This window comes from Labrus mixtus, chromosome 15 (assembly GCF_963584025.1).
Source record: "Labrus mixtus chromosome 15, fLabMix1.1, whole genome shotgun sequence".
In the NCBI taxonomy this organism is placed as follows: Eukaryota; Metazoa; Chordata; class Actinopteri; order Labriformes; family Labridae; genus Labrus; species Labrus mixtus.
Window position 1 is genome coordinate 2,027,807 of NC_083626.1, and position 209,769 is coordinate 2,237,575.

Genomic DNA, 209,769 nt, shown 5'->3' on the forward strand with positions numbered 1-209,769 from the left:
TCTGTGGTCTGGGAAACATTTGGACATATTCTAAATCACTGTCATTGGATGCCATATGATGCTTAAATTTAAAAATTATGTTAAAAGTCATTGCCATTTGATTTTATATATATGTTTCAAATGTGTATATAGTGACCCTCTCAGAGCTTTGTCCTTTCATGTTTCCATGATGCATTATATTACATGTCTCAGCCTTGCTTGAATAGACTGTTGGCTAATTCATGTGTAATTATATTTTCAGACAATAAATGAAGACAATTAATCTTTAATCTCCAAACATGTTCAGAGTGTGCTTTTGTCTCCAACAGAAACACATGCACTGTAAAAACCCCATGAGAGTTCAACAAAAAAAACTTTAGGATCATGTTATTATTGTGGCTAATTTGACATGAGTCATCCATTTGTCCTATTCGATTATAATGCAGAAACCCACACAGTTTCAACAAAGAAAGAGGAGATACTAAGTTTAAAGATGTTGCAATACGGGGGGAGAAATCAGTTGAAGCAACTAACCTATGGGATTTTCAGATAAATCTTCGTTACATTTCATCCACGTTCAGTGTAAATTGGTCCGTGACGAAACTGTATTTCCTCAGTTTGGTCACCAGGTGGCACTAACAAGCTATATTTTGTCAACCATGCGTACAATATGTCAACATAATCAGAAAGAAGCATGGTAGCAATTCATTTGAGTATCAAATATATAAGAGCAATGCATCTCTGTGAATTTGAAAAATGCATTTTTTTATTCGTCAACTCGAAATCTACCTCTCGTCTGAATTGATTTGACAAATGTTTAATCTAGCGGGTTTTAATGTAAGTGTCAAAGAAATGGCTACGAAATACAAAGTTCTTGCTAGTTTTTATGTTGTATGTGCCTCCGTAGCCTCATGCCTCTGCCTGATTTATTCTAAATCGATATTTTTCCATGATTGATTGACACTCACCTGTAGTGACGTAGGCAACGCGGCTTAATGGGCGCCTGCAATAGGAGGAGGAAGTGAGTGAGTGAGTAAAAAAGAAATATGGAAAAGCGTGAAGCAGAGAAGTCCAGCTACTAAAGCTGCACTTCTCAACGCACCGGGCAGGCAGCAGAGGGAACCTGGTTGTTGAACTGTTCTATCAATTTATCAGACGCCTGGAGTTTCACCTTTGAAAGGTAAGACAGCTATTTGTTCCCAGCCTCCGTGTTTGCTGAACTGCGTGTCAGCGGTATGAACCATGGGAATGTGAGGTAGACATTTTTGCTCCCACCCTAATCCGTCTTCAGACAGCGAAGTTATTGAAAATGTAAACTGCTGTACTTAACTATTTAAACATATTTTTTCCATATTTTGCAGTAGTCCATTTTTTTAAAATGTTGTAGGCCCTACAAGTAATCTTAAAGTGTTATGAATGTTTTTAAAATGTTCATAAGAGTGAGGTCTGGATAGTCACCATTTGAAGATTTGGTGACCGCACCTGACAGAGGAGTAGCTGTATTAGTAAAAGTAAGATACTTTTTGTGTTGTTTCTGTGGTGCAGAGATTTGCTGAAGCAGAACTCTCCGTGTTTTTTTTGAGGGCAAGTGTGCGAGTTAGCTGTGAGTCACGGGTTAAGTCCCTTCAAAAGTGGGACTGACACAACTGGCTGCTCCGTCTGACCGACCGAGTGTGTGAACTGTGTCCCGGGTGAGGCGCCCTTCTTCGATGGTTTTTTGTGCCCCGCTGCGGGTCACTGGTGGTATTTCAGAGTCCTTCTGACAGAACAATCTTATATATGGTGTAAGTTTAGCCTAAACTTTCTGTGGTGTTAACTAATGTCACTGGTTCTGCATGTAAACAATGTAATTTTCCCTAATCTTAAGACTCTGCCAATGCTGTAGCTGCTGAAGAACTTAAAAAACCAGAGACAGAAGGAGGGAGCCATGTCGAACAGCCCGTCTGACAGCTGCACGGGCGGCCAGGCTTCTTCTTTTATTCTGGAGAGCAACTTCTCCACAGAACTCCATATATCTGAACCAAACGATGGGTGCTCCCAGTCACAAAGCTGTGAAAATTCAAATCTGCAGGGAGATGAGGTTGACAAGATGGTGGTGCCTCAGCAGGTGGTTCTCAGCACCCAGAGTCCTGCAGCACTGAAGGTTGGCACCCAACAACTCATCCCCAAAAATTTGGCTGTGGCCAGCCGGCCTAAAAACCGTTACCACACAACTGTGGTGACATTCCCATTGGGACTGGAGAACTCCAGCAGTGGGATCAGGAGTCGTCACTCAACCCAGGGTCCAGATTTGTCCTGGGAGGACTATGACAGTGATGGAGATGGTTTTTCTTTGAGGAGCAACCGCAGGAACAAATCGTACAGAGCGGCTGTGACCAGCCTGGACATTGAAGCCATGGCTGCGGGACAAGGGACTACATCCCAACTGAAACCTGTCAGAGAGGACAGGGCACCAAGTCCGAGTCCAGCTCGCAGCCCTACACGCAAGGTACATTGGCCCAGGGAGTTTTTGGTTATTGTACAATGTTAACTGTTTCATTTTTATGTATTTAAACAGAATTTGATATCATTAACAGTCATTTCATTCAACTGCAAAGACTTTATAGCCAAACTAGGTGAGTGAAAGTCTCAATTTTGATGCCAGTTCTGTTTTTCAAAATAAAACAGCCAAACACCTCACAGTAAGCATAGCTTATACCACTGAGATTCTCATTTAGTCATAGGGATAATAACTTGTTTCCACAACAGTCTGCAGACCAGTACCAGTGGTGAGGAAGTCTCTGTGGGGTTTTACCAGACTATACTTAAAAATGCTACAATTAGGGATTAACGGAACAGGCAGTGCTGAATTGGAGATTAGATATCATGGGAAAAAAAGATGTAATAAACACTGAGTGTTATTGAGACTCATGTATTCCACATTGTTAAACTGTAATACTATGTCCCCTCTAGAGAACTCTGGGAAGAAAGAGGAACCAGAAGAAGCGCGGCTCCTTCAAAGATGGTAGGTGTAATAATGTGTCACTGTGTCCACTTCTCTTATATTGTGACCACAAGACTACAAATAGATGGGAATTTTGTGTTGTAGATTTTTCACAATGTATATGTGAAAACAAACTGGATGTGCTGTGTGGTACCAATAACCAGCATGTAATAGCTTATAAAACAGGTGATGACCTAACAGAACATTTGTTGACTGTGAAAGAAACTGACTTGTGAGAAATTATATTGTTAAGTCCTGATTTATGAGCTATGATGTCCTCTATATTTAGACATGGCCACTTTATTCCATTTTAAATGTTATATCCGAAGACTGTGTGTGTGTGTGTGTGTGTGTGTGTGTGTGTGTGTGTGTGTGTGTGTGTGTGTGTGTGTGTGTGTGTGTGTGTGTGTGTGTGTGTGTGTGTGTGTGTGTGTGTGTGTGTGTGTGTGTGTGTGTGTGTGTGTGTGTGTGTGTGTGTGTGTGTGTGTGTATCAACGGATAATAATGTTGAATTGCGATGGTTTTATTGGACAGTTTTAAAGAGTTGATACTTTTGCTGTTAACAAATTCAATAGATGATCAATATTAGTTTACATCTGTTCATTTTACACTGTAAAAATCAAACCTTTGACCTTTAATTAACTTAATAGTATCTTTATTTAAATCAGTCTGTTTCCAAACAAATGAATTCTCACCTCCTACGCTGTAATTGTCAAAGTGCCCAATGTTTTTATGTTAACAGATTCAAACTGCGCTTCTGTCTTTCATTTAAAACACTGACCAGAATAGCTGCATTTACCATTTTTCAATACATCAGATTCAAGAATGCTAAACACAGATTTCTTTATGCATAAGCACAGGCCGAGTGAGGTAATAAAGGTAAGAGCCCAGGTGTTAAACCCTTTAAAATGTCTACCTTTTTTCTTTTACTGTTTTTCTCTGCTCTATTGTAGGGCTGGACGATATGGACCAAAACTCATATCTCGATATTGTTTAGCTGAATGGTGATCCTCAACATATATATATATCGATATTTCTTTTTTAACGGTGAAAACACATGAAAAAAAAACTACCTGTTTTTGAATTTAAAAAGTAATATTTTAAAATAAAAATGTTCCTTGAATACAATAAAATAGAGAGAGAGAGGAGGAGAAGAGGGACAGAGAGTCAGTCATCATCAGTGAGATGAGAAAAAGGTGAACTGGCACCTCTATAATGTTATTTTAATACAAAATAAACTAAATCAATATTAACGATATTGTCTTACCCTATATCTTGTTTGAAAATATATAACTTGATATATTTCCCAGCCCTACTCTATTGTCATGAACATGTGTTTTATCTGTGTGACATGACTCTGAGTTGATGCTTAAGCGATGTTTGCTGATGTGATCCCCCAGCTACACCGTGCCTCTACCAGGAGATTCGAGAGAGAGGCCTACATTCCACCAACCAGGATGAGCTTCTAGATGACTTTGTGGTTGTGGAGCCTCCCGTAGAGGACCAGGGCATTGTGGTCCAGAGCTACCGACCTGCACAGCTCACCTGGAGTCAGCTTCCACAGGTTAACGTCTAACTGCAGTGACATATGAATCACAACCATCAAGGGAAACCAAATGAAAAGCAAAAAACATAGAGTTCTGCAAAGACTTAAAACATCATAATCTCAAATTAAAGTCATTTAATTGAGAGTGATGCTGTAGTAAAGCTGAGTGGTTTTTTTTATCCAGCAGCTGTATAAACTGCTACACTACATGACCCCATATCATGTTCATGTGAAAACCTGCATCAAGCTAGTCCAGCAGGCTTAACGTTGAAGTTCATCTTAACAATCAACAAAAACAAGGTTTATCTCAAACATGCAGCAGAATGCAGATAGCAAAAATATGTTTATTTTTTCATTGGTATTTCTATTTTAAAGGTGAAGGAGACAGGTATCCTGACATTGATCTCACCTCAGGAGCGAAAGAGACAAGAGGTAAGTTTGTGTGTGTGTGTGTGTGTGTGTGTGTGTGTGTGTGTTTAATGTACTACAGAAAGCAGGGTGGCTCTTGTGCAGCTCAGTTGAGGAATATTTTTTTGTTCTATAATCATAATCATAATCAAAGGCTTCTTCCTTTGCTCACAATATTGCATCTGAGACGAACAGACATACAAGGAAGAAGCGATAGAGATCAGTGTGACACTACTTGAGGGTGGATTTTCCCTTTTACAATGTGTCTTTGCTAGCCGTCTTAACAGCAGATGTTGTGTCAATACCAAGGTCCACCCTGTGTGCACAAGAACCCTGAGTAAAGCCACACCCTGCCAGTGTGATCACATGAAGTGTATGTCCTCAGCGGGTGCTTGTTTTGCTCTTTTGGACCCTTTCGTCTCTCAACAGTTTTAGTTTCAGGGCTGAAGCAGAGGGCTCCAGGTTTGCTGCCTTCTCAACAATTTTAAGGCCTGATCTTAGAGATAAGGAAGAATTGTTCTGATGTTTGGATTTTTACATTGGATGAACTAAAAGTACTTCTCTTCTGGTGATCATACTGTGTAATAACAAATACTTTAGAAGACCTGTTAGTTGAACCAGAACAGAGCGGAGTGTCCCACAGACAAACTCCCCTCTGCTTTTATTTAAGAAACATTCAGCCTAAAAAAATCAAGGTTTGAAGGAAGTAGCTTTTTTTTGGTGTAGCACAAAGATGTCCTTTGGTCCAGTATGAATCAATGCACCTTCAGATAAAGTATGGGTGTGTAACATGTGTCATCAACCACCTGATCCCTTACCTATGATCCTGACCACAAACAACACTCTAAGCAACTCATTTTCAAAATATTTCTGAAGTTATTCATCATAAAATGACCTTTGACACTTTGATAAAGGAGCTACTGCGGATGTATTCTATTTCTGGGTATATTGTGATTTCTTTTGAAACTTGGTATATCTATTTTCCTCCAGTATGCAGGAAATATGAGGAGCACAAGTAGAGTCTAACACATCTCCAACAGATATCAGATTCTAGTGTTGCTCAGTATCATAACCCCAGGTTCAACATCGCGCTTCAATGTTGAAGTAATGAGATGTTTTTCAACTAGTTAGTTGAGAAGTGATGCTATAGAGCAGTCTCATTAGACCAGAATGCATTGCAACCATTGAATATATTTAATTACTGTCAACTACATGTCTGTTGTTCTTTTGAAAACTCCCTTTCTGCTTTGCTCTGTCTATATTTGTATAAAAGTCAGCTGAATGCAGACAGAACAGAACATTTTTTGTCAAATTGAAAAAAAGGAACTCTGGAGAGTGTAGGGATTAACCCAAGTCCCTCAATGAGAAAGATGACTCCCTAAAACGTTGATAAAAAACACCTTTACCAAACCAAAAATCCCTATCACAGAAAATGGAAAAATCAGTCCAGGGTGAATTTTCCTCTCCTTTTTTTATTTGATAGCTAAAAAGAAAGTACAATTGTGTCCACATGGACTCTCATTTGAATATTCATTGTTGTTTAATAGGCCATCTTTGAGATCATCACATCGGAGCACTCGTACCTGCACAGCCTGGGTATCCTGGTGCGGCACTTCAAGAGTAGCGAAGCCTTGAAGAAGACGATGACTGCCACAGAGCACCATCACCTTTTCTCTAACATCTCTGTCATCCACCAAGTCAGCAAACGGTGGGAACAACTTTTCATATTCTTACCGTCTGGATTATTCCCATGCTGTTTGTGTGCATGAGGTGGATGGAAAACTAGTTGGGGGGGGGGGGGAGGTTCACTCACTCAATCTAACACCAGATGATGTTAGCAGTGTTTGAAGCAGTGTCCTGTTCTCTGCATGCAGTATCAACTAGTCTTTACAGACTTTAAACCTTGTTGTGGGTCAAATGGGTTCCGGCTGAGAAAGTGTTTGTAGTGGAAATTTAGAGAATCAGGTCGACTATTTGCCCCAAGTATGTCTTCAGTATCCTGTAGGCTCCATCGACATGTCATAACATGCTAGCCAAACTGGTTGTGCTGCTCTGAATGGTATTCCCGGGCTTTAAGATGACAATGTGTTTGAAAGCAGCCTGTTCTGTATATTGCTGAAAACATTAGGTTGAATGAGAATAAAACCAGTATTCACAGCAAGATGTCTCCTTTTTGTTGATCCTCTTGTTCTCTCTAAAAAACAGGACCTGTCAAACTATAAAGTAGAAAGTGTCTCTCACAAGCTGTATGACATGTTGGACATACAGTATTGTGTATTTGAATGAGAGTCGGGTTGGGCTGTTTCCCAGGTGTCATTTTACTCCTTTTTGTTAAAAAGGTACTTAGTCTAGGCGGGGCTGAAAGTTATTTGTGATGTTAATAATGCTAATGATGAAAAGGCTTCACAAAGCTTCGGCAGAAAGGATCACTTGGATCTTGAAGTAAAAAAAGATTTTAAAAAAGAGGTTTAGTATTTCTGTGTAATGTGTGCTTTAAGGACTCTTTGAATTTTAATTTCACATTTTCAGTCCCTTCATAGTTAAATGGAGCAGCTGTCTTTTGTTTGGAAGTTACAGGCTCAGACATTATTTCTACTGGCTACACAACAGTTATAAACATGACCTTACATTGCAAGAACCATCACTTAAGTAACAACAATGACACCATCACGTAAATGGGCTCTGACACAGTATATTATGCGATGGACAGTTTGGTTTTGACAAAGTAAACAGTAACACAGTTTGTTGTTACATAAGTTTGTAGTTCATATTAGATTATGGTACCTGTTTGAGGATGGTAGCATCAAACTGAAAATGCAGATACATTAATTTATAAGAGGATTTAAGCATTGCTCAAACACCAATATCCTAAAGTTGAAGGCCTGACGTTATCACATTCAGTTCAGCCTGGACACACAGCTTTATGTATCCTGCTCAATCATTCAGTCTGTGGGAGGAAAAAACACTTCCACTTCTTTTTTAACCTCCCCCTCTCTCTCCATTTCAGGTTTTTTGAGGATCTTGAACGGCGTCACTATGACAACCCAGTTATCCGGGACATTAGTGATATTGTTCAGAACCACGCTGCCCACCACTTTGAGCCCTACATTGTGTACTGCTCCAACGAGACCTTTCAGCAGAGGACGCTGCAGAAGCTGCTGTGAGTAGTCCAGAACATCGTAAGAAACTGAGACGTTTTTGGCATCACTATTTCATGGTTAGCTAAAAAAGCCCTCTGTCCTTCTGTCTGTTAGGACCAGTAACACTGCTTTTAAAGAGACCCTGAAGCAAATAGAAGGGAGCGCCGAATGTGGAAGCCTGCCCATGATCTCTTTCCTCATCCTTCCGATGCAGCGAGTCACCAGGCTGCCCCTGCTGCTGGATGTCAGTATAACCTTTGCCTTTTTTTTTTACATGAGCAAATTGTGAACATATATGTCTCATGTCTCCACAGCAATGAAACAAACCTATTCACAGCAGTTTTTTGCTGACTTTTATTTTTTTTATTTATTCATATTTTTGTGATTAAAAAAATAATTTCAGCTTAAATTACATAGAAACATTTTAAAATAGATTTTAAGCTAAACTTATAATGCCCAATGGCCTCTGCTTTTCCTCAAAAGTATAGGTAATAGATTGACTGTCACTCAGAGAACATTCTTTACCTGATTGTGTTACTTGGGAATGTGCTCACCACATCATGTCCATGTTCTCCAAGTTTTCCCTTAATTTAAAACTTTATACAAACACTGAAATGACCCAAGAATGTATTCCAAAAACCCACAGATAGCGAGTCCGGAGGCTAAAATATTTGTGTATGCATGCTCTCTTTCTGCTGCTGGTAAACACACCTGTCGCTGACTTTTGCAGTAGTTTTACTTGAGCTTTAATGTTTAGAGATGATAGAAAGAAGAACAATACAATAGACCATCCTTCAAGTATGCTGCTTTGATGCCTCTTTGTTTTAAAGAGAAACAGTTGCACTCTGGTATTGTAAGGATGATGAAATCCATTCTTAGTTTTGTGTCTAATGTGTGTAGTTGAGCTGTGGAAAATGTCATACATAACAATATCTCTTAGACTGGGGTTAAAGGGCCTGTATTGGGCCTGAGTCATCAGGAGTCACAGCAATTTAGAGCTGTGTGCCATTAGTATATAGTAGCTGTGTAACTGTATGCTGTCTCCATGTGGCAGCATGCAAAGGTTTAAAAGTGAAGGACCCAAAACAGGACCCTAAGTAACACCATAATCCATTTTATGGCTTTAAGAAAAAAACCATGCATACAAGGAATCTGTCTTTAAGCTAAACGTATATTCATGTACATTGTATTATTATTTTTTTGTTAAACCTAATACCTTTCTTTTTGTCTTTCAGACAATTTGCCAGAAAACTCCAGACAAGACAGCAGAATACTTTGCTGCTGTTTGGGCACTGCACGCCATCAGCAAGGTACAGATGTTGAGAAAAACCCAGCTGAAGGGCTGAATAGCACTGTTTGGCCTCATAATGATAAGTGTTCTATGGAGAAATGGTGTTTTGAGTTGATGATAATTTATCTCATTAATGCAATTATTATGACCACAGTTGGTTGCCAGCTGCAATGATGGGGCTAGGCGAATGGAAAGGACAGAGCAGATGTACACTATCCAGAAACAGATGGATTTTGGTAGAATTAAGGTAAGGGCTGACCATATTCTTTTTAAAACACCTTTGATGAGTTTATATGACACACATTTTACTTATTGGGTGGCTTTAATGTTTTTCTGACTCTTCATGTTAGTGCTATGGTTAGTAGTCTAGTAAACTCATATCTACTGAAAACTCTTGTGTCCCTGTAGCCATTTCCTCTGGTGTCATCATCACGGTGGCTGAAGAAGCGGGGTGAGCTTGCTGTCAGTAGTGAAGAGCTCAGCATCTGGAGGGCTTTCAGCAACAAGAGCTACTACCTGTTTCTCTTCAATGACGTACTGATTGTCACAAGGAAGAAGAGGTCAGTGGGATAAAAAATATATAATTTATTTCCGATTATTTTAAATGTGAAGTCTTAAATAATATCATAAAGGAAAGTGTTAAACTGCATAGTCAATTCAAAAACCTTAACTGCTCTTCTACAGACCAAATCACACTAAAAAAAAAAAATTATACAAACTGGACATGTGCTTTAATGGGGTGCGGCTGAAAAAGACAAAATTATGAACTACAACAAGATTTTGGAGCATTTCATAAACTTTTCCTGGTGTCTCCTGTTGATAATTGAGTAAATCCAGCCGCTGTGAGGAGGGGAACATAGAAACTAGAGAGGAAAGAGCATAGAGGAAGGGGACAGAAAAAGGAGAGTGTGGATGTTGTGTGCAGGCATACTTGAGATTCTTCAATCTTGCATTCAGCCTGTCAGCTTAACAGTCTACTGCTTTCTGTTTTGAGTTAGGGAGAAACCAAACAATGTCAGCTCAGAGACAGGAGTTGCCAACAACACTAGAGTCATTTTCTAGTTTTATAAGTCCACACTGCCCTCCAGTCTTCAGGTTATAATACGCAGGAAATACAATTAGCAGATAATCATGGAATGTGTTTTGAACATGTGTGGGCTGAGGCTGGATTCAGCTAAGCTATAAGTTGCAAAACGTCATTCAAGCACATTATTTCTGTGACTGGTCGAGCACGTTTTGATCAAAGGACCAAATTTGTCTCGATATCATATGAAAAGGAAATATAACTAAAGTCAGTCTATCTGTCCAGTGAGGAGAGCTTTGTGGTGATGGACTACGCCACAGCAGAGAATGTGGAGGTGGAGGTTGGTGAGGATGCAGAAGGACGGTCGCCTACGCCTTCCAAGAACAGCCACTTTCTTTCCTTCAGACTGCGAATGAGCAAGAATAGTGAAGGGAGAGCAGAGCATATCTCCCTGGTGGCCGAGTCCAGGTATTGCTGCTTTCAATTCTATCAGTCCCATTCAAATGATGAACGGCAAAAGCCTGCTAAAACCCATAGCTGTTGTTTTGTGTTTGGCTCCCTCTTCTGACAGAGCGCTTTATGACAAGTTGAAACTTGTGTTTTATTTCTGTTGCACAACATTAGACAAAGGATTTTGACTCATACTTAATGGTGCTGTTGTGTCCCTGTTGAAGGGTGGACCGGGCACGTTGGACAGTTGCTCTTTCTGAACACAAGGAGACGGGTGTCTCCACTCCAACAGCTGGTAAGTTAGTATGAATCTTATTTAAATAAAAGTGTATATGAATACAGTTTACATGAAACTGTAGTAAGATTCTCTATTCTTCACAGGAGGCTAGTAAGATAAACCACAGGAAGAGTTTATTAAAAAAAAAAACAATGGAAAAATAAATAATGGGTACATTAAAAGTTTAGCATTTTTGTCTCTCAGGTCAGCCACAATACGAAGCCTCAAAAGCATACATGCCAAAGGAACCAGATGAGTTGGGGCTGCAACAGGCTGAGCTTGTCATTGTCCTGCTAAAGGAAGAAGGTACATGTGTATTTGTATTTTAGCTTTATGCTTATGTGCTATCCAACATCATAAACAGACCTTCATGCTCTATCAGTGTTGTCTTCTATAATGGCATGAAGAAGAACATGCAAGAATACAGATTAAATGAACTCTGTCCTCCACCTAGCCTGGTGTTATGGGGAGAGAATGCGTGATGGAGAGAGAGGCTGGTTTCCTGCCGGCTGTGCAACAGAGATTACCAACCCTACTGCCATGGAGAACAACGTGCAACGCATGAAACGCCTGCGCAGAGAAACTAATGTGTGAGCAACTCAATTGCTTGACTCTCAGACAGGAAAATAAAATAAAACACCTTCAGGTAGAATGGTGAAACTTATGTTAGGTTTCAGTTCAACTTCACTGCTGGTAAATCATAATGAACATTAGTGGTCCAGATTAACATTACTGAAGCCTGAAATACATGAATCATGGTAGGAAAAGTCAGAATGTCCTGGAAACCTAAAATGAATACAATTTAACCATAAAGTTTCTACTTTACCCAATGGTTGGGATAGTTGTCAATTTATCTTAAAACAATTATTTTAAAATACTCCTTAGGTTAAATGAACTGTTAATTTGGCAACAAAGATTCATTACTTTTGTAAATTAAACGTGTTTTTACCCTTTATGTGCAGCCAATAAAGAACAGACATCTGAAATAGCAGGGTAGTTGGTTTAGCTGTACATATGAATTTTTACTTTTTGAACTAAAATATTAACTACAGGTGAAGCGCAGGAATTTGAGATCTTCAGTTGGTCTACTTTCACCATGTCTGCAAAATAATATTCAAGTGTATTATATACACTTGCTGCCACGAGTCACTTAACCTCAGGATTATGAACTTAAACAAATGTTGGTTACATTTCTTGTAGAGTAACATTGTTGTTGCATGATGCTTTGTTTGGTAGTGTTTGGTTATGTTAGTAAAAAAAATGTCAATTTATCTATCAACATTTTGGTAAAATGTTTGCAATTTAAAATGCATATTTTTTAATTGTACCAATGTCCAGTAAGGTTTTATTAAATAACAAGTACAGCATTACACAATCTTGTAGTTGTCTAAATGTATCTATAAATACTTTGTCAAATTCTGTGATTTTGTAATAGTTTAGCAACCGTGTAACAAAGATTAAAGACACAACTTGAGACTTTTTTTTGTCTGGTTTCTGGACTTTATTTGAGCTTGCAGTTTGTTAAAATGTTTGAATACATAAAAAGTTATTTAAAAATGTCAAACTGACCAGATATCAAATTCCATTTTTATTTAAAAACCATTTGGTGTAAAAACTTAGGACAGATTTAGAAAAACATTTGCTGTTTCCCCAAAATGTTTTGTTGCTGTCACATAAAAATAATGAAAAAAAAAAACAGGTCTGCATAGATTCTGCAGGCAATCAGTGGTAATCTGGTCAAATGCATGGTGCAAGCTTGTGACGATCGTCAAGTCAAATCTTTATTGCTCAGATCTTGTTTGATGTTTCTTCTTGTTGACAAATAAACTGTAAAGGAACACAAAACAGTCAATTAATAATCTGTAAACATCATAGTAGAAAAAGAATCTTAAAACCAAAGCTGCAGCTGTTATGGAAATGGAAAATAGTGACCAGGCTCTCTGGGATGAATTTGATTTATTAAGTCCTGCATTACCTCAAACTTAGTATTATCTACCACAGAGCCTAAAAATGAAAAAGCTAGGAAGGATTACTTGGAGAGGGGGGAGCTAGACGATTTCCTAGCAGGTAATGATCATTGACTTTTGAAGGAAATGATTAGGAAAGACCAGTATCGACTATTTACTAACCCGGACGATGGTAAAAGATGGTAGGTGCCGGAGGGCAGGTTGTTTCCTACTCAGCCCCACCCTGCTGGGCCTCGGGAGCGGACGTTTTCTCTGCAGATGTGTCACCTCCTGTCTTGGGCTCCTTGTTTTCCGGGCCGGGTTTGCCACCAGTCTGTTGGCGTCTGCGGCGATAGTTGAAGTTGCGGCGGTAGCGCCGCTGGCGGGGCTGTTGGTTCTCACCACCTTCGCCGCCCTGATTCTCCTTGTCCTCCTCGCCGTCCCGCACCGGTCTGGGACGGGGTGGACCCCTGGAGTTAACAAGCAAAAACCATTCAGATATATGCAACCCCCAAGAGAGTGGTGGCTAATCTATATGAAGATAAATGTACATGATACACATTTGGATGCACAGCTGCTATTTGAGGTTAGGCTGCAATAAAGGGAGGGCGTCTCTCGCCAAAACAGGTGGCATCATCAGGTTAATTTCAGTAGGCAAAATGTAGTCGAGCAGTCTCTGGCTATGATCCAGACTGTCTATCTCTTTACTCTCCCCTTGTTGCAGCCCTGCATCAATAAAGCCAACATGCAAACCTTGGTCTGAACCTTGGTCGGAAGCCTCTGTAGTAGTTCTGCCTCACTGGTTTGTTGCCCTGGTCTGGACCTCCCTGGTTCTCGTCACCCTCACCTCCCTAGAGTCAAATAGAACATACAACTGACACATAACTTTTTCAAGGGTCATCAAAAAGGCATTTTTTTTTAGAACATTCATTATGTAACATTACAGTCCATAGCTGTGATGAAACAGCTTGACCCTACATGAGACCTGTATCAGTCACACTGATAAAAGTGCAAGATAAAGTAGGTCCAACTAAACTAAGATTATGGAGTTATTTGAGTCAATTTGCAAGATATTGGCAAGACCCCCGATACACCAAGATTTTCTGTTCACAACCACGTGGCCGTGAAGGAGAGGTTTTAGAGTTGTGTATGACATCAACCTACTAAATGTCCCGACTTTATCATGGGACTGCTGGGTGCCTGCTTCGGGTTAGAAGCCCTGTGACGGCGTACCTCAGTCATCTCTCCACGTGGTGCGTTGGTGTATGGGGGCCGTCGGCCGTAGCGTCTACGTACAAAGTATGGCGGGTAACGCCGTCTGCCGGGGTAAGCGGGCCTGCGCTGCGGTTGCTGTGAGTCTCCTTCTGGGGCGCTCTCTCCCCCATCACGGCTGCCTTTGTCACGGCCTCCACTGCCTCCACTGCCTGGCTCACCCTCTCCATCACTCTGGTAGTTTTCTGGATAGTCTCCACCACGGGGAGGGCCCCTTCTCCGGGGATAGCGCCTGTAGCGGTTCCTATCAGCGGCGTACTTACTCCCCTGGACTGCAACACCTCCTGGGCCAGTGACGTTTGCCGCCTCTGCTCCCTTTGTATATTGGAATTTTCAATGAAAATTAATTATGGAAATTATTGACATTGGGAAAACATTTTTAAAGATCTGTAAGTCACTACAAGCTAGTCACAGACTTAGATCACCACTATAAGTCTATCTTACCTTCTCCCCCTCTACTACATCAAACTCCACAGTTTCTCCATCTCCAACACTGCGAAGGTATTTTCTCGGGTTGTTTTTCTTGATGGCTGTCTAAAAAAAGCAATTGTGTAAGATTTATGTGTATGGCCAATTTACAAAAAAAACAAAAAAAAAAGTTTCTTACAACTTACCTGGTGTACAAAAACGTCCTCTTTTGTATCATTCCTTGAAATGGAACAAAAAAAGTTAAGTTACACATTAATATATTTTTGAGCAACAGAGTGCAACATTGTATCTATAGACATGTAACTAAACCAGTAATTATAAGGATTATTGTAGCACTGGATGTATTAACAACATATGGAGCCGCATTTAAATTGTCTTGTCAGCTGGTAAGCAAAAAGCCATAATAGGATTGGAGCAGTTCCTTCGGACACAGCTGTTATCAGGGGCTTTGTAGATAAGTGATAAGGTGGGATCCACTTACCTATTGATGAAACCATATCCATTCCTGACGTTGAACCATTTGACTGTACCCAAGACTTTTGTTGCTGCAATCAGAAACAATACAGGCAAAATCATCAACCAAGTTTAATATTTTTTTTAGAGTATTTCCCCCTTCAAGATCACAATTATATAATGTACTAAGTATTACTGAAAGCATATGCTTATCTTATCCATGTTTCACAATTCCTGATAATAGTGAGGGAATAAGATTACGACAGATGATTAAAAACAACCAAAGGAAACATAATAATATGAAGGTTATTTTTAAATCACAACTGTTGCCCTTTTTATAGATCATGGTAGTTGGGGAGCCCAATGCCAGCTGCACTAAAGTGCGACATGATAAGAGAGTACTATGACCCAATAATGACTACGCTGTTTCTCATGCGCTCGTGGAATTATAATAAAACCAGTGCCTTAATCTCATGAAGCTATAGTCGTTAGACATAGGACATCAGTATTACTAATATTGCGACATAGCAGTTGTCATTATTTCAAACAACTACAGACCTACTGCCCCATTTTAGCCGCACGTTTCAGGACTCAGGCGTTTACACGTGGTAGAATCGCGGCCGGGTGCGTTAGCGACCAGCGTGCCGAGGTTGATTCAAGCATAGTAGCTAAGTCGTTAGCTGGGTCCATGCGGTTCAATTAAAGCCAGAAATTGAAACACAGCCATGACACGCAAGTTTACATCCATTGTAAAAAAACACTATGGAAAATAGTAAACCTATCGTTGCTGATAACTACTTTATTCACAAATTAGATACAGGGCGAAAAACTCAATGGAATCAAGTCGGCGGACATTTTGAGTGTCTCCTGCTGCCAGGCAAATAAACGCTTGCCGGCTAGGCTCGTGTAGCCTGGTTAGCCAAGGAGCTAACGTTACCACCCCTGTGCTTAGGCCAAAATGCTAGCCCAGTTAGTAGCTAAATTCGACAAACGTTACCAGTAATGTGTTCTTACATCAGGAACCCACTTTCCCCCTTACCGGGTTTGAAAACTTTGATTACCAAAATGATGTGCTTTTATTATAATTATTCTGGGAGAAGAAGCCGTAACGCGCAACCAGAGTGGCTCGTGTGAACAAAGGGGGGGTTAGCAGCTAACGACGACAGTTGTAGCGTTAGCAGTGAAACAGTCTACTTTGTGTTTTTAATGTTTAATCTTCACGGAACAACAGCAGCCGTTCACGTTCCAACGGAACGACGTTAACTTCAACCGCTCGACCACAGAACGTGTAACGAACAGTTTGTTACCAACGGTCTGATACACACTTCAACGGCCAGCCGGTAACACGGCATTCTGTGACGGTTACAGACGTTAAAATGTCGATTAACCGGACAGACAAACGGCTCTGATCACAGTGAACAACGACAACAACAACAACAGCATATCACTGATTTGTTGTCTGATGGAGAAACATGAAACATTTACCGGTGACATTAACAAATCCCCCATAAAATAACAGAAATATTAAGCTAGTCTTCATAATACGACCAATCCTCCAACTGACACTTTTGCACGTGTTTTTTCATCTTAAGATACAATTTCGTTAAATCGTTTTTTGATTTTCATGCAATTTTCTAACCTGAGTCTTCTCAGTGTTATACGTACCAAGAGGGAACCGAGAACGGACTTGACGGTTATTTACTGATTTCTCCACGTTGAGACGCAGTGTTACTCGGTATTATCTGATCGTTAACATTGTGTAACTTCAACCAGTGATCGGCTCGTTAACGTTAGCAGCCGTTGCTTTTTCGCATGGGCTTTGCTGTGCCAAAAGCACGTTAGCTAACTTAGCTAACTAGCGCGTTTCTATTAGTCTTACCGATGACCTTCTTATCCCCCGCGGAAGCTGCGGCTGCCGGGCTCGATGGTCTCTCCTCATCGGCAGCAGGCTGCGGCGGTTGTTGTGTCTCGGCCTCGCTGCTCATGGTTACTACTAGTTGGTAATGGCTTCTGCCGGCGGCGGCTCTCTGCTATGTTTCCCGGTGCTAGATGGTAACCTGGGCCGGCGGTGGTGGGGGCTACTGCCTTGGGGCTCTCTGCTTTCCTCTTTCCGCTCCCGTTGCCGATCGAACTGGGCAGAATGAAAAACTGTGCCGGGGAATGTTCCTGGTCGGGGTCCGCCCAACTGCTCTTCGAATTGGTTGGAATTTGTAAACGCAATCCCATTCGCTGATTGGGTTGTCAATCTAGTTTGAGGACAAGGTTTGCTAAAACATGATTGGCTAAAATAGAATATACCTGTTCACTATCGCCGCCCCGGAGTGATGTCAAAGCCAGACAAGAGAGACAGATAACCGTGACACTTTGGGAACAGAGTGTGTGCTTGGTTGTTTAGTTAGTCTTAAAATTGATTTTACAAATTATAAAAAATCAAAACAATCATTTAATAACATTTTTGCAAAAGATTGATCATACATTTGCAGAAATGGACATTAGATGTATAAGTCTAGGCTATGTTTTTGGAAAAAATGTCCTCTGTTGAGTTTACTTGATACTGCTGAACAGTTAAAGGCTTGTAAGGAAGATGCCTCGTAAATTGAAACAACCCTTGAACTGTTATCAGTTTTGTCTCTGACGCCGTCGGCTGTATTAATTGTTATTTTGGTAATTTTATGCTTGTCTGAGATTGAACGACATGAAATGAAATATGAAATATTGAATCTGTTGCCCCATACCCAGTTGGGAAATGTATTGCGGAAAAAAACATCTAAAAAAGGGGATAACTTGATCAGTCAGTCAGTATATAATCCATAGAACGTGATGTTCATGTTATTTTCAATTGTTCTACAGCATTTTCACGTTTGCACTGGCATTGTACCTCTCAATCAAACATGATACTAAGGAAGATTTGGGATGGGAGCCCATTGCAGAACGATTTAGAACATTAAGTTCTCCGCAGTCTATACAGCCAATGGACTGCTTTATAGGCTACCGTAACATTTGAACCGAAAAAAATGCGTTAATAGCCTATTTCAAATCAAAAAGTAGCCGAACTATTAGCCTACATTTAAAAATGACATTACATTGTTAGAGATAAGTCCCTTTTCTGTCCTGACCGTTTTGAATCAAGGTCATGTCAGGACACATTACACCCACGATGAACAATAACCATATGTAGGCTAAACGAAAAGCAATTTATTTGATTGTGTCCTCACATGCACTATTTGGAAAATTACAGGGAAATCGTTGAAATTGTCTTTCCTTTTCAGCAAATTGATCTTTAATATTATTCACGAGAAATATTTGAATTAATAGAGCTCAAATAATAATAATTACTCCCATGTCTATACTGTCACACAATTTGATTCTTATCTCATCATGCGCTGCACAATAAAGTGGTTAAATGCCTTCATTATCCTGAGTGTATCCAGAAACTCCACTTCCAGTACAGAACAGAGAGACCCAGACTGAGTGTGAGACAGCCCCCACCCCACCCATTGTCATGGTAATGCTCCACTGGCACTGTTATGAGCGCTGGCTGATGTGTGAGAGCTCGCTGTTAATTGCCGAGCCTAGTTCTCCCACACAAAGATGGGCTTTAGCATTGACCCCAGAAAGCGCACCCCCCAACCCCCACACCCCCTCTTAAAAAAAAACAACCTTCTTCCTGCCTCCATAAGAACAGAGTCTCCATCTGAAAGGATTCTTTTATGGGAACGGTATCCAAGGCAGAAGAGGGAGAGCATGGATGGGGGAGGGGTCTGGTGGCTTGGATTTGAATGGATGGCTGGGATAAGAAGAGGTAGCCATAAGTTCAGCAGAGGATTGCTTGGCACGGGAGTATGTGCCTTGGAGGACTCTCGTGCCTTTCTTTGTAAAAATGTTTCCATCCTCAGCTTCATGGTGATTGGTTTCACATCGATTATTTCCTACTATCAAATCAGAACCAAACTATACATCTCGGCGAAATTCCCCACGATAAATTCTCCCCTTTAAAGCCAAAGATTCTTTTGATTACATTTTTTTTTCTAGGTCATACACATACATGGGGGGAAATGAATTGGATACTACCAAAACACTTTATAATGTATTGCGTACATAATGTTCTTACAATATTCAACTAAGTTAAATTCAAAGTAGATTAAATAATGATTTTATCTAGCTTCTAAAATACACTTTAAATATCTTAAATAATATCAATACAAAGTCTGTAAAAAAGACTGAAAATAATTTCAGATTTTTTTCACTTGCATGTTCCCATACTGACCAGTGTTATTACTGAAATAAATGCAGTCTGCCCTACATCATGTTAATTTCCCTGGTTACTTCATTGAGCATTTTGTCAAAACTAATTACATCTTTATGTAGTCAAAGTATTTGGGATAAGAGAGCACTACAATATTGAATACAGACAATAACAATAACCCTAAAAAAAATAACCTATCAATCCTCATACACTCTTAAGTAGAATGTGGTAGGATGCAGATGGAAAAGAACATGATGTCCAGAATTTTAGAAAAAAGTAAAACAATTTATTGGTCACAACTGATAACACGATGTGGTTGACACAAAAATGTCTTATTATACACTCTGGCAAATATAAGCAACTGTGTTGAATATTACAATTCAAAAAGCAAATCTCAAACCCCAGTTTCATCATATTGGTAACCAAAGCCTGCTTGAAAAAAAGTCTTACATTGGTTTGACACAGTAGGTAACCTGGGATCAGATATGACCAAGTCAAAAAATGTCCAAAATCATGAACTGCTGAATTTTATTGTCTCTTTATTTAAGAATGTCTTTGAGAGTGCCTCATGGGAGACAGCATCAATATAATAAAAAAAGGGTAAATGTTTGCTGAGGACTAACAAATGACAGTACTTCATGTATAAAAGTTGTGTAGTTTAGGGATTGTAGGGGAAACGCTGGATCACATCTCTCCACATTGAGAAATAAGGATGGGGAGCTTGGGCTTATTGTTGGGTCCTGTAGGAACGTTCTGTTGGGAGAAGCAAGAAGTTACGATAAAAAAGCTCATCATTCAAAATGATGTAAACATTCAGTGCATCCTCAGGGACTTTTGCAAAATATCTACCAGTACAAAAACTTATTAATAAATTACTGTTTTATCATGGCTCTATTCAACTTTTGATTTTAAAAGGTGAGAAAACTACTTTGGAAGCAGTGGAACTTTTCAGCCAGAACAAGGAATGGAACCTCTCCTTTTACTCAGTATTTTGTTCATTTAATAGTTCAGTCCAACATATCTTTAATGAGTTGTTCCTGCACAAGATGCCCCAGGATAAAATTCCAGCCCTTAAAAAAAAATACATACGGTAAATATAAATTACTAAAAAAACAAGAGTTTTTACCTCAATTTTTCTCATGGTCAGCAAACCATCTACCACTTTTCCTGAAATAGTTATGAAGAAGACAATTTTAGTCACAATCAAGTAATTAGAATAAAAATGAAAAGAAATATGTTCTAATAAGACTAACTCACCAAAGACAACATGCTTCCCATCCAGCCAGTCACATTTAGCGCACGTAATGAAAAACTGACAACCATTTGTGCCTGGACCACTGTTTGCCTGTATAATACACACATCATTGAGGAAGAATTGCAGCTTTTAAAATGTATTTGTCATTAATGTTCAGGTTGTTTTTTTCTTGAGACGATCAAACAAATTCTACTGTCTATGAAGGCTGGGGTCAAGTACACTTAGACTGAGAGGATTGATTACATCTTTGTATTTAAAGAGGACTTTGCAGGATATATTCAATGATTGTAGGAAAAGCCAACATGCAAGTTAACAGACCAGTTCCTGATTAAACAGTGGCCCTAACAATTAGGCATTGATCAATTGCACATATTTACCATGGAAAGAAGACCAGGCATTGAATGCTTCTGTTTGAAGTTCTCATCTGCAAATGGACCTCTGTAGATGCTGCAGATACCTGTTCCATCACCCTTCATACATAGGACAGAAAACAGAATGTGAGAGTGCTCACAAAGAAGAAAGAGAAAGCTCTAAATTCAGATAATATACCTGTACATAAGCTGTAAGTCACCATGTGGCCACCAGGGGGCGAAAGAGAGAAGTATTGCTCTTAGATCATTTCAAATTTCACTGCAGTTTGTCATGGCAAGAGACATTATGCAAATTAATTTAAAACATTGTGGAGTTTTTTAGGTACTTTCTGACACAATGTACCTGTTCCTCGACCAATATCTCATATATATTTGTTATTTTCAGGTTTAAAAAAATCATCCTTTACTTTCACACCCAGATCTATCCAGAACTGTTCCACTCTAATCACAACAGTAATCCTATCACAGATTGTTTTGATGGTTTCCACTCCACTCCACGCCTTTTATTATCCACTCAGAGAAAGCAATTGTGGCTTCCTCTGTTGAGAAACAGAAAAGTTCCACACAGCCGAAATGTGTGAATATATACTCACATTTACAAAGTCCCCTCCTTGTATCATGAAGTCTTTGATCACCCTGCCAATGAACAATGAAAACATGTCAGTGCTGGCAGATTTTCTTTGGTACTGTACATCACACCGATAGAGAATATTATCATGATGACTACTTCCCTTTTTACCATTGTTAAAAAACCCACAATAATCTACATGGGTTACATGAGGGCGCTTTTCTAGTCTTCTGACTACTCAAAGCGCTTTTACACCGAAGCAGCGGGAGCAATTCTGGGTTAAGTGTCTTGCCCAAGGACGTGTTGCTGCAGGAGCTGGGGATCGAACCCTCGACCTTCTGGTTGAGAGACAACAACTCTACTAACCGCCATAACCGCCCCAAGTGAAAAATGTATATTTCTATCTTAAGTTCTTTGCTATTTCATTACAGGAACTATAAAAATGAAGAATAACAAATATATGAAAGGCAGCAGTGGGTTTGGGTTTTACTTTAATGAAAACAGTAACTAAAAAAAAGTACAAAAAAAATGTTCAACATTCAGGTATAATGTGAGCTAACAAATCAAGCTGCCATGGTTTTTACCTGTGGAATGTGCAACCTTTGAAACCAATGGGGACTCCATCCTTCCTGTAAGACAGAAGTGTAGCAGAGAACGACATGAACCTGACAGACAAACATATTGTAGTGAATCTAAATCATGTGATCTGCCAGTGTTTGTCTTTGGCTGGCAGTTCTTCAACTACAGTATAAATGACACTTTCCAGTTGTAGCTGAAGCGAGGATCTTTGTTTTGACTATTACTGAGTATGGAGAGACTATCACCTTTGCTTATGGAGTCACTAAGGGCGCACTCACACTATCCGGCAAGCCGTGCCGTGCCTAAACATGCTTCACCCTCAAAGCACTAGTGTGAGTGCTCCGATCAGTGCATCAATACACTTCCTTGGCCCTGGCATGGAAGGAACAGTGTTGCATGAAGAGCTTATGGTCCTGTTAAAAAGCTCTCATATACTTTCAGTGCTTAACAACCATGCAGAGCATCTATCAACCTCAGTGACTCAGCAAAGCTGGCAGCAACAGAGCAGATCCACTACAATGTTTAATAACTCAAAGAAAGTATTGTGGAGAAATAGCTGCCTTTGACTTTCACCAAATTAGCCCAACAAAAATAGATATTAGAGAAGGAGGCCACTCATTAGACAAATAGTTTTTACTTGGTTCAGGTTTTGATGTACTACAGCCACAACGCTACTTCTCCTGTCCTGACTCTTTGTCATGCACCTGCACAGTATGTAAACACCTTTCAGGGACCTGTTAAAAATAATCCTTTGTGTTTGTCAGGTTTCTCCTAACCTCTTTCCGTTATACAAGGGAAGCAGGTTTCTCATTTTGATGTTTAAATAATGCAGTTTCTGCCAATAGATGTGGCTAATAAGATTTCTTAAAAGCATGTTAAGACGATGTGTGCTTGACAGTTGGGGATTGTTTGTTTCCCATGCAGTCTTACCTGAACTCTCCAGTGCAGAACTGCCTGTAAGAGAGGACGAAATGAGAAGTGACATCTCTGAAAACTCACTACCAGTCTAATGTGTGTTAACAAATATATCTGTTGCGTCTTTCCTCTGATTTGTTTTTTTTCAATTGACCCTGTGATTGAATAATCTGAGCAGGCTTTCTTCTTACCTGAAATTCTCAGCGGTCTTCGGAACCACATCGGCAAACAGTTCAATCTTCATCCGACCGACATCCTGACAAAACAGACGAGACAACTTTGTGATAAAAGTCCAATACACAAAAAAAACAGATACCGAAATGAAGACAGAAACATGTACCTCTAAAAAGATTGGCGGTCAGCCCCAGGCAAACCTAACAGAATGAAAATAAACGGGCCACACTTGTTTGAGGAAGCATCTCTTTTGACACTGAAAGCCTTATCTGGAATAATCAGTTACATTCCATCTGATGTACGATTTCTCCTTTGCCTTGGATACAATGACACATTAGCTTAATCCTGTTACATCTCTCAGCTTCTGTTGACTTCCCTGAAAACAATGATCTGACTCGATTTCATCTCCATAATGCAAGGGATTTTGAAGCATTTACCAGCAGTCAAAGCATACATAATAGATAGTACTAAATGGGAAAATGCTGCACTCTTGATGCAGCACATTACAAGACATTAAATCCTGTTCAAGGTTTGTGTGTGAGTATTTGTTCAGCAGTGTGGGTGTTTGATCACCCAGTCCTCCCACAACCCAGAGGGGCTTGCAAGTAGCTGACTGACAACAATTGTGTGTGTGTTTCTGTGTGTGTGTGTGTGTGTGTGTGTGTGTGTGTGTCTGTGAAAACAAACAATGTGCTTGTGTAAAAAGAGTAGTTTGACCACATGACATCATCGCACAACTCTCCCTTCCATCTCCGCAGACGGCTCGCAGCAAAAACACAGCCAATGGATCTCTGTGTTTGCTTTGTGGGAATAAAACGATGTTTGGAACTAACATCAACTTCAGAGCAGTTAATCAGCTGAGGTGTTTCTCTGTCTGGTGTCTCACAACAGGTAAGAACTTTTCACATTTAACAAAGTACTGTAGTTCCTTTAGGGGGTAGTGGTGCCTGCATTGGTATTAATGTATCCTGTGTTAAATCCCTTTAGCTGTGATGCTGACACTCAGGTAATGAAGGGAGATCTTTGTGGATTCCTCAAAACAGAAAAACTAACTCAGGAAAAGTGAGGAAAACATGTCAATCTTACTGAACTAATATCCATACAAGCCACAGCGTTTGACTGAATGGAAGTGTGCAAGAGCACAAAGTGTAGGAACACTATGAGGACAATCCAGCACACCTGTCCATAGAGGTACAAGAAAGTTAATATTCAGACTGGGAGCAAACAGTAAGTACAGTAGAAGTCCCTGTCTTAACTGAACGCATTAATCATCCGAGTATTAGAGCCCACAGAGGTGCATTTGTGTGGTTTATTTCTGATACAAAATCTCATTTTTTAACAATATCTATACAATTAATAGGTGACTAGTTAATGCCATGATCATAATCTAACTGTTCAACGGAGTATTGGGGCGTCAGAGATTTCGAGATTGAAATCGCAATATTACAAGAATAAATTTGCAAAGATAAAGTCGTAATATTTAAGAGACTTAAACAGAATTGAAGTTGCAACTTTACAATTTTTTTTAAATATAAATAATTTGTTTAAAATCATTAATTTACATGAACAAAATCGTAATGTTATGACACTTAAATCGTAAATTTGATGAGAAAGACGTCGTAATGACTGTTCAGTTATAATCCAAGTGTTAACTTTCAATGTTTGAAGCCAGGGGATTCCCCTCATTTTCAAAAGCATTTCAAATGCAGGGAATGTCCTTTCATAAAAGATAGTTTATTCTGAATTGTTTGTATGGTTAACAAATTAAATCCAACTAAGAAAGAACTCGATGGAACTGTAGTCTCCAGTGTTCAACCCTTGAAGCTGTTTCTTGGGATTCTGGTGTAGTTGTATAGGGACAGGTTGCAGGTGAACGAAACCAGTCACAGACAGCAGGGTGTGGTCTTAACTAGAAACTAGTGTGAGAAAGAGCGACCCTCCCATTGGGTTACTTGTTACAGGACATGCAAACTGAAATAAGTGGCAGTCACCTCAGGGGCATGTGAGAGGCAAAACAGGCCTTCCTATTTAAATAATCAGGTGTGTCCCATCAGTTGTTTGCATTTACAATGGAGAGGTGGAGCCATCAAGACCAGTTTAAAAAAAGAGAACTACCTGATCACTGACTAGTCCTGATGAAAGCATGCAGGGTTTGTAGCTTACATTACTGCAGGAAATAAGCGCCTGGATCTCAACTCAAAACTCACTGGACTGGCACTGGGAGAGGTACAGACTTTTTTTGAGTTACACCATTTTATACTTGGTTGGTTTAGTAAAATGCTATAGCGTCAAACGGCAGAACCAGTGTTAGCTTTTGTTAACACTGCAAGTCTCAGAAATGCAGTTCAGAAAAGCTGGAAATTCTAGTTGGCCTGTGTGCTGCTGGAACACTCTGATAAGATGTTGACATGAGGATCATACGTGTGCAGAGAAGAGCCAAATGTGTTTCAAAACTGCAATCAATTACTTTGCCAGGTAAAAAAATATACCTATAATATCTATTCAATAACTTTCAACATGATTGATAAAATATTTTTTAATCCCATGGGTAATTCTGTTGCTTCAACATTACAATACAAACACAATTAGGAGTAGAAAATGCACTTTAAATTAGAAAAAAAGAAAAAAAATGAAGTGGCTGCCTGGCTGGGGTAACCAGCAAAAAACAAAAAAGGTTTCTTATTTAGGATCAATTGACACGTGTGATTGTCAAATGTACTGTTCCTACTGCAATTAAACTGTGTAATAGTATGACACTCAAAAGATCACCTGTGCAGTCTTTCTGCTTTATTTTGGTTTTCTCCTTTGACAAATATAGATTCTGCACACTGCTCTAAACAATAGACTTTAATAATCAGAACAAAGGATGGTGTGTTGACAGAATTGAGACATTTAATGATTGCTAAAGCATGATGCCAAATTAAATACACCTTATGCTGTTGAGTCTGTGTCGTCACCAACTTGCACAGCTTTTGACTTCACTTTAATGTCACAAGGAAAGTCTAATGGAAATAACACAGATAGATTTTGACCAAAAAAAAACAAGAAAAGTTGGATGTTTGATAATGGCAAAGATTAATAAATTTAGTTTTACTGTTGGGCAAAAGCAAAGCGTTAATAATTCCTTCTTGTCTTTTCCAGAATACCCAGGAGCATCTTGACACTGAGCTGACAACTGGTACAAACACATTATATATATATATATATATATATACTGCTGCTGAGTTGCCAGGACTACTGAAAAACCAGTCCAATGCTTGCCGCCATGGAGCAATGGGACATGGATACTGGCTGTCACATTGACAAAACTGCCATGTATCTGTTACTCATGATTTTGAAGCTGGTACTGGATGCATCAGTGTTTTACTTGTGCTGCCAGAAGCTCTATACATTCTTTTTAAACATGTGCAGCCTGTCTCTCGTACTGTTCGACTTGCTACTGGTGATTTTTATGGCAACAGTGTGGATTCTTGGCACTGAAAAATCACTTGTGTCACCATGCTTCGTCTTGGCTAATGCATCGGCTGCATATGGAGCACTACCGTTACCCATGATGTTCCTCGGATTTCTGGACTACTGTTTACAAGATGCATCTCCCTGCAATCAAAGACCTTTTTGCAAACTCGTGGGGAATGCGATCTTGACATTGCTAGTGTGGATTCTGGCCATTACTTACACATTTGGTCATGTCCAAAGTGAGCGGGTAGAACTAGACAATGTGAAAGTTGTATTAGTGTGTATAGTAGATATGTCTACAGTGATTAAATACTTTGTGTCAGGGCTTTTCATGGCAGTCATTTGTATGATGCTACCCTTTTGCTCGATGATTCCCCGCTGGGTGAACGAGGCTGACACGATATCTGAAGCGAGGGAAGAAGAAGAAAAGAAGAGGAGCGATCTGTTCACCTTAACTAATTGCATTGAGGAAAAAAACTGTGAGAAGAATTACCTGGAGGACACTAACTGGCCACGCCCCCCTCTGTGGTTCAGTCTAACACTGGGATTTGGTTTGTTTTGGTTGCCTTATCTGGCTGTCTCTGTAGCCTGTATGTGCTTTGGCATGGAGATACCTGGCTACCTCAGTGTCAACATTCTATGGTTGGAGTGTGCCAACAGTTTACTTCTAGGTTTGGTGTTTTGGGCAAAAAGTAAGATGCAAGGTCCATACAGCCAACTACCGGAAAATGTGTGCTCATGGAATGTTTTCTGGCATCTGAGCAAAGGACAACAATGGCAGCCAAACTCCATGGCTGTGTTCATCCCATTAAAAAAGAAGAAAAACACTCTCCTCTGTGTTTAATATGTATATGTATAGTATGTGTAATATATGTGAATAAAGACTCAAACCAAATTTGAATTGTTCACTTTTGTGTATCAAGGGATACATGCTGACTTGAGTTGTTATGCAAATTGGAGAAAATAATGACCCCGCTTAATCAGCACATATAGGAGCTTTTTTTAAAAAGCATTATACTGTAAAAATCTAAATAAATGTACAGTTATTTCCTCAATTATTTATATGTAATTGACATACAGCTCCAAGTGTACAGGGATCTGAACAGCTCCATCAAAATCCTTTCAACAGCAAAGGTCTGATAATCTGTTTCTTCCTCTCTTGTTTAACACACAAGAAGACGACTGTCACAGAGCGAGAAAGACGCAGGATAGTGATACTAGAGCCCAACCGATTCATTGGCCAGCCGATATAAGCATCTCCAGTGACTATCGGTACTATCAGCTCATTTTACCGCAGATATGCACCGAATTTCCAAGACTTAGTCACCAGTCAAATAGCATTTAATTTGAGTATCATTGTATATCACTAGCTGTTCTCTTTCTGGCTGTCACCAGCAGAGTGTACTGTATGGATTACAACAAGCATTATCACTCTCCAGAATGTAAAGCAGGGGTGCGCGTACATGCCAAATCCCAAACCGGTCTGGCTCTAAATGATACCACCAATTACAAAATCCTACTAACTATTCTACAATAATTCACACTTTGAAAGACTATCATTTAATGAAATATCACGATACCTTACTTACTGAACAATAGAAAATGTCACTAAAAATGTTAAATACAGGATTAAAGCATTGATCGTGTAATGGTCTCATGTACTGTCCCTACTGCAATTAAACTGTGTAATAATATGAAACTTATTTGATTAACATAGTAGGCTATCTGCTTTATTTTGTTTCTTCCTTAGACAAATACAGATCCTGCACCTTGCTCAGCACAAAGGGTGTGGTGTTGACAGAAATGGAATGGTGATTGACGAAGTCATGTGACCTGATCCTTGTGTTTCTGTTGTCACCAGCTTGCACAGCTTTTGACTTCACTTTAAAGGAGTAGTATGTAACTCTGACACGTAGTGTTTAAAATTGGTACAGCAGTCTAAATTCTAAACATTGTAGAGAGCTGCCCTCCACTCTAGAGTGGTGGTTTCTGGGCATGGCGCGTATTAGAATCAAGAAGGCTTTTTAGGTCGGGTAGAATCAGTTATATCTGAACCAGTTCACCTGCCCACTTCCATCACTGCAATACCTGTTTGTTTGCTGTTTGCCTGGAAAACAGAAAAATGTCCAAAACAGCTGTATAGGGTTTGCCTATCAACTAGAGAGGCACCATTCCACTTTTTTCAGCTCCAATCGGATATCGATACATACAGATACTACTACTGATTCCGATCATTTATTTTTGTCATGAATAATTTCCTAAATGTCTGATGATATAGTAAGGTAATTTATGATTTAATAAGTAGATATCTTACATATTGCTCCTTTAATTTTAAAAGACAAGCCTAATGGAATTTAAAGAGATAGATTTTGAGGGTATCTGGAAAATGCTGTATGCTAGCAGTGAGTTTAAGTGCCCACTCTCCGGAGTGGATTATTTTTTGGCACTAATATATAAAAGTATGAATCCCAAAACGCTTCATAGCCTTTACTTTCACAAGTGACTTATTTTTATTTGTGGCAGGGTTGGTACTTTGGATAAGGGGAAGAATCACAGGGTTACTTACGATTTGATACCTTACAATATGTGTTACATGGCCCAAAATAATGACGCTACCAAAAACTAGAAATGAGTTGTATTAATGGCATGTAACTATATCAATTAAGGATTAATTCTACAATTGACTTATCAGACTCTTTTATCCAAAGCGACGTACATCAGAGAGTAAGTACAACACAAGCAAGGATCTAGAAAAGAGGGAACAATGTCAGTAAGAGCAAACGATCAGCTTTGAGTCTGATTGGACACACAGGTGCTGACAGGAAGTGACCAGAGGCAAAGCACAACATTGAGGGCAGTTCTTGAGAGTTCTAATCAGTATAGAAACCATCTTATAAGTCGTCATTATCAAACAAAAACCATCGTCACTACCATCATCATCATCAATAATATGGAGACCATCATCATTAAGTTAGTAGGTATTCATGAAAGAGCTGGGTCTTTAGCTTTTTCTTAAGGATTAAGGACTAAGGCAGTTACAATAGTTTCAACCAGGCACTGATTCTTGCCTACAAACAACATCCAGGAAAGTAGACAGGATTTACCTGATGTGTCCCTGCTTCACAGCACAGTCCATAAAGGTATAAAGTGACGCATCACCATTTTACCGCTTAATGTTGCACAATAGGAGGACGACTACGAGACGCTCGGATCTGCATATTGTTAGCATTGTTAGGCAAATTATAAATACAATGTTTGAATTGACGCTTAGAAATATCCCGGACGTTGTTAACTGTGTCAAAACTTTTATCCAATACATCACATTATGGCAAGATGGGATAGCATAAACGTAACCTTAACGTTGGCTGTTTTAAACGTAATACTTCACTCACCTGCCCCCCGATGGTAATGTCGAAGAACACAATGGGATTATTGGGATTTGTGGATTGAACAGACATTGTGAAGCTTGACTTTCTAAATAAAGTCTAAATAAAAACGCGTAGTGAAAGACAACATGTGAAAATTTGAACGTCGAGCATAATGTGCCGCTAGGATGTACGGTGGCTCAGGAGACACATGTTACGGCTAGCAATTTGGGACAAAAACTGTGATAAACCGCGATTGTAAAAGCTTGGATAATACATAATCAGGGCGCCCTCTAGTGGCAACGTTTAATATTGGTTTAACTACAAACCAACACATATTTACTTTGCAGCTGATTACTGAACATAAAAGTAAAGATAATATTTTTAATGAAAGGCTCTGACTCCTGCAGAAGCCAGCCAATTAAAAAACTATCTATAAAATGTGTATTAAAGCCTTTCAGTATGTTCTTTTAATAGCAAATACCTGAGGTTTAACTTAAAAGTAGCTCTCCAGATATCCGCTCATCAATAGTCAACGCTAACTCTAAGAGTTTTTGGAAGGAGTAGCGTTTTATTCTTAGACAGTAATCTTTTTTATTCCAAGGTTTGTTGTCAGCAATATGTGCCTTGGTTTAAAACCTTCACCTAGGCAGCTGTGGCTCAGTTGGTAGAGTCGTCACCTCTCAACCGCAAGGTCTAGGGTTCAATCCCCAGCTGGGCAACATGTTGGGCAGCAAGACACTTAACCCTGAATTGCTCCCACTGCTTCAGTGGTGGTGTATGAATGGTATTAGTTACTTCTGATGGATGATCACTACCATCAGTGTGTGAATGTGTAGGTGTGACAGGCGGTGTATAAGCATTTTGAGTAGTCAGAAGACTAGAAAAGTGCTATATAAGCTCAAGTCCATTTACCTTCCACTTACATACAGGATTCTGGCAAACACCTAATCCAATTGAATTTCTCAAAGACATGTTTGTTTTTTGTAAGGGTTTATTTTCACAATAAAACTTAACTTTACAATTTAACACAATGCAAAGATGACACCACAAAAAATAACAAATGGCCTATTCACTACAAAGATTTGTCAAACGTGTACTAAAGCCTCATGATAAAAAAATCAAGCAGTATAGGTGTCCACAGACTAGCAGGTCAGCAGTATGATAATTCTAGCAAAAGCAAAAAGAAAGAAAAAGAAAGAAATACAGTTCTATGTAAAGTAATATGGTTTCTTGACGTTGACACCATATTCTGTGAGGGCAGGAGCCAGGTCTTCCATAGTCAGAGTGTACTTCTTATCCTATATACAGGAAAGAAGTCAAAATAAGAAACTGTTAAATTATCAGGGACAGTGTGATTACAGCATTTAAAGACAATTGACCACTTCCTCTGTCACAGCTTCCTATAAATACACCACTTTAAAACACACATATCATGGTAATCCATTTAATGCCCACAAAAAGAGAAAAAGACTGACCTTTGTCTTACTCCTGGAGCTTCCTGACGCAGTGCCCTTCATTTTACAGTACTGCAGTGCATCATTAGCTATGTCTGAGATAAACTTCTGGGAAGCAAGGGAGATCAGACGGATTCTAGAGAAATAGGAGAAAAAAACAATTTCCATTTAGCATTTCCAAGTAATCAGTTCAGGAACTGTCACAGTGATAGATGTATAGTTTATTTCAATACATATCACTGTAACTGTGATTTCTGTCACAAGGTTCCACAGGGGATAAGAGAGACCCACTCATACTGAGGCTTGAGGTTAAGAAACAGTTTAGACCTGGTATTATCAATAACTATGTTTACATGGACACAAATAATCAGAATAAAAATGTTTCATGTAAACATGTCAATCAGAAGGGACTGATCCAATCCGAGTGAGGTGGTTAATGCTAAATGCAATCATTGTTTGGATCAATATATATGTACAAGCTTGATCCGATTGTGTCTTCCTGGTTGGGGTAAAACTATTCTCACTGCGCATGTATGCCTCTCTCTTAAACTGTGCATGTCTTAAGGTCCTCCTGAAGACTGGCATTCCCTCCCTGTTTATCGATTGCAGGATAATTATGTACTGCTGACTTTGCAGTACTTGCAAGAGAGAAGAAATCCTGTCGAGTTGTGAGTGGGAGAGTGAAGGAGCAACATCTGTAGGTGTGCAGCGACAGCAGAGTCAACTTGCATGGCTGACCAAAAACTATACCATAAATAAACACACAGGGGGGCTTGAGTTCTGATTCAAATGGATCTCACTCCTAAGAAACACTTTTTATGGACAGGTCCATAAACAGAAACCCTGACATGACATTTGTAAGAACAGAGATCCTTTCCCACAAGTTATGCAAAACATTTTAATGTATGTTAACCTGAAGGAGTGGGCTATTTTACTGATATTTCAGGCATATTAGACTAGCAGGACAGCTCTACCTGTGTCGGAATGATTTTATTCTGATTAAATGTGTGATGCATGTACGCGCACATCACAATCCCATCATTTTATTTAGCGATGTCCATGTAAACAGTAAAGTTGGAATACCAAATTGGAATGTTTTTAATAGGATTGAAGAAATGTTGCACATGTAAACATAGTTTATATGTCAAGGGAGGAAGTGAGTGGACAGCTCTGATAACAGCTGTTTACACCTGGCCAGATCATAGATCTACAAATATGTCTCCAGTGACCACTTGTGATCAGATCCCCGAGGCCACATCAGAGACACTGGGGTGTAAAATGACCTTAAACCTTGGTAGTACTTACATTCTTGGATCAGAAGCCTCAAAGCCAGCCCGGTTGAGGTAGTACCCAGTAACTGCATCAGGAATCTAAATAAAAGGAGAAAAAAAATCATAATAGAGCATATTTTACACTGTCAATGATCAACACAGCAGACTTTTAGTTATACTGACACAGCTTGTGAAGAACAATGCTACTGTATGTGTGCCATTTAGTGATGGCTCCATGAACTGTACCATGAACGTGGTACAGCCTCTAACCACTGAAGCACACTTTAGTATTGTTTTTATCATGAAAACAGTTCTTTACTCTTTTCTTTTTTCTTTTTCATCTAGATTAGGGGAGACTGGAATTTTTTCATGTTGCTTACTTTAAAAATACTGTACTGGACGTTAAGAGCAAAGTTATCCAGCAGGGCTGCTTTCTGACATACGTGCCATGCCAATTAAGTTTTCTTACTACATAAAGTCAAAATGCTATACTATACCCATTTGAAAGGGTGGCATATTAATATATTTAATACCATATTTCATTTCATCTAGTTGTGGTGAACATTTAATTTGGCTGGCAAGGAAGACACAATTGCCAGGTACGTCTAACATTAACAGGAGTTTATCTGTTAACAACGTGGACATTTGAATATATAAACTTTCTGACAATGTGTTCCTGTATGAAATGTACTCACTGTGGGAGTATACTCTTCCAGCTGCATGAGGAAATCTGCCAGGGGAGTGGTCACAGCAGGCTTGACATCTCCATTAGTGATACCACCAGGAACATAGACGCCGTTAGAGACAGATGTGTCAGATGATGGTGTCACCATCGCTGCTGAAGCTGAAATACAGTAATGTGGGGTAATTGTATTTAGAAACTAATACAGTTTTTTACCTATCAGCTGCGTTCAACAAATCATGACATGTTAAAATAACTTATATGCAGTATGTTGTGCATTACTGCCTAAACCAAGGTTGTGCAAAGTCCAAACACTGTTTAAAACAAAGTGCTGCACATCAATTCAGGTATACACTGGAGAGGAAAATGCGTCACGTACTTATACGACTAAATGTATTGTGAAAGGAAAGCAAATCATCAATTATAAGAAGGAAAAAACCATGCTATCCTAGTTACCTAACATATTTGTTGAGCAGCACAACAAGGACAATAACAAACAAAAGTCACAAAACGTACCATTGCTCGTGACCGAAGGGATGCTACTGACGATGGTTGTTGTATTATCATTTGCGATACAATTACTTGCAGTCGCAGATGTGGTAGAGGATACTCCGGTTGTCACACACTGATTAACGTTATCAATATTCATGTTGAGTAAATGTTAGCTAACGTGCTAACCTTAGCTAGCGAGCACAGAGGAATGTATAACCAACCTTAAAAGCGCGACGTCTTAAGCTGTAGCTTAAATATTACTCTTCAACAAAATACAGTGTTTTGAAGTGCGTCTACTTTTACAACGCAGAATACAATAAATCGTACAATCATGAACGGGCTAACATGTGAAAAAAAGCTAGAGAAAGCTGAGCTCACGCCGCTGCGGGGCTAATCGCGTCATGTGACCCTGGCTGTATACAAGGCTCGGATTTGACGAAGGCTTCCGAAGATTTGCGAAAACCGTCTCGGCTTTATATGTCGTTATGGGTTCGTCTTAATATTTACAGTCTATCTATGGGTTTCATTTAAAGTATATCTTAGTTCACACTGGTTGTTGAATTGATACTTACTTCAGTGTATATAGCTAGCTTACTTTGTAAAGACTAAAACAGTTTAACTCAACAATAACTCAACATTTGTCATTAAATAGCCTACAATAAGTAAAGTGAAGAAAAGGTTGTTGAAGATAAGTCGACGACGTCGCCCTATTACAGCCACGTTTTAATGCAATTTTAAAATGTTCAACAAATGTCTACTATGACCTTAATCGATCTCAAAGACCATCTTGTGACTTCGGTGTCGTCTTGTGACCGTAATATTTACAGTCTATGCTTGTGACCTGACCTATCGCTACCTATTGTCCCCCAAATCATTATATCATTTGCATTGAAACAACAAATACAACTGAAATGTATTTGCACCCTGTTTACGGAATAAAAGGATACTCTCCGAAGGTTAAATCCAAATCTCACAATATATTGCATTTCCTTGCTAAACATTTTTTTACGAGGAGTTGTGAATGCAACAGAAGATCCACGTGCACACGGTAGGAGGCGCTACGTAACTCTCCGACTGCTCTGCGGTCGGCTTTTATTGGTCGAAGAAGTCAACTACTCAGCTGTAGTCCTCTCTCTTTTCCAGTTGGAGAATATAGTAGCCTAGTCGTGCTTTTACTTTACCTGATCAACACGGAAGACAATTACAAGATTTTGACAACACAGGTACTGAGTCATATTATTAAATTCGTTGGTTTTTTTTTAGAAACCAATGCTGTTTTGAGGAATTATAGTGAACAACCTACTATGGATGCAGGCTATAATTTAAAATGACAAATGGTTTGATATTGTAAATTAAGTCCCCCTTTAAACAATCTATGGCTAAAGATAACTATATATCTAGCAACGATTAACCCAGATTATGATAGATACGTTGTCCATGTGATCACCTCTGACTCATAGCCTGTGTTTATTAGTTCAGAAATTGTGTAAGGTGTTTATATAAGCTTTAGTTGTGACAAAGTTCACAGGACACCAAGATGACTTCCCCCGTCCGTGTGATCGTGGTTGGAGCTGGCAATCGAGGGGACAATTACTCCCAGTTTGCCTCTATTCAGCCTGAGCGCATGAAGGTCAGCAGAGGTTTTCCTTCCAAGTAGTAAAACATGATCAAATGTAGTGGACTGTAATATTTGTGTGCTGTGTTCTGAACTGACAAAATAAACACTCTGTAATCATAAAGTATCTGCCAGTTAAATCATCTGATTGGAGATCCTTGTTTCTCCACAGAAACATCAATTATAGCAGAAAAGTAAATATCACACACATCAAATGAATAGTGTCTGTAACAAGGAGTTAAAAATGCAGAGAATTACTTGTTATTTGTTTTTGTTCTAAGCAATCATTCTCAAATGATTTTAAAGATTTTAACTCTGCTGAAATAGTTAGGAAAAAAAAAAAAGTATTGGCACCCAATGTCACAGCAGTTGTAACTTGTAACTATATTTCTATTTCTTTTAATCATCGTCAACCTTTTAGGTTGTTGGAGTTGCTGATCCAAGAAAATTTGCCCGCACTAAAATTCAACAGCAGCACAGAATTGAAGATGGAAATGTATTTAGTGGTAAGTATCAAAACGTAAAACATTCATTACTGATGATGATTTTTTGACTGTTATTAAACTAAAAGCTCTGTTTGGTTTTTTTACACTAGAATGGAAAAGTATAGCTGAAAGAGAGAAGTTTGCAGATGCTGTGTTAATATGTACTCCAGACCGCCACCATAAGGTAAACCTACAATCATTATGTATATCCTGTATACATGTGTAACTCTTGATATTTAATCTTCTTTATACAAAGTTAATGTCCGTTGAACTTGTTTTTGTTTCTAAGGAGCCTGCAGTGGCCTTTGCCAATAAGGGCTACCACGTGTTGCTGGAGAAACCAATGGCAGTAAGTGTTTTGTAGATAGATTTTTAACAGATTAAATTGGAACTTTCATTTTAAGAAAAAAGTAAAATAAGTTGTTTGAGCATGTTAATTTGCATTTTTGTATTTCTGAAAACGACACTGTAAAAACCTGTCAATCTGTATTTTTGATATTACATTGCAGTGAAGTTTTTTCAGTCAGCATTTCTGTTATATTTCTTTCAAACTCATTGCAAATTTGAGTCAGATAGTCCTCATCTTTGTGTGTCAATTTCTCACTTATGTTCTTTTCTTAACTCTACTCCAGACAACTGTTGAAGACTGCACAGCGATCGTGAAGGCCTGCACTCTGAGTGGTGTGATGCTTTCAGTGGCTCATGTTCTGCGCTATGATCCTGTCATTCACATGATAAAGGTAAATGTCTTCTGTTACACTTTGTGTTTATGAAACAATCAGATAGATTCCTCACTGTTCAGGGTTTAAAGATGTCAATTTGGTTGTAATTATGTTTTCAATAGATTTCAGTAGGGGGAGGTCTGCTTATATTGGCTGTTTTAATACAGGCAAATTAAACTTTTTCTGCATTGGGGCAACTCCAAACAAGGATTTATTTATGTTTTCAAATAACAATGAAACTGATCTTTTGTAGGAGCTGATTGATGCTGGAGCTATAGGCGATGTGATCCATATTCAGCACTTTGAGCCGGTAAGAATTTAAACAGAAAACTGAAAGTAGTGCTGCTATTCCTCAGAGATTCTCATCATTCATTAAAGCATAATGCCTTTAATTTTTATTTTCACCAAGGCACCAGTTATACAGATAAATGTTAACCTCCTGTTCCAGGTTGGGTTTTATCACTTTGCTCACTCATTTGTCCGGGGGAACTGGAGGAATGAAGCAGAGAGCTCTTTTGCTCTTTTGGCAAAGTCGTGCCATGACATTGACCTGATACATCACTGGGCAGGAGCACGTAGGTAAATAAACAGACAACATTCAATGATCAACCTGGCCTTTACTGAGAAATATATGCACTTCATTAAATGTTGTGGTTAGTCATCTGGTTTAATGGTGCTTCTATTTTTTCCCCAGACAAATCATTAATATTGCTGTTTTATACTTGGCAGGTGTGTGAAAGTTTCATCATTTGGATCAGTCAGCCACTTTCAAAAAGAAAACAAGGTGTGTGGATTTTATTCTGCAGTTCATTTGTATTGTAGAGCTATAGCTGTTCTATGTAACAGTACATAAGAATGTCTTTAAACCTTTTTCATGTATCTGTGTTGTGTTATGTTGTCACTAAGATACAGTATTTCCATGCCTGTTCTATTTTACGGTGGTTGGGAAGTGCAAAGCAAAATGACACAGTGTTAAACACTTAAAAAAAAAAAATGAGAGAAATTAAAATTTAGAAAAACATTTTTACATTTTATAAAACAGAATTACATAACCAAAACAATTTTACCAAGGGCAGAACACATTTACATTTTATAAAACAAATTGACAAGATGTGAAAGACTTTTACAAGCACTGAGACAAATTTACAAACGACAGAATCTCGACGGAAAGGGAATGTACCAAATGCAGGAAGTGACCTGGAAGTGACTGAGTGAGAGGTCATTTTGTCTTAATTTTGCTTTGCACTTCCCAGCCACCGTACAATTTGTAAAATCATACTACTGGGAATGAATATAACTTTAACTTTGGTTGTTTCATTTTTTCTCCAGCCATTTGGTGCTGGAGATCGCTGCATGAACTGTCCAATAGAGCAAGACTGTCCGTACTCAGCATGCAAAATTTACCTGGATAGAGTGAAACAGGTAAACATTTCATTATGATTTTCAGGAATTATCCAATGTATCCACTCTGTTGACATGAAACTATACATGATTCCCATACTTGTATAATAAATGTGTGTTTGTTTATGCACTAGGGTCACACTGGCTGGCCTGTATCAGTCATATGCCCGAGCTCATTACCAGACATCGAGTCAGTAACTGAGGCACTGAAGAACGGACCATATGGCCGCTGTGTCTACGAGTGTGACAATGATGTGTGCACTAACCAGGTTAGAAAACAATGACTTTATATCACATGCTACACAACATACCATCCCTCTATAACTAAGGCTTAAACTAAAACACCATCATGAATGCACCAGTATCCATCATAGTAACAAAGAAAATCATATATTTCTTGACTGCTCCTCATACATCCACAACTCAGTGGACTGACAAGTAAGATGTAAAATCATTGAACCATTTTATATCAATAACATTTCACTTTTTACAAAAGGACAGTATAGTAAGTCAGAAGAAAAGGTTTATCCAAATAAAACACTGAAGTGTACTCTCATATTTGTCCTTTATTATCATAGTTATCGGGAAGCATCTGAAAACAGTTTCTTTACTGTGTTATCCTCTAAGCCACAGCCTGCTAATGCTCATCATTTATTTACATCCTTTCAAGTTACCAGAATTTACTTTGTGTTTGTTCTCAGCAATAATTTCCTTCATGATTTTGAAAGATTTTAACTCCACTGAAATAGTTGTTAAAACAGAAAACGTGTATGTATGGATCTTTTGCTGATGTGTATTTTGAAGCCAGTAAAAATGTCAAAACAATGTCCCCCAAATGTCTAGTCTTATTGATCTGTTCTGATTGTCCAGGTTGTTAATATGGAGTTTGAAGGGGGTGTGACCGCAGCCTTTTCAATGGTGGCGTTCACTGAGGAGATATGCAAACGAAAAACAACCATCCATGGCAGCAAGGTAGGCCAAATTAAAGAACTAAGTGCACTAACATGGAGCTTCATGGCTACAGGATAAGGACACCAAAGTATTTACCCCAAATGAAAGTGTTTGTAAATGTTATAACAACAAACCTCTACTCTTCAGAGGATGCATTCCTTAATTTTGGCACACATGACATGACATGTGACTCAAAAACTAAAGAACACAGAGCGTGATAGGTGTACACCTTTATGCTTTATACAGCACCTTGAGATTGATTTGTTGCCAATCCAGTGGTGTACAATTAAAAAATTGATAAATGTTACTAGGGATGCATTGATCTATCGGTTGAACATCTGTATTGGCCAATATTGGCTCTGTTGACAGACATTGGTTGATAATGTGTCGTTGTCAGTATCAGATGTGTATCTGTTGTGTTATATCAATTTAATGCTAACAAGCTAGAGAATCGTTTTTTATTGAGCAGAAGAAGTCCCCATTTGGACAAACTCTGATTTGTTTTCTTGGTCAGATATGAAAGAGAATGTCAGCAGTGAGGGGGTCTTACACTTTCTCCGAGAAAAATCAGCAACATGCAGTTTGTAACACATGTTCAAGTGACATTTCAAGAGGAGGGACTACTTACAGTATAAAGACATCAAATCACATACATTATTTGAAAAACAGAAACAAAGTTTTAGAGAGAAATAACTAAAAAACATCAGTATTTTAATCTGCAATCGACTAAATGTATTTCAAACATCAGTATCAACCATAGAGTGTAAATAATAGTGGACGAAGCCTATGCACAAGTTTTATCTTTCAAAGCATCAAAAGGAATGAGTTATAAAACGAGTGGAGTTTCAAGTGGAAACTCATGGAACTGCAGAATTTTGCACATCGGCATTGGCTACATTATTAAACACAAAGAGGTTGCCACTCAGTGTCGACACTGGTTTTCACAATCGGTGCATCTCTAATAGTTTCTTGCTCACAAACTTTAAACATTTGAGAAAGAAGATCAGTAGTATGTGACTTTGAATGCAGAGACGTTTTTTATTAATTATACTTTGTTGCAACATGCAACACTTCAGGCCATGATCACCCCCCCGAGACCACCCACTACTGCTCTGCTGTTATGAATACACTGATATGTATACCTACTTCTAACTGTGTTGAAAGACGGATGCATTAGCTCACTTAAACACTGAAACATGTCTTCACAGGGGGAGCTGTCTTATAATGGCCATGAGGTGAATGTGTTTGACTTTCTGACCCAGAGATCAACAAAGCACACAGCACCCAATAATGTCCCCAAACACTTTGGTATGAGTGGACATGGTGGAGCAGACTACCACTTCATAGATGCCTTTATTTCTGCTGTCGCGGTGAGTGCTTGCAAAAAAAACTTACTTAAGAGCGTTTGTTTTTTTTTGTTTACCAACTTTAAGATCAACTTATAGCGTTGTCAGCATAGACTGTAAGTATTAGTTGTCAGAGGCAGTATATGAACAGTTGACCTTGTTTGAAAACATAAACAGACCTAGAACATCACTGTAGTGACATTATTGTACCTGCTTGAAAGTCAAAAACAGATGTTAAAAACAATGTCTCTGATGTTGGTTTGGCCTTACATGTGGTTGTTTCTGTGTTTCCCTGAGTGCAGAACAATGATCCCTCCCTGATCCGCTCGGGTCCCGAGGAAACACTGCTGAGCCATTTGCTAGTGTTTGAAGCTGAGCGTTCTCGACTGGAGAGCACAGTGGTGTACTGTGGGGACAGTAGCCAGAGCTAAGCAACTGAAAAAAGACCTTTTCATAAATGATTTTGCCATGAAAATCATTGTATGACAATAATAATATCTGGTTAGTACGGCTACTTATAACACAATTAGACCAAATCATGACCAGGGCCAAATGTTTGAGTGCAACAAGGCTGATTATTTCATTCATTTTGCTTAAGGTTTTTAATTATTTGTTTATTTGTGTGTGTGTGTGTGTGTGTGTGTGTGTGTGTGTGTGTGTGTGTGTGTGTGTGTGTGTGTGTGTGTGTGTGTGTGTGTGTGTGTGTGTGTGTGTGTGTGTGTGTGTGTGTGTGTGTGTGTGTGTGTGTGTGTGTGTGTGTGTGTGTGTCTGTCTGTCTGTCTGTCTGTCTGTCTGTCTGCTAAAAACGTTGAGCAGCTGCACATGTTGTATTGTCTTTGAAACATTCTTCACTGTCTCTCAATATCACTACATACATAAATATGCTGGTGGCGCAGTGGTCAGTGCGCGCGGCTATGTGTGGAGGCTATGGTCCTTCGAGCGGGCAGCCCAGGTTTGAAACCCACTTGTGGCTCCTTTCCCGCATGTCATTCACCATTTCCAACTCTATCCACTATCCTATCTCTTCATTAAAGACACAAAAAGCCCCCCCAAAACAAAATATGAATGTATGTATCAGTAAATATCTCAGGGTGTACATTAAAAGTTCTCACACTTTTCTTAAGGTCCATTTCTAGTTTGGTTTTTTATTGTGGATATCATTTTTCATTTATGAAGCGCGTTATTCCCTGTTAAATATGCAAAAACCTGCACGTTTTTATCATCTATACATTTATTAAAGAAGCAAACAATACAGTATAACACAATCTTTGGAGATGTAAAAATCTCAGTAAAGACTTGTGTACTCCATTGCTCAGTTTGAAGGGGCCCATAAGAGCTCATAAGAGCAGCACCAGCTGTAACCATGACGTCAGTTTGTCTTGTTTTTCCACTGAATCTGAGTTTATAAATCATTAAAAACCTTCCCTCATGTCTGTCAGGGAACATTAGCCCGAGAAAGATAAACTTTATAATTATCACTGTCCGCAACCAGAGATTCCTAACATTTGTGTTGAAGGACGGAATTTTTTAAGTTTCATAATTTGCAAGGTAAGATACGCGTTATTTTATTTGAAAGGTATTTGATTATTTAATGTTGTTGGGAAATGAATATCTTTTCACTTATGCTCACCCTGTTATTGAGTCAGAATATCCTCCCTGGCTCCCATTCATTGACTCCTTCAGTTTGAGGTTATCACTTGCAGACTGTGCAATGAAAAGTAGTTTTTCTTAACCAGAAAGTGCTGATTGGCACTAACACTCAAAGACTGGATAATCTTTGTCATTGATCTTTCAACCTCATGTCTGATACCTACACATGTCAAGACTAAGAATAAAACACATTGGATTCAAGGGTCACAGCAGCAGTGTTCAGGATGACAGCTAAGCATGTTTTTTCTGAGGAGCTGCCCAGCGACATGCAGACAGTTTATTTCCTGTAAGCGAGAAAGTCAAATATTTAACAGCCCACACACACGCTGGCTAATGTTTTGCTGGACGTGAAGTAGGACTGCAGAGTGAGCAGCTCACATTGACTGTTCTCTGTCATTATCAGCTGTTTTGTTCAGGCTGCTCGTCTGTTTGAGGATTTGAGGAAAGTATTTCAGTCCCAATTCCTTAGACCCCATTTGATCAAACTTCTCCACTTAAGGGACAAATGTGAAACTAAAAAAATCACATGCAATAAGATCTTCACTATCCCGATCATACCCACGAAAAGAATCTTGTAACAAAATGTAATAATCTAAGGAGCTATGCACAGAAAGTTCTGTAAATATGTGTTAATGTAAACTAAAATGTAAAAGAAAACAATGTTAATAGTAACTCTTTTCATATTCCTGTTAAACATCTACTCAAAGTCAAAATGTTGTGCAAACAAAATAGAAAGGGTTTCTCTTTTAGTCCACTTTAACTCACAATTGTCGCAATTGTTTTTCTCAAAGTACTACCTTTTGAACACAAGGTGTCACTAGTTCATTTTGTGTGAAGACCAAACACCCCTGCCAGGACTGAGTCTGTCTCCAGTTGTGTTAAAATGTAGGGCCAGAAGAACACAAACCAGTCATAATAATAAGACATAATAATGATTTAGTGGAAATGACTGTCAACAACATTTTTTAAAACCAGAAGGAGATAGTAAGAAATATTTCCTTGTGGCTTTGGAACAGCTGACAAATAACTCACACTTTTTGTGGACAACAGAGAATAACAGACCATACACCAGAGCCCCGGCCCTAACCCACTTGGTGCCCTGGGCAATATTTTAGCTGGTGCCCCTTGTATTGCAAACAATTCCGCCACCAATCACAATATATATTCTTTATTTAAACCTGATATTTATTATGACTGAAGCAACTTTTGCAGTCGAAATAAAAAAATCAGCCCTCTTATTTTGAAGAATGTTAAAAGCAAGTTGAGGAAATTCAAGTGTTTAATTAACTTCTCTGTTGGGTAATAGGTAACAGGTTTTTTTTTAGAAATGCAGTCAATGTAAAGTGTAATGTGAAATGTTGGTATGGTACATAATCAGAGACGAAAATGTTAATAAAAAAAACCCCATTAATAAAATATACCAATTAAAACAATTTGGTTCCATTGTACAGACCCGACCTGGAGCATTAGCAGCTCACTGTCATGATGCTATCACTGCTAGCAAGTAAATATATTTCAAGCATAGAGTTTGACAACTGAACAAGTTTATTTTCTGTCTAGGCCTACTTACAAAAATTAAAAAATAAATATACACTACCAGTCAAAAGTTTGGAAACACAACAGTAACAGTATACTACAGTATATTATGATAATATAGCTACTGTACGCTTATCAAGGGCTCACCCACTAAAAGATGGGTTTTTCTTTATTTTTTTACTATTTTCCACATTTAAGAATAATAGTAAATATAAAAACAAGCAGAACTTCTGAGTACAGTATGATAGCACATCACACTTCAGCTAAAACAGCAACAATTTTATCAGGAAATAACTTGTTGGAGGGAGGTGTACTTGTCAACACCCAATGAGCTCAATAATGTCAACAACAGCACACCATTCCTGGACTTTGCAACACATGCAGAATGAATAATTCTACAGTGAGTCCCGAAGTTCTTACTCCTGGATGGATACAGTTGTGTTGAAAGTTGGACTGACACAGTAATGAGAGTAGGCTTCTGCCAAAAAGGGTGTGTAGAGAAAACAGCAGGAATGACGAAATAGTTGAATCACAGAAAAACTTTGACCTTCTGCCAGGATGGGATAACGGCAGCGGTGTGAAAAGGCACTCCTTGGGGCAAAGCTTTATTTTCTGTTTGATGCAATATGCAGGTTATTCTTTGAGTAGTTATGGAAAAAAACAAGTATATATCTGACAGAGAGAAACCTGTAACTACAAAGAAAAACGATTTCTATCAGTCAGAGTAAAAAAGATTAAGCTGTAGGAGTTCCTTTATCCTGTTAAGCCCCTTTTATGATTTGTCCAGACAAGACCACTTTTAACACTCACACACAGTCACACAACATGCAATGTAGACTGACGACGTGCTCCCGGAGACAAGTTTTCAAACTGAGTCAGCCTCTCTTTTTTTTCTTTTTGAATGAGTCAACCAAACCACCACAGAGCCCTTTCGTTTCTCAGAGCCATGCCCTCAACCCTCCCTCACACACGAGCACTCACTGCCTGCATTTGCCTTACCTCACCACAGCATCACTTCCTCCTGCTTTGTTAGGATATGTGTGCAAATAGCAATGTATAAACATTTTCCATGGAGAAACTGCTACTCGAGTGTTATTGTGAAAATCATGTCAATATTTATTTCTATCTTGTTTAGGTATTAGTTGTATGGCCGTTTTTTATCAATGGCTTTAATCTCACTGTTTTTCTTGAAGGTCTATTTTCTCTCCAACAATGACATAAGATAATGACCTGCTATGATGAGCAATATGGTGCACTATCAGCCAAGCTAATACTGGAGTTCTATAATCTTCTGTGTCCAATGATCTCCTGAGTCATTTACTGTATGAATCAGTCATGTTACCAGGAAGAGACTCTTATGTCTCATTTGACTTTTCTCAGACTCTACCTTTTTTTTCATGCTAAATCATGTCATATCTACACTGGTGGGGTTGCTAAATGGTCACACCAGCATTTTTCTCCCATTCAAGACAGGATTCTGTGAACAAGGAAGTGGAGGAGGTAAGCAAGGAGGGGAGCAATAAACTGTAAGACATGGTGCTCTTCTGTTGACTCAACAGGAAGTGATGGACCAGGGGTAAATAAGGTGAACGAAGGGAAGGTGGGAGTGACAAGAGAGATACACATGAGGAATAAAAGAAGATTGACTTTGTCATGCCTCAAGACTCTGAGCTATGTTACAGGAGAAACAACAGAGCATGCGATGGTCAGGCCAGGTGTCAGCTGCCCTCTTGGCCAGGTCACACTTGTGAAAAGATCTGGATCTCAATGGGCTAATTACCTGGTTAAATAAAAATCTGAAACCTGTAACTATCATTGCTTTTTTCTTCCAGAAAGACGCCCCTGTATGTGATGAGCTGGCAATTCAGAAAGACTTTGACCTAAGTACAAGTTGTGACCAAAGACAAATATTGACAACGTCCTCCTGTCACATCTATTTACTGAAAAAGAACATTCTGTTTGTCTCTGTCCTGTTCAGCGACCTTGAGTCAGTTCCAAACGGTTTTTTTTACACTCTGATGATATGCAGGGAGCTGCAGCTTAGGATAATATTACATTTTATTTTAATGTATAATAAAGATTTAAAACGGTACACGGCCAACAAGACAGTGCAGTGGTACACCAAACACACAAAGATAGATAGCCTAAAACCCAACTAACAAGATACTATATGTTCTATATGGTATGCTTTGTGTGATAAGACACATAAAAACATACTGTAGACATTGTAAGTGAATACATGGAACTAAATATGACAGTGCTGTCTTACTGATTAACGGATACTTACATACGTTAGCAAACCAAAACAAATCTTAAAGTAAGCCCAGCAGTGCGTATTCAATTTCTGTAGAAATGCCCTTCCTGTCTTTGTCCTCCCCTATTCAAGTAAAGCTTTGGATGAACCGGAGTTTAACTTCACATGGGTTGCGGAAGGCCTCCCACTGGGCCTGCACACCCCCAGTCCAAGTTTAGGCCTCAGATCCTGGGTGGGGAAGCTGCCCAAGCCTTCAGCGCTGCATCCTGGGCAAAGAATCGTTCTTTTCATGCTCAAATCTCTGCCATTCATTGAAGCTGTTACTGTGAAATCAGATGTCACAGGGTTTAAATCACTTAAATCTTGTCGCTTCCCCAATCAATTCTTTGCTGACTGACTGTTTTGTTTTACTCTGTTGGTACCCTGGGAAAAAAAGTCTTCTTGCTTCCTTCTTTTTATGGGGGTAGCAACTCAACCTTTAATGGTGTATGTTTCTACATGTTTTTTTAAAATGTTTTTTTGTGTGTCTAATCATTCATATACATTTCATTCAAAACCAAATTAGCTTTCTGGAATTCCACATGTTTAAAATATACTAAGTCTACTCCATTTACCATCAGACAGGGAGTATATTCTCTTGGCTCACAGTGCAGTTCCAGAGCTACCCAAAAATCAAAAGCAACACAAAGATCTTTCTTCAGCCCACCCTCCTCATGCTCCTGTTGACTGTCTTTGATAACTGAGCTGTCTCCTCACGAGTTGAGGTCAAAGGCTATGGTGTGAAGCCCACTCAGACATTTGAGGAGCCCGACGCCTCCAACCAGTCAGACCCGAGTGCACATTTATTGAATTAAAAAGATTAAAACAGATTGGGTATTTCAAATGACACGTAACTCTTTAGACAGCAGCGACAAAATATAAGTAGACGGTGACTTTTAACCTCTGCATCCCTTCTCTATAAAACAAATTCACAAGCAAACTATATAGTCATACCCTCTGTGTGGAAGTCCACTTTCGCATCCATGTTCCATGTCAGACTTCAGGAAGAGGTGGGTGGTAACAATGAGGTGCAATAACTTCTAACTATAACTTCTGCTCATGTATGAGCTGCACCTGGTGTATTTTCACCCTGTTTTTTAATGTTACAGGTTACACATATAGTTGTGACAAAAGTCCTTTTTTGTTACAACCTCATTGATTCACATGAATGAGCGCATTACAACTAAAAGGAATGTGAAACTCAAGTATAAGACAGGATGAAGCGTGACTTTGAAAACAGCAGCAGGCCAATCAGTGTGCAGCCTGTAACAGGGCTCTGATTACTATTACATGTTTGTACACAGCTGGTTCCTCTATAAGAGAATTCCATGTGTCACCATGTCAGGATATCGGCCTACACAAATGTTTTTAACATAGAACGTGTATGTTAACACCTACTTACTTAATACTCCAGATAGAGACATTGTTAAATCATTGGTAGGCAGACATTTATCACCTGGGCTATTTCCAATGTCAGAATTATCTACTGCTCAAAGATTTGTCTGAAGAGATATGAAACAGATTTGGTTGACATATCAGATATAATGCAGATACTATTGTCCCTGTTTAGAAGTTTTAGGCCTCATATTTTTTCATATCTGCTTTTATCTTGATACTTCTTATCTTTTATCAAATTTATGAACAGAAGGCTTTACACTTGTTTAATCTCAGATGGTTAATCTTTGATTTTGCAGTAGCATGAGGGAGTTCCTTCGGTGAAATCCATCACATCACCAGAACAAGAGGAAGAGGGGGTTACAGATGTAGGAGGTGGGCTTCTGACAGCATTGACAGCTGCGAGGGACGGAGGTCTCTCAGAGCAGGAAATGACTTGACCTTCCCAGTGGGAGACCGGCCCACCCCGGCAAATACCCCCACACTTCTAGCCATCCTGGGTCGCCTCACGAGCCCACAGAGGCAGCGAAGCAACAGCAAAGTGTCAGGCATACTGCTGTGTCACCTCTAAACAACTAACAACCATATCCCCTTTAAAGTGGATGCAGATCAAGATGTGAGTGCAGCGTGACAATTGACAGCCTCTAGGTCACCCTGGAATCACATGCTATACCAGTCACTTCATTGCACAACAGGAAGTTGATCAAACAGCATATTTGCTTAAAGTATGAGTATTCCTTTAGGCAAACAAATAAGGGTTGGTGAAATGTAAGCACGTCATATGTGGAATATTTATTTTGTGGGTTTGTGATGAACAGAAGCAATAAGTAAAAGGCACTCCTTTATCCATATATGGAATTAATTTACAAGAGTATTTCAACAGTGAAACAAATAAACAATAGGACGGGGGGTCGGGGGGCATTTTCTCCCACTTTAAAGTATTTCATGCTTATTAGCCTGAGTATTTATTTGGTTTATTATCACAATAATATGTCTATTTAAATGTTTGGAGCAAGGCTATGGTGTATAGTGTGGTCTGAACTGGTAAAAACAAAAATGGCCTGCACTTACTTCCCTGTTATTTCTTAGTAAGTGGCCGCCTGTATTGTCCTTCTGCCCCTCTCAGCGTGGGTGAAGACAAACACAGACAGTGTGACATTTGGGCTTTAAAACAAGTCCTCTTCCAAATTGATTGGGCAGCCAATCTCAAACTTGTTCTTCTCTATCAGTTGCATTTTGTACGTGCCAAAAGCCACCCACATATGACTCCCACACAGGTCGGACCAGGACTGTTTGCTGCTTTATGAAGGGCAATTTCCCATACTCACATTACATCAGGCTTAAATCTAGCCTATATCTAGAGGTCTCTGTGAATTTTTACTGTTGATGTACAGAGGAGCTTTCTGTTGAGAAAACTTTTTTTGTTCTAAAATATTTAGGAATCTGCATCTCTGAAATATGAACCCTCTACAAATTATCTATACAATGTATTACGTTTTAATAATATAGGTTTGTGTAGCTGGAGCCTTGGTTAAGTCTTTTTTGTTTTCCATTTTAATTGGAAGTGAGGAATTGGAGTGAGTGTCTGAATATTTATTTGTCAAACATTTAAAATCTCTTCTTGTAACAGTTGAGGAGGAAATATTTATATTGAACAATATAGCCCAGCATCAAATTACACTTAAGTATTTGAAGCATTAGTGGCCTTACAATATGCTGAATTACTAAATTACGATAATTTCATTAGCATGCAAAATTGTAAATTGTATGATTAGCTGATTTAAATCCCTGAAGTGGCTCACTGTGTTGTAGTTTAGCGAAGATTATTTTAGGTAATATAACAGTTTTTTTTAGATTGAAAATGTAATCTGCAAAGAAATATAGTGGATTTAATGCAATATGCCTATGTAGCCTATCTGTGAAAAATACGCTTAACAGGTAATTCATTCAAAATCACCACTTCTGTTTTATGAGAACGTTTTCGCTACGTTTTCAAATGGTTTTGAATTATTCCCGATGGTTTAAATACTTGATGGAGATTTTATTCCCCTTTAAGACTGAGTTGGGTGGAGTCACATAACGTGCCCGGAGTGCTGCATGCACTATAAGGAGATGTGGAAAACCGCGTCACTCCAACTAATTGAGTTTCACGTCTCAGTGTTGTTGACAGGAGGGATGTTGCACATGGTTTAATTTTGACTCGCAGACTGGCTCATGCAGCAAACCGGACCGACTTTAGTGATCCTTCTCTACGTGATGGACAAATAGACTTCATATTCATGGTAAGTCTTCCTTATCCATTCAGGCAAGAAGTCAGCTTATTTGATGAAAACTTGGCTTTACAACCACTTTAACCGAGTAGGCTAACCGGGAGAAGTATAACCTAGCCTACGATGTGTGGACAGCAGATGGACTTTCTTATTCAGTATCATAAAGTTACCCTGGATTTGATTAATTTCATGAACTCCACGTTAAATGTCAAATAACCTGGAGACGTTGAGGCTGATAAAACTTTTATGTTAATCGCTACAACTTTGATTGTTCAAGTGACAAGGTCCGGTAAATAAAATATATGAAGCTAGATTGAGCTCGTCTGAGAGGGTTATGTGTCTGTCGGCAGCGGTATAGACAGCAGTCCTGCCCCGCTGTACGGTTCTCCCATGTCCGCTAAGTGAGGCGGGATGGGTGAGCCCTGAGCCTCGGACAGCATTGGCCATTCCTATTCAGCCGCTAGTGGGCGCTGAAGAGGGATTTAGCAAACACCAGTTTGTGCCAAAATAGTGCCAAAATATTCCAGTTATCCTATTGTAGACTTTTTTTTACTTACTTAAGTTTGCTTAATTTGTATCTATCTATCTATCTATGGGCCTAATTAGTCTAGGCTATATGACATGTTGGTAGAACTAATAGTTATCCTTACTAAAACCGAAAATCTATTAAAGCACTCAGGCTAGAAAATTTAAATTACTTCCATCATGACCCTCAATGGTGAACATGACTCAATAAATTAAATTTAGAAATAAATAGTTTATTTCAAATTTTCTGATGGTTACTTAAAAATCTACAGTTAGCATACTGAGTGATACCTCCATGATCTTTTTTAATATACATTTTTTAACGTTATTTTTTTTACTGCTAGACACATGCTACATATGAATATGATAGACAACATTAAGGAAAGCTGTCAATAGTTTAAATATTTAGCCTTTAAATATAGGTTATACATTTATTTCTGTGATTTACTGTCCCAAAATGTCATTTACAACTGTAATATTTCTAAATCATCTCTGTAGCCTATGTGTTTGTGAAGTGATTCATTCAAAAAATCCAGCAGTCAAGCAGTCTCTTACTAACTCGCATAGCAGCGAATGTAACTTGCAGGCTGTGAGCAAATGAGAATTAAGTGAATAATTGATTTCAGTAGTTAATTCTGTAAAGACTCATATCATATTAAACTGCGTAGAGTAGAGAGTAAACTACACACTATGCCATGAATGAAATTGCCCAATCCCAGAGACCTATGATTCACTCGTATCGCCCCACGCTCTGGAGTACTTAAGCCTAGATTCAAACGTTCAGATTCAAAGGTTTGATTTTTCACACACATACATAATCTTGTCTGCAGTGACATGTTGGTGGGCTTGTCTTGAGCCTTAGCTAACGAGTGTTCTGTGCAATAAGATTAATAAAGCTGAATCAGTAAGAAGTCGTATCAAATAATATATTTAAAAAAATAATAAATAAAATAAAAAATAATTCAAAGATGAAATAATATAGATGATTGGCATAAACGTATTCAAAGCTCTGGTTTATAAAACTGTGAGTGAAAAGATTGAAGTCCAGCAGTATGAGTATTGGACATAAATTTGGTCTTTGATTTATTTTGAATAACATCAGATGTACTTGTGTCACATAAAAAAGCAGATACAGAATAATCTTAATACATAATAATAAACATGTGAGGAAAAAGATTACGGATGAATGTTTTGAAAAATGAAGGAGCAAAGTAATCTGCATCTTATCCTTCAGCCAGATGACGTGTCCACAACATGCCGCTCGGCTGGGTCATGTTGCTTTAATCCCGTCGTGCTGCATGCAGAAAAATCAATGTTTTAATAAAGTGCCCTGAGCAGCTTGTCCCTGTTGCATCTATAGATCACACCTTATACATCTGAACTTATTAAAAACAACATTTATATAGTATAAAGTGTCTGCAATAGTCTGGTTTCTTATTAGACTTTAACACTTTTTCTTCTATAAAAGTAGCTACAGCTGTCTAGTTGGATTATTTGGTCAGTTGTAACACTTGCTAAACTGTGAGTGTCACTTGGGCGGCACAGGTGACTTTATGTTGAAATGTAAAGCAACATGATCTAGATGTAAAGCACATACTTAATACTAACACTATAATACATTTTTTTTGTGTAAAGGTTCAGTCAATGGCCTATTGCCTGAAAAAAGGGGGGCAGATGGGACAGCCAAAGACAACTCATGGAGGCTCCTGCGTTTGATAAACAAACTGTGTTTTAGCCTCAGGCTTGTCCTTTCAACAGTGCCAACATGCACAATACTTCAGCAGGGGATTTGCCGCACAGGCTCATACCTTGGCCATGTGTGCTCGTCTCCATGGTGTATCTTCAGTCTTAACCTCATGGGAGAGTTCACTTGTATTTTCAGGCTTGCTTCACTGCTCACCAAAGTGACACAATGGCCCATTCATGCTTAGAGTGGCTCCATTCATGGCCGCTGAGTACTTGCCGGTAGGATTCATAATTGTTCAGCGTCTTCCATCTCCGGCGTTCACTGGCGGAAATGACGCCACAGTCAGTTGTTTTAAGGATGACATAAATATTCAAATAGGCACATTGGTCAGTGTTTTGTTTGTAGTGGTTGATTTTGTTGCATTCTGTGTGCTTCCCACTGTGTACTTCCCACACGGACTGCCGGCCGATCGGACAAAAAAACAAAGCCAGACTTTTTGAAGAATGAGATTGCTGTGTGATAGTAACACAGAGACCTCGCTTTGCCCTCTGGCTGAGTAGGAGGGGTGATTTACTAATTAGTTTGCAGGTGAATTGCTCTGTGATTCAGTTTTACTAACACATGTGGTTCCTGTAATTCTGAATGTTACTGAGTAAACTTCAGTGGAGTACATGAATGATATCGGCCAATCAACAACAACCAACAATTCTGTGAATAACTCTGTTGAATTAAAGTCACCCAGAGCTGCTGGCATGTTATTTTACTAAGGTTAAACAATATGAGTTGCCTTTCTTAGTTTGACTGCTACCCTCTGATAATTGAGCTAACAATGACATCATCAATACTTTGACTTTCAATTCTGCACCAGAGTAGATTTAACCCCATCTGCTGTCAAATAGTCTTCTAACCGTATACCATCTCACCCTCAATCGTGTGACACACAATAAAGACTGGTTATTACTGGCCCCAGAAATGTAATATAAACCAGGATGTATTGTTCATCTCCAGGTAAAATGACAAGTATAAATTGTCACAACAGGTGGCAATAAGCAGCCGTCTTGTACATAAGTAAAAATTAGAATAGTGAACATCTGAATCAAGATACATGGAGGCCTTTGTGCCCGTTTAAGCATATCAATTCATCATTCATTTTCAAAATGAGACTCTCAACCATACCAAATGTAGCTTGATACCTCAAATGATTTACTTTCTTGCTCTCTAGTCTGTAGAACAATTTAATACAGACATGTTTTGTAATAGTATGAGTCTTTCGGAATCACAGGAATGCTTCACGATTAGCCCCTGTTGTAAGGGTGGATACTGCAGGCTTCCATGGTCACAGAGAGAAGGGAGCGTGAGGAGTGCTGCTGCCCTCCCACATCTGACCCAGAGGTTGTGCAATAGCCTGCACATCAGACAAATGTCTTTAAGCTGGAACAACAAAGAGATACACATGGCAGCTGCAAGAGCAGACTGAAGAACATGACTTGGCTTTTGTTTTGACCGTTGTTGTTTGTTTTTAACCTAAAAAATGCTGCGTTTTGGTAGTGTAAGTTGTTGTTAAAGATAAGGTCAACTTGAAAAGATGTCTTGCCTTTTACTGTCTCTTAAAGTGCTTTTATTTTTTCTTAGGATGACATTTTCACAGCAAGAAATGTCAGCGCAGAGTAACAGGGCAGGAAGAATCAGGAAGAATGTCTGTCTTTATTGATGAGAATGAATTATTCAATTTTTAAATTACACATGTAGATATTTGTGTTTGAACCTGTAAGTATTTGTTAAGTGGAGCTGTTTGGATTTTTTTCCCGGCCAGGTAAAATGAGCTTACAGCTGCATGTGCTGCACAGGGTTCTGTTCCAGATGTACATGGTTTATTCCCTGTTTAGGGTTAGGGTTAGGTGTGACTAGAACAAAACAAAGAAATTATGTCATGCAAATGCTGAATGACCCACCTGCCCTGGGAATGTTCAGGAAAGGCCTAATGTTTATTGCTCTGTGTGTCTTTAACAGCTTACTGCTGACCAACATGAAGCTGTGATGGGTTTGATGGAGTTCTTCTCATGTGTACGAGCTTTTGGCCGATACCGTACAGACCTTCACGCTTTTAAAGGAAACAGTTTTTAATGCAACATGGCCAGTAGTCAGAATAACTACTGGGGACAACATGACCTGAACAGGTATGCAAACAACACTTTCACACAGAAAGAAACAAAATGTAAAGTAGATTCAGTTACTTTGGCAAAGTTTTACAAAACAAACTTTTTAAAGAGGACATATTATCCCCCTCCTCCACCTTTTCAAACAGTCCCCTGTGGTCTAAATGAAACATCTGTTAACATGAATCAAGCAGCAGAAGAGGTTTGTGACCCTGTATAAAGCAGCTCTCTCAGAACGATCCGTTTTGGTGTGTGTGTCTCTTTAAATGCAATGAGCCCCCCCTCAGTTTTCCCTGTAGACATCACTCCTCTGTAGAGAGAATAAAAATGACAGACCTGCGCAAAAGTTTTATTCTAGGCTGGGGGTGGAGTCCAGCGGAGGGGATATCAGCGGAGGGGAGGGGATTATTTTACCAGAATCCCACTGTGATGTCACAAAGAGAGCAAATTAGAAACAGAGCATTTTTCTCTGTGTTGTAAGACTTATGCAGACCACAAACAAAGGACTGGATGGATTTATTTCACATGTTGTGGGTCAGTAGACTCTCAGGTTACCCAAATAAATGTTCAAGAACACTGTACAAGTGGATCTTTCATAATATGTCCCCTTTAAATATTTCATTTATTTTTTAAATTCATTACAATATCTGAAGTATAATTCTGGGATGAATCCTATCCAAAGATTTGAGTAATTTTTCTTAAGTGATATGGCATGTCTCATAACTTGTGAGACACCCTTGTATAAAGAAAGAAAGGAACACAATTAAACAGTTTGTGAAAAGCATCAAAAATGGGATTCCATTTTCACACACAACACAAATATGCAATAGATGGGGTGCATGCAGAGGGGAGTGAGGCATCATTTGGAGAAACTGAATGACAGTAGTCAGTTAAAAAAAGATATCAGAAGAATCTGGCTCATAGAAGAGGTCAGGCAACCTGCAATGTTATTACATAATGTCAAAATATGAAACAGAGCAGAGCATAATGTTCTGTTAACACATATGTCATGCTTGTTCTTTCATACATAATGACTCACTTATGAAAGGTTATGTGCAGAAATGATTTACACACATGCATAGCTCTGTATGGATTTCTTAACCTCTCGTTTTTTGCAGAGCGTGTTTTGGCCTCAGTGCTGACATGGAACACAACCTGACTGATCTTCAACAACTGCAAACAGCCAAGGAATTCAACTGTGAGTCTTTGACATATGATTATTACATAGATGTCTGCTTACATTTATTTTATTACAAAGAAAACCTTTGACCGACTCTTTACAAAAATTCTCAAACTCAATGAATTTGGATGCATATGACAGTTTTCACTGGACAGTAAAAAAATGCAAAGATGTTTTTTGGCCCTTTTTGCCTTTTTATTAGATAGGACAGCTGAAAAGAGACAGGAAATGTTGGGAGGAGAGAGTGGGGGCATGACATGCAGCAAAGGGCCGAGGTTTGATTCAAACCCACGCCTGATGCAATGAGGACTATTGCCTCTGTACATGTACATACAACATAAACGCTAGGCTATCTGGTGCCCTGAAGAGTGAATTTGAACCATTACCATCAAACCTGGTGATACAGGGTGTCACGTTTTAATGAAGTCAGACTGAAGAACTCTTGTGTTTACAGGCCAACTGAATGAGCAGCTGAATCCTAGATCAAAGCACATTAAAGGCATCTGAATACATTTGGTGTTTGAAATGTTGTCTCAAATGTTTGTATCTTTGCATCTTATCTTTAGTTTTTATGTTGCAAATGGAGCCTCTGTGATGCAAGACAACTTTCAGACTTTGTCTGACAAAGTTCAATGAATGAATCAATGAATGGATCAGCCAATCAAGCAATGTGCCATTCCCTTTTTCAGATTTGTGTGAGCTCTACTTGAACCAGTAAACGTTGAGATAGTATGAATCACGCGTCCAAACAAACCTACGCATGATGATCGGAAATTGTATTTAAATATACAAAACGCGTACACCATTTGCAACAAATTAATTATTTTGTGAAATAATGAAAGGCCTGTGCTCTAAACATTTTAGTACACTGAACAATTATTTTTCATCGCTGCAGTGAGCTGTGTGGCAGAGGAGAGAGCAGTGTGGGGGGGGGGGGGAGATGCTCCCTGGTCACCAGCTGTTCCTGCAGTCTGTGGCACGTTGGATGTTTCCACAGAGAAGGTTATGGGAAGCTCTGTTAAGATTAAGGCTTCCTCGCAGATAATGACGATTCCTGTGTTAATCAGGGTGTTGTGGCTGATGTTTGACGAAAAGGGTGATAGGTTAAGCGGTTGTTTTCAACATGTTTTTACTCTTGTTTCCTGTATGATAACCAATTCAGCAAAACAGGAGCTTTTTTTTAGCTGCTTGCAGAACACTCCCACTGGTATTTTTACAGGTATCCTACACCTTAACTACATTTGAGTAAAGAGTTTTTCTCCTCTGAGAATTGTTACTGCACTAAAGCAAACAACAGCGAAGGAAAACCCTGTATCATAAAGTTTCAGTATCTTGATGTATGCTACAAGTTATTTCATAAATAGCTTGGTTATACATAATTATTCACACATTACTATTTTTTCCTTCTGCAGGCAGCCTCTCCATCTCCCAGCCTTCTTTCTACAATGATACTTGCCGCCAAAGGCGTAATAACTCACTGCATCCCCTTGAAGGAGACCAGGTGGTCCCTTCCTCCAAGAGATGGACAATGTTAGGGGGTCTCCAGAGAGAAGCCAAACCTCTTCCACCTCTCCCTGACCCTGAGGAGCTCATGTCTGATGAGGCAGCTGATAGTGAGGTGGAGTTTTTTACCAGTGACCGACGGCGTCTTTTACCCAAAAGCTGCCCAAAGGCCATGTGCAGTAGCACAAACAGAGACTTTGGCCAAGTGAATTACGCCTACCAGGAGAGATTGATGCCTGCTGGTGGTGCTGGTATTGGCTCCATGGCTTTCTCTTGGCCATGCAGAGAGGAGAGACCAACCAGAAGGGGAAGCGGGTCTGGATCGAACATCTGGTCCCTGGCTCACCAGAGAGAGGACCAGCCAGAACAAAACCGATCATCCAGGCTCCGGTTTTCCTATTCAGGCTCCTCCTCCCAACCTTTTAACAGCAGCAACACAACCTGCCTGGCTGAAAAGCCACTAGTCCCCCCCCGTATCCCCATCCCACCGAAACCTGCTGCTCTCCTAAAGACTCTGAGTGCCAACGAGGAAGACAAGCCTCCCAAAATCCCCCCAAGAGTCCCCTTAGTACCCCCTTGCCCTCCACGTACTCCCAGTCCGAAAAGCCTTCCAATTTATATCAATGGTGTGATGCCTGCCACGCAGAGTTTTGCTGCTAACCCAAAATATGTGAGTAAGGCATTACAGAGACAGCAGAGTGAAAGGGTGCCCCCTGCAGCTCAGTCAACACCCTGCATTGTTCCCATTTTGAAGGATGGCAGACAGGCCAGTGCTACGCACTACATCCTCCTGCCGCCAGGCCGCCAGGCATTCTCAGAGCGGCGAGAAAGAATCCTGAGTGAACCGTCCAGAGCAGGAAACAGTGTTTGGCAGAACAGATAGAAACCCTCACTTCATTCCTTCACTAAAACTTAAGTAGAAAACTGTGAGTTCAACTGACTGTGTGATACACTATTGTAATGTGTGAAAACATCCGCATTCCATGTCTAATGTTATATTCGTTATATTTCCAGGGACTGATGTGTTTCAGGATCACTTGTGTTACACAGTAATGTGAGGTTATTTCAAACTGAACATTTACCGCTCAGTATTTTTTTTTGTATTACTTAAATACCATCTGTAATTCAACCAGAAAAACATCACAACAGTCCACTATTTATGCAAATGTTGCTTTTATATACAGTATATTAATTATTTTTGTTTTAATCTGGTTCACTGAGTTATTGCAGATTTCTTACTGAGGAAAATGTTTCATCAATAATTCTTAGTTCTAAAAGTAATTTACTCACCGCTTAAAGATTCTGAGCTAATTGTATGTTTCTCAGTATAAAGCAAATAATTACTGTATGGACAAGCTGGGCTTGTACCAAACTGTTGATCACGTGTCATTTTATGACGATGCTGCTTGAAATCTCAAGAAATTAAATTTAAAAAATAATTTTAGCATTTGGAGTTATGTTTATTAACGCATGTGGCTGAGGTGAGAGTGACACACTACCTCGACATGTTATGAACTACAATGAAATCTTTAACTTCTAACTCTTCCTCAGTGCTTTCACTGTTTTATTACAAAGGTACATCTGACATGCAGAATACTCATTGTTCTTATTCAGGCAGTGATTTGTTCATCTTTTATGCTTGTGTGCACAACAAGTAATTTATTCAGAGATAAAAATGTGGGGGCGGAATGAAAAAATAAGAGCAGCATCACCACATAAATAGAGAGAGCATGACTGAAACCTGCAGTCAACTTAAAAGTGAATGGCAGATCTTAAGTACAAATGGAGAACATTGGTCAGGAAATCATTGTTTTCAGATCGATTTCACATCAGTAGGTGTTCGCATACACAGAGAGGCCTTTATTTCGAAAAACCTTGTGAAAAATGATTTAAATTTCATGATGTTAGGAGATAAGGGTGTATCAATGGTCAGAAAAAAAGACTTAAGTGTTTCTTTTTGTCCATCATGTTATGTTTACTCTGTTGAAGTGTGGAGCTGCGTTTACAACCACTGTTACATCAACAAGTCAGAAGTTCTCATGAAGGTTCTGTGTCAAATGTGGCTGCTTTGTAATATCATGTTGTTTGAATCAACTGAAATCTTTGTAAAAGTGTTTTTAATCTATTTATAGAAATAAATACAATAACTTATTCATCATATTCTCGGCTGAATGTTCCTTTTGCACATGTTATACGTACCAGTCTGTTACACTGTAATCTACTTAATCCTGGTGAAAAAATGATTCTATAAACAGGAAATATTCATGTTAACATCAATGTACTTCTGAACTTAATTTAGCATTTTAGACTCTGAACGCTTTTGGGGAAACAGAATTGGACACTTCAAACTGAATTTCTGAGAAAAATTTTAATGGAGCAGCAACATAAGTGGATGATCAAAACTGCTTACATTTGTTTGAGCTGCAGGAAAATTTACGCACTTAAAAAAACAAAACTTCTGATGGTCACTTTTCTTCCTGAAAGATGTCAGGTGAAGTCAGAGGGACGGTGACTTTGGAGGGAGAGTCTTAAGAAAAGCACAATAACCTTCTCCCTTCATAGTCACAGTTCATATGACATTTTACTTAATAGTATTTGTCAAAAAGAAAATGTACAAACTCTGGCATTGTACCAAATCATGCTCACATGTGTTGCAAACCCGAGTCTCTCTTTTCTCGAGCCACCAAATTAATCATTACTCTTGATTAGCACAGTCTAAACGACACAAATAGTCTGGAAAAAAAAAACTAACATTGTTGTAGCATCTAACGTTCACATATTCAGGAATTTCCACTCCACAGAAACTCCACAATTTATTAAATTCAAGTTTCATTCTATTTTAATCAGCAAAGGGGTTAAAAAAACTTCCAATCAAAATGACAGGAAGAAAAAAAATGTTATACTGTGAAATAATTCCTTGTGCTTGCAAAATAAGTTAAAAAATAAACACATAAAACCTTTATTAATTCTAACTCTCTCCCCAACCCTGCTGCCCCCTCACCCCTGCAGTTCATTATGGGCCTTAGACCAGTGTTCTTCTTCAGGCACGGCTCCAGCCGTTTCATCTCCTCGGGCTGAGGTCCTTCATGCAGCCTCAGGGCTGTCAGAGACGGGATTACATGGATCACTTTATCGCCATGCCCGGTTGAGCAGTTTGACTTCTGCCAGGCGTTTGCTGATCATGGTAGCAAAGAAAAGGGCGAAGAGCACGCTACTGATCAGCATGTAGTCGTAGTCGTCTTTTAGGACATCAAATTGTTTTGAGGGGTAGACACGAGTCTGGTAGATGTCGAGACCATATGCCACCACCTGCAAAATAAAAGAGTGACTGTCAAGTTTCCATCTGAATGGACCGAAGGAGAAATGAGAACCATCGGGTTTACTGTAGATGTTTTAAAGACAGACATCCCCTTAAAAAAGCTGATCAAATTCAGATACACAGATGCAAGACAACCAAGAATTATTATTTTTTTGTCAGACATATCAGTTTTGCAATGACAGACTCACCAGGCAGGTGGACTCCAGTCCAGAGGGGGCAGTGTGAATTCCTCGCACTCTTGACACAGTCTGGTTATAGTTGATGAACCACTCTGTACGGATCAGCAGCTCTGGTGCATACGGTATCAGGTTCTCTTCACTGGAAATTGAGGAGAACAGGTAAGGCACAGAGGAAGGGACAAAAAAAAGCAAAAAACAAACATAGAACTTTCAAATATTTTGAACCAAGCCTCGCAGGACTCACCGGCTTTGCTCAGAAACTATTTCTGGCCTCCGAGGATCAAGGAACATTTTGGGTAACGACAGAATGCCTCCAGAGGGCAAGCCAACTGAAATAAAGGACATCAAAATAAATGTATTCAAAAAAAGGCAAATCGATGTTGAGAAGTCGTTTTTGTACATAACTGGAAATAATAACGAGAGACACTGTAACACTGTGCAGTCCATAAGACAAAACCCTCAGTGACACTCACTAAGCAGATGGCGGCTGGTGATGCCTTTCTCAGTCAGCGTCGCCTCCATTGTAGAAATGGCGGAGGGGAAAATGTAAGACTGCTGAAGAACCTGAGGGGCATGAGGCCGATCCAGTGAGCTGAACACTGTGCTGTTGTAGAGCTCCATCCCTTCATACAGTTCGATCACAGAGAACTCATTCCTGCGAGATTTGGTACTCCAGAATTCATACTGTGGAGTCAAACAGACACAGGTAGTAAGAGCCAGGGATCTCTTATTTTTATAATATGAAGAGTGAATTCATCATACAATAAATACTCACCACCACCCAGTTTTCTGAGTGCACAACATGCACGGGTCCTTTGGCCTTTCTCTGAACGGCCTCGTGGATGATGCGACCGGTCACGCCATCGATCAGGAGGATTCCGATAAAGCTTCGCTCCTGATGCAAGTCAGTGCTCTCAGTCACCACCGCCAGGAGATTGGGGTTGAGATACTGTAGGACAGGAAATAAAAAACAATTAAGTACAGTAAATAATCAAGGTTAAAAAAAATGCACATTATGTCTATAAGCACCATTTAGAGAAATCCATGTTTACTAAAACAAATTAAATGAGACATTTGACAATCTGTAACATCAAACTACTGCAAGACTATTTTCCAAATATACTATTGGGGTTATACAATTTTTGTATAGGCAATATGATTATTCGAACAACAGATTTGCAAAATTAATTAATTTCATATTATTTAGAAATATCTGAAATATTTTCAGCCTTCTAAAGTTTGGAAATTTACCATTAGTTCGGGGATGTTCCTTGAAGATGGTAAATTAGATTTTCCCCTTTTTCATTTTGGTCAATTATAACTCAACCCAGAGGTCGCAGTGAGGCAGTGAGCTCAAAGAGGAGATGTAGGGTTTCATTGTAAAATAGGACTATCTTCAATTAGAAAACAGTTTCAACAACAAGTTTACAAATCTGCAATACCCGATACATCAAACTATAGGAGGGGCAGGTTACTGTGTGAGAATAAAGGATGATTTTGCTCTTACAGTTTGAAAGTCTCTATGATCCAGTTATTCACAAAAGATGAAAAGATCATGGATACAATTGTGACAGCATGTTTCTGCACTGTTACTATCAGGGCCCACACTGTGGTTTTGGCTGCCCTGTTCAGTCTGGCCACATGCTGACACTGACCTCAAGTATCCCAACACTTACTGAACACATGATTGGATAGATCTGGTCTCCTTGTGACGATTCCCATCGCTTCTTGAGAACCCCCTTTATTCTGATAAATCTCCCAGAAGGAACCCATTATTTTGTGTCCATGCTGTCACACTCATACTGTGGGGTATAATACACATTGCCTCCTCCAGAATACCCTGACAGAGTTTGCATCGTCATTCTAAAAATGGCTGCAGGAGTTGAAAAGGAACGGTTCCATGTATCAAAACATTTGAAAAATGGAACATTTAAAAAAAAGAAAAGGAGTATTTTTTAGACTCCATGGAGGGGAGGGGGTATGATTCAGTGGGGAAACACTGACATGTGCGTCAGTAATTCTTGGTAAGATGACTTTCAGCCTACATCAGAAAACAGGTCCAGTGATGCCGAGTTTCTGACTAGATTGGAAAAGTCAAGACAACACAGACAAAAATCCAGCACCAACAAAAGCAATACTATTAGTTCAAACTTCTAACACTCCTTCCAAACCACAGTGTGAGTAAAGATATATGGAAAGTTAACAAACCTTATAGAGGACACTTCGGTCACCCATTACTCTGCCCTGGGAGTGCACATGCTCATTAGGCCTTTTCCCTTTGACCGAGATGATCCTCTGTACCTCGGTTGGCATGACGACGTCCCAGATCAGCTCAGTTGACAAGTCCTGAATGACCCAATGCATCCAGATTAAGACTTCATTCCAATATCATTTAATAGTAGCTCACTGATCATTCTCTTAATATGTTAAGCAAGACTCTGCATTAGAAGATGCTTTTAATGCTTTAATATTCCTCCAATTCCTATTGATAGAACCTCAATCTAAAGGTCAAATAAACTCTTAAAAAATAAAAAAATTTCTATTAAGCATGTGTTGTGTTAAATATACCCGAGGAGCTTTTGATTCCTTTTTAATAATTGATATATAGTCAAGAGATGAAATACAAAAGCAACTATCATCTAAGGCAGCAAGAGAAAGAAAAGGCTTGAATTATTTTCCTTGCAACTACTTTTGATTATGTATAACCATCCTCCAGTCATCTATGGCAACCAAAAACTACAGATTATTGGTGGCTAGGTTCTTTGATTTGTTTGAAAACATTTCAGTCACATTGTGCAAAAGTTCAGCAGAAGAAGGTTAACTTGCCGTCCGTAGCCGGTAGCCAGAAAGTCTTCCCTGACTAGAGTCAACAAGATAAAAGAATATGGAGGGAGCCATCTCCTGGAGCTGCTTTAGTACGTTCTTTGTGGAGGGAAAAGCAGACACCTGTGGAAAAAATAACAGACGGGTACAAAGACATGAATGGGGAAGGAAATACCACTACATGGGTACTGTTTTGTTCAGAGAGACTTAAAGTACTAACAGGAGAAAGACTTCAGCATTCTCCACTGACCTTATACTGGTCATCAACAAGTAGTAAGACTTTGGCATAATCCTGGTCCATGACAGGCAGCAGGAGAGACTGAAGTATTGGCTGAGGCAGAGTGGGTGGAGTGACGTGACTCGTCTTTCCAAAGATGGGATTGAAAACATGGAGTGTGGCCAGGCCTGTGTCCTAATGAAATACACAGAATGAAAAAAATACACAAGAAATGTTAAAAGCAAACGCTCATATCTTCTATAGCTGCACAATATAAATCAATGTTCATCTTAAAGGGATACTTCACCCATTTACATTAAGCTTTTTATAATTAGAAACATGGTAATATTTTTGAATGGTCATGCATCCAGCCCTCATTTTCCCCTGAGAAGGGAAAGCTTTGTATTTCTTGTCTGCAAAAGGAGCCTCCGATGACGCAAAAATCGTCATTTTGCGTCATCGGAGGCTGCTGTGGTTAGCGGGGTGAACTACAACGCTAGCTCCTCATATTTTTGATCACTGAAGCTTCCTTCTGGAAGAAATCTTGGAATCAGTTGATGAAACAGCCGTATGTGTTGTAGTAAATGTCTCTAAATAGAGGACCTTAGCTTCAGTGGGAGTGGCCTGTGGTGCTATGCATTCTGGGAGTTGTTGTCTTTCATCCACGAGGCAAAAAGACACTTTCTGCCTTTTCCTGGTCAAGAAGGCACCAACTTCAAAATGTATTTCACATTTCTACTACATATATGACCCAATGTCAATACAGATTCATGTTTCAATGGGTGAAGTATCCCTTTAAGTGCTGGTAACTGCAGGAGGAAAAAAAAGTGTGCTTTTGCCATGCATACAAGGCATCCCAAGAAAATAAAGAATGGCGTTTTGGAAGCTTGACGTGTAGACAAAGAGAGGAGGCTCCACATGGTCACACACTCAGACATGCACATTCATGGCGCTGTTCTCTCCCACTGGCTCCGCCTTCTTACAGTAATCTTGTCTCGCCCCTGTAACGCCTTTATTGCTACCTCTGATGCCAGCACAGAGGTGGGATGCCTTGTTCCTGCCATTACACCTCCATGACATATATATTGAAGGCAAGATGTTACAGGCGCATAACTATGGCACCTTGAACTGGCAATGTGAAAATGTGATACCTTGTCTTTGATGAGCAGTGTGCACTGTGGTGGATGAGGGAAGTGTGCAGTCGTTCGTTGCACCATCAGTTTGAAGGCTGCGTTCGATGGGATGTTATCCAGGTAGTGCTTCCATAAAATACTGCCGGTCTTGCTGTCAATCCCAAAGAGCTTAATAGGAAATAATCAAAGGAAATTGGCATTTTTTAGAGAGGCAAGTGTGTTGATTAGTGTTCCCCTTTATTTTAGGCCTGAACTCAAATTAAAAAAAAAAAAGAGAGGGAAAGGTCTTGTACCTTCCCAGATGCAGTAACCATAACCATCATTTTCTGCAAGTTGAACTCATCTCTGGAGAGGTTCTCGATGGTCACATCATTTTTGACTTGACTGCGAGGCTTCCGTGCATCATAGAAGAGCTTCCAGAGGTGGGCGATCCAGGCCTGAAGCAAGATGAGCTGAGAGGAGAGCCTCTTCAGCACCATGGACAACAGGCCATCTAAAATGTTAAACAAACAAGACTTCATTCATTGTTCTTAATTTACATAAAACAATTCCAGCCATTGTAAAAGGAGGAGTAAAAGAAATGTTCAGAGGATATGGCGAGAGATCTTCAGATAACCATAAGACGCCATTGGTCAAGTTTTATTAGTGAACAAAGTATTACCTTGAATGGCTGAATCCAAACGCAGCATTAAAACAGCACAAAAACAAAAGCAGGTGAAGCAAATTGCAATCAAGTGGTCACATTAAAATATCAGTTCAGGTATCAGGATGTATGCAACCCTAATAATAAAAAACTAAAACTACACCATTTTTGATTAAATACAGGTCCTTAGCAGTTAAAACGGAAAAGCAACTATACACTGATATTTATTATAAGTTCTTCATCACTGGTATTATGAAACAACTGTTACAAAATACCCCTAAGATTTGGGAGCTGCCTTAAGTTTCTTTGACATGCAAAAGTCAGAAACAGTGTAATAAAGTGAGAAGTAAAATCCTGGATCAAAAACTGAATATTAATCCATAGCTTGAAATAATCAGATAAGGGCTTCAGGATTGACATTTACCAGCCTTTTTGCCAAACTCTCCCTCCAGCTCTGCCTGCGTTCCTGTGAGAGGCAGATCCACCATTTCCATTGTCACCACATCTGCCAGGGCCTCCTCTCTTGTCCACATTACACGCCCTGGAAAACAACTCTCATTATTGATCTGTTATCATTCCTTCCACTTTCCACACCCTGTGACAGTTTGTGCTGACGCTTTCCATGAATAACAACATGAAACACTGTTCTCACCTCAAGCTTGAGAAAATGACATGATTAGTTTAGACTACATTAGTAACAAGTGCAGCTCTGTTTCGGCTCCTTGACTATTTTTATTTTGTATTTAATTGTGCACTGTGAGCTCTTTTTTGGCTATCCTTGCTCTTGGCTGCTGTTACACTGTAAATGTCTCCGTTGTGGGATAAATAAAGATTTATCTTATCTTATTATGTGTACACAATATAAACGGGTTTCTGCTCCACATAGTGGTCAAATGTTGGCAGTGTTTCCATGATTAAAATGTGAAGAAGTACACGTTATTGCAAATGATGGCTCACTAGTCCCTTTGCCCTTGGGAAGATGCATTGAATCTCAAGGTTTAACTCAGTGAAGGACAGACTCTTAAAGTGTCCTTGAGTTACTTGAAAGGCGCTATATAAATCCAAGTTATTATTATTATTAAATCAATATTTGAAGCCATATCCCATTTGACTATAAACCCCATGTGGTTCCCTACAACCCACCTCCTGCAGACACTTAACAGTAGGGTACAGTATGTCATGTATTTAGGATTCACTCGTGTCCCAAAATCAATAAACTAACTACTGTGAAAAAGTTGAAACAAATTTTATTTTGTGGCTATTACTGGACTCTAATAAGTCAGGCCATGATTTCCCTGGGATCAAATCAAATTATTGGATGCCCCCCCCCCGCATACCTATTTCTATAATTAAACTGAATTTAACTAACTTAACAAAAAATGGTCCACTTTAATGTCTGTAGTAATGAAAATAGACTCTAAAGGGTTTTTAAATACCTGGCTGTTGTATGAATGTGAGTGTGTGGTCTTCTGTCTGCACCATGACCCTGTAGCCAACAGAGTCATCTTTCTTGAGGAATGCCTGTACATGCAGCTGTGACAAAGAATAACAAGTCATAAACACTTCATGTTTGAAAGTTGCTATCATGCTTTATGAGCACAAATCATCTTAGTGAGTCGACTGATCTGCTCTGAAAGTAATCCTGTTACACTGAGGGTAAATGTGAAGCCTTGATGTCAAACAGAGGAGAAATGAAGACTCACCTTTTCTGGTTTACCACCATTAGGAACCATATTAAAAATGAGTGTTGTGTCGAGAAGTCTGCGTCCAGTTTCTGCACTGAACAGGTTAATACTAGAAGCCTAAAGACGGAAACAGAAATTCAGATGTTTCCATTCACACATAATGAATACCAAGAGACAACTGAAACTAACCAGACACTGATGATATTTATCAAAGTTTTCAGAGCACAATGGCGAACAACTGACTTTACAAAACTAAAAGAGTGAAGTCACTTCAACTCACAGTTTTATTCTTGGCGGACATGACAGCAGCAACAGTCTTCTCTCCAGTGGTTGCAAATGAAACAAGCATGGCCTATGATTTCAGACAAAAATGTTATCAACATTGTCAACAAAACAGTTTTCTACATGTACAGCTGTAATATCTAAAAGGAGCAATATGAACAGTCCGTTTGTGATTTTACCAGAAAAGGTAGACAGTTTCAAGGCACCCCTACACAGCCGTTTTGGTTTGCTAGATATCAGACCAGCTATGATGGCAAACCAACAGATGTTGCAGTGATGGAAGCAGGCAAACCAATTGGTTCAGAAATAACTGATTCTACCTGATCTAAGAAGCTCCACCACCAGACACATGGTAAAATTAGGATAAATATTGTTGATGCTTTGAAAAAAATGGAGCGAGGTTAGAACGCAGAAACGTTTAAAGAATGATGCAGAGCTGGCTAAGCACTGAAGCTTCAGTGTCCATGACATGACAACCTGCTTGCACATTGCCTCTAGTGAGGATGGGGCGGGGGAGACAACTCTCTCCAATGTTTTGAATTTGGACTGCAGTACCCATTTTAAATGCTACTTGTCGAGACGAGTTACATATTGCTCCTTTAATTTGACGCACTGAAATGTAACCGTTTCTTTCTTCTTCGAAAAACACATTTTGGAAAACAGAGCTAAACTTTGTAAATTTAACCTGTTATTCTGAACTGATTCCCTGGCTGTTAACATTTGGTTTGTTACGCATCATTTTTCCCATACTGATGAAATATTTCAGCAAGAAAGCTAAGCTAAGTGAGATTAACATTCTAAGCTTGTATACACTGTGACTTGGGGTACATTTATTGCAATACTTGATAAAGCTAATATTTTGGATTTTAATTGTTGAGGCGTGTTTAAGAGAAGCAGAATAAAACACACATACAGGCTTGAAATCCCTCAGTGTGACTATCTGTCCATCGTTGAGCTGGAGAAGTAGGTGGTGTTCAGGCGCGAGCTGAAGGAAAAACTCGGACAGTGGCTGGCGGGCTGGGTTGGGCTGGGTGGAAACCAGTACAGGATGGAAGCCTGGGGCAACTTCAAGTCCCAGTGACTAAAAAAAACACACCATAAAAATATGATACAAAGGGTTTTTTTTCACACAGAAAAAAAAGACATAGGTATAAAGAAAGACAATCCAGTTCTTTACCTGCAAGGGGATCTGGGTCATCTGTGACTGCACATGCAAGTCAAGCATGTACAGGGATACAGATGGAGAGTCCACACACAGTAATATCCCCTCACCAATTACTACACAGTTGGCCTGTATGTTGGACAGCCATGGGGCTTCAACCGAGATCTGGACACGGCACAAGCAGAAAGACGAAATTAGACTGGAATACCAGCCATAGGATAATATGTAGTACAATAACAATGTTTTATGCAAACCTGTTTGATTATCTCTCCATCGTCCAAACTGTAAGCAACAATAGCAATGTGGGAATGAGGAACGACTCCCAGTGCGTACACCTCACCATTTCCACCAGAGTACACAGCCTGGTAATCCACTGTTTCACTGTAGGGGGAAAAAGACAGACAATTATACTGTGTAATCTATAGAATGCAAACTTACCTAGTAACCCAAATAATGTGTGCCCTTATACTCTGGACGTGTTTGCTGCTTAAGTACTTTTTTTTACTGTTGTATCTTGTTAAACCCTAATTCATAATGACCTGCAGACACCATTTATTCACATGATTTGATTTTTCCAAATCTCAGAGAGTTCACTTGACTGCGTGTATAAAAAAAGATACTGAAGTTCTTGAAAATACAATCAATTCTATTGTTCATCATTCTTATTTCACTATTTTGAACATTATTTTTCCAAAATATATACCACCATTATTTCCAAAAGTTTACACCACTATTAAATACAACCTCTAGCATCTTGTAATACAAAATGCATTGTCTCACTTTCAAGGCCCAACTGGTTGTGGCATATAGATGTTCACCAATGAGTCTGGTTCTGCCTGATAAAAGGAAGTTTTATTGTTCTAAGTGCTTGCTCATGGTGGATTGATGTTGGGTCTCTTTGAATAATATTTAGGTATAAATAAGTATTTAGTATTTTAGTATTTTGAGTCATTGATTGAGAGAGTAGATATCATTGTAAAAGTACAGATTAACAAGATGTTTCATTTACTTGGAAGACCAAGTGAAACCAATAATGATGTAAAGCAAAAGTATCCTGATATGTCTGCAAACATGTTTGGATACAATATCTAATTTATTATGGAGACATCTTGTTAATGAAGACAGGCTTATATTGTAAGTAATTAGACATAAATCGTGCATCATCAATGTTGGTCCAAATGTATATATATAAAAAAAACACTTGCCTTTCTGGTAGATTCTCTATCCATTTCTGATGACCATTAGAAAGATAATGGAGAGAGATGGCTGTTTTCTTCAAAACAGCCACGTGTTTTGTGTTTTCTTGCTGTCCAACTAGACATGCTGACTGAAAACTAAAATGCAAAAAAAGATGTTAGTGCCTGATGAAATCGAAATTCTGAACTGAAGTACTTCAAGTCAAGGAAATTATTACCTGCCAGAGTCAAGCACAACCTCCCAATTCAAACCACCAACATTTATGTCCCAGGAGCGCAGCAGGCGGCCATTACCAACCACCAGCACAGCATCTAATAAACAGGAACATTTTAATCAGTTTGTTTCCGATCGACACTCTCAATGTCACTGGCAAAATTACCTTGTCCATGATGCAGAAGAGCATCAATGTTTCCCTCTGGCCCAGTTTTATCCACATGTCGCCAGGCTACAAAAACACATAGAAAAAAAATACAAGAATAAGAACACAGGTTGTCAAATGAGAGATAGATTTACTACTTGGATCCCCTGAACAATAAAATACTCACAGAGTTCTCCAGTCCTTGTATTGAGTGCAGCAAAAACATTATTCTCTGTTGCCACAAGAACCTTTTTGGAAGACTGCACATGTTGGTCGAAAGTGGAAAAGCGTGCCTTGCCAACATATTGTTGCCTCCTACGAATAAAAAAAACAGAGAACAAACTCTCAATAAGAAAACAAACCAGCAGTTTACAATATTCGCCGGTCTAACGCTTGAATCAATTAAATAGTAGGTAATAATAATAATAATGGTGTAGCTGGATAGATAGATACTCTTTATTGTCATTGTGTAAGAACACAACGGAACTTTGTTAGCAGCAATCTGTACAGCAGCGTAAAAATAAAATGATGTTCACATATATAAATATATATTTGTAGTTATAAACATGGTTATAATGTGTATGTTCTTTTACTCATTGAACCAAGTGGACGGTGACTTTCCTAGTGGCAAATTCGTTTTTTGAACAAGCCTACGCTACCTGAAACAAGGCACTACATACATTATCATGGATTAATTTTAAATTTTTTGGCCTGTTTTCTTTCACACACCCAACACACCGGGTAGCAGCTAGTGATTGTGACAGGTGTTAGCATTAGCATCTCCACATAAATATACCGCTCCTAATCGCACACATATTCGATCTTACCAATATTACTCTTACCAGTCAAATTTTCCTACTTGATCCTCAAAAACGGCGTCGACATTAATGTATAACGCGATAAATGTCAAGCACAAGACAATTAGCTTTGCCATTGCAGCAGTAGCTTTGGCTTGCTCTTCGAAGGAGGAAGGAAGTCGAAAGTCGACTCTCTACATTTTTGTGCAGTGATTGAGAGGGTCTGCCCCCTACAGGCTGTATGTACAAACAAACAGCTTTACAAAAAAGTAATGCAGTAATAATAGAGAACATATTTTAAAAAGTTGATTAACAAATGAACAAACCCAATTCTTTTGTAATAATGAACCTAGCTTTTCATCCAAGACATATGGTCACACATTTTACTATTTTATTTCAGTCCAACTTTGATTTTTTTTTTTGTCCTCTGGTTAAAATTGTTTTGCCACTCATTAAAGGAGGAGCAATACTCTTATAATACATTGATTATAGCCCTAAGGATCTTATAGAAATAGAAGAACTTACTATTGAGCTTGATTGCTGATCTTCAATGAAGTCCCGATGAAGTCAAGAGAGCTAGTGAACCACTGTAATTCAATATAGGAAAGATAATATATTAAACTGTCTGATTTATTTATTATTCACATGTTGATTCATGGCATAACAATAACAACTTATTGTTGTATTTCCATTTGCAAATATGACCTATGACCTAATTCATGATGAAAGCTAGTTGTATATGCACATTGTGATAAAACCTTCCTCTAAATAGAGGAAAAACAGCGTTTGTAAATGTGTTTAGTTTGTTTGGTTGAGAGCGCCCCCTGTGATTGAAGCTCCTTTGCATCTTCTTCGAGTTGCTAGGTTTTTTAAGGGATTTCAAGATGGCGTCGAGCGGAGGAGATGGGGAACACGAATGGACAGCGGCAGTCCGACCGCTTTTATCAGCTTCGTACACCGCTTTTGAAACGAAAGAGCTACCTCAGCTTATTGGGTCTATAATCAACAGGTAACCGGTCGCATGTCAATAAATTTAGTGTATCTGTTTGCTCAAATACTGGCCGTGTCCACCCAGGAGTTCGCTGGCGGCTAACATGCTAACTTAGCTTGGTTAGTTAGATTCGATAGGAAATGTTACACGCCAAGCTAACATTAGCAGCTAGCAAGCTACTTCAGCTTAACTTGCACTGGCAGCGAGTCAGTTGCTGTTGTTAGCTAATGTGCTAACTGCTGGTTCTTGACTTAGTCAAACGCTATTTAGCTTGCCATTGCTGTTGACCCATAAAACAATTGAAACAAGGCACATCCTTAGACTGATGTATGTCGATTATTAACATGTTTTTATTGCAGTGTAAACTCAAATCAACGCCCTAGTGTAACGCTTAGAAAATTTGCTTCATCATTAGCTAGCTAACACAAACATTAGCTAGGAGGCTAACAAATGGGCCTTTAAAACGGACTGAGTAACGTTACGTTAAAATGGCTTTGCCAGGGTACATTTTGGCTACGTCAGCGTCAAGCTGGTCAGATTTGATTCGATTTATATGCTGAACTTGTGGCGGTCGGTCTTCTTTAAGCATGACAACGGATAGTTTAAACGTTAACTGAGGTTTAAGGTTATCTTGTGTATGTCTGTGGTTGAGTTAAAGTAGGCGGGGACCTTGACTCTCAAGTTATGTGTGATGTTTGTTTGTAGTACAACAGTAACTTAGTTTATTGCTACTTTGTAAAGCAGTGAATAGATGAATTGTAAAACAAATGGACATAGTCTAGTTTAACGGCTAGAAAGGTGTATCAGTCCATGCATTGCGAAATAAATTATGTAGATTGGCATGGTTATTTAAGAGCATTGCGTTTCCCCATAAAACTGGATAGAATATGGACAATCTACCAGGTCATACATCAACACTAAGCGACTATCAAGTCAGTAGTTCTGTCACGATAGCCAGGCTGTCACTGGACACTCCTGGTGACATCAGCTGATCGCTCGAGGAACTCTAGTGAAGATCTTCCTGCGTTGTTTTTAGGTTTCATTTTCTGACGAAACATTTCACCTGCTGCAAATTTGAGCAGTCACCCTGATTCTTGGCCTGATAGTTTCGTTTATAAATAAAACACCCAACTGTGCTTGTATTTAATCAATGTCAATGCTTATTGTGAAAGTTCACTTTTAAGCTATAGTATCAAATGCAAAATACTTTCTCAGATATATTTAAGCGAGAATTACAAGGTTTCGGCATCCTCAACATTATGCTTGCTTATACTTTTAAGAGCAACATTAGGAATTCTAATAATTGTGTTATTCAATAAAAGGAAAAATCTCACATTAAAACCTAATTTAATTTATTGTATGTGCCATGTTCAATATAAAATTAAAACAACATGAAAGCAAATGTTTTAATTTCCAATGTTACAGTAAAGATGTTGAATTAAATGATGCTTTTGAGCATCAAACAAGTAATTCTAGTTTTCTGCTGGTATAAAATTTGTGCACCAGTTTGGCCAAAAAATGCTTATTTATAACCCTTTATTACTGTGAAAGGAAAATGATTTCATGTAAACAATAAATCTTTTTTTTCTTTTTTTTAAAGATTTATTTTTGAGCTTTTCGTGTCTTTATTGGAGAGATAGGACAGTGGATAGTTGAAATCAGGGAGAGAAAGTGGGGATTGACATGCAGTAAAGGAGCCACAGGTTTGATTCAAACCTGGGCCGCCCGCGTTGAGGACTATAGCCTCCATATATGGGACACGCGCACTAACCACTGCGCCACCAACGCCCCAAATAATTAATCTTTTAGTTCCTTCATGAATGTCAAATCTCACATAATGGCAGATGTTAAGTGATATCATTCACATGGAGTCTGATGATGAACATGAAAGACACAGACACACACGTCTTCACCTGAGCTGTTTTCTTGCCTACCAGAATTATGAATTAGCCAGATTTTAACATAATTCACTGTCTAAAATTTTACTGCAGAAAAATGAGAACAGTTTTTTTTTATATCAAGCTGATTCCATGACTTGACCCTGACTAATTATTATGAGCTCTTTGTCTCTTCATGCCGTATTGTGAATGTTTTGTGTATCACATTAACAAGCGAAACTTGTTTTTATCTGTTTATTTACGTTTTTTATTCTATGGCACTTCAATATGTCTCATGCAACACATTACAACATTGTAACTGTGCTGAATATTATAGGCTAAATAATATTTATACATATTATACTATAATTGGTGCTTGGGAGAGAGCATATGCATACTTACAGAAATGCAGATGCAAAACAAGAACGTCACATTTTATCATGAAGCCTTGTTTATCTGTGGGTGACTCTGATCTCTATCAGTGAAGTTTATGAAATCTGATTTAATCTAGATTCTCTAATGGTCACAAACGACACAGAACACGTTTGGAGATCAGCATAGGTGTTTATAAATGACAAAATCATTGAAAGGGACAATTCATTGATAGATAGATATTGCTATATTATATTGTAGGGCATGCATGTAAAGCAGCGTAGCAGAAAAGAAACACCAACCCTCTCACTGAAAACTTTTGACATGTTTCTCTTTCTTCACTTTTTTTCCTCTTTTGTTGTTTTCTGGTGCACTGTATAGTGTTTACGATACAGCACTATCAACTTATTGGCCTACAGCTCTAATTTCAATTAGAAATGACAAATTCACCAGATGCTGTATCTTGAAAACTGTGTTTTCCATTAAAAAACAAGCGTCAGCCTTTGACAAGGGTTGTTGGCGGTATGTAATTAGGTGGAGACGGCCGCCTCCAAGTTTTCAATGCTGTTTATTGCCCACCAAGGGCTGCAATAGTAGAAAATGGACCCTTTTCAGAGTTATGAATATGTTTACAACTGGAGAGTGAGTTTGTAAGCAAGTTTGGATTTTCAATTTAACTTATTCTAAATATCAGAAACGGCAAACAATATTGGCTGTTCCTTAGAAAAGTACTTGACAGAAATAGGCATAATTATGTGATAGTTTCTTTCAGAGTCTGGAGCTAATGACCCATGTTTTGTGTAAAATCATGTATGATAGTATTTAATGAGATTATCCTCTTGTTTTTTGCAGTGAATCTGACATCCTTCACCATGACAAACAGTATGAGCCGTTCTACTCATCATTCGTGGCACTCTCTGCACACTACATCACCACCGTATGCGGACAAAGTATGTATTTTAATTTTTTTCTAACTGTAATTGATTTACCATTTTAACAGTAATTCAGAGAAAATATTTCAATGTTACTGTTTTTTTCCCCCAGTACCGAGAAATCAGCTGCTGTCGGTTGCTGCAGCATGCAAGGTATTGATAGAGTTCTCATTGCTGCGCTTGGAGAACCCAGACGAGGCATGTGCTGTATCACAGGTAAGAGAAACAAACTGCATGAGGAATTTGGATGTTCTGGGATTGCATTCAATTGTAAATATTTGATCAGTTGTAAATAGATGGACATTCATCAGCCACTTTGGCTGAAAGGCCATTGTTCACTGTCTAAAGCCTACAAGCTAAACTGAGAAACCTCTTTCCCCCCCCCAGAAACACCTAATTCTTCTCATAAAAGGACTTTGCACTGGCTGCAGCAGATTAGATCGCACAGAAATCATTACTTTCACCGCTATGATGAAATCTGCCAAGTTGCCTCAAACTGTCAAGACCCTTTCAGATGGTGAGTGTCCCTGAAAGTACAATCCAAAGTTAAAGTATACTTGCTTACAATCTCAGTCTCCAGTTGTAAACATATTCATAACTCTGAGATGACATTACCCTACCAAAGGAAAATGATTCACATATTTTCATTAACTGGGACAACCAGTAATTCCACCGAGGAGCAATTTGGACTCTGTGCTTATAAGTTTTATATTTTAATTTGTTTTATAGATTATGGTATTGATTGCTGCAGTAATTTTCTATTATTTTTATTTATCTTCAAAGCTTTGTGTGTCTGAGACAATTGTGTCCTTATTCATTTTATAGTGGAAGATCAGAAGGAGTTGCCCAGTGCTGTGAACCCGGAGCTACGACAAAAAGAAGTACAAATGAACTTCTTTAATCAACTGACTTCAGTTTTTAACCCTGACCTTACCACCATCTTGGCCTCCCCATCAGCAGCACACATGCAGGCAAGTACTACAGACCTACAGCTTTTGAATTGCCCAATCCATAGCTGTCATCCATAACTGACAGATAAAGTTTCCTGTAATAATTGTTAGTTCGTCCTTATTGTTTTTAATAAAAATGAAAGGTATCTCAATATTATCTTGTGACTTAGTTTGCCAGATCCAAACTAGCTGCTCATTTATTGTTCTTCTCTTCCGATTACAGGCTGAAAGTGATTGCGATGACCAAACCACAGATCAAGCTATTCAGGCCAAAATGAAAAATGCCTTTGTATCTCAGAATGTGTCAAGCTTACAGGAACTTGGTGAGTAGTGGCTGCTTTGTTGTTCTGACATTGTTGGTTTGTTAACACTAAAACCCTTTTCACACATACGGAAATCTCCTGAAAAACTCCGGAGATTTGGCTACCCGGAGGGGATTTAGGCTATGTGTGAACGCAAACAGACGCAGACTTTACCCGGAGTTTCTCCGGCCAGACCCCTAGTATTTTTTCCGCAGAAAATCCGAGTGAGCTGATGTCTGAACGCGGCAGCATATACTCTGGAGATTTCAATTTGATCCAATCGAAAGAGAATGACGTTTATATAGGGACTGCCTAAAGCAGAGGACTCAAACTGCCGGCCCGCGGGCCATTTACGGCCCCCCTCCCCCCAATCCCCGGCCCGCCCCGCATGTTAAAAACATAATGTAGTCAGGCCCGCAAAATATTTTTAAAATTAAATGTATTTATTTTATTTTTTCGTTTCTTCATGCTAATTAAAAATACAATTTCTTATGAAATTCAAATTTTAAAAAAAACGTAATTCAATAAAAAAATATTTTGACAAGGTTGTAAGTCAAAGGCCAAAGGTACCCGCACATGCTCAGAGAGGTTCACGGAGTGAGAGTGGTTGGCGCAAAAGTGTTGCGTTGTTGTTACGGCTGCTTACGACCAAGCTGTCGCTTTCTAAGTCAAAAAGGAAAGTTGACAATGAACACAGACAGTTTCAAGAACGATGGACATTTTTTTGTGGAGTTTAGTGGACATGCAACCTGCCTGATATGCCAGGAAAGAATTGCCGTTTTAAAGGAGTACAATCTCAAGCGTCATTACTGCACTAAACACGGAGAGCAGTATGAAAAGTACCAGGGAGAGGAGAGGAAACAGTGTCCCACGCAGCTACAGAGAGGACTTCTTTCTCAGCAAAGTCTTTTCCACAAATCCAAGAAGGAGGCCGATGCTGCTGTTGAAGCAAGTTACGTGGTGAAACTATTAATTGCCAGAACGGGGAAACCATTCACGGAAGGACAGTTTCTGAAGGAGTGCATGTTGCAAGTTGCTGACATTCTGTGTCCAGAAAAGAAGAGTTTGTTCAACAATATTTCTCTATTGGCAAACACTGTGGCAGAGCGGATTAGCAGTTTATCACGTGACATTTATGACCAGTTATGTGACAGAGCAAAACGTTTCACTGCATACTTTGTGGCGCTTGATGAAAGCACGGATAAAACGGACACTGCCCAGCTGTCCATTTTCATCAGGGGTATTAATGACCAATTCGAAGTGACTGAAGAGTTGATGAGTTTGTGCGCAATGCACGGCCGCTCTACAGCCAAGGACATTTTTCAGCAGCTCTCTGACGCGATTGAGCGTGCGGGTTTGCCATGGAATAGACTGGTTGGCATCACCACTGACGGAGCCCCGTCCATGACAGGCAAAAAAAAACGGACTAGTAGCGCTGGTACAGCGAAAATTATCGGAGGAAAGTGCAGATCCAGCAGTTGTTCTGCACTGCATTATACACCAACAGGCACTGTGCAGCAAATGCCTGAAATATGAACATGTCATGTCTGTTGTCCTGAAATGTATAAACTACATCAGGTCCAGGGGTTTACAGCACCGCCAGTTCCGGGCCTTTCTAGAGGAGATTGAGTCAGCATATAGTGATGTACTTTACTTTACTGAGGTGCGCTGGCTCAGCAGGGGAAAGGTCTTGAAGAGATTTTTTGAGTTAAGAGCAGAGGTGAGGAGATTTATGGAGGATGGCAGAATGGATGTTGCTGATTTGCATGATCCTAAATGGGTTGTGGACACAGCAGCTGAACATCCTCAACCTGAAGCTCCGGGGTCCTGATCAGCTCATAACAGCAGCATATGAAAGTGTGAAAGCCTTCTGCACAAAACTGAGATTGTGGAAAACTCAGCTCTCTGCTAAAAACCTCAGTCATTTCCCAGCATGCAGATCTCTTGTGGAACAGGGCACAGCATTCAGTGGTGATGAATATGCCTCTGCTATTGACAATCTTCTGCAGGAGTTTGATCAGCGTTTTGCTGACTTCAAGGAACACCGGGTCACTTTCCAGGTATTTGCAGACCCTTTTTCAGCTGATGTTGAGAGTGTCCCAAGTGTGTTGCAAATGGAACTTGTTGACCTGCAGTGTAACAGTGAACTGAAAAATAAATTCAGAGAGGTACAGGGGAAGGCAGACCTGACTGGACAGTTTCTAAGAGAATTACCTGCATCCTTCCCAGAGCTATCCAAATTGTTCAGTCGTGTAATGTGCCTTTTTGGAAGCACATATCTGTGTGAGAAACTTTTCTCGACAATGAACTTTAATAAATGCAAGTACAGGTCTCAGGCTTAGTGATGCACACCTTGAAGCTGTACTCAGGGTTTCAACTGTGACCTCCATCAAGGTAAATGTGGCTCAGCTGTGTGAGCAGAAGCGCTGCCATGTGTCTGGCAAGAAATAGAATGCAGGATTAATGTATTGGTATTTTGAGTAACTGCATTTTTTGGTTCAGTGCAGGTTTTATTAATTATTTGATTAAGTTATTTTAGTTATTTAAGTTATAAAGCAAACATAAAAGACTTGCACTACTAAATAAAAACAGATGTTTTGAAAAATGTATATAAACTGCTGTTTGTATTGGTGATGTGTGACAAAATTTTGCGGAAACAAAAAGTACATTTGCAAAAATAAAGTCCTTTTTGTGGCGCTTGAACTTTGTAGTGGCCCTCCTTTAAGTCGACAGTACTCCCAGTGGCCCCATGCCAGTTTGAGTTTGAGACCCCTGGCCTAAAGTGTCTGCACGCGACCACTACGATCGCCGTGCACGTAATTAAACGGCTGCATTATGTTTTCTGTTCGTCAGTATGTTGTTCTCCGCTCTTCTGTTGATGTTGTCATTCCATTGGATTACACATAGCATTGATATAAAGACAAATATTCTCATTATAACGCCATGTAGCGGACTCTGTTGCTTCGGCCGCTATTTCCACGTTGTTTATTTACGTAACATCTTACGTCGGGAAATCCCCCGACCCCCCTCCCCTCTGACAGGGAAAGTCCCCCGCTGTGAGGAGCATATGTGAACGGCTAGGTCGGGAGAATCTCCGGAGCGGTCCTCCTGTAATTATCTAGATATTATCCGGAGTGCATATGTGAAAACGGCTTAAGTTTACAGTTAATATGTTATAATATAATAAAAAAGTTTCACCTGAATGTTTGTGAGAAACACGATTTTGATTGTGTTGTAGCTCAAAGTCTGATATTTTTTAAATCCAGCATTAAGTAAAACACACTAACAATTGCAGAGGGATTTGCAGTTAAGATAAGATAAAGAAAAGAGGAAATCAATTATTTACACTTAATTTTCTATCAAAGATATATTTATTTTTAACAAAACCATCAGAAGTTTTCACTACTTTGACAAGAGCTTACAAAAGCACTTTTAAGTACTTTCAAAATGTACTGTCATTTTAGAATTGAAAGTCCTCTTGGTTCGATTTTCTCTTTGCATCCTTTTATTATTATTAAAGCAATTTTTCCCACAACTTATATTCCAGGTGGGTCTGAGAAACTGTTACGAGTGTGCCTCAACCTGCCCTACTTTCTGCGTTACATCAACCGTTTCCAGGATGCTGTATCAGCCAACTCTTTCTTTATCATGCCTGCCACGGTGGCTGATGCCACTGCAGTCCGCAATGGGTAATTCTTTTGTTTTATGTTAAAATGTTTTAACTCTGTTATTATTTTGAAGGGGCAACACATCTGCTAAAGTTTCTCCATGCATTTAAGATGACAAAAACATGTTTTCCCCCAAACATTCATGACTCTCTATATTTAACACACATTCCCAGATTCCATTCACTGGTGATAGATGTGACCATGGCTTTGGACACCCTTTCCCTCCCTGTACTGGAGCCTTTGACACCCGGGAGATTACTGGATATGACCGTGCTGGCTTTGAGTTGTCTTTATGCTGGTAGGTGACTCCTCTCAAACAGCTGTAAAGACTTTAGATGGTAGAAAGAATAAAACAAACCTTGAACATTTTGACCTCTCTAGGGGTGAGCGTAGCCACCTGCATGGCCATTCTGCAGGTAGGCAGCGGCTTGCAGCTTCGCTCTGCCTCCACTGGAACGAAAGAGGAAGACTATGAAAATGACGCAGCCACAATTGTTCAGAAATGTGTGAGTATTAAGAGTGCAACATTCGATTTGTTTCCTCAAAACTTTGTTAAATCATCTGGGGATACATAGAAACCTGTAATACCTTGCATCAAAACCACTAACTTTTTTATCATCTTTAGTGACTAACTTTGCTTTTTATGTACACCAAAAAGACACAGCACATAAAAAAGAAACAAGTACATTATTTGTGTTGACAACAGTTGGAGATCTATGAGATGATTGGACAAGCCATCAGCAACTCTCGCAGAGCTGGCGGAGAGGTCAGTATCATGTTTGAGTGCCTTTTCATAAACGTTGACTCTGCCACCTCTGTGGTTTACAGTTTCAATCGTGGTGATTTTTTAAACTGATTTTTGTGCTACAGCATTATCAGAACTTCCAGCTGCTTGGGGCCTGGTGCCTTTTAAACAGCTTGTACCTGATTCTTAACCTGAGCCCAACCGCCCTGGCGGATAAAGGGAAAGAAAAAGATCCTCTGGCTGCCCTGCGTGTACGGGATATTGCTGCCCGCACCAAGGATGGCGCAGGATCACCTAAACTTGGTCCTGGCAAGGGGTAAATTCCTCTAAATTTTAAAATTGTGTAGAAAAAAAAAGTTTGATTGAAAACATGATATGTTTTATGATTGTCTTTTAAAAAACAATAGGACACTTCAGTTTGTGTGCATTAATTACTTGTGTCCTTTTTGTCTGTGTGTTTTTTTTTTAATAAGACACCAAGGGTTTGGAGTTTTGTCGGTCATCTTGGCCAACCATGCCATCAAGCTTTTGACCTCGCTTTTCCAGGATCTACAAGTTGAGGCGTTGCATCGGGTATATGAAGCAACAAATTCTTACCTTCTGTTATATTTTCAAAGTAAACTTTTTTGTTTTACAACATGTTTTATTTCAAGGCCACACTGCATAGCCCAGCAGCGTGTGTGTAAGAGCACCACTTGCTTTTCATTTTGGGCACCATGTAAATTGGTTAAAGTAGTTAAGGCTTTGGTTTAGAGTCTTGCATATTCTCTCTTTGTTTAGCGTGCTGTTGTCAGTAACATGTGCACTGAAGATAGAAAATGGCTTGATTACAGTGGACACCAATAAGGCAATAATACAAAATATAACATAATAGTTTGGTACGGCATCCTGGGTTCAATAATTGCCTGTGAATTGCTGTATTTATAGTTTCGCGTACAACAAGCTTCTATATATTATTTCGCTCTGAATTGGTTCTGTGAGGACGAGGAAACTTCTTCCCCCAAGTGAATATCCAATCACCCTGAGCTAAAGTTGGGGGAAGCTGACAACTCTGTTATCAGATTACACACATTAGTTTGACACAGGGAGCAGTGAGGAGAGGCAGCAGTATGAGGAAGCACCACCTTCTTTCAAGTCAGTGGTTTGGGGACGTTTAGGTTTCAGTGTTGAGTATAATGACAAGGAAGAGAAAACCAGAAACAAGATAATGACTACTACTCAAATGGAAACACTTACAGAGTTTGTCTAAGTTTACAGCAACAGACTTCAGTAGGCTGTAAAGTTACCAACATGAAGCTGCAGATTTTTACACATGCTGACATGAGCTGATACCTGCATTATGCAGATGATGGGAGAGTGAACAGAGAAAAGACGAAGCAGAAGAAAAAAGGTTTTGGAAACAAAAAACATGTTTTTTTTCCTTTAACCCTTGCTGTTCCTGCAAAAAAAATAATAATCCCCAAACTCATACACAAAGGGAGCCTTCTATTTCTTGATAGTTGTTTCCTCATTCCATTTCCTCCATCTTCCACTTGCAGGGTTGGGCAAGTGATGGGCCCCCAGCAGAGCTCAACATCATGGCACAGAGCACCTCCATCCAGAGAGTCCAGAGGCTCATTGACTCCGTGCCCCTGACCAATCTACTGTTCACCCTTCTCTCCACTTCCTACAAAAAGGTGCAATAGTTGTTTTCTCACAAATTTGTAATTTACATTAAACCAGGTAATGTCTGGTTTTTATTTCAAAGTTTGAATGTATTATTACTAAAATGTAACATAGCAAAGAAGTTGATAAAGAAATGCAACAGCATATATATACAGGACAACCCATTTGATTAAAGTAACAGACACACATGAGAAATGTGTAGGCTGCTGTTTTTTGTCCTCCTACAGCTTAGAGTTATAGAATCTGTATCCGTTACAGTGTGAAGTTATGGAAATTAGAAATGTAAAAGTGTGACCATCATTAAGGCTGTCCCTGTTTTGGTTTCCATTAGGCTTGTGTTCTCCAACGCCAGAGGAAGGGCTCAGTCAGCAGTGATGCCAGTGCCTCCACAGATTCAAACACCTATTATGAAGATGATTTCAGCAGTACAGAGGAGGATAGCAGTCAAGGTACTTTCTGGATTAAAGCATTTACTGGATTTAAGATAGAGTATGCTCTCACATAGCAGCTTTAGGTTTGTAGACATGAACATAAACTACAAGAAAAAACAAACAAAGCAAACAAAATTACATGAAGAAATACACTGTAGCAAAACTGGTAGAAGAGAAGCTTGGAAAATCAGAGTGTTTGGTGAAATACAAACTTTATACACTTTATACACATGTTATGGTTTGAATAAGAGTAGTACAAATAATTGAGATATATTTAATAATGAAAGGACGGTATAAAAAAATCTCAAACAAATGTTAGAACATACTTATAATGTGAATTTTAGGGATGCCTGATACATCAGTTGCCAGTACATAATAATCTCTAATTATTGATAGTTAAGATACAGGTAATGTTATTAGTCCAGCAATAACATTTTTGTGAAACCTTGTTGACTGTTATTACCCCTGGCCTTTCTATAGAAGACACAAAGATAGAATAAGGTGACAAGGACCTCTGCTGGTGAGCTGCTACCAGATGTGGTAAAACGGCAAAATCGAAGTCTGTGTAAATTAAGCAGAAGGCAGGAAAACAGAGAATGGAAATAGTCCAATAAGCTTCAGTAATGTAAAGAGCACAGCTTTATTGGAATATATTTAACTTATAGACTAAACTGTGCACTGTATGAGCAAGCTGAAAACAGATCCCGGTTTTAAGTAACAGCTACAATAATCTCTAATGTGAATCAGAGAATTTGTTGAATTGACTTAGGCTGAGACAAAACATGTCCTAAAATAGGTGCCTCGCTGCAGTTATTGAGTCTCTTCAGAGGACAGAGGAGAAGATGGATGACTCTACAGTTACCCAGTTTATTCTGAAGTCTTTCACCCATTCAACATTGTAATGTAGCTCTGCTTAACTGTTTATTAGTCTATTCAAGTTACTGTGAGAACCTTTTGGTTTTTATTGATTTTGGCAGCCCCTCTGGTCAAAACAGTTAACTTGATTGTTTGCTGATCGTGTACTGTACATATGTTAGTAGCAGGGTAGTCTTTAAATACCATTATTCCTGATGATCGCGTTAGCTTTGAAAGGTCATATAAAGACATGTTAATCAATGTACTCTTTACAGTTTTTCATTTAAGATAAATGTTCTTGTTCGTTTTAGCAACAGCATCAAACAGATGGCAATGATCACTATCAGCAACAAATTCTATATCAGCATCCCTAAAATTTTATCTAATCAGAACAGTTCAGGAAGATTCAGGAATATACACGGCGGCCGTATGAATTTAGACGTGAACAGGACACACACGTGTACTTAGCACTTAATAATTAGACAGGCAATAAAATATTACAAACGCTTTGTGTAATGCCTTAAAAGGTACGCCTCAGATTTCTCTCTTGACAGTGTGAATGCAAGTTCTGTAAGCAGAGTTATGTTTGTGTTTGATCTTTGAGATAGTATCAGTGCTGAGCTGTTTCAGTGAAGGAGTCAAACAGGTGTGCTGTCAGTGGATCAGTCAGTCAGGTTATGGCAGCAGGGAGAATGGTAAACACACACACACTCACATAGTAATGTTGAAGTTACATTTTTGTCCCTTCATCACACAATGACAGTGTAGTTGACAGTGTCTACTATTTCAGCAGAGAGAAGACAGGAGAAGACAAGTGCAGCTTGTGTCTCAGGTCAGCAGTTTTCTGTCCTCAGGTCAAAGACTTGATGTCCACCTCACTGTCCTAGACTCATTTTGTTATTGTGTGTCTCACAATTTAGCCTCTGAGCTGTGGCCCAAATAGCATAGTAGAACACGACAGAGCTACTGATGTAGAGGCTTTGACAAAACAGCTTCAAAGTTGTTTAATTAAATTTACACAAGCTAAGTTAATGTTTTGTCAAAGAGGCTCATCTGTAGCTCAGTGTATTAAAGGGTAATACCAATGGTGTTGACATGTTGGTGCTCATTGCTGGTTTTAACAGCAGGTTAACATTTGCTTTAAGCTGGGTGATAAATATAAAATAAAGTGATTCTGACATTCACAGTAACAGATTAACTAGATATTGCAGCTCTTTCTATGTTGATCAAAGTTTTCCTCTGGTACTTTCAAGATCTGTCTTGTGTGACATCACCAGTCTGTGCGTGACTGTCGTGTCTTTTAGGTCCTATTCAATTTCATCTTAAAAGTTGCCTTTACATTTTCCATAAACATCTGGTGTATAAGACTCACTTTTCTCACTAGTTTTTCTACTAAAAGGTACGCTTCATCCTACATACCAGTTAACCAATATACCAGTTAAAGATTACTAGTGCTACAACACATCTCAAATCTTATGGTTTGGAGCAGGTCACAGATTTTTGTAAAGGATCAGCAACAAAAAAAGAAATATACATATATATATATATATATACATTTTCTACTCCTTAGCTGTATCCATGACTCAAACTGTGCCTTTAAACAGCACTAAAAATTTAAATGCATCTCCATTAATCTTAATAATGTACCACATCCAAAATTTGTTCATTTACGTATATGTGTGTGCAATGGCTGCAAGTGCAGCACAAGTGCTGTGCAATCAGATTAAACAAACAGGGCACATGCGTATAGGAACTATATCGTCAGTTTTGGACTAAACACAACATACCTGTGAGGGAGTTTATCTGGCAAAGTTTACTGGTACAGATTACAGCGGGCTGTAACATTACTTAATTGAAGTTTCTCATTGATGGTGTGCACAGCCAACACCAGAGCTGATACCTGCATGACAAATGAAGCGAGATGAAACAGCGAAAAGTCGAAGCTGTGTTACCCCTTATTTCCACATAGTCTGAGTGTGCCGCGTTCTGCTACCAGCCACCATGGTTTTGTTCAGTCCTTCAGCGCCCACCCCAACCCACCAACCCACAGGCTCTGTTTCGGGAGCGTTAACGCAGCAGAGCACAGCAATGAGCAGCTGTATTAACGGGATCACAGGAGTACTAGAAGATCATGGGGAAATAAAAAGATCAACATGCAAACATGTTGCTTTGTCTTTCTAAGATTGATTTGCTGTTCGTTTGGTGCCTGTATTGACGTAATGTTGATAAAGGGATAGGATATACATTCAGTAGTCTGTATGGTGTTTTATTTTGAAATTGACCGGCTACTTTGCTTGCTTTCCCTTGTCCGACTTCCTGTTGAAGTTGATCTGCTTTGTTTGGCCTGACGCATGCTTGCTGGGGGCTCTGTCGAGAATAGACTTGGTGCATACTGGAACGGGGCAACGCTGGCACACTGCAGGGAGACGTGTACTGTGGACACACAAGCATTGACTAGAGAGGGAGCAATCAGCTCTGTAGTGAGCGGCGCTGATGGAATGCGCATCGCTAACCCCCAATTTCCACATAATCATACACAATAAAATATCAATACTCAATGACCTGTTTCTGAAAGTCAGAGTAAACCGGGGGAAAATATTTTCAAAGACTTAATTGTCTTTCTATTTGTACAGAGGATCTCAATGGCGCATACATGCAATACGTAAACGCAGACTTCTTTTTACTTAGACACAGGGATTTAGGGGCAGTACATTTATTTTACACCATGTTGATACATTTTCTATTGTTCTGCTGGATACATTCTGCCCACAGACATGGCCATCATGATCTCAAGTGCAGCCACCACTTCATGTGATTGAACACAATCTAATACTTGCTCCCCTTCATTGTGTATTACAAGAAGCTGCTTCTGGGACACATAGCAACAGAATCAGGCTGGCAGGAGGATTGCTTTTGAATAGCTTTTCTATTTTATTATTAAGAATGTGGTATACTATTAAGTAGGAATGTAACGATTTCAATATCTCATAATATGATCATATCATGATTACAAGAACATGGTATGATATTTATTGCGATATTTAAAAAAAAAAAAAATTTAAATCCCTTTTTTTATGGCGAGGTAGCTAACAACAGCAATACTATCCAGAGGTGACATTATTTCACTAAAGTGTATACATAAATCAGCCAGGGTTTTTCCTGGCTCAGAATGGGCCTTTGGGGGGTGACTTTACGCGCTGTATTAAACGTTCGACCCGCGTATAACAGTATAGTCTACGAGTCTATTACCTTATTTGACAGAAATCTGTGCATTTCCTGTTATTTCTGACCATTTTATAAATAATATTATCATTATGCTTAAGTTACTGAAACCCCAATTAAATCTGGTAAAGATTTTCTTTTATTGCAACAGTGAAACAGGGGAAGTGAGGGATTTTGAGGTAGAGTGGTGTAATGAGATTTGGAGAGGGGAGGTCACATCCTGCCAGTGCATTTCACCCTCTTCCTATGATCGCTGCTCTTTTCCTTTAAATTGTGTTTTTGGTTTTACTTACACATTTGTTTAATTACATTTATTTGAGTTAACGTATTATGTCAAATAATCACAGATTTATGTCACAGATAATTTGGGATCATTTGATCAGATCAGGAACTTGAGAAATAATAAAAATATATTTGCTGGCTATAACACAGCACTGTTTGACAGTCTGTGTGGAGAAGTTCACAGACGTAAATGGATGAGAGGGGAGTTGACTGCTAGAAGTCAAAGACGTCGTATTTAAGTTTATGTTCTGCTTGTTCAACAGTCGTTTGATGTATTGATATTTTTAACATATGTTCAGAGAGGATTTGATTTGCAATTTGAATCGTCTTTTTTTTCTTTTGGCTCTCGTGATTTTGCTTTGGCGCTGGGTAAAACCTCTTTGGGGGCGCCAAAGAATTCTCTATGCAGGAAAAACCCTGTCAGCATTTATTGTGGGGATTGGATGCTGACAGTCTCTGAAAATAAACTTATCTTCTCAGTGGGATATAAAAGCCCCTGGATGTTACAGAAACCCAGAGTTTATCACCTAAAAGCAGCAGATCTCACAAAGTGAGTGGCTTTTACAGTCATGTCTGAAAACAGGACCCATGTCAAAACAGTGGTATTATTCTTGAATATGATACATTCAAGCTGTGCTTGTATACAATGGGCTTAGACACACTTGGCTCTCACTTGTGCTGTCACCTGAAACATGTTTTTTTTGTATGTTGCATGCAAATGTGAATATCAACTTCAAGTGATATTCTATAATACAACACAATAATGTAATACAATATTTTACTTCAAGTTTACTGCTGGATACAAAGGGCAAACTTGCAAGGAGCCCTTTCACCATGATAAATCTACAATAAATGCCAGTCAGATAGTCTGATATTACACATCAACCCCTATACCAGAACATACACTTAGCTGATTGCTGTGTCAATAGAGTACATGCACATCAGCTGCATGTTAATATGCACTTGGAATGACTACTGTCACATAATGTTAAATGAATGCTGGAGACATGTTCAATTATGCAGTCTTTATCAATGGCACCTCTTCTGGATGCTGGTTAAAAGTAAAAAAAGCTACTTTCACACACGTACTCCATGACAGTACATGGAGTACATGTGGTACACACACAAAATGTGCACATCATGTATACAGAGTGTATATTCAAACATTATTGCTATGAAATAACATTTTAATAAAAATGTTTTTTCCAAAAGGCTTTCCAGCTGTTCTTTTTCTTTCCTTGTCCATGCCAGTGTCAGAGTATTCATAAAAAGCTTTAGTGGAGAAGTTCGAGCTTATTTGTTAAAGGTGCAAAATGTAACTCTGACATGTAGCGTTTAAAGTTGGTACTGTGAATCAATGTAGCTGTGTAGCATACACTGAAGCTTCAGTGTTTAGCCAGCCCTTCATTGTTCTTGAAACTCTCTGCGCTCTAACCTCTCTATTTTTTAAAAGCATTTCCAATATTTATCCTAGTCTTACGATGTTTCTGGTTGTGGAGGCTTTTAGAAAAATTCAGAGACTTTTTAGGTCCGACTGAAGCAGTTATTTCCAATCCAGTTTGCTTGCCCTCTTTCATCACTGCAACACCTGTTGGTTTGTATCAAGATCAAAATATCAAGTTGCAGCTTTCCAAAATCATTTGGCTCTTTTTCAAAATGTGTTTAATTTTTCCCCACAATCTCTATACGTAGCAGATTGAAAGTTTTTCAGTTTGGGTTTTTGCATTAGCCCGAAGCAAATTAAGTGACTTGTAATAGATAGTCAATGAAATGGATTGTTGAATGTGTTCTAATGCATGCATAGTAGCATGTAGAGAACTAACATAAATGCAGATATCACTTTAACATTACATTGCAAAAAAATGCTCTTTACAAAATTTGTTTTTAGAAACAACCCAACTTTGAATGATTTTGCTTATGAGCCTTCCTACTACACCAAACAGTGCAGTATTGTTACTTTATGCAATAATTAGGTACACATTTAAGAATTTAGTTTGAACTGCACAGATCTGAGCACATTTAGTGTTCATGTAAAGTTCATGTGAACTGGAAGTATGATACAATATATGAGAATACATTAGAAGCAGTTAAATAAAAGTAGTTGTCTTAAAAAAACAACCCCAAAAAAACTCATTGAAATATTCCGAAGTAATCCTCGTTTGGTGGATATTCACCATTTGGCCATCACTGTATGTTCACTATTTACTGCAGTCTTTGTCCACTGCCTGCACACTGTTGTAGGTGTCAAAACTAATTTGGAAGCTTTTTACGTTTGTCTTTTGATGTCACCAAAACCACTCACCAATATCCTGTACAATATATCTTGTCAAATTTCTCTCCTACACTCTTAAACAAAATGTTAAACCAGTTTGTCTTTCTGCAGATGATGACAGTGAACCAATCTTGGGGCTTTGGTTTGAAGAGACAATTTCACCTACCAAAGACAAGGTTGCGCCCCCACCCCCTCCTCCTCCCCCACCGTTGGAGACATCTCCCAGACTGAAGAGTCCTAGCAAGCAGAATCCAAGCGAGAATGGCAACATTTTAGCTGGTCGTAAAGACCCAGAACTGGTGAGGGCTATTTTACTGTGAATATCTTCAACGTCAATAAGTTAAGAGTAAACTGCACATATTTCAATATAAAGTAAATGTAGCTCATCTTCTAACAGCCTATGAAAGTCTTTGGTTTTGAAAGTGTGACATCCTGGCCACTCACGGTTGTTTGTTCCTTTAGTTCCTCAGTTTAGCCTCAAGCATTCTGAACTTCATCACAACCTCAATGCTCAAGTCCAGGAACAACTTCATTCGCAACTACTTGAGCGTGTCACTAACAGAGCAACACATGGCTACATTAGCCAGCATCATCAAAGATGTGGACAAAGACGTCAAAGGTATTTCAGAAAAACACACTGCCCTAATGTCCTTTTTTTTGTTTGGTAGCTAATGATAATTGTACTTCACAGCCAGTTGACAGCAAAGCATGCTGTGTAGTTCAATTAATTTCTTTCTCCTCAGGCTCCTCAGATGAAGTGTTTTCGTTAGCTCTCTATCACTTCAACCACACCATGGTAACATCAGATCTTCCTTCCCCGGCGCTGCAGGTAGTTGGAATTTCCCTGTTCAGCAAAAATAAAAATCACTGCTATTTCATTACCTTAGTGTGATGGTTATTTAGAAACTCTGCATTCTATTTTATATACTAATTATTGTTTCTCTTGTCATTTCCAGAGCACTCTTCTTCAGCAGTTAGGTGTTGCTCCTTTTTCAGAGGGTCCTTGGCCTCTGTACATTCACCCTCAATCATTATCAGTCCTCTCCAGACTTCTCCTCATATGGCAGCACAAAGCCAGTGTGCAGGGAGAACCAGATGTCCCTGAGTGTATGAAAGTCTGGGAACGGTATGAAAACATTTAGATTTTTTTATCTGCCTAATATTATTTTCATTTAATGCAGACCCTATGAAATCTTGTACACCTTTTAGTATTGTCATTGTTAATTACTAAAGCTGTTACGCCTTTCACTGATTATATAAAGGAAAAAACAAATGGAGCTACTGTACTCAGACAATTCTCTGCTTGACTTTGATACTAGTAAAGTACCAAGTGAAAAGGAATGACATTTCTTTTTTGTGTTTCCGAATATTTACCTGAACAGATTCCACTCACTTTTTGCATTAATTTTTAAAATCATACCTTTTGTCACCTCAGGTTTTTGGGAACACTGAAGCAGCAAACAATGCAGAGTTCTGTTAATGGAGAAGACGATCTTAATGTGGAGCACCTCCAGCTCCTGCTTCTCCTTTTCCACAATTTGTCGGAGTGCGGTCGACGGTCAGTGCTGACCCAGGTCACCCAGGCCATCACTGAAGTAGCACAGAGCAGAGATTCCCAGCTGAAGGCAGTGCCCCTCAACCTGGCCCGCCTATGTCTGGTTTTTGATTACCTGCTGCGCCACTACTCCAAGGCTCCCATATACCTCTTTGAACAGGTCAGTTGCTTATTTTCTAATGCTGGTTGTATTATATGTGGATTCATCTCATGATTTATCTCATCCCCTTCTGAATTGTACACATATGTATGCATGAGGCACTGTAATGACTTTACATTGAATATTATTAATAGGTGCAGTATAACCTCCTCACACCACCATCTGCTGGACCAAGTTCTGTTCAGGATGGTGGCAAGCGCAGCAGTCTCCCATTATACTATGGATTCAAAGAGGTGGAGGAGAACTGGGCCAAGCACTGTTCAGCTGGTAAGGCCTATGAATGAAATGTATTTTTTATGAAATTAACCAGGTGATTGAACCAACCTTGTTAATATTTAACCACCAAAATCATTGATTGGTCGAAGTACTCAGTATGTTGTGGCATTGAACCCCCGTTTCATATCTGTGTTTTTTTCCTGAATGCCAATTATTCAAAAATGATTTTCACTTACTTTGCTGAGTAGTTAAACTTAAGTCTTGTAAAAATCAGAAAAAACTGTTATTATTGCATTGACGTACATCTACTTCGAACCGATTGAGACACTTTTTGTTTCTGCTTTCTTTAACATTGTCTGAACACTGCTGACTTTTCCTTGTATCACCTGTTAGTAGTGCAAAATAAAAAAGGGACAGTTTTGTAAACAAGAGATGTAATGATAAAATGTTTGTAAAATGCATAGAACCGCTACAACTCTTAAATCAGCATATTATGATGTCTATTTTGGCTTTTTTCTATTCTTTCAAGGGGATGTGGGAAGTGGTGGTCTGGAGAAAATAAAATAATATTGTGTTAACATTCATTTGAACTTTTTGTAGATTCAAATGCTCAGCCCAAATTCTACTGTGTACTGTCCCCTGAGGCATCTGAAGATGATATCAGCAGACTGGACAGCAAAGTGAGACCTTTACTCCCCCATATACATATGTTTAGTTATTGTTTTTTGTTTTTTTAACTGCCTTAAGACATGAAAACTTAACATATTTTATTTTATTTTCTGATAGGTCTTTCCAAAACTGTTCAATGGAGCAGTAAAATATGATGAGCTGTATGCCTGGCTCATCTCACTTCTGGTGGCCGGCTCTGAGTTTGACACGGCAAGAAGACAGGAAAACAAGCCTGTCACTCCCTTGGTGAGAGCACATAACATGAGCAAATTATTTTCTGTGTTTACAGGGTGAACATGCCCCTTTTAATCATCGTAGACTTGATCAATCAAGTCTATGCTTCCTGTTTGTACGTCAAATTAGTAATCCATTTGTTACATTTAGAAAGCCTTAGTGTTAACCACAAGGAGAGGTTGGTTTTTAATTACAGTAATTTAGCATGAATTGCTGGCATCTAAAAGTATTCTTGACACATGGCATGTTGGTTTATCATCCATCACAGGAGGCATGCTCCCTTCAGTACTACTTCCTGGTACTGTGGAGGATCCTTGGGGTTTTACCACCCTCAAAGGCCTACATGGAGCAGCTTAAGGCTGGCCACAGCGATCCCAGTGAGAGCGACATACTGCACACTCTAAGATGGTCCTCACGTCTCCGGGTGTCTACCTACGTGAATTGGATCAAGGTCTGTTGACATATGAAAGTCCAACCAAATGCTTATTGGCATGTCAAATGTCAGATGTCGTCACAGGTGTTAAATTTGGAATGATTTTACTCATCATCACTCACAAATGCTATGGTTAATTTTATATTTTCAAGAGAGGTATCTTAAAATAGATTGTGGAAATCTACATTTCAGTAGTGTTCCACTACTTGTCCTTTATCATTGGTGTTTATTTTGATGTATGACTATGCCCATGACAGGAACACTTGGTGAAACAGGGAATGAGAGCAGACCAAGCAGCCTCCCTGGTTGATACTACTGCTGCTAAGTGCAGCACCGTCAAATACGATGTGGACCTAGCAGAGGAGTACATTGCCAGACAGGTATTATTGACAACGTTATTATCGTTGTCTGTGGAAATTGTTGGCAAAAATGTTGACGACTTGTTTCTGTTGCAGATATCAACCTTCTCCAGTGTAGACCCGAATGCCATTCTTCCACTTCATCAGTTACCCTCTTTACAAGCCATCTATACCCTGGATGCAGTCATCTCTAAAGTGCAAGTTTCCCTTGATGAGCATTTGTCCAAGGTTGCCATTGAGACCGAACCTCAAAAGTCATCTGATATTACTAAAAACCTGCTGCCTGCCACTCTGCAGCTCACTGACGTGTACACAGCCTTTACAAGGTTAGAGGGGAATCCCAAATTCATTTGGACATCAGACAACTGTAACTTGTAATTGTGTAAAAGCCTAATCATATTATTTAACCAAACCTGTGGTCAGGTCTTACCTTCTGATGAACATCCCAGAGGAAGGGGAGAACAAGCTTACAGATGCCAAGCTCCAAGGTTATGCTGCTGTAATGTCCATTGGTTCCACCCGCTGTAAGGCCAACATGCTAGGTATGCCAAAGGATTACTAAAGAGCTACATTTTAAACAGTATATTTACTTTTAACATCGTTTCTCTTCTCCTACTGTTTTGACCTGAACTGCTTTTAATGTCACTTCACAGGTCATAGCATTATGCAGAACTTGCCATCAGCTGTACAGACAATTTGTGAGACTTGGAACAGTATCCACACCAATGAATTCCCTAACATTGGATCATGGGTATGTGAACACATTTGTTACTGGTGGTTTAGTTTGACTCTCTCCCTCTCTGTGAGCTCGGTCAAAGAGAGTTGGCAATCTTCTCATAATTAAGTTGTCCTGCCATTATTTTAACAATGGGCTTGTTCTAAGCCATTGACTGAGTCTGCCATAAAGGTTGATTTTTAATATAAACATCTTTACACAGCAACCACTTCAATTCTACTAAATGAAACTGACAAGATCCTTAAATACTCTACTGTTAACTTTCGCCAAGTTGTGTTTAGACCAACTGCCTTTTTTTGTCTGTATGTTTTTCTTTTTCTTTTTTTCTATTGCAATGTATTTATCAGTCTGCTTATTGTCTGAATCTTAAGAATTTCTTGAGAGTTCATTTTCAGAATACATTTGCCATAGCAGTTCATTTTCTTCTCAGAAATATTTACCTTAAACATTTAATCAAAAATAATCAAGTCAAATCAACATCACGTTAAAAGTTATAATTCTGCCCATATATCCCAGCTTTCCTTTGCATGCCATTTAGAAATAAGTCTGGTACCTGCAATCATGAAACTAATTTTGTTTTTCTTCTCTCAGCGAAATGCATTTGCCAATGACACCATTCCATCAGAGAGCTACATCAGCGCAATCCAAGCAGCTCATCTGGGCACACTGAGTTGTCAATCCTTACCACTGGCCTCTTCTCTTAAACACATCCTACTCTCTTTGGTTCGGCTCACTGGTGACCTCATTGTGTAAGTGTCTTTCCAGTCCTATGTAGAAATCGGAATTGTTATCATGTGAGATAAAGTGTGATTAATTAAGCTTCATGTTTGCCTCCATAGCACAGAGGAGCTAAATCCTTCACAGGTTGTGCGCACTTTGTTGCCCCTTCTCCTGGAGAGCAGCACAGACAGTGTGGCTGAGATCAGCAGCACTTCACTGGAGCGCATCCTTGGACCATCAGAGTCAGACGCCTTCCAAGCTCGCATCTACGAGCGTTTGGTGACTGGGTGTTACAACATCATTGCCAACCACTCAGACCCTAACAGGTATGCCATGTGTGACTGTGTAATAAATAGTCTATTTGATCTAAACATCAAATCAAAACACTTAATGCAAGAAATGGGTGTTTGTGCTGTTTAACCCCACTGCGAAAGTAGTCTGCTGTGTGCAGCTTTTATTCTGATTGGGCTTTTTTGTTTTTGTTTACTAGCCTATATATACTTCTGCTTCTTTAACATTTGATCTCTGATTTTGTTGTAGTGGTTTGGATGAGTCTGTCCTTGAGGAATGCCTTCAGTATCTTGAGAAGCAGCTGGAGAGCAGCCAAGTCCGCAAGGCCATGGAAGAGTTCTTTTCATTCAGGTATTTGCTCAACTGGGAACACAGTGTGCATTATTCCACAATTATTACAATTGCCTCACTTATTCTGTGCTCTTTTTTTCAGTGGAGAGCTTGTCCAGATTATGATGGCGACAGCCAATGAAAATCTGTCAGCAAAGTTCTGCAACAGGGTGCTGAAATTTTTCACCAAACTATTCCAGCTCAGTAAGTCTACAGTTTATTTTCTATCATTATTATTTTCTATCAAAAAATGTGACCTAAGTGCTGACGTATGCTTTAAAAAGACTGTTTTCCCATGTCTATTCAGACAATATGTTAACAATTTGTCTGTTTTTAACTTAATGGGGATGTGTGAGTCTGCTGCCAGAAGGGCTAGAGATGAAATGATAATGATTTTCACTTCATGAATACATGAAAAGTGGTTACAAGTGCTCATGTAAACAAAGGGTAAAAGGTACATGAGAAGTTCACCTGCATACATTTCAGATTTGAATTGAATTTCAGACACTATATGATGATCAAAAAGCTCATCCTTTGACAGATACTAACTGCTCGAAGTGTCATCAATCAAATTGTATGTCTTCATGGCTGCTTGCTGCTGATCCTAAATCTAATGGTGATGCTCTCTTTCCTAGCGGAGAAAAGCCCAAACCCCAGCCTACTGTGTCTGTGTGGATCTCTGGCCCAGCTTGCCTGTGTTGAGCCCTCTCGGCTTCAGGCATGGCTGACGCGCATGACAGCCCCCCCACCAAAGGACTCAGAGCAGCTGGAAATAGTGCAAGAAAACCGACAGCTTCTGCAGCTTCTCACAACTCACATTGTGCGTGACAACAGCCAGGTGGGAGAAGGAGTGTGCACTGTCCTCCTCAGCACACTTATTCCCATGGCAACAGACATGCTGGCCAATGGTGATGGAACAGGCTTCCCTGAGCTTATGGTCATCATGGCCACACTTGCGAGCGCAGGACAGGGGGCCGGCCACCTTCAGCTGCACAGGGCAGCCATCGACTGGCTGACCAGATGGTGAGATATTAGTTTCCCTGATTGAATTTACATCCTAGAGCTGCATGATTTGTCTAGCATTAGTGTAAGGTCATCATAGGTCACCAGAAAATATGGTTGGTGAAAGGACTCAGTAATTCCTATGGAAAGAAAAAGTACTTTATAAGAGTGACTTAACACTATCAAACAGCATTATTTCTTCAGTTAATAATTATTTCTAAAAATGCTCTTGTTTTCCCTGTAGCAAAAAGTATTTAACACAGAAGAATGTTGTGGAAAAAGTGAGCGCAAACTTATCCCAAGGAAAGGTATGTATTGACAGTTTATAGAATATCCATATTGATACTTGCATATGTTTAACACTGGCCTAACATATTTCCTAAATTGTATTTTAAAAGGAAGTTATAACCTTTAGTAGTAATCAGCCCTCAAATTTTCAATGTTCATCTCTCCCTGATTTCAGCACGCCAGCATGCTGGAATGTTCATGCCACATCATCTCATATCTCGCTGATGTGATGAATGCATTGCGGCAGAGCAGCGGTCAAGGCACCTCAGCCTTGCTGATGGAGGGAGAAGAAAAGGCAATGGAAGTGGACTCAGACTGGGTTGAGGAACTTGCAGTAGAGGAGGATGATTCCCAGGCAGAGGACTCTGTGAGATGTTATCCCTTGTCTCTCTTCTTGAAAATGATTAATACTTTATTTTGGGAAATAAAAATACAAAAACAATGGAATTGTATTGATACTTTAAAACATCTATAGGATAATTATAAATATCTATGATCTGTTGTTGATGTTTAATTTAAATTAAATGAAGCCTTTTTCGTTGTTTAAGATTTACAACAAATAGCGGTTGAACCGTAAGCGATGAATCACAGCAATAAAAATGACTTAGTTCACATTATTGCTTAATACTTGTTGGATGTGCTGCCAGTGTTCCTATTTCTGTGCAGTTCAATGAAGAGTCTTAGGGACCCTATCCATATTACGATTGGAAAGAAACTGACAATATCATGTCAACGATGTTGAAGCTCTGACCACTTGATCAATTTGAATGAATCATTATTAAGTTATGCAGCTATTTTTGTTTTTGTTTACATCACTCAGTTCTTGTACTGTTGCTAAATGCAACAATCCATCCTAACATTTCTCTCATTGTTGGGTAGGATGAAGATTCTCTATGCAACAAACTCTGCACCTTCACCATCACCCAGAAGGAGTTCATGAACCAGCACTGGTAAATATAAGTCGATCGTTCTCTGTGATTGAGGTTTAATCCTGAACAAGAGAATAGGTTGTTTCCTTTGTTCATTCATGATCAAATAAGGTTTTTCTTTTTTCAAATTACAAATCTTTTATCAATAACTAGAATGCTTAACCTGAAAACAGGAACCATTTCTTAAATTTGAAGAATAGAAGGGTGAAGGGAAAATCTTGGGCTGGAAGAATCCTACGTACTATAGATTTGAAAAGTTGATGGGATTTGTCCGAACCTTAGTTCAACTTCACACCACCGACATTGTGAAGGAAGAGTGTTTTTTGTCATAATTAAAATCGTTATCTGTTTACCCATTATGTTCTAATATATTATGTATGCACTTTAACTATTGAAAAATGTAATGTCAGAACGTTTAAATGCCTGTTTGTTGATCCAGCAGGTGATATATTCTGTCTTAACTTGATGATTAACTATTCACTGTCAAGTCCTGGCATTTTTTGTATCTTATAGGTACCACTGTCACACATGTAAGATGGTGGATGGGGTAGGTGTGTGCACAGTGTGCGCCAAGGTCTGTCACAAAGACCATGAGATCTCCTATGCCAAATATGGCTCTTTCTTCTGTGACTGCGGGGCCAAAGAGGATGGCAGCTGCCAGGTGAGACCGAATACCTCAGGTCATCATGGGAAGAGAACAACAGCGGTAACTTTGGCTTGCAAGTCATTCCCCCATTGACTTCCATCCAGTCATTTCATTTGGTCAGGGTTATAGCTAGCCCACACATGTGGCCAGGACATGAAGGAAATCATGTCTTTTGTAAATATTTTGTGCAGTGAATAGGCCAGCTTTCCTTGTTAAATATAGTTTACTTTAGGGAATTTATGAATGTGCATGATCATAAACAGACCATCAATTACATTTTACCTTCAGTTTATTGTTAGTCTTCTGTTTTTGTAAGTCTTTGTGTTTACAATGGCTCATTAAGCTTTTGTTTAAGGGAAAAAAATAGTTTTACTAACATGCAGTGAATTACAATGACAAATATAGTTAGTAATTGTTCTAGTGATATTTAAAGTGATGATTTTGGATTGAAGACAGTTTAGATTAAGTGGGCTTCCATCAAACAATGTCCCAAACCTTCCTTTCACTTACTACTGTATATATTCCACAATGTGAAGGAGCTAGGTATGTAAAAACAAAAGCAGGTTATTATTGATAAGAAGTTAAACTAAGCATTTGCTTTCATATTAAAAGCTTTTAATCGTGCAGCTTTGAGCCATTACATTTTATTACATTTGTTCTTTTGTATCATGCCATCCACAGGCCTTGGTGAAACGCAGCCCCAGCAGCGGAATAGGCTCGACTTTGAAAGAGTCTTCTGCATTCCAGAGTGAACTGCGTATGCCTGACAGTGCTATCCGCCACCAGAATTCCTCCCCCTCTGACAAGGGCAAGGTCACCATATGTGATGGCAAACCTGGTGATGAGGACAGACCAAAGAAGAGCAGTGTGTGCAAGAGCATTGAAGGCTGCCAGGAAGAGCTGCTGGCACAAGTGGTAAGAGAAAATATCTGTCTGTCTTTTTCTGGCCTGTGTCAGAGACTGATCAAAAACATAACCTGATCACTCTTTATAAAGCAGAGTTATTTACATCTCTTACACATGCAATACACTGCACCTTGTATAACTCAAGCGTTTGGCCCTGTTTCTACCCAACAGATGGGATCATCCACTGCAGCAGTCATACTGGAGATGCTCATGTTTCTCATGGAAGCCATCCAGACTAACTTCCAGCAGGCCTCAGCAGTGGGAAGCAGCAGCCGAGCTCAGCAAGCCCTCAATGAACTGCACACTCAGGACAAAAATGTAGAGATGACAGACCAGTTAATGGTATGAAAAGTTGTAGTTCCTGAAAAGTTTCTATAAACTGAAAAGACATCTTATTTAATAAAGTCTGTCATTTGCTACGCTTCTTCTAAGGTGCCCACACTCGGCTCTCAGGAAGGGGCTTTTGAGAATGTGAGGATGAACTACAGTGGTGACCAGGGACAAACTATACGCCAGCTCATCAGTGCACATGTCTTGCGCCGTGTTGCCATGTGTGTCCTGTCTTCACCCCATGGCCGGCGCCAGCACCTTGCAGTTAGCCATGAAAAAGGAAAGGTGAGCTGAATCCCATTTAAATTAAATCATACAACAATATTTGACTTTGTCTAAATTGTTGAGTGTGATATCCTGTGTTGTCTTTCATGTTGTAATTTTATTTATTTTATAATTGTTTAAACCAGTAATAACAAATGCCCATTCTTTCTTTTCATCTTTACGCCTTCAAACCAATTTTCTCTGCATCTCCCATTTTACAGATAACAGTTCTGCAGCTGTCCACGCTCCTGAAACAGGCTGACTCTAGCAAGAGGAAGCTAACACTGACCCGTCTGGCCTCTGCTCCAGTCCCTTTTACTGTGCTAAGCCTCACAGGCAACCCCTGTAATGAAGATTACCTGGCTGTGTGCGGCCTTAAGGTCAGAACACCAGCTTCCTTCAAATGAAAGCCTTTTTGTTTTGTAGGATTTCTGATTACATTTGTACAAATCAACCTATTAAACTGAAAACACTACAGAGAACTATGTAGTTCTTTTGTGAAATAGGTTCACAACTAAGTGACCCCATATCAAATTTATGGTATTTTCTCTATGATTGGCTAGTAATGTCAGAGTGATATGACGTTTCACAGTTTTTTCTCTCTGTTCCGTATTTTTTTCCACCTAGGATTGCCATGTTCTCACTTTCAGCAGCACAGGCTCTGTGTCAGACCATCTGGTGTTGCACCCACAACTGGCCACTGGCAACTTCATCATCAAAGCTATTTGGTTACCAGGCTCACAAACTGAACTCGCGATCATCACTGCTGATTTTGTCAAGGTATGTATTCATATAAAATTGTAAGTTCCCTTACTTACATTTTTGACCGATTACTGATTATGTAATTTCCACTTTTGAGTAACAGATGCTAAACATTGGTTTAGAATTACGCTGCTCTTTTGCTGATGGAAAAAAACAACGTTGGAAATAATTGTCTATTTGTCTTTCCTTTTATGCAGATTTACGACTTATCTGTGGACGCCTTGAGTCCCATGTACTACTTCCTGCTTCCAAGTTCAAAGATCCGTGATGCTACATTCCTTTTCAGTGAAGAGGGGAAGAGCATTATTGCCATCATGTCTTCGGCAGGTTACATGTATACCCAGATCATGGACGAATCCAGCAGTGCCCAACATGGCCCCTTCTATGTCACAAATGTTTTGGAGATAAACCATGAAGATTTGAAGGTAAAACGGATGCATACTTAGACCACATAGTTAAACCTATGGACATGTGTGATGTTTTACCAAATGTTAACAATTTAATGTTTACAAATAGAAATTTCAATCAGTTTTATTTAACACTGGGTGGTGTTATATTGAGTTAAATGTGTCTTTGTGTCATTTCAGGATAGCAATGGGCAAGTTGCCGGTGGGGGAGTGTCAGTTTATTACTCGCATGTGCTGCAGATGCTTTTCTTCAGCTACAGTCAGGGAAAATCTTTTGCTGCAACAGTGAGTCGCAGCACAACTGAGGTGCAGAGGCTTTTCCCCATTAACGTGAAAGGGTAACATTTCTTGATATACGATTCATTCATTCACCTGTCACTGCAATGCAACAGTAATGGAAGTATTAAGTAACCATCTCTCTCCGGCCGTCCTGCCTTGTTTAGCTCGAATGGAAGCAGCAGTAAGATGTCGCCGGCTTTGTGCCAGTGGTCTGAGGTCATGAACCACCCAGGACTGGTGTGCTGTGTGCAGCAGACAACAGGCATTCCGCTCGTCATCATGGTCAAGCCAGACACCTTACTCATCCAAGAGATCAAAACTCTGCCAGCCAAAGCTAAGGTAAGGGATCATGACTGAACTAAACTTCCTAGTCACTAGCAGGTTAGATGACAGTGAGAAGAACTCTTGCAACCAGAAATGGCATTGTATAAACTGGAAAAGAGATGATAGTCAAAACAGAATTCAGGCTGGTGGCACATGTGCAAGTTCTTTCACTTTCTTTTTATTAGTGCTTATTTGTGCTTCTGCTCATAGTAGCACATCTGCAATCCACAAGCAAGTCAGTAGTACTGCTTTTGGGTCTTCATTAAATAATGAGCATACTTAAATAAAAAGCTTTCACTCTAACTTGGAGGGGTTTTATATATTCTCCATATTTGTTTACAAAAGTATAGTACTATTGCATATTGATTGAGAGCACTTACAATGCATTTCTTAGAGTTGAAATTAATTCATTTTCTCTTTTCCCCAGATTCAAGATATGGTGGCTATTCGACACACTGCCAGTAATGAGCAACAGCGTACAACCATGATTCTCCTCTGTGAGGATGGAAGCCTGCGAATCTACATGGCTAACGTGGACAACACTTCTTACTGGCTCCAGCCCTCACTGCAGCCCAGCTGTGGCATCAGCATCATGAAGCCTGTTCGCAAGCGCAAAGCAGCTGCTACTAGTGAGTTTAGGCTCAATAAAGTGCTGTTAATAAAACAACAAAATTTTAAATTTCACATAATAGCTGAGTATTTGTCAACAATGCGACCACTACCCAACCCTCACCCATAACCCCAGATTTTGTTTGTTTCTGTTCTGGAGATGTCCTGGCTTTTTGACTTAGTTATCTAATTTTTAAAAGGCTGCAGCAAAAAGTCTGTAAACACATATTCCCTTTTCAGGCTTCACAGGTGATACATAAGATATTTGAAGAATTGTGCTTAAAAGAGAGTGCTAATTTACATAGTAGTGCTAAGTGCCTGGCAAAAAATTTAATTTTTCTGATTTTCACCTTCAGCCACCCGGACCTCCAGTCAGGTGACATTCCCAGTGGACTTCTTTGAACACAACCAACAGCTGACAGAGGTGGAGTTTGGAGGCAATGACTTGCTGCAGGTCTACAATGGACAGCAGATTAAACACCGTCTCAACTCGACTGGGATGTATGTGGCGAATACAAAGGTACATCAAAAAATAAAAATAATTCTGTGTTAGACAAGGTTGCATGACTGCAGTGACTTATTCTTCCACAATGAATTACTGCTGTTAGCTATGTTTAAGCACTGGCTGTGTGATATAAGCATGTAGGAAATAAAACAGAATAGATTAATGAGTGTTTGTGTTCAGTATTTTTCAAAGTGAGTTGGTTTAACTCTGGATCTTTGTGCACTAATGTTGATAACAGTATAGTGAAGTGTAGGTCAAGAATATTTATAAGAATAATTCTGTCACAGTGTTTGTGCAAACATCTAATATGCCAGCACTTTTCTTGAATCACATTTTTTAACAACCCTAGTTCAATCTGACATTAAACTGAGTAACCTAGCTATAGTGGGTATCCAAACTACATTTATGATGGCATGTCACAATGGAGCTTTGCTGGGATGCAGCCCATCATACTTAACATTGCATTATTTGACAAATAACATAAAACCCAACACATGTTGACATGATCTTTGTTTCTCTTCCAGCCTGGGGGATTCACTGTGGAAGCAGTCAACAACAACAGCTCAATGGTTATGACGGGCATGAGGGTGCAGGTGGGCACTCAGGCCATTGAGAGAGCACCCTCCTATGTGGAGGTTTTTGGTCGCACCATGCAGATAAACCTGACCAGAGCACGCTGGTTTGACTTTCCATTCACCAGAGAGGAAGCCCTGCAGGCCGACAAGAAGCTATGCATCTTCAGTAAGCATGAGTGTGCATGAAGACTATACATAGTATAGTAACATAGCTACTTGACGTTGATAACTGGTCCCAACTAGGAATGCAGTCAGGTTTATTCACCTTTAGTTGGTCTCTTTAGTAATTCTTGTATCTGACTTACAGGATTTAATTAGAAACGATACTCTAAAAGTACCCCTTATTGTGTGGAAAAATTAGTTTTAATGTCTTGAAACGCCTTTGAATATAGCATTTCTGAACTTCCCCTAAATTACATTGAACTATTCATTTATGGAATACCATATACTCCTCCAAAACAGCTCAATTCAAATTGTACCTTTGTCATTGGTTTATAAAGGGTACAGTCTGACTGTCTCTGAGCTTGTGCAGGACAGTTATGTTTATTAATTGAGTTTAATGCAAATTATTCTATAGGTAACACCTAAGCCTTTGATGTTTCAACTGAGATAATGGTATATCATTAAATAGGATAAGTATTTTACACTGAGCTCTCTCTTTTTCATTGATCATAACGACATTTTTGCAGACCCACAAGAAACCATCCTCTGATGCATATAATCCTAACATACTCTTATATCCATATTAAATTTAAAGTTGGAGCATCTGTTGACCCAGCTGGAGTCACCATGCTTGATTCCATCAAGATCTACGGTAAAACCAAGGAGCAGTTTGGCTGGCCCGAAGACCCACCAGAGGACTTCTCCTCTTCGTCCGTTAACAACGTCTGCAGTCCCAACCTTAACCAGGGCAATGGCAGCTCTGATGGAGACATAGCCACTCCAACAACCACCAGCGGCAGTGTATTAGAGAGGTATGAGCTATCTACTGTCCGGTTAATGATGTTAACACAAGTTGTTGGACCTTGAAAAAACACAAAGTTATGATGTTAACCACAATAATTGGCTAGATAATTGAGACAGTATGACCATTTCTTTTACTTTTGTGTTGTGTTGTTTGTTTCTCTATCGGACTCACCTTCCTATTCCGGACGATTAGCGATTGCTAGACATTTTATATCTGTTTTTTCTCTGGGGGTGTAAAAGACCTTTGCCAGCAAATTAATGAGACTTTCTGGTATTTTTAAAAATTAACATTAATAAACTAAATAAGCCAAAATCTTAATTTTGCCTTTTTTTTTTTTACATCTAGAAATATATTTTTTCTGGGAAATAACCATACCCTAATATCAAATAATGATATAATAAAAAAGTATATGCACTGTAACAGATCTGATATTTTTTGATCAATATCACCCATTCCTAGCGTATTTTTATTTTCATCAGTCCAGTCAGGTAGCACAAGTTATTAAGGGCGAGACTGAGGTTAAAATCTGGGGTTTGGTTGTCTATAGAGTCTTTAGTGCATGGCTATTGTGATGTCATCTTTCTTGCATGCTTCTCTTATGTTCAACTGAATCATTAATTTCACTTGTTTCTTTCTGTGATCCTCACACTTTGTTTTTGTTCTTTTTCTTTTGCTCCCAAATATACAATAAAAGTTGTGAAACTGAGTCCTTATCAACCTTGGACCGGTTAGTAACTGCCCTTTCTCTGCTTGTTTGTATGGTTTTGTGCATGTGTGCCACTTTGTGTCTATGCCTGAGACTGTGAACATGCCATGCACCATTTCCACACTTAAAAAAGAAACATTTCTTCTTGCATTCATAGTTGTCTTGGCATTTAGATTAGCACAGACTTTAACAGGTTGAGTTATGCTCTTCTCTTTTGTCTGCTATGTTGGTTTAGAGCTGAATCTACTGTAGAACCAGTGTTGATCTACAATCTTCATTACAGGTTGGTAGTCAGCTCCCTTGAGTCTTTGGAAAACTGCTTTGCAGTAGGTTCCTCCAGCGAAAAGGTAAACAGATGAAACTGTCCTTATTGCCTTTTTATAGTTTTACATTTTGACTTAAAAATCTAGTTATAAATGTGCTTGTTTTAAAGGAGCATTGTTGACTGCTTGTCTTTAAATCTATACAGGAGAAGAATAAAGTGGCAGCGCTGGAATTGGCTACTTTACTCCTGTCCATGCCAACCCCTGCTGGTGTACAGCAGCAGACAAAGGGACTTCTTGCTAGTTTGCACACCAGCCGAACTGCCTACCACAACCACAAGGTAAATTACTAATAACTAACTAGTATTTCCATATTAAATGATGAAGTTTGACATGATGGATTATCAGTTTTAGGGACATAGTGTGTAGCCAGCCATGCAGAGTAGGGCCCAGCGATATGACCTAAAAATACTGTAAATATGGCAGCAGGTGGTCCAAGTAGAAACTATAAAACAAAATCAGTATAAAGAGTCCTATATTAAAGTTAAAGAGTAAGCAGCAGTCTGGCAGAGAGCGTGCAAGTTAGGGGTCTGTGCTTCACCATGGCCACTGCAAGCTGAGAGCTCAACTACCATACTGCAGCTAGTGGGAGTGCAAACTCCACAAAGTGAAAACAGATGGAACTAAAAGAGCTACGCAGCTGCACAAAAACTGACCGTTGTAGATTTGCTGAGCACAATAGAAATCGTTACACAGGAAGACAGTTTGAAAATGTTTTCTCTCTGAGAGACCTTCAAAAACAGAGTGCGTCTCATATCCTGGTGCGACTTATATTCCCAATTTTACGGTACTTAAGACAAACTAAATATTGCAGTGGATTACCCAAGGATAGATGCTGAAAAACGGATCACAAACTCCTTGCTTTTGTTGTCTGGTGCATGCCAGGATATTTACATTTCAGCTGTGTGTGAAGAGAAATTGTATTAATGTTTTGTCAACATTGATTTGTTTGGAATTTATTGATAAAATTGTTGTATCCCAAGCTCTAGTGCAGATTCTTCTTGTTCATCATTTAGCAACAGTTAGTCCATTAAATGGTTAAATTGGACAAACCAAGAAGTACAAAATAATATTACAGAGTTCTAAGCTGAAGTACCTTTCAGTGTTAAATGATGTACTCATCCTCTACATCATGAATTAAGAACTAATGTATCTATTACCTTTTCCTTCTCATCAGGACCAGTCTTTGCTGAGTAATGCAGTACAGTGTCTGAATAGCTGCAGCCGAGAAGGGAGGGAGCTCGACCCTGATGTCTTTCAGAGGCTGGTGATCACAGCTCGCTCCATTGCTATCATGAGACCCAACAACTTGGTGCATTTCACTGAAACAAAGTCTTTACAACATGAAGCCGGTAAGAGGCCAACAGGAACAAATGTGATCAAAGACTAAGGCATATCAAAATATCTGTTAATGATTTATATGGTTACACTGCATGTGTATTACTGATGATATCAAAATATTTAAAAAAACAAACTATTTGGTGTAATGGGTGTTTATGGCTTATTATTTTCAACTAAAAGTGAGATAACGTAAAAGCTTAAGAGAGGACTCATTCAGATTTTCTCTTCTAAACCCAGAAATGACAGAAGACAGGCAAAAACACATGGATAGTGAGAGCTGTAACTTCATCACACAGCTGATGAATAACTTTTGGAAACTCCACGCCCTTAAACCAAAAAATGCGTTCCTTGCTCCTGCCTGCTTGCCTGGTAAGTTTGAAATTTGGGACCCCTTTACTTTGCAAGTGAAGTAACTGTATGTGAAAAATGTGTAGTTTACATAAAAGCATCAGTGTTGAGTGCATGACTGTTTGCTGGCTAGCATTTAAATATTATGTTGAACATTTAACAACCATGTATACTGTTGAAAAGCATTCATTTAAGTGTAATATGTTTTTTTTCTCCATTTAAGGTCTAACTCATGTGGAAGCAACAGTAAATGCTTTGGTGGACATTATCCATGCATACTGCACATGTGAACTGGATTACATCAATGTAGCCTCCAAAATCTACATGCAAATGTTGCTGTGCCCTGTAAGTGAAATGCTCCTATTGATCAGTTGACTTCCAGTGTATCTTGAGAATAATACTTGAAATATCTTGAAAGATCTATCACTAACGGATAAGGCAGATTAAAACATATTTATTGATGATGTTTGGCATCGCTATTCTCAGTGTAAAATGTTCATAACCTTTTTTAATCATTGGCAAATTAGTCATTTTGTAGGATTAGATTTATAACCAGGATTTCTTGGAGTCAGGACAATACAGGATATGAACTGTTACATGAAATACTGTTGTGAAGAGTAACAGGTAACCGTTCCTTGTTTCAACCAATTGCAGGACACATCTGTAAGCTTTGCATGTAAGCAAGCTCTGATCAGAGTGCTTCGACCAAGAAGCAAACGCAGACATGTGACCCTTCCATCTCCCCCACGCTCCAACACTCCCATGGGTACGTTTTAACTCGTATGCAGTTACAATTTCACTGGTTTTGAGCATACAAAGCTTTTTGTCTATAGAGAGCATTAAAACCTATGTTGAGGTGCCAATTAAACACCTGGATTCAGTCCCCTTAATACTAATGGGTTGGTTTTCTGTATCAGGAGACAAGGATGACGATGATGACGACGATGCAGATGACAAAATGCAGTCATCAGTGCTGACTGGAGGAGAGGAGGGGAGACAGGAGAGTCAGGAGCAGAATGAAGTGGACCATGGTGATTTTGAGATGGTGGTAAGCACAGAGGAGCAATAAGTCTGTTGGCTTACATTGTGAGAGGAAATTGACATATTAAGAGAATGCCTTCCACATACTTGTGTAAACTATAAAAATTATAATTAATAGAGAAGATTGTTCTTAATTTCCGGCATAAGATTTGAACTTAAAATATACATTTTAGCTACAAACTTTTTTTCCTTTAATATGCAAGTGGAAGACACAGCTTTGTGTTTGTTTTTGTCTTCTCAGTCAGAGTCTATGGTCCTGGACACATCAGAGAATGTCAACAATGGAAACCCATCTCCCCTGGAGGCCCTGCTGGCCGGGGCTGAGGGTTTCCCTCCCATGCTTGACATTCCCCCTGATGCAGATGATGAAACAATGGTTGAACTGGCCATTGCTCTCAGCCTTCAGCAAGATCAACAAGGTAAATAGCCCAAAGTCTAAAATACAAATCAATATTTCTGAGGTAACCAAGACTGCCTGGAATCAAACTAAATTTGGGCACTCTATATATATGTGTGTGATAACAAAAAAGTTATCCACTGTACATAAGAGTTTCAACCTCAAAATAGACGTATGTACTGCAAGGAAGAAAAAAGACAATTCTCAGGTATGATTACATCAGGGGTCATTTTAACAGAATACATTCCGTCTTTGATTTAATTTTTTTAACAATGATGGAAAAATCTCAAGGCTTTCTGTCCATTGACAGATTAGAATACTAAAGACCTGATTCAAAGAAGGATTGCGTGACCTTGTCTGCTGCTAAATCTGTGGGAATGGGACAAAAAGACACCAGCTAATTCCCAAATCGTACACAAAGGTCAAATGCTCCCCAAAAACATCACTGCTTTGGTGCTGTTTGCACATTTTTTTTAATCTTTCTTTTATGCAGATACTTTGGGGTGAAAACACTGTCTCCCAGTAGCTATACACAGTTAGAATGAAAAATGTCACCCTCTGCGGAGAGTTTGTGCACTTTACAATATATACAAGGGATGTTACGCTACTACCTTAAACTGATCATGGCTGTAATTCCCCCTCTGTATTACTTAGCCTGCTTGGTTACATTGCTTCACAGACCAGACTGTCAGCTCCACTTTTTAACAGCTTTTCCCCTTCATAAAGTCATAATCATGCATTTAAAGAAAGTAGTAGTATATTGTTAAGTAAATTAACTTTGCAGAGTACTGGTTTGATTGAAAATACTTCTCAATTAAAGACAGCAATAGACCAGCAGAGTATGGAAGCCCAACTCTTGGCAAATTGTTCGTTGCCTGTGCGTCCATTCAGTATGTGGCGGCAGCAGCTCAGTCGGTAGGGACTTAGGTTGGGAAACAGAAGGTTGCCGGGTCAAGTTCCAATGCGGACCATAATTTGTAAGTTGGTCTGGTAGCTGGAGAGGTGCTAAGGCACTTCCCGAGCACTGCCGAAATGCCATTGAGAAAGGTGTGCTCCCTACGTAGTAGCCCCACTCTGACATCTCTCCAATAATGCATGTCCACAGGTCATGTTTGTGCATGTGTGTGATTGTGAATAAGAGATGTGAAAAATTAAATGTAGATGGCGGGTATAAACAAATTGTGAAGGAAAACTTTCTTATCTTTTAGTTGTTGGCCTTGAATGACTGACCAAATATTTTTATGTTGTGCCTAACTCTGCCTAATAATTTGTATTAGTGCAACTAATGTACTTCACATATTATTGACATTCAGGCAGTAGCAGCAGTGCTCTTGGCCTTCAGAGCCTTGGCCTTTCTGGCCAGGCCCCGAGCTCCTCTTCACTAGATGCTGGAACCCTTTCAGACACCACAGCATCAGGTAACATGAATACCACAGTTCATAGTGTTGGATCAGTAAAAAGCTAGAGTTTTATATCTGCAAGATGGCTTATCCTCTTTACAATCTGTCATGTTAAAAATTAAAAAGAAAGCTAAGTGTTTTGAATGTTCTGCATGTTTTTTGTTTGATATACAACAAGTGTAAACATGTATCCTGGCCAGATGACTGCGGTGTATTTACTGTTACAGCTATTGCTATGATTTCAGCACCAGCATCAGATGATGAGGGCAGCACAGCTGCCACTGACGGCTCAACACTGCGGACCTCCCCAGCTGAGCACGGCGGCAGTGTTGGCTCAGAGAGTGGAGGTTCTGCAATTGACTCTGTTGCAGGGGAACACAGTGGTGGGTTATTTCAGATAAAACTCCTGTGACCCTGACCATAATGAATATGAATTTCCTATGTTTTATATATCCCATCCTTTATTTCCCCATACTTCAGTTTGAATGTATTAACTAAAGTTATGTGTGTCCAGTGTCAGGACGCAGTAGTGCTTATGGTGATACAACAGTAGAGGGCCACCCTGCTGGTCCAGGCAGTGTTAGCTCCAGCACTGGAGCTATCAGCACCACCACAGCCCAGCAGGAAGGTGAAGGCTCAGAGGGAGAAGGAGAGACTGAGGGAGACATCCACACAAGCAACAGGTTAGACAATTGAAATGCAAATCAAGATAATACATTAAGTAAGAAGCTTCATGTTCATTTTTGCTGACAGCAAACTACTTAATAGGACACTGTATCTACCATCCTTCGCCACTACTATGACCGTGTCGAGGGAATAAGTTTAGACATTTTGTTTCTGGGGGCTGCAGTTAAGAGTTTGTCATGAAGAATATCAGTTTGGGCATCATATGTTCAACTTAAAATTAAGTGTGTTTCCTTTTATTTGTGTTTCTTGTTAGGCTTCACATGGTTCGTCTCATGTTACTGGAGCGCTTGCTTCAGCACCTTTCTCAGCTCCACAATGTAGGTGGAGTCCAAGCCATCCCTTACATGCAGGTCATCCTCATGTTGACCTCTGACCTGGATGGGGAGGATGAAAAGGATAAGGGTGCCTTGGATGACCTGCTAGCACAGCTCATTGCTGAGCTTGGCATGCACAAGAAGGTAACCACCGTCTCCCTATGATGAAACAAGCTTTGTATATTATTCTCTCTTACAAACTCCACTTTATCCCTTTGTAGGACGTGTCTAAGAAGAACGAACGAAGCTCTATCAATGAAGTTCACCTCGTCATCATGAGACTGCTCAGTGTCTTCATGTCTAGAACCAAGTCTGGCTCCAAATCCTCCTCTGAGGTACATCCCCTCTCTTGTCTTTGTGACCTCTTCACTGATTACAGAAATGGAAATTTGTTAAATTTTGCAAGCAAGTTACAACAGCTCGTGATGAGCCATATTCAATTAAACCCCTAATCCATTTTTAGACATCATAGTTAGTTTCAAAGCAACCACAAAATAACCTTTGAAGTTACCTGCATTGCTCACATGAATCTTTCTGTGACTGAATGTCTTGATAAACAGTTTTGTACTTTGTTGTTGGTGCTATAAAATAGCTATGCTTGTACATTGTTCTACATGTAATATGCTCACTCTTTTTTTGTTCTAGTCATCTTCACTTATTTCGAATGCCACAGCAACGGCCCTTCTCAGCCTGGGTGCTATTGACTACTGTCTGCATGTGCTCAAATCGCTCCTGGAGTTTTGGAAGAGCCAACAGGGTGAAGAGGAGCCTGTGGCTGCCAGCCAGCTCCTCCGCCCACACACAGCCTCCTCCCCCCCTGACATGAGTCCTTTCTTCCTTCGCCAATATGTCAAGGTATCAGATAGCAGGGGAAAAACATCTTGGTCATTATAAGTGTAAAAGAGTGAATTTTGTAAAATTAATTTTAATGTTGACTTGTTCAGGGACATGCTGCTGATGTGTTTGAAGCCTACTCCCAGCTTTTGACGGAAATGGTGCTCAGGCTGCCGTATCAGATCAAGAAAATAGCTGATACCAACCCACGTATCCCACCACCAATCTTTGACCATTCCTGGTTTTACTATCTGTCTGAGGTAATTATGTTATACTTAAGCAGTTTTATTTTTAAAACCTCTGTCTCTACACAAGAGATACTAACAACCACTTAATTCTGTCTTCCTTTTCCCTCCAGTATCTGATGATTCAACAGACACCATTTGTTAGGAGGCAGGTCAGGAAGCTGTTGCTTTTTATCTGTGGATCAAAGGAAAAGTACCGTCAGCTGCGGGATCTGCACACTCTGGACTCTCATGTGCGCAGCATCAAGAAGCTGCTGGAGGAGCAGGGCATCTTCCTCCGAGCAGGAGTGGTCACAGCCACGTCTGGATCAGCCTTGCAGTATGACACACTCATCAATCTGGTGGGTGTTCCCTGAACACAGTACTTTGACATTTGGGAATATATTTAAGGCCCCCCTATTTTCTCAATTGTGCTGCCTGTTTTGCTTTGTGATTTACTTGTATCTTTTTGTGCAGATGGAACATCTGAAAGCTTGTGCTGAAATTGCCACTCAGAGGACTATCAATTGGCAGAAGTTCTGCATGAAGGATGACTGTAAGTTGTTTGTTAGCAACTTCTGGAACTAGAAACAAAAATGCTTTAAAGGTTTGCAGTGTTAACATTGTGTCTTTTTTCCCTCTGCTTATCTGTTTCCCTTTTTTCCAGCTGTTTTGTACTTCCTGCTACAGGTCAGCTTCCTAGTGGATGAGGGTGTTTCCCCAGTACTTCTGCAACTACTGTCCTGTGCCCTGTGTGGCAGTAAGGTCCTGGCCAGCTCCTCCTCCTCGTCTTCATCAGTATCAGGAGGGGGCTCCGGTAGTGCTGGACAGACAGGAGCTTCCCAGTCCTCACAGAGCAAGTCCTCCAGTAAGAAGAGCAAAAAGGAGGACAAAGAGAAAGACAAAGAGGGTGAGGCAATTGTTAACTGTAATAAACACAACGTTAATTTGGTGTTGAAACTTTATTCACCTCCCGGTGGACACACACAACAGCCAGCAGCCAGTCTCGCCGCACATACACGACACACTGCGTGTGCCGCCCCAGTTCAAGGTTCACATTGAAAAACATGTTTACCGTAAGTAACATGGTAAGAAAGAAATACAAGTTAACAGCAATGACACAGACTTTCTCAGCATACAAGATCTTGTTTATATAACACACATTCAGTTTCCAAAATATTGTGAAGAGGATATGTGTCATTTAAACTGGACAGTTGGTGCTATTTTTGTTGATTGGGTTTTACCTTTGCACACTGACAACAGGTGATGGAGTTGGCAGCCAGGAGGACCAGCTTTGTATGGCTCTGGTCGGTCAGCTTAACAAGTTTGCAGACAAAGAGACCCTCATCCAGTTCCTGCGCTGCTTCCTGTTGGAGTCAAACTTATCTGCTGTCCGCTGGCAAGCCCATTGCTTGGCACTTCATATCTACAGGTACTGTGGACATCTATAACATTCAGAAATTCACAGACAGCTAAGTTAAGTCAAAAACTAAAACCAAAGTGAGTCTAGTTAACACAATGTGTCTTTTGTTCATGACTTCTTATCACCATTTATATGTTGATAACCCACAAAACAAATTTGAAAGTGACTGACTAATTAATAAACAATGTAATGACTGTTGGGATAAAAACTAAAAATAGACTAAAAACTTTTTAAAACTGCATTCTTTCCCTATGGCTGACATATTTATCTCTTTGTAGGAACTCCAGTAAATCTCAGCAGGAGCTGCTGCTGGAACTGACTTGGGCAATCTGGCCTGAGCTTCCTGCATATGGTCGCAAAGCTGCCCAGTTTGTTGACCTGCTTGGATACTTCTCACTCAAAACCCCTCAGACAGAGAAAAAGGTTTGTTTGAAGGCCTCATGGGCTATAAATTCACCAGTTTTTATTTTAACTATTTTTTTTTAGTATTACTTTGCTGGCCATAGTCCCTCCTTTTAGTCACAATAATTGCTTTTGCATTCATCTGAAATGATAATTGTCTTTGCTCTTTTACCTTCTATTTAGGATAATTAGACACAGAAATTCTCAGGCTTTTAAAAATGTATTTAATTTATTTTACCATAAAAATGTTGTCGTTGAGATACAATAACTCCTTTTCATAGTCCTGGCCAGGACAGCAGCATGAAGGTTTCACACAGAAAACAAAAGACAGACGATAAATTACATCAATCAACTACCGAATTATGAATTAACGACTTTCAGGGGTGCAAACTTGTCACCTTTCGGCGAAATTTGCCGTTTTGGATCCCAAATAGGTCATTTGTGTGATTCATTTAGATCTGCAATAAAAATATTTGGAGGGGGGTGGGGTCTACTGCAAACGTCAAGTCGTTTCATACTGATTGCGGTCAGAGCGGTCTGATTGCTCAACACAGCACGAAGAAAGTACTTCCGGCCCCTGTAGCCAGTCATTACAACGCGGTCAGCACTGTTACAAAATCTTGGAGGTGCACGGCTGGGCACTCAGATCCATTCTTGCGCCGACCGCGATTGCGCAATATCGCCGCGCCGACCGCAACAAGCATGAAACCTGATTCAATGAGTCGCAATGTGCAGCACATGGCTAATTTACATAACGTTGTTTTTCCATGAAAACACTGTGGAAAGATTCGAAGTCTGGCTAGCAAGCCAGCCTTTCTGTTCAACATACTGTCTGATCATATTTACCGTTTGGTAGCCATAGGTAAAGATGTTGAGAGAAATGCATGCTAGCTTGAAGGTAACTTCATACAGCTTTCTGGTTCATTATTATCTCAGGCAACATTAAAGTGACAGCTGGTCAACAAATGTAATACGGTAGGCCAGAGGGAATATCACCTTAATGAAAATCAGCAGGAGCAAAACATCAGTTTAATATATTGATAATGTTACATATATATGATAGAAAAGATGGGAAACTATTGCCATACTTGATGACTGCATTATAATGCTCTCTCAGACTCTGCTCTGGGAGCTACTTGCATAGTGACTGCCCTTCACATCACCCCTTAGTGGAACATAGTAAGCCCAGTTCTGCAAATTCATCCCATTTATAAAAAGGGACTGAAGGTTGGGAGCATGGGTGTTTCATGTTTCACTGAAGCTTTATCAAAAAGTTAGAACAGAACATAGATATAGACAAGCAAATGTGTTTTTCTTATTGTTTGCACTGCTTCTTTAGTCAGTCTGATTGCTAAAATTGTCTGTAAATTCACATTTTAAAGCTGATATTTAAAAAAAAAAAATCTTCCCGGGGGAACATGCCCCCGGACCCCCCCCTACGAGGTTTGGATCCATGTCACCTTTTTCATCCCTGATCAGTTTGCACCCCTGGACTTTAAAGTATTTTGGAATTTGAAACTAATGTTCCTCAATCTCTTTGTATCATTATCATTGATATGGCTACCTTCTTCTGAGTGATGAATTGTCCTTATAAATATTATATATTATTTTCCTTGTCTGTTCCAGCTGAAGGAGTATTCTCAAAAGGCTGTGGAAATCCTGAGGGCCCAAAACCACATTCTGACAAACCACCCCAACTCCAACATCTACAAGTATGTTTACCCAAGCATGCTTTTTTTTTTCTAGCAATCAAAATGCAATTTTCACTCATTGACATTTTCTACATGTAATATTGTAATGTTTCTTTCCTGCAGCACTCTGTCAGGATTGGTGGAGTTTGATGGTTTTTTTCTCGAGAGTGACCCCTGCTTGGTTTGCAACAATCCAGAAGTTCCTTTCTCAGTATGTACAATACAACGTCACCCATTTGACACAGTTACCAGCCTCAAAGTACACAAGCAGTTCAGCGAAAATACGTTTTACACACTTGTGTGGTTGTTACAATGCTTACGGTTGGTTAGAGGCTGGGTCATTTTGAGTTTTATAGTTTTTAGTTGTAGTGATCAGATGTGACAAATTGTATATCCATGCCATTTCTATAAAGCAATCCATTATAATATGACTGTTCAGTCACAACACAGACAAGTTTAGATGACACAGTCTGTTTCTGATATAAATATTGTCTTGAATGTCCTCCATTTGTTTTCCAGAATATAAAGCTGTCATCAATCAAAGTGGACACTCGCTATACCACCACACAGCAGGTTGTCAAGCTCATCGGCAGCCACACAATAAGCAAAGTCACAGTGAAGATTGGTGACCTCAAACGCACAAAAATGGTCCGCACCATCAACCTCTACTACAACAACAGGACTGTACAGGCTATTGTGGAGCTGAAGAACAAGTACGTTTCAACAAAGAACCTTTTTTTAATTAATAAGGTGTTCGTACATTTGTTTCAAATGAATGATCTTTCAGGATAGAAAGTTTTCACCATGGCCAGATTGCTGCATTAACATAGTTTCTACTGTGGTTTAAACTCAAACTGTTGACTTGACATTCTGTTTTTTTTGTTTTGTTTTTTAGACCTGCTCGTTGGCACAAAGCCAAAAAAGTCCAGCTGACCCCAGGACAGACAGAAGTAAAGATTGACCTACCTCTGCCAATCGTTGCATCAAACCTGATGATTGAGTTCTCTGATTTTTACGAGAACTATCAGGCCTCCACCGAGACCCTGCAGTGTCCCCGCTGCAGTGCCTCTGTGCCAGCCAATCCTGGGGTCTGTGGCAACTGTGGTGAGAATGTGTATCAGTGCCACAAGTGCAGGTTAGTAGCAGGTTTCCTCTGCTAGTCTAGAAATATTGGGGAGCAGTATGGAAATAACATGAAGTGTATTGTATTTTAACTGTATGGCTTTTTACTATTAGGTCAATCAACTACGATGAAAAAGATCCCTTCCTGTGCAATGCCTGCGGTTTCTGCAAATACGCCAGATTTGACTTCATGCTGTATGCTAAACCATGCTGTGCTGTGGATCCCATTGAGAATGAAGAAGACAGGAAAAAGGTAAGCAGTAGCTGTTTCAGGAAATAAAACAAAGAATGAGTGTCATTTTAGAAAGTCTTACATGGCAAAAAAAGTTGGAAATGTTTTGTCCCAAATTTATTTTTGAGTCTTGATTCTCCACCTTTACTTTGCGTATTTTTTAAATATTTAATGTAAAAAAAATTTTGCTGCAGGCTGTGACCAATATCAACACGCTACTGGACAAAGCTGACCGAGTTTACCACCAGCTCATGGGCCACCGGCCACAGTTAGAAAGCCTGTTGTCCAAAGTGAATGAAGCTGCACCTGAGAAACCACAGGTTTGTCACAAGAGGGGCATAAACAGTTCTTTTTAGTGTGATAGTAGATGTGGGTTATCAATTAATTTGTAGAAAATCTATTTTTTTCCATAGTTGTTAGATGAACATATTTTCAATACGTAGTTATTGAGATCAAATATTTTCCTAAGTAATTTTGAAAGATATTGGCACCTGACAATCATCATGGGCATGACACTTAACATGTACTTAATGCCTTTTTCCTAAATCCTTAAAGCGTTTGTATCATGTGTCATTTGTATGACTTTCACTCATTATTGTCGGTGTAATGTTTTAGTTTGTTACTATGTTCTTGTTTTCCCAGAAATGTTCTTTTCAGCATGTTTTCTATCTGCCTTATTTCTACAATTTTATTTAATGTTACTGTTTCCTCTTGTCCTGTGTTATCCTCAGGACGACACTGGAGCAGGTGCAGGACTTGGCACATCCTCTGCTAATGTGAACAGATACATTCAGCAGCTGGCTCAAGAGTACAGTGGAGACTGCAAGACATCCTACGATGAACTCTCCAAGATTATCCAGGTTAAAGAAGAAAAACACTTATGTCAAGTTAACACTACCACTTGTTTCTTTCCCTTCTCAAATTTATCTCTGGCCTATTCTTTTTGTTTGCAGAAAGTACTTGCATCTCGTAAAGAGCTCCTGGAGTATGATCTGCAGCAGAGAGAAGCTGCCACAAAGTCATCTCGCAGTAGCAGCACTCACCAGCCCACCTTCACTGCCAGTCAGTACCGCGCCCTCTCAGTGCTAGGCTGCGGCCACACCTCCTCAAACAAGTGCTATGGCTGTGCTTCAGCTGTCACCGGCCATTGTATCACACTGCTCCGGGCCCTTGCCACAAACCCAGCTCTTCGGCAGATCCTGGTTCTCCAAGGTCTTATTCGTGAGCTGTTTGAGTATAACCTGCGGCGAGGTACAGCAGCTATGAGGGAGGAGGTGCGCCAGCTTGTCTGTCTCCTCACCAGGTATGTCCATCTTCTAGCTAAGTAGAAGACCTGAGTAAGGCTAATAGATGCCCTGACTACCATTGCAAAGTACAGCACACAAAGAAGCTATATATTTATATATCTGTCCCTTGTAACCTTTTACTGTACATCACATTGTTTTTATCACTTTTGACATTTAATCAATCACCACTGCAATACACATTGCATAACATTTGATGCACACAATTATCATTCTTTTTCTTACTTCCCCTTATATTTTCCTGTTACAGAGATCATCCAGAGGCCACCCAACAGATGAATGACCTCATTATCGCCAAGGTGTCGGCTGCCCTCAAAGGACACTGGGCCAATCCTGACCTGGTATGTATTCCATTATGTCCTACTAGAAGATGATTTTAATATTCCAAACTAGCATTGTGATTCTGCTATTGAAAAAAAAAAGTGATTTTTTGGAAAAATCATCATTTTGTTGAAGGGATTTTAATTTTGATATGAATATGCTGTCCTCGTTTTACAGGTTAGCAATCTGCAGTACGAAATGCTTTTACTGACTGACTCCATTTCAAAAGAGGGAGGATGCTGGGAGTTGCGGTTGCGATGTGGTAAGCCCAATTTGTCAAACTTATCAATGGTGTATTTATTTGAGGCTGGAGTCTAAGCCTGTGGTGAGAAGTTTAATTAGTAGTAGCTAATGCCCTTGTTTGAGTGACTTTTTCAAATTGGCCTTAGTGGTAAATAGGCTGAGTTCATCTGTAGGGTATGTTGTGGTGGACTTTTAGTTATGAATAATGACTGACTAACAAACATTCAGTCTGACAATTTCTCCATGGACATCACACCCTTTCTTAGCTTCTGATGAAGCTTTAAAGAATGCTTAGAACCAGTTACAATATGTTTTTATTAAGATACCTCACACCCTTTATTGTTTTAGTCATAGTGAGTAATTACAATTTTGGTCTTTGTCTAACTTCATTGTGTTGATTTTTTGTCAATGTAGCCCTCAGTTTGTTCCTCATGTCGGTGAATATAAAGACGCCTGTTGTTGTGGAGAACATCACTCTTATGTGCCTGAGAATCCTGCAAAAGCTGATCAAGCCTCCTGCTCCCACTAGCAAGAAAAATAAGGTAAATATGCTCTAACACTACTATGAGTTTACTGATCTTTTCTGGCTCTCATTTGATTTTTACAGGACTGCAGGTAGAAGTGATACAGTATAGGTTTCAAGGAGGTCAGATTGAATAATTCAAAGTACACCCCCTATAAAACTTAGAATGATATCTTCTGTGTCGGTCAGGGAACATGTTGTAATCAAATGGTTACTAACACAGTATTGTGTGTTTGTTTTTGGTTAAAGGATGCTGCTGTTGAGTCTCTGACCACCGTTAGGCCCTACAGTAATGAAATCCATGCCCAGGCCCAACTCTGGCTCAAGAAGGACCCCAAAGCATCTTATGAGGCCTGGAAAAAGTGTCTCCCAGCAAGAGGTAAATACTACGACGCAAGGGGGGTCACATGGATAGGTTTTTTTTTGTATTTTGCACATTTTTGTATTGTTATTTTGGGCACTTATTTGATCAATTGCGCACACATCTTAGTAATTTGCACACAAGTCTTTCATTTACATTTTTTTTGTTTAATTTAATGCCCATGCAGTAAACAAAATTGGTGTTCTAAATAGTATATTATATTAAAATACCTTGACTGAACAAACAATTAATAAGTCAAACATTTTCTTCTTTTAGTAAAATAATGCTAAAGAAAATCTCGTGATGATGAGCTTTTTATGGTTGAGTTTTCTTGATACTAATAGGTCAGGAGTCTGGGACGAAGCCTCAAGGGAAGGTTGAGTTACGAAGGCAGTACCTGCTGGAAAAGTACGTGTGGAAGTGGAAGCAGTTCATGAGGTCCAGGAAAGGGGAAGGCCTCTTTCCTCGCCTCCTCAAACTGAGCCACAACAACTGGCTGCGACAGGTACCAATTCTTTTTATTTATTCCACAGCATGTTGCAAGTGTTTTTGTTGCTCAGCATATCTTTCGTTAGAAATCAAGCCAGTAATATTTTAAAGACTGAAGGATTATCATTTTTTCTTGAATCTTATTTTTTGAAGTGTTTTGAAGCATCGTATTAAAATTAATTGTCGACTGAAAGTACTTGTTTATTGCAGGTCCTATTCACCCCTGCCACTCAGGCAGCCAGACAGGCGGCTTGTACTATTGTGGAGGCACTGACCACAATCCCCAGTCGCAAGCAACAAGTCCTGGACCTTCTTACGAGGTAAGAATATTTTAAGGATCAGCATGTCAGAGATCACGTCATTTGTATAAGGGATATTTATTAACTTTCATTAGAGCACTGTAGAACTAGGACTTGAAGATGGTAGATTTGTTCAAACAAAAACCTGAAATGATTTAGGAGAAATTACTATTAAACTGACCAAACCATTTCATGCAAATTATAGGCTTCTTGGCTTTATTTGAGGTTTCTATCTTTTTAAATGAATATTGTATAATACTTGAAGCCAAAGTGTAGACCTGGGCTGCTGTGATATAACTCTTATATATGTGTGTGTGTGTGTGTGTGTGTGTGTGTGTGTGTGTGTGTGTGTGTGTGTGCGCCAGTTATCTGGATGAGTTGAGTGTAGCTGGAGAGTGTGCAGTGGAGTACCTGGGTCTGTACCAGAAGTTGATCAAGCCAACACACTGGAAGGTTTACCTAGCAGCTCGTGGAGTCCTGCCATACATTGGCAACCTGATCACCAAGGTAATGTTCCTAAAAATCAAACTGATTTCATTTGATTATTCTTGATAATTTAACCACTTCATGGGCCATAGATGTCTCGCTTTTTAAACGTTTCTTTAAGTGCATGGTGTTTGGTATCAATATTGGCAACAACAAAGGCAGTAGATGTTTTAAAATGTCAGTATTGTTCAAAATGTCAATAATTGTAAATCACCTGGGTATTTCAATTCTCTGTTATATTCCCTGTTTAGGAAATAGCCAACCTTCTGGCTCTGGAGGAGGCCACACTGAGTACAGACTTACAGCAAGGCTATGCACTTAAAAGCCTGACAGGTATTATTTATTATGTAAAACATCAAAACTAAAATATGCATACCAGTCATTTTTACACCACAGGTTAACATGAGGCTTATTTCTGAATGTTGTTTTGATTGTCTTTGTTGAGCTCTAAAATGATTTGTATGTGTTTGGTGTCGCTGCAGGATTGCTCTCTTCATTTGTGGAGGTGGAGTCCATTAAGCGGCATTTCAAAAGCAGACTAGTCGGCACAGTGCTCAACGGCTACCTGTGTCTGAGGAAACTGGTCGTCCAGCGCACCAAGCTCATCGATGAGACTCAAGACATGCTGCTTGAGATGCTTGAGGACATGACAACAGGTTCGCAAGTTCCAACAGACAAGACATCTAACCATTTTTCCAAGTTTATAGAAATGTGTTTCAGTCATAATAAGCAAGAGATTAAAATTGTTTAAACTGCTGTTGTGTATCTCAATGAAATAGGTAAAGAGTATATAATAATTCTGTTTCCGTTTTCTGCATACGAAAAATCAACATTGTTAACTTGTTGTGCTGATAATAGGTACTGAGTCTGAAACCAAAGCCTTCATGGCAGTGTGCATAGAGACTGCAAAGCGGTACAACCTGGATGACTACAGGACACCAGTGTTCATTTTTGAGAGGCTGTGCAGCATCATCTATCCTGTGAGTTATCTTAACTTTGGTTGATATTAATAAGAACACGCCTAACTATAATGGTAAATAAATGGTTAAAAAACAGCTGTAAATCTTATGAGGAGCTTGTCTCATCTTTGTGTTTAGGAGGAGAACGAGGTTACAGAGTTCTTTGTCACTCTGGAAAAGGATCCTCAGCAGGAGGACTTCTTACAGGGCCGCATGCCAGGAAACCCCTACAGCAGCAATGAGCCTGGTATTGGCCCTCTCATGAGGGACATCAAGAACAAAATCTGCCAAGACTGTGACCTGGTGGCACTTCTTGAGGATGACAGTGGCATGGAGGTAAAACAAATCTATACATATATATATATATATATATATATATTCTATGCACTTTTTTTAAAACTTCAGTTCCCTGCATTTTAAGTACACATTTTCTTGTTTTGGTGCTAGTTTTTACCAAGTGTTCACTACTACCTTTAAATTCTTAAAGCAGATCTTTTGCTCAAGTTGATGTCACTTTGTTTTTCTTCAGCTTCTGGTGAACAACAAAATCATCAGCTTGGATCTGTCAGTGGCAGAGGTTTACAAAAAGGTCTGGTGCCCTACAAATGAGGTGAGAGTCGTAATAATTTCACAGTGATTCCATCTTTCTGAAGATCATTTTTAATAGTTTAAATTGTTTTTAAATGTGCACTCCAAGTATTCAGCTAAAAACCACTAAAGCATGGATCCTAACGCTTTTTTTCTTAAGGGTGAGCCTATGAGAATCATCTATCGAATGAGAGGTCTGCTGGGAGATGCCACTGAAGAGTTCATAGAGTCACTTGACTCAACCACAGGTTAGATCTACTGTGAAATGACATTATGTTATTACTCTGAGTCATACATGGCTTGCCCACAAATGTCTGAATCTATTGGTTTACAGAATCCATTAGCCTGAAGGACATGTGGCATGCCAGGTGCCTTTATTCAAGTCCCTTGTGATAAAGTTGTGGGAAATATTTGTTTGGGATTATCCGAAATGATCAGAAAAACATGATCTGATTTTGTTGCAGATGAGGAGGAAGATGATGAGGAGGTGTACAAGATGGCAGGGGTCATGGCACAGTGTGGAGGACTGGAGTGTATGCTCAACCGGCTGTCTGGAATCAAAGACTTCAAACAAGGACGACATCTACTAACTGTAAGCAGACATTTCCTTCAGAATGTTTTTAACGTCACATGGTAATTCTCATTCTCTTACTTTAATAAAGCCTGCTAAAACGTGGGGGGAAACTTTTAATACTGTGAATAAATGAACTGGCTTAGCTTTCAGATGTCTTATCAACTGTGATCTGTCTCACTCCCAGGTTTTGCTGAAGTTGTTCAGTTATTGTGTGAAGGTGAAGATCAACAGGCAGCAGCTGGTTAAACCAGAGATGAACACACTCAACGTCATGCTGGGCACTCTAAACCTGGTGAGTGTCACGTTGACACATTCTTATTGTGTAGTAGTTAAATAGGCTTTTATCAAACAGTTGATCGGTTTCCTTGTTGGTGTTTCAGGAAACACAGTTTAATCTTAGTCCCTTTTTCTTCAGGCTTTAGTGGCTGAACAGGAGAGTAAGGACAGTGGTGGAGCCTCCATAGCAGAGCAAGTTCTAAGCATCATGGAGATAATTCTGGATGAAGCCAATGCTGAGATCTCAGAGGATAAGGTAAGAATTTAAATAGTCTCAAAATAAACAATAACAAAATAAACAATAACAAAAAATCAGAAGCATTTCATTCTTGTAACTCCTGGATCTAAACGTGGGCTGGTTTGTCATTTGCAGGGCAACTTGCTGCTGACAGGAGACAAAGATCAGCTGGTCATGTTGTTAGACCAGATCAACACTCCATTTGTGCGCTCCAACCCAAGCGTGCTACAAGGTCTGCTGCGCATCATCCCATACCTGTCCTTTGGTGAACTAGAGAAGATGAGGATCTTAGTAGAACGCTTCAAACCATGTTGCAGCTTTGACAAGTGAGCATTGCTCCGCTTTCCCCAAATAAGCACATATACAGTTTTAAAAATGGATAATGTCCTGGTCTTTTGATAAAGAACAAAAGACAACCTGTGCCGTTTCAGAGACTGTTGAGGTATTACAGTTTGTGACAAAGAAGAACTGACCCCTGCCTTTGTATTCTAAGGTATGACGAGGAGCATAGTGCAGATGACAAAGTGTTCTTGGATTGCTTCTGCAAAATCGCTGCTGGAATCAAAAATAACAGCAATGGCCATCAGCTGAAGGACCTTATTCTCCAGAAAGGAATAACACAGAGTGCACTGGACTACATGAAGAAACATATCCCAAATGCCAAAAAGTAAGTCTTCTCTCAGCATAGCACAGTCCAAAGAAGGTCTGATAAAACAGTAGAAATTAATTAATTTGTTTGAACTGTCAAAAGTCTGGATGCAGATGTCTGGAAAAAGTTTCTCTCCAGGCCGGCTCTACCCTTCATTCTCAGATTGCTCCGTGGTTTGGCTACCCAGCATCCCCCCACACAGGTACTAAATATTGTGCCCCATTATGTCCAACAATAAAGTATTGATTACTTTAGAACATTTTCATGTATAAAGGATAACGTTCAAGAAACACCATACAACCATATGTCCCAGCTTGCAGACACAGCTTTGCAACCTTACATGACTGTATGTCTTCTCATACTGTGTTCAGGTACTCATAGGCACAGATTCCATTACCAACTTGCACAAGCTAGAGCAGGTCTCCAGTGATGAAGGCATTGGCACTCTGGCAGAAAACCTTCTGGAGGCGCTAAGGGAACACAGTGATGTCAACCTGAAGATTGATGCAGCCCGTAGAGAAACCAGAGCTGAGAAGAAGCGTATGGCTATGGCCATGAGACAGAAGGCCCTGGGAACACTGGGCATGACGGTACTCTTCTCCTCTTGTATCTACCCTTTTCTCAGTTTTATTTTCTTCATCCATTTAAATCCATTGGGATCATTTTGTGTGTCTGCCTCTCTACATTTGATACAATAGCCCAATGTGATCATTGTGATTTTTGTGTTTGTGCCTTTTCAGACCAATGAGAAGGGTCAAGTGGTGACCAAGACCTCACTGTTGAAGCAAATGGAAGAGCTCATTGAGGAGCCGGGCTTGACCTGCTGTATCTGTAGAGAAGGTTACAAGTTTCAGGTACAAAACTCAACAAAGATTATGGGTGGAAAACACTATACCTTAGTTTATGGTCAGTATTGGAGATGATGTATACTGGTATCTTTCTGCAACTATAATTCCTCCTGTGCATAGCCATAACAGCAGCCTAGTGAAAATCTGATGAGTAAAACAGTAGCACAAACAGTTGTTGAATATATTCTAAACTTTATACTACATCATTGTAAATACATAAATGTATTTATAACTTATAAACTGCTTTAAAACAAAATGTAGGGGATTTAAAGTAAAGTGTTATCTAAGAAGTCATTTACATCCTCCAACTTCCAGACCAGTTGCACGTTTGAATTCATATAGGATAGGACTCATACAGGATATACCTTTTTAACTTTCAAAACCCCTGAGAACCCTCAATGTGGTGTATCGAATTAACATTTCTGTCATGTTTTACTTCTCTTTTTTTTTCACAGCCAACCAAAGTCCTGGGTATTTACACTTTCACAAAGCGTGTGGCCTTGGAGGACTTCGAAAACAAGCCTCGCAAGCAGCAGGGCTACAGCACTGTGTCGCACTTTAACATAGTCCACTATGACTGCCATCTGGCAGCTGTCAGGTAGCAGCTCAGACTTTCATCTTCAAAGTACCCTTTTAAATATTTTCCAGTGTAATCATACATTAAATCAAATCCAATCAAACATTCTTTATTTTTTCCTGGGGCAGGCTGGCTCGTGGACGAGAGGAGTGGGAGAGTGCTGCTCTCCAGAATGCTAACACAAAGTGCAATGGGCTGCTTCCTGTCTGGGGGCCACATGTGCCAGAATCAGCTTTTGCTACATGCTTAGCAAGGTAAACAAAATGCATCAGTACACGTGCAACAAAAATGTATTTAATTTAGTCCACAGTACATCATTCCTAACTGATTTATGTCTTCCCAACAGGCACAACACATATCTGCAGGAGTGCACAGGCCAGCGGGAACCTACGTACCAACTCAACATCCATGACACCAAACTTCTGTTTCTCCGCTTTGCTACTGAACAATCGTTCAGTGTGGACACAGGAGGAGGAGGGCGAGAGAGCAATATCCACCTCATCCCCTACATCATCCACACTGTCCTCTATGTCCTCAACACGTACGTACTGTTGATGTATTAATGAAATTCACCTTCAGGATGAAAGACAAAACCATACACTGACCAGCATTCAGCTGGTATAAGCTCTTGTATGTCTGATGTTCATCTCATTATGCTTTGTAAAATATCTCACTTACTCTGCAGTACAAGGGCTACGTCCCGGGAGGAGAAGAACTTGCAGAGTTTCCAGGAGCAGCCATGTGAGAAATGGGTTGAGGGCTCGTATGATGTTGAAGGACCGCACTATTTCACCATTTTGGCCATGCACATCATGCCACCAGAACGCTGGAGGACCTCACGACTATACTTCCTACGAAGACTCCTGGTCACTGCACACACCCGGAAGGTCTCGGCAGTCTGCACCAACAAGTAGGGAACTTGAGCTTTGTTTTATTTTTTGTGCTTCTTTGTTTTACAACTGACCCAGGGGTGACACCCCAGTCTAACATACCAGGGAAGTCAAGTAAGAAATGGCTAGCATTCGATGACCACTTTCACCCATTCTTTATTAGCTCCCAATAGTATTTGTAAAAGGTGTCTATAGCAGAGGCTAACATTATTTTACTGATATGACCTGAGAAAGTGTCACACAACCTCTTGTTGATAGTTTTATTTTAAAATACTTAAAAACCACCTAAAGTTCTGGATCTTAGTCAAGAAACTATACTGACTGCATTATGACATTTCATATCAAACTTGGAATACATTTAATTTAAAAACAAGTTCCAGCTGTGATCCTCTTCGTTTCTTTTCTTTCTAGACTCACAGATAAAACACCAAAGGAATACGCAGTCTATCGCTCACCTCTTCTCTTCTGGGGCCTGGTGGATTTTGTCTACGACATGTTCAGGGTGAGTAAGGATTTCAGAACTTCTCTGATGTCACAAAAATCTTTGAGCTATCAACCAGCATTTCCTATTGAGAATATGTGATGTTTGCTGTGGTATGCTTTGGAGCTGTCACATGAATCAGTAAGGTTCGAGCACATCCACTTTCAGACAAAGGCTTGCAAAGCAAAACCAAAATATGAGTGTGACTTTATTAAACTGTGATTACAGTCAGGAGAAGCTTTAGACCTCTTTGTTTCTGATGGACGGTCTACCTCCCCCCACCCCCTTGCTCCCTATCCCTCTTCCTGCATCTTATCCCATCTCTCCCTCTATCCCTTTCCAAGCCCGGCGCAGTCTAGGCCTGTGAAGACTGTTTTGTCATGAGCCGGGGATCCGGCCGAAGATTTCTGCCTTTTAATAAGACAGTTTTTTCTTACCACTGTAACTTTTTCTGCTTTGCTAAAGTGCTCATGATGGATAGGCCGGATCTTTGTAACATAGCAATAAGTAAGGTCTTTTACCTGCTTTTTGTAACATAACAATGAGTAAGGTCCTTTACCTGCTTTTTATAACATAACACTAAGTCAGGTCTTTTTACCTGCTTTTTGTAACATAACAAAGAGTAAGGTCTTTTACCTGCTTCTTGTAAAGTGTCTCGAGATAACACTTGTTATGAGTTGACGCTATACAAATAAAAATTGATTGATTCATTGATTTCATGTCAGCTGGACTTATTGTGGCTTTTACCTGTATATAATAAAACATTACTTTTCAGTTTGAGGACTGCAATGGGTTGACTGTCTCTTTTCTTACCTTTGGACATACAGAAAGTACCGACCAGCAACACAGAGGGGGGCTGGTCCTTCTCGCTGGCAGAATATGTCCGTCACAACGACATGCCCATCTACGAGGCCTCAGAGCGTGTGCTCAGGGCCTTCCAGGATGAGCTCATGCCCGCCGAGTCCTTGTCAGAGTTCTTTGATGTCGTAGGTCAGTATATAAACCATAGGAACTTTGTAGAGGCTCAGTTTTGAAAATTCTAACGCTGATAGAACTGGGATTTTCTCTGATACTTCATTAAATTTGTAGTGTCAACAAGGGACATGAAATTCTTGCTGTAATGTCTAAACTATAATGTGACATAATTGTTCACATGTAACTTGATTTTATGTTTCTCTTCTAGGTCTTCTCTCTGAAATCACAGACCCAGACCTCTTCCTGCAAGAATTGTTGAACTCTTTGCCCTAAGGGCCACTCCTCAACCCAGACCCCTCTCAACACACCACAGCCCTGCAAATAATGTCTGGACACCTACCAACTGAAAAAGAAAAAGAGCTTCTCTTTTCACACATTGACACACATACTGAGTACACACAGAGTATACACCATGCTTCTTCTTCTACACTCACTTTCTTCCCCTATATGGCATCTTCAAATTATCTAAGCAGAAACTATGTGTAGTCTTAAAAAAAAATCATCCGCTTATGGCAACATTTCTGTAACATTACACAAGGCTGTAATAAGAGGCGGGGAACACACTAAAACAGAATTTACACTTTGCCCCTTGGTTGTCACCTCCTTCATCTACAATGAGGACAAATTAAACCAGAGTGTAAATCTTTTTACGACTGCCAACAAACCTGAAGCTTGATCATTCTTCTGTCTGTAGAGGATATCACAGATGTCACAGAATGGCAGTCTAAGGAAGTCAAATGATTCATGTCAATAAAAAACATTTGACGTACTGATGGTAATATGCTGTGAATTCTGTTTTAGTGTGTAAATCTATTTGATCGTCAAACCCACCCACCATCCCACCAACACCCTCTTAAATTGGGGTGCAAGTTGAGGTTACTAAAAATGTTTTGGGATTTGACCCACCATGTGTTAAGAGTGACATTTGGTTTTATCCTGTTTTCCTTTTTGTTTCATTGGTTTAAGTTTTTGGTCGGGGCTTGGTCAATGAAAGGAAGTTTCACTGTCCTATTGTTTTGAGCTAACCTGTCTTCTGGGCTTTTGCTGTTTGGTCTTTATGTAGGTTCTAACTGGAATTTGAGTGATGAACAGAAAAAAATGTTTTTGGTTTAGTGTGTATGTGTGTGATTCTTTTATCAGTCTCAGAAGCAGAATGGGGACAAAATGATGAATACAAGTTTGTTTTATTATTTTTTTCAATAAAGCTTTGCTTTCATGACAAAGTGAACTTTGATTTGTAAAAGATTCCATATGTTGCAGTGAAATATCAGACCTGTCTAAATTGAAAATAAAACAGACCTACACTATATCCTCAAAAACTTTTTCTTTGAGTAAGTATTTTCTTCATTTCTCTGCAATGCAATCCCAAATGTCATTTTGGTTTCCACAAAATCACTGGTAACACTGTTGTGTCAATCCCAAGAACAGATTTCAGGTGAGCAAGAACCCCTTACTATTCCCAGTGACGAATTACATTTTCAAACTTACATATTGTTAAAAAGGTTCCTTCACCCAATCCTGCTGCTACAATGTTCCGCTGTTGCTTAATGTCTGCTTTTACAATTTAGCCTCTGATTAATAAAGCTGTAATAATTACATATCTGATCCAGGGTTACCTCTTCTGTTCCAGCTGCTGTTTACACTCTTAGAAAAGAAATCACTTTCTGTCTCCAGTAATTCCTCACATTTGTTTTCCAGTTGACCAAAGCTTTTTTATGAGATTTTGACAATTGACAATTGATAAGTCTCAGAAAAGAAAAGTTATCTGATGTCCATCTTTCGGTTTCAGCTTCACAGCCCTGATAATGAGTGGGCTTGACGGGGTCATTAACATGTTTTCTCTCCTTAATTATGCACTACTCTGATTTCTAGCTTCACCAGAGGTGAGGATGAGTCGACAAATGATGTGAAATCTGTTGTCGAAATTTGTCACTGAACTGTGTCTTTCTACATGTATGACTAAATTGAATTAATATCAATTACCTTTTTTTTTCTTTTTCTTTCTTTTTTTTTTACTATTTGCTGTACACTCTTGCTTATTAAAGTATGGCCATTGAACAAGGCAAGGGCAATTGAGGATACAGCTAATGAGCCACTACATTTTGCTGTACTTCAAATACTGTAGTTCTAAAACAAATGTGATCTGTTTTTTTGAAGGGAAGAGACAGAGCTTACTGTGGATACAACCTGAGGATGAGTGGCCACTAGAGGGTGATGTTCACCAAGACAATTAGATATGAAAAAGAAAACCCCTACTTTCTTAAACTGTGTTGCACATGTGTGCAGTAACCATAATATGAACAATCAAACTGAACCTTTTATAAAGATTAAAATTAACTCCAATTATCTAATTTAATCCGGTGGCGCTGCCCTGTTTGCGACCCGGCCTCAAGTGTGTGGAAGCAGCTGAATGTTTTGCAGCACTTTGAGTCCAAGACAAATTTCCCCAAGGGGACAATAAAGTGTATCGTATTGTATCATAAATGCAAATGTTAGGTAATCACAATGTCACTTTATTTTTTACTTGTATATTGCACATTTTATTTCAACAACACATTTTATGCATGACATAAAAAAATAACATCTCTCACAATGTCTGAAAAACATTAACAAAATAAAGTATGCATTAGCATACATATCTATCCTTTAAAGAAAGGAATATGGCTTTTAGTTTAACAGAACCTTGACAGTTTGGTCTTCATGTGACCTCCTTCAAGGACTGCAATGACTTAAGGCAGAGAATGCACATTTCAAGGCCCGTTTGTGGACCAATAAGATCACAGTGTACGTGGTATAAACCCCCATATTTAAGGCATTTTACATCAAATTCAAACCCCAAAACTGTGAAGAAAAAACCCCCACATTTTTGTTATCTAGTTATTTTTCCATTAGGAAATACTTTTCAATAGAAGTTCTTGACACAACGCTGCCATGCTCAGTTCTCTGCAGCTTGTAAGACCAACCCAAGCACTGTCCCAAAAGGTTCATCCCGCTTCATGTTGTCTTTGTGTCCACTTGTTATTGACAGCACAGCGGTACAACATCCTCAGCAGGTGAGGGGAACAACCTCATGGCATCTCTGGAGGATTTGTTGTAGCCATTGTGGAAAATGAAAGCCTTCTTTACTGTGAAGAAGGACACAGTCTTGTCCCAGACGTCAGAGCTGGACACCCCAGTGTGGAGTTGGCTGTCCAGTGCTGAGCGGAGCCTCACTGCTCTGTCCGTGCACTTCCTCTCAAAAGTCGTCATCTTGCACATGCTGAGCAGAAAGAATAAGGAAACATCAGATAAAGACTAGGTACACAAATGAGACCCATTTCTCCCTCTAAAAAAGTGTTACCAAACCATGCACACACTTGTTTATCTGTTTCCACCCAAATTCAAAGTATGTGAATGGAGTTTTGATCTTTTGTGCTAATAATGACCAAAGATTTTCAACCTTTCTAACCGTCCCATCTTCCCTGCCATTAATTTACATTTTAAGACTTTGTACAGAAGAATATTCCCCTGGAGATAAAAAAAAATGTGTGATTTAGGTATGGAAAATTAACCAGGGACAGAGATCTCCAAAATTATACAAATGAAACAAAATTTAGCTTCACAACAGAGAAATGACCGAATGTTTTTAGCTCATTCATGTGAACTGACCCTTTAACTTCTGTCATTGTTTCTATCACTATCTCGAATAGTGTTAATTGTGATCAAATTTCTACACCAGCAGCAGTGCAATAACGAAGGCCCTCAAAACACACAAAAATAAAAACAGCAAAACATAGTGAGTCAACTCTACTTCTACAGAAGAGTTTTGTCCAGTGGAGCTTACGTTGTGTGCTGATCTCTCATGGTGAATACGCAGTCGGACGGGGTCCAGTCAGTCCAGGCCTGTTTCAGGTACAAGAAGCTTTCAGGGTTATGATTCTACCCATGAAGACCTCCCTTCTTTATATACTTATGCCAACTTTCCCATCGATTTAATGTGATGCTGGTTCTCACAGTGTTTGACCAATCACAATGCAGCGTTATGACAATAGGATGTGAATGAATTAGTTGAATTCATAGGGTACAATGGCCCCAATCCAAACAAACAGGTGGGAGGGGCCCTTCACTTGCCTCTTGTCTCTCATCAGCTGATGTGCCACATCCAGAGAGAAATCCTTTTTTTATTGTTTTGACTGGGATTGATCTGTGGTGGGAACATGGAGGGAAAATGTCTGCCAGTGGTCATCTATTATTGTTTTATCCACTTTAACAAGATGGTGGATAGCAATGATACATCCAACGCTGCAAATGGCATCAGACCTGAGCTCCCACCTTTCTTCATGTAAACACAATCTGCTGTGCCCTTCTGCAAAAAAGAAAAACATTCTAAACTTGATCAGAAATCACAACATCACAGTGTCTATTGTTATTATCTGTATTAATTATATTATAATAATCAACTTTTTACAGCTTCTTAATTTGATATCACTTGTGGTTTTAAGATGTTTTCATTTACAAGATTTGAAAACAAACCCTATTAGACTATTTCCAAAGTTTTCTACCCCACACACACGCACACGCGCACACACACACACACACACACACACACACACACACACACACACACACACACACACACACACAAACACATTCTCTCTTTTCTTCTTTAACTTTCTGTCTCTATTTCAGCCTCTCCAGTTCTCACGGTGAGTGTCTCCCATGCTTGATTGGCTGACAATAGCGTACGATCTGTCCAGATGGTGTGCCTGGAAGCCCTGTTGACAGTGCTGTGTGTGTGTGTGTGTGTGTGTGTGTGTGTGTGTGTGTGTGTGTGTGTGTGTGTGTGGCTGTTAGCAGGGGGGGTTGGTCACTTAATCTTTGTTCGATGGGGCACACTTCCTTTGTGCAGCCGGCCTCAGTGTCATTAACACTGAAGTGTGGGAAGCCTGGGACCACAGCGGCTCCCACGTTCCACACAGGCAGGAAGGGAGCGTGTGACTGAGACGTGGCCAGCGGCAGCCAGGTCAGCCAGCTGTGTGAGTGTGTAACAGAGTGTGTGTGTGGGAGGGAAAGTGGATGAGAGTGTGGCTGTCTGTATGAGAATGTGTGTATGTGTGTGTGTGTGTGTTGGGGGGGGGGGGGGGGGGGGGGGGGGGGGGGGGGGGGGGGAAGTTGCCTGATGTGTGAACATGTGCTGGGAGTGTGGAGACTGTAAGGATGTTTACAACAGAGGTGGTTTTCCTCTATTACACCATTTATCTTTACATCAAAGTGGTCAGACTGAACTTGTCAATTGATCCATTTTTCACAACATATATCCAGTGTTAGTATACTGTACATCAGAGACTCAAAACAGGCTCTTAAACAGGGTCATCTCATATGGCACAAAACTATTGGAAATAAAAAAATCTTACTTTTACTGATACCTTAATATTAAAGATAAAACACCTGAAAATATCTCTATGAATGATATATTTGTCTCTCTCTAGATAGGATACAATGAAAATCAGGTGTGTAATTTATTGTACACATACAAAACCAACCTTCTTTTAGTCAGATTTGACCACATCTGATGGTCCTCAGGGTCTCATTGGCAAATTAAGCAAACAACCTGACAAGTGTCATCATTCTGAGAATATGTCTGAGACAGGTGGACGACAACGTTGTCCTTTTGGACAAAAAAAAACCAACAACATGTTTATTCAAGGCTGAAGCAGGTATTCGGTCTGTAAACTATAAAGGACTAACACACCTGACCATCATTTCTACAAAGACGCTGAATAAGATGCAGGTTTTCATGAATGTTGATTAACAGTCTATAGGCAGGGTGGGCCAAAATCCCACTTTGCTTCAACACACTGATTAGATTTGAGTCCCAAAACTTTGATAAAAGTCTTCTTTATTCACCTTGGAGATGTCTCAACTGTTGCACAGCTCCATGAACTGCCATGTCAAACCGGTGGAAGTGGCTGCATGTTGGCTCTTTCTAATGCTTGGCCCTCTGTAACACCCACGTGTGCCTGGTGGCTGAGGCACTTTGTGCTCAATTATGAGGCGGTGGAGATGACATGAGACAGCGGTGTGCTTCTCTCTGGGGTCACCACTTTCCCATATCAACACAAGCACAGGGTCAGTCTCCCAGCTACAGCCCCCTCCTCTCTCCCCACCACCCCACCCTGGGCTCTTTTCTCTCTCAGTCTATTCCTCCACCTGCTCTCCGGAGACACACTCATTGTCCCTACGGCTATAAACACTTCATTGAGCATGTGGCAGCCCTGCGTTCCTCAAAGCCCTTCCCAGCTCTCCCATTGGCCCAGGGACTGTGAGAAACTCCAACAAGCCCAAGACCCACACATTCATATGGAGATTGGGATGTATAAATACTGGGCAGAGGCAGAGGAGAAGGCAGCTCAGATTCAACTGGCTCTTCAGACCGAGCAAGAACACTCTCTACAGCTCTACAGCCATGGCACCCAATGTCTTTGGACAAGCAAGCTATTCTAAGGAACACCTGACTCCTGCTCATAAGGTAAATTTGATTTCCAAATGCATTAAAATCCGTTTTTAACTGTGTTCATAAATTTAAAAAAAAGGTTGGAATTTATTCTAAATGATTTCCCTTTTCTTTTCTTCAGCTGAGAAAGCCAATGGTGGAAAAACTGCGAAGAGATCGCATCAATACCAGCATCGAGCAGCTGAAATCCCTGCTGGGTCCTGAGTTCCTCAGGCAGCAGCCTGACTCCAAGCAAGAGAAAGCAGACATCTTGGAGATGGCTGTGTCTTATCTGAGATGCTGGCAGAAGCAGCATCAGCAGAAGCAGCATCAGCAGAGCAGCGTTACCCCTGGCCTGATGAAGGCCAGCGATGGTTACTCCCGCTGCGTTCAGGAGGCCGTCAGCTTCCTGTCCCACTGCGATGTCCAGACTCAGGCCCACAGAAGGCTGCTGGGCCACTTCCAGGGTCTACAAGTGTCCAGCATGGCCTCCACCCATTCCCCTCCTGGCTCTCCGCTACATCGGGTCAGCTCCAGCAAGGACCAGAGCCAGGCTGGTGGTGCTCTGTGGAGGCCGTGGTAGGAAGGAGGCAGAGTCCCCTTCACACAGAGAGAAAGAGAACTGCGTCTGTGAATGTCATGGACAGAAAGTTAAAGACTCATTGGAGTCTGTTTTCTTTTGCTTCGGCAGAAGGTTCAGTTGTTTACCTTTTATAAGGAAGGTGAAATGGGCACAATGTGCTAGTATTCCTTTGGAAGAAGTGAAATGATTCAGGTTTAACTGAACATGTACACGATGTGTATACACTCTATTATACTTTATTATTAAGAGATTTTACTCTGTGAATCAGTTTACTGTTCCCCTGGGGGAAATTACATTTTTGTTTGTCTTGCAAACATCATTGAATTGCTTTGTAAATACCCACATTGGGTTGAAACTATTGAAGTGTCTGAGACACTGTTTGATTTCTGTGTTTAAACAACTGTGAATGATGATGATACTGTGTATCACTGTTTGATGACTCATCAGCTTGGAGTTGATGAATTTACAACCTCCTATGAATGGATCCCATGGATCTACTTGTGCTGTAAATCTTACTATGATTTTACTCAACCAATACTAAATGTATACATTATTTGGATACATTATGTGTGAAGTGTTACTCTTGAAATTGTTAACTGTTCCGTTTTGATGTAATAGATGTTTTTCATCTTCAAATGGATACCTTTCGTAAAGGTGTTTTCTATTGAGCCCAATGTTTCTAATAGAATCTGTTGAATTGCTTCCTTGAGAAGTATTTCTTGAACTTGAAAAAATAAATCAAAAGCTTCTAATGAAGTTTTGCAAACATATACAAAAGTTGTGTTGTACTCTCTTTAAAAGACTCAAGGACTGAGTGTTAGAGATAGAACATATATTCATTTATAGAAACTGAAGTTTATGTGAATGACTAAATGAATAGAAGAGCAGGTAGATTGTGTGTTTCGCTCAAAGTTTGGAAAAGTTTAATTATGGACTACACACATTTTTTCACACACCAGTGTTTGTCTGCACAGCATTCAACCAACAACATCTTTATTGTTGTGCTTGGCTCAAGGGAACAACAGCATAGAAATAAGAGATGATAAAACATAATTCTAGCCATGGAGTTGAGTTAGTTAGAGCTAATTATAACTTGAAGATTCTACACAGTTTGCATTACACATGTTGAAGAATTATTATTACTAAGAGTTGAAGTACGCCATAATAAGTCATGCCAGAGGCTATATTTAATTGTTTTAGTGTTGACAGTGGGAGCTGAACAGGGGTGTTTCATATCAAAACTATATTTTATACATCATGGATATAGAGGTGGGTTTTAACATGCATTGATTTATTTGCAGTATGAATTATTAAATAATCCTCTGCACATACGTTTATAACACCTGTTGAAAATATAATCATGCTATTAAGAAAGATTATTTTTTTAATGAACTGCCAATGGTGGATTTTTTTTGTGCATCATGCTTTTGTTTCCCAGTATTTCCCACAGCATTCATTAAAGTTGCATCCTATCTGACCTTGCTGGTGCTAAGGTGCTCCAAAAGAATTTGAAAACTGGGGCATGAGGACACCCTCGCATGTCACATGTCCCACTTCTGTTGTGGTGGTGGTGGCATGCTGTCTAGTGCTTGAATTATGTCTCAAGTGCCACAAAAGTCTTTCACAACTATCTGTGTGTGTGGAAGTTGTGGAGAATGTGGCATGCCTGGGACTTTCTCAGGGTCTAGTTGGCCAGACCAGATGGTCTGGCTGAAGCTGCATCCCCCTCCCCCTTCAACAAGAGATCAAACACCGTAGCTAATGTGATGTGTAACAAGACACACTTCTATTGTTCACATCTTGGGGCCAGTGAATAGGCACGGAGTGTGGGAAACGGGAAATGCCACACTCACAGAGAGATGGCTGACGGGAGGCCGCTCTGTGCCGCCACAGGTCTAAGCGATGGCCGAGACTTTATGGCAGGAATTCAGAGCTCCCAGGCTGCTGGTGGGAGGGGAGCTCATCTTCACACACACTTGTAGACAAAGACCCCCAGCAGCCTTGTAGTGCACACTTACTTTCAGTGGAGGCACAAATTCACACTCACATGATGACAATAAAATCGATGGAGAGTAAAGATAATAAAGGCAGGCATGGATGTGCCTTGAAAAATGTACAGTTTCTTTGGTTTCCAATGCTTTGTTATTCATTAAAAGAGAGCTTAAGATATGAACTAAAACATGAGTGGGGTTTCAGTATCTGCCAGAGTAGCTCTTGTTACTTTAAAAAGTTGTGATGGAAGTAGGGGCATGGGTTTGGAGGAAAACGGGGACTGAGTAATCCTAATGTATGTCCAAATGTGAGAAGGGCTCAACAAGAATAAAAATGGATTAGCTGCAGATGTGGTGAGGAGATCGCCTTTGTACAGGTTTCAGAATTTTGTTCGACACCCTGGATGCAGGTGCCTCGAGAGAAATTCAAAGCAGCGAATGACACCAAAGTATCATAAGGTTACACATGTACACAATGTAGCCTACATATACATACATACAGTGATAAAAACTGACATTGTTTTTGTAATAGTTTTTGAGAATTCTATCAACTTGTATAGGAACATAGGATCACATCATTAATGTGAAAATGTGAGGTCGATGCTACTGTGCTGCATCTTTAATTTCAGTGGATTTCTAATGATTTCATAACTTGATATTACCTATCAGGTATCACATTTTTGATTTATGCATGTTTAATTTAGTTACTGTATAATGTATATTTCATTTAAAAATGACATTTCTGTGTACATTTCACTGCTTGTAGTAACATTACTTTTATCTTGACTGTTGCAAACTCAACATAGAAATCTTGCCGTTGCTATTGAAACCTTCCTATGTTGTCTACCTTCACTTATTGAAAACTTGAGTATTTTTTTCAGCTTTGTAAATTGGAGCCTGAATGCTCAAATTAAAAGGGTCAACAAAGACTAAAGTCAGACAAACCACTCTTTGCCAGGCAGACTGCAGTGAAGCCAGTTGACTTGATTTTTCTCGGATGGACTGGGACACAGAGTTTCTGTTTGTCCTGCAACAACAGATCAATTAACATTCCCAGCGGAGCATTAAGGAGTGGCATGTCTTTTGTAGCTCATTTACCCTGATGTTTGGGACTGGTGGGAAACTGGGGAGACGGGACTACTCACACTGCACCCACAAGGCCGGCTTCACATCTGGGCCAGTGATGGAGGCCCACGTAGAGGCACACTGCCAGTCCACTCATAATAACATTAACTTGATACTAATTCGACAGAGTTCATTTATATCGGGGCCTGGAGAGCCTCAGGGGAATTAAAACAAGAGCTCATGATGAAAGTTTGACTGGAACTTTTTCAGAAATCATTGCCATATAGGCTATAAGTGACAAAAAACCTTAATGTAGGCCCTATTCTGGTTCTCCACGTATCTTAAACATACCGTCCAGTATGTGAGAAATAAAAATAGAATTATCATTTGTTGATTTGAAGAGAAAGTTTATTTTCTAAATGTCAATGCAGCTGTCAAAATAGCTGGCAATTCATGTAAAGGCAATGATGACATTTTGCTATAACTCTACAGGTGCACTTATAATGTTTTGGAATTAATGTGTGAGCATTTTTGATTAGAGGAATACCAAGAAGACAGGCTCAGAGAAACTTGCAGTTAAATATCGTACCCGTGAGGTTTTCGGCTCGCGCCACTGAGTTAAGAACGTGCGCCACACTTGCCAGATTTTACAGCCCGGAAGTGTGTCAGCAGCAGAAACCTTTGATAGGTGTGTATGTCTAAACGGTGTTGTTTTATAGCCTACTCACACTTCATTACTGCGGAAAAACATGATGAAGGAATTTGACTTTGGTGAACAGTGCTCGCTATGTAAAATACATACAACATTAAATATAAACAAACACAATATAAGCAAACACTACAAGACTTTTCAACTACAGTTTGCGCTCCCTATTTTAACATTTGTTTTGTCAAGTGTGAAGAGCCTTTGCCCAAAATATAGAGCATTGAGAAGTGTCCAAATGCTCCTGTCCATGCACCAAAATGCCTTCTGCAGGAAGGGGACTCTCTTTGAAGAGAAAATAAAAGCTTAAGCTGTTCAGCTTATAGTGTTTTATTGCAGTGAAGCATTTGGCCTTAATTGCAGTTACCCCCTTTGAAGATGCTGTCTTTGTCTGTATCATTACCTACTTCTCCTTTTTTTACATATAAAAATAAAATCAATTCTGACCTTCTGACTTGGATAAATTCTCAGATGGACGCTTGATAAATTGTTAATTACCTCTTGCTTATCTTGGGAAACATGCCTCACACAGTGACACAGATACTCTTTGAGTTATTGACATGTCTCCCATTGTTGTGCAGGGAGTCCCACTGGTCAGAGTGTGGGAACCCCAGCCCTGCCTCAGCCACATGGCTTTGTTATGCTAATTGCTCAGTATAAAATGAGGAGCAGCTCCCCTGGAGACATCAGATCTCACACCACTGTCCAGAAGAAACAGCTCACTTTATCTGCACAGACATGGCTCCCTGTACTACCAACTACTCCTCTATTCACCATATCAGGATATCTGAGAGAGAAAATATCAAAGTGAGTACCGGAGGGGATTTCAATTATTTCTATCAGCTTCAAATGACTTGTTGTTATTGTTGATTTGAATGGTTTTCTTACCCACATTTCTGCTCTTCTCCAGTTGAGAAAACCTGCTGTGGAGAAAATGCGCAGAGACCGCATCAACAGCTGCATTGAGGAACTCAAGATCATCCTGGAGAAACAATTCCACCAGCAGGAGCCCAACTCTAAGCTGGAGAAAGCCGACATCTTGGAGATGACTGTGAGCTTCCTGAGGCAGCAGCTGCAGCCAGGACTCTGTCAGAGTGACTTCAACCAGGGATACTCTTACTGCTGGAGCGACTCTACGCACTTCCTCGCTGCTGGATCCAACACAGAGGCCCTTGTCAGTCCTTTACAGGGCCAACAGCAGCTCCATCAGACCCAGAGAACCAGCGTCTCCTCGCCAGTCTGCTCCCCACTCAGGCCTACCATCCTGAAGGACAGCAGCAGCAGAGGCCCCATGTGGAGGCCTTGGTAGAGACTCTGACAGAAACTTTTAGACCTGAGGGGACGTGAACTCTCCCTCACTGTGTAGGAAAGATATTTCCAGCCCTTCTATTAATGGTGGGGTTCATTGTTGTCTCATCACATTGATGGACAAGTAGTAAAAGCAAAGCTCTCACTTATTTGACGATTGTCCTGCTTTGACTTCGATTCACATTTGATTTTTGCTTTCATTCTTGTTTAAACTGGTGGATTCTGAGTGTATATGGTTTGATCAAATCTTGTGAAATGACAGTTTACTCCAGTGGAGTTTATCTTTAGAGTGCTTGATGTAACAGTATATATATATGTATATTTGTGGTACTGAGTTATACTGACAGACAGCTGCCGTTGAGAATATTTCTCTGTTTTGACTTTTCTAGGCCAAATTTTATGGACGAGTATTATGTGTATAAATGTGTGTGTATGCGTGCGTGCGTGTGTGTGTGTGTGTGTGTGTGTGTGTGTGTGTGTGTGTGTGTGTGTGTTTTAATGAAATGTTGCTATAATTTTGCATATCACATTTAGGCTCTTAAAACTCATGTGTGACTATTTTTTGTATGACAATTACAAATAAAAGGATACAATCATTTAAAAAAGCTGATTCAAGATTTTTATTTCATGGAACGAGTCAAAGATATAGAGTCAGTAACTTTTTAATAGACTTGTACAAAAGTAATGCTACTCCATCATCACTTATGGGCCTCCATACATGTGTGGTGGTGAATGTGGCTCTGTCCTCTGTCTATATTTTGATGTTTTGTTTTGGTTGACACAGGATGTTTCTGGGTGGGGAGCTGGGGGGCGGGGGGAGTTTCCCCTGAATGTTGTGTTTACAAGCTGTAACCAACAATGCTACTGACTCCACCTTTAAATAGTTGTTGCAAGCAAATTTAAATATTGCACATATATAAACAAATGTATTTTTGGCACATTTTTGAATGTGTACAATCAGTCTTTAATGAAGCAGGGCATGCAATGTTTGCTGAGAATGCACAGAATACAGGGTGTGAAACTTGTGTTGAAAAGTAGGTTTAGACTTAATAATGCCACAAACAATTCCCTCCTTTGATTGAAGGCCTGTATATTAGGAGACTTGAAGGCATTACACGTTTTTTGATTCTGCAATTTAGAACTTGTCCCAAAATTAATATTAAAACTAAAGCAGATTGTTGAGAGGTCCTGCATATGAATTATGTTTTTAAGTAAAACCAAAAGGTACAAATTCTGGAAGAGTATGGCTTTTATTTGCATTTACAAAGGTACTCCAATACTTCTGTAAGAGACATCAAATGGCTTACATTTTAAAAACACCACAGTGCATACTATAGATCCTGATGTGGTGAACACAGGAGTATCAGGTGGAAAATAGTTTGTGTTGATGTTTCATCAGAGTTAAACTGTAAGGACTGATATCTCTAGATGAGCAGTTCATTATCATAACAAAATGACTCAGACAGGGCTGTTTGGAACAATGGTAAAGAAATCAATAATCCAACGAGTATATTGAGATGTTCCAAAAGCATCCAAATATCTCAAACTATCAGACTGAGAAAGATGTGCTGTCAGTCATTATCAGGAGCTGTTACTTATCTCACATATCAGACACAGGAGAACAATATCCAGCCATGTGCTCCCAGGGAGTTATTCAATGGTTTAAATGCATTGATGGCATTCAGGGAAAATGAATTAGATGTAAGCATATTCATATGTATATATCTGCTGTCTGGAACAAAGACAATCTATTGGACATAATATCAGAGTTATATGGATACATATGGATCATTTATTTGTTTGCACATTTTACAAGAAGTCTGTACACATCTTAAGATATCCTCTCATCTTCTTAAAACACTGTTACAGATGAAGTTTGTTCCCAATTAAGTCATCTCATCTGCAACATCTTTCTGCATAACCTGCTTAGATAAGGTAATCTAGAATGTGACTTGTTGAAACTACATCAACTCAGATTGTTGATAACTTGAGACTTTCACTGGTATCAAGCAGCAGTACATGGGTAGTGTTACATTTATGGTTTGAATGGGGATTGTAGGGAATCTTGGAACAAATTCAACCACTGCTGAGTCCAGCTGTGTCAGACCAATAGAAAGTTGGTTCAGGTTTTTGACCTCCAGGTGAAGCCCACTTGTTCTAAATAAAGATTGCTGATAGATACCAATTCTTCCGATATGCACTGGATCAAAAAGCTGGTCAAATAAAACTCCTGAGATCTCCCCCACGGCAGCGCACTCTGGTCCTGGGTGTGCTGACAATAAAACCCCTGCTTGTTCACCCATGGCACACTTCTATTGTTGACTGAGGGTATTAAGCCTTGAGTGGACACAGAGACTGTGGGAAAACCAAGCCCGGGCTCTACTCACACATCTACTGGTCAATAGCGCTGACCTCCCAACCACAAAAGCCTTTTCATCTCTCCTGTCAAACAACAGCCAACAGCATGTGTGTGTGTGTGTGTGTGTGTGTGTGTGTGTGTGTGTGTGTGTGTGTGTGTGTGTGTGTGTGTGTGTGTGTGTGTGTGTGTGTGTGTGTGTGTGCTTGCAAATTGACATTCAATGAGATTTTTCAACATGCTGAAACCTTTTGTCTGCGACCAGATGCCAGATTTTGGGAATATGATTATTCACTTTTTTATTGAGGACCTGAACAAAGATTTTAAAATGTAACATGTAACAAGTAACTTAATGAAATTCAATACAACCCATATATGTTTGAGTTTCACAATTAGTAGATATTTTCAGTTTCTAATACTCTGGAAACAACTGAAACTTTCCTAAAATATAAAACCACTCCAACATGCTCTTTTTTCTCCTTTAATAAATACATTCACTCAAATAAATGCAACAGCAATACCGTTACAGTCACAGCCTACTACAGCAAGGTTTTGATTTTCTTTATGTCTTGGCAAGGAGTAGTAGACCAGTGGCAGCTTTAAAATAAGCTTTATATTCAGACTCTGATGAGATGTACAACTTACCTGTCAATAAGTTTTTGGTTTATTTAAAAATAGGAGTGAATTTTTTTTTTAGTTTTAACTAAATAAAATTATGAAACATTAAATTAGGTGTAGATAGGATGTAAATTCAGATACTTGTATTTCAAAGGACTTTAAAAAGAGAAGTTCAGTGGGTCTTTTTTTAAACAGACACTGGCATGTTGAAAAAAAGGGAAACTTGTGAAAATAAAAACTATAATAAATTGAATTGGCATAATGTTGTAAGTTCCGTTTATGGGTCATGGTAACGTGTATGCTGCGTTTATTGTACACAAAAAATGTTCATTCTTGTTCTGCTTCATATTTAATTGATTCTAATAATTTCACTGAATTTATTTATTTTATGTAAGGACTTTTCAGGATTCTGGACATTCTAATGATCCGGACTAGTGCAGCTCCACTGATCTCTCTACTTAGACTAATCTAATACTAATACAACTGTATAGAACTTATCCGACTTTTCACTTAGCTTCTACATATATATTAAATTCAAACTCAATCAGTTTTGCTCCCATTATTTCAACTTGCAGGCCTTTATCATTGCTTTTTGTCAACTGGATATGTAGAGGCTTCATTGTTTACTCATAGTGTACATTTGAATACAGTTCTGGAAATGGGCAGTTGTGTTCATCTGTGGCTTTAGGACAATAATATAAATTTTCGGCAGGAAGTAGCCCCCAAAGAAGGCCAGGACACTGAAGAGTACTGCAAACACCTGTGCAGCCATGGTGAAAGGGCCTCTGCTGATGAGGTAGACAGTGAAGAAGCTCATCCAGGAGATCATGTACACCATGAGGCAGAAGGTGACACACTTTGCCTCGTTGTAGTTAGCTGGCAGGTCTTTGCCCATGTAGCTGAAAAAGAAGCAGAGGGTGCTGAGCAGAGAAACGTAAGCAAGCTCAAGGCCTGCGCCAGGTGAGAGGGTGTTACTGCACTCTAACACGATGCTGTCCTCGTAGAAGTCAAGGTCCTGGTCAGGCACAGGTGGGTTTATAGACACCCGGAGAACTGAAATGAACAAGACAGTGATGGACACCAGGAATATGGTGAACTCTGGCCCATGTTTTTTGGCCCACTTGTCGTAGGCTGGTGGCAACCTGGATGCAAATTTGAAAATGCAGACGACCTGGAGGGAGCGCACAGTGATGGCGGCCAGGCACACAGTGAAGCTGACGTTGAATAGCGGCTGCTTGAGGATGCAGGCCAAAGGAGACGGCGGGCCAAAGTGACACAAAGAGCTCATGGCAGCAGCGGTCAGAGCTGCCAGCATCAGGAGGCAGGTGCGACCTCCGGCAGACTTGGCCACTGGAGTGTTCAGGTTGAGCAGAAGGATTATTGCAGAGCTGGAGGTCATCAGAAGGCAGGAGGCCAGAAAGAAGAGGAGTGCGATGGAGAGGGGATTGTCCCAGGCGAGCAGCAGGACTGTCCTGTTCAGACATTGCTCACTTTGCGGGAGAGACCACTGTTGCCACAGACACTCTTGGCAGTTGGTGGGGTCTAAGAAAATAAAAAACAGCATATATTGAAAACTAAGAATTTAAAACTGGAACGGCTTTCTTGCTTAATAGATTTGGGTTAATCTTTAAAACTGAGAATCAAACAGGAAAGACACTACATGTTGTGAAGCACTTCAACACTTTTCAAACAGCGGTTTGCATCCTTTTGGAGCATGCTTCAGGATTAAAAGATAAGTACTCAGCGCCACCTACTGGTCAACATTACATACAACAACTAGACAATTGTGCAGTAGAGGAGATTGATCATTTTGCTCATCTAGAATTTCAGTAGCTCCAGTAATAGAAAATTAAAAAGAACAGAAATTTAAAGGACATTAAATTACTATTGACACTTGGTTTGTTTGAGTGGGACATCTTTCTGCTCATCTTTGATGCACTTAGGATTTATATTCTTGTTGATATCTTTCATTTTGTCTCACATGGAGAAATATTCCATTTTAAAAACACAATATGTCTATCTTTTATTTTATACTCTCAGTGTTTGAATGTTTCCTTGTGTTTTTTCTGTGTCTTTATGTTACCACTTATATTGAGGAAAGTGGCAGCCGGGCAGGCCTGGCAGTCGAAGCAGCATGTGTGTTGTCCTGTCTGCAGTTTCTTATGGCCTTGCGGGCAAGGTGGAGAACAGATAGACAGCGGCACCTTGATACACGAGATCATACAGGCAAATACAGAAATTACTAAAAAGGTCCATACTTATACTTTTATAATTATCCAATGGGGTCAGAGAGTGAATCTGTAATGTCTAATTTTGTTCCATAAATAAGTTAGATATCACTAAAACTTTAAGATTATAACATTATAAACAACATTTCCTGTTGCATTTCTGAACATGATGTGTAATTTTCTATTAGTTTTATTTCAAAATACAAGAGAATGATATGAACAGTGTATTTTATGCTGGGGATTTCTTTTTCAGGATTCACTGAAATCATTGCTTTCACAACTTTATTTATCCAATAAGACCTTTTTCTCTCTTATAACTGCTTCATATTTGCACTTTATAACATGTCGAAAAAAAGTAGAGTTTTTGTGGTTTGCAGAAAAGTCCAACAGGTCTTACCTCTCTAGAATTGGCCATGTTATGCCATTCAATTTCATCACCGTCAACTGTGAGCAAAATTGGATCCGGGCTGAAGGAGCCCACCTTTCTGACAGACCATTCTGCCCCCCTCCAAACCCACAAAATGATGTCATATCCTGTCGGTGGGTCACCATTGATGTCGAAGTAAACAGAAGTGTTGTCCAGAGAGAATCGCACCTGTTTGAGCCACCAGAGGAGCTGAGGTGATGAGGAAAAAGGAAACATCAGTGCGGAACAAAACAGTGGTTTTGAGAGATTTTACATTGAAGAACAAAAAAACTCTAAAAATAAAAAAACAAGTTTACATCTGCTCACCTCCCATGGATCAACTCTCCTCATTTGGCATGCTCCCGAATCACAACCAAGTGCTTTGTGCAGAGCATGAGCCACAGCATACACTGCCTTGTACACATTGAAGGAGGAGGTAATGTCATACCTGTCCAGAGGAAACTTGTTCCTGGCTAGGCTGTACAGGTCTGTGCTTTGAAGACACTCGTTGCCTGAGCTCATTGTAACATTGACTTCCTCTGTGTCACTTTGTAGCATTGAAGCTTCAGCTACCTTTCTCTCAAACGCCTCAAAACCAGATATGGCTGAATATATGACTGATATACCAAGAACAGTGCCAATGGTGTGAATCCCGGGTATTCCTGATATTTGTGAAGATGTTGACCAGTCCTCTGTGCCAATCCAAACCTTATCTGTCACATTCCGCTCGACGATGTAGGGAATTAAGCCTTTTAGTTTAGACTTGCTGGAGAAGACCACGATGGTGTTGACTTTGGTTGTCAGTAAGCCGGTCACTATGTTCCTCATGTTCTGGATTGTGTCAGCGCTGAACGTGGGGATGACTCCTTGGTAGGCGATGCAGATGCCGTGGAGTGGCGCTTGCTCGGACAAGCTCTGCATTCCTTCCAGGCCATAGGCGTTGTCGCTGCCTAAGAGAGCGACCCACGTCCAATTGAATTTAACTAGAAGCTGGATCATAGCTGCCACCTGGTTCTTGTCACTAGGAATGGTGCGAAGAAAGGCTGGGTAGAGGAACTTGTTGCTCAGCATTTCATTTGATGCTTCATAAGATATCTAAAATAGAACAAGAGCATTTAAGGAGTCATTTTGTCTTTTATGTATGCCTATCATGTCATGTGGAATATTTTATAACTTTAAGGCAATGATAAAAACGTACTTGTGGTATAAGATAAGCTCCTAGTACAGCAGCGGGGGTGAACGATTTGCTGCTACTGTCCGGCCCAACCACAGCCACTGGCCTTTGACTGCTGTTGTACATTGAGTCATTGCCTTTTTCTTGCCCAGATGAGGAGGTACTGTTATAGTGCTGCTCCAACAAATCCAGTGTGGCCAGGAGACCCGCTGATACAGAGCAGATGTCGTAAATCTGGTAACCCAGCTTCACTCCTGGTAAAAGAGGCTGTGCCGTGCTGCTGTTGTTGATTTCTTCCACCGCAAATCTCATGGCCTGCAACAGGTGAAATCCGTGTTTGTTTTGGGTACCTCTAGAAAAGGCAAGTCAATTAATTAATTAATATCAAGTAAAAACTGTGGCTGATCAAACACAAAACAGTATTTATATTGGTTGTATTGTAGTTGGATGTTTACTTTTCCTTCCTCACCCATTACATTGACCCAAAGCAGGCAGACCATCAGTCGGTCCCTTTGTGTCGTGGAGAGGAAAGAGTCCAGCGATAGAGAAGTCCCCTTGCAGTTGCATGCCCTTTCCTTTGGATATGTAATCCAGTTCCCCGTCAGATAACTGCAGCATCAGCCAACTCAAAGAGAGAAACACAGCCCCAAACATGTCCTCACTTTACCTCCACGTGTCCACAGCTGCTGTGTAAAGCTGAGTTTGGTTTGCAAAACGGATCAGGGCCTGTTTTTAAAAGGGCGGATGGATGGATGGATGGATGGATGGGGGGGGGGGGGGGGGGGGGGGTGAGAGGACCACTTTTGCATCTTTCCGGGGAGTGTTGGTTGAGTGAAGTATATTTGCATGTTTGTTTTGTGTGTGTGACTGTGGACTTTCCATCCAATTAAATAAATTGCATAAATGTTATAAACCATGAAAAAGGAGACCGTGACATAAAACGGTAACATGACAAACACAAAGTTAATCAGTGCAGATTTTTAGCCATACAGTGGTTGAATACACCTAGCAAAACAGTGTAATAAATTCATTGTTAAAACGTAGTGCTGATATGTATACAGTTTCAAAGATAAGGCCCCTGAGGCCACAGTGTTGTTCCTTTGTTGAGATTGTATTTGTGTTTTTCTATTAATTTTATGCTTAGTTTAGCTTTGAGTAAAATTTTGAGGTATCTTTTTCGTATCTATAATATTTCCAGTCTATGGGTATTTCATGTGACTGAAACGGTCACATACAAATTTGTATATCTACATTTGGACAATCAGCTTTCTCCATCAAAAGGCTCAACACCTGAAAGAAAATTAATTCCAGATTCAAGACATTTTACAAAAAGAGTAAATGCTGGCTTAAAGCAAACCTGAGCTGTACCCATCTTTAATCATTATTTCTTTAATTGAACATTGGTTTTTAGTTTAGTTTAGTTTTTTATTGACATATGGTTTTATATAAATTTTAGTTTATCCTCATATTTTATGTGGTTTTATGACGTTGATGTTGTTTATTTTATACTCTGTTAAAGCAATGCCTATACTCTTTGTTCAGCACATCAGTTTCATGCTTTGTGTTGAATCTACATTAAACTGCATCGTCCCTATTGAATAAAATACATTGAAATTCATTTTCACTTTATGTTGCACCTTTACTTTAGCACATCATGGTTATTACTCATTTTAATGAACCTTTTTTCTGTTTATTACGGACAACAGATTTCAAATATTAAAACAAAATAGAAATAGACTGATTAATTATGTCATGTTACATAATGTGTTAATCATTGATGAAAGCTTTATTTTGGGGTTTTTGTGCCTTTATAGATAGGACAGTGGATAGAATCAGAGAGTGAGCCTCATGCGGGAAAGATTCAAACCTGGGCCGCCCGCTTGAAGGACCACAGCTGTGTACATGGGGCACGCACCATACCCATTAGGCTACCGGTGCCCATGATCATGATATTTATTAATAGATTCTTAATAGGCTTTTACATGTATCATATGTGTTTTTATTCTGAGTGCTACTTTCAGAACTACCTGCAGTCAATGCATCTATAAGAATGAGGTTAATTACACAAACTTTTGTATTCTGAATTTTCCCTATTGCAGTTTTTGAGTTCTGAGCCTTGAGTTTTTCTTGCATGAAACTCGAAACTCTAAGAAACAAAATGCCAGCCAAGATTTCCACAATAATACCCACATCTTCAGCGTCATACTTTTCGCAGAAGACTACACTAAGTGTTTTGCAAAACACCATTTTTAATTGAAGTGTGTATGCATTCATGTAAAACTGTAATCAGCATTCACCTGAACTTGAATGCACATGAGATGACACATAAAACAGTTTACAGCTTGAGCTAAACGCTTTGTTTTCCACTTACACTTGGTTATGTAATGTACAAGTAGAGTATTCGGTGGTAAAATCAGACTTGACCAAATACTTCTTGGCCAGTTAGCTTTTTCCACAGAAGACATTTTTTTAAGGTGGGAAATAACAGATAGACTTAATTAATATATATATATATAAAAGCCTGCATCCTACTGATCTTTTATTGAGTACATTTTAACCTTTTGTTTTATCTCATGGTATGGTAACCTTTCAGTGCACATCAAGAATCATCTTTCCAGTATTGTTGACAAAGCCAGTAAAATAATTGGCACTCAGCAGCTTTCCTTAACAGATATCAGGAACAGACAAATTGTGAGGAAAGCAAAGTCGATCTTGTCCTGCTCTGACCATCATCTGTTGGAGGAATCTGTTCTTCTCCCCTCTGGTCGGAGGTACAGGCTTCCCCGGGGCCAAGAGCAACAGATATAAACTTATCAACTACCAGTTCCATCAGGTTGTGTTGCACTGTCCTATGTATTTTTATCTGTTGTGTTTTTATGTCCACTGCTGTAAATCAAATGTACCTTCCAGGGACAATAAAGGTCTGAACTGAACTGAACTGAAGTGAACCAGTTTGAAATTGTATGGTCGCTGTTTTACAATTGATTCAATCAATCAATTTTTATTTGTATAGCGTCAACTCATAACAAGTGTTATCTCGAGACACTTTACAAGAAGCAGGTAAAATACCTTACTCTTTGTCTGTTAACAGACAAGTTACAAGTAACTTCTTTGTTAAAATGTCTGTCATGAGAAAGACTTCTACAGGTGTGGCTGAATTTGCATTTTGGTTGATATTTGAGGCTCATTTCGTTAAACCCACCTGTTCAAGCAACATACAATTTGCCTGATAGTTACCAACATCCAGGTCCCAAACCCAATGTTTTGACAGCAATATTGTGCATTTTGTCAACCGCAGAATTATGGAGGCAAATGGACATGTAAATCTTCATGCCTGTACAAACACAAAGCTCTGAGCATAACATACTAATACTTTTTTCAACAGAAGACATATTACTTTATACATTTCAATGATTCATATTCAAACATGCAGATCAGGCAGATGATTTAGCATTATATTGTAATGCAGTCATTGTCAGCTTTATGATTCACACTTGTGCTTTTACCACTATTGGGTTTCAGTGTATACTTTGAAAAAATAAATCTTGTTTTGGTCTCTAAACATATTAAATGTTTGCAATGCATAGCAATATGCTTCTCAGATATTATGTTACTGACTAACTCTTTGCGGTTTCGCGAAAATGCTGTTTTAAATACAGATGTGTAGTCTAAAAAAAATATTTCTCAAGCTGTATTTTGATTTTATATTCCTATTCCCTGCTGTGTTGATACCCAAAAAACTAAAACAGGTTTATCTTAAGATTTACAGATTACATTTGATATGCCTACATGTCTATAATTTTCTTTGGTTTTACTATTGTTTTAATTTTTATTAATTTTGTTAGCCCTTTACTCCGATGAGAGACAAACAGAAAATCCAATAACAGTCATCAGTCTAATTTTTAAAGGAATTTCTAAGCAAAGAGCATGACTCACGGTGTGATTAGTGTATATTGTATATGTTTTTATGGGGTGGGGGATTTAAACTATTTTCATCTACCAAAGGGGGTACATAGGCGCTACTCAGGAAGTACTCTGGCACCTCTCCAGCTACCAGACCAACTTCCATATTATGGTCAGCATCGGGACATGATTCGGCGACCCTCCGTTTTCCAACACTGCTGTCAAGCCAGCCGCTCCTCGAGTTTACATGGTGAAGTGAGCCGCCCCTAAATTTTGAGTACCCACGTATTCTGATCTTTATGGTAAATGCTCCGGACTGCAGAGCGAGCAGGAGCAACAGACAGAGAGAGCGATTTTGACCCGTTATTAATCTCCTTTTCCAGACAAAAAAAAATCTTCCATAAGTAGAAAATGATTCTGATATAGTTGGACGTAGTACTTCCTAAACTACGTGCACAAGTAATATGAAGTACTTTTACTGTGTACTTTTTGAGAAATCCATTGACAAAGTCCTTTATAAATCACTATAATGAGTCTTTTTTCTGACTTTGATGTCTTGTAAAAATTAATTCTTCCATAAGTAGAAAATGATTCTGATATGGTTGGACTTAGTACGTCCTAAACTACATGCACAGGTACTATGAAGTACTTTTACTGTGTACTTTTTGTGAAATCCATTGATTTTGTGGATGTGCACGTAGTCTAGGAAGTACTAAGTCCACCCATATCAGAATCATTGTCTACTTATGGAAGAACATATATTTTTATATTTTTTTCCAAGGAAAACACCTTATTTTGAAAAACGGAAGTTATCGCAGACTCGCAGTATTATTCTCAAACTAATTTCACCGACCTCCGGAGCTATTCCCTGAACAGTATTTTGTTTGCTCCCGTTTCATACACGTATATCTCATAGTCAGTTTTATGGTAAGACCTAGGCATTTAGCACTTCACTTCATCGCTCTCTCTCTCTCTCTGCTCGCTCTGGAGTCCGGAGCATTTACCATAAAGATCAGAATACGTGGGCACTTCAAATTTAGGGGCGGCTCACTTCACCATGTAAAAGCGAGGAGCGGCTGGCTTGACCGCAGTGTTTCCAACCTAAGTCCCTACAGACTGAACTACTGCTGCCCCCATAAAATAATAACTAAGGTCTTTTACCTGCTCTTTTGTAAAGTGTCTTGAGATAACATTGATAACATGATAACGACTTTGCGACACTATTTGGCATCTGTGCATCAGGTGTTACGGACACAAGTATCCCGCCTTCAACTGTCAATCTGTAAGCACAGTCACAGCAGATGAATGTTCAATGTGTGCCTGTGAAAAAGAAGTCTTTCCTTGCCAGAGTACTTGTTAAATGTTGCCAAGCGTAGTTGTTTTAGCTGGGTCTCTGTAAATAATATAACAAAAAGTGCATATACCTGCTCTTTTTGTGTATTGAGATAACGTGTAATGAATTGGTGCTGTACAAATAAAGATTGATTGATTGATTCACTGATTCATACATTTGTACCTTTGGGTCATTTTAAAACAGATTTTTTTTGCCTTTACATGTAACTGTTTTAAACGGTGTTGTTGCCACCCTTTGTATTAGTATGTTTGTGTCATTTGTTCTGTATCCATCAATGATTCTTTGAGTTTTTAATAAGGGTTAAATGACTGATTGACGGATTAATTTAAAAGAGGATGAACAAAAAAAAGTTTTATCTTAACATTTTTAATCAAGCATCTGTATGAATGTGTTTCCGATAGGCCTATTACACGCTTTGTTTGACTCACCATCAAGATATATCTCTTCATCAATGTTATTTTTCATTTAATCATCAAATAGATTTAAATAAACTAAAAAAATAATTTCTCATGAGGTAAAAGTGGCAATTGTAAATATGTCTTGAATAAACAATGGGTGGAATCATATTTACATTAGGAGGACTTACAACAAAATGCTTTCCTCTATTTATTTGGACTTTTTCCATAAGGAATATGTTTCAAAAAACACAAGTGAGTTAACATCACACTAAAATTAGGTTAATGTGTTTTCCAACATGTGATAGAGATGTTATTGAAAATACTCCACTAGCCTATTTGTGTCCAACATTCTTGATTAGGGCTAAATATAAAACTAGATGAGAGATCATTTCTTGACAAGTGTTGCTGAGGCAGTATTGAAGGCCAGCATTAAATAGCCTTCAATGCAAGGCTGGGATTTGTTTTTTATATCTTCATCCCTGGATGAAGAGGAAGATGATGCCTGGTTTTGTTTGCGTCACTACTGTGCGACGCACATGTCGAGGTGAAAGTGCAAGCTGCCATTTTTTAGAAGGCATCTTTCTGAGTAGGTTGTAGACAAGCAAATATCAAGTTTGAGCTTCACCGTCAGGCATTAGCAGATGCGTTTTATTTGTCTGCGTATTTCGGAAATATGGTACGACTGTAACAGAAGCTTTTTTTAAAATTTATAATCGTAATCGATTACTTCGAGCTTAAGCCTAGCTTAGGGCTGCAGGTTCTGCAGATGGCTACTTAGCTTTGCTAGTTAATGTTAGCCTTGGCTATAAACAACACCAAAGACTGTGAATAAACCACAGCCGAAAACGAGCTCATGCTTTGCAGGTTTGTTCAGTAGATTTTTCTCAATAGATCAGGAAGAAGAAGAAAGAATTTCACATTAGAAAACACATCCGGAGGAGGCAGTTTGATGCTACATGACTGTGAGTTAGCGACGCTACTTCACTTTTGATGAGCGTGCGACTTTTTCCAAACTAGGTCGGAGCAGTTCTGTTCAGAGTCAGTTCTGTTCAGGGTCAGTTCTGTTTAGAGTCAGTTCTGTTCAGGGTCAGTTCTGTTTAGAGTCAGTTCTGTTTAGAGTCAGTTCTGTTCAGGGTCAGTTCTGTTTAGAGTCAGTTCTGTTCAGGGTCAGTTCTGTTCAGAGTCAGTTCTGTTTAGAGTCAGTTCTGTTCAGAGTCAGTTCTGTTCAGGGTCAGTTCTGTTTAGAGTCAGTTCTGTTTAGAGTCAGTTCTGTTTAGAGTCAGTTCTGTTCAGGGTCAGTTCGGTTTAGGGTCAGTTCTGTTCAGAGTCAGTTCTGTTCAGGGTCAGTTCTGTTTAGGAGCAGGTCGGTTTAGGGTCAGTTCTGTTCAGGGTCAGTTCTGTTCAGAGTCAGTTCTGTTCAGAGTCAGTTCTGTTTAGAGTCAGTTCTGTTCAGAGTCAGTTCTGTTCAGAGTCAGTTCTGTTCAGAGTCAGTTCTGTTCAGAGTCAGTTCTGTTTAGAGTCAGTTCTGTTCAGAGTCAGTTCTGTTTAGAGTCAGTTCTGTTCAGAGTCAGTTCTGTTCAGAGTCAGTTCTGTTCAGGGTCAGTTCTGTTTAGGAGCAGGTCGGTTTAGGGTCAGTTCTGTTCAGGGTCAGTTCGGTTTAGGGTCAGTTCTGTTTAGAGTCAGTTCTGTTCAGGGTCAGTTCTGTTTAGAGTCAGTTCTGTTTAGAGTCAGTTCTGTTCAGAGTCAGTTCTGTTTAGAGTCAGTTCTGTTTAGAGTCAGTTCTGTTCAGAGTCAGTTCTGTTTAGAGTCAGTTCTGTTTAGAGTCAGTTCTGTTCAGAGTCAGTTCTGTTCAGAGTCAGTTCTGTTCAGGGTCAGGTCGGTTTAGGAGCAGGTCGGTTTAGGAGCAGTATACTGGCATGTCGTCCTTCTCGGAGTCTGCCCTGGAAAAGAAGCTGACTGAGCTGAGCAGCTCGCAGCAGAGTGTCCAGACTCTGTCCCTGTGGATCATCCACCACCGCAAACACTCAGCCCTCATCGTCAAAGTGTGGCACAGAGAGCTGAAGAAATGTAAGACCTGCTACTGCAAAGCCTTTTATATGTGTGCTGATCTTTGACCAATTGTTACTAACTTTATTCATTCGATTATACAACTGTCTAAAACTTGTAATACTGTTTTTGAATTACTGTAAAGTGTTATAAGACAAGTTTTATAGTGTGCCAGCTCTATATGCTAAATTTATCCAAGATAAACAATGTTTATTGTTTTGTCTGAACAAGTTTAAAAACCCTTATCAACAAGGATGGGAAATTGACTTAGCATATTAAATCCCAACATGCAAGAACTACCTATGTGAATATAATAGATTTAAATAGTTTTTAAAGAAAATTGTGATCAAAGGTATTTTTGTTGAAGCTCCTAAAGAAAGGAGGCAACAACAAACTGTTAAACTTTGAAGTGTGACATGCCTTAGTTTTTATTATTGGTACACGAAATGTTTAAAAAAGCATTGACAATGAGGTTTGAACATTTAAATCAGAAAGTAAGTACAACACTAATCCATTCATACACCACCACCGAAGCAGTGGGAGCAATGTGGGGTTAAGAGTCTTGCCCAAGGACACATCGGACATGTTGCTCAGCTGGGAATCAAACCCTCGACCTTCTGGTTGAGAGGTGAAACATAGTGGGAAATGTGTCAAATGAGTATCTGAAGCAGAATAAAGTGGTATCTTGAGCAGTGCATTGACCATCACAGAATGATGATATTGTGCACAAGTGACCTTTTTTTTTTCCGGTATGAATATTTCAATATGACTTTTCTGTCCTCCAGCCAAAACCAGCAGGAAGCTGACGTTTCTGTATCTGGCAAACGATGTCATCCAGAACAGCAAGAAGAAAGGACCCGAGTTTGCAAAAGACTTTGAGACTGTTCTCGTTGATGCCTGCTCCCATGTTGCCAGGTGAACGTTACGTGATTATAATGTGTGTAGTAGGAGCGCTGTGTGCATTTTTAAATGTGTGTGTGTGTGTTGGTTTGTGGCACACACAACCACTCATAAACATTAGCTATTGCTATGATAGCTGAATTTTCAAGTTATGTTGTTATGAAACTGAAAAGAAACACCAGAAGTTCTTAAAAAGGTGGATGTATCAAAACTATCATGATAAAAAATGAGTTGAAATTTCTTTCATCCACCCAAATCAGAACCTGAAAATAAATATTGACTTATTTGTCCTTAGGCTTGTCTTCCTCTCTCAAATTACATTTTGAGAGAACATACTGTATGTAGCCCTATAAGAAGAAAAAACTTCAGAATAAACATGCAATATACAGTTATGAAATAATCCAAACTGTTCTTATGGAAATGTTTTTCAGCTGTTGGTCACTGATTTTATTTTTGCATTCCTCTCTTCTTCCGCTATACTTTTCTGTTGATCCTAGGGAGGCTGAAGAGAGCTGTAAAAAGCCAATGGAAAGACTGCTGAACATCTGGAAGGAGAGGAGCCTCTATAGAGCAGACTTCATTCAGCAGCTCAAACTGGCCATAGAAGACTCCAACAGTCCCAGGCCTTCAGGTGAGATCACCTCAGGCTACACAAGAGAACAGGGCCAGCTTCTCTTAAAAGGATACAGATACTTTATGTATACATGAGTCGAACATTAACATTCAGTTTATTAATTTAATTAACCCTGTAAGGACTTATGAATCAATCCACTCCCTCCTCATATTTTAAATCCATCCATATGGCACATAAAACGTTGTCAGTTCAGATAACTGAGCTTTCCACAGGTCAAACTACTTCTTTTGTCAAAGGTGTAATTAAGGGTTGATCAGCCCTTTAAGCTAATTTTTTGTCAGTTCCCCTCTACTTCTACAAAATAGAAAAATATTAATTTTTTAAGAATAATTTAAAATTGGAATAAAAAACCTTGAAAAGTTTTATTTAAAAAAATCTGCTAATCTATAAAAATCATCATTTTGTGAAGAGGTTGTTTTGAATGCTCTTACCTCATCTTAATTAGTGACATTGATAAAATGTTGATTTCTAAACCTGGCCTTATAGAAGAGAAGAAGCCTGTGAAACGAAGCTATCAGAAGGTTCAGGAAGAGGAAGATGATGAAGATGATGACTACAGAAGCCACAGCTCTCCTCACACCACAGACATCTCGGCAACGCAGCTGGTAAGAGGAACACAATGAAGTTGATATCACTTTGTTTTCTTCACTGTTGTCCTTTCTCCTTGCACTTGTTCCTCTCCCTTCTTCTCTACCTTGCTCACACAAACTCAATGTTTGCTCTCCATGCTGAATGGTTTCCACACTCCTCCTCGGTGCCTGTTAACTGTCCTCCTCTGTTCATCCTGTTTCAGACGGAGGAGCTTGTGAAGGCCCTGCAGGACTTGGAGAACGCTGCATCAGGAGATGCAGCAGTTCGTCAGAAGATTGCCTCCCTGCCACAGGAAGTCCAAGACGTTTCCTTGCTCGAGAAAATCACTGGTAAGGTCTGAGTTCTAAGCTTGATCAGAAGTCTATGTAATCCATAGTTAGATTTCATTTTTTCTGGTAATGAAAGCAGATAAAAGCAAGTTGATGATATGATGTAAGCAAACATATATAAAACTTTTGAACCTGTGTATATTTGCTACAGTCTACCTGTATCATATATTTGATCAGTTTTATAGTAAAATTTTGTACATGATTGAGTCCAAGCTTAAGTAATTATAACAATTTCATTTGCAAAAAAACCTTAAGCACAAGTTATAAAACGATACATGTTGACCAATGTAGGGCAAAGTAGACACTACTAAATGAAAGAAAGTAATTAGATTTTCAACTCAAAGTGAATGCATATAAGCAATGATGCTCAAAGAATATAAAAAAAACAAATGTAATATCATTTGAACAACCGATTTTGATGCCCGATCTAGACAAGGATGCAGCAGACAAGCTGTCGAAGACTGTGGATGAAGCCTGTTTGCTGTTGGCCGAATACAATGGTCGACTGGCCGCAGAGCTGGAGGACCGTAGGCAGCTGGCTCGCATGCTCACTGAATACATCGGCAGCCAGCGGGAGGCACTGTCGGAGAGAGAGAAGAAACTAGAGGCAAGGCACTGCACACACAAAAATAACAAACGATAAACAGTGAACCAGATACTTCTCATCTCAGTCTGAACCTGTTTCCGCTCTCATGAACAACATGTGTTAAGTCACTTTTTCTGATACCATTATTTGCGGAAATAATTAGATAAGATAAATATGTTTTCAAAATGTAAGTGAAATTTCAAAAACATAAAGCATATCATAGATTATTAAGTGGTTGATGAAATCAAAATAAACAATGCCTTATTAGAAGAATGATCAGTGAAGTAACAGATTAAGCTAGGTACAATGTTATTGACATTAAATACAGTAGTGTTGTCTGTTCAGACTCACACCCAGGCGAGCTCCAGGTATGACTATGCTGATACTATTTACTCGACATATTACAACAGATATCATGAATGTAAGATTTAATATGATAGTCACAAGTCAGAACATCGAGTGATTATAATACTAGACATTGTAAACAACCATCACAAGTCTTGTCTTGCATCAAAAAGGCAAAATACTCCTGAACTTCATGTATGTTGGTTCATTTTCAAGAACCTTTTTATCAACTGGCACAAATCAAAAGGTGTATCAATTACTGTGATTGACCTGACCTTAATCAAGTTAGGTAGGGAAATGTGTGAATAGGGAAAAGGTCCAGATACATGTGACGAGGAAAAATGATGCATACTCCCACATCTATCACAGGTTTCTGGATCACCTTTTACCAACTCTGCGTTTTGTAGTTTGATCAGTTTTCTTTTAAAACAGGATATGATTGGTGCACTCCCAGTTGTTAGATCTTGATTTATTACAACTTATCTGAACATCTGAGGTCTTGTGTGTCCTGCCTATATATGTTTTAAGCTGTAAGAACTTACTTTGATTGGTGTGATAAGATCAAATAGATTTAGGCAAAACAACACAAATAAATAACTCATGGCGGCGGCAGTAGCTCAGTCCGTAGGGACTTGGGTTGGGAACCAGAGGGTCCCAAACCAAAAGAAGGAAGTTGATCAGGTAGCTGGACAGGTGCCAGGGCACTTCCCAAAGCACTGCCGAGGTGCCATTGAGCCAGACACAAAACCCCCAACTGCTCTATTGTGTCCTTACGTAGCAGTGTGTAGAAGCCCCACTCTGACATCACTCCACTAATGCTGTCCACAGGTCCTATTTGTGCATGTGTGTGTGATTTGGGCCTGTGTGTGAGAAGCATGTCACTTGACCAGAATTGACCTCAGGGATTAATAAAGTATTTAAAAAAAAAAAAATCTAATTGTGATGCAATCAAATATTTTATTTTCCATATGCATCTCAAACATGTCAGTAAGGTGAAGTCAAAGACATTGAAGGACAACTGTAATGTATAAATAAGTAATCTTTCATATTGGTTCTGTGTCATCTTTTTCTCTGCAGGAGTATAAGCAGAAATTGGCAAGGGTTACCATGGTGAGGAAAGAGCTGAAGTCCCACATCCAGAGCCTCCCTGACCTGTCCCTCCTGCCCAACGTGACCGGGGGTCTTGCACCACTCCCCTCTGCTGGAGACTTGTTCTCCACCGACTGAGACGTCTATGACAAGGCAAAGTACCCCCCTGTGCTCCCCCCACCACGCACCAAAATCAGCAACATGTTTGATTCTCGAAAATACTGTTAGCTGTGTTTCCAGCCAGAGGACACATGTGGTCAAACCTGCAGGACAAGAGGGAAGAAGTGACATTCAAAGAAACGTGTGGCGAATCAAAACACTCTGCAGAGGAGAACAGAGACTCTGTCAGCTTGGATTTTTCCAGCAATTGCTCAATTGACAAGGATTCCACTCCACCAGCTGGGAAAGATTTAGTTTCCTGTTTGCTTTCATTTTTAAATCCTGAAAATGTCAATGTTCATGGATGATCAGTGGGGTTAAAGAAACCTAACTATGACAGAGGTAAATGTTGGTTTTCAGAACACGTCAATCACTGTGTATTTCTGTGTGGTATGTTTGGATTTAACAAGCAAAGATGGCTTTCAATTAGGCTTTTTTATGGACTCAGTCTGAAAAGTGGCTTGGATGTGAGTGTAATGTGCCAGTACATTTCACTAACACTTCATAAAAAAGGTCATTAAAGAGGTTTTGTTGAACATTAGCACCCCTTAGTTTAAAGTCCATAGGCCTTGGTTTTCTTGTTCTTGCGGACTAACTTGTTTCATGTTTTTATTTAGACAAATTTCCTTTAAAAAAAACATGTGGCTAATTATTCTTACATGTGTGTACCAGACAAGGTTTGAGTTTTCCAAAGTAAATCCTGGAAGTTTTAGGACATTAAAAAAAAAAAAGTTTATTTTCCAATAAACTGCCTGGTCTTGAAGCAACTACAAGGAGCTTTCATTTTGTGTGGATTGTTGTGGACAATTACAATATGCCATAAGAAGATCTAGATCCAGCTTATGGTCCATTTATTTGGCAAAAAAAAGGAAGATGTAACTTTTTCAAATTTTTTAAACACGCACAACCCATAGCAATGAGGCAATACAGCCATTTGCCGCTACTATTATTCAACAACAGTTCACCTTGTTGTAGTTAGGTCCATACACCTAGGTTAACTTACAAGTAACTGATTGTGTTGCTCAGTAGTTGTAATTTTTAAATGCAATTTAAAATGTTAGGACCCTTGTAATGTTAGGTCTCTAAAAATACTAGCAAGCCAACAACAAGATATAGCTAAGAAGCTAGGCCATCATGAATCGTATTGGTCACTTTTATACCCATGAAATGTCAAGTGTGACCTTTATGTATTGTGCACATGTGTGTCAAGGAGAACGAGGGCCAAGATTGAATCCTTCAAAATCCCAGAATTCTCTCCATCAGTTGAGCGGCAGTCGTAGGTTGCTTCAAGGTTTGGCCCCCGCTCTGTCATTGTCCCTTTTAACTTTTTTTTTTTCTTTTTTTCTTAGCTGATCCTGCCCTAGTATTGGGTATAAAAATAAAAAAACAAAGTTAAAAAACAAAAATGTGTCTTCTGCTTCCTTTTTTTTTAACCTCTAAAGTCACACTTATTGCAGACTTTTCCAAAATGTACAAATAGGCCCATATGATCATAGACGCCTGATTATGAGATATTGGGGCCCTGGGCCCCCCCTCCTATAATTGCTTACTATCATTTTGCGCTTGCTTTTTGAATTTCTTCCCTTATAGTTGAGTATGCTTATATTCAGGCTATTCCTTTAATATTTTTGGTAGGACTTTTTGGACCGTGCTATTGACATGAATTACTGAGCCCTTCGACTATGCAACATTAAAAGTAACAGCGACTTCACATAGAAGCTCTGGTTTAGGGGCCCCTGGGCCCAGTAGGCCTGTGCGGTAATCCTCCCTTGCATATGACTAGTGTACACTAGCTGTTTTAAGTGGTGAAAGGATTGTATTTTTATGTAGGTTATGAAGATATATTATAACTGAATCCAGACTGTTCCACCACCTGTGAAAAACTTGTAGATGCTTTGAATGGTAAGTTGCCAAAAAAGGTCTTAGTGTCTAAACCTTATATTTAGAAAATCCATGGTCTTTAAACAGGAAAACTAAAGAAACGTGTAAAAAAACATTTATAGTCATTGTAGCATGAAAATGAATATATACTGGATATTGATAACTTAACACTATAAAGGAAAATACGTCACTTAATAAATGTAGGTTATTAGTTCTTGGGTCTCATCTTTTAACCGTGACATATATAGTTAATAAATAAATAACTGTCCTGATTATTTTGAAGAAAAGACAGTCTAAACTGAAAGTCCAAGCACTCTGATGCAGTATAAAAACCTCTATAATACAGGGTTGTGTCTACGCATACAACTAAACTGAGTCTTTGTCAAGTTATCTGAGTAGAAACATGATTTTATTTTTGAATATTCTTTTTTTCATTTTTTATCCTCGTTGCCATAATTCACTGGAAACAATAATCGGTCAGCCTGCTCAGCAATATGCATCTATTATTTCTTCTATTTCTGGTCGAATTTGAGCCTGTAGAGGGCAAAAGAGGCTGATCCATGTGCAAATCTAACTGGATATTCACCATAATGATTGTATAAGATCAGCATTGTGAATCTACTGGTCAGCAGCTACACAGGATGTAGCAGCATCTTTAAGTTTGTCATTATTTGAGAAATCAGCCCGGAAAGTAACTTAAACATAATTGACTGTATTAAAACTTTATCTACTCATACTAATTAACATTCTAGGGGAAAAAAATCCCTGGTAACTGATGACAAACTTGATAATTATTTTCTATAGAATGTTTATTTTAGAATTTTGGCTGCTGGTTGTGACACGTCCTTATGACTTCATAATGGTCCATTTTAGAACCCTTCAGTGGCCTGAGAGGGGACTCATATCTACAGATACTTCTTGGTAGTCAGCAGAGAAACCTCCTGGCATATTAAGAGAGCAAGTTATCAGACAAAAGAGTAAAGATGAGTGAAAATATGCTAAACTCCAGCTCAGTGTTTAATGAGCTCCGGTTAGGGCAGGAACTTTGTGATGCCATTATCAGAGTGGACAATATTGAATTTCCTGTGCACAAGGTCATCCTCTGCAACTGCAGCCCATACTTCAGGTAAACTGAGTTTTCAGGGATTAATGAGGGATTTCCAATGTTTGAATAAGAAAAAAAACAAGCTCTGAGGAGGTAACAAACTGCAATGAAACCAAATGTTGATGAGTGACACTTAATGGAGAGCTGGTGAAATCAAAATGTAGATGTAACTTTTTCAAATGATTTCATGATCTTCTTGAAAGCTTCAAAGGTTCAACATGAACTTAAATGTTTGAAGACAAATTGTTTAATGATTATAAAATGAATAACATTTTCAAATTACAAAGATCTTACAGGATTTCTGGGTAATGACAATTTAAAAATATGTAGATTGGTGAAGTGGCTGGTTGCAGTTACTGTACAATGTATTTCCTTTTGTTTTCTGTTTGGCATTGCATTTTAAGTCAGCAACATCTGCAATAAGGGCTTTAGATTTATTGTTCAGTTGTTTTATAAAGTGTGAATACTACGGGAATATATCAACCACTTCATTTCAAATGTCTTCCTTTGCCTCCTTTCTGGCCCACAGAGCTCTTTTTACTCACTGGTCCACCCCAGACAGTCGGGTCTTTGACATTCCCAACATTTCATCTGACATGATGAAGCTCATCGTTGAGTTTGCCTACACCGGCTGTGTTTATGTGACACAAGAGAACATCCGAGAGCTGTTCATAGCAGCAGACCAGTTTAATGTGAGGGGAATCATTCAGGCCTGCAGTGACCAACTGGAGAATCAGCTTACCCCAGAAAACTGCATCGGCATCTGGTGGTTTGCAGATATCTACTACAACCCTGAGCTGAAACAAAAGGCCTCCGTCTTCATTCTGAATCACTTTGAGGAGGTCGCTGCCTCGTCAGAAGAGTTCCTGCAGATCTCTGCACAGGAACTAGCTCAGATTATTGAGAATGATCATCTCAATGTGAAGAAGGAGAAGGTGGTGTTTGAGTCCATCATTCACTGGATCACCCACGCCCCTGAGGAACGCAGAGGATACATCTTTCTGCTTCTGTCAAAGGTAAGTGAAGAATGAGTTATGTCCCATCTGCCACAATAATTACTGTTGATGTGCAACAGAACATAGTCCACATACATAGTATGGCCCGGAAGGCTCAAGAAAAAATAATAATAATACAAGTAACAAAGCCGAGGGCATGGATTACAAGACTGTGCACTGATTTACAGTATTTTTTTCCTACATACAGTAAGCTTTTTGGGGCTCTGTAGAGCCCTATAGATTTATTGAATTTTTATACTTTTTTTAAAACTCTAATCTTTTTTAAAATCGTGTACAATATATATTTGATGACTGATCTTATTAGCAATAATGAAGTATTGGTTAGGATGCTTCTCTGACTATTTGATTACATCATTTGTTACAGGTCAGGCTGGCTTTGATAAATGGACAATACATCTTAGAACGTGTAACTACCAACGAACTAGTGAAAGCAAGTGAAGAGTGTCAAGCAATTCTCAACAAGACCATGGAGACCATTCTTGACCAGGGGACAAGGAGCTTCATTGACTTGATTTCCAGTAACCCTTTGGCCCAGCCACGACTGCCGTCTTCCATCATGTTGGTTGTTGGAGGATGGAGCGCTGGAGGCCCCACTAATGATATCCAGGCGTATGATATCCGCGCTGACTGCTGGGCCAACATACCCAACGATTCTGATGACCCCAGGGCCTACCATGGTGCAGTCTTCCTCAATGGATCACTTTACTGTGTAGGTGGCTTTGATGGAGTTGTGCATTTCAGCACAATGACCAGGTTTGACCTGATCACACGCACCTGGCAAGAGGTCGCACCAATGCACTCAAAGCGCTGCTATGTCAGCATAACAGTGCTGGACGGGTGCATTTATGCCATTGGAGGTTATGATGGACTTGAGCGTCTGGAAACTGCAGAGCGCTATGAGCCCTGTACCAACCAGTGGACTTTAATTGCATCCATGCATGATCAGAGAAGTGATGCCAGCTGCACAACCCTTAATGGCAAGGTTGGTGGAACTCAAATACTCTTGGAATAACTGAGATAGCTCTGTGGTAGATGCTGCATACTTGTAGTTTGACTTTTTGATAATTTGAGCTTAGCTTAAGTACAACACAAAGTTGATAAAACTTAACCTAATAAGTCAAGTTCATTTTTTAGATTTTGCTGTCAGTAAGTGATCACATGCCAACATTCAAAGTCAAAAATAATGTTCTAAAAACGTATGACCATCTTTTTCTTCTCGGCTGTACTGAGAGGAGTGATTACTTATTACATCTTACTCACTTATTTAATCGCTTTCTTATTGAACCAGGTGTACGTTTGTGGTGGCTTTAATGGGTCCGAGTGCCTGTCATCAGCTGAATATTACAACCCAGAGACCGACCAGTGGACACTGATAGCCCCCATGGGATTCAGGCGCAGTGGAGTTGGGGTCATCGCATATGCGAACCACGTTTTTGCAGTAAGGATATACTCTTGATACTTACATAACACATGACACTCTGCAGCACAAAGACACAAAAAATGTAAGCAGTAGTGTGAAATTCCCCAGGAAAATTGTTAGATAAATATAAATATTGCCTTAAAACAACAACAATTAACAGTTTTACTTTAATAATGTTCTACTTTTTATCCTAAATACTCCAAAAACTAATTTAGAGGTCATGGCCCTTCTTTACAAGGATCCTGAGTATAAAATGAGATTGAAAAAAAAACAATTTAAAGATAAATCAATACTGATGTCTTCTCTTACAGGTTGGTGGTTTTAATGGAACCAGCCGTCTGGAAACTGCTGAGGCCTATAACTCCCTCACCAACACCTGGCACTCTCTGCCCTCCATGCTGAACCCTCGCAGTAACTTCGGCATTGAAGTGATTGATGACCACATTTTTGTGGTCGGGGGCTTCAACGGCTTCACCACTATCAATGATGTTGAAAACTATGACTTTGAAAAGGGTCAGTGGTCTAACACTTGTGACATGGAGATTTCCTGCAGTGCTCTGAGCTGCTGCATGGTGCACGGACTCCCCAACATGGAGGATTATGCTGCTCCTCGTCTCTCCCTTCAGTTCTCCGATGAGGAGATCGATGAAGTGGAGTAAAAAATATCCACCTGACATGAGCTGCACTGTGCTGTAAATAAATGTTTCAATGCATGAAAATACTGTTATCGTTTCCAGTGATTACAAAGGTTTTCAGTTTGTGACAGCTTTGTGTAAAGGGACTGTTTTCAAACCTCTATGACCTTTGACCCTACAATTGAACACAGGGTATAAAAACTTACAAAGAACAGAAAAGAAGAGAAATTTACAGTCTTTAACAGTTTTAACCTTCAAGACTTCAAGTGTGTGTTTTTCTTCTTTTTTTACTTGTTGGCTAATAAAGTCCACTGAGTACTCAATATTTAAGACAAACTATGTCCCCAAACTAAAACTGTGATAAGTAAACATCTAAGTGATAAATTCATTAACATGGGCCACACTGGTGGTCCAGGGGTGTATGATGTCCAAATAGAAGCAATATACCTGAGTCATGTCTGATCAGGAATCTTTGTGGCATGTCATGGCCCATTTCATTTAATAATTTCCTGTCTGATATCAACTGCACACTTTTAAATATGGTGAAATGCCTTCAAATAAAATAGATAAATCCACAAGAAAATATCAAACATGAGTACAATTCAACCAAAAAGAGGTTTTGTTTTTGTAAAAGAAAAGTAAGAGAAACTATGAGGCACTGAAACGTCAGAAACAAGGAGAGATTCTTTGAGAAAGAAGATTTGGATGATCTGTCCAAAGGTAAAGTAATTTAAAGTTTGTAAAATCATCGAGTTAAATTATTTTGTGGCCTTACATCCAATGGAAGTCTATAGAGGATACAACTTTCAGTATGGGGCATCAGGGTCAAAGTTAGAGCCAGATCATTTAAAATCTTTCAATATGAGCTTTCATGAAACATCCCACTTTATACATTTTACTATCAAATACCCACAAATAAAAAAAACTTTGCTGGATTTTTCAGAAAGGATAGACAATGATAGACAATTTAAGTCAAAAACAAAAGAGGATAGATCATCCAGAAATCCCTTTTTTTGTACATGGGAGTGATTAATATTCAGATATTAACATCTCATAGTCCACAGGACTCTGAGTTTAATCCCCAGCAGACTGATTGTTACACATCAGTTTGTATGAGATCAGTTTGTGGATGGAGACATTTCCCTTTCATAATAAAATAATAGTTTCATACTTGTTGGAGGGAGCTATGTAAAAAAAGCAGGATTAACAGAAGCACATCCCAAGACCACAAATAACACCAAGGCTCAACATTTTCATTAAAACATTTTAGTTTTTTTGTTAGGAAATAATTTGTTTTGATCACAAATAAAAAAAAGTCTCCAACAAAAAGAGACCAATGCTTCCATAACAAATCTACTGTTCTGTGATCATTCAAGTAATTAATAAGATCATACAAATATATTATGTTATTGATTTAAAATGTGGGGCTTATTGTAGCTTTGCACAGAGCAACAATAGGCCTTACTGTAATTCATAGACTGCACATTCTGCTTAGTAAACATGTTTCATTAATTATGAAAATACTTAACTGTAAATAGTGAAATAGTACATGATGTTCTAGTAAAAATATATTAATATTGAATGGAAATCTAAGTGCATTTAAAAATAAACCGTCAAGTCTCTAATCACACCTGTGGTTCAGTTAATCAACAAAATAACTGTAGTAGTAACTGTTAGTGAAGAGTTATGTAATGGCTTATTCCTTCACCACAACATTGATGGAGCTCTTGATGTTGTGCAGTTTGATGCTATCAAAGTTTACCAGCAGCACGCTGGAGCCAGCAGTGGTGGGTTTAAACTCAATGCTGGCCTTGGCTTCCTGTTTGATGCTCACAGCTCCAATTCTGAAAAAAGAAATAAATATATTTATATATATACATCAAGCATCATCTGCCCCAAAAAAAGTCTCAATCTTTATGCAAAACAACGCAGAAAAACATCCAGGCTTTATATTATTAATGTTAAGGTTTTCTTTAAAGATTTACTGTGATTATAACTGCAAATCAACAAACCATTTCCTATTCCTAATGAGGAGTCGTTTTTTAAATAGTAGAAATAAGAATCATTGTGTGACAGTTGAAAGGAAAAGATCTCTTTGATTTAGGCTGCTTTTGAGTTTCAGCAGGCGTACCTTTTGTAGCTACATCACAATTAGTTACAGTTAATACATTATCTTTCATAAGAAGCTAAACTGTAATGACAGTAATGAAATTATTCACACATTAGAACGTAACAGTAGAAAATAGTAAGGGAGAAAAGATACAATTGATATAACTGAATCTACAGTTGGGTGTTGACATACTTCTTTGTTATTGGTTTGCCGTCAGTGAGGCCGACCCCCTCCACAGTAAAGCTGCAGTCCTGCAGAGTCTCCGGTAAAGGGTTCAACAAGCTCAGCTCAGCTGTCACAGACTGGTTCAGTTTGACATCTCCCACCAGCTGCAGATAAACAGGTTTCATCATGAAAAAGATGGTATACTGTATATTGTAAACATATTATATAATGCCTATGAACTACTGAACCAACCTATCACAGTGTCAGTCAGGTCAATTAGATGATGAAGAAAAATCATTAAAAACATTTCTTTTGACATGGCTGTAAAGCCCCCCAAAAAAATTTGGATTTACAATAAGTAGGAAAAAAAGCAAGTCAAAGACTAAAGGTTAAAAAGTTGACACAGTTTATATTACTCATGTAAGTTAGTCTCCACATTCACCTTGATCTGTATCTCTGGCTCATCTAGGACAATGGTTTTCTCAGCCTTATTGTAATTGATGGTCTTCTTGTCGATGGTGATGGCTGACAGCTGGATCAACCTGTCGGAGGTGATTACTGACCCATAACTGTCATACTTCAGTTTGAGGGACAGACGTTTCTCTGAAAAACATAAAACATTGGATATTACATGTAGGTCATTAAATAATCACAGAGCAGGTTCAGCATGGTAGAAGGAGGTTTATGTGAGATTGTTAAATTCACCACTCAGATACTGTGGTGTGAAGTGTTTTTCTCAAGCTCAAACTGACCTTCTCCAGAGGGCACCTCCACTTTGTCTGAAACAAATCCACAGCTCTCGCCTTGTCGTCCGTTGTAGCCGACAGCTCGTGCAAAGAACAGGAAGGTGCACGTCCTGGTATCCATGCAGTTGTTAGTAAGGACAGCGTTCACCTCGAAGTCTGAACCCACGATCATGTTATCCGCCAGTTTGATCTTAAATGACAATAAGTTGATTTTTTTAATGGAATTCACAAACTTCAAAATGAATTCTTCTCTTCAAAATAAAATTAATGCATTGAAATATTTTATATGTGAACTAGAGCTAGGTGGCTCTCTGGGCACATGATAAAATGTTACATTTAAAAAAAATCCCCACTGCAAACACAAATGGGGCTTGCGTGCCAGTTAGCAGTCGTACATGACAATCACATGTCTTTTGTGTTCCTGTCATACCACTGATGGGTATATTCCAACACATGACTGCAGTTCCTCTCTTTTTAAACCACAGTTTGCCTGATTGGAATTTACTGGCATACTTTTTGATCCAGTTACGTTTACATGTATATCATCTATCTATGTGCCTCTTTGGAGCTCTACTTTCCAGCTCAGTACGTTTTAGAATAATTGAATTAACAAACACCTTAAGACGGAGCCCTGGCTCTTCTCCTCTCTGCTGTAACTTGTTGTGGTGTTGAGCCTTCTCATACACTCTCCTCTCATCCTCTGAGCCTGAAGAACATCAGTCACACATAAAAACACATTCCTGATAAGTTTTATGGCCAAACAGCAATGCAGTGAGACTTCAATTTATAAATGTAATAATCTTTGTGGTTTTGTGTATAATGTATGTGGACTCTGCCGTACCTTCTGGATACTTATACTGATGTGTGATGTCATGTCGCTCATCTGAGCCCACAGCCTTGGTGCTGATGAATTTTCCAACAGACTTAGTTGATCCACTGAACTGGACAAACTCCCCAGTTGACAGTTGCACCAATTCCACAACATCTGCATTAACCTAACTCCATGCACATTATGAAATGACATCAAATCATTCTGATTAGAAAGACAATTAAGGCAATAGTCAGTATGCAGGAAGAAAACAGGCACCAAAAGCAATTTAAGAAATCTGTAACAGCAGATATCTTTACAAATAAACACAGAATCTCTGAAAATATCAGAAAGCAGAGTGTATCAGTCTCATTAAGATGGTTTAGCGTGGATCAGGCCAAAGTGCTTTGAGTAGTCAGAAGACTAGAAAAGCGCTATACAAGCTCAAGTCCATTTACCATGTAGCACACAGTGAACTGAATGTCCATCTAAATGAAATAGAAGTACATTTCTGTATTTTATTTCTTGTAAATGTTACGCTAAATTGCCCAACAGCTCACCTCAGCAAAAATGAACGGTGCATCATACTTCTTGGTCATCTCTCCCTCCTTTATGGCCCTCAGAGAAGCCGGCCCGCAACAGAAAACACCTGACAGAAACACACATACAGAGACAGGGTTCATTTTACCAGCTTGTACACACAAAGTGACACATTTAGAACATAGGCCTATTCAAGATAAGTACTTTGAGTGATAAAATAAAGAAACATCTCATGTTTAAAAAAGATTTGAGCTGGAAGATCATCGCCAAAGAAAGTCGATACTTTACTGAAATTAGTGTCTAAATACCAAAAGGAGGAGTCTTGAAAATTGTGTGAGCACCGGGCTGTATGAGACTTTTTTTAACCTAAAGTAACACTGTTGTAAAAAGAAAACAATACTTTGTAATGTGTATTTATCAAAGCAGGACATTTTAAGATTGACACATAACATATATGCATATGTGTCTCGAGGAAAGTCATGTGAACATACCAACCACACATTTCCCACCATATAAACCACACCTGAGACTACTGCCAGAAACAGAAACTAACCGCTGTGGTCAAGTCTTGTGACTTCATACACAGCTCAAAATACATACATACTTTCTTTTACTATTTTGTCTTTGCTTTGTTTCTGCTTTGCCAGTTCAACAAAAGATTGTCAGTTCAAAGTCTTAAATGTAAGACCTGCATTTGGACAACAGGACTTTTCAAAAGTTTTTGGAAACAGGACGAACAACAGGACGTCAAGTTACCATCACTTGTCTCCTGCGGGGTTGGGTCACTGGTTTGCCACCCATCAAACTCTGTTCCCAAATCAGGACGAGTCATCCAGCTGTCCACCCAAACATGGAAGTTCCTGTCAAATAATAAAATAAAGGAAAATAACTAAAATCAGTGAAATAATGACTAAAAATAAAATGGAACTATTCAAATTGGTTCAGCAGAGGCCAACAAGAGACGTTCATACAGTGCATGTTTTACAACTCAATAACTTACCAAACCGAATCACCTCCAGAAATCCTTTCTCCGTTTTCATCATAAAGGTTTTCAATCACCAGGTTGGCATCCGAATCGTGAGCGGATCCAAAGTTAGTAACCACTCGACATGGGATTCCCAGGGCACGGGACACTGGAGGAGGAAAGGAGAGTCACACTTCATCAAGCCTGCTATCTTCAGCGCACACTTGAGATAGCGTCTGTCATCAAGGACTAGAAATAAAGACATCCAATTAATATATCACACGAGGCAGATGGCTTTTAATCCTTGAGATTAAATTCTAAATTAAAAGTTTAGATGGAAAAGTTTGTCTGGAGGTTGTAACTTGAAAGAAGCTCTAACCTGTGCATGCAATAGCAGCAAACACCCAACATTGGCCGTAGCGGACCGGGCCACTTTCTGCCCACTTCCGCAAAATTTCCCCACTGCCAGTCCACATTCCTGGATGAACCCCGCCGGAAAACTCTTCCCACTCTCCAACCAGCACCCCTCTGTCATCATTACTGTTGATCTGAGGGCACAGACAAAGGTTCCCGTAAGGCAACAGAGAAAAAGGGAATCAAATTTATAATCATGAGCATACTTATCATTTTCTTTTTGCATGCTTTCTAAGCGGAACAACAATTTCGAAACAATTTGTCAAGGTTTCAAGTTTTTTGATTTCCTTTTTATTTTTAACTCCAGCTCTTTTATGGTAAAAGTATTCTGAGCAATTTTGCCAAAAATAAAATAAATTAAGCAAAAAACAAACAAACATTGAACAAGAGAAATACAAAAGAGCATTCCTCTGTGCCATCAGGTATCCTAAAGAATCATTATTTTAGCGTCAGATTTCATCAGAACTTTCATTAGCATTAGAACGATTATGCAAAATTTTACATTGTTAGAAGATCTTAGAAGTTAAATAGTGGAGCACATAGCTAACCAGCCACAATGGCTGATATATTTCAAGCTTAGTGCAACAAACATGAAATATTTGACTTTCTATGTGAAAAACATATTTCAGGGGTGGATCCTAGGAGAGTAAATGGTAAAAGATGACAGGCCACACACATATTCCCATTCACACGCACATTCAAACACTGATGTTGGAGGCTGCCATGCAAGGTGCCAACCTGTCAATAGGGATCTTATCTCATTCACACACACAGTGTGTGACACACTTATACAGTGATAGATATGCTTCAAGTGGCTATTTTAAGTTTCAGCATTTTGCCCAAAGACACTTCAACATGCAGACTGGATACATGGGAATCAGACCAGCTCTACCTTCTGAGCCATAGGAACAGAGGAAGTGTAAATAAAGACTGTGTAAAACAGGTAGCTTCAAATATATCAACAATTAAGGAGTCCATTGTGGACAGACAATGTCGTCTTACATGATTAAACTAGATCTAAAGATCAGAACTATTGACAGTAAACAAGTTTGTAATGGGAGAATGGTAAATGGATAAAGCACGTTTCTAGCCCTCTGACCAATCAAAGCGCTTTTACACACCCCGTCTCACATTCACCCACACTTGTTAAAAACTGGTGTTAGAGACTATGATAAGTGCCAGGCTGCCCACTACTGAACTGAGGCTGACACACATTCATACCCTGATAGTTTTGTCATTGGGAGGAATGTTGGGGATTAAACCGCCTACCTTCTGGTATGTACGTAGCTACACTTAAATACAGACAATAAATAACTTCCAGGACAATAGTGATTCAAGACAAACGTATCATATAAGCTATATATAGTGCATAACTGTCATGGTTATCATTACAGCCAAGGGGCGAACCTGGGGTGGTAAATGCATACTAAATTGAAATAGCCTTGGATTTTGAAATCAGCTATTTTGGCTCACAGCAGTAAAAACACACTGACAGACTTTAATTTATTACAGGGCACTTGGCCACCTGCTTTAAATCTATACTGCCCAAGCCAAAACTCCAGTCTTCCCTGCAGTTACTATCACAAATGTAGCCCAGGGAGAACAGAAAGCTTCAAAAGAATGACAGAAGTTTCCCTGCAGAACTGAAGCACTACAAAGAGGCATATTGAGGGGTGTTATTGTGCAACCATTGTCAGTGTAGGAGCCCCATTGCCCTGTCTGCAATACATAATGGTTATTCATCAACTAATTTAATGGAATCCATTTGGCCTCAATTTTTTAATAAAGCCGTGGCCCACCATGGCACTCAGCACCCTGGTCACGTAGATGGGATTTCTCCTGGCAAAGCAGTCCTTGTCAGCATCAGACACAAATTTTGGGTTGTCGTCAAGAATCTTCAGACAGATGTCCAGGATCCCTGATTCAAACTGATGGAAAAACAAACAATGGACAGGCAACAGAGGAACCATTAGAGACACTAGATGAGCTGCATGGATTTTTATTTGTTATATTCCTATTGGGTTCATAGAAATCAATCCAGTGATTGATAAACACAAGTGGATATTAAAAAAATCATAAGTGAAGAAGCATTCAGATTTCATTTTTTTCAGTGTGAATAGTTTAATGCACTTTTCTTTGACATATAAAGTTTACCTGTCCAAAGTTCCAGGGTTTCCCTTTGATTCGTTTATGTGTTCCTCTGTAGACTTGCCCATGCTGTTCTAAAACATACTCCTGCCTCTTTGTCTCACTGCGCATGTAAACAGCATCTCCTGTGAGTGAGTCCATGGAGAGCACCAACACATTTAAACCAGCATAATAACATCTACTATACTAATAATAGTATATTTCTGAATACAATCAGGCCAACATGTTGGAGGGTTGTGGTGCAATATAAGTTATGATTTGATATAGGTTTTTTTAATGTTCATTACATGACGTGCATGAACTTTACACAATAATCATGTATAAGAAATTAAGTACAAGTTGTTTATGGAGAAAGTCAAGACATAAAAAAAAATCTTAAGAAATATTTTTTAAATGTACTCACCGTGACACCAAGCATTAAAAAGCAGGGTGAACTTTCCTAAACTGGTCTTCTGACCCTCTTGGTCCAGAGTTAGGGAATACACCCCTATAGGGGCATTGGGTGAGGAACAGATGGATACAGACACTCTGTTTCCAGAGGGATCATTAGAGGCAGATGCACTCCACTCAGTGTCTACTATAGACTCGCTGAGACCAAAGGAAGCCTTGGTGTCTGATTCTTTTCTAGGTAACGGACCTTTAGAGAAAGAGAGAGAGGGTTGGGAGCATTACATTTAAAAGCAGGTGAGAGAAACATAAATCCTCTTCACACACTGGGGATGTATAGCCTACATACTGTACACAACTCCACATCCTATTTATCTCCACAGTGAAACAAGAAGCTTACCAGTTTCAACTATGAGTGTGAAGTTTGTTTCACCCGGTTTGAACTCTCTGCTCCCGGGTTTCAGATGTAGTATAACGTTGAAGGGCTGTCCCCTCCTGACAATCAAACGCTCCTCTGCACATCGGTCTGTGTGGTGGCTGCTGCTGTTGTTCTTAATGTCCAGATCGCAGCGCTCAATGTCCAACACTGTGCGTAAAGAAGGGAACGCGCAGAATCCACATCACATCAATGAAAACTTCTCCAAACATCAAGTAAAACAAAATGATTTAATCAACTTTCATCCCCCCTCGCAGTTTGTTCAGATGATATATCACACCCAAAAAAAATCACCAAGACATTCCTCTTTGCAGATACCGTTACTGTGTTTTTATATCCTGAACGTCACATGTCACACCTGATACTCAACAGGAGACCCATCGAAAATAGTAACACTGGGAGAATCTGCGTCTTCAGTTGTAAATAATAGTTCTTCATATCGACCAATGTCTTGAATTATCAGAGAAAAATAAGTTTTCGTTTCCTTACCTTGACTCATGTCTGCAGTAAAGTTCTTGTCTCTTGACATTTGAGAAGAAAGCCACACTTCAGCTTCAATGTGACCCGCAGAGCTACTGCTCCTCAGGGATATTTGTAGCATCTGAAACCCGATCGTTACGCCCCCATCCGTCTATTCGTCACACATTACTCTGTTTTTAGTCAGCACAATTTCTTCCTCTTTCTGCTTTAATTTGACCATGAACTTTTCAGTAAAGGTTATTTTTAACTTAAAAATAGGCCTTCTCGAATCAAACTATCAAACTTTTACTTAAGTTGGTCTTTTGCAGCAAAACTAATGCCTAAAAACAGTTTAAACGTCTTTCTGTTCAGTTTGTCACATCACATGACAACAAATGAAAGTGATCTACATTTAATAGATTAATGAAGACAAAAGAAGACAACAAAAATGTGTTCATAAATTATGTATTTATTATTTGGCTTTAACATTTGGTGTATGACTTTATAAATCGTAACAAAATGTTTTATTGAAATGAGTCAGACATATAGAGTAGATATATTACATTTATAAAATCCAAACAATCTATACAGTTTTATTCGTTTTTCTTGTTTTGCTAAGTATTCAAAAAGCTACTAAACACATTTCTCACTTTCAGCTCAGACTGATGACACTTCAGTTTTAGGATGTCAGTTATCGCCAACAGGTCATGAACTTTTTTTTTTCTTATTTGTTGAACAGATGCAAGGAACTGACAAGTTGAACAGAATCCACATATGATGACATTTTATCAGAGTATGTACTCACTGTTACATTTCTAAATAAACTTAAAGGACAGATAAACAGAGTGTGTTGATGTAAACATCGTCAATGGCTGTCATTCTGAGGAATAAAGTAAAACATCGTCACAGGCTGATGCCACGTTTGTATGTTACTGCAATCTGTCTCGTCATTCTCCAAAGGTTGCACAGAGTTCAGAGGAAGGACACTGAAGTGAAACATCTCCATAAGAAAAAGAAATATTCAGAAAGAAAGCAAGCAAGAAAGAAAGAAATCAAGAAAAAAATCAAGACTACAACAATGGCATTGACCCCGTATTTGTATAAGAAAATAACAGAATAAATAAAGACATTAATAAGGTAAGGAAGTAACCAATAGAAAAGATGATAGCACACAAAACAACAAATGTATAAGTAGTGTCATAAAAGTGAGTGGATTTTAAGTACATTTAACACACATTGACCCTTTGACCTCAAGATCATTCAAGATCATGAACACTGTTTGCACAGACAATAAATTCACAGAAGAATGACAAGAATGGCATAACTCATCGATCAAATAAATGAAAAGAAATACCTTCCTTCGCTTGTCATAAAGGAGCAGAAGCTGGAACACTAAGAAGTGGAGAACCATTAGTCGACCCTAAATAACAGTTAGTGGTGTTTGCCTGTACAACCAATAAAGTACATGCAAGAGTTGGACTATTTTCAAATCCAAGTGTGAAAACATACAAGCAAGTGGTCTCTCCCTTTTCATAAATTATTAAATATAACACAATTGTAACAGTTTCCAGTCACAAAGTTAGAAAAGATAAACACTTACACAGTGACAACTCAAGCCTAAAGACTGGTTAAAAAAAAATAAATGATTGAGAATCCTTCAGTGTCTGAGAAAAAAAGTATGTTTCTATATACATCCATATTTATTATTGACTACGCCATCAAACGCTTTAGATGAACATATTGGCACAGATATCCATTTATAGTTATCTGAGCTAAATGAGTGTTTAGCTAGTGCTGGGCTTAAGGCCAGCGGGAGGCTCTGGACTTGAACTGTGTATTGGTCTGCATTATGTTTCCCATGTCATCTTGTAACCAAAACAAAGTTGTCCTGTTTGAAAAAAAAAATCAAAAAACTGCTTCTTCAGCAACACTTTGACAGCTAATGAATAATAATGAGTGTAAAACAAAGAGAGAAGCATTCTGTATCACTGGACTGAAGTGGTTTCTCTGCTCTTGAATACAGACGCTGGTCAGGTATGATTGTTCCACTTTAGTTACTGACTTCTATGACAGTAGTAAATATAATCTATTATTCTTCAAAAATACCGTAGGCTGTACAGAAAAGCTGACACATCAAAACACATTTATTTAAATGTATCCTTTGACCAAAACTATTGGTTTCTCATTGCAGCACATCTCGTAGACTCAGAACATGTGGGCTAAATCTGACCTGAGAGACAGTTAAACCTGGAAAAACACCCAGTTAGTTTGGTTGATTGGCTTAATTTAAGTGAACCCATCAGATATTGCACATCATTGCAAAAAAAAAAAAAAAAAGTGCTTTCTCAGATGGGTGTACATATCTCACTCTGTTAGCTGTTAACCATTTCACCCACGTAGCTGTCTCTTCTCTTCTTTGTTACAAGACAAGGGTTTCTTACTCAGTCTGATTGGTCTGAAGATCTTCAACAAGGCTGGGAAGTTCCAGTGGACATATGATCTGCAAAATATTAAAGCAACAATTTGTTTTTATTTTCAATGGGCAGAAATTCATAGGTTTTTTGGAAAATGTATTAATTTAAGTATTAATTACTGTTTTCTATTGTATCTGGATTACAATAACACAGTTGTTGTTTTTCAAAATAAGAGCTTTTTCTCCAATTTAGAGTTGATATCTCCCTGGATACACTGCTCATTTAGGTTATAGTTTCAACATTTCCCCGCCTTCTTTTAAAAATTCATGAACCAGCTTTTAAAACATTTAATAAAGAATGTATTGATATCTTTCAATCATGATTTGCATATAAGAGTAATCAATATTTCACAGCTGTATATTGTTTATGATGTATAGAGTAATATTTATGAGTGACTAAGAACTAATAAAATGTTCCTTAAAAAAATATTTTCAGAAATAAAATCCCATCAAATAATAAACATAAAAATACAGCAACAGGTCGGTGTCTTTGTCACTGCACCGCCATTTGGGATTTTAAGCCAGTGTTTTGTATCTATTTGAAACAATAAGTCACATGACCTGAGTACTTGACCCAACCCTCCCTTCAGTGTTTCTGATGATTTTAAGTGTACCCACTTAATGCCCCTCCACCCCACAGCCAGTCAAATGTCTGGATCCCCTAGGATACAGAAACCATTTAAGGGTTAAAGACCTTAGATGTTAATAATAATAATACAACTGACTCCTACTATATGGGCTGCTATGACTACTACAACTATACTAATGATACAAATAAAACAATATAATACCACATATGAATATAAAAAACAAAAGGCCATGATCTGAAAAATGTGTATATAGCAGAAAAAACTGACATCTTATATCAAAAGCAAAGTCTAAAATGCATTTATTTTTCACTACATCTTTTGAGGACCTGAGCCTCATTCAGCAACCATTCTTAAAGACATTTGTTGTTAACATCCCCCTATGCACTTTTCAAAAAGATCATTCAGTCACAAAGTTTTATCCTCTGAGATTTGTTCTCAGCTAAGAATTAAATCTACAAACACTCTTGTTTGCTCTTAAGTGTTGATGTGCCAGGGCAGCATTATTGACAACTGTGTTTTTCTTAATTTTGCACATTTTAATTTGTAACTGACATATTGTTTAAAGATATATGATGTATGATGAAGTCTAAGCACTGTTTTTATATTTTTATATTCTATTATATATGTTTTAATCACTTTTTATATTTTGATCTTAGTCTATATAAGTTCTCTGTCAGCAGGAGCACTGCTGTTTTAAAGCTTCTTAAAGATTTTTGTTTTAGTACTTTGCGAATTGTTTTGTACCAAACAACAAGTCAAATTCTTTGTATGTGTAAACACACTTATTAAAAATGAATCTGCTTCTTATTCTGAGGTGAAATTTTATATAAATATTGAAAAGAGAACACCTACAATAAAGTAACTTTAAAGATGGTATTTGCAGCTATTAGAATAAATGTACCATCACATCATATTAATATCAAATGATAAGAAGAAGATCTGGTCAGAGTCTCTGTTTGTCTGGCTTTTTCCCTCTACTTCAAGCAACTCTACCTCCACTTCAGATTTTTGGGGGGATTTGGAGTCCTGTAAGCGTTTTTTTGATATTTCAATTGACTAATTCCCTATGTCTCTCTACTTCTCTATACTGTGTGACTTCTGCATTTGCAGAGGCCCTGCAATCTCTTGCCCTTACATGGGCATACATTTGGCAATTTTTTGTTGTAATTGAGAAAACCATGCATGAGCTTCCAACTTACAGGGACAGTTCATTGATCAATTCAAAAAAACAGGTGTGAACAATACCACAGTAGAGCTTCATGAATCTGCTGAAGATATATATTTTTTAAAATCTTCTTTGGACCAAATCTAAGAAAATACTTTCATCATCTTCACTTTCGTCATCAGAGAGGTCAACTCCTATACAAAAAAGAAGCATTGATATGTGAAATAGAAATCAAATGTAATATTACCTTCATCAGGAAACAAAGTGTTAAACTTCTGTAGATTTTCCAATTATGATATCATCACCCTGCAATAAAGATATCAAATGGTATATCATACAAAATGTCAAATCAAAAAGCTTTTAGTTATTCAAATTGATTTTGTATGCTTTAGAATACTGGTAGAGTTTATGTTTTCATTCTGATGATTAAACACATGAAGACATTTTTCGAACCTTTACAAATGCTAAGAATATAAAAACGTCGCGATTGAGAACATTTTGAATCTTGATCTTGGTCAAATACACTACATAAGCTACATACATCATCAGGACACAGTTTTATACCCCACCTGTATCTGAACATTAGCCAGATGTGGAGGTAGAGGGGTGACACCTGTTTTTCTTCCTGTTACAGCTGGTGAGCCATTTTTACTCATACTGGAGGTCAGACAAAGTGGAGGGTGCTGCTTAGACCTCTGGGAGAGAAAGGAAGAGGAGTCGTCCACTACTTCTCCACTAATGGCAGACAGGCGGCTGTGTTCTGAGCTGCTGAGGAGGTCAATGCATTCTCCAGATGATCCAGTGCTTTCCACTGTAGCACAATCACAACAATGAAACGGAATGGTATTTCACTTATAAGTTAAAGTTTCAGAATGACAACAGAGTTCAAACAGACCCCTGAGAATGTTTTACATACCTCAGATATAATTTATATTGATTTATAATGTGTGTATTTCTAGAAACCACAGTAGATATCTAACAGCAATATCTATTAAACATGTAAAGTGGTTGTATAATCAAATGACCATGCTCATTGGATTTGATCTGAATTCCTTTACATATATCAGATAAATGAACATGCTCAGAAGAAGAAAGAAAAGAAAAAAAGTCACACACAAATAGACCCTTTAGTCTTCTGATAAAAATACATATTATACTTAAAAAAACTCTCACCCAGAGGATGAGGAGTTTTCCATTGTTCACAGTTACGATAAAGATGATGCTGATGGAGATGATGATTGTTCACTTCATTGTCAGTCACGGCCTCAGGGGAGGAGCAGCCAGCAGGACTTGACTCCACTCCTTGGGACTGGTTCCCAGGGTAACCAGCAGGGGGCAGTGAGCCCCGTCCAGAGGAGGAAGATGATTGGCTGATGGTGGTTGAGGCGGTGCTACCCGAGCCAATGGAGTGTGGCCGTGGATATTCTATGCCCCTGTGTGAACAACAGGCCACAGGGACTGACGACACACAGATAGATTACATCAGAAATAACGGGCTTGGTCAGTGAGCAGTGAGGGCACAAGCATGAATGTTAATGATTACAGGATTTTGATTTGTTATAGAATGTATGTCAGCTAGCATCACAACAAAAATAAAATATGGAAATAATTTAATAAGCTAGTAAAAAATGATGCGTGAAATGGATAACAAGCCTCTACAACACTGCATCCAATCTAGCCATTCTGTGAGGCTGTACCTACAACCGTAGGGCATTCAGCTAGTTAGATGCTAACATAAGCATTCAAACAAGCTCAAAACAGTAACATGCTATTGTTTATGAATTATAAAGTCTACCATATTCAACACTTTAATCTAAAAAAAAAAAAAAAATGGAAACAGTTACATTTTAAAGTCAGTCAGAAAAACATCAATGTTACAAAGTTATTACTATTCATCCTGAGAGGGGTTTATTTGTTTAAAAGTGTAATTACAAGCCATCCGTCATCTAATGGGGAATATTACACAAAAAGCCCAAACATTAAACCCATATTGATGATAGGGGAAAAGTAAGGGGGCACTAAAGTCAGATGAGATGTTTGCGAAAATCCATTTTTGTTTAAAAAAAACATGGATCTGAAGTGGTGGGCCAACTGTCAGCTGCTATGTGTGGCTAAAACCATCTCTACTTTTAATTCCATCTAAAAATTAAACCAATCCACAATACTGTATGTGTTTTAGTTCAACAGTCGATTTGAAATCTATAGATTAGGGATTAAACTGTGCGAGTGTACTTTCGTGATAAAAATGATCTTTCACAATACTTTCCAAATAAGTGTTTAATCAGTTTCAGTTAATTCTTAAAATTACTTTTTTTTAAAAGTGCTAAAACTTGGCTTAAAGTGTGAAATATTTTGTCTTTAGATGCTGGAGGAAATATTCCAAACTGAATGCAGATCCTTACTTCTCCCGGGGAGGACACAGCTGACGGCTCGGTCACAGATAGCAGCATCACTGGGCTGAATGTCCATGAATGGTTTGCGGCCCATTCCCATAAACACCCTCTCCTGCAAACGCATCTCTGGAAAACAGTGTATAGTCCAGGTAGACATTTTAAATTTATATAGCACTTAATACATTCATAAACTTTTGAGCACTAGATTCAAAGAAAAAAGAATATGCTGTTGTGTTGTTGTTGTTGTTGTTGTTGTTGTTGTTGTTACAACCTCGATTGTGAGTGGCCTGATCCCACAGAATCCTCTCCAGGTCCGTGGTCCATGCTTTCTTTACCTCCACGGTGGAGGCCTTCAGGGTGTAGGTGTCGTCCCTTTTCCTCCTGCGGAACCATATCTCAAAACACAAACCACTCAAACTTGAGTTGTGAGTCATCCCGATGTCGCTTGTCTGGGAGTAAAAGCAGAAAAAGACAAAATGACCAAGATGGAAATAATGACTTTTGGCCTGTGAAGTAAGTTAGTGTCAACCATGACAGATATGATTATGATAGTGTATTATGCTTCTTGATAAGCAAAGCTGTATGCAGACCTTGAATGATTGCTTGTAGACATACACATCGTTGCCAATATCTGTCTTCTTGGTCTTGCTGAAGAGGATGAGGTCTTCAAAGAGAAAGACACGGCGGGTACATTTCTTTTTCCTGAAGAGAACCGTGAACTCGTCTTGGCGAACCAGCTGACCCTGCTCTTGTAGATTTACCTGATAGAGCACAGAACAATGCAGCAGACTGACAGTTAAACTGATAAAATAGCTTTGTGTCAAGTTTCTTATCTATCATGTTAACATCTTACATCACACTCTTGGATGGCGTCCATGGTGAGCAAATCATTGCCGTGACGCATCTGAAACCGAACCAGGTTTGCAGCTGCTTGGATCTCAGCCTTCTCCCGCTTCCTCTCACTGCTCGTCAGATCGGGCATAAATGCACCAGGGCCACACACACTTTGTGCACATACACTTGTTGCGTGCAGTGTGTCCTTGATCATGTCTTTTGGCCTGTATGAGCCAGCCAGGGCCAGCATGTCCTGCAGCAGGAGGCTGTATTTGCTGATTCTCTGGATGGGCCTCAGCAGGTAGGACGACAGGTCCATCATGTCTCCAAGCTCCTGCTGCTTCTTCTGTGAGGGGAAACAAAGGGGAACTGTAGAGCTGAGTAATTTTAGGGCTAGGGGGGTGATACTTTTTTTCTTTCTTCTCATAGTTCACTACACAGCTCCTACATTACACCTTTTGTACATTTTGTGTTTTTTATTTTTATTTTTAATATTTTATATTTTACATTTTTAAATTCTATTTTATATATTGTAATAGCTTCTTATACTGTATTATTTAAGTTGTTGCTAGTTCTGCTTTATTTCCTTGTTAATTGTTTTGCACCAACACACCAAGTCAAATTCCTTGTATGTGTAAATGTAGTTGGCAATAAAACCTGATTCTGATTCTGATTCTGATTCTGACACTGCAACCTCTCAGTTATGTCACATTTGACCAACTTAAATTAATATTTTAAGGAGTACATGATGGAATAGTCAGGTGCAGGATCTTAAGTAATGGAGGACAGGTAGAGAAAACATCATATGCCCTCCCCATTATGTAAATGGTAAATGGACTTGAGCTTATATAGCGCCTTTCTAGTCTTCCGACTACTCAAAGCGCTTTTACACCACATGTCACACCTACACATTCACACACTGATGGTAGTGATCGCTATGTAGTATCATCAGAAGTAACTAATCCCATTCATACACCACCACTGAAGCAGTGGGAGCAATTCAGGGTTAAGTGTCTTGATCAAGGACACATCGGACATGTTGCTCAGCTGGGGATGGAACCCTCGACCTGCTGGTTGAGAGACGACAACTCTACCAACTGAGCCACAGCTGTCTACATGTAAGTATGTTTCATGATTATCCACTAAATTTTAAGACCAGTGTTTTTTTACTGTCTGTATTCAGGGAGATGTACAGATGCAATATCCTAAAATGAAGAAAAACTTTCAGCACAAAATTAAAGGGACTTAATTAATCTGCTTTGAAACAAATAAATGGTAAATGGACTTGAACTTGTATAGCGCATTTCTCGTCTTCAGTCGTCAAAGCGCTTTTACACCACAGGACACACACACCTATTCACTCACACCCATTCACACACTGATGGCCGAGGCTGCTCTGAAGTGAATTTAAGGGTCAAGTGTCTTGCCCAAGGACACATTGAACATGGGGCTGCAGGAGCTGGGGATCAAACGCCCAACCTTCCAGTTGAGAGACGAGCGACTCTACCAACAGAGCCACTTAACTGACCTTGAAGATGTCATGGCGACGATGCAAGATCAGGGCATCTGACTGAGGTTTGTTCTTGCTGTATAGAGCGTACAGGCCAAAACTGTCACTCTGTGGGAAGTTAAAAGGTATGGGTATCAGTTTTAATTATGTCATTTTTAACTTAGGTAACCGTGCATTGTATTATAACATAGTATTATATTTTAACACCAGTTTACTAAATATCTTATGTATATCTATATTATGATGTAATAATCAGATAAAATCAAACAAGAGATATTTTGCTTCATAAACAAATCAATGAGTTCTTTACTCACTATACACAAGTGTGATTTACTACACATTACCACTCACATGTCTGAGGAAGCAGCGGGCCGCCATGGCGGGCTCCATCTGGCAGGCCTCCAGCTCCGGCAGGAAGTAGTGGCTGTGGAAGTCGTAAAGCTTCTCAAGGTTGCCAAAGATGATACCTCGCTTCCCTCTGAGTTCCTGGGGAATGTCTGGTCTGTCCAGCAGGGGGAGGTAGTGGGTCAGGATGTAACCAAGCGAGCGGACATACTCCCTCTCTGTGAACACCAGCTCCTCCAGGACACGCTGCAGCCTCCTGGTAATCCAAACAGAAAAGTCACTTAAATATGTTAATGCTTTTTAATATTAAACTTTACTGACTGTTTCAAAGCTGATTCTATTTTGCAAAGTGGTCTAAAATGCTAATCTCCCTCTGATCAGCCCCTGCATCAGTGGTTTCCAAAAAATGGAACACTGAAGCTCAGGAAATACCTGATTTTTAGGGAGTGATAAGATAGTCTTAAAATACCAGTGGTTCCTTTTTTTCTATCAAGACACTGATTCTCTCTCTCAGCAAATTTAAGACATGCATTCATTGTCAAAAAATATATAAATATTCATCAGTTTTCATTCATTTTATTTTCGTTCAGGTTATTACCTCAAAAGGACCTAAACTGTTACAAGCAGCCATTAAACAAATCCCTTTAACTTTGTCATGACATATGTTGATCGTATTGTTAGCAGTCACTGTTAATAAAAGGTCTGTGTCTATCTAACAGGTTCAGTGATCAATCCATGTTGACAGGTGAAAATAGGACACAAGGAAATCAGAAGAAACAATACCTGCAATACTTCATTGTAAGCTAAAAGACAGAAGAAGAACGCTACATGAAGAAAAAGTTGAGTTGAGTTGAAATCTCATTTAAGATGCCAATGGAATTTCTTTAAGGCTCACATCACAGAATTAATCTGTCTGACAAATCAGATGCTGTTTTATCTGTTGTACAAGCAAATTACATCAACTTGTATTGAACTTACAGGGCATTGCTGGCACTCTCCTGAGGATTTGCCAAACAAAACACCCCCTCATATCTCCCAATAGGCAGGCTGGAGTGTTTGCAGCATAAAGTCCCATCATCCCCTGCAGTGGCCCGGTCGCTCATGCAGGAGTCTTCAGAGCAGAAGCTCCCATGCCGTGAGATTTGGAACTTCTGAGCTTCCTGAAGGATCCGACAAGATGGCTGACCGTGGTGGGAGCAGGATGACGGGGATCGAACCCGCTGCTCTGGAGGAGTGGAAGACTCTGCCTTTGCTGCCCTTGTGGCGCAAGAGTCCTGGCTCACAGATCTCACTCCAAGACCCAGTCCCCATGGAAACCACTGGCATCCGACGGTGTGGGTCTGGGACAGGGCAGCAGCATCTCTCTCACTCCTGGCTCTGCTCGCCTGTCTCCTCCTCGTCTCTCTTTCTGTTCTCCTTGCTGTCCTGTTACTAAATGATACAAAAGCACCAATATGTGTAGGAATATATTGGTATATATGCCTTTGTAACACAACTAACTCACTGGTGGATTAGTCAGTGGTAATGAAACAAACTAATGCTGTTTTGGTCTGAAACACACAAACCTTGTATTTTCCATTTTGATATAAAGAATGTAATGTTGATTTTTTTGGTATAAAATGGGTGAAAAGACAAGTCAATTAGCATTTGATGGCATGGTGCACACAAACATGTACTCTTGTGAGTCAATATTGCACACAGTTAAAACATCACAGAGCAGAATGGATATGTGATACTGTCAGGTAATAGTCAGTAATCTTTTTTTTAACTTTGTACTTTAAATTGATTTATTTTGTGCAAATTTGTTGCAAAACTTTTCTTAAAGTCATTTTCAAATTTGGGTGTTATAACTTATAACATTACTTAAATTTCTTTGACTGGCAGTTCTTGTTTGTTATACTGGGCCTGGCTACAAGCACCATATAAACTTGGTTTATTCAAAAACATCCTCATCAACAAATATTCTTGCAGATTTCAGCACATTTTCCTCTCAAACACGTTTTACTTTAAATATTTCAACTCTGTTAAGAAATTAGATCAAACCAACTACTCCAACTTTCAGTCATGAGAAGTGAATGGTCAAAAAGTTACCTCTGAGGTGACTGTGGAGTGGTCTTTGAACCCTGGCTGGTTCCAGCATCACTGCTATCCTCAGGTTTGACATTGATGTTACAGCAGGCTAAAGGTGATGAATTAGTGCTGTTGCTGCCCAAAATGGGTCTTCTCTTCCCTAAATCCACTGCTCCTGTTATGATGCCCTCCCACTGCGGGTGTCCAGGCCCTGGTGTTGATTGTACCACCAGATTCCGGCCACCAGGGGGAAGTGTCTGGACATTAGTGCTCACCACATCAATATAATGATGTTCATTCCAGCTGCTGGAATCTGGTTGCTGATGGAAAACTTCGTCCACCTCCTGCAGCCTCTCCTGAAGCTGCTGCCTGGCCTCCTGACATCTGAGCCAGGCTATATTCCATACTCCCATCCCCCTGGAGCCCTGCAGGGAGCTGGCCTGGGCCTTCACCTCCTGAAATCTCTCTGGGCTGAACTGTAGGAACTTGTCTTGGAAAATCTGGAGGATGGAGCCGTCATTTTCTGATGTTGGGCCTGAGCCATGTGCTGCATGCGTATAAGACGGGGAAAAGTGTGCTGAGCTTGGTCCGGACTCTTGGTTTTGGTGTTGTATTGACTGAGTGTTTGCTTGATTGACAGGCGATGAAGTTTCGTCAAGGTCTTTCATGGTGTGATTTCTTGAGTGACTCTGGTCCAGGTACTCCATGCATTCACTCGCCAGAGCTGTAGCCTGTTTGGAGATATTGTGTTTTGTACACAAGAACAAAAGTGCATGATCTTATTTTCTCTTTTCATGTTGATGTGACCTGACTTAAATGTTACCTAAGAAGCTGTAAGATGGCAGTTTTAAAAGGAGTATAGATGTTATTGTTTTTGCAGATATTTGATTGCATGATGTGCAGTTTAAACATTCATGTTCTAATGAAAGATTCACAGGAATAGGGAAACAATTAGGAATGTTTTTGTGGCATGGAGTCGCAATTGGGATATAGATAAAACTTTCTCCAGAGTTAGATCACTAACTAAATATATTTTGAATACTGATCTTACACCAACCTGCTCACAAAAATCACACACGTTGACCATGATCTGCAGCTCCCTGCCGCATGCCTCAGCCCTACAGAGAAAGCCTTCCAGGCCTGACTTGAAGTTGCAGACTAGAGACCAGAACAACTCTGTCTCTGGGTAGGAGCACCCAATCTGCTGGAGTCGCTCTGCCTCTGACACTAAAGTCATGGCATGCTGCCTTCGGTCCTGTAGGAGGATGGAGAAAGAGGATAGACAGGTTATTATGGACAAAGTGCACACTATGCTGACCAGAAAACTTAAAAGAAAACAGAAAGGTCTTACATTTGCTTCAATAAGGAAACCAGTGAAGCTGTTGAGGATCTGCTCCATTCTGTCTCCAGAGTCTTCCACTGATGCAGCTTCCAGCAGGTGTCGCTCTCCCTCTACTTTTAACCACTGTTGCATCTACAAGGGTGGGAAATGAAGGACAACATTACTTTAGTAGTGATTATTATGATATAATAATTAGTCAAGGTTAAGCTGTACACACTAACTACCACACACACTATCTTAATTCCTCTTTTATGACATTTTATAACATGCCACAGAAAGAAGCGACTAACCATTCAGCCCAGAATGTTATTTCTCTTCACATTACTGAACTGTATCACTTTGTGACCCACGATGGAAGTGAGAAACAACAAATAAACACATATTGAATCATATATTTCATTCATTTTTCATTTAAAGTTTTAAAAACCCTTATTGAATGGCATTGGATTTGACACAGCCTAATGAAAAATCATATCATCAGATCACTGAGCCTGCAGGGAACTCAGTGAATGTTATACCAATTACTTTTGGTTAGGTCAGCTACAGCAATGACAAAGCATTATATTGATACAAGTAAGTTGCTTTCAACTGATTATCAGCAGGCAGTTTGATGGTAACCTGCATGAAGTGTCCCTCCATCTCTCTGAGTTGTAGCAGATACTCCAGGTGCTCCAGTGAGAAGTTGGACCTCTGCACGAGCACATGAGCCTGCTCCTCCACTTGGTTGTATAAGCTAGTCACTGAGTCCACTGCATCACTGCATGTAGGAAAAAGACAGATCAAAGACTTTAAAAAATGAATGAAAGATTACATGAATATCTGGTGTTCTGGGAGAAGGGTTTGAATGGAGGACAAGGCAGCATATTCACAGCTGGAAAAAAATACTGGCTTAACTACTGTCATTTTTTATTTTTAGTTCTGCACCGAAACACATGTTTATTTTTAAACACTAAAAAACATGATGGTCTATCCTCCTCACTGATACAGTTGTAGCATTTGCAATCTATAATCATGTTAATCAATAGATAATATTGTTCAGGGACCACATCTAGTTTCAACAAGACTGAAGAGGTAACACCTGGGTAGTTGAGGAAATTATACAGTGACAGGGGAGAACAAGGGAGAGCAGGAGATTTTGTTTAAACCTGAGGTCCTCGCAGTCGGGGTACTTGAGGTCACTCTCCTTCCTCAGCCTCGCCAACATTGCCCCACCCTCCCTTTGCAGGCTGACCAATCGGCTGTCCTCCAGAACATCCCGCATCAGAGTCCTTTGGTCCATCACGCACTGCTGTACAGTCTTTTCGACAAAACTTAAATTTAAGGATCAGCAAGTTAAAGTGTAACTTTTAAATGTTAATGTGTGTTTTTAGACTTAAAGGGTTACATATCCCAAAGTACCAGTAGCAGCTCAAAGTACCAGATAACAACACAAGTATAATGTTAAAGCTGTCAAAGAAAAGCAAAAAGCTACCTGCACACTGTCCGTCCTGTGCGGCACCTCTAACTTACTGATGGCTCTCAGAAGGAGGCTGGACGCCTCATACAGATCAGACACAAATGGGAAGAGTTTCTAGAGGACGAGATTTGGCCACAAGTTAACATTGAACTATGAAGATGGATACAACCTGACTACAGTAACTAGATAGAAATACACATTGGCATGTATTGCCTTGTTGGACTGTCTCACCTTGTGCAGCTCCATCCAGTCACAGGGGCTGTGAGACAGTGTGCCGTCCAGGCGGGGGCTCAGCTGACTCACCTCCACCAGCTTGAACAAGGCTTTCATTGATGTCACCACTTCAGTCTGCTTTGAGAACACAAGTGTATAACTATACAAGTCACCTTTTTTCTGCTGGCTTGTTTACTCATTATCTCCTTTATTAAATATGTATCTGTCATATGCTGAAATAAACTGGAACCTTCACAGTGCCATAGAGACCATGTGTTTGTTTAACAATAGCATTGTCTAACTTAATAATTAGAAATTTTCTCAATGTGATAAATGCTAAATCTCCTGGTGATTAATGCAGCTGGTGCCCATTTGGCTCCTAAAGAGGACGGTCAGTCGATGATGAGATACCTCTCTTCGTTCATAACCTTCTGAAGGCACTACATAAAAATGTAAATTATAGTTAAATCAAAACTCTGAACTCACATGTTCACGGTATCCTCTGTAAAGAACAAAGAGATGAGAGAACAAACAAACCTACTGACCAACACACACATTGGCATAGCTATAAAGACATTTTTATCTGACAAATCAACCCAGCTTATTGCCCAATCAGATTAATAATGTACATAGTAATAAACAGGAAACCAAACCGAGGTGTTTATCCATATGCAGTGTCATATAAAAAAGAATGTAAAGAGTGAAAAAGCAGACCTGGATCCCAGGACACCGCTCTGGCTGAGGTCTGCTGTCCTTGTCAATAAGCAGCACAAAAATGTTAACAGCTTGGGGAGTCTGCTCCTGCAAAGATGAAACACTCCATAAAAACTACTTGAATACATTCATGCCACTCTTATTATCAGTTTACCTTCAAGTGAATCAATGCAGATAAATAAGAATACATTTTAAGTCCAAAACATAGAGTCAAGACTGAAGAAATGATTGTTTTTCTCATTTAAAACAGTAACTGAACTGTTCAATAATATACAATTGTATTCACCCTTTTTGAGGTTCTGTATTATTCAGCCCATACGAATAATACATTTATATTTAAAACAACTTCAACCAAAAATAAGTAAAGGGAAAAACATGTTTTGTCAAACAAGCCAAACCTACTCAATAAATCAGAGGATGTTTGGACAAGTTTTGTGCTCAGGAGCTGATGTATTATTTAGGATGATATTTCACTCAGAACTAATTTTCTTCTAACAGCCCCGCAGCTCTCCAGCTAGGAAAGAGACCCATACATCAGTTAACTGACCTGCTTTGTTTAGGTGATATGGAGAAGTGTCTGGCTTCTTACCTGAAGTGTCATCAAGGCTTTGTACAGTTGTGGTGGAGGATTCATCTTCCTTGCATCAAAAATGAGAATCATTCCAGCTTCTCTGATTTCTGTCCTGTAAACAGAAAAAAAAGACGAATAGGTACACAACAAAAGAAAAACTGCTAAACCTCCTTTCAGAGTGATTTAGAATTTAGCTTGTCTGTTCTGTTTCTTGATTCATTCATTCATTCATTTACTGGCATGCAGATGTAACCTGGTGATAGAGTGGAAGTAGAGCAGCATCTTGTAGAGCTCCTGGCTTGTAACAGCTGATCTCCATCCCTGGTGGTCTCCAAAGAGTTCAATAATTACCCTTCCTGTCCTGTCCCTGCCGCCTGAAAGGGCCAGAGAAAGAAAATATAATGAAGAACAATCTGAAACTAGACAGTTTTAAAAACGTTTCTGAACTAAAAGTTCTCAAGTACTCAAAAAAGATAGAAAAAAAAGAAAAGCAGCACCATTTAAGATAATGAAAAATGGTTAAAAGGGACAAAAAGACAGAGAGATACTGTTAGTGGGTGAATCTTCCTTTTTTTCAAATGAAAATATGGAGGGTAAATAAAAACAACTAAATATTTACAATTATCTACTTCCTTAATAATAAAAATCTGTCAGTACTAATCAGGCTACAGGCGCCTCTCATGTTAAATATTAATTCAATTAAAAAATCCTTGAATAACTTATTGTTGTAATGTTATTTTTACATGTCACCCATTAAGCACTCTGGGGAACATTGTACTGTTTGAAAAACTACCAAACAATACATGTGGATTACTTTGTTCATTGTCTTTTTTAATGCTATTTATTGCACCCCAATTAACGTACCTGTAAGAGAAGCTACTCCTAAATAAAGGGGGTGGGCTCTGGGGTCAGGGGCTCCCAGGGGAAGGTGATCTGGTCTGGGACGAGCAGAAGCAGGCTGTGAGATCTTTGGAGTCTCTGCTGCCAGAGGTGCATCTGTCTGTGACGGTTTCTCCGTCTGATGGCTATTTATACTGGTTGAGGTCATGCAGCCATGCTGAGCACCGTCTGTAGGAAGAAGATACACTTTTTGTAGGGAACCTGACGGATATTCAGAAGTAAACATTAATGTCTAAGCCTAAAATATGGAATACAACTTCTCATTACTGGTCAGTCCTCTGTACCTGCCATGACCTTGTTCCTCCTGCTGATCTTAGGTGACACCAGTCGAAAGGCTGTGCTGTGTTTACATTTCACCACATGCAGCTGAGGGATCTCTACACAGGAGTCAGCAGCTTCTCTTCTCCGAACTTTTTGACCTTCAACAATGACAAGCTCACACTTCTCTGAGATGTCCACCACAGCTGTGGAGAGCGATGAACATCTTCCATCTGACATGGATACCCTGTTCGGTGGTGCTGATTGGGAATTAGAAAAGTTTGGACTCATTCCCATGGAATTGCTTCTGCTTTGTAACCTTTCCTGAGGTTTTAGGTTAATGTTACTTTCTGCAATTTGACTTGGACCTATTGGTAAAGTGTGGTGTTTTGCAGAGATCACATCAGACTGCTGAGTATTATTTGTGCTTGATTGATCTCTATTAGTGTTTAAACTTCTTCCTGCTGCTAAGTTTGCCCAGTTTACATTGTGAAAGTTGCCATAAGTTTGGGCAGAATATGTGTCCCTTGGTTCCTTTAATGGCAGAGTGGTCCTCTCAGTTGTCTGATTAGGCATCCCGAAAGTTTGTAAAACATTAGTTTCTCTGTAATCCATACAGGGGGCAGTGTTTGAATCTCCTGGTTTCCAATATGGAATAGTGTTTTTTTCTCCCGACTCCTTACATATCGCTCCACTGACAGATGAAGCATTTTTTTGTTGCATCTCAGGATCAAACCACATTCCTTTTACATTACACGATGGTCCCCCTGTTTCAGTCCCTGGACGCCTCTGTGTTTCATTGCACTTTGAGAGTTCACCATCCTCCTCCATCACAGCTAACATACTCCCCCTCTCTTTCCCCTGTCCAAAGGCAACAGGGTTTTGTATAGCAGCCTGGTAGGAATCCCTGTACCGACACCTCAGCTCCTGAGCTCGGGACACCTTTCCGCCCTGTCTTCTCCTCATGCAGGGGGTGCAGGGTTTCTCTGAGAATCGGACAGTGCGGACACACTGAGAATTATCTAGGGTGTCAGGGTGTGGGTGATTAGATTGGGAATGATGGAGACCAGATGGAGGTCGCTCTTCTGTGGACATGTTGGGCCTCAATGATACAGCTGCCTCTGATCTACAATGACCTTTTTGCAATTCTGAATGTAAATTCACATTTGCCAGTGACTGTGCTTGAGATGGTATCTGTGTGTTTGGCTGTCTTTGCGTCTGCCTGTTCAACTGCATTTGTGTTTGTGGTTGAATTTGTGCGTATCTGTATGGATATCTTTGGATTTGTGGTTTGATTTGTGCATTTGACTGCATTTGCATTTCTAATTTCTGTTTGTCTTCTTTTACCTTCTGAGCTTGGCTAAAAAGCATAGTTGCCTGCAGAATATCAATATATTCCCCCTCTGCAGAAACTTGACCAACTGGTCCACTCCTGTCTATATCTTTTATGTTTGCAGTTTTATTTCTTTCTTTGCCTATATCTTCACTTTTACACCCATTTGTATCTACACTTGCCGGAGAGCTTGGACCTGCAGCAGTGCTTGTTTTTGTAGCTTTATTTGGATCTACTTTCGTTGAGCAGTTGTCCCATGAATTAGGGGACACCTGACCAATCAGCTTAGGCTCTGTTTCGGCCTCTTGCACTTTGACCAGCCTTGATGAAGAAGCAGTCCTAGAGTCCACTAGGCAGAGTGACACAGCAATGCCGTGCTTGGCTGGACATATTCTTGTCTCAACAGAGAAGGGATGTGAAGGAGAGGTTAAGATAGGATTCTTAATGGTTATAGGATAATGTTTGGGTGCAGACTCTTCTGAAGGAGAAAGAGGAAAAGAAAGATTTGAAGAAGGAACAGGATGAGGAACAGGTGGTGGATGAGGAAGCAGGGGAGCTAAAGGAGTATGCGACGGAGGAGCCGAGGCCATGCTACTCCCAGCACACACTGGCACATCCACAAAATCAGGCACAGCCACCCGTCCCCATGGTAACCTCACCACGCCCTGCTCGGTGGCCAGCAGGCATTGGCTAAGAGGAGTTCCATGTCGGCCCTGGTTGATGTCCTCTAACCAGTCACAGCTGAATATACAAGGGTATGAAGTCTCAGGGATTGGGGTCTCCTCAACTAACTCTGCTATAAGCCCCTCCTCTTCCAGGAGGCTGCAGACCACAATACGAGCTGATTGGTCACAAAACGGTGCCACCTGCAGGTAAAAGTCACCAGGCTGAAGTTGCTGGGGGTCGATGGGAGCTAGGTTGACAACAACTTGGTCACCCAAACACAGAGGCCAGCCCTCACACAGGAAGAGAACATCAGAGTAGGGAGCCTGAAGGGTACACAGCAATGACTGTATGAGGTTTAAGAAATTACAAGAAATCATACTGTATAAATATACACTTTAGTCTGTTGTTGATGAAGCATCAAGTCCAGTAAGATATTATTCCTTGAAATCAAATACAGTGAATGTTTGTAGCTTTGGACCGGCACAGGTTTAGCTCCTATAGATATCGATATGTGACTTACACATGCAGCCTGCTGCACGGTGTCCAAGATGTGCTTAGCTGGGACCAAAAAGTCCAGCAGGCACCGTAGGGAGTCCCCCTGATAACGGCTTTCAATGGTTAGGAAGAGCTGGCTTAGAAGAGTGGGGGCAGTGGCCTCGAAGGGCGGATACAGCACGGACAACAGGTTCTGGATCGAGCCCTCCAAAGAATCAAGGTTCTGAAAAAAGGTGAAAGGAAAAGAAGAGTTCATTAATGGTCCACACAACATCATTTTCACAGAAGTCATGGCTGATACTGTACGTGAAAAGACATACACAACTTTGACAACTTGTCGTCAGTCCAAATTTTACATTTCTAAACTCCACATCAGAAATTCCAGTAATGCTATGTGGTGTAGTTCAAACTTTGTAACATAAAAATTGGAATATAAAGTGTACTGTCCTTTCATCTACTCCCACATTCAACTCCTCATCAATGGTAGAAGATTATAGACAAGCCAATGGAGTTAGAAAAATCTCTACGAGGTCTTAATCTGACAACCTAGATTATTCTTCAGTTCATAAATGAATAAAAGAAAGAAAAGGTGAGAAAAACAATGATGAAATTTAGGAAGCTGTGAACAGTATACAGTAAGCTATATGATCTAAGCATGCACAAACTGTGGTTTAGAAAAGTGAAGTGCGATCTGTTGGCAACAAACTGACCAAACAGCTGACGGCTTATACAAATGAAAGGGCTGTCCTGACTTCAAGGTCAAGTAGTTAAAAATATATATCATTACATTCTCAAAAACATGACTTACACCTAAACTACAACCTTTTAATATGCAGAACTTTACAATGGTTTTGTAACCTGTCTGCAAACCCCCCAATTATGAAAAAAGTCCATCCTCTCTCTTTTGCCTGTTCCACTTTTCAGAAAATGTGTGCTCAAACAAGCGGTTAGGAGATTTTCCCTTTGTGACATCACAAAGGTCAGTAACCCCTCCCCCAGGTGGGTGACACTCCCACAGCTAGGTGTTTGTTCTGCCCTCTAAATCTGCCCTTCCATTGTAAACAGTAGGGCATGGGGTAAAGAAAGCCCAAGCTACGTCCCCTTTCAGAGGGGCGTGGTCAGAAACAGTTTATATGCATTTAAAGCTACAGACACAGAATCAGCCTGTTCTGAGCAGGGCTGGTGCAAGAAACTTTAAATAAATGTTTAAGGGAGCTCTGAGATTTATTTAAACTTGTTGAAAAGGAGGATAATATGTGACCTTTAAAATGAATAATATAACCAGCGACCTGTACAAACTGTTTGGTTAGCTTCTGTGTAGGTACTTGTGCCAGCTTCTCAATGGATGTGCTGACCATTATCTACTGAATGCAGTACACTAACTATTGATCAATACCTTATAACCTCACTTTCAAAGTCCTAATCCATCCATTTAAAGATCATCAGAAACTATTTCCTTTTAACATTTAAGCTGAATCCATTGTAAGCTACAGTAGAGCTAAAAACAGGAAACCTGGAGTCAGTCTCTTTCATCTCCCTGGCAGCTCACAGTAAATTGCACAGACACTGTCCTCAACCTCATGACCTTCTGAGAGAATAGCTACACAAACAGTCGGTGCTCGTCATTAAACATATAGTCAGGCAGCCTGACAGCAAACATCCAAGTAAACACAGTGTGTAATTACTGGTCTCAAGGCTAGCTAGCCTCCTGGTTTATGGTTTCACATTCCCTTTGACCTGAACCCAGGGCCCGCTACCCACTTTTAGGCCCTGCTTTATATAGCGCAGCAAAGGCCACGGCAGCAGACCTCGGGGTTAATGTATACATGCATGGCTGAGCCTCTGTGGGGAGATGTGGCATCAGTAAGACTGATGTGTGAATGTGGACACATAGCATGCATGTTGCTGCTTTCCCAGGCGTGTACTCAGTGTCATTTTTTTAATAACTAATGTCAGTTAAGAAACAAGGACAAGTAGAAAGAGAGCTTCTTACTTAGACATCTTCCAGTTTTTAATCATTTTGGCCAAAGGTATTTAAACATGTATTGCGATATACATAAATTGTCTCTCTGGTGGCGAGACTAAAAAAACCTGACCATCAGATTTGAATTTAAGAATTATTCTACTGAACCTTAGGGTTTTCCAGATGTGCTGATGAAGAAAGACAGACATGGATGTAGGGGGATAATGAGAGAGTAGGGTGTGTTAGGGTGTGATGAGTTATGTCCCCTCAGACTAACTCTGGCTCTCTGTCTGTCCGGCTCTGTTATCTGTTATATGTCTTTGTCTCTGCATATTTGAAAAAAAGGGAAAATGTTGCACTCTTTGACCAGGAATGCAGGATAAGAACGCACTTCATAACAAGTAGATCTGAATTATTCTTTTCTTTTCCAAAAACACATATTTTTTTATGTATCTGCTTCTGCATGTTTTCTTGTTTTTGTCTCAAGAAACATTGGTCATCCACCCTTCCTGTCTTATCCTTTCACATTATGATTTGAAAACACTGGACCCAAGGCCAGTCCACAGCCCTCACAGCTCCTGGAACAACACAATGACTCAGTGTTCTGGTCACTCCTGCCACACCCCTTTGGGACAAAACGCAACGATGAGCATCATAATCACATGAAGGAAAAGGGGGAAGGACAGTAATGTAGGAAATTAGGGGTGGTTGTCAAATATGAAGAGGATAGTGGTGGCAGGTCCAGAAGCATAATATTGTACTGTAAACTGATTTTGTTCCAGATTATAAAATGTAAATGAAATGTTCTCCCACACTGAAGAAATAAGAGCCTTCTTCATCAACTCCTAAATAATGTCTGCCAATTTTCTGGGATTCTGGGCAAAGGGAAGTTTGCAAATCGCAAAAAACATAAATGTGACCTTAAGGAGAAAATCAAATAGTGATGTTAGGTGTGGTCTGCTGTCAACAATAACAAATAAGGACAGAAAGAAGAGAAACAAATTTAACTTGGGAGAGTTTTTACTGCTGGAAATGTCAGCTGTGAAAAGCAGGACACCATTTAGTGTTTACAAGAAACATCAAAGGGCTGCGTGGATGCTTTGTGGCCTTTGTTTTCATTTAATGCATGTGTTTATTTGTGTGTCTGTTTCCAGTATGTGGTGTATGAGTGGATTGTGTGGACCTGCCATTCTGCATACTGTCGCTGTAGATTCACAGAGCTCTATAAAAACACTCCGAGCTCTCTCACTCAGCCACTGAAATAAATGAGGACGCTCACATTACTGTGGATAAGATGTCTGAGTGCGGGAGCTGAGGACAGTTTGAATATCTCTGTCCAGTATCATTATGAAACAGAAATAGTCTTTGTACATTCCTGATGTCAAGCAAGTTCCTGCCTGGACAAGAGCAAAAATATTTTACGGTGAAAAAAGACAAGCACGCATGCTGTCTTCATGCCCTGATGAAGCATGTCTGCAACTGTGGGAATAATGTTTCATATTTTTTTTTAAGCATTTTGCTTATTTTTTTATTTGAAAGTATGCGGTAGAGTGTGAGTGAATTGAATATGCTGCTAATAACTGTTAATCAGGGTCAGGGAGGCAGACACAACCTCTCTTTTAGGAGTAGAGACTTTAAAAACTGTCCTTTCTGTTCAAGCTTAAACTATTGTTAGGGCTGGCTCAGGCTTGGTGCAGCCCCTAGTTACAATGATTTAAAGTCACTAGCTTTAAATCTTCAAATTCCATCAACATTACTAACCATTTACTTTCCTCAGACTTCTTGAGCTACATCATTTCAAAGGTCTCTGTGGACCGCCTGCTTCTGTGGACCTGCTTGACTCCAGCTGTAATGTTTTATTATCACTGAGCTGCTCACCAACGACTTCTGTAGTTGATATTATCAGTCCTTTTATCATCATCATCATAATTGTAAATGCTTATATTAGACCTGTTGACTTTAACTCTTATAAATATAATAATTATATTATCAGTGTATATTCACTACTTTGTTATTCCTGCTAATGGTACAACCACTTTGTGGTAGTATGCAGTATGTAGTATGTGGTAGTTTACAGGTGGTACAACCACCTCTACTGGCACTGTACAGTAGCTGCAAGTCTGTATTAGCTGTTGTTGTTGTTTCTTTTTGTTTCTCTCTATCCTTCTCTTTTTTTCTGCATCTCCCTCTATTCCACTTGCCAAGCCCAACACAGTTTCAGCACATGGCTGTTCAACATCAGTCTGGTCCTGCTCGCGGTTTCAGTCTATTAAAAGGAAGATTTTCCTTGCTACTGTGACTGATAAGTGTTGCTAAGTGATGTGATCATGGTGGATTAATGTTGGGTAACTAGTACAACAAAGAATACAGTCTAGTCCTGCTCTATTTGTGTTTTGAGAGAACATTTGTTATAAATTGGCGCTTCATGAATATAATTGATAGATTGATTGCTAAGCATTTTAGCTGCTAAACAAGGAAACAAATAATAACCCCAACTGGGCTGTTAGGTGGCAACTGCAAAGTGTGAAAAATCATTTATGAACTTGGTAAATGGACTTGAGCTTGTAGAGCGCATTTCTAGTGTTCTGACTACTAAAAGCTCCTTTACACCACATGACACAACTACTCATTCACACACTGATGGCAGAGGCTGCTGTGTAAAATGACCATCAGAAGTGACTAATCATATTCATCATTCACACTACGCCGACAAAGCAGCAGGAGCAACTCGGGGTTAAGTGGACACATTGGACATGTGGATACAGGAGCTGGGGATCAAACGCCCGACCTTCCGGTTTAGATACGACCGACTCTACCAACTGAGCCACAGCCGCCTCTACTAGTTTATCCTGTGTAAAGATGTGGCAAAACTACATTTTGAATCAATGAAAACATTCAATTGTATTTAAAACATTTAATCTCATCTTGAATTCAGTATTTTCAAGTGTTTAGAAATAGAAAACCAATCACTGAAAAAACTACGCCAATAGCAGAATTGATTATATCCTTATTTCTTATTATAACAAATGCATCCACTCAGTTTATGAGTCCTCTGAAGTCTCCTTACAAATATGCAGTTCATGTATACAAGATGCCTGAGAAATATGTGAAGCACAATAAGCAAATGGGAAATTATTTGGCCACACTTCAAAGCCTCAGACACTGATACTGCCTTTGAATAAGCACGATAAGAATCCACTTCCTGTGTTTACGTCTGTGGTTTTTCTAACTAAAAAAGAAAAGACAACTGATATATAGAAATTCCCAACAGGATACTATAACTACTTAAAATCATTTTCCTGTTGCCCACATAAAGAGGAGCTGAGGAAGAGTTGGTTCGATCCCCAGTTCCTGCAGCAACATGTCCAATGTGTCCTTAGGCAAGACACTTAACCCTGCATTGCTCCCGCTGCTTTATCGGCCGCATATGAATGTATGAATGTATGAATAGGATTAGTTACTTCTGATGGGAACTTTACATAGCAACCTCTGCCATCAGTGTGAGAATGGGAAAGCGCTTTCAGTAGTCAGAAGACTAGAAAGGGTCTAAAGTCCATTTATCATTTAGTCCATTTAAGCCTTAGAGCTCAGTCACACATGCCTCCAGGGACAAACTAATTACTATACTCCGACGACTAGACACATACATTTCTCATTCTGTAACACTTAACACAAATCAAATCTCACCAGCATCCTTTTTTATGTTTCAAGAGGACATTTGGGCGACCTACGACCACATTTCTTTTTTAAATTTCCGAGTGTCAAGAGGCAGATCTGCACATTGTTTGTTATCTTTAAGTGTCACCACTGTTCTCTCCTGCTGTGCCTTTTAGAGGACAAATACAAATGAAATATGTGGATGGATGTGCCTTTTAGCCATCATTAATATGGATACTTTTTTAGATGTCAATGAGGTGCCAAGGTTGCAAGCTCTGACTTCCCAATTGTTAGAAGGATAGATAAAGAAGAAACAACACTGACATTTTTTGCATCATTGTTCTTTTCAACAGAAAAATCTACATCTACATTACTTAGGCCGGAGATATACAGATATATGGAGATGGCTGCCTCACGTCTTCTGCATCTGTTGAGCATGTCGGCTTTTCACATACTGAAAATTGCTGCTGTTCTTTCACAGCTTCGCCTTTTATTTTATGATGATGACATAACATGACAGGAGAAAAATTGACATTGAAGACAACGAAAGACAGGCACTAAGACACAGTACAGACACAAACAATAAACGCTTACATTGATACAATGAGTAGTAAATCGCCCAAACTCCAAGCCACTCCAAGTCAGCTTTTTACTCTGCTCTATTTCCATTGAAGAGTATTCACTGAAAATAAAATCTTTCTAAATTAAATCCAACCATACAGGAAAACCAGACATTTTAACTATTTTGTTTTATGAAAGAAAATCTGATGAGGCTGTAAACAGGTGACAAATATTTTTTTTTGAATTGAATTGAATTGAACAGATAACAATGGCGCCTATGTTGGCAAACCACAGAACAATAGATAGAGCATATTTATTACTTAGACCAGGCGAGGTAATATAGAGCCTCCTTGTTTAAAAAAAGATGCCAATAAAAGTTGAAATTCTTTTATGGTGAAGAAGTTTGACGTCAAATGATTCACTTTTTTTTTTTTTGCTTTAGTTGTGTTTTACATCAACAGCCTGTAGATCAAACTTTAAATTTGAATCCCCCAAGTTTATAACTAGTATTTTTCTAAATATTTTGAAGCACTACATTCAGAGTGGCATATGTAAATACACCATATATTTCCTACATCTGGTGTGTCTGTGTGTCAACGCACACTGAATCACCAGAGCACAAGCACAAACTAAATCACACTGAGGTCTGACCTAAACACAGGCTGAGAAGAGTTACTAAACAAGACCACTGTGGCACCGTGACGGCCAGACGGTATATTTAGTAGCTTCACAGGGATCAGTGAATCTGAGCTTGCAGAAGGCAAACACTAATCATAACGTCCTTGATCAGCAGGACAGTTTGAAGGTGGCTGTAAACCATGCAGTCAGGAGGCAGCGAGGCCTGTGTTTAAGTCGTTAAAATCACGTCAGGGAATTATGAATGAGCCGGGACTTTGGGCACATCTTTAAATTCATCACGCGTGAGTTGGTGTGTCTGCACTGTGTGTGTATGTGTTTGTGTGTGTACGAGGTGTGTTATTATATCAAAATGTGGATTAGCTTTCACTGACACTCTCATCTGTAATTAGCCCAGAGCTGTGCTTAATGTTACTCATACTGTCAGATTAAATAACAAACAGCCAGAAATGATCACTTAGATACAGGAAAAACAGGTGAAAACACAAATGAACTGCACTTAGTCATAGTAAGACCCACATCAAAATTACATTGCATCAAATCTTATAAAAAACAGATGATGATGAATCTTTAAAACGCACAGAAACAGATCCATGTTTAATGAACCCAATTTGGACTGAGCATTAGAGTGTTTTCATGCGGCTCTGCACAAAATCTGGCTGAATAAGACTATAAGAAAACCTTTAAGGCACTGAATCTCCAAACTATTGAGAGAAATAATCTGTGTATTTTTACACAGGGAATAGAAATGAACAGTTGTTCAGACCTGTCAGAGTCCAACACACGCTCAGCTTCCACAGAGCCCCATCAAAATAGTCGCCATGTAGCTCAAAGTTACTGACACTGAAACATATTATATCAAACATGCTGCTGAGTACAATGAACGTCGATGCCACCCAGATCCGAACCGAGGCAGGATTAAGAAGTGGGCCCAAGGTAAAAGGCGATGTGATGATTTGTAGATTTGCAAACAGAACTGTCAAGACGACTGTTGCGTATTTCCATTGAATCAGCAGAACAGAACAAGAAGTCCTTCTGCTGAGAGTAAAAGGATGCTCTGTGTAGCCTGGTCAACACAGGAACAAATACCAAAACATTTAGGTCACTCCCTAAACAGGAATAGTCAGGTTAATGGACTCTGGCTTCAACAAGATGGCAAATATGCAGAATACACAGCAGGAAAATCACAGCAATACACACACACCCACATACACAAGTGAAGCCCTGTCAAATTAAAACTAGAGTATAGCTGGGCGGGATTTTTTGAATCCAGCTCTCTACATAACATCCTCCCATGTGTGAGTGCCAAACAAAATCAACATTATATAGCTAACCAGGCACACCCTCTCTGCAACGGAGGTACTGTGTTTAATGTAAGCCCACTGATTCAGAAGAAAGTGTAAATCTTCATGGAAAACATGTGACAATTTTGATTTCATAACTTTAACTTGCACATGCTTTGGATATTTCCTTCACACTGGATCTGTTCTAGCTCCTGAATGACTCACATGCCAGTAAACAGGGATCCAGGAAGGAAGCAGATACAGTGGCTGGTTTGTGAAATGTGCCTGAATGCTCTGTAACCTGAGACCTTTACCTTGAGTCAAAACACTCTAGTACAGAGCAGCAGCCAGTGTAAGCTATGGGAGCTATGCTGTTCGTTGTACACAGTCAGAGCAGAACCATGTTTAACATAGCAGGGGAGTTATAAATAAGACTGCAGTAATATTTAAAAAGAGCATCTATGTTACAAATTCAATTCTACATGAAAGGATTTAGGGCTGCACGTGGTGCAGTGGTTATCACTGTTGCCTCAAAGTAAGAAAGTTCCTGGTTCAATTCCCTGTCGGGCCCTATTCTGTGGAGTTTGCATGTTCTCACCTTGCATGCAGCCCTCTGGGTACTCCAGCTTCCTCCCACAGTCCAAATACATGCTTGTTAGGTTAATTGGATACTCTAAATAGCATACAGGTGTGAATGTTTTGTCTGTCTCTATCAGCCCTGAAAGTGACAGGGGAAAAGCTAAATGGTAAATGGTGACAGCTAAATGTACTTGAGCTTGTATAGACCTTTTCTAGTCTTCTGACTACTCAAAGCACTTTTACACCGCATGTCACACCTACACATTCACACACTAATGGCAGAGGTTGCTACATAAAGTGACCATCAGAAGTAACAAATCCCAGTCACACGCCGTGTGAGCAGCGGGAGCAATTCAGGGTTAAGTGTCTTGCCCAAGGACACATCAAACATGTTGCTGCAGAAGCTGGGGATCAAATCCCATTTCCGGTTGAGAGACGACGACTCAACCAACTGAGCCACAGCCACAGCTGGGATTGGCTCTAGCCCCCACGAGTGGGAAAAGGGCTAAAGATATTGGATGAATGGATGGATTAAATAGTTGAAGATTTGTTTTGAGTTTAAGTTTTTTATAGAATGTTTAGTTGTGTAAGCAATGATTGTCATGCCTTTTTGTTTATCATTTAGTCCAGAAAATAGTGAAACATGCCCATTTAGTTTTATCAAAGTGCAAGGTTACATCAACCTAAAGATATTTACTGTATAGAAGATATTGTACAACAATGTTGGATTCACCCAGTGACAAACAAGAAATTATTTATCAAAGTGATTAAAAAACCCATGAAGATATTATTCAAGATGTTGAAATCTCCATCTCAAAGAGAAGAAACAAACAGCACCTCACCATGAGCCATGTCGTCTCACAGACAGTCAGGCAATATGACAGGGGAATGAAGGACTGAGTTGAAAGCTATTTAATTTTAATATCAGATTTAACATCTTGTAGTCAGGTTGGTAGACATGTCATGCAAACTCAAATTCTTCCAAACATTATATTAGCAAAATAAATCAATAATCCTTTTTTCAACGGCATCTGTACAACAAGAGGCAGGGTAAGAAAACATGTCATCTAAGATTCGATTGCGCAAAGTTTGAAAAACAAACCAGATTTTTACATTACCATCTTCCTTTCTGCACGCGCTCATTCCTATATGTCACAACAGCAGCAGTTTCTGAAATAATCCAAGTGCAGTTGTAATCATCTGTAGAGCTGCTGCTCCGTGGCTGTTTAACCAAAATGAAATCCATTCTGCTCAGAAACCCGTTCACAGCTGAGCGAGTGAGGACAACCCTAAGCCAGCCAGATGAGCATTCATCAAGTCCACAGCGGAGCTGCACTTAGTCTTTGATTTTCCCTGTTTCCTCTCACTCTGTGTGTCTGATTTACTGTGCCCCTCTCTTTCCCTGCTTCTCTGCCTCCCTATGTTTGCTCTCTCCCCCTCACGGTGACTCAAATGCTGGGCGCTATGTTTGACTGAGAGGGACAGCGTGACATGAGGGGAGGTGAGAGAGGGAGAGAGAGAGAGAGAGAGAGAGGGAGAGAGAGAGAGAGAGACAGAGAGAGAGAGAGGGAGCGAGAGAGAGAGAGAGAGAGACAGAGAGAGAGAGGGAGAGAGAGAGAGAAAGACAGAGAGAGAGGGAGAGACAGAGAGACAGAGAGAGAGGGAGAGAGAGAGAGAGAGAGAGAGACAGAGAGAGACAGAGAGAGAGGGAGAGAGAGAGACAGAGACAGAGAGCAGGAAATCCAAGTACATGCAAGTGAAAATTCTTGAGTATTTCTCTGTGTCATCTTCTTACACACAAACACAAGCACACGCACACACACACACACACACACACACACACACACACACACACACACACACACACACACACACACACACTCGCGCACACACACACACACAGAGTATCAATAACATGTTCATATTTTTATTCTAATGCCATCCATAACAGTGTTACAGTATTCTAAACAAGCCATGGCCAGCCAACACAAAATGATACACAGGCAGATTCAGGGGATGTGTGTGTGTGTGTCTTGTCTGTGTATCTGGTATTATTCATGTTGTTGGGATACAAATGGTCGGCTTTGGCTCAGTTGTAGAGTCGGTCATCTCTCAACCACATGGTCGGGGGTTCAATCCCCAGCGACCCCAAGGTCCCACAATTCACCCACTGTGACAGCGGTGTTAACCAGAGGACTGTCATTGGTCCCAACAAGGCAAACCATTAGATTGTGTAGTAATAGTTTCAATTATCCTGCTGACTTTTATCTTAATAATGCCTCCATTTGCAAACTCTTATTTCTTCACCAATACAACGAACAGTGGTTATGGCATATTGATATAAAATTATTACAAAGAAAATAACCAAACACTCAAAAACTGCAAGTTCTCCAATTAAGAGTGAATGAGTCAGGATCAGAGCCATTTGCTGTTTGATATGCTTAATGCTGTCACTGTAGAACCAAAACCACCAACCACCACGGCTTCATTCTTCCTGTCACAAGGCCATCAATATCGAAAAATCAAAGGGAAAGGTTATCAAACTGGTTCCAAACCAAAATATGGGGGTTAGAGAAGAGAAGAGAAGAGAAGAGAAGAGCAGAGAAGAGAAGAGCAGAGAAGAGCAGAGAAGAGAAGAGAAGAGAAGAGAAGAGCAGAGAAGAGCAGAGAAGAGAAGAGAAGAGAAGAGAAGAGAAGAGCAGAGAAGAGAAGAGCAGAGAAGAGCAGAGAAGAGAAGAGCAGAGAAGAGAAGAGAAGAGCAGAGAAGAGAAGAGCAGAGAAGAGCAGAGAAGAGCAGAGAAGAGAAGAGCAGAGAAGAGAAGAGCAGAGAAGAGCAGAGAAGAGCAGAGAAGAGCAGAGAAGAGAAGAGCAGAGAAGAGAAGAGCAGAGAAGAGCAGAGAAGAGCAGAGAAGAGAAGAGAAGAGCAGAGAAGAGCAGAGAAGAGAAGAGCAGAGAAGAGAAGAGAAGAGAAGAGCAGAGCAGAGAAGAGAAGAGAAGAGAAGAGCAGCGAAGAGAAGAGAAGAGCAGAGAAGAGCAGAGCAGAGAAGAGAAGAGCAGAGAAGAGCAGAGAAGAGAAGAGAAGAGCAGAGAAGAGAAGAGAAGAGCAGAGAAGAGAAGAGCAGAGAAGAGAAGAGAAGAGCAGAGCAGAGAAGAGAAGAGCAGAGAAGAGAAGAGAAGAGAAGAGAAGAGAAGAGAAGAGAAGAGCAGAGAAGAGAAGAGCAGAGAAGAGCAGAGAAGAGCAGAGAAGAGAAGAGAAGAGAAGAGCAGAGAAGAGAAGAGAAGAGAAGAGCAGAGAAGAGCAGAGAAGAGAAGAGCAGAGAAGAGAAGAGAAGAGAAGAGAAGAGCAGAGAAGAGAAGAGAAGAGAAGAGCAGAGAAGAGCAGAGAAGAGAAGAGCAGAGAAGAGAAGAGAAGAGAAGAGCAGAGCAGAGAAGAGAAGAGAAGAGAAGAGCAGAGCAGAGAAGAGAAGAGAAGAGAAGAGAAGAGAATATAATACAATATATCGGCCTATCGAAGGAGGCAGAATACAACTTGTTTGTGTTTGTTATGTGAGCTGAAGATATTCATCCGGAGTAAAGTTTATGGATATTTTGTTGATGGGAGTTGAAACAAAAGAAGGAGTATTATAAGACATATAAGAGAGGTGGAGAAGTGAGAGGGTGTTCAAGGCATTGCTGCTGAGTGAAACATTATACTGATGGTAGCTGCTGTAAAACGGTTACAAGAATATCTTGTAACCGTTTGACCAGGCCGTGTCAAAGTGGACACAAAGAGTGACAGGGAGAGATAAAATGACAGGGAGGTGCTCTGTCTCCGGGATTCAGACTGTGACAGACACAATCCATGCACCTCATTCCTTCGAAGCTTTTTAAGCACTCTGCACATGTCTTCAAAAGGTCACAACCTGAGAATGAGTGTGACACTTGCACATGTTTTGAACCCTGATATTTTTTTTTATTATTAACTAAAATGTGTCTACAGCATTCAACATAAAAACCGTCATAAGCCTTATATTTTGTCAGATTTTTTTGTCCACTTAAGAGCAAAGTGAACGAGCTGTAAATATCACATTGACATACTATCTCCTTTTAATTGGATATGATAAGCTTGTTCGCTCAAGAGCAATAATCAGAGTAACTAAATCCATGCTGTAGCACTGAATAAACCACAAAGAGATGACAACATCTTGTCAAAAACATTTGCACTGTATTTGGAAGAGGGACACACTGATGTGATATAATAAATGGGGTTCTCAAACTTTGTGAAACTTATTGAAACAGATATTATGCCAATGTGACGACTTCAGCTTGCTTGTTTTGTCAGAGTCAAAATTTTAGCCGATAATTTTTAATTGTATGAATCACAGAAAAGCTGTAATTTAAGTTTAACTCACCTATTCACTCTGTTTTCGAAACATTGTAAAAGTTATTTCTGTTCAAATTGATACCAAAAGTAGGGCATCATTTTGATATATTCCTCCAAAAGGAATGGGAGGAATATTATCAGCTGTTTGTTGATAAACAAACAACTTCTTCTTTATATGTACTGGAGAGTCGTGTGCCCTCTGCCTCGACTTCTGCAGTTGAGAACAACCCTGAGGACAAACATGTGTGTTGATGTTGTTGTTTGTGTCATACGCTGGAGCTATCAGTGTTGTCCCCCATGTTCCTCCTCTTGCTCTTCCTCTCTCTCCCCCTCTAACTCTCTCGCTCTCTCTGCTGCTCCTCCCGGCTCTGTTAATGCACTGACGAGGCGAGGCAAATGTGCAAAAGTCCCAACAGGGGGGGGGTGAGTAAACTGAATGCGTGAGTGTGTGTGTGTGTGTGTGTGTGTGTGTGTGTGTGTGTGTGTGTGTGGGTGTGTGTGTGTGTGTGTGTGTGTGTGTGTGTGTGGGTGTGTTAATGTGTGTGTGACAGCATGTCTGTGGTCTATGGTTTGAGCAGAGGGAGCGTGTCCTCGCCAGAGGAGACGAGCTGTTGATTCAACTGGTTGCAGACAAGGCCCTGTCGCCCTTGTCCTCATCTCTTAGTCTCTCACGCTCTCACAACCCCCACCACCAATTTCTCTCAGCATATTATGGAAAGCACATTTGTACTTAATCCCAAATCTCTGCCCCTCCTCCTTTGCTTCTTTGTCAGGTCACAATAGTGAATTACAATCCGAACAGAACCAGCTTGTCTGGTTAAAAACAAATGATCATCAAAAATAAATCAGTGAAATTCTGTGTGTATGTATGTGTGTGTGTGTGTGTGTGTGTGTGTGTGTGTGTGTGTGTGTGTGTGTGTGTGTCCCAGAAAAGATCTAACCCTTAGAGGATGACGACTGCTTCACATAAACACGTAACGATCATTTAAGAGACATTGTTGTGACATGACAGAAAAACTTTCTGAAACTAAATGTTACAGACTTTTAACTCTTTATTTTAGTATGCTGCTGATGATGTAGCTGCTGTATCAAATCTGATGTCCAATATCTTCATAAATAGAGCAAACAAAAAGTACAATAGCATCATATATAATCATCTTGACACACCTGACATGCAGTAAAAAATGACTTTGAATATGTCAGTGTTTATTCCTTAAGTTTAATTATTCTGCAGATGGGCTTAAATGGTGCAGTGTGGTTTAAAATAAAACTGAAAAAGAAACAAAGGAAAACGAAAAGAAGGCTTATTTTCCAACATCTCTGATTGGAAGAAAGTTTCTTGAATAGATATGGTTCAAATCCAAGGCGAGACATCTATGTATCCTCAGAGTGAATGTCTGTACAACATTTATAGCTCCTAACATGTAAAACAGCCAATAAAACAAGCCTGCAGCTCTGACTCTAACATGTGCTGCAGTGTAGCAGTGGTGTCAATGTCAGCCTGTCTCAGCGGATTTAAAAAAGGTTCTGTGTGTTTATGAGCTGGTTTACTTTGTTACAATAAAGTTGATGGAACAAAGTGTTTGGTAGCTGCTAATCCTGCAGCCAGTGATGGAAACAGATGCACCTTGAGCATTTGCCTTCTATTTTTGCCTCCAGCATCATCAGCACTTGAAGAATGCATCATCCCAACCTCTGGCTTAGACAGCTAGCACCTCATTACCATTCTGCAAAGCAGTTAACATAGCTGGGCTTGCATTCCCACCAGAGAGCATACAGGAGTCTGAGCAGGGCAACATGGGAAGTTCAGATAGCTGAAAGTTTTATAAGTAGTTTGCTGCTTCTGCGTTTCTTAATCTTTTTAAAGAGTCCTTGCAATTGTTATTGGTGATGCACAGAGTGAGTACATTTTGAAGGGTTGAACCCTTAAAAGCTGCTGTCATATATATTTTTTTTAAAGCAATTGAATCAGGGTGGTAACATTTTTACATTCTCAAGAAGCTCCACCTCCTTTAAACCAATATTGGTGTATTAATGAACTATTTAATCCTCGCAGTATCTTTCAATTTTTCATTGGGTTTCTTCAAACAAGCTGTGTTAAGTTTCGGTATATCGTCGTGGCTGAGAGAGAGTAAAAGATCTCCTGTATTAAAGGAAAGCATCAAATCTGACATTGGCACTGGCATTCTGTTTCGAGATATTTGACTTTGAACAAAGCAAATATAGTAGCAAAACCAACGAAGTACCACAGTGTAAATCCATCAAAAATTAAATAATGCATTCAATTGGGCGGCTGTGGATCAGTGGTAGAGTCTGTCATCTCTAAACCAGAAGGTTGGAGGTTCAATCCCCAGTTCCTGCAGCCACATATCCTGTTTGTCCTTGGGCAAGACACTTAATCCCAAATTGCTGTGTATTTAATGTGTATGAATGGGATTAGTTACTTCTGGTGGTCACTTTACATAGCATCCTCAGCCATCAGTGTGTGAATGTGTAGGTGCACCTGAAGTGTAAAAGCTCTTTGAGTAGTCTAGAAAAGCCCTATACAAGCTCAAGTCCATTTACCATTCATTAAACCAGCCCAGACAAATGAACACTACCCATCTTTATAAATACATAGACCTCTGGTTGCAATGCAAATGTTTGCATAAAGCTGCTATTGTTACATCAATTCTAATTCTTCTGTATAAAGATGCAGTTATGTACACCCTTCTTGCCTTTAAAACCAAGCCTTACTGATTCATGGTGTCTCTTCTGGTCAATCAGTTAAAGCTTTACATTGTGCACATATGTAGGGTATATTGCATGAACAAAAGCACTTTTCAATTGGAAAGCAATTTTAAAAACACAATTACAACCTAAAAGCAAAAAATCAGTATTGCTGCAGCCAAAATCAGTCGCAAAATGCAATAAAAGAGAGAAAAAATAAAGATTTCATAAAAACGTACTGTAGCTCTTCATAGCTCTGAAAACTACCAGCCACAAGCTTTTCATTCTGGACTGTTTATGTCTCTTGATCTGTAATTAGCGGTCAGAGGAAAAAACTGGCATACATCCCTACGGTTTCTCTGTATCTGAAGTGCACTTAGCTGTATCCACACAGGTTTTCACCCAAGCAGCAACCACCAAAGTTGGAACTCTTCAACTCGATTTTCAAGTGCCATAAGATGCGGTACCAGTGAGAACCACAAGATGGAAGCTCCAAAAAAAGTCTCTGAGAGGAAAACCCAAATTTTGTTCAATGATTTAATATAAGCTGATTGTAAAAAGCTTGTTTTCTTTTTGGAGGTTTGTTTACCTTGACTGACATTTGTCTGAAGACATAACCCTCAGCTGAGGTGATCACCACCTTTAGACCTACCTCAGCTCTGTGCGGGCTCTATGCTGCTGCATTGTTTTACGTCCTTAGAAAATCCAACCCTATACACTATAAGTATACTGGTGAAGAACCTACACATGAACTGACCCACTTTGCAAAGGTGCAGACAGCCGTGTGACATACAAAACTGTTCGCTTCTTCATTGGGTGCTAATATTATACCTCACTCTTGCTGAACCCGGTAGGGGCACAACAGGGAGCTTCAAGAAAACTTAAATAGTTGGGGTCTTTTCCAGACTGACCCAGATCTAGGCTGTGTGATTCAACACTTGCTTTACAGCGACAGCTCTAGGATGAGAGAGAGACAAATTGACCCAGTGGGGGAGTGACGTCTATTTTAGCCATCTTACTGACTGTGTGACCCTTCACAGTCTCCTCTGGAGC

General features: G+C 39.5%; 17 protein-coding genes across 31 annotated transcripts; 10 read left to right on the forward strand and 7 right to left on the reverse strand.

Moving 5' to 3' along the window:
- Positions 1–987: 987 nt before the first annotated feature.
- Positions 988–12,579, forward strand: arhgef16 (Rho guanine nucleotide exchange factor (GEF) 16). 4 transcript variants are annotated; one of them, XM_061058146.1, is made up of 15 exons: positions 988–1,159; positions 1,847–2,467; positions 2,932–2,983; positions 4,363–4,526; positions 4,884–4,940; positions 6,464–6,624; positions 7,924–8,076; positions 8,171–8,300; positions 9,292–9,366; positions 9,502–9,594; positions 9,756–9,907; positions 10,657–10,839; positions 11,046–11,116; positions 11,303–11,404; positions 11,553–12,579. In XM_061058146.1, exons 2-15 carry the CDS (start codon positions 1,907–1,909, stop codon positions 11,690–11,692), a joined length of 2,094 nt encoding a protein of 697 aa, XP_060914129.1. In that variant the 5' UTR covers positions 988–1,159; positions 1,847–1,906; the 3' UTR covers positions 11,693–12,579. The 4 variants fall into 4 exon arrangements, with proteins under 4 accessions (XP_060914129.1, XP_060914130.1, XP_060914131.1 ...); XM_061058147.1 differs by lacking the exon at positions 988–1,159 and adding an exon at positions 1,548–1,763; XM_061058148.1 differs by lacking the exon at positions 988–1,159 and adding an exon at positions 1,548–1,722.
- Positions 12,573–17,349, reverse strand: ybx1 (Y box binding protein 1). 5 transcript variants are annotated; one of them, XM_061058153.1, is made up of 8 exons: positions 17,078–17,346; positions 15,227–15,290; positions 14,931–14,964; positions 14,761–14,850; positions 14,341–14,631; positions 13,798–13,895; positions 13,228–13,514; positions 12,573–12,925 (listed from the first exon to the last, which is right to left on the reverse strand). In XM_061058153.1, exons 1-7 carry the CDS (start codon positions 17,181–17,183, stop codon positions 13,274–13,276), a joined length of 924 nt encoding a protein of 307 aa, XP_060914136.1. In that variant the 5' UTR covers positions 17,184–17,346; the 3' UTR covers positions 12,573–12,925; positions 13,228–13,273. The 5 variants fall into 5 exon arrangements, 4 of the variants coding, with proteins under 4 accessions (XP_060914136.1, XP_060914134.1, XP_060914135.1 ...); XM_061058151.1 differs by having other exon boundaries at positions 12,674–12,925; positions 14,278–14,631; positions 17,078–17,348; XM_061058152.1 differs by having other exon boundaries at positions 12,674–12,925; positions 13,810–13,895; positions 14,278–14,631; positions 17,078–17,347.
- Positions 17,350–19,963: 2,614 nt separating this feature from the next.
- On the reverse strand, positions 19,964–30,346 carry ppih (peptidylprolyl isomerase H (cyclophilin H)). The gene is made up of 9 exons (XM_061057393.1): positions 30,155–30,346; positions 23,324–23,388; positions 23,148–23,171; positions 22,223–22,267; positions 21,664–21,706; positions 21,077–21,169; positions 20,702–20,789; positions 20,571–20,611; positions 19,964–20,197 (listed from the first exon to the last, which is right to left on the reverse strand). The coding sequence occupies exons 1-9, from the start codon at positions 30,218–30,220 to the stop codon at positions 20,129–20,131; spliced, it is 534 nt and encodes a 177-aa protein (XP_060913376.1). The 5' UTR covers positions 30,221–30,346; the 3' UTR covers positions 19,964–20,128.
- si:dkeyp-100a1.6 (probable G-protein coupled receptor 160) lies at positions 24,016–27,657 on the forward strand. Of its 3 annotated transcripts, none has more exons than XM_061057391.1 (2): positions 24,016–24,197; positions 26,448–27,657. In XM_061057391.1, the coding sequence occupies exon 2, from the start codon at positions 26,560–26,562 to the stop codon at positions 27,604–27,606; it is 1,047 nt and encodes a 348-aa protein (XP_060913374.1). In that variant the 5' UTR covers positions 24,016–24,197; positions 26,448–26,559; the 3' UTR covers positions 27,607–27,657. The 3 variants fall into 3 exon arrangements, with proteins under 3 accessions (XP_060913374.1, XP_060913372.1, XP_060913375.1); XM_061057389.1 differs by lacking the exon at positions 24,016–24,197 and adding an exon at positions 25,306–25,532; XM_061057392.1 differs by lacking the exon at positions 24,016–24,197 and adding an exon at positions 25,545–25,781.
- Positions 30,347–31,103: 757 nt separating the features above from the next.
- Positions 31,104–34,457, reverse strand: taf10 (TAF10 RNA polymerase II, TATA box binding protein (TBP)-associated factor). The gene is made up of 6 exons (XM_061057040.1): positions 34,054–34,457; positions 33,863–33,868; positions 33,551–33,699; positions 32,890–32,954; positions 31,606–31,720; positions 31,104–31,428 (listed from the first exon to the last, which is right to left on the reverse strand). Exons 1-6 carry the CDS (start codon positions 34,184–34,186, stop codon positions 31,339–31,341), a joined length of 558 nt encoding a protein of 185 aa, XP_060913023.1. The 5' UTR covers positions 34,187–34,457; the 3' UTR covers positions 31,104–31,338.
- A 655-nt stretch (positions 34,458–35,112) lies between these two features.
- Positions 35,113–41,075, forward strand: zgc:154075 (uncharacterized protein LOC556929 homolog). 2 transcript variants are annotated; one of them, XM_061057037.1, is made up of 14 exons: positions 35,113–35,252; positions 35,551–35,659; positions 36,066–36,150; positions 36,240–36,313; positions 36,419–36,478; positions 36,762–36,869; positions 37,105–37,161; positions 37,300–37,430; positions 37,581–37,635; positions 38,181–38,273; positions 38,387–38,521; positions 39,123–39,224; positions 40,412–40,573; positions 40,852–41,075. In XM_061057037.1, exons 2-14 carry the CDS (start codon positions 35,567–35,569, stop codon positions 40,978–40,980), a joined length of 1,284 nt encoding a protein of 427 aa, XP_060913020.1. In that variant the 5' UTR covers positions 35,113–35,252; positions 35,551–35,566; the 3' UTR covers positions 40,981–41,075. The 2 variants fall into 2 exon arrangements, with proteins under 2 accessions (XP_060913020.1, XP_060913022.1); XM_061057039.1 differs by having other exon boundaries at positions 35,121–35,252; positions 35,558–35,659.
- A 7,726-nt stretch (positions 41,076–48,801) lies between these two features.
- On the forward strand, positions 48,802–58,904 carry LOC132989843 (ERBB receptor feedback inhibitor 1). Its single transcript, XM_061057739.1, has 5 exons — positions 48,802–49,000; positions 49,582–49,705; positions 53,916–54,082; positions 55,180–55,259; positions 56,654–58,904. Exons 3-5 carry the CDS (start codon positions 54,036–54,038, stop codon positions 57,625–57,627), a joined length of 1,101 nt encoding a protein of 366 aa, XP_060913722.1. The 5' UTR covers positions 48,802–49,000; positions 49,582–49,705; positions 53,916–54,035; the 3' UTR covers positions 57,628–58,904.
- Positions 58,905–59,097: 193 nt separating this feature from the next.
- emc1 (ER membrane protein complex subunit 1) lies at positions 59,098–70,740 on the reverse strand. The gene is made up of 22 exons (XM_061058602.1): positions 70,585–70,740; positions 69,930–70,057; positions 69,764–69,829; positions 69,602–69,695; positions 69,393–69,521; positions 68,442–68,568; positions 68,203–68,352; positions 67,939–68,106; positions 67,024–67,095; positions 66,762–66,860; positions 66,495–66,591; positions 65,483–65,599; positions 64,709–64,908; positions 64,434–64,583; positions 63,316–63,477; positions 63,069–63,188; positions 62,451–62,588; positions 61,018–61,191; positions 60,716–60,926; positions 60,487–60,571; positions 60,252–60,381; positions 59,098–60,053 (listed from the first exon to the last, which is right to left on the reverse strand). The coding sequence occupies exons 1-22, from the start codon at positions 70,674–70,676 to the stop codon at positions 59,874–59,876; spliced, it is 2,889 nt and encodes a 962-aa protein (XP_060914585.1). The 5' UTR covers positions 70,677–70,740; the 3' UTR covers positions 59,098–59,873.
- Positions 70,741–71,423: 683 nt separating this feature from the next.
- ubr4 (ubiquitin protein ligase E3 component n-recognin 4) lies at positions 71,424–128,474 on the forward strand. 4 transcript variants are annotated; one of them, XM_061058211.1, is made up of 104 exons: positions 71,424–71,548; positions 74,632–74,729; positions 74,824–74,927; positions 75,099–75,228; positions 75,537–75,682; positions 75,885–75,984; positions 79,511–79,652; positions 79,805–79,929; positions 80,013–80,137; positions 80,338–80,397; positions 80,502–80,692; positions 80,850–80,949; positions 81,915–82,052; positions 82,373–82,490; positions 89,215–89,402; positions 89,566–89,722; positions 89,847–89,932; positions 90,060–90,229; positions 90,539–90,818; positions 90,953–91,085; positions 91,635–91,714; positions 91,821–91,949; positions 92,206–92,388; positions 92,628–92,750; positions 92,826–93,055; positions 93,153–93,271; positions 93,383–93,480; positions 94,057–94,214; positions 94,305–94,511; positions 94,726–94,827; positions 94,910–95,010; positions 95,442–95,829; positions 96,053–96,116; positions 96,272–96,463; positions 96,976–97,046; positions 97,539–97,686; positions 98,353–98,586; positions 98,749–98,919; positions 99,010–99,192; positions 99,393–99,551; positions 99,799–99,951; positions 100,131–100,358; positions 100,521–100,678; positions 100,784–100,958; positions 101,371–101,572; positions 101,909–102,072; positions 102,582–102,798; positions 103,390–103,606; positions 104,589–104,652; positions 104,775–104,909; positions 105,806–105,980; positions 106,207–106,338; positions 106,541–106,662; positions 106,972–107,083; positions 107,235–107,365; positions 107,600–107,777; positions 109,069–109,173; positions 109,401–109,538; positions 109,670–109,838; positions 110,096–110,300; positions 110,378–110,491; positions 110,802–111,011; positions 111,101–111,250; positions 111,349–111,576; positions 111,692–111,770; positions 111,882–112,124; positions 112,478–112,646; positions 112,916–113,060; positions 114,666–114,751; positions 114,854–114,941; positions 115,250–115,443; positions 115,626–115,865; positions 115,967–116,105; positions 116,279–116,404; positions 116,816–116,944; positions 117,038–117,387; positions 117,639–117,729; positions 117,887–117,971; positions 118,367–118,494; positions 118,725–118,854; positions 119,181–119,341; positions 119,536–119,645; positions 119,990–120,131; positions 120,362–120,443; positions 120,593–120,766; positions 120,969–121,090; positions 121,208–121,405; positions 121,599–121,679; positions 121,818–121,905; positions 122,122–122,249; positions 122,416–122,523; positions 122,647–122,763; positions 122,881–123,071; positions 123,239–123,412; positions 123,497–123,596; positions 123,766–123,984; positions 124,135–124,248; positions 124,698–124,840; positions 124,948–125,073; positions 125,166–125,360; positions 125,505–125,729; positions 126,121–126,211; positions 127,018–127,180; positions 127,374–128,474. In XM_061058211.1, the coding sequence occupies exons 1-104, from the start codon at positions 71,424–71,426 to the stop codon at positions 127,436–127,438; spliced, it is 15,477 nt and encodes a 5,158-aa protein (XP_060914194.1). In that variant the 3' UTR covers positions 127,439–128,474. The 4 variants fall into 4 exon arrangements, with proteins under 4 accessions (XP_060914194.1, XP_060914191.1, XP_060914193.1 ...); XM_061058208.1 differs by lacking the exons at positions 71,424–71,548; positions 74,632–74,729; positions 74,824–74,927; positions 75,099–75,228; positions 75,537–75,682 and adding an exon at positions 104,294–104,326 and having other exon boundaries at positions 75,783–75,984; positions 97,539–97,731; XM_061058210.1 differs by lacking the exons at positions 71,424–71,548; positions 74,632–74,729; positions 74,824–74,927; positions 75,099–75,228; positions 75,537–75,682 and adding an exon at positions 104,294–104,326 and having other exon boundaries at positions 75,783–75,984.
- Positions 76,283–78,658, forward strand: LOC132990128 (general transcription factor II-I repeat domain-containing protein 2-like). Its single transcript, XM_061058212.1, has 2 exons — positions 76,283–77,392; positions 77,919–78,658. The coding sequence occupies exons 1-2, from the start codon at positions 76,540–76,542 to the stop codon at positions 77,936–77,938; spliced, it is 873 nt and encodes a 290-aa protein (XP_060914195.1). The 5' UTR covers positions 76,283–76,539; the 3' UTR covers positions 77,939–78,658.
- Positions 128,475–133,393: 4,919 nt separating the features above from the next.
- LOC132990105 (transcription factor HES-5-like) lies at positions 133,394–134,997 on the forward strand. The gene is given in 3 exon segments (XM_061058173.1): positions 133,394–133,534; positions 133,536–133,673; positions 133,780–134,997. Coding segments are annotated over 3 exon segments (705 nt in total). The 5' UTR covers positions 133,394–133,408; the 3' UTR covers positions 134,221–134,997.
- Positions 134,998–138,654: 3,657 nt separating this feature from the next.
- Positions 138,655–139,766, forward strand: her12 (hairy-related 12). Its single transcript, XM_061057154.1, has 2 exons — positions 138,655–138,786; positions 138,890–139,766. Exons 1-2 carry the CDS (start codon positions 138,718–138,720, stop codon positions 139,286–139,288), a joined length of 468 nt encoding a protein of 155 aa, XP_060913137.1. The 5' UTR covers positions 138,655–138,717; the 3' UTR covers positions 139,289–139,766.
- Positions 139,767–142,700: 2,934 nt separating this feature from the next.
- On the reverse strand, positions 142,701–146,723 carry LOC132990345 (taste receptor type 1 member 1). The gene is made up of 6 exons (XM_061058560.1): positions 146,539–146,723; positions 146,094–146,421; positions 145,223–145,990; positions 144,887–145,105; positions 144,345–144,465; positions 142,701–143,803 (listed from the first exon to the last, which is right to left on the reverse strand). Exons 1-6 carry the CDS (start codon positions 146,721–146,723, stop codon positions 142,878–142,880), a joined length of 2,547 nt encoding a protein of 848 aa, XP_060914543.1. The 3' UTR covers positions 142,701–142,877.
- A 6,427-nt stretch (positions 146,724–153,150) lies between these two features.
- rprd1b (regulation of nuclear pre-mRNA domain containing 1B) lies at positions 153,151–159,809 on the forward strand. Its single transcript, XM_061057131.1, has 7 exons — positions 153,151–153,343; positions 153,632–153,791; positions 154,556–154,685; positions 155,168–155,301; positions 155,791–155,909; positions 156,098–156,224; positions 156,656–159,809. The coding sequence occupies exons 2-7, from the start codon at positions 153,641–153,643 to the stop codon at positions 156,865–156,867; spliced, it is 873 nt and encodes a 290-aa protein (XP_060913114.1). The 5' UTR covers positions 153,151–153,343; positions 153,632–153,640; the 3' UTR covers positions 156,868–159,809.
- Positions 159,810–161,258: 1,449 nt separating this feature from the next.
- LOC132990174 (kelch-like protein 10) lies at positions 161,259–164,500 on the forward strand. The gene is made up of 5 exons (XM_061058294.1): positions 161,259–161,410; positions 161,919–162,405; positions 162,770–163,387; positions 163,694–163,843; positions 164,137–164,500. Exons 1-5 carry the CDS (start codon positions 161,268–161,270, stop codon positions 164,482–164,484), a joined length of 1,746 nt encoding a protein of 581 aa, XP_060914277.1. The 5' UTR covers positions 161,259–161,267; the 3' UTR covers positions 164,485–164,500.
- Positions 164,501–165,710: 1,210 nt separating this feature from the next.
- LOC132989786 (protein-glutamine gamma-glutamyltransferase 2-like) lies at positions 165,711–173,815 on the reverse strand. The gene is made up of 15 exons (XM_061057628.1): positions 173,668–173,815; positions 173,143–173,328; positions 172,759–172,992; positions 172,362–172,480; positions 172,007–172,135; positions 170,173–170,341; positions 169,830–169,962; positions 169,586–169,689; positions 168,850–168,938; positions 168,323–168,476; positions 168,099–168,187; positions 167,488–167,671; positions 167,178–167,338; positions 166,763–166,899; positions 165,711–166,304 (listed from the first exon to the last, which is right to left on the reverse strand). The coding sequence occupies exons 1-15, from the start codon at positions 173,777–173,779 to the stop codon at positions 166,157–166,159; spliced, it is 2,148 nt and encodes a 715-aa protein (XP_060913611.1). The 5' UTR covers positions 173,780–173,815; the 3' UTR covers positions 165,711–166,156.
- Positions 173,816–174,086: 271 nt separating this feature from the next.
- Positions 174,087–203,971, reverse strand: LOC132989462 (uncharacterized). Of its 2 annotated transcripts, XM_061057117.1 has the most exons (25): positions 202,763–203,118; positions 192,991–193,188; positions 190,498–192,793; positions 190,178–190,381; positions 189,567–189,687; positions 189,332–189,425; positions 188,743–188,829; positions 188,047–188,163; positions 187,831–187,929; positions 187,505–187,656; positions 186,978–187,116; positions 186,369–186,491; positions 186,075–186,272; positions 185,039–185,748; positions 183,926–184,378; positions 182,954–183,203; positions 182,621–182,710; positions 181,112–181,438; positions 180,849–181,019; positions 180,530–180,707; positions 180,268–180,384; positions 179,039–179,323; positions 178,435–178,676; positions 178,113–178,171; positions 174,087–176,137 (listed from the first exon to the last, which is right to left on the reverse strand). In XM_061057117.1, the coding sequence occupies exons 1-24, from the start codon at positions 202,763–202,765 to the stop codon at positions 178,133–178,135; spliced, it is 6,693 nt and encodes a 2,230-aa protein (XP_060913100.1). In that variant the 5' UTR covers positions 202,766–203,118; the 3' UTR covers positions 174,087–176,137; positions 178,113–178,132. The 2 variants fall into 2 exon arrangements, with proteins under 2 accessions (XP_060913100.1, XP_060913101.1); XM_061057118.1 differs by lacking the exons at positions 174,087–176,137; positions 178,113–178,171; positions 178,435–178,676 and having other exon boundaries at positions 179,155–179,298; positions 202,763–203,971.
- Positions 203,972–209,769: the final 5,798 nt, after the last annotated feature.

Coding starts and splice junctions, on each gene's coding strand:
- arhgef16 (XM_061058146.1), top strand. CDS start 1,907: ATGTCGAACAGCCCGTCTGACAGCTGCACGGGCGGCCAGGCTTCTTCT. Junction 4,527..4,883: donor CCTGGAGTCAGCTTCCACAG/GTTAACGTCTAA, acceptor TCTATTTTAAAG/GTGAAGGAGACAGGTATCCT. Junction 9,908..10,656: donor ATTGTCACAAGGAAGAAGAG/GTCAGTGGGATA, acceptor CTATCTGTCCAG/TGAGGAGAGCTTTGTGGTGA.
- ybx1 (XM_061058151.1), bottom strand. CDS start 17,183: ATGAGCAGCGAGGCCGAGACACAACAACCGCCGCAGCCTGCTGCCGAT. Junction 15,291..17,077: donor GGGGGATAAGAAGGTCATCG/GTAAGACTAATA, acceptor TTCTGATTGCAG/CAACAAAAGTCTTGGGTACA. Junction 13,515..13,797: donor CGACCAAGGTTCAGACCAAG/GTTTGCATGTTG, acceptor TGTTAACTCCAG/GGGTCCACCCCGTCCCAGAC.
- si:dkeyp-100a1.6 (XM_061057391.1), top strand. CDS start 26,560: ATGCTTGCCGCCATGGAGCAATGGGACATGGATACTGGCTGTCACATT.
- ppih (XM_061057393.1), bottom strand. CDS start 30,220: ATGTCTGTTCAATCCACAAATCCCAATAATCCCATTGTGTTCTTCGAC. Junction 23,389..30,154: donor ACATTACCATCGGGGGGCAG/GTGAGTGAAGTA, acceptor CTGTTTTGTCAG/GATGTCGGTCGGATGAAGAT. Junction 21,170..21,663: donor AAGGAGGGGACTTTGTAAAT/GTGAGTATATAT, acceptor CTATGTATGAAG/GGTGATGGAACAGGTATCTG.
- taf10 (XM_061057040.1), bottom strand. CDS start 34,186: ATGAATATTGATAACGTTAATCAGTGTGTGACAACCGGAGTATCCTCT. Junction 32,955..33,550: donor TGGAAGAGTATACTCCCACA/GTGAGTACATTT, acceptor CCTTTTATTTAG/ATTCCTGATGCAGTTACTGG. Junction 31,429..31,605: donor GCTCCAGGAGTAAGACAAAG/GTCAGTCTTTTT, acceptor TCCTGTATATAG/GATAAGAAGTACACTCTGAC.
- zgc:154075 (XM_061057037.1), top strand. CDS start 35,567: ATGACTTCCCCCGTCCGTGTGATCGTGGTTGGAGCTGGCAATCGAGGG. Junction 36,479..36,761: donor TGCTGGAGAAACCAATGGCA/GTAAGTGTTTTG, acceptor ACTCTACTCCAG/ACAACTGTTGAAGACTGCAC. Junction 37,636..38,180: donor ACTTTCAAAAAGAAAACAAG/GTGTGTGGATTT, acceptor TTTTTTCTCCAG/CCATTTGGTGCTGGAGATCG.
- LOC132989843 (XM_061057739.1), top strand. CDS start 54,036: ATGGCCAGTAGTCAGAATAACTACTGGGGACAACATGACCTGAACAG. Junction 54,083..55,179: donor GGACAACATGACCTGAACAG/GTATGCAAACAA, acceptor CGTTTTTTGCAG/AGCGTGTTTTGGCCTCAGTG. Junction 55,260..56,653: donor AACAGCCAAGGAATTCAACT/GTGAGTCTTTGA, acceptor TTCCTTCTGCAG/GCAGCCTCTCCATCTCCCAG.
- emc1 (XM_061058602.1), bottom strand. CDS start 70,676: ATGGCAAAGCTAATTGTCTTGTGCTTGACATTTATCGCGTTATACATT. Junction 62,589..63,068: donor CTGGCTACCGGCTACGGACG/GCAAGTTAACCT, acceptor TGGGTCATTCAG/GACTTGTCAACTGAGCTGAT. Junction 60,927..61,017: donor ACTCAGAAAACTGGGTGGTG/GTGAGTATTTAT, acceptor TTGACTCCACAG/TATGAATTCTGGAGTACCAA.
- ubr4 (XM_061058211.1), top strand. CDS start 71,424: ATGGCGTCGAGCGGAGGAGATGGGGAACACGAATGGACAGCGGCAGTC. Junction 96,117..96,271: donor CAAACTTATCCCAAGGAAAG/GTATGTATTGAC, acceptor CCCTGATTTCAG/CACGCCAGCATGCTGGAATG. Junction 100,679..100,783: donor TTCCCCATTAACGTGAAAGG/GTAACATTTCTT, acceptor TGCCTTGTTTAG/CTCGAATGGAAGCAGCAGTA.
- LOC132990128 (XM_061058212.1), top strand. CDS start 76,540: ATGCTCAGAGAGGTTCACGGAGTGAGAGTGGTTGGCGCAAAAGTGTTG. Junction 77,393..77,918: donor AGGCAAAAAAAAACGGACTA/GTAGCGCTGGTA, acceptor CTTGTGGAACAG/GGCACAGCATTCAGTGGTGA.
- her12 (XM_061057154.1), top strand. CDS start 138,718: ATGGCTCCCTGTACTACCAACTACTCCTCTATTCACCATATCAGGATA. Junction 138,787..138,889: donor CTGAGAGAGAAAATATCAAA/GTGAGTACCGGA, acceptor GCTCTTCTCCAG/TTGAGAAAACCTGCTGTGGA.
- LOC132990345 (XM_061058560.1), bottom strand. CDS start 146,723: ATGTTTGGGGCTGTGTTTCTCTCTTTGAGTTGGCTGATGCTGCAGTTA. Junction 146,422..146,538: donor GCTTTGGGTCAATGTAATGG/GTGAGGAAGGAA, acceptor TGCCTTTTCTAG/AGGTACCCAAAACAAACACG. Junction 145,991..146,093: donor GAGCTTATCTTATACCACAA/GTACGTTTTTAT, acceptor GTTCTATTTTAG/ATATCTTATGAAGCATCAAA.
- rprd1b (XM_061057131.1), top strand. CDS start 153,641: ATGTCGTCCTTCTCGGAGTCTGCCCTGGAAAAGAAGCTGACTGAGCTG. Junction 153,792..154,555: donor GCACAGAGAGCTGAAGAAAT/GTAAGACCTGCT, acceptor TCTGTCCTCCAG/CCAAAACCAGCAGGAAGCTG. Junction 155,302..155,790: donor CAACAGTCCCAGGCCTTCAG/GTGAGATCACCT, acceptor CTGGCCTTATAG/AAGAGAAGAAGCCTGTGAAA.
- LOC132990174 (XM_061058294.1), top strand. CDS start 161,268: ATGAGTGAAAATATGCTAAACTCCAGCTCAGTGTTTAATGAGCTCCGG. Junction 162,406..162,769: donor TCTTTCTGCTTCTGTCAAAG/GTAAGTGAAGAA, acceptor CATTTGTTACAG/GTCAGGCTGGCTTTGATAAA. Junction 163,388..163,693: donor GCACAACCCTTAATGGCAAG/GTTGGTGGAACT, acceptor TTATTGAACCAG/GTGTACGTTTGTGGTGGCTT.
- LOC132989786 (XM_061057628.1), bottom strand. CDS start 173,779: ATGCTACAAATATCCCTGAGGAGCAGTAGCTCTGCGGGTCACATTGAA. Junction 170,342..172,006: donor CCAGGGTGCTGAGTGCCATG/GTGGGCCACGGC, acceptor CTGTGCCCTCAG/ATCAACAGTAATGATGACAG. Junction 167,339..167,487: donor GGAGGTGCCCTCTGGAGAAG/GTCAGTTTGAGC, acceptor TATGTTTTTCAG/AGAAACGTCTGTCCCTCAAA.
- LOC132989462 (XM_061057117.1), bottom strand. Junction 187,930..188,046: donor ACTGGATGGAGCTGCACAAG/GTGAGACAGTCC, acceptor CTCGTCCTCTAG/AAACTCTTCCCATTTGTGTC. Junction 187,657..187,830: donor ACAGGACGGACAGTGTGCAG/GTAGCTTTTTGC, acceptor TTTGTCGAAAAG/ACTGTACAGCAGTGCGTGAT.